Here is a 264662-nt window from a genome sequence, read left to right as displayed (position 1 = left end):
TCTTCTCTTCTCTTCTCTTCTCTTCTCTTCTCTTCTCTTCTCTTCTCTCCACTGCCTTAAGTTTCAGCTTTGTACAGCCCAAAATTTACAGTGTTGATTCCTGCTTTAAGCAATTGTTTTTTTATGGTAAGAAATATTAGCAAGCTGTCCCAGAGGATTGGCTATTAGTGCACTGGAGTCCCACTTATGTCTTCTGGATGGTACTGGAACTGCACTGGGAGCTACCTGCCACCAGCTGTAATGGAAATTTTGCATAAATTTGACTAAGAGAAGCAGAGGTTTGCAAGTAAAGAGACTTTTTTGTGCACCGTATAACACTGTAAATTCTTAAGTCTTGATTTTTAATTCATCATCGAATATATTTAATTATAATCAGGGTGATTTTTGAGTCCTCTGAATGAACAACTGGACAGATACTTAACAGCATCTCCAGGAATGTAAATAACATGAGTCATAGAGGAGCCCAAGCACTACTGCCTTTGCACTCAGGTCCCTGAGGGCATGACTGCTGCCTCCAGACCCAGGCAGAGCTGCTGTCCATCTTAGACACTGCAGCTCAGCAGAGACCCTTCCCTCCCATCACATCTTCAGTTGGCTAAGCACAATCCTGTGTATATTAAACAGCTTTATCAGGAATCCTATGGGGATGCTCATTGAGGCACCACCCTTTGTGGCATTGGTAGACTGATGAAGTAAAATTTTTTGTGTAAAACTTCCTGTTCTCCCTGCAACATCCCTCGATTTACTGCCAACTCCTTTTTTGCTTTCCAAAAGGAGGGGAATAAATTAAAAATATTTATACTGCCTCTACCCCAAAACTTCCAGCAGCACCATAGACAGATGGGTTTTCTCTTGGAGTAGTGCATTCAGTGATCCCCCTGTAGAAGGTGCTCCTGACACCCTTTTTGCTCAAATGTTAAGATACTGTCTTATGCTGTAGGCTCTTGAGGATTACTACTACATCAGCTGTAGCTATCACTGTAGTGGTCTGCAGAGCATTCTAGTGTGTGTAAAGCAACATACTGAAAGGACATTGAGAGTCATTCTTTCTAAAAATGCTGCCTAGTCTTTTTTGCTTGAGTGTTACAGGTCCATCTAAATATATATTTTTCTCCTTTTCTTTGTGGTCCCTTTATACAAATTGACAGAATCAAAAAGGCAAAATTCAAGGGGAGGGTCTTGCCCTTCTAAAATCCTTAGCTTACTTCAAACACACATAGTGCTTTAGTGACCTCAACTTCTCACTCACATCTGTATAAAAGGTTTACTCCACCCAGCAGCCAGGGAAGGAATGGTAAGAGCCATCCCATTTTTGAGAAGCATTTCCATTGCTGTGGTCTCATTAGGATCAAATTTGCCAAATCCTGTTTCTTTTTTTTACCTTCTAGTTTATATAGCTACAAAGGGAAATTTCTGTGAACAGAAAACAATCCCACAAGTCACATTTTTCTAGTCCACTCTCTAAGCTGGTCTTCCTTTATCACTTGCTGACTGCAGACTTGTAAATGAGCAGGAGAGGAGAGCATCTGCCAGCATGCTCCTCATCCTGCCAGCCTGACATGTCTTATGGGGACACCAAATGCCATGGTAGAAACAGAGCCCTTTGTTGACTTCTGAGATCACAGCAAGCCACAGAGCAGTGAAGGTTTTCCTCAGACAGAGGGAGTATATTTTGGCTGGGGCTGCTCCTGCTCCTGGTGCCATGAAGGCATTGAACCCCTCACCCTTTCTCTCCCAGGCTAAGTACAGAAGACAGTTGAGCTCCCACAAGTTTCATTGCCTCTTGGAGTTTTGCAGCACAGCTCTTGATGAGTTATCACATCAGCCCAGAGAGACCCCCACCAGCTTCTCTGGGGCTCTGCAAGAGGCTGCACATCTCCAGTGTGCAACCCACAGCACGGCCTGCCCACCTTCAGTTTCCTTCTTTCAGCACCAATGTGGAAATATTTCTGTAGCTTCCCCAGTACAGATGCATAATGCCAATCTCCATTTGTCCTCTGGAACATATGATTTTCCACACTCTGCTAGAATGGGTGAGCAGCAGCTCTACTGCTTGAGCAGCTTTTGTGGACTGTTAGGAAGAAGCTGGATACAGAGAAGGGGGCACAAGGGAGGTGGGAGCTTATTTCACAGCCCCTGAGCTTTCTTCCAGGTAGTTTCTGAGCTTTGCATTTCCATGTGAACATCTTCCCCTATCAGACAGGAACGAGTGGAAGGGTAGCTAACCCTGTACATCACACTGGGTACTTGCAAATACTATTTTAACGTGTCCCTACTCTTCCCTGTCTTGCCCTAATATTTGCAGCAGATAATTTTTAAAGCCTAAATAACATAGGCTTGTGACTCATGCTTTTTCAGAGCTAAACTCCATCCTGTCCCTGAGTAATTCCTTAGTCCCAGTTGCCCTTGTTAAATCCTCAGGAGAACAGGGCAGAGGTTCAACCTCCAAGTCTCACAGCCAGGACACAAAGCCCAGTGGTCACCCCTGCATGCCTGGGGGATCTGGGGTCTCCTGTATCACACATAAATACAGGCCTCTGCCTTTCTCTGTCTCCATTCCACTCCACTGTCATGAATTAAGCCCAGATTTTTATTTTTTTTCCCAGGAGAAGAGCAGTGCCCTGCCTGGTGCTGGCAGCCCCACAGAACTCCTCCAGGTCAGGTCCCTTGAAGCGCCCAAAGTCTCCCACTCAGCTGCCAGCCAAGTGACAGGAGGCAGAGGAGGGTGTCATGCCAGGATGCATTTCAAAGCAAAAGAGCCCTTGTTTTAAGTCTGTGCAACAACCTTTCTCCCACATGACTGGCGAAAAAGCTTTTAAAATTAATTTGCATAATTGGATCTTTAATTCTCTTTAAATGGAAACCAAAATGGCACTGTTCTCAACAAAAAAGACTTTCACAAAAGCCAAAGGATTGGTTGCAAGGTGGAGATGTGTTACTGAGCTGAAACTAAGCCCAGATAAAAGATAATTAGGCAGACTGAACAAAATTCTGCATACGGACAGAGGGGAAAGTCTGAGGTAACAGCATGGACTTCATGAAAATTACTTCACATTCATGTCAGCATAACTGAGCCTTGGTCTGCAGTAACTACTTTAAGTTTTCAGCTCTGTGGTTAATTAGCACCCCTTTTCATTAATGTGTTTTTTTTTTTTAATTCAAGAATTTATTAGATTAATAAACACTGCAGACATTTTTGTAACAGCAGGGCAAAAGCTCTGTTTGTGCAAAAGACCGAGACACCATTTGAGTCAATCTGACTGTGATCATTTAATTCAGTGGAAATTTTGGCCCACTGAGATACTATTAAAAGAGCTGTGCATAGAAAACCAGAAAGAGTTCAGCTAGTAAAAAGCTATTTTCATGTGCTTGTAGATGAAAAGCAACCTTTCTAATGAAGAGCAATGTATTTTATCTCTCATCCCTCCCTGAATTACATGTGCAGCTTTATATGGTGTTTTTACCCTAAAAAAAAAAAAAAAAAAAAAAAAAAAGAGGCAATTTTAGCATATATAATCCACCACACGTGTTTCTGAAGAGCTGTTTTTATTGTTAAAAATATCCAAATGGCAAGGTACAAACCTATTCCATAGAAGAGCTTGGTTTTCTCCCCCTGCTTGCAACAACCCATTCTTTAATTGGATACAAAGAAGCTCCATTGGTGTCCTCTTCTCACCAGGGCTTTTAGTTACCAGAAGCCTGAGCACCAGCTGAAGGCATATGGCCATAACTTCCTTAGCCTTTGCTTTAAAATAATAGCGAAACAGAAACAGAGGAGCTGGGACAAGCTGGCAGAATACAAATGGACGATCTCTGTGACTTGTCAGTCCTCCTGGGTGCTCCATCACTGCTTGTGTCATGGAAATGCAGTCCAGGCAGCAGGAGGGCTCACAGCTAAATTCTGCTCATGGGTAGCCCGGTCTAAATCCAGAATGACACCACCAGAGCCACCTACTTAACTGGGATTTCTGTCTGGGAAACCACAATGCCTGAAGAAATAAGACATAGCTGGACTGCTGCAGACACTGCCAGGAATAAAGCTGAGCTGTCAAGGTTAGTTGCAAGTAAGTAATGCTGCTTCGATCAATTTTAAATAGTTTACAGCTTTCACAGATATCAGTATTGCCCTTTATTTTGGGGGGGGTGGTGTACTTTTAAAAAAAAACATTGTAGGAATAAAACCTGTGCTGCTATAAATCAGAAAATCCTCATGAAATACAGTGAGAGCAACACATTCCACACTGTGGCACCAGGAATGTGATCTGTTTTACGAAACACATGGCTTTATGTTTAATGAAGGGAGCCTGTTGAAGGATTGCAGACCAGGAGGGCACACTAGATTTGTTGTTTTATTGGGTTCTGGATTACGTACTTCTCCTTTTGCTTTTGGATTATGTTCTCTCCTTTTGCAGATATGCTTTTGCTGCATATCTGACAACATATGCCATTCCATTCAAAACTGAAAGGGGTGAGGGAAGGAGGGGAGAAAAAATAATTTATGAAGGACTGGAGCACTTTATCTTCCACCTTTTGATAATAAGTGTTAAGGAAAAAAAATGTTGTCTTTTTGTCTAAACTAGAAACAGAAACAAATGGAAAGAAAAATGGAATTTAAGCAGATAGAGAAGAACAATTACTCTCCACAAGCACAGGGAAGGAATTGTTAGAAGTACTCTAGTACAATCACCAACATCCAGTTCATTGAAATCATGCCCTTTAGATGCAGCAAAAAATCCTCCATTACATCAGGGCTAGATCTTTAAAATACTTCCTGCAGGATGAATTGGAGGCACTTTCCATCCCACATGGGATAATTTGCGCTTTATGGGGTCAGAAACTGCATGGCTATGATCAGAGTGCTTACAGTCATGTGCTTGATGCTCCATCTCTGGAGCCACCTGGAACTAGTGAGTAAAGGGCACTGCTGGGGCCAGCATTTGCTGCCCATCCTCATCCAGCACCATGGCAGGACTGCCAGAAGGCAGAACACCTCAAAGTGTTAGAGAATTCCTCTCTAACACTGGCTGCCCGTGGGGAGGTGTCCTTACCACATTAATATTATTTTAGATTTTGTGATCTTGCAACCAGTGCTACTCCATTTCAAGTTTGCCCAGGTACCCTTTGTTAGAAAACTGCTCTTTCTGGACATGCCCCAGCAACCTCTTGACATCGGGTTAGCAAGCTGTGCTGTTTAGCCTACAGATGTAGAAGTGAGATTTGAGGCAAAAGGTGATGAACTGGAATCTAGGGCTCATGAACAGGAAGGGCTGGATCACCCCTTCCATCAACAGCTCACATAGGTGTAACATGAGGCCATATGTCTAAAATGTGATTCAAAACACCCCTCAAGACATCCAGGGCCCCTGCCTGTACACTAAGGAGCTGCCAGAATGATCCCACAGAAAATACGAACAACAAAAGTGGGCTACAAAATCCTTTCCCAGCTCCAAACTTTAGCATTGGAGGATGGCTGCAGGAAGGTTCACTTCTGCTAGTTTGAGTTTCATAATCCCAGGCTGACTCCTGGAAGATGTAGAAACTTCCTTCAGCCTTGAACATTATAACCTTCCACTTAAGACATTGATTTGAGATACACAGGGACTTGGGCTTATCTCCCTTTAAAGGAGGGACTTCTTCAAACTCCCTAAGAGAGGAGCTAGAAATTTAAGGAATAGGTGGGAGTGAGGACAGGGTATCCTCCTCTTAATAGTCTAGCACTGTGTGGCAATGAACACAAGCTCATAGAGTTGCAGCTAAGCAGAAAGAAGCATTAATCCCCATCTCCTCACCTAGGTCACTGATTAGGACATTACAAATTGAATACAAATTGCTCTTCAGCCCTTCTCCTCAACCCCTGCCCACACCTGAGCCTGCTCACCTCTGCAGAGTATCACGGATTTCATGCATTTGGTGGTTTGGTGCTAGCAAAGCACTTAACACTGGCAGGACTTTGCTAGAAATGGCTTTGGTTGTAGTGCTTTAAGCCTGTTGCACAATTACGGCGCTCTGGTTCCATGACATCACCACCTCAGCTGGCAATTCTGCATGCTTCCTGCCCTCTCCTTGAGCCCCTTGGAGAACACCTTTTAAACTGTTTGGTATGAGTATTCTGCACAGGCTCCAAGATATTAACAGTTGGATTTTCTCACTCCCCCACAGTGCAAATATCCTTTTATTAGCTGTTAGAGCTACTGGATATGCTGATGACAATGTCATAACAAAACTCCAGCACTAGTTCAATTAACAGACCCCATATTTACAGCCTTTAGTCTTGGATATATAAATAGACTAGGGCTGTGGAAATCAAAGGTTTTCCCCTCACTACAGCTGCCAAAGAATAATCAGTGAAGAAGGTGGCCAGGCAGAAATGTGGGGGTCTCCTCTCTAGTGGTCCAGGCTTCTGTTTGGCAGGGCATATGTGCACCTTTCTGCAGAGATGGGTGTCCATCCCCTGGGATCACCCCTAGGGGAACATCCTGCACTTTTAATGGTAGAGGTAGATTTCAGTTTTAAATCCATGCCACTTTTTTCCTCATGAGCTCAGAATAATAAGCTGTGACTCTTCAGTGAGATAACCCAACACATTTCAACATTTCTCAGAAAACATTCAGAGAATGTCCCAAGCCCAGGGAGTCTTGTTTATAATTGCTGCCAGGCTGATAAATCCTGGTGACAGAGTCATCTATCTATATCTATATATATATATTAAAAAAAAATATTTCCAGTAGCACAGGAAAACTGTGCAATACCAAAATATCATCACCTTCCTATAGACAAAACATTTATAGTTTATTGCCAGGAGGACTCTGGCTACAAAGCCTTTCCCTGGACCAGAGTGGACTGACCTTTTGCAGTAGGCACAATAAGACAGCAAACACGGCTGAGCTGTCAGAACTTCTGCAATAACCCCAAATCCCTTTTGACAAGGGGAATCAAAAGCACACAGCTCTCCACCACCTCCTAATAATGCCCATGACCTCAACAGTGCCTTACAAATTTACTACATAGTTTGAGAGCTAGGTGCAACACCTGCTTCCTGGCAGCAGCCATTTGTTTTCCTCTGGATAGGTTCTTGGGAATCTCACATCTAGCTCTCCAAGCATCAAGTATGTGAGCTTTCATTTCCTATCATGCTGTCCTAATGCAACCTGTCCAAGAAGCCTCGTGGATATGACAGCAGCGAAGAGCTTGACAACTTCCTCCTAAATAACACCCTCCCACTCTGCGTTGTGCTCTATGGTTCGTTCCTCACTGGGTATTTTAGGAATTCTGCACATGCAGCTGAAAGTATGTACTCTTATTTAAGAGTCAAAGCACATGGCCCTTACTCCTAACACCTTTAGAGGCACTGCTTAATAAAGAAGCAACTCAGAGAATGCTCCAAACAAACCTGAAATGGGTATAGTTGCTTTTCCCTCTGTAGTATTCACACACATATATATATATACACATAATAGAAATATTTAGGTTGGAAAAGACCTTAATTGAGTTCAATTGAGTTCAACCATTATCCTAGCACCAATGTGTTCACCACCAAACCATGTGCTAATTCATGTGCCTTTTGGACACTTCCAGGCTTTGTGATTCCATCAGTTTCCTAGGCAGCCTATTTCAATGCCTGACCATCCTTTCAGTGAAGACATTTTCCTTAATACATACATACATACATACATACATACATACATACATATATATATATATATATATATATATATATAAATCCTGCTGTATCACATTAGGAAATTTAGCAACTGGTCCTTGCAACTATGTAGCCTACTATAAAAGCAGCAATCCATTCAAACCTCTTGCTTGATTTGTATCAAAAAGAGACTTTTTTTTTTTTTTAATTTCATATAAGTTCACTAATAGGGGGAGTGAAAAAAAAAAAAAAAGATAACTTAAGGAAAAAATGGGAACAAGCCAGATATTGAAACATGTTGGGAAGACACCAGCCTTGGGTGGTGGGCATGAAATGTAAGTCCACGTTTAGAACCAGCTACCATTGCCTAAGCCACAGCACATGTGTTCAGCTGTCAGCTCTAAGGGAGTTTAAAATCAAAAGGTGCTTTAGACTTTTCGGGTTTAACTGCTATTTAAATTGGTTTAAACTGTTACGGAGATATTTGAGTTCCACAGATCCCTAAAAGTCCCTAAGTGCTCACTATGTGTCGCTCAGTGTCTTCCTTACACCCAAACCCTTCCTGTGCTTCAGTCATTCCTCTGCCTATATGGTGGGTCCTTTGCAAAATCATCCTGAGCTCAAATAATTTCATTAAATAACTGGATATGACTTGTCTCCTTAGAAAATAAATGCAAACTCTATCCAAAGAGGGTAGGAGTTCTTCCATGTGTCTTTGATTCAGGCAGTGAAATCCTAAGTAGAAGGCAGGCTTCTCTGTTTCACATTTTTTGTTGGCAAAGTAGAAAATTCTCCATTCAGCACGCAGATTTGCTGCAGTTTGCTTAGACACCAAGTCTCCATCTGCTCTACCAGGGTTGTAAACCTCTTGGCTTGGGTTCTGCTAGTCCTTTACTACCCTTGCCTTCTTCCCTTATCTGAGGGCAAGAAACAAACCGTAGAATCATTTGGGTTGGAAAGGACCTCTAAGACCATTCAGTCCAACTGTAAACCCACCACTGTCAAGTACACCACTAAACCATGCAAAATGCACATTAAGTATTCAGTTCCTGTCTGCAAAAGGAATTTCAATTAAAATAAACAAAATTGCTGAACGAAAGTGAGGATAATAGCATTTTGTTGCTGCACAGCAGGGTTATGAAGGTAAGTAAAGATTCTGAGGTTGGAGTAAAGGGAGATGTATCTGTTCCCTAGATTGATGCACTCATTTTAATTTAAAAATGTAAACCCAAAAGATGACTGTGACTGTACATGTTTCCCTCCTCCACCCCGGACAATTGAATCCATTTACCTAGGGTTTGATCAAGTTACAGCACAAAAAAATCCTATTTAAAAACAAGGCACTCCTCTTCTCCTTTTTACTCACATCTTAATGCTTTACAAAGCAAAACTCCAGACACTTTGTGAGTCACATATCACTACCAAATAAGTTGCAGTCATTGAATAGTGCCTCATAAAGGAGGCAGGAAACAGGAAAAGCTCAAAATAAAGCTGTTTGTAAATTAAAGAACTGAGGGAAAGAATGGATAGGAAATGAGTCCCTTATTTCTTCTTCAAAATTATTCTGATTAATGAGGAGAAAGATCAATAGCCTATCTGCAGCTGCCATGGGGAAGACAGGGTGAAGAGTGAATCCAGATCCAAGTATCCCCGTGGTGCCAACACATCACATTCTGCACAAGCTCAATATAATGAGCTGCAGGGTGAGATCTCATGCGACTGCACTACTTTACCTGTCTGTCCATTCAGTTCCTCATTATAGCTCGATGTGCTCAGTTACAGGGTACCAAAAGGAGAGATGTATGGCATAGATTTGTGAGTAGTCAGAGAAAGGATTGCTTTCATTCCTGTAGAGCTGCTTTCCTCCTGCTGTAACAAGAGCCCCAGACACTCCAGGCTTCCTCCTGCACTGCTGCTGCATGCAGCTCGGAAAGTCATGTGTACAGCGTTTCCACAACATGGGGCAACATCTCCAGCCCCACAGCACACCGAGAACAGCAGAACATTCCCACTGACAGTTTTGGATTTTGTTTTTAAATCAACCCCTAAACGAAGCACCTCAGATATCGCTGCTTCCTTTATTAATGTTTGGTTTGGGGACTTTGTAATTATGTTTAGCAGCTTTTGTGGGCCAACAGATTCCAAGGCTAGATGACCTGGCAGGATGCTGAGGTCATTTCCACTGTTTTTGGAGTGCTGTGTAAGGAGAGAATGACTGCTTTTTGGATGGAGACCCTGGGTGAAACAAGGCAAGGCATCGCGCTCCCATCCACTTTGGCTTACCCCAGAGAAAGGGAGAAAGTACCCAGCACTATTTCATTAAGGTTTTGGCATGGCCCTTAATGGCATTTGTGGTAGTTACAGGCACAAAGGAAGCATTTATCCCCAGTTGTTTTTCCCATCTGCAGCCATTCATTTGCAGATTTGCCCAGAGATCAATTCACACTGGCAAGAGAGATAAGAGAGACCCCTGACGCTGGATTTGAGAGATTACAGCAGCCCGGCTGCTCCAAGGACAATTACAGAGCAGCAGAAGGGTGCTGTGGTTTTGAGCATCCCCCAACACCAGCATCCCCTGACCCAGGCACCCCAGAAACGCTATCACAGTGGACCTGCTTGCTCCAGGCTCCGCAGAGAGCTGCTGCTCACCAGCGCCCAGATGCAGCTAGGGAGGGATTCCTCCTTTCTACAGCAACTGGGTACAGACAAAGCAACACACGGAGAAAAGCTAGTGCCAAAAATCATTACCGATACACATTTGTAAGACAGAACTCGGTTTCCATTCCCAGCTCTCCAGAAGACATGGTCTCTCTTTTGGCATAACCCTGCTCTGAACGGGGTGGCAATCAAAGGGCTTTTAGCAGGAACCTCTTAGCAAGGGGCACTGCTCCCGCAGCCGCAGGAGTGACTAGCAGTCAATGGGACACAGTTCTTAAAGACCTGCCTCCTTGGCTAGAAATACTTTCAACATTTAAAAATGCTTCATCTGAGTGTTTGTGAAATCAAGGGAAACAGCCATACAATGCTCATATTTAGATTTACTGAAGAAAATATTTTCATTTGGTACTTAACTGTATCCTTACACTTGGGCTTAAGCCACCCCTAAAATTGGCTCAGGCTGCCACAAAACAACAGCTTAAACCAATTTAATTGCTGTCTGCTGCAGACTTCCCACCCCTGGCTGCACATTCCCCATCTTCTTTCTTACGCCAGCTCTCGTGCTTGTCCAGCCCTGCTCTGAGCCATTTGGGCACTCAAGCCAGACACACACCCTCGACACCCTAAAACCCACCCTTTTTTCTACGGATTTAGCACTCTGGGGTGACTCAACCCCAGGTCAGCTGCTCACCAGAGCCGGTGTAAAGAAAGGCGTGGAATTGCTCTCTTGAGGCAGGGTGGGAGCACGAGGTTCAGGAATAGGACATCTCATCCCCGTAGTCCTGCTCCCTCCACCTCTGCCCAGGCTGTTTCATCCCATCCCAAGCTAAATTATCCAAAGTTTAACCTGACCCTCCTCCCTAAGACACAGACACACACACGCAGACACACACACGGTTTCTGCAAGGTCATTAAATCCACCCAGCTCTGCAAGGGTCTTAACCAGCATGGAAATGCATGGCTGGAGGTGAGAAGGGATTCTCCCTTTCAACACCGGGGAGTCATTAGATCATCTAAGCAGCGCTGTCAAGCCGTATCCTCGGGCTTCTGCATGCATTTGAATCCCTGTTACCCTCAAATCCGGGCTAGAGAATTAGAGACAAAGCTTTAAACTGAAGAGAATTGAAGAGCTGAGCAATAACCATGCTTCCTAGGGAAGGCTCCTGCAACCTTGGCCTTGTAGCAGCTGTTCTTCCTGGTCGCTCTAATAGCCCTGTTTTAGTACAAGGATACCAAGGACTAAGTAAGACCTTTCTGGAGGAGATATAAGTCAATTTACAGGAAATTGAAAGACACCCTAAGTAGCCAGAACCTAATAAAAATAAATGCAAAGGGTAAATAAAGAAAAAACAAAAAAGAAAAAAAAAAGGCAAGAAAAAGCAAAGCCCTACAGGAAAAAGACAGCCAAGATTTTTGACAGGATACCCTCCACCCAGTCTGGATTTACCAGTGTTTTGTGACATAGACAGAGTCTTAAATATGAAGATAAGTGCTCATCTGTAAAGAAGTTTTCTCATACATTATGCAGCACTGTCTCTTCCACACTTCATATACATCAGTCTGTACCTATAAATAGAAATTATGTCTCATGTACATTATCATATATTACAACCTCTGACGATGTGGTAAAGGAAAGGAAATAAGCAAAGTGTGCTTCACCAGATCATGCAAACTCCACAGAGCCTTGGTTAGTCAGCTTCAGTCAAAGAGGGGCTGGAAATAGCACAAAAACATGTGGAAAAGTGAAAGGATGAGACAAAAGACAGTAATGGGTTTGTTGCATAACAAACAAAAGTAATCTTGTGGAGAGGCTAGAAGACCTAGAAGAATCCTTGCAGCTTAAAACTGGAGTATTGCACAAAGTGGCACAGCGTAAGTAGGGAGAAGAGGCCAGAGCAGACCTGCTGGGCAGCACTGGGAGGAAGAAGACAGGATCCCTGCAGTGCTGAGGCCAAATCCAGAGTCAAACCCCAACTTCCAGTCTGAAAGATAGGGGCCGGCACTGCTGATTGCTTTCCTTTTTCAGAATGTGTCACCTCTGCATTGCTGGAGGGAGTTTTTCCCTTCAAAAAAAGAAGAAAAATCTTCATTCTCATGCATTTTATGAACTGATGAAATATCTTCACAACTTGTTCTCATCAGTGTTTACTTTTTTAGTATTTCAGCTTGACCACTGTGCCTACGGAGCTAATGAGCCGTGACTGGCAATACAATTAAAGATAGATTTGATGGCATCCTGGCAGACAAAAGTGTTTTAATTAAACTGAAAGAAAATTGTTGTTTATGGGCCAAGAGCCCATACTGAATAGACAAAACTAAGCCTTTTGATAGGAAAAATCAGTGCCACATCTAAGGGATGGGGAAACTGAGGTTTAAATCTTGGCTCTAGCAGACTTCCAGCACAGCCCATTACTCTGGGCCAAGGGCATGTTTTGACTTGTATTTTGGAAAATGTGGAGAGCTCAGTCTCAGCCCCCCTGGAACTTTCTGGCTATTTTCACAAGGGAGGGCTGAGCAGAGCCCAAAGGAAGCTCCGCACTGGTTAGCATCAGTGCCACTTCCTAGTTCTCCCCACAACTTCATTTAACAGTAAAACTCAGAGCTCAGTTGTTTAAAGGCCAAGCTAAATCTGAAACAGCCAGGGTTACACTGAAAACCACAAGGTTTATAAAAAGCAGTTCCCTCTCTCACCCTGTTAAGGCTCAAACAAATAGCAAAACTTGCTTTGACTTTCCTAAGAGTAAAGTTGAAGCCTTCATGTTTGCTCTTTTAATCAACTTCAATTACTTCTCACTGGCTTTGAAAATACTATAGTTTTGAGCATTGCTTGAGGAGATTTTGGAGAGAGAAAGAATGGTAATGAATCAATTTCTCTAAGGCAGAATTATCACATATAGGCATTTCAAGGCCAGGTAGGCAGCTTCCCCTACTGAAGTTGTGCAATTCTTTGCACTTAAATACTATATTATCACTTGCTACACTTCGTTTTACTGCTTGGTCTGAAAGCTCTCAGTGGATGCCACAAGTTAATCAAGAAGATATTTTTTCTGGTTTTATTCAAAGGGTTCCTTTTTTTCTAGCCTTGACAGAAAAAAACCAAAAAACCCCCCAAAATAAAAAAATTACCAACAAAACCCCTCCAAACCAAAAAATAAACAAACAAACCTACCTAAAAACCCAAACCAAACAAAAAACCCACAAAATACCCAAAAAAACATGCAAAAAATCCACCAAAAAGAAAAAAAAAACCACCAAAACAAAAAACCCAAACAAAACCAAAAAACAAAAGAAGGAAAAATAAACAGGGAGAAAAGTGTTTAACATTAACATATATACCTCCACAGGTGTAATGGTATACATTATATCTGGAGTCTGACAAGACAATGACTCTTGAAGTCTATGAAAGACATGAGAAAATGAAAGTTACAAGACTGACAGCGTAGCCCATCTGAGTTCACTGTGAGTGAGACATGTACAGGCAGAAGAACATTTACACAAGAACTGAAGTTGATTCAAGGCCATCAGTGCCTCCCAGTGATTATCTCACTTTCAATTCAGATTTAAAAGCTACGGTGCTTTGCAGGTCCCTCATACTTTCTCTGGGCGTCCTTTAAGCTGCAGGTAAATCCCTCCCATTTACAGTAAGCTTTCACCTGAAACAGAAAATACATCCTACGGTTTTATCAACTGTCTTGTAAGAACTGAGACACCTCCCTGGCTTCAGTTGCTGAAACAAAACAGCGTTTTATTTTGCAAAAAGGCTCTTACATAGAAATACTCATAGTCCTTTCTCTTTTTCTTTTTTCCCTCGTGTGGCACCAGAGGTCAGAAGCATTGGTACCTCCAGTCCACAGCCTCAGACAACACTGTTGCCTAAATACACATTCAGAATACATGGTTTTAGTTGGAGTCAACTCAGGAAGAACAGGAACACACTTAAGCTCAGAGAACCAGTCTAAAAAAAAACAAAAAGGAAACTAAAAAACATCGCAGCCGAATTTCAATAAACAGAAATGGAATCATGCCATCAAGCAGCTCTCCTTAACCTCAAGTACGAGTCCTACTTACCCTGGCTCAGCAACCAGCTCAGTCATGGTCTATGCCTGACCTGGTCAGCACAGAAAGTCTTCTCCCCTTGCCCACTCCCCATCCAGCTTCCACCTCCAGGGCTGCCTGTGGTGGCCACCAGACCCAGAGGACAGAAGCTCTCTGAAGCTCACTCCTCCACTTCCAGGTCTCTTAGAGCACCAGAGCCAGGCAGAACACAACGAGTAGTAAATCAACACCTCTCTGCTTGTGCTACTAATGACAACCCGGATTGCTAGCACTTAATTGAATTTACTTTTCAGCGTGTTTTTCACATTTTGCTTTTCAATCAGCTGAGACAATAAAAATCAATTCCTGTAGGGCAATTTAATTTAGGTTTACAGGGTATTTTATATTCAGATTTTCAGTGTTGTAAATTTTTTTGTGTGGCAAATCTGTGTAGGACTGTTTCTTAAGTACTTCTGTGAAATTAAAGTAAATCCATACTGAGGGTAGCATTTTAACAAGGAAAATACTTAAAAATCAAGTAAATATGTAGGAAAAACAATATAATGGATAAAAGTTATTTGGCCAACTGAAGCAGATTGGTTAGAGAGATCTCATACATACGCAGGAAATACAGTTACGTATAAATATTTGGAGGATTGGTGACACAGATAAATAGTTAATTACTTTTTTTCTGATAAATTTTATATTAGATTTGTTACAAAATACTGTTGAAATCTTCCTCTCTGGGCAAAACCACCTACCACGTAAAAGGTCTTGTTTGTGAAAAACACCTTCACGTGCTGAGCTCTGTGGATCAAGGATGGCTGTGCACATCTACAGGCTGTGTGTAACTCAGAGTGCATGAATTTAGCTATGGAGCAGGCTGGTTTGAGACTGTGCATGGGTCTTTGTGGTTGCCCTCCCGCTCAGGAAGGGCGGAGCGCTGCGGTAGGCGCCGAAGGGAAAAAGGGAAGTAATTTCAGCCACTACTTAGCACCCTACCACTTCCCTGGAGAACAATTGAGTCTAATATTAATTTTACTTTTCCCAAATGATTTGATGAAGACACTGAGGTGTTTTTCATCTTCTCCTAGCTGATGGGCTTTGCTGCTTTCTGGGAGCAGCTATGTTTATTTGGAGGAACAGGTCTTTAAAAGACAAGTATTTAGTGTTAGGAAGTTCAGCCTGAGGAATGACTTTCCTTTAGCAGATTTAAATATTTCTAATTACTTTAATCATTATTATTCAACTGCTCAATAGCACATATGGATTAAGCAACTAATGTTTCAATATGTTTCTCTCTTAGTGGACAAGGCAAGTCTGTAAATTTCAGGGCTGTGTACTAGGTGTCTAGTAGAAGTGTCTTGTTCCTGTTTCACCATGGTGTAGGGCAACACTAGACAGGGAAATGCTGCTCTGTACTTTGGCATAATCATTTATGACTGGAAGGTGACACTTTGATCCTTAATTCACCTATTCAAACAAGTTTACTTCTGCTAGTTCTACTACACATTTCGACTGATATTTACCCCTTTTTGAATTCCTAAGAACCATTTATGCTGTTAGCATTATTTTTTAAATTTCACCTTCTGCACTGATGGAACCACCCTTGTGGGCAGCACTGAAGGTGGATGTGCTTTCACCCAACACCACATCATTGGGGGCACTTAGAGGTTTAACCAAACCCTCCTCGTGGACCCTCATGTGTCCAGAGCAGGGATATGTTTATTAAAATTGCAACAATTCACACACTTATCTGCTCCTGGGGCTTGACAGGGGGCAGACAGAGGAAAGAGGAGAGGAAAGGATGTATATATATCGTTGGAGGAAATTTGTAGTGCATGAGTTCAGTGTTTATTTTTCCAATTACTTTTTGTTTCTTAGTGTTTGCATCTCTTGTTCTTCTGCCTCCAGAGTTTCAGTGGCACCTCTGAAAATTAGAGTGGTTACACCTGACAGCTCCAACCAGCACATTAGCAGGGCCAGAGAGACTACTGGCATTTTTTTGTTTGCAGATTTCACTCAATCTTTTATTCAAATTGAAAGGAAGAAGTTACAAATAAGATTATGTTTTTAAGAGAAGTCTGCACGTGCCACACTGCAAAAGAAATAGTCTTCTTTTGCTAGAAAATTATTGATTGAAGTTATTCCAATCTGCATTTATTTTAAATAGATAAAATGGCAAATGTACATGGTAATGAAATATAGTGTTTCATGATGTATATTATGAAATAGAAGAGAATGAGATTATTTCTTTTAGCCTATCAATTATTAAATTATCATTAAAATGTATGTATATAAATAATTCTATGAGACTTTCTGATTAGATTACCTTGATATGACAGAATACATGTATTACGGAAAATGTCTTTGATGCTTTGCAATAAGGATTTAAATTCTAAGTAGATTTCAAGAAGATCTTCTTTTGAAACAGCAGCAAGAGGTAATGGGTGGACAATACTTAATGAAGCAGAACAGGAAACAGGAGCGACTTTTTAATTTACTCAGTTAGTTTCCTGTGTAAAAGATGATGAAGTTACCACCACACAGATTTTTCTGGGGGGAGTTACATTAGATTTTCAACATTCAGGGCATTTAATACAAACTGTTTTGCTACTGCTTGCAATGCTGGAAGACCAAAGGAGAGTTCTGTTGAGAACTCCGAGATCAGCAAATCTGCAGAGAGAGGATTTGTCCCTTGGTGTAAGTGCTGAGCACCAGGAAGACTACATTCTCTTCCACATAAAGGAGAATTAATCAGGTTTTCATCTCTCTTTTCGCAAAGATGGCAGCAATCTCTAGTGCTGGGGTGGATTTTCCCTTCTTCAGTGAGATGCTGGAGCACCACACTGAGACAGCGCTGGGCTGTGAGCAGCCTGGAGCAGAGGTGACTGGTGTTTGCTGGGCTGAACAAAGGGTTTGGGTGCCTGAAGCCTGAGTGAAGAAGATTTAGGAAATGGGGAGCAGCAGAGAGGAGCAGGGATGAAGGTTGCATGTGGTCTAAAGGACAAAGGAAGCAGGATTTTTGCAGATCCCTGGCACTGAGCAGTGTTTATGAGAGAAATGTTCATACAATGGAGAGGTGTCCAAGAAATGTAGATGGAAGAGTTTGAAGGTGGGCAAAGGCACAGTTCAGCTGTGCTATCAGCAAGGTGTTTCCAAAGCTGGTGAGCAAAGCACTTCCCTTGCCCTGTTTATGACAAGTGAAGAAAGGAGCAGGGCTGTATTGAAATATGTGTGGTAGGAGCCCCATTCATGTGAAGAGGCTCCATTCAGGGCCTTACAAAGGCTATGAGTCAACTGCAAAGAAAGGAGGCATTTCACAGAGACTGAAGTGTGACCCTTTGTTTTCCCTGACCCCAAGGTCCTCAGTGACACAAAAGGGGACCCCAGCACTGATTCTGCAGCAACAAATGCCTGTTGTGAGTGAGTGTATTTGAGGAGCAGTGACAAAAAGGAATGACCCGAGGTTCTTGTTTCCAGCCCTTGTTTCCCAAGGGACTGTCAAGGAGGGAGTCCTCTGTGCAGCCTGACTGAAGGTGTGGAGATGAAGGTGCTGGAAGGCTCTTCCTAGTGGATGCATTTCCCTTGAAAACCTCTCCTGCAATGCATGATCTGATCATCCACATGAACTATTAGGACACCCGGAAAATGAGGTTTTTGGACTTTGCTCTGCAAAGTCTATAGAAATTAATACTTTTTTTTTTTTTTCAGCTGTTACGTGAAGTGGGGTTTTCCTAATTTAGGACTGACAAGGGATTAGTGTGTCTTAGTAGCCCTGCCTTTGTTTTAACCTTCCATTAGTCCGTGGCTACTTTCCTTCACAATCAAAGTAGACATGAAAGGGATGTTTTGCTTTGCTCTTTTCATTATTCCAGAGAGCTGCAAGTCCCTATTAAAGTTCACGATGGAATTAGGGCGCAGAATGATGGATTTAAAGGTATCATAAAACTCTTCCTGGTAAGTAGTAGCCCCCAAATATATTCCAGTTGTGACCTGAGAGAGGCTGCTGGAGGCATCCCAAGCAGCCATGCATTGGCTCTGCATATCCTTTGAGCTGAGGAAATTCATTTGCATATGGATGCCATGCTAAGGAGGCCAGCCCGGATTTCATTACTGCTAATGATGTGTGTGGGAGAAGTGATTTAGTTTATAGTCAGTGCCAGGCGTGGCACAATGAGGAAGTACTTAATTCATACAAAGCTCTTTCTTGCTTCTAAGACCTAAAAATCAGGGGACTTCAAGCAGCTCCAGTGTTACAGAGGTGATGTCTTCATGACCATGAACAGAGCTGTGACTGAGGCAAGGGAAGGAGGGAGAAGGAAACATCAAGATGATGCCATGGAGGAAAGGACAGGAGGAGAAATGAAAGGGAATGAAAAGCAGAAGAGAAGAAGGACCAATGGAGAATGAAAAAAACCCATCAGGGAGAACTGGCTCTGCAGGAACTGTGGCTGCCAAGGCTGGATGTTTGGACTTCGGAGGTGACAGAATTTCCACTGGGTCTTTGCTCCATAGTTTTTACAACTCAAAATGCAGGCCTGTGGTAAGATGTCCATCTTCAGAGACAAGTTTCTGAGAACTGGAAAGGAGAAAAGGGACCCCAGGATACCACTGGAGTTGGAGCAGATGGGAGTTGATGCACTCCTTCCTGATCCACTGGAGCCACCTCTGCATTCCTGTTCTAACAGACATGGCCTCAGACAAGAGGGACTGGAGAGGGGCCTGGGGGCAGACTCTTGGCATCTGCTTCAGGGCTTGAAGGCACTACTATGCTCAGGCAGCTCCAGGAAGAGGAATTTGAACTGGGATCAGTGTCTTGGGTGGCCTCTCAGCTGTGAGTAACAAATTCATCAAGCAGAAGAAAGGATCCAGAAAGAAGGACTGGGTGAGTGAGGGGAATAAATCAGAGGGATTAAGGCACACTGCACCAACAAGCTGAAAGCATCCAGAGCATGCACTGTCCCCAGGAATTTAAAAGGTTGAGAAGGCTTGAAGGAGGAACCCAGTTCAGGGATTTATGGGTCCCAACCCCTCTGGTGTTTTATACTCCCCTGCTATCACTGCTCAGGGTAGCAGGGAGGAAGGGCTGTGAGCTGCTATCCATTGCTTGGGCACAGGATCTGCCCATCCACTTGCAGCCCACAATATGAAAACCTGAACAAAGATCTTTCAAGAGGAATTACTCCTGCCTTATTCATGGCACAGCAGCTGGCTGTAATGAATTTTAACTATTTGGCTGCAATCACCCACAATGCATGCAATCAAAAGGGTTATGGCCCCGCTCACTCCTGCAGCAGCCTGGAAATGCTATCTCCAAAAACACAGGATGGGTTTGGGAACCTTGATTTATGCATTGTTGTTCTGCAATTTTCTGAAGAGGGAAATCATCTGGTCAGTTGGACAGGGGGATGTGAACACCACTTCAGCAATCCATGAATGGGGAATGTAGTTCGGAGAGCTCCCTGATTTCTGCTTCATCTGACTTGAACTCAAAGGCTATGGAACAGCAACATTTAGCTGGGGTTGCTGGAAATTAAACACTGTTTACTTGATATTGCAGTTGAATTCAGAACAGCTGTAAGATGTCTTTAAAGAACAAGCCCCAGCTTTAGCATTTGTGTGTCCCTGAGAAAATACTGAGGTTTGCTGAACTGATGGCCTTTGCATGTGGTTTTCGGCCAACTGTATGCTATTGAATGTTTTAGCATGTGCAAGTCACTTGAAGATCTTCATACCCAGCTCTCTGAAAACACAGACTTCACCAACTAGAAGAAATGAGAAAGATGGTTTATCACAAAAGAAGCAGCAGGAGTCAGCTAAATTTAAAGAGGATCTGAAGAGCAAAGGTGAGACAAAACAAAGTGCAATTATTTCCTAGACCCAGGAAAAAAGAAAAAAAGGAGAAAAAGAGATTATGCCAATGCATTTTTACTGGGCCTCTATTGGCAGACTAAATTGTGTTGGGGATGGCTCATTTCTCCTCAGCAACAACAGCAGGTTTTAAATAATGCTTCATATTTCCCAGGTTTAGCAGGTGAAGAAAAGTAATTACTTGGGAGGCAAATAGAGCAGATTTGCAAACAGAGGAGAATGTTTTATGGCCAGACTTGCAAAGATTTGGCTCCTGCAGATGCCAGAAGACACTGCATCTACTTTAATCAATGTGGGTTGGTCCTTGCTCATTATTTCTTTGAGATCCACATGGTTCTTAAGGCAGTAATTTTATATTATCCAGGACAATGTGACTGACAATGTCCCCTCACAGAGAGGGCAACTTACCTGCAAATTCAAAATGCACAGCTTTTGAAACTGTAATAACGTCTGGTTCAGAGAAGTCTGGGTTTTGTACTTTGTTTTTGAAATGCCATTGTTCTTTGATGCCTGTATTTAGGACCCATTGGCCTCAAAATGTTGTATGGCTGGGCTTGTAAACACTTGGCTTCTACAGGCACCAGAAGACTCTATTTGCTTTGATCAAGAGAGTCTGATTTTTCTTTGCGATCCCTGTGGTTCTTGGGGTGGTAGTTATAAACCACCTACAACTACATCAGCGTTCAGCTTTTCTTCATGCAGAGGGCAACTCACCAGCAGATTGGAGCTGAATGTCTGCTCAGTTTATTAGCAAATGACCAAGAGAAAAACAAAAGAGCCTGGAAATGCTGAGCAATGCAGTGGTGGGTGCAGAGGCCCTGTGGTGTCACCTTGACTGCTTTAGTTTTCATGCCGGTTGAATTGGGCTGGAGTGTGATGGGATCCGGTCTCCCTGTGTGTTTATAGTGACCCTGCAGGAATGTATCTTCTTTAAGATAAGATCTTCTTTAAACATAAGAGGCAAGGAGAGAGGGGAGAGGGCAAGCAAGCAGTGTGTATAGCATCTGTAACGTTTAATTATATGAGACAGGGATTTTCCAATATGCCTTGCAACACAAAGAACATCCAGCTATCAGCATCACAGTATATATTTTCTAAATCACAACACCCACACATTTCCTTAGCCAAGTAGAAGTTTTCCCTCCATGGCTGCATATCTAAAATTAGCCTGAAGGTCAAATCTGAATAGAAATACCCTTATCATTGAATGTGCTGGGAATGATTGGTGCAGTGGGCTCAATTTTCCCATCGAAAACCTTCATTTATTTTTTTTTTTTAAATAACAGTTTGCTTTTGCAGTCAAAGAGCTTGGAGAAAGGCAAAATGAAGCCTGCTGTATAAAATCAACATCAATATTCTGCTTTCACTGCAAGGCTATTTTTATTGCCAACTATTTTAAATGTAACAAGATGGATCTAGTGAAGCCACAGTGGAAAAGATGCAGCAAGAGGCTTCTGAATAGCAAGGCTGAGCACAGACATGTGAAAGAAAGGTCTTGAAATTTGGAAGATGTTTGTATATGAAGAAAGACACAATGAAGAATTCTAAGTTAAGAAATGCATTGTTGGGAAGAAGTGAATAGTTCAGGTCTAAAAATAGTTTTTTAACCTGCAGTTGTATTACGTGAGGACTAAGCAGCCTGTGCTGCATAAATGCAAAAGCACCGCCCTGCAAGAAGTGCATTTATCAGCCACAGTGTTTTATTGAGTGCTTTAATAATACAAGTGTACATCAACTGATCCACAGTCAAAAGTGGCAGGTCCCTAAGAAATTTACAAGCACTTTTTTTTTTGTTTTTTAAGTAAATCAAAATACATATTAATTTGTTCAATGCAATAGCCTTTTGTGTGGGAAACAGAAGGCTAGTGATAAACACAGTCTTAGTAATGCACAGTGATTCTTGATTTTAAGCTTTTATACAAAACTTGTTCCCAGTAGCATGCACCCACCATTAAAGACTTCAGTACAAAAAAATAACCCTAAACACTACATTTAAGTAGAAACGAGATATAATTCTGAATTTGTTTGTTTTCCCCAAAACCACATGAAAGAAAAAAAAAAAAAACAAACCAACCCCACACATTAATACAAAGCTTTCTGATAAAGCTCTATACTATTACAGATCCAACATTCTTTGCACTGATAACCAAAATTCCCTGTCTACATTTGAGGGAAACAACTTTCAAGTTAACAGAACAAAAAAAAAAACAACCCAGAACAAATAAAAATAAACCGAAACGAAACAAAAAAGGAAGTAAGGACAACCTTTTGTCACAAAATGGTTCAAAATTGAATAAAAAATAAGAATGAAGGGAAGGGCTATTGATGCACTTAGTGAATGTGCTTGCACAGGTCCAGCAAATCCTAGAGGAGGCTCCTATGTGGCGTATCGCTTGGTCCACTGTCTGGCCATTCTGTCGTGCTCTGCTCTGTTGGTCATGTACTGAGTGGCAATGCTTCCAACCAGGGGGTCAGCTGAAAAGGAAACACAAGCCGTGAAACACCCGTCAGCCTCGGGAGGATGAAAAAGCTATTTTCAGATCCACATTCGTTCAGTTCTCTTAGGTCTAACTGCAAGAACAAGGTGCCTACGTATGCCAGACTTGTTTTCAAAGCATGGGAGGAAGGAGATGAAGGGGGAGATGGATGGCAATTAGCTATACATGACTCGTAAACATATAACTGAAACAATTTTTGAAAGCTCTACCTCACAAAAAAAAAAAAAAAGTTCTGATAATTTTATTTTAGGCTAAAACTCACCTTCAGGTGATGTAATTTATTTATGGCATTAGACTCCCACAACTATTCATATTCTCACCTAAGAAGAGGACTACCTCTAATTGTATTACCAGGTTGGATGCTGTTTTGTTTTCTTAAAAGTACTTTTAGTTTCAAAGCATAAAACAATGTAAGCAATTAGGGCAGCAAGTACTGTTTTCAAAGCAACAGAAGTTAATTCCAAATTTTGAGATTTTTTATTTAATTTATGGGATCTTTCTGAACATTCCTATGGCCAGAATGCTGCATGATATAGTCTGGATCTATGAATGACTCCACAAATCAAAACAAATCAATCCCCTAAAAAAAAAAAAAAATCCAAGACAAGACATTTCCATAAGTGACTGTATTTCATCAACATTTTTCTTTTTCTGACAACGTTTTTCTCTTCTAATTTAAGCAGACAATTTATAGTTTCCCCCTTTTTTTGAGGGGAACCCATACTCTTGGTATTTCTGCTGCAGCAGTAAATGTTCTGAGATTGTACCATGCAAGTCCAGAGGCACTGATACCACATTTTTCCCCCACTTAGGACAGATGAATATGACTTCTTGTGAAAGCCAGGTAATAATCAGCTTTGTTGCTGTCTGAAGATGGTGCCATTGAACAATATGAGTATCAGCTTTCTCAGTGCAGTTGTAATCTGAGTGTGGTGCTTGCACTATTAACCACCCAAATTCCCAGGACAAGATGTCAGGCCTCCTGTCAAGCAGAGTAAATCTGGGCTTTTTTCTTTGGCTGTTGATGATAAGATAGGGGAAAAACATGTTGGCTTAGCCAAAATCGTTTGATTGGCTGACTGCCAATCTCACTGAATATTAGTGAGTAATATCTAATAAAAAAAATTCTTTTGCTTTCCATGCATAACCTCCACTTTCAGGAAGAGCCTGTGATTTGAATGTTAAGTTTTCACCTTCTAAATTAGTAAGACAAGCTATCACTGTGACTGCAGTGCACTAAGTCCCTGTAGTCTCAGTCTTGCAAACACTTACTGCATGTGCCTACCTTTAATATCTTAATATATCTAGAGGAGGTCACTGAGGCCTGGACTTGATTATTTTTACATGCATATGTGTGGAAGAAGTGTGTCTGGTCAAAGATAGAGTTTAAAAGTTGTAGACTAGAAAGTATATCACCTTTAACTCCCCAGCCAGGGAGAAAAACTGTTGGGGGATTATCAGAGGGATTTTGTCCTGTGCAAGTAGGAGATTAACAGTCTACAGGTGCTTAAGTAGTAAAAAGTTATTTGTGGCTGGAATGAGGTTTGAGAAGCCCTGCAGGGCAAGTGGGGAACCTGAGCAATAGGAAAGGGCAACATTTCTCTTTGCAAAGGATTTCTCTAAATAGCGACAGGGAAACCTTGTTGTAGTGCAGTGGTAGCCTGGGGATGAGTGTGAGAGCACTGCTGCAAATTCCCACATCCTCCTTGGACACAAGCCCCTGCCCACAGAAACACTTCCACAGACTCGTGGAGAAATGGAGACTAAGGGTTAAACTTTGAAGCAAAATTTGCAGCATATCCTGGTTTTCATGCTTGTAGGGGAGGGTGGGGTTTGGCCTCTGAGGCATCTGGCTGGGAAGGGTTGCAGGAATATCACAGCATTATGATCTGGAATGCAGCAAGTTCTTATTGAGGTCTAGTGTGTATTTAAAGTGATGGCTCTGAGATCTTTATAAAACCTTGTATGAGTCAGTGAACAGTGATGTGCTATAGTAAAGTTATCTAGTTCAAATCTGGAAGATTTTTTTATGTGCAGGATGAATGTTTCTGCAACAGCATGTCTTTCACATTGAGAGCTGTAAATTGAGTTCCTTGATATACTGCAAGGGTACTGAGGATCACATCATCATCTCCAAACATGGATGATAATCAGAATGTTTGGTTTCCTGGTGTGGGATTTCATCTATATCTCCTTTTAGGAACAAGAAAGGATTTCAACAACATACATCTTTACAAGGCTTAGGAAGGCACAGGCTCTTATGCCCAGCTCCTCCCAGCATGGGAGGGTTCTCCTTTCCTTTGGGGTGAGAGAATCAGTGAGAGGCACTTTTGGTAAGGTGTGGAAATCTGTTCAAGTCCACTAATGTAAAGAACTGGGCTGATTATTTATCCATATGTTCAAGCCTCTGTGGTGTTTTGTTTGGTAGCTGAAAGAGTGGAGGTGATGGCCTGTAAGATGTCTGAGGTCTACAAAGCTTTATGTTGTAGGTGTGTAAATTCCTGCTGAGTGACCTGAGAATCAACTATCAATCATCTCAGGTGTTTCCTCCAAGCCAGGGTCTCCCTCCATTGATGTCTGCCTGTATGAAGCAGGACTGTGGAAGCAAAGAGAAGTCCTTGCTTGCTGTAGCATGAGCAGGACCAGCTGCATCCACAGCCAGATGCCAAGCAAACACTACTAAAAGGTACTTTCAGTAATTACAGCAATGACATTGTTTTTTCTCAGTGTGGCTGTATGTTTTTTTGGTTATAACAACATTGAATAAAAAAGCAAAGCCACAGTTTGGGAGAGCCACTTGCTTATTTGAGAGCAAGGAATTTATTTCAAGAAATAGAAAAATAGTTATTGACAGCGAGGCTCAGCTATTTCACATCTCTGTCAGAGAGTCTGGAGGTGTGTCACACGTAGATATTTACAAGGACTTAAAAAAGGACGCTTCAATAGGTGTTTGAAGAACTGGCTTATTTTAGCAGCTGCTGTGAAGCCATAAAGCCATCAGGAGGCACAACTGCTTTGTTTGGGAAGCCAGGACAGCTGGTGAGGAGGGAAATTTAAACCTCAGACCAGAGCCACCCAACCAGAGGCGCACTGGCCAGTTTGAAGCAGCACGCTGCATTTGTGCCACAGGATGTAAGGACAGTGTGTGTGAGCTCCAGAAACACCACTGGCCTCTCCCTGCATCTGTGTGGGCAGCTCCAGCCAGCAGGTCCAAGGAGACACATCTCTCAACACTTCGTGAGTCACCGCTGCCACGTAATTCACCGTGACACACCATAACACAGAGATTACAAGATAAATTGAAGCATCTTAATTAGAACAATTAAAAGATCTAACTCCCAACATGCACAAGCCTTTGTTATAGTGCCCGAGTCTTACAAAATATCACAAAATATGAGGAAGAAATCCTACAAAATACCAGGTATGAGGAAGAAATAATGGTCTCCACTTACACCCCTAAGCTAGGTAGCATATGGCTGAGCACCACCTGGTGCTCAGCTGGGCTTCACTGTTTAAGGATTATTGAGAAATATCCATTAGTAAGGCCAAATATGCATTTATAAAACAACCGCTGCATAATCTATCTAATTAAGAGATGAAAAGGAAAACTGGATCTCAAAATTCAAAGCAACGTTTTTTTTTTGTTTCCATTTCTCACTACCAAAAAAATTTCTTATTTTCCATTTGTATAGATCTGTGGTTTTGCTCTTGATGCTAGAAATTTGTTTCTGTAACTAGTAAACTGCTTTAATTTTTACTTTCTTTTTTTTTTCCCTTAAAGAAGTAGCATGATTCATCAATGAAGTCAGGGTTAGTTTCAGAATTTGACTCTAAACAGGACTGTGTCCAAATGACAACAATTCCCAGGGGATAGGAGTATAAAGGTATGCCAGGAAAACGTTACCGAAACAATCTAGTGAAAGAAATTAAACCCACAATAAATTAATAAAAAAAGTGCATATCTATGCAACTCATGGCCTGGCAGGAGAAGTGTACTCTTGGATCACCAGATGCGTGGTGGCTGGCCCAAGAGCCGGGATGGCACCCTCTGTGCACAGCTCCTTCCCTGTCCTGCAGGCAGGAATGGGCTTCCCAGCCTTGGGGTGAGGCAGGCTGAGCCATGATCCCGTGTGGCACTGCATCCCTGGAGCAGGCTTGCAGGTGGCACTGGCTGTGACAGCCACATGCAGGGAGCATGGGAAATCGTGCTGTGGCCCACACCCTCAGCTCAGCGAGAGGAGCTGCTGCAATTCTGTGGACCCAGAAATCTTTTAGGCCTTCCAGTTCCTTCCAGTCCCAGACTCTGAACGCTTAAAAACCCACCCTATTTAGGTTTAGGATGCCTCCAAAACCTTTAGCTTGTGTAAAGGAAATTTTTCATCCCATCCTCTGATTAACTCCGTGCAAAGTATTAACACACCAGGAATTGCAGGATCAAATTTCACATCAGAGGACAGTGCATGAATAACGAAAATATATAAAAAAGGAACCATATTATATAGGCAAGGAGAGAAGCTATGGTTCAGCAACGTAGTTTACAAGGAAAATGTCAATCCAAAGAACTAGACTATGAAAAAAATCTTCTGGATGATCTACAGGAAGACTGCAGCTGCTAAATCTCACCTCACCATAAGTAATCCTCATGTTATATCAGAATTCATGAAATCGCCCCGTGTTTATTTGGTTTTGAAAGCTGGGTGAACTGGAGCTTGTCCCTAGCTTAAAAAGGTTGGATGCACTGCTCTATAATACCTTGTCATCTTCTTTTGCAGCCACTTAATATGACTGTATAAGGAAGAACATTTGTGTCTCATGTCTATTGTAAGGCTAATCAAATTTACAGTTCAATTCTAGGGAGTTAATGCTATTGGGGATTTGGATGAGCTGAGGTTTGGTCATTACAAAATTTCAGCTGTGTTTAATGCTAGTTAAACTGCTTTATCATTCAGAAGACAGACTATAATTCTTCTTTAAAAGCTACTTTCCCCCCAAATAAATGAAAATATATTGCTACACTGTATTTTTCTCGGCTTGTATTTTTACAGCTATTTCTATGTCAGCAAATAGCAATTTCAGAGCAGAATTCATCTCCTGGGCTTTGCAATGCTCTTTTAAAAATACAGCAAACATACTCCAGTGAAATAAAACACAGAGATGGTGTGTTTAACAGCTTGATTTCAATGTGCCTTCCCCATCAACCACACAATATGCAATGAAATTCCAATCGGTAATGCCAACATGGTTAAAGAGACACACATTCAAATGTACATTACGGGTGTTTGTATGCATTTTATATATATTTTATGAGCATTTATAAAGTAGAATTTTATTTCCATTGCTGTATTTTGCGGTTTTAATAGAGAAGAGCTGATGGAGCCAGTTATTTCACCACAAGTGGATTCTCAGAAAGATTTCTGGAGTACCTTAAAACCTAAAAAACCCCACAGCCCTGTAAAAATCTCAGTTTCTTCAGCCAAACATTTAGAATGTACTTTTTTTCTTGGCCCAGGTTTAGATTCAGCTCTATATCAGGCTGTAAGGAGTTGGGCTCCAGCTGAAGAGCAGAATTAGAGTGGAAGAATTCCCAGAGGTTAGATGTAATTTGAAAGGTCTTATTCCTTCTCCTGAACGAAACAACTCCATGCTCATAGCTGTGAGAGCACCCCATTGAGAGGCTCTACAGAACTATCTCTACTGAAAGAGCAGTCAGCAAAAATTAAATGTTTCCTTTGCTTTGTACAGGATGTGCAACATGAAACAAATAAGTAATTTTCTAGTTATTTTAACTTTAGTTACACATTTATAAGAGTTTTTGGTTTAGGGACTACTACTTTTTTTGTTTGTTTCTTTTAGGAGAGCCTCTCTTAGCAGATATTATGCTGTATTTGTTTTTCAATTAAAAAATATGGAGTGCTTGAGCTTATTTTTCCAGGAAAAGTCGATGTGCTCTGTATGTCATCTACAGGATACCTGGACTAGAGTCATCTTTATACAGCAGTACAGGCAGGATTGGTTACCCTGAAACCAAGCCAACCCAGAATAAAAGTTCTTGTTTTCAGTAACTACATTTTGTTTGGTACTTTCATTGCAAATAGCAGTGCAGGACAGAATATATTCCCATATTGGCTTGGAGCGAAAGCCAAGATTTCTGAATCCAATTTTTATTGGTTTTAATATTGTACCAACCTTTAAGACCTAAAAGGCAAACTAAAAAAAAATAAAAATAAATAAGACTGAGGCAAGAGCAGAAACTAATACTTCACCGAAATACCAGTTTTCTTAACTGCAAATGCTGACAGTTTGAGTCACATCAGAACCACCCTTAAACTTAACTTAAAAATTCTTTAATATATAATTATACTTTCTTACATTGTTTTCAGTGGTATCCAGGTTAGTGTTATAAAAAGACCAGTCAGTGAAAACTGCAATGGCAGTGTGAGACATACTATACTAAATATGTCACAGAACAATTTAGTACTCCAGGAGGAAGGGATTAAGAGAAGATGAATTGTTTGTGAGTAATTTTATTTATTGTGTCACTTTGCCTTGGGAAGTTTGCATAGTTAGCCACATATCACCTGTTTCAAACTCCTAGTGAACTCCTAGAAGACCATGTCAAGGATAGCGTGAGTCTTGACGTAGAAAATGAGATATGTGAAATGCATCATAGCATCCTTCAGTGATCTTAGAGCAGCAGCATTGCTCTCTTTTGCTATCATTAATAATAATGCACAGACTAAGTAACTCTTTTGAGGCAGAGACAGGTGAAGTGGCACACCGAATTACTCCACTAACCTTTCCCCTCTGAAAAGAGTGCTCAAACCCAGGGCACGAGTGAAAAGGAGTGCGGCAGCGCTAATCCCTGTTTGTGCAGCAATAAAACGAGCTCGCGGTTGGGAGCCTGATCAACACACGCGCACAAACTGGAACAACAGCGTGATTCAAGGCAGAACAAAGGGTGGTAGCAGGGTTCTGAATTGCTTTACACAGCCCACAAGCTGAACTACAATTTATTCCTGACTTTCACAAAATCACAATTTCAACTATCCACATAGAATGTATTTAACCATCTGCATGGCTCTTTGAAAGCAATACAGAAGAATGATAAAGTGATCAATAAACAATGTATTAAAAAAGGAGAACAAATAAAATTAGTTGTTTCAGTAAAGAAAAATGGTTGTCACTAGAGCAGAAAGGAGCAAAATCTAGAAAGATCAAATGTCTACTAGGAAAAAAGTCAGTGAAGCTAATACCAATTTTAGGAATTACAGTTCGCAGTAGAAACCATATGATATGGCATATAATGAAGTCTGCTTCTCATTTCAGGAACTAGCTCTACAGATTTGTCTGGTCACTTCTCAACATTCAACAGAAACATTCTAATATATATAGAGAGAAAGTCAAGTGGTGCCTTAGCTTCCCATCCGTGAAGCTGGACTAAAGCTTTTCCATCACCCAGGCGAGGTATCTGGATACTTTTATAAATGTGGCTGTACAGATGTATGTCACAAAAAAGACTGTTATCCATGACTTGACTCTAAATTTTGAGCTCTATAGAGTTGCCAGAAGTGCACTTGACTTGTGTTAAGTTTGCACAATGATTACAGTTACACAAATATTAAGGCATACGTGACTTGATTACAATGTCCAAACTGTTGTCTGGGGAAAGAATGTTAGCTATCTTCAAAAGTAAAAGAGCTCTGAGGATCTAGTTTAGGAAATATCCCTTTACTAAAATACCCATTTTGTAAGCATGGAGGGAGAAATTCATTCCTCTCTCTAGACTTGTGTTTGATTGCTGTCAGGCTACCTACCACAGACCTATGTGAAATATGAGGCTGCCTAAGAAAAAGATGTTTCAGAAATATGGAGTATTATCTGGCCCTATTTTATTAACGCAGCTCTAAAAGGAAAGTGTTGGCAGTGATTCACCTCTGTATCTTGCCAAGGGAAATCATTCTTGTTTAAAGAGAAAGGTTTTTTTTTTCCAGTCTTCAGTTTTTAGCAGGATTTCTATAAACTTTACTGGCTGACTGGGAGTTAGCTGAGGCAATCATGGATCAGCGAGGCACAGTGTACTGATCTTGAAGAGTTGTCTTTAATTAAGGAAGAACATGCACCTATTAGAAGTGCCAGTATGCTGGAACAATTAAAATTCTGAAATAACACACTTCACTTTGATGCTTGGATGCGTCTCAATATTAAAAGCACAGATACATTAGCAATGTGTCTGTTCATAATAACGAACTCAATTGAGAAGCAGTCGTTGCTATTAGTAAAAAAATTAATAAAAAGGTTTAAGTAACTGTAGAACTTAATTTGAAAGACATTACATGGCATGTGGTTTGATAAAATTTGAAGAAGTTACAGCAATATGCATTTACCTTGTGGAAGATGGCTGTGAGTGGATAATAAGAAAATCACAGCTCTCAGATCTCAACATGTTGTCAAGCAACCAAAATGCTAAGACCCATAATTAAACTGGCTTTTATCCATAGGGTCATAACTGTATTTTCAGAAAAGCACCGTGGATGTGATTTTTTTCATGTGTCTGAAGATTCACTAAGGGAGAGAGAACTATTCTGCAGGAATGCTCAGTGTGTTTGGCATTTCTTCTGTCTAAGGATAATGGAACAAGTTTCCCTCTGGATTTGTCTCTCCTTATTTCCCACTAATCACCTCTTCCAGGCAAAGGACTGACCTATGGGTCTTACACATCCTGAGCAAACAGTTTAACCCCTAAGCAACTGTGGGCAAAGCTATTCTCTGTGACCATGCTTTGTGAGGGGTTACACATCCTATAATTACATGTACCAAAAGTAGATTGCTCTGCAAGAAAACCAGGAGGTCCTATAGGATCTGCTTGTCATGTGGATTCCCAGAGGACAGGGAGGGGAGGAGGTGCTACTGCATGGTCTGGTCTTTTAGACTTGGAGAGAAAAATGTGTCCTAAAGCCATCTTCACTCTTAGAAGAGTGTTTGAATGTGAGCAATAGCAAAAATCTTCGACTTAAACATATCCATTTTAGGTCAGATGCAGGAGAAATTTGAATCCTGCTCTTGAATCTATCCCTTTATACCTTTATTGCAACTCATCCTTAGAAAATAGAAAAGCCTACATATGCTATGAATGCTGCTTATTTTGGTTTAATCTGATTTTCCTCTTCTCGTCCTATAATCTCATTATTAATTTGTCAAACTGAAATCCAAAACTGCTATTAAGAATCCCATAAAAATGTCAAAAGAATACAAGAGGCCTTTATTTACAAAAGGCGGGGTTAGTGAAGAAATTTATCCCTTCTAAAGGACTACTAAATAAAACTCCTTCATAGCCCAGGGCCTGAAATCCCTTGGCAAGCTGAACATCCATTGGAACAGGAATAGGAATTTAGGTGTGCCTTGCATGAACACAGCTCTTAACTGTTACCCAATACCACAAAAACCAGTCAGGCCTCTCCCTTCCCTATCTGTACAGGCAGCGACTGAGGAATCAGCAGGTGAGTGAGAAAATAGCTCCATTTTAGCAAACAACTGGACTATCCACTTCTACACCAACTTCAGAACATGAATTATAATTATGCCTAATTATGAACTGGTTCTAATAGGACTAGAAGGAAAAAAACAGGTTAAACAAAATAAGTAGCACTCATCATGCAGGCAAGCTTTACTCCTGGATTAGTTGCAATGGCGTTACATGGCAACGCTGAAAAAAGATTGAATTTGTGATATTTTACAGCAATAATTTCTTATTTAGTAACAGTTAAAGTAACTTTATTTGGAAATCTTATCTTTCCTGCCTGAGGGGTCACATTGACTCCACTGGCATGCCTGACTAAATGATAATCACTTTGCAAAATGATTTCAGGCATTGGCATAAAGAGTCCTAAGACTGAGCCGTAGAAAAAACGCTATACATGGTAGAGATGAAAAAGACACGGAAGGTCATTAAGGAATTCCTTTTGCTACTGTAATATTATGTCTCACAGTGAGTTCTACTTTCATGCCACTTTATACAGCAACTTTATCTAATCAATATTATAAAAACCCAAGCAATGAGGATTCCAGCCTCTGAGAATTTTCTGAAATCTAATTCATCTTGGAGCTGTAAATGCTCCACTCCATAGAAGGCCCTTTTTCTAAGCCTTGTACAGATGGAAAGTTCTACAGAGGATTTTCTAATCAAAGCTCTACTTGTGTATCCCACATGAATTTGAAATCTTACGGCACAGCCCATCCTTAAATTTGGGACAATTGGACTATATATTTTGGTATTTAAGTAGCTGTCTACAACTCCATCTAATGCACCTGAACTTAATTTGCTGTGAAAACAGGGATTCTGAAACACACACTGCGTATGATTTGTTTTAGTTGGTGCCTTTGATAGATCTGCAAAACTGTAAAAAACAAACAACTGTTTCCTCTTCCCCTGCTAAATACGAGAGATGTGTCTTGCAGTGGTGTAAATCATCTCTGAAGGTAGACTCTGAATGACTCAGGAATACTAATTTCTGAAATCTTATGCAAGAAAGCGAGAGACTAAATGATTTAATAGCTAACATATCCAGGCTTATAAATTTTGCTTTTCAGGACTGACTCTACATTCTTATTGGGAATCTGTTAGCCAAATGTAGCAGGCTTCCTTTCAGGAGCTTAAAGAATGTGGAGCAGTGTGATTTCCATGGTGAAACAAAAATAATTGTATTTTAGGAACAGGAAGAATCAGTCTTAAAAATAGTTGTGCTAATTAGGGTCCTGAGGGTGGTTCTAAGGCAGTTAAAAACGTATGGCAAGAAATTTGAAAATCTGTCCTTGCCTTCATGCTAAAAAAGGTACACAGGGAAAAATAAAATCAACAAACACACAAAACAAAACCCCACTTAGTAAAATGGAACAAAGTCTGAATGAAAAATCTGGAGTATAAAAGCTCAGCAGGACTGATGCCAGTTTACTCCATCTGAGATTTGAGCTATTTTTACTGACTGGGAATTATGAATATTAGATTAAATTATTGTGAAATTAACATGTGAAGTCTAAATTTATTGATTTTCTAGTTTTATATATTTTTCTTTTAAATATATATAGTTATATTAGTAAGAAAAATATATTCAGTAGAATGGGTTAAGCCTGCAAGTGATGCATCCACTTCATACAACAAAAAAGATTCCAATGTGATTAAAGACATGTCTGTATTGGCAGACAAAATCTGCATGAAACAAAGAAAATACATTTAACAACTGTAAAATGTTAGAGTGTATTTTGAAAGGCAGTTTACTTTCTATCTTGGAACTCATTCAAATTAAGCTAGAAATCTGTATTTTATATATGAGAAATAACTAAGAGCTTTCTTTAAATACTTCACACTTGTTAAACATTTAACGTTGATGACTTATTTTGGTTTTGGTTCACACAAAGATTTATTATGTGCATGCACTAAATTACCTGTCTTCTCTCTGAGGTAATGGGCATAGGAAACCTCCACTGGTTGTATTTTAAATTACACATGTTTATTGGAAAGAAAATGAATTGTAACCTTTTGTATTTGTAGCATCCATCACTCACGCAGTTTCTCAAGTACTTTTAATTTAATGATGGTTGAGCCTAAGCTTAAAGAAATTCTGTACAGAAACTTCTTGAGCAGAAATCAAGAAACTTTCAAAAGCCTGGAATGTGTATTTATCATATAGCTTTTATAAGTTTCATGTAAAAAAACCCAAACCCAAAAGTCAGGTGTGTATTTTTCCAGCTCTACTTCCATTTTGTGGTAAGACTGTATTTTATATGTTCTAGAAACCTTTTCTGAGGAATAACAAAAATGAGGAACAGTAAAGTGTTGTGACAAGACTCTTTTTTCTTATGAGTGCCAGTTACATCCCTTTACATTTATTTCTTGTCACAGATGTACAAAACCTCTTTACTGATTTGGATTTTAGTCAATCTCTGATTTAATCAGATGCCATTTAATAAAGTGATGGTTGGGTATTATTATGTCTGAAGGTCAATTTTTCTCACATCTCCTTAAGCAAAAACAAATTAGGAGCAGAAACATTATTGAAAAGGACAAGAAATCATTAACAGCATGGTCAAACCTTTTCCATTTAAGGAATGGTTGAAATCTAAGGTGATTTCTTTGAAAATGAAAAACCCCCACAAAATAAGATGTGACAGGTAATCTGGTAAAGAAGATTAAAAAAAAAAAGTGTTCTTGTTTATCTTTTCCACAGCAAGAAAGGCACACAAACAAAGTCCCACCATATTTAGCAAAAGTTAAAAGGAAGGAGATGCTTCATACACCAAATTGTTAAGCACACAGAAAAAGTATAGTGTAGGAATACTAGAAGGTGATTTAGGAAACTCAAATAAGAACTAGAAAACTTGGCAGCCCTGCACCACCTGAGCTACCACTGCAAAGGCTGCACTGCTCATGCTTCAGTGACATAATCTGATTGTTAGCTGTGGCTAGGGGGGAATTTCCTCTCCTGTGTATTTCTGTGTGAGTAAAGTGCTTTGAGGGATTTTTACACTTTTTTCTGAACCACTGAGGGATGAGCAGTTGCAGGCAATGTACCTGACTCAATGAGTAGCACTGGTCTTCTGCTAGAGTGACTGTACCCCTTCCAGTCATTATTCTTTGCAGAGTTCCAGATATATCAGAAATAAAAAAAAGAACAGGGTAAGTGCGTGTCTGACTGGCATCTGGAGCTAGAGCTAATGACTACATCATGCCTTGGATACCACAAAATCCAGATTTTATTTTTAAAAACTAATCTCTACCATTTGCTTTCCAAATTACATAAACCCACCAATTTTCTTATGTAAATATTTCCAGACACTTTTCAGAAAAAAAAAAAAAAATTAAACAGACTGTAGACTTCTGAAACCATAATGGGGGGTTTAAAACTAAGTATTTCTAAACAATCTTACTTCTATAGTTGTGTTAATCTTTTTAATGATGTCTTGTGAGCTTTGAATAGCCTAAATCTAAACACGCTAAAAGCCTCTATGCTCACAAATAATGGTCTTCTACCCATAAGGTGCTGTCAAAGTGCAACTGAAAAGAGCAATGATTTAGGCCAACATCAATAGTAATCCTGATCCAAGCCTCCTCCCCCTGCACACATAATTAGGAGATATTCCAAGACATATTTTCCTGAGAACTACTAAAGGGATGACAGTTCACAAATGTTTTTCCTGCTGTTATAATAATCCCCACAGTCATGAGTTCATGTTGAGGGGACTTAGTCAACTGATAAGAATAAATCTTGTAACAGTTTCATTAGCTTTTCACAGCAAAGGAAATTAATTCTATTTCAATAAATATCTATATGCTGTTTTCATAACGTGCTGTTGCCTTTCTTGCATTTACATCTGTTTAATTTAATGTTTACAGATCATGTCCACAGAGTTTAAGACATAGAGGTGTACATATCTGCAAATATTTAAAGACCAGATGTATAGCAAGTCTCTTCCTGGCAGTGCTGAGAGGCTCCTAGTGAGACTTCAGATCTTTAAATCCCACGGGAAATACTGAAAAACCTGCCAGCTGTCAGGCAGCAGCTTTAGGTGCCTAAATGCCTTTAACATATTGGTACTGTGTGTTCAGCTCAGAAAATGAGAAACTGTAAGTGATTCAAACTATAGAATAAAAGTATTATACATTGTATACACACTACAGTATAACTGGTATACCACAGTATCTTTTAAAAGGAATAGAAAAAGAAAGCACTGATGAACTAGCAAGAATTTGTAAATGTCAGCTCTGGATTCTATGATATGATCAGTGCAAATATGTAAATTTACCTATGTATGTTCTGTAGAACATAGATTCTACAGAACAGGGAGGGGAACACACAATATTTATAGATACACAAGTACTTTCTTGCTACAAGAACTTTGTTGCAATTGATGGGATCACTTTACTCATGTTTTTTTTTCTGCATGACAACCCCACCTTTGACGAAGTCATTCTGCACTCACTGAGAGCAGAACAAACCCCACCAGTTGTATGCTGCATTTTCCTTTCAAGCTCCCTTAGGACAACTTATTAGGATGGACTTTATGCCAAACACCCATTTTCTCTGCTCCCTGCCCAGCAGCACCGAGGCACCAGAGCAATCCCACGCTGCCCTTTGTCTTTGCTAAGGCAGAGCCTCCTGAGCGGGCTCATTTCGTTTGGAGACAACTCACATCAGAGATGTAAAAAGGAACGGAAAGGTTATGTTGCACCTCAGAACAAACCAAAAAACATTACTCCCTGAACTGATTCCTGGTGGCTTTAACTTTCATTTACTCTGTGTTACTTGTTGCCATGCTTGAGCGACATGGCATAGAGTATTTTCCTGCTTCAGATACAAAGAAAGCATTTTCCATTGTGCTGGAACAGCCCAGAAACCTGCCCACTTCCTGACAAGGGTACGGTATACAAACTCTGAAGAAAAGGGAAAACACAGTTCCAAGCTAAAGAATATAAATAATCTCAGGCAACAGAGCAATTTCATTGTTTACACGACCCTCTGCTGCCTACAAAAAGGATATATGGGAAAATGAGATTGTTTTGTTGTATGTCTGATAGTACCGTGTTGTGACATTGCACCTGGTAGCCTGTGGGTGCCAGGAAAGAATCAAAGCAGCAGGGCTTAGCCAGCCTCATAAAATTGAAAAAATTAATATTGTTTTGCCAACTTAAAAGTATTGCAGTAATTTTCCAGAATATTCATCACATTTGAAAAACCTGCTCAAATATGGATTATTAAAGAATGAGTATTTATAATTTTGATGAGTATTTATAATGACTACTTATAATTTTCCTGTTTTCTGTATATCTTGACAAAAATGTTCAAAAAGGAAACTAAATTTCACTAGAAACCACAACAGCATGTACTTGGGCACAGGAAAGCCTAAGAGTCCTTTTTGATAAACTGAACAAAGCTGATAAGATGTTAAATGAGAAAGAAAAAAATCCAGATTGGATTCTGAAGCAGTTTCTGATAGCAGCAAAATGTGAAGATTATGGCTTTAAGGAAAAAACTACAAGAATGAGGAAAATGAGAAGTGGCTCATCCGTTGAACTTGCTGTCATCCAGAGTTTCTAAATTCACTTCACAACTGGGGGTGAGGGGAAAAGAAGGAATGATAATTGGGAAGTCTAAAAAATTGCAGAAGGAACACCTGATGTGAACCAGCACTGACAGAAAGCAGCCTCTGCTCTGGGGATGCCCCAGATTAGAAGGAACACGGTACATGCTTCCTGCTAGATCGAGATATATGAATAAGGGAGAGAAATGAAGATACATCCAGGCTGCTGAGTGGTGAGGAGCATGGAGCTGTTCTTCATTACCTAGGGCTGGGTAGCTATTTTAAAGTTTGAACATGGAAGCCAAATAGCAGAGCTGTGACCACGAGTCAGCCAAATTCCCACTCAGAGCCAAATGCTCCAGCAGGGAACAGATTTTATTATTACAGCTATGTTACATTTTCCTTTATTAAGCTGCCTTGGATTTAATTTAAACTTTTTTTTTTTGGACAGGCTCGCGTTTTCAAGTGTCACAGTAATTCTGAAAATAGATCTTTTTTTATTGATACAGTGGACATCTATTAGTGTATTAAAATTCATGCTGGTATGGCTGGGGCTTTGCTGGCTGAAGAAGCAGAGCTATTCCTGTGGAACCTGATGCATTGACACACACTTGGTTTTTAGGTGGCTGTGGCAATCCTGGTTCTTGGTGCCCCTGTGCCAGATATGATCAGCCCAAAGAAGTGTCAGGAGCATGGAGTGTGTCAGTGGGCATCAAAGTCTGGCAGCCTCATCCAAGTCCTGGTGAGTGATGCATTTTCTGAAAAGGGTTTAAGTGAACCTACTCCCCTTTGTCTGGGGTGTGCAGAAGCCAATTCAATGGGTATTGTATTGTATATTGGGTATTCCAGGTATTTCTGTCAATACCTTATGCAAATTGGTAGAGAAATGTGGAATTTCTACGAACAAACATCTGCAGGAAGCTTAAGTTCCCCAAATACCAATAGCAATTCAAAATGTGGAGGTGCTCAGAACTTTCTAGACAGCAGATCTATCCATGTTGCACTTGGAGGTATGAACCCTGGCTGGAGCAATTCCAACAGCTGGCTTTGGGGCTGGCTTCTGAAGGCAAACCTGCCACGGGACAGGGCAGTGGCATTGCAGCAGGACACCAACTTCCCTCCAAGAAGGTATACTGCTCTCTGAAAGGGAACTGGTCTGAGAAATCACTAATTCAGTTCCCTCCCTTGCATGTTGTCTGACTTAAATCTTCCCACCTACTCGTGTTTTGCAGAGGTTCTGGAAACAGCAGCAATTCCAGCAGCTTTGTAGCAGGGCAAATACCATTCAGGCTTTTAGGGCTTTTAAGATTATCTTGAAAACTCACTCTCCAAAGTGCTGTTTTAGATCCCATTGAGGATCAAAGATATGCATTAAATTACGCTATTGAATCCTTTTCTGTAAAAGATGACAGAACTGGGATTTTATACCCTCAGCAACAAGAGTACAGAATCTTGCACACCCCTAGGAAAATGATAGGGGAAAAAAAAGGAAAAAGAAAAAAAAAAAAAAGAAAAAGAATAATGTGAAAACTGAATCCCATCTCTAAATTTTCTTAAATACCAGTACCTTCATGCAGGTGCATGTAAGGGTGTTAATATCTTTTGGCAGAAAGTTTTGGCAGACCTAAATCATGCCATACCACATGGATAACTTCTAATTGCAGCAGAAAAAGAACAATAGCATGTTATCAAAAATTGCCTGTTACACCTACTCTGTGATAAAAACAAGAAGTTTCTGGGGAAGATAGAAGTAAAACATAAGGATGACTCACAAAAATAAAGCTTAAAAGCATGTCTGGTGTCCCTTAGTGAGACACATAAAGATCCCCATAACCTTAGGATCTTTGACTTTGCTTATTTATGCTTAGATAAATGTAAATCATTAAAATGCACAGCCACATTACTTCATATGGGTTAACAAAGTATGAAACCATCTAGTAAATTCATGATTCATGGCAGTACTTGTAAAAAACAGCACGTCCACTTCTAACCAGGGTGCAATATATTTGAAAGCCACAGTGTATGTTGCAGAGGTTTTTTAACATAAATAGTCTACTTTTCAGATGTGCTGTGCAACTGAAACTACTATAAAAACTGAGGGGTCTCACAATGAAGTAATGTTGTGCTACTCATTTACATTTATTGTGAGGGCATGTATGCTTCAGCCTCAAACTATGTTCACAGCAAACTTTACATGTAACACTAAACTGCTTCACACTTTCTGGTGAGTTTAAAAGGTAACCAGACAAGCATCTTTACACTGATATGTTACTGAAGTACCTGAGAGCAGGGCAACCAACCTGACTAGTGCTGGCCCCAGTGAAGTGGGTACTGCAGGCAGTTTTTTGAGCATATCCTTTGCCAGAGGTTATTGCCCTTTCTAGCAAATGCTTTTTCTTTCTTTTGCTCTTCCTTTTTTTTTTTTTCTTTTTTATTTTTCCCTCCTTCCTTTTCCTCTTTTCCTTTCTCCATCATTTCACTCAATTGGGTTAAAAAGCAGACAAACAGTGAAAATGACAGGGCTAAGCCAGAAATAACCTTCAGTGGGGCTGCCAAGTGAGATAGGCACATCCAACAGGGAGCAGTAAATATTTCCACCCGGATGACGGTGATGATGAGCAGGTTAGTGTCTCTAGCTGTGCCTCACGCCCCAGTGAACTCCAAGAGTCAGGCATATCCAGGAAGGATGAGTGCAGTGAGGATGGGCAGGGGTACAGGAAGCCTCTCTTACATAAGGAGGCTCAGGTCTGATAGTGTGCAGCAAATAAAGACAACAAGGTAAGAGGGTGGTTCTTCATTAGTACACCAGGAGTGAAAACCAGAAAAAATGGTCACTTAAGGTACAGCACAAGACTTGCTTAAAAACAAGTGGGTATAAAATTCCTGTGAGTCAGTTCAGGTTAGGAATGAGGCAGAGGTTTCTAAAGAGCAAAGCAAGTGAGGCTCTGTAGAGCCTTTCAGCAGTCACTATGGCTGCAGCTGCCATCCAAGTGTTCAGCCTAATGTTTGTGGGAAAGCAATATCGTGGCTGGCCACCTCTCAGTCTGCCACTCTCATCCTCTGTGTGCCCCCCTGGCACATCCCCATCGCAGCAGCTCGCAGAGGGACACGGCTGCCATGCAGGGAAGAGGGCCAGGAGCAGCAGCAAGGCTTTTGCTTCCAGAATGTCAACTGAGGGATGAAATCACTGCTGACCGTGGAACGTGCACGTGGGAAAAATGGTAAGGAGCCAGAGCCAGAGGATGACACCAGAGGGGAAGAGGCTGGTGTGAGGGAGAGGTAGGCTTTGTTCTGATGTTCTAATCAAGGCTTAGCTGTGTGTTACTAAGCACACATGATTCGATGTTAGGGCTATTTAGACATCGGGGATAATAAGGCCAGCCAAGTTCAGATTTTGAATGTGAAGAAGGAAGCCATGCAAAGTGCTGTGGAGTTACAATTTATTTTCTCTGAAACATTTGCAAATGACATTTTTCCTGGGGCTCAATAACCTTTTGCAGGGCCAGGATGGCAATGATCAACTGAGAAAAATAAACATTCTAACCCAGATCAGCATCACCAGCTCTGTAACCACAAAAAATAATTTGCTTAGCACTTCAAACTTGGTAAAACACAAAATCTCAGAGGCCATCTGCACCTGAAAGCTCTTTAGATTAAAGCACTGCAGGAATTTACACTCCCCGGGCTCTGCTTGAACACTTGAAGTATAGTTGACTTTTAGTCCAAGCAAGACAGGTTTTTGCAGCTTAACATATTTTCAAAGTGGGGAGTGTCCACACACACAGAGTTACTCTGCAATAACTGCCCACACAGGCCAGCCCTAGCAGTTAACACTGGAAGCAGGCATTTTCAGCACTCCACCACAGAGCCTATGAACATTCACTCACCACTCACTCACTCACTCACTCACATGCAGGTGAATGTTTAGTGGGGTTGCTTATGCACATGTCAAAATATTTACATGACTGGAGCCCTGATTTGTAGAAAGGGATGTGTGCTGTGGCCTCGAGTACCACCTCAAAGAAAAATACTAATGCCTGGACCGGGCTAGTGTATCCCACCATCCTTCCCATCCCCCTGGGTACATTTGCCTCTCTCCCACTCCCAGATAAGGCACACGTGTTCAGTCATACACAAACCCTAGGACACCCCTTCCCCCCATGGAAAAGTCAGCCAGCTGTTACAAAATTCAGACCTTTCATTAACATAGTTTACTGGCTGATACTGCCCAGCAAAACAGAGACAATTAATAATAATCAGGACTGAAGGGTCTGAGACAGCTTATGAGTAAAGGATTGTATTAGTTGTTTAAAAAGGACAAACTTGCTCCTGCCTGGAGTGATAGGGAACAAAGGGCGGTGATGTATAGCCAGGGAGGAAAGAGACTCTCTCCGTGGCTTTTGTAGATTACTGTGTGAATGACAGGAGAGGCAGGAGCAAATACCTCTTTTCATTTGCTCAGCCTGCTGGAGAAGAATAGCAGCGCTTGCCAATGAAGCTGCAGCTGTGCTTCAGCGCCATTTAATCACTGTGTATGACTGAGGGTTAATTAGCTGCCATTCTTACTCCTATTTGTTGTTCTAATGAAGATTTGCATAAATGTAAGAGTAGGGGGTAACTGATACTTGATTCTTCGCTTCAGAGGCCAGGGTGGAAGACTTGCCCATCCTACGTGTTTATGTTTGTGGGAGATTCAATGTTGCCTTTCCATTTGACCTGATCTGCTTCTGGCTGATGAATGGTGAAAAAAGAGTTCAAAGTTGCTTATCAAATCGAGACCCCTGTTGTGTTTCTGCCTTTAGAAAGGGGCAGACTAGTTAGATTAAAAAAGGGATTAGAAAATTACACCCAGCTGACAGAGAGGAAAAAATAGATATGCGAGTTTCTGCAGCTACTTATGTGTATATATTTGTGACATATTTCAGTGATATATGTATCAATAACATGTCTTTCTATCCATCCATCCATCAATCCATCTGATGGCAAGTAACCAATAATTTTTTAATGATATAATGTCACAAAAAATAGTGGGACAGACAGTACAACTGCAACATATTAGGCAATATGACAAAAAGTAAAGACTTGTGAATTTCTGCAAGCCTTCTGTTGTGCATCACTAACATTCGAAGTTCACTTTTAAATAAAAAGAATATCTAACATAAAACAGGCAGTTTCCAAGGAAGGTGAAAATTACTCAGCACTTCAAAAATACTTGCCATCAGTGCCTTGTAAGACTGGGATACAAATTAAGAAATTGTGTTAATTCATCAAAAAAAGGTAAATTTTACCATGAAGCAGTGACAAAATCCAAAACTACTTCATAATTAAAGAGAAGACTTGAAAATGAAACATCATAATTTTTTTTTTTATTTACTGTGGTCAGGGAAATTTATGGCTGCTAACTGAAAGAGGCCAAATGGAAGAACTTCCCATTTTTGGTATGCTAACTTGTTGCACATGGTAATACGGCATGGATAACTGTTTTCAGTATTCCCCTTACACACTTACATTAAAACTGTTGTTTGACAGCACCTGTAAGGGTTTAAGATTGAGAAGGCAGAAGAAGTGAATTTCTAAATTTGAAATCACTGCTGGGAACTGTCCAGCTTTCAAGATGACTGTATCCCTCCAAAGGGAGTTGACCACAAGACAGCATGTATTTCCTGCCCCTCTCTCAATCCCTACACAGCTTTACGGTATCTCTACCCCTTTACCAGGTCTCTAAGACACAAGAAAAAATATTAATTTTGTTTTTATATACTTCTGTCATCTATCTGCCTATCTACAGACACTTCTGCATATTTTTGGCCAAACACTAACAGAAGTCAATCTTTCAGAGAGGTTAGCAGAGAGCATTCAATCCACCTGAAAGAAATGTGCCTAAAATGGCAACACTCCATCACTCCACCTCTTAGCTGAAAGGAACACCACAGGTTTCAATGTTCTATACAGCAACAAACCCACATGAAAATAAAAGCAGGCAATCACATTTTTGCCTGCTCTCACCTTCTTTTGAGTTTTGAAATATTTCTCTATTACAGCTTTCGATTCCGCCCCGATTATGCCAGAATCTCACATTCTGCCTTTTTCAAAGCAAATTCTAGCCCTTTGGGCAAATTAAAAATAACATTGAAGTGTATCATAAAAAACAAACCAGCAACAACCCTCATGACATATAAACACATAATTTTTCTTCAATGACTCTTTAGTCATTTCTACGTATTACAGTTTTCCAAGGCTACAGTCAGAATTATGCATTGGTAAATAGGGTAAGAGAAAGTGGAAATTACAGATCTAGTGGTCAAAGGCATAAAACAAATCTAAAAGAGCTGAGGGGAGAGGTTAAGTGCTACGCTAGTTAATAAGAATGACAGCTTGCTTTGAATACTCATGCTGACTGTCCAAGATATTGAATAAACCTCATTTAAAGTAATTTTCATTATTTGTGGAGTCTGAGCTAGGCATCTATCATTGTCAGTGCTATTAATATTCTTTTCAGAGACCACATTATCAGCATATTTAAATGAAAGCTTTCCTTTTCAATATTTATTAACTCATTAATATTTCTTGGTGGTAATATCCTGGTTGTAATATCCAAATTAGTGCATACTAAGGTATTTTCTACTGATCAAACCTTCTTAATGAAAAAAAAAAAAATACAACTAAATGAAAAATGCACTTGAGCTTCTGAAATTCTGCTTTCTTTTTATATTATTTATATGAATGGCATTTAAAATTTACATTTTTGTGTATTTTCAGTAGGTACAAGTAAACCAGAGAACTGAGCAGGTATTTGTGAACTGACCAAGAACGAGGACACAAAAGTTAATTTGTCTTACCTGGGTTACAGTCTGTGAGGAGGGAGCAGATGGAGAGGAGAACTTTAGAAATGGTTAATGCTGGACTCCAGTTGTCTTTTAAAATGTCCAGGCAGATGACGCCTTGGCTGTTAATGTTACAGTGGTAGATCCTTGTCCGGAACGTGACCTGGAAAGGACAGTGTGTCTCAGTACAACAGTGTTTGAGCCAGTAATTAATAACTATCATTACACATTATTAAGCAATGAAAAATCGTATGAACAAACATTCTGCTTTCCAGGCTGAAATGACAGTACTCTGCTACTAAAGACTGGGCAAGACAAAATAAAGGAAATAAACTCTGCCTCTTGGGTCTGTGGCCAGCAGTGAAACCAGTTTGTGTCGGCTGAGAATGGGACACATTTCCTGAGCTTCCTCCTGCCTTGGTCTTATCAATCTCATCATTTTGTACACCACCAAAAAAAAAAGCTATTCCAGCCCATGATTTGGACAATGTTCATAACTCAGATCCACAGCTCTCCCACACTTTGAGGGAAGTCAGAACAAGACAGATTTTTCTGCTGTCTTCATCTGTTCATCATTTGACACAATAGATTAAGCTGTAGAAAAAAAATACAGAGGCATCACAGTAGTGACTCCTGAAAAAATTGAAGTGAAATACTTTTGAGAAAGGCTGCTCAAATAAAACACTTTTATTTCCAAATTTTAGATGACATTTTTATCAGTAGAATTGTTTACAAACACCTTTTGGGGCTTTTTAGCAGTTTATTTTTATGATTTCTGTATCTATTTTATATATGAAATTTTATTTTGTATTTTATTTATATATATGGTCCTCCAGGTGATCCTATAGGTAACAAACCAAGGAGATTATTTTAGCCCAGAATAATGTCCTCCTTCTTCAAGGTGAAATCACAAGCCTTTTATTTTAAAAGAGGCTCAGCTATAAAAGCTCACTTCATGGTTCAGAATGAATACTGGGGCTACTGGATAAGAAGGGAAAAAAAACCCCACCTCTTGGAGGTCATTGAGGACTAATTTCTCCATCAGTTCTACCCAAATGGCAAGTCAAACCCAGATGGTTTCAACAACATGTTCATAAAATATAAAATTAAGATGCAGAATTTCAGACATCCACCTCACCAGCAACAGCCCTGCCAAGAGAGGGGCTGGGCAGGCAGGAGACAACAGCAGGCAAAGAAGCTGTGCTCTTCACTCCCCTTGGGCAGTGCTAATGTAAGCTGGGAGTGCTTAAAACCCAGCCCTGCCCTGCCACAGATAAACCCATGTCTGGAGAGGAATACAGACTGGTGACAGGCCTGCTCCTCTCCTGGTTTCCTTCAGTTCCAGAGATCTCCGTGATCTGAGCGGGATTATCAGGCTGCTCAGCAAGCAGAAGAGAATGCAAGTGAAATAATACAGTACCTGGTTTACTTCTATGAAAAATAATTATAGGAGTCATTCTCTAGCACACTGAAAAATTCTGTCCCTCTGGATTAAATCAAGAAGCTTTGACAAAATAATGGAAAGAGAAGATAGTAGATTTATGGTATTAAAACATTGCATTCAAAAAGAAATACTTTTTCTTTTCCGCAAGAATCTGGAAAAATGCTTTGGAGTCCTTTGTCATGCACCAGTGAGTTCTGTACCAAAGAACCCTACTAAGCTAGTTCATCAGTTTTTAAATGCTTCTATATCTAAAGGTATTGCTAGTTAATAGCCTAATTTGAAAGTTTGCCACTCTATACCCTACATATTTGTAGAGTCCTTCATTTTTCCCCTTCACTTGTGGTTTTGCTTATTGTTTTCCAGCCTAAGTGCTTCACTTTTTGGGACTTCAGAGAGAATTAAATATATTTCTGGCACTATGATCTCAAATATTATAGCCATATGATCTATTTTCTCCTGCTCATTAGAAGCCCAAGCACATTCTCCATTTAGAAGGAAGGAAGTCTTCTGTGAGATAAAAAAAAAAATCATTTAAATAATTATAATTTGGTGATAAAATTAAATGTCTGTTTACAAAGGGAAGCTATTTCAAACAAGGAAGTTTACCAATGCACAAAAGCCATAAACTATTTTACACAAACTGCACATCAAAAGTGCTCAGAAAAGGAGATGGTGTGGAGGAGCATGCTATGAATTGTAGGTGCTCATTAATTCCTCAGGTACATTAACTCCAAGAAGTCTTATACTCCAGTCAGAAGCGAATCAGTGACTGCTTTCTAGCAGGATGACCCAGGACTCAGGCAGACACCTGCTTCATTTTAAGCATTGTATGCTAACTTTTCAGCACACTATTGAAATAAAGCTTATGCTTAAGTATTTTACCTCAATAAAGGCGCTTCCCTATACTTCCACAATGAGAAAATTTGAGGATTTCATTCAGTGGCATCTAAATACACCAAGTAGTAAGATATGTGTGGTCTCACTGAATGTGGGGGAAACACTGAATCCATTGCACAGATTAAATTAGACCCTCTAAAATATTTATAGACAGGTCAGTCTCAGCTTGTAACCTGCTTCAGAGAAGGTCATCAATCTGACTGTGTATTTTAAGTGTAACTGTTTTGCTGCCAGCAGACAGGAAAGACACTGCCACACGTTCCCCTGCCTCAGCTGCTTCTGAAGCACTGAAATAAGGACACTGGGAATTTGGCAGGATCCAAAGGCACTGAGATGAACGGAGGTCGTTCGTGTCTTTCACAAACTGTTCAACGCTCTATTGCCATCTCAGACTACCTGCTGGATATATGTATCTGGGACTACACCTGTTTGCAGCTGTTTTTAGAAAATGCTTAGACCTGAAATACAGCATTTTTTCACTATGAGTACATATTAAACCTGTGACATTGAGAAAGGCAAGATAAGACTCACTGCTTACCACTGACAGTGTTACCAACTCACCAAATACTCCAGTGCACTTAAAAATGCCTAAGACAGAGGCATTTTAACTATTTAAATAATCAACGTATTAGTTATTTTCTAGTGACAATACATTATGTTTCATTAACTAATTTTAATATTGGAAGATCAATTCAATTAATTAATGAAAATAATCACAGTGTTTAGAATTGCAAAAGAAGCTGTATTAATGACAGCCTTAATACGCTGGAAACTGTGTCCTGAAGGTGGCAGGTAACAGAGTTCTTACTCCAGGACAGCAGAGTACAAATGGCATGACACAATGCTTTACTCATCCATGTATTGCCTCAAATTGCTGATAATGTGGGAAGTGCTGACATGTAACTTTCTACATGTTGTGCTTATCCTAGCTACATCATAAGGTTGAGCAGGGTCCTCCTATTATATGTGTAAAGAGAAACCATGTGTTAATACCTTTCCAGAAGAACTGCATTTTCTTTATTATGGTCATATTTTTACCTTTGATGTCACTTAAATGTTTCCTTTAAATGGTGACCTCCAATTCCATTTATCCCCTAATGAAAACACCTAAACAATCCCATGCAGGGGCTCAAAGGAGTGTGTGGGTGTGCAGGCAAATTGACCTTCAGACAATTAAATGGTAGAGGAGCAATTTATGAGTTTTCTTGAATAATAAGTGTTCTCTATGGATTTATTCTCTTTCATTCTGGAATTTAAGGAGCGTAACTAATTTCTGTTGAATAAAAGTATAAGTCAGGAAAATGCAAATTATGGGAAATAGGGAAAATGTGACTACCTTCTGAAATCTGTGAGTACTACAAACAAACTTCCAAAAGATAATGATAAGGAATTTATATTCAATCAGTTTTGGAAATAAACAATAATGAACTCATCTGTAATCTACTGCTGAATGCCAAACATGCAAAACTATGGCTGGCTGTTCACTGAGTAAGTTTTAGGACTGAAAAAAGACTGTTTGTAACATCTGGGAAGAGGAAACTAAAATGGATTTCAGTTGAGTGATTGGAGGCAACTGGTTGAAGGCAAGATAAGTAATTTCTGGATCTCAGAGTGATTTTGAAGTTTTCTAGCATGATATAGTCTTAAAATAACTTACTATCTCTCTTTTGCATGAAGGTCTAAATACAACAGTCACTATGGTGCCTGGTACACCATCACACACACTTTCAGACTTCACTGAATTCAGTTGAAATCTTCTTCAGAAACATATCAGGAGGAAGAAATGATTCCCCACTTTTACAGATTACATGCCAGGAGTTACAGTGTGCCCTCAAGGTTTGCTTTCATCACACTTTTTGGGTTTAAACCCTCACCTCCTGCTTCTCAGTCACTGGAGCCCGGTGACTGAGTAGGGAGAGAGGGAAAATTCCCAGAGCCATCAGGAGAATAAACAAAAACAACCTCCTTTTGCTCAGCTAACACTGGAAGCAGAGCTGAGATCCCAGGGCTCTCATTCCCAGGATTTTGGAAGGTTCCTTTTAAAACCTTTCATTTCTTACAAGGGTGGAATCCTGCATGCCTGCCTGAGATGAAATTTCTGTCTTCCTCAAATATTCCCCAGGAGTTCTGCTTTAATAAAACTGCAGTGGCACTACCTGAAGTGGAAGAAGTTGTACTGCATACAGAAAAGGTTACATATATATATATATAAAATATATATAAATAAGATGCCATCTATGATGATATTTATAGAGCTCAGGACAGAATAAGTCATTCCCATCTCAGTTTGTTAGACTTTATGAGCAATACTTTTGTCCACTCAGAGAAAATAAAAACAAGATCGGGCCTACACTCTTCAGTCATGAGAAAAATACTCTAAAACAATCTAAATGAAAAATGTATATAGCTCTGAATGACACAGAGTTCATGCAATAATCTTTAGATTAATTAGCACCCTTATTATTTCTTACAGAGTGCACTTAATTTACTTATGATCACTGAGGCTCCCTTTTCAAGACAGGGCGGACTATTTCCAGTTTGCTAGTACAGATTTGTACCATGCACTTGAAAAATTGTTGAGATATTTAATGATTTATCACAAAAAGTATGTAAAAAATGACTGGCCATATGATGCTTACTATTTAAGAATACATTTTAAGTTTATACCAAGAAATGAACTTCATCCAGTTCTCAAAACACTTTATTACATCTAATTTTACTTGGAAAAAAACAGATATAATTTATTTTATCGAAGGAAAATATATGGTATCTGCATTAGCAGGAAATAATAAACTGTAATTACGTTTGCTTGACCTACAGAGAAGTCTGATTTGCAAACTGTGCTGTGCTTCTTTGGCAAAATGCACCATGCAAGATATCAGTAGCCAAAAGTGGTAACAATTTAAATGGATATAATTGCACCCACATGAGTTAACCTTTAATATTACTGAAAATTAATCAGTATGCAATGTGAGTAATTATTCATTATATTCATTGTAATTATGAAGCTGAGTAACTATTCACACTGTCTCAATGAACAGTGTTGCAGGGGAAAAAATTGAATAAGCGCAGCATCTATATTACACAAATACACTCATTCTGCACACAGATTTAACAGCAGGAGAAGTAAAAAGGGACCTTGATCATCTTTGATGTATCCAAGAGGGCAAATAAAAAAAAAAATCAATCCTAAACACTACAAAGTTTTCTGAAAACAAAGGAAAAGAAGGAAAGGACAGGGCAAATGGATTACTGTTTGGGTTAGGGATGTTCAGAACAAAAACAAGATGGTAATATGCCAAGCATCAAAAGCTTTCTCTGACAAAGTCACAGAATTTTTATAAAATGATTTTCATTTAATCACCATAATCTTTCTTACAATTAGTAGCTCGATATGGAAAGTCAGCAAAAAAATTCTTTTACAGAGCGCAAGTTTATTTTAGATCTACTGGCCATTTAGCTTTTATAAAATAAAACCTCCCTTCTGAAGTTTAAAGCATGCAGGCTGTACTGTCCTATGTGTACACCTGTCTCAGTCCAGCACAGTGCTCCTGCGTGGTGCTCCAGGCACGAGACTTTATTCCTAGACTTTATTCCAAGAAAAGGGCCTCTTACCACAATTACGTAGCTTCTGAAATTTCCAGCAGACAAGTTTCTTCTGAAAATATATTTGACAAGCAATATGAAAATCAATGCTGTGATGCAGAAGATATTCCCCATAAGACACCTCTACAGGCCCTCTTAAAGAGCTTTGTGTACTGGGTAGTCACAGGAAATTGGTAAAAATGATAAACCACCTAAATCTTGGCGAAGAAAAACAGGAGGAGTTTAGTTAGATAGAGCTGTTTGCATCAAGATTAAATAAATCAATAGAAACTACTGATATAAATTAGTGTATTGTAAACAGAGTGAATAAGGAGGCTATTCATTAGAAGAATCACTGGCAATTCAATTTGCCAATTACTAGAAGAATTATGAGATAAATTAATTTAAAGGAAATCTCAGAGATTTCCATGGTGTTGTCTTATCAAACACATATTTTGCATTCATTCACAATAAAACATAGCTATTGATTTCCTCTTCAGTCTCACATATTTCTGCTCACATCTGTGTCCTCCACTTTAAAACTCTCATTCCATCATTTTGAGAGATATTAGTTTCTCTAGCAGCCACCTGGGTTTGAGCTGTCCAGAGCCCTGTACCACTGCATGCTGGTTCAATGTCACCTGAAAACATCACAGACTCAGGATGGTTTGGATTGGAAGGGACCTGGAAGATCATCCAGTGTCAACCCTCCTGCCATGGGCAGGGACACCTTCCCCTAGACCAGGCTGCTTAAAGCTCCATCCAACCTGGCCTTCAACTCTTCTAGGGCTGTGGCATCCCAGGGAAGTGACCTATGGAACAAACTGCTTCACTGCAGATGGTGCAAGCATGGGAACTGCACGCTGCAGCCACACACCTGCAAAGAGCTGCTCTGGGAAGAGCAGGATTGGGGCTGATCCTGCTGGCTCTGACAATGGCCTGCTGGTGGTAGGTTGTCCATTTCTCCCTCTCAAAGACTCCCCTGCATCTGATTTCTGCCTGCAAACACCCAAAGACTTCACTTGCTGGGAAAACCTGCCAACTCCGTTTATTGTCATGGATGAAGGATTCCCGGGCTGCTCTCAGCAAGAAGATGCAAATAGAAAGGCTGGGTGAGAAGAACAAGGAGGCACAGCAAAGGGGCTGCGGGAGGCAGCGCTGTGGGAATGCGCCGGGTGAGGCTCCGCCACACCATCAACAGGAGGAGGAGGACGGGGAGGGCAGGAGGCAGCTGAAAAAAGCTGTGAGCAGCACAGCACGGCACTGAGAGCTAATAGGATGTGACAGAGGCTATGAGAGAAGTATGACGAGGCAAATGAATGTAAGGGATAAGGTTGACAGGAGACCATTGCATTTGAAGGCTCCCCTTATGATGGCAATATCTGGGAAGGGGGGAGAGAGGAGGGAGGTTGAAGCCCTGCCTGCATCAGGGTTGCAGAGATGGTAAAAAGGGGTCAATCAAACGGGCTGTACTTAAGGAGTTTTAGGGCTTCAAGTATAAATTGTATTAATAGTGATAAATGCAATTTAAAGTGCATGTCTGCCCTGTAAGGTTCATTTAACAATGTAGGTTAGAAATACCGAGGAATGCTTATTTTTTTGTATCTACTCTTGTAAGCACTGTTTTTCTATGACACTGCAGATAAAAGTGTCCTTAACAGCCAATCACATGTAAAACAAGTGTGAACATGCAGAACAGAAGCCAGGAACAAAAAGAATTGCCCCTCAGACATGAGGCTGAACTTACAAAACAGGTCAAAATTGTCTACCACAGGAAAAGAATGCCACAAAAGGATGTTTAGCACTATACTACAATTAGGTATAAAAAAACCTGAAGAGGTGTTTAATATTGCCATTAAGATCAGACTCTATAGATATTGTGAATTATATTTAAAAAGGAAAAGGGCCTCCCTTGCAGTCCAACATCTAATTTAAACCATCTAGGCTTTCAAGTGCTGAGAACATGTTTTCAGTCAGTCGATAGGCATGGGAGATTTACATGGAGGGAATAGAGTTTTCTGTTATTTTAATTTTGATTTAGAGGTGATTTAGAATATTGCAGCTTTCAAGTCCTGTGAACCAGTTTTTAGTCAGCTGAGATTAAAGTCCCTAGCAAGATTAATTGTAGAGTTGGGATTAAGAGATTCTATAAATCACTCAAATTCAAAAACAAAGCTAGCAGAATACTAGGATAATGATAGAAATATCCACATTGTATCAGCCACAGCTAAATTGAATTGACACTGTAATAGACTGAACATAGTCAAATATGAGAGTATAAGTTATTAATAAAGATTATTCTTGGTGAAAATGCAGACTCCAATGCAGTGACAATTCCTGGGAGGACAGTTCTCTTGAAGAGCATTCATTTTTCTACAAACACCTGTACAAAAGACTGGTATGGCTTCCTGATTTGTCAAAGCTTCCTGCTCCAGAGGGACGGTATGCAGGATAATGAAATTATTGCCTTTCCTTCAGTTGTGTAGTGTACACAAAGTTGCGGTGTTTGTACTGATGGCTAAATTTTGAAGGATATCAGATGAAAACCTCGCAGACTTGTGGAATTCACTGATTTCTTATGTGGACTGAGAACAGAAACTGAAGTGAAATTCTTTCTGTCAGACCAGGCTGACTAAAAGATGTGATACCCCCTATTCAAATGAACATCAACATATACATGTACAATCACACATGTACACCCACAGATATACACACACATCCTCCCACAAGAGACATCTGTGCATAGCTAGATCCCAAAGAAGGAGCTTTGGGGTATTGAATGGGATAGAGAAAGAGAGAGAGATAGAGAGCTTTCCTCTGTTAAAGCCAAAGGGTGAACTGTATGAATCCATTAAGGATGAAAGGAGGATAGTTAGCAGGAAAAAGAAATCTCAAAGGTATTTCTAAAAAAGGTTGAGAGGGTCATTAAGCCACTGAAAAAAATGTAAGGTTATTTTCTTGGCAGGTTATCTAAGCATTTTTATTCATTTCTACTCTGAACAGGGCACAGCTTTGTCTTTTTTCCAGTCCCCTACACTACAAGGGATGTGCTGTATTTTTGGGCTGAAGTGAAACCTCACCTTGTGACCTAGATTGAAGCCTCAGCAGCATCTGGCCTTTAGCAGAAAGTGAGCTCATCACCACATCTATGCCTCTCTTTGTGTGTTCCACACCTTCCTTCTGTCTGTCATCTCATAAAACCAAAGTGACGCTGAGGATGCCGCCGAGAGGAGAACAGTATTGGTGCAGCCCGCCTGCCTTGCTGACTCAGCCAACGAGGTGCTCAGCTCATTTCTGCAGTGCTACAGCAGCTTCCTCACAGTGGAGGCAAGGAAATACTTTTAATTGATTAGAGCCTCCCAGAAAGCCAAAGCTAATTTGTCAGTTCTCAGATGAACTGTTCTAAAAATCTTGTTTTCTGGTTGTAGGGCTAAGTCGGAGCTAGGCTGGGCTGGCCCTCCATCACTCCTACTCAAGCTGAACTGGTCACACAGAGGTAAACTTTTTAGGGGAAGAACAACTCCCTCCTCTGCATGAGTGTGCTGCAATTGTGAGTGAAGCCAAATGCCACTGATTATAAGGAAAGCAGAGCTGAAAAGGTCAGTGACCCCTGGCTCAAAAAATTTGGAGTCCAGTTTCAAGGCATGTGACAAAGTTGAAATACTGAAACAGACTGACTTCAAAGGGGAAAAATTAATAGTGTGAGAGCAAATTATACCACATGTGATGGTGAACAGTAATTTAATTTGATTATGCTTATAGTTTAACTTTGGAAAGACACTGAGAGGTAAGGACAGACGAAAAGAAAACTATGGATCTGCAGGGGAAAGGCTTGTTAGTGCAGACTGGAAGGCAAACCTGATGACAGTGATGTGTTGCTATACAAAACCTGAAATGTGATTGGATCACACAGGAGAATTAATGTGAAAGATGGAGATAAAACTTTAAAATCTTAATATTGTTGGAGGCTACAAAGGTGAAAAACAGAAGGAATACCTAAAAGGGAAAATTTGGATAGATGTTTTTCTTTGTTAAACAAAACCTGAATGAAAGAATGATTCACTTTCTTTTATGTAATAAAGGCAAAGCAGATTAACTATTTAGAAGAGCAAATGAAAATTACTTTGTACATTTGTTAAAAAGAAAAACCAAATTATAGGTCAAAATTGCATATCTTTACTTGTACCAGTATGGTCTCTGTTGTTTATTTAATTAATGTTTTCCAACATGCAACAGAATGCCCAGTGATCAGAACAGGCATCAACAGTGTTTATAGAAGCTATCTGGATCCCTCAGAAAATATGAAGAACTTTGTATAATACAAATCAAACAGTGGCTACACCATGAATAGATTTTAATGATGGTAGCAAAAATAAAAGACCCATGTCCAAAATCCATTTTCAGTGTATTTTTCTTATTTAAAAAATTATTTTACCCTCCTCAAGATCCATGTGTGACATACACATGCATGATAATGAAGTGCACAACACCTGAGAACAGGTAAGGAAAAGGGATCTTTCTGCAGATTTTAACACTGTTGAGATTAGGCCCCTCAACAGTGACTATGTTTTGTGACGTGGGAATTTGCCTTTGGAATCCCAGGCTGGATCAAGTAATTGCATCTGGGAAATATAGTTTCTGTCTCTTCCCAGGATTTCTGTGGTCACATTTTTGGAAGATCAATTTTGACAGTACTTGTTTAAATATTTCCTTACTTCACAGTGAATGAGGGATGAAAATGGTCCACAGAAATCTCAGGAGTAATTTATGAATTCAATCATAGTGAAAAATGTGAATTAGACCCTTTCTGCTATGTTCTTACAGGGAGGTAATCTTGCCAACACTGAGGATACATTTTATGTCTTTCTCAGTACATTTCACAGTCTTGTACCTTATCCCTAGGTTTTTAAGACGATAGAGCCATAAGGAGTTAGAAAAATCAGAATATAATTACAAAGAAATCGAAAATGCTCTATGCCTACAACCCTATAATCCGTGTCTCTGAGCACAGCACAAAATATCACAAATCTTGTGGTGAAGTAGAAGAGATGCCAACACCCAGTGACACAGATAGCACTGTACCCTGAGGCCATGTGTTACGTTCCATCTACTCAGTACCTTTCTTTTGCCAGAAATCAGCTTGGGGAGAACACATTTAACTACCCTTTCCCAGCTGCAATGCTGACTGGCAGCAGCTACCTTATGATAAGCAATGGTCTTCCCATGCTGCTTTATTCAAGGGATTTCCCTAACTATTTCACCTATGCACGAGTTTCATAAGGTCTGGAAAATAGGTGTAATGAAATAGCAACAGTTTGCGAGGTCATACAGCAGGACTGAAAATAGGGGTCATTTAGAGCTGTGACTAAAGTGAATAAAGTGAGAATCCACGTGTATAACACATGCTTATGACACAGTTATATCTGACATGAGTCCCCCGCGCACACACACTCATTGCTTTCTTACAGATGACAATTTCCCTCGTCATAAATACTGGCTCTTTAGTAATACAATATGGCATCATCAATTCTCTTGTCCTTTATCAAGCAGTACATTTTCATATGATTTATATGCACACATTTCTTACAGTGACAACTGGCATCAAGATAAAGGCAGACAATAAAATCTATTACGAAGCAGGACAAGAACCACCTCTTCGCTTGACATTTCATTAATAAGCAATGCACAGCTGCATTACTCATATCTCAAAATAACACAGTTGCTGAGCACAACTGAGTGCAGATTGAAAAAGACTTTACCTTGTGGTGAAAAAGCAAACTGGACCTTCAACTTCTGTTTTAAAAGAGTGTCTATTGTATATCCTCCCTCAAGACTCAACAGACTCAACAGAGAATGACAAAAGACCTCCCTGTAAACTGGCTTTCAGAGCTAGTTCTTAGGTACTACTCCTCTTGAAAAGAACTTCAAGCTCTATTTTATATGCCATAAAGCCATTTTATCCCCTAAATAACATAATTTTAACTTTTTTGGGGGACTGAACGTAACCCTTGCATGGCAGCTATTGTAAACAGACTAAGCCCAAGAAAGAAGTAAATAAATAGAGCTTGTTAAAACAGACCTTGTACAGACCATGGGCTGGGCTGGGGGGAGGCAGGAAGAACAGGACAGGGGGAAGAACAGAACAGGACTGGCTCGGCGTGCCCAGAGCTTTAACTAACTGAAGGAGACATTTTAAAGTTTCAAATTCTTTCTTCACTGTGTAACAGCTGCCTAAATCCGAAACTGTGCTGTCAGCAAGGTGTACAACTCCTCCAACACCTCTCAATGACATCAAGGCTTCTCTAAACTGGAGCACTAAAAGTGGGAAACAAACTGGCTCTAATACTGCTTCACTCACCCATCTTTAAGTTACTGGCTGGGAAAGTCCAATTTACAGAATGGTGAGTGCTTTGCATTCCCATCTCTCATTTGTTTCACAAAACTTTTCTTGATAATATCAATGTTACTACTACTACTGTAAACATTACCACTGTGGTATTATAATTCTCTATATAAGCACTTATATTTTAATAATCTACTCAAAGTAATTGAATAGGAATTGGCTTCTTTCTCTTTTAATGCAATATCCTTTGATTATGGACCAACATGGCAGACCCATCCTTTCATAAATGGGTCAGAAACAGGGTAAATATTTTTGATCTCACAGTTCCTTCCATGGGGATCATCCAGACACACTCCCCAGAGTGGCAAGGTGAACAATGCACCTCTTTTTATTTTGTTTCATGGAAGACAGCCCCTTCAATTTATTTGATTATATTAACAGCTCTGCGGGATAAATTTTTCCGGTTTCTGGTCCTATAAGTGAACATGTGTGTTAAGATCTGCACTCAGTCCTCTAGGAAAGGTCTTCCAAGCATCTTGTACCTGACATTGGTAATACCCTCTCTCTGTAGGCCAGAGGATGCATTTTGGGAGGATCTTTGCCTTTTTCATAAATACATTAAGCAGGTGGTTTGCAACGATCCTGTGATCAAGCAATAAAGTCCCATTCTAACATCCTCCTCAGCAATTATTTCTACTGCTTACAGATGATGTATTGCCACATTCCACCCATTTCTGTTTGTGCAGTCTTCCTAACCACTAGATTTTTAATGTTTGACATTTCAAGTTGATCACGGTAACGATCTGTCACCTTCATGTTATTCGTACAGTTCTCTGTTTCTGGCTGGTATCATTATAGACAGCATCATAAAAAGAATCTCTAAGGATTTCTGTAAATCTCTGTCACTCCAGTTTCTTGATTTTGGTGCCATATTTCCACATTCTTCCAGAAAACTGATGTAAAGCAATTACTTATAATATCTTGCACCTGCAGATATTATATGGGGTAGTGAAATAAGTGCATATTTTTGTCCAGACAGCCATACAAGCCTGGTAAATTATATGGTCAACAGGAAAGATTAAGTATCTTCAGCTACTTATAAAGGGTGCAATTCAGTTATAAGCACTTTTATGTTAGAAACAAATCCAGATTTAACAAACAGCCCCTGGAAATCATGCAACCTTTTTCTAAATAAATCCATATCCATTCACCTATACCAGCATCATGCAAGAAAATTTTAGCCAGTTATATAAATTCTTTCTATCAAAAGAGTCAAGTTTAAAAATTCAATATTGCTTTGAAAGTTTTATGTTTCATCCTAAAATGATATACCAACAAACACATTAAAAAAAATCAGGAGGAAAAGACTCCTATCAGACTTTGAATATCCTTCTACTAACCTTGGGTGGTTTAAAGGGATAGTCCGGTGAAAAGGTTATGTCAAGGAAGAAAACTCCACCTTCATATACAGACCCTGGAGGCCCCAGTATAGTTGACCTCCATTCATAAATGTTGTCTCCTTTGGGTCCAGCACTAAAATAGAAAACAAAAATATAACATAATAACCACATACAATCAAGGATATACTGCAGCAATTATACTCTACCAGTAGTACCCCTGGTTTTGTTGTAACACCAGAAACTAAAATTGGGTATCACGTACATTAAGTTAGTCCCCAATAGAACATGCATCTGTTGTCCTAAGCTCTGTCAGAGAAGTGATATATTCAGCCAGGAAGAAGTATTAAAATCACATCATAAATTATTCAAATAAGCACAGAAAAATTCCCAACTGTCTTATCTCAAATATTTTAGTGGGCAGATGTGAAGTATTTACAGTGCAAGGAGATAGAGACTTTGCTGAGATGTCTTGTCACTGTCTTGCTTCACAAGCCATCCTATTTTCACCTACCTCCCCATCCACCTACCTCCTCAGTCAGTAGCAATGTAATTACACACATTACACAGACTGTACTAAGCAGGGTACACCCAACCTTGCAGCTGCACTTGTTCCTAACCTAAGGTCTCCAGTTACGACCACAGAAGGCTGCCTTTTTTTTTTTCCCTCTCTTAAAAATAATATAAACAGGAACTGGCTTATGTTAATTATGTTAAAACCAACAGGAAGTGTTGGATTATCTTAATTCAAAGTCCTTGGTTAAAAACACAGTACTGAAATACTATTTAAAATGTACAAAATGTAATCCTGTATGAAACAAGAAAAATCTCTCCTTCGTATGGTGAATTCCTGAAAAAGATGAAATAAAATACTAACTAATAAAAGTTCTTGGACATGGCTCTTCTAAAAGCCAACACAGTCTCCTTTCATACAATATAATGCCTGCCCATACAAATATGTATTTTACTCAGGATGGCCTCTTAAAGCATATGTTGACTTTTTTCTGTTCACAGCCTGCTGATTACAGTCACTGATACAGGACCTGAATTTTAATTAGGATCAATTGTAATGGTGACTTCCAGATATCTGATTAATATAGTTCAGAGGAAGGCAGTGCTGGTAGATAGCTCAAAAAAGTGATGTGGTATTGTCTTAAGGCATTTCTTGTGAAACAATTCTTGTTATGTTTGCAGTGAAGGTTTCTGCAGCGTACAGGGGTTTGTGGAATCACTCTGTGTGTAGAACAGCTGAAAGCTCTTGGCTGTGCTCCATGCCTCACAATGTACCCAAGGCATACAATTATTATATGACATCATGTCATGTTCACTGCTCAACTATTCGTTTTGTTCACTGCAAGTTAATAAAACCTGCTTTCACCTGCAATTCCTTGGGCTCCCTTCATTAAAACTTCTGACTGCACGATTCCCTGACTACAGCTGCACAACTTAGTCCTGTGCAGAGCACTTCATTAGTCATGGTACCTACATCCATTTTCTACAATGGCTATTAATGCTTCTTGGCTTTCTAAACTACCTCGCCTTCTCAACAATAATGAGTTACAGAGACCATAACATTATGGAACATTCATTTTCTTTCAGCCATAGTAACAAAACTAGCAATTGTTTTAAAGATAAAATCTGGCTTTTTAAGTGGCACAATAGCAGAAGTGTTGCCATCCATATTTCACAGTGTCGATAATACATCAGGTTGCTAGCTGCCAAACAAATTTAATTTACCCAGTTCTCAGTTTGCATTAACCTTTGAATAATAAAGCACAGCTGAGACTGCTGTAAGAAACAAACCAGAGAATGAATAATTAAAACCACCTCCACTGCCTTTAGAAAGACCAATCCTGAGTCAACAGGGAAGGTTTAATTGTGACTGAACTAGGCATTAAGGGTCTAATTGAACTCTTTATAAGCCCAAACAAATGCAGTCCCACATCAGTGGTATGGTATACAATGTTCAGAGAAAATGAAACTCCTAAAAAAAAAAAAAAGGCAATTATTTCAAATAGAAAAGACAAGAAGCAGGGCAAGGCAAGTCCGAATCTTACACCAAAAAAGTCCGTAATATGTGAAAGGAATCCCTTCTCATTTTCTGCAGGAAAATGTTCTAACACTTAAAGAAGCAATTCCTCAGTCGATGCCAGCAGGTTAAAATGGAAGTGATATAAATGTCATTTGCAGAGAAATGGTTGGAAGTAAGTAACAAAAGCTAGCCCTAGCTCTTTCAAAACTTATTTAGTCAGGAGGTTGGGCCCTTTCTGGATTTGAGTGAGGCTCACTTTTTTGATCAGAACTCGCTCTGATATTGGCAATTTCATACTGTATATTATTTTTATTTGTTTTGCCTATTTATTTAATTGCATTAACATTTGAAATGAGCAGTCATTAATTAGAATAGTTGGAAAATGCTCCATCTGCCAGTTGAACTGTTTCGGCACGTCCAGCTACAAGCCCAGCCTGATCACATTCTGAGGATGCTGATTACCATTAATTGAAGGTTTTCTTTGCAAATGAGAGATGAAGCTTTATTAAGTATTATTATTAATTTGAAGAATAGCTTAAATTGTATGGAGTGTGGGAAGACTGCTGTTATTGAGGCTGCCTGTTTGAGTGCTTGCTGGCAGCAGGGCTGCTCAGCCATGTGAAATACCAGCCCATGTGCACAGGCAACAGCTGGTATTAAGGGCAACAGCATGCACAAGCATCACGGTTTTTCATTTGTGCATTAATAACACAAAAAGTTTGACAGGTGTATCATCTTTGTTTTCCTTCTTTCTTAATTGTTAAGCCTTTTATTTATCCACATTACTGGCAACCCCACAGGCTTCACCAGAGAAAATTCCCACATGTGCAAGACCTCAGCCAGAGCCTTATTCTATAAGGTTTAAAATGCAAGAGGATTTAATTACCCTTCTCTCTACATGGATATCTGCCCAACACACTGAAGCCCAAATGTTTTACATTCAGTATGATTTATATTCCAGCTCTATTAAAGTCACTGGCAACCGAAGCACAGATCTCAAGAAAGTGCACCAAACAGCTCAGTGCCTGAAGTTCTGTGATCTCTGGAAAGCCAGATTCAGATGTGCACCCTCCCTCTCAGCAAAAGGCAGGCTAAATCTGTCCTGAACTCAGCTGACCTGCGGCCAGAGCACACACGTGCTGCCTGTGACAAACCTACTGCTACAGCAGTCAGCTCCAAGGGAGAGAGAGATAGCGGTGGCTGGGCAGCTCCAGGAGGAAGTAGATGAGCTATAAGGTGGTTAGGAGGACAGGTCTGCTGTCAGAGCAGCAGTGCAGCCTCCCACTGTGAGCAGAGATGCTGACATCCCAGGGACTCTGCAGGGTGGGGCAACCAAGGACCCAGCAGAGAGGTCATAGTGTGGCTCTGGAACTGGTGTTCCCTACGTTTCCAGTGTTACCTCCCAGGTGGGATATGTAACACAGAACCAAGGAGGTGCAGCTGAGCCCCTGGAGACTTGAAGTTATTAATGGCTTGCCAAGAGCCAGCTGTCTCTGCTGCTACTATTCCCCTACAGCTGATGAGACCCTCCACAGAATACTGTATTTCACCTCTGCGGAGGTTTGCTCAGTGGAAGAGCTGGAATAGGTGGACATGGAGCCAGTTTTCTTCCAGAATGACATCCATATGAGTGCATGAAATTCAGGACAAAGGAGTGAAAACACAGAAAACGTGTTTTTCTTCTTTTTATTTCCCTCTCCTTTGCCTCTCCTGTATTTCAGTTCTGCCTTGGTTTCCCACAGATACTTGCAGGTGAAATGTATGGACATCAGTTACAGTTAATAGCAAAACACTTTAAATTCTACCAGAACTGAATTAACTTTGCTTTAAATATGCTCACCACATGGAGTATTTTCCATTCCCTCTATATGTTTTAGGCAGGCAGCCACTTGAAAGTAGTGCTGCTAAAAACTGCTTGTCCAGTGCAATGCATTATAAACACCTAGCTTTCCCTGCATTTAAAACATCCTAAAATATTAAATGCAAAAAAATGTATTAGGAGAGTTGTGTGAAAACAACAGGATCCATGAGTTACACCAGATGTAAATCTATCTGGAGAAGTTATTAAAGTGCAGTTGATTTTTAGCTGTCATTTGTATACAAATGTACTTAATTTCCAGAGAATGATTTAAATAAGTGAAAATACAGAAGGTCAAAAAAATAAGAATGTCTACCTTGATTATCTAGTAGTCATACAGAACAGATTAGTCAAAAAAACAAAAGTTATCATCTTTAATCTACCTTACATTTTTTGATGAGGGGGTCATGCCCTTTCCCAGTGTCTATGACTAGAGGTAGCATGAACTCGTAGTGTATTTCTGGTAAGGTGGAAAATGAAGACTGTTTCAGTGTCTTTCCTTCTGTTCTTGGGCTCTGAAACCTTCTGGAATGCACCATTAAAGTGGATACTCTTTAACATGAGGGAAAGGCAAGCCTGCAGCACAAAACAGGTAGGATTTTAACTTCAGGGGTTTTCTAGATCTGATACATGAACAACGCATGGCAGGGAACTGATCAGGCCAAATAAAATAGGACAGCACATTGGTTGGAGGCCTTCCTATTCCTCAGGACTCAGAAAGAAATGGAAAGATTCTTGTGGAGTGTGTGAGTTTTTAACAGTGAGGAATAAAGCAGAACCAGGATATCATCCTGATGCCCATGAACTCACTTTCCATGGAATTGTTTATGGCAATTTACTCCTATTATTGCAGTATGTAATCTGCATTGCCTGGGCACGCAGAAACACACATCAGAACCAGGGCGCACTCCGTGGAGGATGCAGTCCCTTTCAACTAATTTCTGTAACTTACAACAGTTGGAGAAAGAAGGACACATTCAAGGCTCTTTCTCTTCCTTGTCTTTCACTGTGCAGAGCCTTGGCTCCAATGTTTAGGAGTTTTCCCCTCTGAGGAGAGAAGCTCATGAAAGAATGATCTCCATTTCTAAGTATTACAACAGTTTCTTGCAATCCCATTTCTTGCACATCTAACAGATACGCAGGAGCAGATCCTGCCTCTAGCTGCTTTCTGCCAATGCTTCTGGGAAGCCACTTGCCTAGAGGGCAAAGTGGGTACAAAAGTATCAGAAGATTGGCAAAATAATTTCAGAGCACAGCTGGTGTGGGGAGAGAAGATGGATGTGGCAAACCAGAAGACTGCAGATTAAGCTTTCAACGAGATACATCTCTTGAGAAGCAGATCTGAAGCTTCATTAAAATAAACTCAGAATATCCTCTGCTCTCTGTTTTGAACATGATGCCAATAAATGAAACTTGTTATAAGCAAAAGTGTTGCTTTGGTCTGCACCACAGCTCAAGACTGACCCTGTGCTTGGGAACAACCATGAGATGAGCAGTGGGAAAGAGATGTGCAGGGGAAGTGGTTGCTGGATCATCTCAATCTGGGAAGAAGCAAATCAGCGGCAGCTATGCTGATACCTCACCAGGTGATTCACACCCACCTCCACAACCCACCCAGCCCTATTCACCAAAAAACAAAAAAGTGCCATACAGAAGCAGTGGCACCACAGTCCAGTAAGCCACTGCCATCTTTCTGTAACTTTGGAATGGATGCAGACAGTATTAGGATACAGATGCTGCCCGCAGTACAGGTTATCTGCTCAATTTCTTCTGCCCAATACTCTCTCCTCCTCTGCCGTCTGGAAGCCCATCTGACCCACCACCTCTAGAGCTTCTTACTCCCTTGTAACTGGCTATTATTCTTTGTAGTGCATGTATTTTCTAGTTTCTCCCCCACCCTCTCTCTGTATGGTGACAATTCATTGCTCCTTCATTATGGTGGATCCTTCCTCACTTCAGGCACATGCAGATCCCACTCCTCCTAACCCTGCTTCTTTTTCCCTCCTCAAAGGCCATCAACACATCCTGCTATTTTTTCACCTTTTTCCAGAAGTGAAGAGTGGGGTGAAAAATGGTACAGCAGTGTTTATTATTACAGTACAGTAATTTTGTTTCCTTCCTTCCCTGGAAAATGAAGAGCAAGCAGAGTGGGAACTGCAGCAACAGTGGTGTAGGGAAGGGAAAGGGAGTCACAGCTGCCTACCCAGATGCTACAGTGATGTCAGGAGGTACTTTGGTAAATGTAGATAATAAACAGTTGCCACAGCAGCCAAAAGAATACACTTCTACAAAACAAAAACAAAGAGATAGCAGCGAGCACTGAGACTGCCTGTGGTAATGGGCACTGTTGTGTGGTTAATAATACCTCTGCTATGAATAAAATTAGCAGGCTGGTCTCCAGGCAGTAAAATCAAAGAACAATTAAAGAATAAACCCTTCCAGTATTAGAGATAAATGCTTACTTGGGCTATAATACTGATGACTTAAATTTTCCTCAAGAAATAAAGCCCCCACTTCTAGAATACATAGTATTTTTTTTAATATCCTCTTTTCCCCCTGAAAATCTGATGAAAATTTCCAAAATCTTCCTTTTCTATTAATCAATTAAATAATTTATTAAAACTATCATCATCGCAATTCCTTTATTTAGATGGTGCAAAGAAGTGCCATGATTAAAATGTTGGAAGATGCTCATTGTTCTTACCAGCTATAATCTAGACCAAATGTAGGAACTTTTCAGCATTAAATCTGAGGCTCAAGAGACTCTAAGTAGTCCAAGTAAATTAACCCATTACTCTAAGTAAATGGCAATACATATTCTATGAAAATATATATTTTCATATATTTATATAAAATATGAACATTTTAAAAGAGTTGTTCATTTTACTTGAAATACACTCAACAGTTAGTGAAAAATCCTGCCTTACCATGATGTAACAACACTTGAATTTGGGTCTATGCTAGAGCCAGTATTTTTGGTCATCCTACAGTATAAATGGGCATTTATGTCTTACATATGTTGGAATATCGGTATTATTAGATGAGGTAAGTATGGTTTTTGAGTAGGTATCTTTCATTAGACTTAATTATTTATAATGGAAACAGAGGTTGAAGTGATTGAGCCACTTGCCACTCAGAAAGGCTATGGCAGAGAGAGACACATCAGACAAATCACTTACACCACTTCATTCCCATTGCGGTGAGAGAATTCAGCTGAAAATTTTGAATCAGACTTTCTTCCAGTTCTTTCAGTTTTCTGTTTGAGACCGTCTTTCATTAGGGAACATTTTTGTTTTTGTTTTTAAAGTACTTTTAGGCAAGCAGCAAGGGAAGGAGGATATTATGACATTTTCCCAAAGTCAGGCTGCAATTCTTTCAGTGGTTATATCCTGCTCTTATTATGTGCTTTATATTGAAGCCACTTACTGTTTTCATGTACACTTTGGAATCAATATGTTTGTGGTATACTTGACTGGAAAAACATATAGGAAAAGTTATCCCAGTGAGCTGCCAAAGGAACAATAATATATTACAGGGTATTGCTTGACATTGCTTCTTATGCTTATTGAGACCACTGGAATTCAGCATGGTACAGCATTTTTTAATTGCCAGTCATCTGTAATTTTAGCAAGGTATTTCTAGAGGTTTTTTTTATCATCCAAAGTGAGATGCAGTTTAACTTTAGGGCTTTCTGTCTCTTTCTTTCTTGCAGCAAACCTGCAGCACACCGGGTCAATGTGCCCAAAGTCTGTATGAAGCAAATCCTTTTACTTGTAATAAATTTTATCTGCCCTCCTGTCCCAGGAGCCATTAAAAATTATTGGCTGAAGCTGTGAAGCTGTGTTGTCTTTAAAATTAGTAAGCTTGGGCCACAGTATTAATATCAAATAGATTAAGACCAAAGGAAGTATCACTTAGTTGATTTTGTTATTTGCTTCTAAATAATATTGCTAAAAATTATTAGAAGTATCCCAGTGCTTTAGCAGACTGGTATTATTCAAAAAGTACTTTGATGCTTTTATTCTCCAAAGCCCTGTCCTCAGAGCATTCCTGAGATAGAAACCATCATGAAGAGAACTGCTTCTTAATGCACAAAATAGTTATTTATATTATACTATCTACAGCAATTTATTCACTGCAAACACCATTACACAGTGTATGATCACAGCATGCTGAGTATTCACAATGAGATTTTAAAAATGGCAATTTTGTTAAGTATTCTCTGCTTTGTTCAGCTGAAGAAAATTACATAAAACCCTTCACAGAAGGCTTGCCTTGCTCAGAGTAGGAAACAATCATTTGCCTCCTATTACATACCCATGGGCTCAATTCCCTTTTGCCACATCTTTTGTTTCTTTTCCTTTTAAAGTAATACCAGTATCTGAAGTTCCAGCTCTTTTAAACTACCAAAAATTGACTGTGTAGTTTTAAAAAGATAAAATATTTTTAAGCCTCATTTGTCTCTATGGGAAATTATATCAAGAATAATTTGTAGCCCTATTTTAGTAAAAGAGAAAACCACAAGTAACTAGGAATAAAAAACACTACAGAAGAATGAATAGGCTGTCCTGGGACCTTCTAACATGACCTCCAATCTTGCAAGTTGTCAAGTGATATTGTTTCCATGCTACTCCTAATTTGCTTTTCCTTGATTTTTTTCTTTCCTGGGATTGTAATTTATTTTTCAAAACAGAACTACTTTTTAATTTCACAACATTTCCCTTTGCTGACAACAGTTGTAATTTACCATTATCTCTTCTCTACGTTAATCAGAATCCATGACATGCAACAGTGGGGTGGCACCACCAGGCACTGTATTTTTAAATTTTAAATCTAATTTAAAAGGATGAGGTGACTAAGAGCAGACAGATAACACAAAAACCCCAGAGCAGCTCGAAGATTTAAGAGGTGTAGTAGGGAAGAAAGCATTCTTTAAAACAGCATTGACTTTTTAGTTTCTGTGGAAACCTTGCCAGGCAATGCAGGAGGGAGAGGTAGACAGGACTAAAGCAGACCAGCTCAAACATACTAGAAAGACTTCTCATGAATGGGTAGAGCACACTGAAAGCTTTGGATTTGAAATGCATTTGATATGTTGATTTGATCACTAATAAAAAAATGATGGCAAATTCTCGCTTTTTATCAGAAATGATGAAAAATGACAAAAAAGCCACACATGATGTATTAGTGATGAATGGATCAACTGAACTTCAACTAACATGTCCTTCACTTTGAGATAATGGACTGCTGATTTCATGTCAGAAATGTTTTTAAGTTGTATCCAAAAAAAGATTTTTACACTACTGTACTTTAAAAAATATTAGTGTAAAAATACTCTGCAGTAGTCAGACATTTCAGCAACTGAGAATTATTTAGACAGGATTATTTCTAATATATGGACACCCACACCTTCTGATTATTATGAATGCTACAAGCAAGGCAGTATATTGTTCAATGTCTGCATATTTTCTCTTCCTCAGAAAGCTGGTCTTGTAGCTGGCCCACTCGTCACTGAATCTTTCCCCAGCTCACAAATGATCCATCCTATGGCCTCCAAAGAAGTTTGATTTGTTTAAGACTGTAATCTTTAAGAGTCCTTAGGCAGTTGTCTAAATAAGAGCCTAGAAATTCTGAAACCTTATGTGACAAGATAATTTTGCAACTTTTTATTCTGAAGGGCCCGACTCAGAGATTTCCTTTTGTGACACTTTATAGAGACTTTAGTTTTTACACATAAGCTGCTTGTAAAACTGTTCCAAATTTATCTCAAGCATACAATATAGCTGTGTAACCCACAAGTCTGCTTGTGTCCATTTTGTAAACAGAGGAACAGGCTTGGATACAGGCCCTTCATTTCAGTGGGAGATTCACACATGCTTACACGTGAAATGCTTGCTTACACAAGGAAACAATTCTTTATTATGGCACAGATTAACTAACATGATGTTAAACACATTATAAAACAAGTCATTTCCTCCAGAGTAAACAAGCCTATAAAGCCAACAGGCACAGAAAAAGGAAATTTGATTCTGAAATCCATATACTTCAAAAGCAGATTCCTTTTATTTAGTCAATTTAGTTGAGAGGCTGTCTCATTTCTCCAGATCTCTGGTAAACAGAAGAAAACACACTTCGAAATTACTGGCAAATGGACACGTTTTCACAACCTTTTCCCCTTAATTTGAAATTATTCTCTTACTTCAAATATGGAGACCAGCCACAGGTCCAAGGTGAAAGCAAGCTTGAAATGTCTCAACCCTTGCTTGAGACTGATTTCCCCCACTGCAGCCCACACTCTGACTTGTCAGAAGAAACCACCATTTATAGGCAATTTTCTTAGCAGTGTCCGAGGTATGAACTTTACACCACTTGAATGACCAGCCAAAATGAATGGGGACGTGCCAGAGTCAGATTGGGACCCAGGAATGTGGCTCCTTCTTAGACTGCAGAATATTGCTGAGACTTTTTAATGTCTCTGGGGTGAGGGGACTTATCTGCATACATGACAGGTTAAAACAGAAAATTAAATATAAAGGAATTTCTTGTATTTTCATCAGTGTAATTTTGTCCTAGGATCTTTTGGGAGAGTCTTTAGGTTAGGAAGGGGCTAATGTAGGAAGTCTTCTGAAATGGCTGGAATCCTCTCAAAATCAGACCTGGAGCTACCAAGTGTTGCTACAATAGTCCCAAAAATGGTTATGCCACAGACTTCACTGTAAGACCAGGATTGTTCCAATGTGTTTTTCAGTAAAGGGGAGCTCACCTGGGGCAACTGAGGCTACATTCTTCTCAGTACACACACCTCCACAGCGCCCCATGGATCAGAATTTCTGATTAGAAAACTGTTCCTACAAATGGCTTTGTTTCATCCCTGCCTGTATTTAAAAGCAGGATTGAAAAATACTAAGTGGTTCTGAGAAGAATGATGGCAAAATTGGTTTAAGAAAAGGACACTTGCTTGTCATATAAAGGTCATGACAAAACAGTATGGCTGGAAGGAGAAGTCCTCTGCCTGTATTCTCAGGACAGGAAGGCAAACACCCAGTGGGCAGGTACCTGCTGGTAAAAGCAGTCTTCACCTTAGAGCTGGAGTTGAGGAACTCAGAGCTCTGTAAAATTCCTCTCAAGATTTCAGGTGCCAATTGCACTACTTTCAGGGCCTCACACATGATCTACATGAGAAATGACACCTTAGCTAATGATGAATCCACATAATTAGTAAGAGGGAACCAGCATGCTAATCTGTAAGTCATAATCAAAGACTCTGTTAAAGAAGAACTAAACATCACACTCTTAAGGCAGGTTTTTTTTATAACCACTGTGTATGTTCCCTACATCAAGATAAAATACCAGCAACAGTTGAAATTGCCATTTTAATTTCCTTGGCAACAACAACTTGGAATCCTTACTCACACAGACAGTTTTTGCATAATAAAAATTACATTTGTATTGTTTTCTTTCCCCTTTTCAGTTCCAGCTCATCTCTTTGGCTCAGCTGCTGGTGATACCTGCTCTCATCATTGTTTATTTACTCACAGTATTACTGGCTGTCTGCACTAAGTGACAAGCAGCTGGTCTTTGAGTCAGAGCTACCACGAAGAGGAGAACCGTGGGACACTACACTAGTCATGCAGAAATTCCCAATGCAAAAATAACATGTGGCTTAACCTATGAATGCCAGAGCTGCATTACTTATCTTTATCATGTGCTACTGCTTATCTCTATTGTCCTAATCATGCTTGCTTAAATCTTGTGCATTCAAAGAAAACAGCTGGAGCAAATGGCTGTGAGCTACACAAGTGTTCATCCTGAGGTCTCTGGTTCAGTCCTGGCCTAGATGGCTCCTGCCCGTGCTGTTTGTACTTGGAGACTCTTTGCTGGTCTGCCTCTAATGAATAGTTCTGTTACAAATCTCTCAGACAAACACACTGAGTCCTAAGATTATCACTGCTGATTCCAGCCTTGCTGGCAATGGATGGAGGGGGAAACACTCTGGCTGCATGTGCCAGGTCTTGGTGGAGGCCCTGAGAAGCCACAGGAACACATGCCAGACAGCTGCCTGTTTTTACTGGCTGCTCACCCATTAATTAGGGGTGTATCTCTACTAATTGCTGTAACAATTGGTCAGGTACTCTTCACAAACACCATACTTGGTGTAAAAGCTTTAACACAAAAATGCCCTGGTCTCTGTTTTCTAATGCAAAGGGAAGGCATGGTGGAGAAAATTCAAGCCATATTACTGTTTAAATAACTTGGATATGATCAAAGTTACCACTGGTTCACCTGTACTGCTTGTGATAATTTAGTAGGAACCCAGCTGCCTGAGAAAGACTTGAAATTTACCACTTTACGTATTAAGAGGAAAAAGTGTTCCTCTGTCAGATCATACTGAATCACAACAATGTGCATATGTATTCTTGTCACAGTTTCTGCACTTTTACTGGTTTTGATGCCTTCAAAATAATCTTTTTTAAAATTAATGTACTTGCCAATTGTACATTCTGGAAGGGAGAGCAGCTGTTTCCTCACAACTGTATGCATAGCCTTTTGAAGAAAATTTTGTTTATTAATAGTAATCTGTTTTTCATAGCTTTGCAATTTCTTAGATAATAGGGTAAAACACAATCTTCCTTTCATGTTCTCTGCGTAGTGAAGAGACAGATGCAATTGCAACAGACTACTTATGCTGAGGGCAAAACTTAGTACTGCTTAATGTGACTTAATGACTAAAAAATGTGTATCATTTATAGATGACATCTAGTACTCTGCTAAGTTGTTATTATTATGGTCAATGAGTATTCTTCCCTGCTGGTTAGTAAAAGGCTTGGAATTAAATCTGTTTTTATTTTACTTGTTCAAGCAGACACACTGAAAGCAACTGAGCTACCCACATAAGAAATGCAAATGGGATTTAGTCTTTATTCCCAATCTTTTTCTAAACAGAAGCTCACATATAACAATATACATATTAACTTGAAACACAGAACTGAGAGAAAGGGGAAAAAAAAACCACCTCAGGACTGAAGAAAGGCTATTTTACAGCTACATAGACATGTAAACACCTCCAGGAACTTTGCTTAATAAGGCCAGCTACTTTCAGCTATCACTTCACCGCCCATGACAATCTTTGCATGAAAACATTTCTTTCTCCCCCAGGCAACACTATCAAGTTAGTGCAGTTCCCTCGAAATACATAAATGCTGTATTTAAAATTAAATGTATAGCATATGGAGGACTGGAGCTGTGCTCTGGAAAGCAACCCCTCACCCACCCAAAGGCACTCGGGTACACAGACATACATCCCTCCGTGAAACGTGGTAAATGTGACTGGGAAAATGTCAGAATACGGAAATTTCCTGTAGATTTTAACTCTCATCAAGACACACTCTGGTGTAAAAGCCACCACAGGGTCCACAGCTGATCTTGAATAACCTCAGAACATGATGTACACAAGGAAGAAGTCAACTCAGCAGTGTTTAATACATGAGCACTCTTCCCCTTATGGAATACATTACTCGGCTTTTCCTAATGATACTGAATTGATTTACATGTTAATTCACCAAACTAGGTTCATCCAATCCCGAAACAGAGAAGCTGTGAGGGACACACAGCTTTCCTGGGAAATAAAGGCTCAGTTCTGTGTACTCAGGTGTAGATCTGGGTTTCAGTGATACCAGGGATAAAACTCTCACTGACTTCAATACAGTTCACAAAAGAGAACATTTACAAACCACTTATAAGAACATAAAATGTGCATGATGTAGTGCCTGAAATTATAAAATCACCTATTTTTAATGAATCCTGTGGAAAAAAAGAGTCTTCTGTGTATAATTGTACATTCAAATTTATGTTGACCTACTTTAAATTGTTTTCAGTTTACCATGTTAGGAAAAATATTCTAAAACTGTAACCTCAGGTGATCAAAAAACCCACACCCCAAACCTTCAAAATCAAAAGGCAGGGTATAGTGGTTTGGTCCCTGAAACCAACAAGCTTTGATCAAGATTTTTTTTGTTGCAGCAGTATTTCAGAATCATATGAAAATATGAACCACACTTGTCGGCTGACTTCCATTCCCATCACTTTAGAGGGAGTCTGTGTTTGTGCAGAATGATTTAAATACAATTCTCTGACATTCAGAACTGAAATGTCTGTTCCTGTGTGAAATAAGAGAACTCATTAACTTGAGAAGTCTATTAACTTGTTTAACAAATATAGATGTATTACATTTTTGGTGTACATTTCTTCATAAACTAATACTACCTATTTAAAGAATATTTATATTTTCATTTGCATTTTTGCACTTTCAAATAATTTTATCATTGATGGGGATTATTATTGGGTTCAGGACTCAAATCTTACTACAATATAAAAAAATGAAACACTTTTACATGAATACTTTTCTGCAGAGGTAAAAGGTCAAACAGAGTAACACTAGGCAGGAGAAAATGAATTAGTAAACTGAAGGAAAGATAATCAGTCTGGTTTCAAGGTTAACTTCCTGTTCTTTATTGCAGTAAGGTTTTTTCTTTCCTTCTTTTTTTTTAACTTCTAAGAGCATTCCAATTCCATGTTCCAGCTTGCTGCGCTATTGCAGCAGAAACTACACAAATAGACAAAAATGTCTAAGAATCACACCACCTTACAGAAACCCACCCTTGCCCTTCAGTCACTCCCTCTGAAAAAATACAGAGCAAAGAAATACCCTTTCTGTTGAAAATCAGGAAACTGAGGTCCTGGCAAATTGGCAGGTAAAGTATATTTATCTTCCCCAAAAACAAAACTGTGTGGATAAGAGGTGCTCCCAAATGTGAGCAGCCAGCTGCCTCCCCGGATGTGACTGTAAATACTGTGTTCAAATACAGAATCATATTTACAAATAGAAATTACACACAGCATGTCCTTCAGAATCTCTCTGCCATTGTCTGCAGGTTTTTGTGGTAAAGAAACTAGCATAAACAGTGGGTAGCAAAAGTGGTTTAAAAATAATTTTACTTTTTGCAAATGAAGCAGTATTAGCAACAGCCACTGCTCCTGAGTTGAGAGTGCTGTCCTATTTTGTTCCTTACTTTGACTTCATAAACCAAATAAATATATTTTTCTTCACAGATTGAGGAAAATCTGCAAATATAAACTTTTTTTTTTTACTTTGCAACCTTTGGAGAGCTTATCTAAGATGTTCCTACACCTCATTGTATTAATAACTTTATGACTGAAGTAGCATATATTTAAAAAAAAATGACAGGAGAGATTTAATATGGCAAGTGCCTCAAATACAATTTAAATTTATGTTTTTCAGCTTAGGCAAATTAGGATTCCCCAACAACTTTACTTAAAAGTTTTGTATTGACATATCTCAAAAACATCATGTCCTTTTTTTCATCCCTTTTCATCTCTGTTTTCCTATAAAAGCCTCAAGTATTTTTCATTTGTCAGCTATAAAACATTATAGTTATTCATTACATATGGCCTTGGCATACTTGTTATAGCTACCTAGAGTACATTTCAATACCAGAATACATTTCTCAGTTTAATACACTACTAATGAATCAAATAAAATCCAAGTGGTTTGGGGCTTCAGCTGACACTAACTTATTACCCCTGTAATCACATCATGAGCAGAAGTGGCTCTGTACCTTTTGCACCTGCAGTGAAACTCACCATAATGTTCTTGCTCTGTGGTTTACAATTACTTCCAAGTCTCAAAAAATGTATTTTACATGTACATTGGAAATTATTTTTTCAGGGGAGGTCGTGTTATACTAGCCACCACAGATGCCCAAAAATCAACACCCCAAAAAAATGCACATTCAAATATACATCCACAATTATTTTTCTGGCATTTTGAAGACAGTAGTTTGCTTCATTAAAATATTTCACACCAGTCCTCCTTGCCAGAGACCGACCCAGAACCAGAAACTCCTGACTGAGGATTGGGGGTGGGCAGCCGTTCCCTTGCCAAATATATTTTCAAATCCTTTAACAACCCACACCTAAGACATTCTTCATTCATTCAGTAACATTTCTTACACAGGCACATGGAAGGGAAAAGAGAAAGGTTCGGAGCAATGCCTAGTCCTTTGCTGTGGGCTTCCCATACAAAGAAAAAGACCTGGACTCGAGGGGTGAAGGAATAGTTTAATGAAGCTGTTTCTCTGCAGTCACACATAGCAGAGCTGGCAGTCACTGCTCTACGATAGTTAAAACTTAATAATATGTTTCTAAGGGGTGATGCCAATGCAAATATTCACAGTACTATAAAGGAGTCATTAATTATCTTCATGTCATTACCAAATGTTAGGACCTAGTACTAAAAATACATATGGAGGTGAACAACAGTATTTTGTGCACATGAAGCTACTTAAGGACATAAGATGCTCGCTACCCACGCTTCCAAGAAGCAGCTTACTGTTTCTGACAGTAAAGTGAAGAGTTATATTCTGAGAATTGAAATAAATTTCTTTTATAGCATTATTTTTCAGCCAATACACTACCAGAAGGCATTAATAAGGAAGGCTTATTTAGTTCTCAATTACCCAAGGATGGTGTATTTCAGAAGAGCCTTAAGAGTTTTGTTGTGGATTTTCAGGGGTATTTTTGCTTTCTGTGGTTATGGAGCATGTGATAAGTACCCACAGCAGGCACAGAATACAAGACTTGTTATCAGCTCAGAGAAACATAATCAGGTTTTCATCTGTCCAGCAGAAGTTGGAAACCAGGATTTCTTGTGTTGAACATTTGTACCTGCTGTACCACATGACAGTGGGAACCAGGTTTTAGAGCCTGGGGTGAAGAGACCCAAGCTTAGTGTGCTGTTGTAATTGGCTCTTTTTAACTACAGAAGTAGGTTCAGCCTCACTTCAATACATCCTGCATGGAAAGGAAAATGAGAAAACTGACTGTGGTACCTCTAATGAGAAGCATACTTCAGCACATACTCAGATTCACTGTTTATAAGGAATCTATTTACTTTAAGATAGGCAAGCAAAATCTCTGTCAATGGGCAGAATAAACACTATTAGAGTGGAGCCATTTGTAACATACTTTAATTGGCAATTTTCCCTTGATGACTAATATACCATCCTTCATATGAGGATTCTGCCGCTCTGTGATTTTCTGTCCCTGTATTAAGAGATATGAAAACCAATGCACAAAATACATTCTCTTAATAACACAGCTTAGAATAATGCATCCATTATCACAGGGATCACACTTCTTTTCTATAACCAGATGAATGCAACCAGAGCAAGAAAGTAAGGTAAAACACCACCAAAAAAAAATCAGTGTATTTGCCTTGGAACAGATGGCAACATGAAATTACATTTAATTTGATTATTTTTATTTTAAGAAGGCTTTTATTTTAATTTGTTCTTCTTCCTCAAATTGGGCAGTATCTGCCCCCCTCAAGTACAAGGTCTGTACTGGGACCAATATGATTTGGTATCCTCAGCGATGCCACGGAGGGTGAAATTGAGTGCAGCCTCAGCAGGTCTGTGGATGGCTGAAGGGGTGCAGCTGGTATGTTTTGAGGGAAGGGAAGCCATCCAGAGGGATCTTGACAGGCTCCTTGACAGGCAATGGTTTTAAACGGAAAGAGGGTAGATATAGACTGGATATAAGGAAGAATGCTTCTTAAGAGGTGATGAGAATACCTTGTACAGGTTGTTCAGAGAAGCTGCTGATGCCCCATCCCTGAAGTATTCAAGTCATGGCTGGATGGGGCACTGAGCAACCTCATCTGACCAAAGATAGCCTTGACCATGCACCCATTTGGACTAGATGATCTTTAAAGGTCCCTTTCAACCCAAACTATTCTGTGGTTCTATGAGCTGTATCATATTGTATCATATCTATGGTGTTGTATCATATCAACAAATACACTGGACAATCATAATACATCATACTCTATTGAGAACACACACATTTCTATGATTTCATTTCCACTAGAATAAATACCTACATTTCTTTATGTTCCCCAGCATGTTCTTACCAGGAAATATACTCTATCAAGAGTTTCTCAGTACCAACTAGAGCTGCTTGTAGCAGAATGAAAAAACGCCCCCCTCTTCCAACACATGCATACATACAAAAACTCTCATAAATTAATGGGACAAACAGTGTCATGATACAATTCAGTGCTGTACTGGCTTACTGAGGATTAAACTTGGCTGAGGAAGATCATTAGGAAAACAAAAGGCTACAGAAATAATTTTTTTTGAATCATGGAAGTAGATTGTAGAAGCTCACAATGAAGTAAAAATTAAATAGCTGAATAGAGATAATTAGACAAAACTCTGTCCCAAGATCAGCACCATCAGAATGTGATCCAATGTAAAGAAACACACACTCTAAGAGAAAAAAAGACCAAGATAAAAATTCTCCCTGGTTCAACGCAAAAGATGTTTTCCCCTTAGAGAAAACTGCATAAAAAGCTTTCTCTCTTCAGAAGAGGCAACAGAATGGAAGGGAATGAAAAGAGGCAGGTAAAAGCTCTGCATTTCCAAACATTATTCAAGGTTAGAAAATGAAAATGTTTCATTACAAGGAAAAAGACAAATCTGATCAAAGTCAGTCAACTCGCTTATTTATATCTCAGCAAACACCTTGGGTCTGCATTTTGTCAATCTGTAGAAAGCAAAAGATTTTTCTGACCTCATAAATTGGCAAGAAATGGCTTGTGCACTGATCTATTCAGCTCAGCAGACACTTGGCACCATTTATCCTGGCTCTCACAAAATCAAATACATCTACGGTAAGGGTGATTGCTACAGAGTTTCTAAAAGTCAGGAGAAAAAAAAAAGCCTCCTTTAAGCCACTGCTATGACACAGTGGTGTTGTGCTTACCCTGGTCTAGCTGCCTGACACAGCTGAAGACAGTTCCACTGGACACACCGAGGGTCTCAGCCCTGGACACAGCAGAGATGGGTTACAGCGAGGCAGGACTTTTTAAAAATTGTCAGCAATGCCATACTAAAATATTATGGGGAGATGACACCTTGTTTACTGCCTGGAAGTTTCACTCAGCTTCCCAATCATTTGGTGTGCAGATGGCACCACCAAAATTTTCAATACAGTGATGCACTGGCATAGAAACACCTAAAGAGAACATGTCTAAAAGTACAGGAGGAACTGATTTTGATCTGTTAGCATATATTCACATTTCCCTTCTTCAGGAATAGCTTACTATATGAATAGGAAATAAAGAGTTTATTCATTAGGTTAAATGAGATTTTACAGTATCACATTCATTCACTCACCTAAGTATGAATGCTGGCAAGGTCTATGTATGGATTATATACTTGGACTAGACTGCAGACAGTATTTACTATTTATTAAATTATGTTGGCTTCTTTAAAAATAAAAACCTTTTCTAAAATTTTAGTTCTAAGGTTTAAAACTGTGCAGTCTCTCTCCCATAATGGGACTGGGTCACGCACTGATCCTGAAGCAAACACGTGGCTATGGAGAGAGCTTCTCCCACATATTGCTTCCAAAATCAGTACAACTATTTTGTATCTTCCATATGCATTACCTCTTCAGAGCACATCTAACCTCAGACTCCTTTTAACTTGGTTTTCTGTATCCTGATGTTTTCCTTTAAATAAATATTAGCACGGTCAATTGGCTCCACTACATTACTGCAGCCTCTGGAGTGAGCAGGACCGGCCACTGAGCACATGCTGTGACAGCTACCCTTTTAAGCAAAAATAAAAGGCTGTCAGAAAAGATACACCTGGTTTTTATTTAAGATTTCAAATTACCTCTTCAATGGTTTCTGCTTGCTGACAAGCAAATGCATGACCTAGGAATCAGCAGCTAGAATTACCTATTTGCTGAAAGTGTGTATTTGCTGACTTAATGTGTTTATCATTTATCACATACACAGAGGAGTTGACAAATACAATCTTCTTGTCTTTAGTAATTTTGTGGAGCAAGAAATAACTCAGTTCATTCTTCTTCCTTACTTTACTTGTTCCTAACTATGGTACTGTGCCAAAAAACAGCTCACAGCTATTTCCCTTCTCCAACATACAAAGTCATAGTACAATTTCCAGCTGGCAAATAAAATGCAACATTGATTAGGAATGCAATATATTTGAAACATTTGACCTTTAAAGCACAAAAATCTTGCATTTGAAATATAGTTTGTCACATATCCACAAAGCCATATCAAATCAGGAAACACATGTTAAAGCTGATTAATGATGACTTTGCAGTTTCATAGTTTTTGTATATGTATGTGATAGTCCTAACTTTGTGAAAAGAACACCGCAAAATTCTTGATTTACAAGTATGTTCTACTTTGAAACCTCTTATGGAATTATGTCATATATATATACCAATTATGTTTAACTAAGATCTTAGACTGTACCTTCAAACTGATGTAGTGCATCAAAGAAAACAATTGAGAGCTTGACACTGAAATACACTCTAAATCTTTCCAGCTTCATGCTATCAATAATTGTTGTGTCATCAACATCAAACTCTGAATTTCCTTTGTATTATTTAGAAACTCATCCCACGACAAACTCTGGAACAACCTTGAAATTCCTTTCCCATGTCGAAACAAACTCATTTGTGGGCTCAGATGTTCTCTATTGGGTGTCTAACAATGAGAAGCACAAAGATCCCAAACCACTACATATGAGAAACCTTTAGTTATGTACCATTCCGTGACTTAAATTCAACTGATTTCCTCATTCTGCATAAATGTGTACTCAAATTCTATCCCTATGGGGAGGAAGACCCCATATTCAGACAGTACGTTTCAGAGGTTACTACTGGGTGGAGTTAGCTCTACCCAGGACCTTCTGCATGGTTCTTGGGGGAAAAACAAAGGTGTGAAAAAGGGGAAGGCCCACAGATGTGCACAGTTTTTCAGTTCTTCAGTTCTTTCCCTTATATATATCCTATATATATATATATATATATATATTTCATATATTTCATATATATAGGATATATATGAAATTATGGCTATGATGGTAAAAAATAAAGCAGAATAAAATTCTTAGTACAAAGCCTATTATGCCAACAATAGGCTGAATATTTTTCCCACTGAGCACAGGAAAGTTGGTAGTAGAGGTTAACTGTACGATATTTGGAACATATTCTGGGAATTAGATTCTCCTCTTAGAGAATAAAAGCATTTACTTTTCATCCCAATCCTGCTTTAACAAGACTGGAAAGAACTTTGTACTGATTCTAATAAAAAAACAAGCTCCTTCCAAATCTATTTTTGCATTTTGTTTAGTTGAAGGCATAAAACCACTCGCCAGTAGAGGGGGTATAGCTCTGCCGTTTCTCGTGCTAGAAGGGGCTGTCACAATATGAAGGCGAGGACAATATCAAGAAGAAGAGGTTGTGCAAATTTACATGCCTTTAGAAAGAGGAGCTGCAGTGGGAGAAGGGCTCCTGGAATGCACCAGGAAAAAGCAATAGCAAAAGAAATATTAATTTCAAGCTTCTATCATTTTAATATAAGCCAACCAAAAGACAGAAAACATCACGAGTACCTACAACTGATTTCAGACTGAAAACCTCTTCTGCTAAGTATTGTAGCTCAACAGTGTAAATAGCCTACTTATTTTGAATACAGAAATTCTGTGTGTCAAAAAATTCCAGGAATAGACCCAAGCATCATGTAATTCAATGAGTTTCAGCATTACAGCAAAATAAGATGTTGATGTATTCTCCTTGAGAAATCATGGGCAAAGAACTTAATACCATTATGTGAATCCAATCTAGTTGAACTGGAACACTTGCACGACACTTTGCTATGTCCCCGTTGGTAACAGCAAGCCCTGGTGAGGAAAATTCCCTCCTAAAAAAGGGAACACACCCAAGGTCAGGCAGGAGATGTGTTTTTATGCTGCAGAATTCCTGGCTGCCACCAAACTAACTGCAACTAGCAAAAGGGAAATTTTTCAGATTTCCAAAAATATGCCTGAAGAATGCTGACAAATATATGAGCTGTCACTGACAGGCAAGCTCAGGCTCAAACTACCAAGAGGTCTGGGATTTTGAGTAACTATATTAGACATTTTTACATGAAGACCTCACAAATACCTTTGAGGCCAAGGTGTGGCTGCCCAGAACTTCCAAAATTAGACTCTCAGGTCATGATTCAAGAAACCTCTTCAACAAGTTCTCAATTACCAACCTAAATGCACATGTGTTATTCTGAGCTTCAAAGTGGGAATCCAGAACTGGCAGCACCCAATGCAGGAAACCCTTTGTGAATTTTCTCCAGCCCAGTAAGTGAAGCACGCCTTGCAGAGCCTCCCCAGAAGGATCCTGGTCAGGTATGAATTCTGCTGAAGCTTTGTAACACTTCAGAGAAATACTCATCTTTTCCTCAGACTTCGGCTGTACAGTAGTTTAAAATGAAAGAACAACCTTCTGGGATGTCCTAGAAAGTTAAAAGGCTTTGTTACAGACCAGAACAATTCATGTTTAAAAAGTGAAATACCCTGATGCTACATGTCAAACTATTCCTATACTTTAAAAGTGAAATAAATTCCAGAATTGAGTCTTACAGTCCATGGCCTCAAATGGATTTAAGGGGTGTAATTCAGGACAGCATTAGCTCTGTTGTCACCACTCAATTTGAATAGCTAAAACCAGTATGACATGAGCAACCAATAAAACAGCACATCTGCTCTATTCATGTTAATGTAAGGGGCTTTATACACCTGAATTTTGTGCAATACAGGCATCAATCAGTTAAAGAAGAGAAGTGTATCTGTGCTACCAAGTTCACTTTATCTCTGTTAATGATATTCAGGGCACCCCCAAGAGGTGGTTCTTTGTACAGGCCACACACATGTGATGATTATCAACATGATGCAAACTTAGCAATAACTACTTAGAAATTATTAACTACTTAGAAATAATTTTGCCCATAGGAGAGGCTCTTTTCCCAGAATACACTGCACAACCACTACACAGCTGAAGGCCTGTAAGTCTATTTTAGCCCCAGAGAAACCAGAGGAAGAAAAAAGAGAGAGAAAGAAAGAAACAGGAGAAAATACTGCAGTAAAGAATGGGATTATTTATTTTCTTGTACTAGGTTAAACAGACACAAGTTCTGCCTGAGAGTCTCTCTTAATCTCTCCAGTTGCTCCATTTTTCCCTTTATCTCTTGTAATTGCAATATTCTCAGACAGTCCTTGCCTCTAGTAAATTGCACCTTGCAGCTCACATGCAACCCAGAAGAGAGGGAAGAAAGACAAAGGCAGAAGGCCCCACTTGACCCAAAAAAGGGTCAGACAATTTTCTGGATTTAAAAATGTGTACTCATTTTAAATTCTTCTCGAGTGCCAGGAGGCTAATTATATAATTAATGGAAAATCTGACATTAAATGAGTTAATTTTGTTCTCCTCAGTGTGGGTAACATCTAAACTTGAAATTTCCTCTCAAATTGTTAATTAATTTTTCTAATACAGACCATAATTCTCCCAAGTGAGGGAAACTGAAGGGAAACATATTTTGATCCCAGGAGCTCCACCGCCTAACAAACTTACAGGGTCAACACTGAATGGAAGAACATCAATTTCGTTTGTATTTAAAGCAATAGGGAGAACCACGGCCAGTTTGCTGCAAAAGCTTTCTGTGACAGCTCCTGGAAAAAGCTGGGGGTAATTTGTTCAAAGGATATGTTGTGGCTTTAGGGTCTCTGGCTGTATTCATAGCAGTCTGTATTGAAATCTGAGAGTTCTGGGTTCAGTTCCCGACTGTCAGAGGCTCCTGGGTCATCAAACAGGGCAGAAGAGTCAATTAATTTCATTATGTCTCATTTCCAGTTGTAACATGAAGATATAAAGCTCCTTTATGAGGAGGGGAGGAGAGGGAGAACAGTCAATCACAAAATATTTAAGAATGAGTAACTGAAATCCTTCCCTATGAACAAAGTTAAAAAAAAACCCCAAAAAAACAAAAAAAGACTTTTTAATTAATTAAGAGAAAAAAAGATATCAGTGTGTGTATATATATATATATATTTCCATCAAAAAAACCTAGTTTATTTGAAAAACCATTTTGAGTTAAAATGAAAAAAACAAAATTAATGAATGAATGGCAAATTTCACCCATTTCTGCTAACTTAGGATTACTCACAAGTACAAGGATTTAAAAGAAATAAATCTGTAATTATACTGAGAATTTGTTTCACACACAGGCTGCAGTTTCCTGAATAACTTCACCTTATTTACCGCTGCTGAGAGCAGCAGTCCTGCCCTCCCTGTTGTCCGTGATTGTGTGCTCCAGCTCTCTTGTTTGTGCTGGCATCAGTGCTCGGGCAGCTGCGCAGCTGGACTGAAAATTAATCTGACTACAGAAAAAAGGTTGGTTTTTTTTTAGCTAAAGCAGCTCTCTGAAGCGACAAGCCGTGTGCTGATACAGAGAGAGGCAGCAATGAATGGCTGACGGATAAAGGAGAGCGAGGGACAAACCCTTTCAGTGACCCCAGGGACTTAAATAGGCTTAAATCCATCATGAAACCACTTCCTCAGCCTTATCCCCACTGGCCAGAGGATCCTTTTCTATCTTTGGTGGGCGAGAGCATCTTTGCACAGACAGAAGGCTAAGGAGTTATTTCCCACAGATACTGCTTGCACACACACACACACACAGGAAATACAAAGATATTCAAGACCATTTGTCCTGGAATAAAACAAAGGTAAATGACATTTACAGATTCTGGCCATGGCCAGTCATCGCCAGGGCATCGCATGTGCTCGGCTTATGTCCCTTTTGTAATAAGCATTTTTATTTAGCAGAAAATACATGATAACTCAATATAGCATGTCCCTAAATAACAACAAAGGATTTATTTGACTCAAATCAACAAAGTAAAAGGGATCATACATGCGACTTACTTAATGAGTAAAAAAAAAAAGTGGTTTTGGTCCATGAAAAATAATTGGTCCAGGGAAACACTCTAGAAATAATAATCTAAATATTCCTACAAGGGATCCCTACCATTACAATTATGAAACTTGTAACATTTTCTCCTTCTGTGTGTCTTTGACTGAGTGCTGATTTTAATACAAACATCACTTAGATAATCTCGCACTTATTTCTGAAGAGGCATACTTTCCCAAAATTCTTTTTGACAATAAATGTTTAGTCCTAGTAAGTAATTTTACTTCTCTGATTCTGGCAAGAACTTAAAAAAAGGGTCCCTAGTGATACTAGCTGCATATTCCTTGCACATTTATAAAATATTTTGCAACCAAAATGTTGTAGAAAGTAAAGTATCATTTCACTGAATGTCAAAACATAACTCAGTAATATCCTCAGCTTTAATTTTTAATGAGGCAAATACCACACTGATACTTCATCCTTGTCTTGATTACATTTCTAATACTCTTTTATGAGCAGCTTAAAAACAACAGAGTAAGAACAATGGCTTTATGTGATTTAAAAGCACCAACAACTGAAATGAATCTTATGTGTAGTCATGCTTAAATCAATTAAATAGATCCAGATCTAAGGAAAGTTCTATAATTATACTTCAATTATACACAAGCTTTAAAAAAAATAAAGTAAGAGAAAAAAAAGCTAGAAGTTATCAGATGCTGCATCTTCCTTGTTATTACATTGAATATGCAATTTTAAAAGACATCCTATGTTAAAAGACACCAATAAGGAGTTCTTCATTTATGCCAAGTGAGCTGATCATTTTCTAATGATGAAAGTATTTCTCTGAGCAGGAACACTTAAATAGAAATGTTCACAATCTTCTTCTCCAGCTAATTAAAAGCACTTGGTCTGATTAAACATAAGTCTGAACAATGTTTTCCATCCCTATCCTTCCCCATTCCATAATAAATTAAGGCTCTTGAGTGAGCCGAGGCTCTTGGTTTAAGTACTGACCCTAAACTAATTTTATTTTTATTATTTTAAGAGTTCTTAAAAAATATTAGCTCAAGTGAAAAACGAAGGCACGAAGTCTTTGCATGAAGGCCTAACAGATGCTGCCAGCATAACACCTTAATGAATGGCCACTTGCACGGAATGGAACTGATAACATTTTGTGCTGAGCGGCCGCGTGGGCCATTCAGTGATTGGAAGGGAATGAGCTGCTCCCTCCATGAGATCTGTGCTCTTCCCCCTGACACCTCTCTCCTTCATGTGTACCAGGCTAAGGCTGAGCTGAACGTGGTTGAATTAACATACTACCTACACTTTTCCTGCTTTTATTAAATTAATTTACCTGGTTAACTTTTTAAGTTGTAGAAAAATTAACCAAGTGCTGTCACAAAAAACAGTACTGCTATTTAAGCTATCAATAAACAGAGCTTTTAAAACAGTTTTGTTTCAGGTAATAAGTGTTTGTAAACATATCTGAGAGCTGTCCTTCATTCTCTTAATTTAAAAATAAAAATGTTTTAAAATATATTGTCTTAACTTTTTTTGATGCTACCTCTGTAAGTATTAAAGAAGCCAGAGTGAGACTCTGGTGAACCTTTTAGTACTTACAATACCATGCGTTGTTAAATTTTTAGTGCTATGAAAAACCTTTTTGTTCAAAAGCTAAGAATTATGCATGCAGCATATTTTCAAAGGAAGCCCTAGACTGTATGAACAAAACACCACACCACCAGTTTAGCTCTCTGCAAAAATAGATGTCTTAAGATCATAGTCCGCTAATGAAATCTTTTCTTAATTTTGCCCATAGAGCTCCCATTCACATTATGCAGCCTGAGAGATGACTGAGACACAAGAAATATGATAATTATTACTTTTCATAAAAGGCAGAAAGCATAGCTGTGAGATTACCTTCTAAAATGCCTCCAGCTATCTGAATTCAGAGTAGCACCTTAACAAGGGCAGAAGGTAACACCCCACAGTATCAGAGGCTGCGAGGGAAAGACAGGAGTTTAAAGGAAAACAGCAGCTCCTCTTTCTTGAATTTGCAGCCTAAAAAGTTTGAGGCAATTGTACCACTAACAGACCACGCTTAATCTCTGAAATTACTTCTGACAGATCAAACACAGAAGCTGTAAATTATCAGTAATGTCAGTAATCTTTCCATTTAACTATCAGTGTATCAAACCACAAGCTTGGAGAACACAATAATAACTTGAAGATAGGCATCTAAGGAGACTCAGACTGTATATTTATTTGGTTCTCAAGTACATGGTTAAACTGCAAAAGACAAATATGCTTGGTTTTCTCAGCAATAACAGGGATATAAAAAGAGGTATATGCAAAAACTAGAGCGCTGAGTGCCAGAACAATTACATTTCCCAAACATTGCAGGTACGGAGCCAGATGCAAAAGAGCATTTTGAGCTGTAACACCCACATGAAGGGAATGACTGAGGGTTACTTCAGTGCAGCTACTGAAAAAAGGGGGAGTAGCCCAAAGGCTGATCTCACTTGTGCTCCAGTGCACTCTGCCTGGCTGATTGTGACCTTGAGGGAAGAATGGGACCATGTGCAGTATGGAGATGAGCAGTGCTGGAACACCTGGCTAAATCTTCTCTGCCTCAGAAAGCATCCACTGGTCTATTACTGGTCTTAAAACATTGGGATGTGAGCTTAATATTTTTGAAAAAGTTTCGTGGAACCATTTGTAAGCCTGGGAGTCTGCCCTGGTCAAAACCTGACAATTGCAATGAATTTACTCACATGTGCATTATTTTTGTACTAAGACATTTCTACTTGGAAAAGGCTTTGTAAGGCTTTAATGATAACTGTAGCAGTGTAGTTATTTCTTTTGCTAAAGCAAAAAACCCCACGAACATAAGGAACCTCTGTATCAGAATTAATGAACTACATGATGAAAACTGTTTTAAATAGATGTACGGATTTAATTAAAGTGATAACATTTTATACTGTAAATAACACAAAAATAATCAATGATAACCAGCCACAATTTACCCTGTAACAAAAATAATAAACCAGGCAGTAAAACCATGTGCTAGTTCAATTACTATGACTTTTGGTTTTCCCGATGTTGATACATGCAATTGCTGCACTTTCAATGCTCAATGTTAAAGTCTATACAGGAGAATTAAGACCATACATTGATGTATTATTCTTCCTTCTTTTTCTCTCTTATGAAGTCTCTTTGTGAAACAGGATTCTTTAAAATTGTTTCTTATCAATCAGAGCCCATGGTTTGCAATCCATACATCACACCCTGTGTAAGGTTGCTACTGTAACTTTAAATTTTTCACACCACACAATTGCAAAGTCTACATTATTACCTAACCAAGCACCATATGCATTTTTAATGGATGGGACAACATCTGTCTTGCCTGCTTTTCTTCTTACAACAAAACAGTGCCCCATACAAGCTGAGGCCAGTTTATTACTGGGTGACTGAGGATGTTTCCTGCATGTGTTTGGCATTATACATATGAAGGGATATGTGTCCAGCAATGGTGAGGGTCCTTGCTTCTCATCCTAAATACCTGGAGTCCACACTGAGCCTCTCAGGACCGGGTTAGGTGCCTGAGGTCCCTGCCTGTGGGAGAATAGGATGCCTGAGAAAGGAATCCAGAGTAGACAGTAAGGTTGAGCTGGAAGCTGTTGAAACTAGCCAAGGAAAACACTAAGGGAAGGGTGTGCCTCAAATTCCTCTCCTTTTGGAGCTTAGGTATCCCCTTTTTTTATGGCCTGTAAGGCAGTGCTTACGTCAGCGAGGGTTTCAGAGCCTCAAATCTACCCTAACTTGTTCAGGTACCACAATTCCTCCATTTACAACCAAAACACAATAGGTGCTCACGTCTAAAATACTGCTGGAGGGTCAGAATACAGACAACGTGGAATTAATTCCTGCTTTAATTCCTTCTCTATCTTGACACAGTTTAAACCTACGTCTCACTTCCCAGCAGAATGTTCCAACTCGATTATGCTGGGGAAAACCCAGGGGTCGGAGAGAGGAAGGGGTCACTGGCCCCTTTCTGCCTTTAATTGTGCCAGTGCTGCAATGAAAGCAGTTTACTTAGTTACAGCAAAAGGTAAATTACAGTAGTCTCTTGCTTTTCAGACTAAAGTTTGAAGTCTATATACTTTTATATTATATTATCCATTACTCTCATACTCCTATTCCCTTGCTATAGTCTCTTGGGATTCTTCACACTTCTGTTTAAATTCCAGGGACACACTGCTTAGCAGTGACATTCAATTAGTTCTCCACTTAATAAATAACCATATGTAATTGAATATTTTTGCAAGTATTAAACAGAGAACATATTCATTGTTAAAATTTAAAATATTTAGTTATATGCTTGGAGCCAATGAATGACATTGTTCACATTGGAATTATATGAAAGGATTACAACATGGAATGCTTATGTTTAGAAACGGGTCGTTTGCAATTTCAGAAAATAGGTAATTTACAAAGTTTAAAATAAAATGCATGATTGCATTGTTCTAAGCATTGAGGGACTGAACAAAAGGCTTCCGCTTTCTTATCAGCATCAATTATGGCATGAGTGTGAATAATATGAATTATGATTGAATCATTACTAACCATTTTTGCATAATTTTCCACTTTCACTTCACCAATAGAACATTTTTGTAAAAGATGAAATTATATTTCTTCTAAGAGCCATAAAGAAAAACCACAGACTTGATCTGTAACAATTATCTAGAAGATACAGATGATCTCTCCATCTCTAACAACAGTAGCTAACAGCAGTCCTGTATTTTATTTTATAGCCATCATGCCTCACACAAAGGTTTTCACCTCAGTTTTGATGAAGGCAGAGTTGGGAAAAAGTTTTAATTCTGCAGTCTCTTAATGTAATCCTTCTTATGCCTCCCAGCCAGTCAGAATCTGGGGATTCAGTCAGGTCTGCCACACAAACTGGTTGCCAGCAATTTATTTGCTCTTTAGAGAAGCCACTGTAGTTGTGGAAGGAGAAGCTGGCTTGCTTTTGCCCTGTGTTACAGGGTTATACTCAGCTGCACAGAAAATTGGATAGCATCTGGTGGGAGGACAGAAATTGAGGCTCTGTGTGTGTGAGAGACATAAGCAGGCTGGGCTCTGCAGCCTGTTAATGTAGGGGATGGGAGAAGAGTGATCAATCCTGTGTTAATTATGGAGCCAGGAGATCATTCAGCAGCTAATATTTCTTTTGTCTGGAAGGTGACTTGAAACAGTGATGGCAAAATATGATTACCATATAAACACTATACATTTCCATACCTTTCAAATATAAGCCTTAATTTGGACCAGGGAAAAAAATGAGATTAAAAAAAACTTGCACTTGAAGCATGCGATAATCAATCATCCAGAAAAAAAAATGTTTGATTATATGTATTGTGTTACTTAAAGTGCTCTTTGAAGGCAGATGGGATGAAATGTATGTTTAAATATGTCAAATATGAACAGGGATATTTTAACAGCTCTTGTACAATGAGATGACTTAAGGGATGAGCTCATGGCACTGTAGACTTGGGCCCTCATTTCAGTGAGGAATACACTGAGATGCTGGACTTGGGGCACATAAATCACTCCACATATACACATATAGGGACCAGGAACTATAGAACTTGCTACATTTTCAAGTGAAAATATTGGTTTTTTACAGAAGTTATTTAACACACTGAAAGAACCCGCAGAATACAACAGGAGGAAATACAACACTGTGTTTGATAAGGATTTCTCTCCTTCTTTGTACAGATATCTCTCCATGGATTTTATTTTGTGAGGTTTTCTTTAGGAGTTCCTGGATTAGTAAAAAGATTTTTAGTTTTTTTTGTCTTCTGATGTTCACATCAAAGGAACTACAGATGCATACAAATCACTAAACAAAATCTAATGAAGTACAATGCAGATGTTTAACTGTAAACACCTGCTATACATCTTTCAAGGAATCCTGGAAAGTAGGGGGCACTGATATTTATCAAGTTCTTATTTCTGGCAGCATCTTGACTTGAATGGAACTAAGTGAAGCATACAGTAAAGATCTGTGAGACCAAAAACTCTGTGTTATTAGTAGAAGAGCTTTTTCTATCGCATGAAAAATGAGTGACAGGTGTAAGCCTGTAACAAAAAAGATGAATGAAAAAGAGAGTTGGTTACTTAATCACCTTCCAAAAGACATTTTATATGAAGGCTCCAAATTTCTTTACACCACACAAGAAGATAAATAAAACAGCCTAGGTGAATGTTCATGCTTTTGGCATTCTTTGTAAACATTAATTGTGTTAAGATGAAACCAAAGCCCTGCCCAGTAATAATGCTTGAAGATACTCCATAGTTAATTCCAATATACTAAAAGAGAAAAAAAATCAGCCTCTAAGAAACTTGCAGAAGAATTATATGTGTTCTACAGTCCTGCTTTACAACTCAACAAGGACAGTAAAAGGAATTCCTGATCATCAGAAGAACTGCATAAACAAACCCACTAATAATTAGTCAAGTTTACAGATAAATTAGCATAGCTTTCCTAGGGAATTCACTTGCTTCAGAAGCTCAAATTATGGCAGATGGCTGTAGGATGCTCTCCTTTACAGACCAGTGCTACTAAATGTGTGGTTAAAATGAATTTATTTATTCTACACCTTTCATTTAGGTGGATCTACCCCAGGAGTCAGATGGATTACCCTTGAACCTCCAATGAGAGACACAGGGTCTTACTGGCCAGAGCACTACCCCCATGTATCTGGGCTCTGTGGTATTATTAAAAACAAAACAAACCCTTCCTAACCTTCCCCATGTTTAGTGTTTTTGTTTAGCATTTGACTGAGCATTTGTCTTGCCATACTCGTGTGGTTCTCTGCAGACCTGCCCATCTGCAGAGTGGTGCTCCTGCAGAACATTTTTCATAGGCTGGGATGAATGGCTGCTACACAAATTGGAAGGCTTTTTATGAAGGACACCCCTTGTGACACTGCTTCCCACTACTGTCTGAGCACTCTTCTGATACCACAGCCAAGACATGTAATTCTGTACTCAGAAGCTATGTGTGAAGCTTTTTTCAGCTATAAGATACACTCATTCCTTGAACTTGTGAGAGTATTTGTTTCTCTAGACCGCATTTTTCCAAACAATTACTTAAGGCAGACTTAAGTCTTCAACTTTTGATATTGCTGATATGGCCATTATTAAACCTTTCCTTGAAGATGCTGGCAAACAGCCTCATCCCATCACCAACCCCACTAGCACGTGCAGCCAGAAATTCCTATCTTCATAAAGACACCTACAGTATCAGTAGTCCATGAAGATCTCTCCCTTCCCATGGGTATTGTCATCACCCTCACAGGTCTTGGGATGAGCAATGTGCCATGACCCTTCATCCTCCATATTGCCAAGCAGTCCATGGGAATCCAGGCAGGCACAGTACAGGGAAGTGAGTTCATGCAGACACTTGGTTTGTTCAGCCTGGAGAGAGAAGACTGAGGGGAGACCTCATTGCTGTCCACAGGTTCCTCACAAAGGGAGGAGGAGGGGCAGGCACTGATCTCTTCTCTGTGCTGACAAACAGTACCTGAGGAAATGGCCTGAAGCTGTGTCAGGGGAGTTTGGACTGAATATTAGGAAAAGGTTTCTCACCCAGAGGGTGGCTGGGCACTGGAACAGCTCCCCAGGGATGTGGTCATAGCATCAAACCTGACATGAACAACACTCACACACATGGTGTGATTCTTGGAATATCTGGTGCAGGGCCAGGAGTTGGATTTAATAATGTTTGTGGGTCCATTCCTACTCAGCATATTCTACCATTCTACGAAAGGTAGTGCAAAAACCATGCCATACATATGTAGTATTTCTTTTGGAATAGCCTTAGATAATCTTAAAAACAACTGCCTGAACTTCTTCATCACTGTTTTCTTTTACAGACATCATGCCATACAAAGATGTAATGTGGGTTTTCTTGATATCCATTTTTCCCATAAGTTTTTAACTGTAATGCTCAATAAATACCTAAAGTGCCAGCATGGAGTGGATTATTGCTAACATGTTGCAGGAAAATTGCACAGTGCTAAAGCTTGCAATAAAAATAAGCAGAACGCCTACTGTTAATACACTGTAGTTAAGTGTATTAGCTGTTTTCAAAAGCATTAACTCCCACACAAATAGCAATGCTATTTTGTTCAATATATTATTATCAGACAGTGAAAATCAGTTGGGGACTATCTAAAGCCTCTATGCCCACATGTATTAAAATAAAATTGCTTCACAAAATTAGGAAATTGTGTGGGGACAGCACTTAAGGTTTTACCAGGTGCAAACAAAATAATAATAATTATTATTAATAATAATAATACTAAAAATTATAAAATGACACACTACTCGTACAAATGACTCTTCCCTTTCCCCACCTGATATTCATAATCACTGAAAAGAAAATATCTGTTTCTCCACCTCTCATTTTTTATTGTATTTTCTATCTCATCAGCTGATAAGATTTCATAATTTTTAAGCTCTAGTACTTTTCCTGCACCAGACTGGGAAAACCAATATTAGATAATAATGATACACAAGAAGAAGCAGTTGTTAATGATCCTAATGTGGCAGTGTAAGCTCTTCACAAATCTACTGATTATCCTTTTGTTTCTACTTCCTGTTCATCTGTCTCAGCAGTGACATCATGAAAATAATAATAATTTGCACCCAGATTCTCAAAGTGGTTTGCAAATATTAATTAATTGCAAACCTAATTATGCCTCTGAGACAGATTCTATGTTCCTATTGTGCTCTGGAGACCCACGTGCCTCTTTCCTTGAAGCATATTTCTTCTCCTCACAGGGCTATTCAAACCCTCCTGAAATTAAGGGGAAAAATAGAAAAAAAAAATTGGGCAGTAGAGGGGAGGGAGAGAAGAGGGTAGTGGGGGAGGAAGAGAGAAAAGAGGGAAGGGAGATGAAACAAAGCCCTCATATTTTACTCTGTGCTCTACCGACCTGAATCAGGAAAGATTCTGCCTTTTCATGGCATTTTCTGTTAGTAGCAATATAATAAAGGTAACTATATTCTGTACTGAGGTACTGCTATGTGGCAAAAAGTGAAAATATTACTAAAATGCCAAAAATCTGTGTTTCAGTTTTACACATTCTCAGATGACAACAGTGATCTGGCACCCAGCAAGCTCTGTTTCACACGTGGGTGCAGGTTTGGGTTTGGGCTGAGCCGCAGGGGTGCAGTGTCACACCATTGGGGTGCTGTGACAGAACAGCTGTAAACCCCACTACCACATCCCCCTTCTGGGGTCTTGCTGTCACAAGCTCATGTAACAAGTTTTCATCAACGACAGAAAAACATTTGACAGTGCATTTTGTAGGGAAGCTACTGACACATTTTCTTCCTTTTTGGGAAGCTTACTTTGGAATAAAGCTAGGATGTGTCCCCCTTGGAATAAATATTGGAAGAAATCCTTTTTTCACACCCCCTTTCACTATGGTGATTCCATTTCTTTCTTAAAAAATCACTCATCACTCTGAGGGATAAAATACTGTGGGTTACCTTTTTCCTCACTTCAACATCATGGATAGTCAGGTAATTCTTCCCTGCAAGCACAATTCTTTTGACTTCAAAACATACAGAAGAATTATGTGAGCCGTAAAAAAGCAGCTCATCCCCTTAGAATAAGTGCAAGTAGAAGAACAGGCCAATTTGAGCCAATGAAACAATTAGCATCAAAACTCTGTCACCAAATTTTCTGTTTGCCCTAATGGAAATAGACATGCTTCCGTAACACAGGTTCTTTACCAAAGGAACAAAAATACTATGCAGTTCTCCAAATGCCTTACCAAAATGAAATCTTTCTCCTGTAAACAGCACACAGGCTGGTGCAGAGCAACACAACAAACAGAGCTCAAGTGATACTCAGGACATCGCAGGAGTGCATCTGGGATGACAAGTTTAAGATATTTTCTTTAAAATTAAAGAAATTAAAAGTGTTTGAAATCACCTGTCCTGACTAGCAGAATGCAAACACATGAATATTCTTTGAAAACCAGAATCTTACTTTTTCTTTTCTTCATCCAATAGCATTAAAGTACACTGCACAGAGGTCAAAAAGATTTGCAAATAATGTATTAAATTAATTCTACCAAAATGTACACTCTAAAATGACTATCTGACTATAAAATGCAAGCAACATCTTGGAAATTTTGGTCAAATTTAGTACTTTGGTTTACTAATTTGGTTTCTGAGAAAATTGAGCAGATGACAGTGGTTTTGTTCCTCCTAGTATTTCTACATTTTGGAATTCAAAACTATGGATGTTTAAGAGGTGAAATTCATGTAAGAGGAAATAGCTGAGTGCTTTTAAGGAGTCAATAAAGAAGATAAAACAAAAGAACCTGTAGCTTTTTCACCCAATCGTCCCACATATCTTGAAGCCCATTTTTAGAATAAAAACAATCTACAGACTTATAAATCAGAATGTAATTCTAAGAAATTGAAAGCCTGAGATTTGAAGCTGTAGGATAGCTGCAGAAAGGGAACTGTAACATGCTGGCAATGATCTCCAGAGCAGCATATGGCCAGAGAAACTCTCTTACCTTTATTCACCATATGTCATTTGACTGATTAAACTGTGTTTATGCAGCAAAAAAATATTGTAAAGCAACACACATAACTATAGCTCTTTAGTGCACATCATCACACTCATTTTTTGGTGTTGTGGCAAGCCACCTCCAAACCTCACATATTTTTGTCCAGGTTTCCTCTTCCCTGCAGGCAGTTATTTTATGTTTCTGCATCTCTACAAAATAACATGCACTCTGAGTGCCTTACGTTTTTGGCTTTTACATGTTTTTCAAATCCTGTACTGCATTAGTGTATAACTCCGAACATATAACTCATATAGGTTGTTAGTTAACTGCCTTCACATTTTGGTCAGACATAACAATCCTTCCAGGACTGAGAACCAAGGACTCCCCTTTTGACATAGGGCCCTGAAAAATATAAACAAAAGCGAATCGGGGTGGGTGGAGCAAACTGGGGGAATATGACTTAATTACCTGAAGCTGTAATTGGATAATTAACCCCTGATATGCAAACAGACCAAACTTATATCAGTTTGAAAAACTCGTGACCATCATCCCTCTTGGGTGTGGCCTCTGCAAGGCTTTTGCACTGCCCAAAGTGTATCTACTGAAGGCCTTCAATAAATGCCCACTTTATTCTCTTAACTCTGTCTAGCCTCTGCTCTAGGTAGCCACTCTGAGGCATCACCCCAAATGGTTAAAGCTGTGATCTTCCTATCTGGCTGAGTAAAATCAGCTGATACTAGAAGAGGAGGGAAGACCTCAGGACTGGGGCACTTATAAAGGTTTTGGTAATTCAACAGCCTGCAAATTTCTCTCTCAGCAAGAACTGGTAGTGCCAGACCACTGTCTCATTTTCCCCTGAGAACAAGTCACTTCTATTTTCCTTGATTTCATCACCACAACGACCAGTCAGGTGAGCACCATATCAGCTTTCCATGCACCTTACACATCCTTACTCAATGGCTTTTCCTTTTCACCTGTACCCCACTCATCCTGTCCCAGCCATCCAGGACACCACAGCACAAGTCAATAAGACAGGATCTGCTGAGAGTCAAGAGAGAATGGGGTGTGTGTCACTGCTTTGTGTTGACACACAAAGTGTAGAGCACAGTGATGTGCTCTAACTTGCCTTAATGAACATGCAATCATTCATTTATCCAAACTCTGCCGAGCCCTACAGGTAGTCCAGTGCAGATTGCTTTTAAGCTTGGTCCTGGCACATGGGCTGGGCACAGTGTCCCCTCTGGAGTTCTCCCTGGTAGGCCTTTTATTCACAGAAATGGCAGTACACTGTAAGAAAGCTGTGGATGGCCTGTAGATGGGAGTTGAAGTTCAATCTGCTTTACTCTGATCTGATTTTCTCATTTTCCTGAGCGAGGCAAGGATCATTCCCACCTTGCAGATGGGAGGCTCTGGTGGTGCCAGGTAGAGCCTGGAGTCAGCTGGGCCAGGCTTGGTAGGTACAAGTGAATGTGGGAAGACTCAGTGAAAACTAGAGCCTATCAGGACTAAGGCAGCGGGCCACAAGGAGTGTGAGAGAGTGACATCAGCTATCCATACAGCTGGTTTTATTTAAACCAGGCAAAACCTCACTCTGAAATTAGTGAGTTAAGACCTTTCTGCAAATGACAGAATCAGCAAGCTGGGAATGACTAGTTCCAATGATTGCACTGATGGAGAACTCCTCGGTCTGACTCCAGTGTGGATTTACCATCTGCATCAGTTGACAACTGTAGCCCATTGTTTAAAACTGTTTCTAATAGCTTTGGGCCATTATTCTTTATCTTGATATCTTCCCAGACTGGGAATAATTCCTTCCTTCATCTACACAGTTACTCTGAAAGTATTTATAGATGATAATTAGGTCCCTTCCTTCCATCCTACTGGGTTTCCTCTAGGCTCTAGGACTGACCTACCACTCGGAATATTATCCTGTCCTTCAATCCTACTTCTAGTTAGAATAAAAAAGCAGCTTCAGATATAAAGAAAATCAGAACCACTTCTGATATTGCAGAATCATTTATAAACAATGGAAATAAAGTCTAAAAAGGGAAAGTGACGTGAATTAGCTCTTTTTCCACATTCAAAAGATTTTCTTGATGGGATCTGTAAATATTCATTAAACAGGCTGAGATTTTTGTTAGTTAACACCAGTAAAATACACAAAAGAAAAAATTAGGTAAGTTTTAATAACATTCAGCAATGAACACATTGAAACTTTTGCTAGTTATTAAATCAGCCATAGACTTTAAAAAAAATAATTCCAAATTACTTAAGACATACCGTTGAAATGGTGAATCATAACGACTTGCTAAAATGTCTTCAAGGATACAGTTAATTTCAACTACACACACTTCTTGTTTCTGAATCCTAATGCCATTAATTCTCCTTCCTCTATGACTGTAAGTAATAAACCAGATTCTTGTTTTACCTAGCTCTGGATTAAAAGTGGGGCATTATCCTTCAAAATGACAATGCTAAAAGATGGCCTAAAGAATCCTGATTAAAGTATTTCCCGTAGTACCACTTTATGGGCTTTTTTACAGATCTGGAATCAAATAAAACTTTGACACCATACATGAAACTAACAAAAATTTAAAAGAGGTGTACTAATCTGAAACAGATACTTAAGAACTGGATGAAAATTTCCCTGGTACACAGAAACGAACACACAGTAGCAAAGCTAATTAGACTGTCTCTATAAAAAGTTCCCCATTTTTGTTTAACACTGCCAATTTTCAGGCTATTCATAAACTATTTTTACCCTCCCTATTCCAACAAATGAAATTAGACCTCTTTTCATGCTACCAGTTAATTTGTTGATAAGTTATTATTAAATATCTTTAAAAGTAGAAAGCATTATTTTATTTGCACACATGTGGTAATGATATTCCTGGGTCTAGACAAATAAAATGAGAGTTAGACAAGATATGCTAGTGAACTGAATTCTCTGTTTACAAATAATATTAAGCTAAAACTGGAGAAAATTGGTAATTCATTACAGTTAAAAAACCCCCAAAATTCTACAAAAAAATTTTTTTTTCAACCCTTTGGAAAGTGAAGCAGGGTTTCTTGCAATCTCTAGTGATACAATAAAATAATATCAAATTAAGCATTAAACTGAAATAACAAACCCATTCTAGTTGAATTAAGGAATAAATAATGAAAAATCTGTTCTGTTACAAAAACATGGAAAAAAGCCTCATCTTTTTTTCTTAGGTTTAGCAAATACAACATCCTGCATGCAGGTTTGTTTCCCTGTCTCTGTGTTGTGAGACACGAGATTATTTCAGTGAGATTTACCCTGGACAAATCACAGATTCCCAATCCACTTAAACTATTAACTCTGTGGATTACATGTGTTAAGTGAAAAAACAAAACAAAACAAAACTGAGCCCTTTTGCACATAAATACAGTATTGTTTCTAAAAGTCTCACAGAGTTTTCTATCAAGTGGGAGAAGGATAAGTCTCAGATCAGACCAGTTTTGGATATAAGGGTCTTTATCCAATATAATAATAACTATGTTAGATTAAGGCAGTATTATATGTATTCTTCTTTCTAAAAACTTTCAACAGTTTGTTTTTAAACCTCTTTTAAATCAACCAGCTATCCAGCTAAGACCTTCCTTTTAGCTTTCACAGTATGGAATCTTTATCTATTAGTTTTTGATGACCTGTACAACATTTAATTGATTTCATTATTTTATACAAACATATTATATGGCTATAACATAACATACACTCTACAGCCTACTTAACCTACGTTATTTGTGAGTTCAAGAGAAATTGTACTATATTCAATGCAATTATAATGCAAATTGCCAGTTTGATAACAAACTTATATAACATCCTAACTTCACTGAAGTCAGGCAAATACCACTTAATTTCTCCTGTGACAGCAAAACCAGTGAAGACTCACCCAATATAAGTCTGTTCCCATCAGTTTCAAGTAGGTCACCTGAATAAAGCCCATTTCTTAGGATTTGCAAAGGCAACAAGGATTTTATCATAATATTCTGTATTAAACTGATTATCTTTAGAAATCTCCCCAAATCCTTCCAGCTAGTTACATGAGACTGTTGTTACGTTGCCCTTCCTCTGTGAAGAACTGCAATAACTTTTTTCTGGGTTCACAGTTTAGAAAAATCTACATTGCTTTAGTTATTTTACTTTGCTTGTGTTGTTTTAAACAAAACATTGCCTTGGGTTAAGGAACTTCTGTTCACGACAACACAAGGTTACAAAAATTAGTCCAGAGAGCAGAAATGAGATTAAGCCTGTGTTAATCTAAATACCAGACCCCAGATATCCACTTTCACACATTTGCTTATGTATTTATCCCAATGTAAACAAATTATTATCTTTATCAGTCATCTCCATCTTTCCTGGAGAACAGATGACACTCAGTGTAATCAACCCAAACTTGCTATTCACAGAAATCCTACGAGAACAACGATAATGCTGTCCCTTCAAGTGCAGCAGAAACAGTATTATTTATCTGTCCTGAACTGAGCTATAATCACCAGGAAAGCACAGGGAATGGTGCTGAGAAGTTTGTGTCACAGTGAGACCAGCTATGAGGGTAGAGCTGTAGCTTGTGTGAGGTTACTGATGAACAGGGGTCTGCAGTCACCAAATGGGGCCAGGATACAGGTGTGGGAGAGGGGAGGAAGGTGCAGGGAAAACCAGTGAGGACAGCTCTTCCTCTGAAAGAAACTGGCTAGGAACCTGCGTAACAGGGATCACATGAGGCTCAAACACGTCTGGATTCAGTGAACAGCAAACAAAATGGATGAGATAAAGAAAAAAAGATAGCAGTTTATCTGTGAAATCAAAATTTCAGCAGTAAGGTTCTAGAGTCGTGCAACTGAAAGCTGTAAAATTAACATTCGTAAGCCAAAAATACATTTTTTTGTAATAAACTGTATATGTTTCATGTTACTTCTATGGAAAATTTTAATATAAGCTTTTATGTATAGCTCTACTGCTTCTCATTATTGTATTATAATGGAATGATAATTACTGGAAACCAAGTAATTAAAAACTCTGCCTGAAAAGAGTCTTATTTGCATCTCATTTTTATCCTTTTTTAGTCCATTTGTTAAACATTTTTTCCTAGCTTATAGCCTTTATTTGTCCCCAAAATATTTTAAAATAATCTCGGACTAAACAAATAACAATAGAAAACTACATGGGGAAAAAAAAAAAAAAGAGGCACGTTTAAAAAAATTTAGACTCATCATCAGCTAAGATCTGAGAAATTTCAAGCACTCAACAAACATCTGCAGCAAGAGATCCATTGCTCAAGTTTGACTGAAGGCTACTCTTTGCCATCAACCACTTGATCTAGATCTCTTTTATTATTCCTGGCCTGAGTAAAGAATCTTCTCAGGAGTTTTGTTCTCAATATTTAAGTTATACAGTGTCATTTTATTAAATGAATTAGCTTTAGTTTCTTCCTTCAACTAGTCTAACATAAAAAACCACACTTCTTCCTGCATGAAGATGTTTGTATGCAGTACCATGGACATCAGACCAAATGAAATATTCTGCTGCCTAATGATTATCTCTCCTTAAAAGGTTAAACTATTTATTTGTACCTTCTATGATATCCTGCATTTTTTCTCCTAAAACTTTGAGATCGCCTAAAAAATAAGTAATTTAAAATTATTGTGCTTATTTGAATTTGTGGCTCAAATATGCAACTATTTTAGAGGTAGGTATTTAAATTCCCTTTTTGGCTATTTCAGTGGTATTATAAAAACAAAAAGCAGCTGACTTCTGTATTACTGTAATTGTGCTTAAGTTCTTGTAATGCCAAGTTGCCAAACTGGTTGTGGTTTGTCTGACCTAGTGACACTGTTTCCTCCTGATGACTCTGTACTAGAATTTGTTCCAAAATGTTTGTATTTTTCTCTTTTCCTCATTCTTAATTTACACAAGTGAAAAGATAACAATTGTAATTAAATTGATCATGGTGTCTTCCATATATGTGTATTGGTATGCTAATAAGTTTTACACTCACCCAATGAGCATGAGGAGAAGTACTTTAATTTCTTTACTTATCAGAAGTGATAACAATGTGTTGCAATCAATCTCAAAAATTAAACATGCCACTGAAGATAAATTTTCCTAACAAAACATTAGGTTACATCAAACCCTGTTTTTGCAAATATATGGTTTATTAGCTCATGATATCAAGGTCTGAAGAATACAGATACTGTAAAATGAAGATCTGTCTCTAGACAGGTGCTAACTCTTTCATCTCACTGCTATCTTGCTAAGTGTCTTTTAACAATTAAAGTAGCGTTTGCAAAGTAATACCAACTATTGATTTGAATAGGACTCAATCCGCCACTTGGAGACATTAACACAGTCATTATAATATTACACAATTTTATGTGTGCTTTTAAGAATTAGGATAAGCTTGCTTTTTATTTGAGTGGGGCATAAATGATCCAGCACCCAAAAAGCCTTTCTTAGTGCATCATTCACTCCCAAAGTGAGTGTGGGTAGGGAACCTTGGGAAGGTCCCTGACTACATCTCCATGTGACACGGTCAAAGAACTCAGAAGATAACTAACAAGGCTGGGTATTTAACCCATGGGACATTGGGCTAAAACATCCTCTTTTTTCCTCAAGTGGCAGCTATGCTCTTGAAAACACTAAATCAGCATAAAGATTGAAAGATGTCAAAACTACTGACAGCTAAAACTGAAACCATATTAACTTTCGTTTTGTTTGCACTTAATTGGGCAGTAATTTTGAAGATTTCATTTTATTAAGTATCTTGGGAAATGGTCTTTATCTTCCTCTGTAATGATGGGAATATAATCAAACATAGTTAAAAAAATACATCTAATGAATTTATTTTTTTTTCCTACAATATCTAACAGCAACAACTGAAATACTCCTGGTGTGAAAAACCAAAGCAGTTACTGTTCATAGAATGAAGCACGGAGCTCTAGCTCCATGCTTCTTATTGTATTTAGTACTTCTGGGTAAATGCATTCAATTACATAAGTCAGAAACGCAGAGCTCAGTATCAATTTATTCTCTTTAAAAATGAGTTATTTCAGCCATTCTCTATATATTTCCTGGTTGTTCCATTAAACACATCATCTTTAGTCTCCTGATACTTCAAAACTTCTTTACATGCTGATCCATGTAAAATTAAACAGTTATATTACTGATTTTCCTGCAAAAAGAAGTCTTATTAAATGAAATTGCTTCAAAATACCAGTGTACCAGAAACTTAAAACCCTGTCTCGTGAAATTTAGACACTTGACATCATACTGATGAAGCTGGTAGCTTCCTGAAGCTTTTAGTAATAGTTGCAATTGAAGCAGAGCTTGCGGAGCAAAGTTTTCAGGCTACTGAAGTGATAGGGCTCTTTGGTGTGGATTTTTTAAGATACTCAGGCATTGATGGCCAAGGTAATTTCAGTAACATTCTGTTAAAATTTCAGTAACATTCTGTTAAACATATTCTGTTTTCAAAAATGACACATGCAGCAGTGAAAAAGATGTAAAAAGTGACACAAGCCCAACCTCACTGAAGACTACAAACCTTTGCTGCTAAAATACTGTGTAAAAAAATTAGCAAGGCTAAAAACCAGCAGGACAACAGATTTTTGAAACATGACATCTTACTTCAGAGAAGGGATCACAGTATCTGAGCAGCAGAGTTCATTGTATGGCTGAAGAAATTGTGTAGCCACAACAAGGAACCAGACAAACAACTCCACATGCATGAATAGACGTGGAAGTAAATAACTGTGTTTAAGACGCCTAGATTTAAAGCCTATGTCTCCCACACTCCTTGATAAGTTCTTTTTTATTGCTTTTTTGTTTTTTTTCCAATACTTCTTAATGAACATAGCTGTTATGGAAGTCATAATTGTTACGTCCTTATGTATTTTTCCTTCTCACTGTAGTCAAGCACACAAAGCTACAGAGATGGGTGTCTTTGTAGTCCTTGGGCATCCTAGATTCCCTCAGCATCCAAAATCTGTGCTGCTGAGAATGATTTTTTCTCAAGCATCCAACTAAGTAGGGTTGACTGACACCCTCACAATTCTAACTCCAAATATTTATGTGACATTCATCCTCTTGCTAACACTAACTTATCACAGGGTAGTCCAATAGGTTTAGTACCTCATCTGTCCAGTAACTAGAGCTAAACACACTGATCTCACCAAATCCACAAGAGCTGCTTATTACTTTTCACAGAGCAGTGACAAGAGATGCAAATCAAAGACCAAGGTTCCTTTAGGTAATACAGTCATTGCATTTAATGAAAGCACGGTCCCTGTCCAAAAAGGTAACACAGTATTTTTCCAAACAAACAAGCAGTCAATCATACTAACCTGAGTAAATCTCACTGCAAGTGAATCCAAAGAATCCAGTGCACTTATAGGCAAATGGGGTTTCAAGGAAGAAAGGATTACAGAAACTGTATCAAGTGCATTTTAAATTCTGTTTTACACACGTCCATTAAACTGACGAAGGCAACACATGATGAAGTCACAGGATTGCTCTGACAATCTTGTGGGATCTTACCCACTACACACAACATCCATAGAGAAAACACAATGATATACATATCAAAGGAACTAGTTTTTCCTAACCATATAGTATTTCTGCTAAACATTAGTTATTCCTGTGCCTCTAAGGCTCCTGTTATTGTAATTTCTTCCCTTTGGTAAAGAGTCAACAGGTCCTGGCAAACAGATGAAAACATTGCACTGCTACTTCAAATGAAACTATCACTTGTGATATAACTATGATCTCCTTTTCCCTATATATAACTGAAATTCAGGATCACAGGCATGGACTTTTTCTGAAAATTTGGAGAACAAGACTTTTTGTGGTTTCCCTTGACCATGTGGTGGAATTTGATTAGGCACAAACAGCTACCCCAAATTGTATTTTTATGAGCCCATGAAACTATGAAAGTATTTCCAGCCTGCTTAATGAAACAACTTTTAACAAGCAAAAGAAGATAGCTGTTACGACACCACTGTGGTTGGAAAAATTGCTAAGTCAAAACAATAGTTTTTCTCATGAGTTTTACTCTCAGAATGAGTTCACGATCAATTGGGTTTTGCAGCAAGACTACAGTCTTTTTACCACACTTTATTCATTGGCACTGCAGCATCAGCACAGGTGTGAGAGACCAGGAGCACTACTATTGCCTCACATTTAACAAGTAGGTGGCAACCGTCCCCCAAGATGTCTTTGAAGTAAACAACTTGAAGATGAGAGAGTGCTTTCAGGTGTTATCTTCTCTGCTACATCCCACAGAAACACTTGAGATGAAATGAGAATCTCCACAGGAAGGGTGTACTAAATATAAGAATTGTTTATAAACTGACTACACCATTTCCTAAAAGAGTGAAATTCTCTATTTTGAATTTGGTCATTCTAATTTTAGAATACTGTTTTTTACATATTTACAAACAATACCCTTGCCTCACCCCTTTTCTGCCTTTCCAAAGTGGTAGTGTAAACCTGGCAAATATTCAGGCTGCATGGGTAGGCTTTTAAATCTTGAGTTCTATAAATAACTCTTATAAGTTATAATGACTGAATTTTTATAAATTACGTAGGATCCAATATAAGGAAAAATGACAACACAAAAAATGGAAGATAAATGCCACATTTATTTTTTACACAAGAATTAGCTTGCAGATCTGTTTTTCAGAGATCAAGGAAGTGCAATGTTTTGCAAGCTTAAAAAAGTAGATGCACAGGGAAGAAGGGAAACATGATTCATCTGATACTCTTCTGCCTTGTTTCATTCATCTTTCAGTGCAAAGCACTGTCCTCCCAGTATGGTTGTTTATTTGCTTTCTAAATATGCAGGACTAGATATCCAGAGTAAGTGCCCTTAAATGTTTGAAATAATACTGTGATAGAGAAGGGCTCACCAAGTTTACAAATCTAAATTATTTTCACTCAGCTTTTTGCTGCGTGGTAACATCTACAGATTGACTTGGAACTCCACCACGGCAGATGCTATGCACACAAGTATGATGAATTGCTTCATCTTCCAGGGTTTATGGTTCATTTTGGAGTTAATTGTTGGTCTTTCTGGTCCTTACGAAAAAAGTCACAGGAAATAGGCATTAAAGTTTCAAGAGCTATGAAAATGAAAACATTCCTCCATAATATTTACTGTCATTGCTATATTATTTAAATCTTTTGTTTATTACTCGATTGGACTTCTAAGGCTTTACTGATTCTCTCAGGGTTAAGAACTACACACATTTTCTCCCAACAGTTTGGGCTCAAAGCATTATGTTCCACCTGTCCATATGAATATTACATGTCCATATGTGATTTCCTTTCCTTCACTTCTGTTCCCTCTATCCCTTGGGGCAGATAATCTTAAATAAGTCTGAACAGAAAACTGAGAATGAAAAATACTACTTCTCTTGAGTAGAGTACAACTTCCTTAAAAAAAAGCAAAACAAACTGTCCCCCAGTATTTTTCTCCTGTTGCTGTACAGAGCAGTTTGGACAAGGTCACCCTGGGATTTCTCCCTCTGCAAAGTGACAGCAATAAGGTAATGACAAGCATAAGGAAAACATCAATAAAACAGCTATCCAGTTTTCTGGATTTTAGATGATCTGCCTACCCTGGCAGGATGGATCTTTCTCTTTTCTGCAGTAGCACCAAAAGTATATGAGTGTATCTAAAGCAAGTATATGAGGCATACATCTGAATATGAAAAGAGCAATTTCTGTATATGGTTGTAAAAAAAAAAAAAGTTAGCCAAATGCCTGTAAAAGCAGCAGGTGAGCTCAGTGTATTTAAAGATGATATAATATCTGCAGTTTATAGCATCCTATAATCCAGTTCTTAAACTATGAAATATTTAGTCTTCTAATAAGATCTCAAGGCCATAGTTATCTATTAATTAATCCATTTTAATATCTTGATTTGTGAGATAAAGAAAAAACCCCATTGCTTGCTTGTGTCATGTGATACAACAAGCTTAATTAAAGCCGTTTAAAAATAAAATCCAATAGATGCCATAAAAGTGCCAGGTGTACAAGTCATTATCTCAGGAGAGAAAAACACATTTCACTGGCCATAAAAGCTTAATTTTTTTAATACCAGCACCAATAAACCTTTCAGTTTATCTGAAAATGCAGAGTGCTTGTAAAAGGTAAGCACAATGAAAGTATTATCTCGGACAATGTTTCTTTTAATGAACAAAAATGTAAAATAAACTGCAAGAGACCTCCCAGCACTGACTGAGCATAAACAACTGGAGAATGTGGCTACTGTGTACATCTGTACTTTGTGGAGAGTCAGTTTAAATGAGCCACCCATTTATCGGTTCTTCCAGAGCAATCTTATGCACTTAACATGTATTAAGGGAAAAATAGTGGTATACCAGCCTTTTCTGTAAAAAGCAACTTGGGATACTCAGTGAAGAATGATGGTAAGAACTCAAAGTCTGTTAGTATAGGTAATAAGTCTAAAGCAATTACTACCTGCTACGGAAACACTCTATTGATTTGGCCACTTAAGTTTGATAAATGGGTATCGTATAGCAGAAACCATAAGAAGGAAGAAGCTCATAATACTGGCACTGAATCTTAATTTATTGTAAGAATGTCAAAGTCAATATTAAAAAAAACCAACAACCCAGTATTTGTGATAATGCAGGCTGCTTTCAAACGACACCCTATTCCCCCTAGCATGGCAAAATGTCAAAAGCATTAATGTTTCATTACAAACTGATTTTTCCACCAGAGAAGTTGCAACATACACCACACAATTGTCTGCAATGTAGAAAACAAGAATAATACTTGTTATACTTATCAATTAAGATAATTTAAGGATCTTTCAAATCATCTGCTGGCAACAGCCACATCCACATGCCACCAGTATTTTCACATCATCAGTTTACTTCTCCCTCTGTGATTTATAATATAGGATTCAGATGGCTGAAGGGCTGAACCACAGAAATTATAATGAAAATGCTCTGCATGTAGTTGAAACAAGTTTCAAACTTGTTTCAAACTTTAACAGCCTATTGAAATACTCTTTCTTACTATTGGTCTAACTAGTAAATACCTGTAAAAAACATTCTAAAATGTGTATAGTCAAATCACTATTGGATACAGTTTCATTTAAAGAATTTCTCCAAATTCTGTCTAGTACTTTTAGGACAGCAGTATGTAAAACTAGAATAAATAAAGAATTCCTAAACCTTTATGAGAAAAAGAGATTTATTTCCCCAAAAGGCAGTAGACAGTTTCTAGCTCATCAGTCTTGTCTAGCAGACAAGCTCAGGATGGAAATGATGTGAAAGTGCACTGAAACAGAACATTTGAAAGAATTGGCTAAATGTATGGGTCCTACATATGAGCAAACTTCTGGTTCAGTTGTTAATTTAACAACATCCCAAAATTTCCACCAGAAGTTTTGCATTCGCATAATGGCTATGATAGAGGAATATACATTCAAGATTTAAATAGATGGCTCAAATACTCTCTTCCACAAATCAGTTCTAGAATAAACACTATTCAATAACTTTCATTACCAAGCTGAAAGGTGATTCCTGATAAAACCACAGAATGCCTCAAAGGCTGGTGGAAAGTAAAGTATTTAGATGAATTTGCAGTCAACAGGGTTTGTCCATAAGGTGCAGTGACAGTAAGAGAGGAACCCAAAGCTCATGAAAAACTAAGGGGAATCAGTAAGCATTCTCAGCACACTGCAGTGATTTTACAACAGATACTGGAAAATCTAGAGAGCTGTAAGGAAAAAAAACCATAGAGTCAAGATGTGGAAAGTTGTGAAAGAGAAACTGCTGGATACTGGACTCTAACGGTAACTTATTTAGCAAATCAAAGTGCAATATGTATGTGAAAACTAAAGACAGATGAATTAACATCAGAAATACACCATGAATTTTAAGTAGTGAAATTGATAATTCATTGGAATAAGTTCCCAGAGGAAGTGGCAGATTTTTTCTCATGTCTTCCAATCATAAAAAGATCTCTTTCTGGAGGACCAAGTATGAGATCAATCCTGTGGTAAAGGTAATTGGGAGAAATGAGAAGCTGTGATGAACATGGGGTATGAATCTAAAAAAGTGAAAGCCTGAGAGCAACAGCATAAGATTCTCCTGTATCCTTTCATTTCATAGTTATAATTTAAGGTATTGACCCCATTTTCCTCTGGAGAGAAATGGATCAATAGAACAGGCTCACAAAAAGAAAATGGAGTTTGGCTCTAAAATTGGTAACTAAGTCATCTAAAAGTAACAATCTGGATTCTGTGTTCTGACTGAGAATGTATTCTACAAACAATTATAAAGTTTGATAAAACAGAAAGAGATATGAAACTTAGGGCCTGATATTTTTAGGTAACTTGAAACAAACTCAGAGGATTTTAAGACCTATTATTAATGCAATGAAAGTATTGTATGCAACATTTACACTGCTAGATCAGCAAAAAGAACCTAACTACAAAGTGTTCATTGAGCCAGGGAATTATTTCAGAGTGGTTGTGACCCCCTTTGCAAACCAGCAGTACTTTGGTACAGGCTCCAAAGGAGGTAGATGTTTGAGCCATAGACAGGCCAAGAACTCCTCTAGGACACCCACAGAGAAACAGAGTGAGACAGTGAGAGTCCATACGAGCTTGGAACACCCATTGTGCGATCAACACATGAATAATGTGTGGCTTTTCCAAGATTCATTTGTCAAAGAACAAATAAAGACCACATGGAAGTACCACAGATCTCTGGATAAGTCCAACTGGAGTTCTCCTCTCCATAGCAACTGGACTGTATGCCAGGTGACTCTCCTCTTGAGCTGGGACACCTTTTAAGGTATGAGAGTCCTTCCTTTTGAGACTAAGAGATCCTTCCTTACCCAAGGCAGTGAGACATTTCATTTGAAGAGATCCTTGGTAAGTGACTTATAGCATTGGGAATTAATACTAATGGAACGCATTTAGCTAATTCCATCAGCTATGAACTGTTGTCCAATTCTGAGACTAAACTGGAAGTAGGTGCACCCAAATTCCAATGGGAGTTTAGAAAGCCATGGGGGCATATTCTGAACTCTGTGATTTGTTGAGAGGGTCTCCCTTACCCTGCTGTATCTCTGGTCTCCATGCAAATAATTCCAGCTCAATTCTAACTTGCTTTTCCTTTGTATGTTTCATCCATGTAAGAGAGCGAACTTTGCCATCAAACCTTGCTAAGCTGCACTTTTACAACATCATATTAAAACCACTTTCACTGTTACCTTTAATGGTGATTTTTTAAGTGATCTAAATCGCTCAGTTGTGAATATTGCCCTAAGAACTGGTAAACAAGTACTTGAGAGAGAGGAACAATGGTCAGATACAGCAGTGAGATATTTTTTTCCACTGCTAGTCAAAGGTCAGTAATTACACAGAAAATCTGTGAGCAATGTCACACAGCAGGTGAGGGAGGAAATGCAGTATGATTAAGAGCTCTATTTAGGCACACTGTTTGAAAGGCCTGTCTGTTTGTCATTTCAGATAAAGTTGTTGAGGATATCACACTACAGAAAGGTCCTTTTAGAAAAAGATTCTTCTGATTTGCATCTAAAGATTAGTGTTCCATATGCCTGTACTGAGAACACGATCATTAGAATTTCAGTCACGTTAATGAGTCTTGTAAACTCATCATCTTATGCATCAATTTTACTGCTGCTCTTCCACACAGATTAGCAGGAGGGAGAGCACTGCACAACAGACTTTGGATGCAAAGTGCCGTTTTGACAAAGCCAGTGGATGGCACTGGGGCAGCCACCACTCTGTGACATCATGGGCCAGCCAGAGGAGTACATGGAACTAAAACCTATCCCACAACAACAGTTCCATTTCATCCCAGAAGGGCACAAAACTCTGTATTAAGCTGCTTGAACAACCCTTAAATATATATTCACAGTAAGAGCAGTCCAGCTACCTCACCCTAAAGATATGAATACTGATTTGTCTATCAGAAATGCTGATGTTCTCCTAAAAGCACCTTATCTGGAACTGAAGGCACCAGATTAACAAAAATTTTGATGAGACTTTTTTACTGAAAGGGAGATAAATTTCCATATTCCTTTCAGGACTTGGGAAAAAAAAAAAAATTTTAAAAAGACAAATCCCGCAACACCTTAATGAAATTTCTGTGAACTTTTTTTTTTACTAGCATAACACTGAATACATTCTTCCATTAAAGTGCTTTAGTAAAGGAAAAAAATGGACTGACTTTTGCCTAAATAGTTTGTCCATATTTTCAAGTGGTTTTCCTAGCAGGCTGATCTATGGCTCACTGAAGCTCATCACATTCTTTCCTGTTCAGTTACAAGGCAGTGTGAATCCAGCCTTTCTCAATTTTGTTGGGTACTTTTGTCCTGTAATATTCTTAACCACAACAAAAAGCATTGTTTAATTGTCATTTAGATGATTTTCTTGGTAACACTCTGCCTTTTATATTGAATATATTCTGGTATTTGGTGCAACTAATGCACTCTGTGATATTTAAAGGATAGCTTTTAAAAGTTTGCTGAATGATTTCCTCATTCAGTTTCGCTTAGGATTTTTTCTCTTTCTGCAGGACAAAGTAGATCATATTCCTCATCGGAATTCTTTACTTACATTCCCTACTATGTCAGCAGTAGCTTTCAAAAATTATTTTTACATGACTTCAGCTTCTCTCTTTAAACGTATGATTTTCATTGTCAAATGGGAAAGGTGACTGAAATAACACAGGCTTACTCTCATGGCTATTATGCTGTTTTTCATGGTTGGAAGTACTGTAATGTTCAAGGGAGCAATTAAAATTGTTCCGCTGCGTAGTAATAAAGAATATGATTCTCAATTCAAGCGTCAGCCAAGAAGATTTTTTAAATTAAGAGAACACGGAATGTTTCGGTTTTAATATGCTATGCAGATATTTACTCTGAAAATAATAAACTTCATTATAGTTTTGAAATTCTAGCAAAGAAATTGAATTAATTTCAAATTAGAAGGTAAAACATTTGACCAACAAGATTAAAAACCTCTAAATATAAATAATGTTGTTTTAGAACTGATAAACATTTTCTTTCAGGAATATTTAATTTTATATCCCATACCATAAATTATATTTGGTTTCAATGGCTTCACCAACCTCTTCTACACTGCCTTCTTCTACTTAGAGAAACAAATTTAATCCTATTTCTCCTATTATATATTAATGTTTACAAAAATATTGAACCCATGAGAGTTATATTTCTAGGATTCAATTTCAGTACTTGAAACAGCACTGATTCAAAGGCTTTTATAGAAATAATATGTGAAAGCATTTTGATGAAACATAACTGCTTTAGGTTTTCCCTTCAGTCCCTTCATGACACACTTAACAGTGTTTCTCACACTTTCAAAGACATCTGGTCTCCTAAGGAAAATATAGACAAAAACTGTAAAAATTAAGAATTTTGACAGGTATCAAAGAAAAGTGCAGTTAACACATGGCAAATGGTACCTCTTTACCACACACAAACCCTTTTGCAAGAACATGGTTAGAGGTTAATATAACTTGTAACACCATCCTTTCCTCTTCACCTTTTAATTACTCCCAAGCTCTCAATTTTATACAACTGTTAAGCAAACTGCTCTCCAGCTTGGCATTATGTGCACACCTAAGAGCAGGTATTGCAGAAGATTACTCTGGGCAGAGCCAGCAGGGCTGCAGTAGACCTTTATTCTGAACCACGCAACTCATAGACATTAAACCCCAAGATTTTTCTAACTGCAATGTCAATGGGATGAAAGGTGTCAGTGGGCACAGATAACAGGGAGGTTACGGATACAATAAAAGCTACAGTGGCATTACCTGATGTAGTGTGGTTGAGTTGCATCATGTTTCTCCAGTATTACTCTTTCTCTCTCCTGTTATACATATATTTTTACATATATGTTGCAATGACCTGCAAGTTATACTTTTTAACCATAAAACTAGAAACATGCTAAGAACACTGCTAGTATAAGTCAGACTCGACATAAAATCTACACAGGCTACCCAGGAACCACAGAGTCAAATAACTCACATATTACATTTTGCTCAGAAGAGATGAAGCAGCACTTTTCAGAGTTATCTCATTTAATTAAATCCTCCACCATTCTAATTTTGTCAGTTTTATAGAAGTAATTCTGTTCTTCGATGTAACTGTGTCTCAGAAGGAGCAGAGTGGGCACAGAGCACATCGACACTGGGATCCTGGATCCTTTTTCTTACGGTAGATATTCCTTCAGCAAGGCACTCAGCATATGCCTTTATATAAATAAGCAAGTCCTCCAACACATGCTGTACATCTACAGAGTTAATCTCTGCATCCTGCTCAAGGCACCCCCTGCCTGGGGCTGGCAGAGAGATCCAAATCTCAGGCACCTCCACAGAACTGCACATACTTGAACTGCTCTCTCCCACTTTGGTGACAGAGAAAAGAATGGGACAGCCCAAGGAATGCCAACAGCTACTTTGCTCTATTGTCTTTTAATTTGTGGAGCAAGAATCCCTTGCAGTGAGTGTGCATTAAAATATGCAAAGGGATGGAGAGGTAATTCACAGTAAAGAAAAAAACTTGAGGCAATTTTCTTTCTACTATTTTAGTACTATTATGCTTTGGTATAATGTTACATAAATGAGGCTTTTGGAGAAGTATATTTCCATGTAAATAAGAGGTAGAATCCTTCAGGCATCAATTCCTACTCAAAATTTTAAAAATAAATGTGAGGGTATGAACAGAAGGGCCTAAAGACAGCCATAGCCATACTGACAGTATTTATAAATTACTACTACAGAGTCAGCACACTGCATTGTAGCTTTGGCAGAGAGCTCAGAATTCCTGAACCCTGGCCCAGGGGATCAAAAGGTGAAGGTCTGAACATCTGGCTGATGGTGGGAGAGAAGATAGTTTAAGTTTCCATTCTCTTCAAGCTGGCTAATATGTCAAGCTGCATTTTCAGCACAGTAATTGATCTCTTGATTAAAACAAAGTGTTCCAGATTTTAAGGGGAAAAAAAAAGCACAAACCCCCATATATAAAAGAGAGACTATTTTTAAGAAGTTTGGAACTCTCAAGGCATTCAATTCTTCTATATTTAACCATGCTCAATTTGAAAACTAAAATTAACTTTCCTGGTGTTGTGTGTGTTTTTTTATTTAAGCATTCAAGGTAAATTTTATAGGTATTCTTTGCTTCAAACGCATTCAAGAATAGAATTATTTTTGCGTACTCAAGTAGCTTTGTTTAGTGTTCATAAATGGCACAGAGCAAACTCAAACTGAATGTACAGCAGGGCAATTTCACACTATCTTTTTATCATTTTTTCAATGGGTCAATTTAACAGTAGGGGAGCAAGTAACACCTATAATGAAAAAGTCCAATGGTAATGAAATAAATATAGTCTTTCATGTTTTCCTTTATAATATGATGCGTGCGTATACAGAAAGTGTTACTCTGTAATTTGAGAAATAACTGCAAGACAGAGGTGTCAAAATAGTCACTGCCTAAAACAAAATATCTAATTTTCCTTCAAGCAAAACAGACAAGAGCTGTGTGAAATATAATACCCTATGCTGAGGATGAAGGCTAAAATGGGATGGAGAAACGAAAGCGTTTAAAAATCTTTATAATAGGAATTAAAAATAGATGAGAGTTGGCATACAATAAAATCCAAGTGCTAGACTAATCACTAAGAGCACAGCTGGAACAGCAAGGACAACTAAGATCTGTGTCTCTGACATTCTTGATAAAGCACTGCTGTCTAAAATTTTTTATCCAAGGGTCCCATGCTTTACTTGGTAAATGTAAAGATACCTTACCATTATGCAGAGGGCAACCAAAGCAGCACAAGGTCCTTTGACTTCTCTAGGGTCACATAATCAACCAGCTTAAGAAAAGAAAAAATCTGTCCCATATCTCTTCTTGCCTACTCTTGCAGTCTTGGGTTGTGTGCCATTCTACCCCACCTTTTAACTCATTTCAGTATGCTTAAACTTTTCTGTCAGGGCAGCCAGTGCAAAGTCTTTGGAGCATGGAGCTCCTGAAAGTGAGCTTCAGAGCCTCAAACACACTTAAGCAGTTATAGACAGCATAAGTAACACAGAAAACTGAAAACAACAAAATAAATCCTAAATAATGGGCTAGATAAGGTACTGCTGCTGGAATTTTGAGCCTTCTTGGACTCTTTCCTTACTGGCTGTTTCACAGTTGATGGAACTCTTCCAAAGTCTACATTAATTTCCCACACTTAACAAAGCCAGAGAAACACAGCAATGAGAAGAAAATGATATTCTTTCAAAAAACTGCAGCGTCCAAATGGCACAGCAAATGCAAGGGAGTTGGCTCTGCACTTCTCAGGCTCACTCAGACTGACAGCAAGGAAGGTTTCAAACTGGGGATCAAACAGATGATTTCATCTGATCTGTGACAAAATGTAGAGAAGGGTACACCTACTGAAAGAAATGTTTTGGCTTTGTGTGCAATGTTCTGGTCTTGGGGTGTCTCTGTTTCTCTCAGGTTTTTATTTCCATTTTTTAAGCAAGTGAAGTACTTATTCAGAAAGATGTTTTCTTTCAGAGGTATTTTTTAAGGGATAACTGTGATAAGAGGGCACTCTACTTTCTAGATATTACTAAGATCTCTTGGTTTGATTTATTCAGGTCTTTTATTCCAACCTCCAAATGACTTCTGCAGTCTCTTTGCACAGCCTCAATACAAGAAATGGAAAGCCTCACAAGTAAGAATAAACTGTCACAAGATGAAACTGAAAATTTGGAACTCAAGTTTCTCGGCCTGTGAATGACATGAAAACGCAGCCTTCCTTATCCTTGGAGACTCATTTATGTAGCTATAAATCACAGGAAAAATCTTTCAAGATGAAATATGAAAAATTATAGCAGAAAAGAATTGCTTAACACATGCATAAGAGTACGACCTGAGTCGTAATGCTGTGATTTTATTACATTTACCACATTTTTATTACATTTACCACCTGAATAAGAGTTTGTCTTTGAGGAAAAGATATTCTCTCAGAAGACATAGCTGTAATTACAACTCCTTTGAAATGAATGTTATACAAGTCCTTAGAAAGCGTTACACACAGCTAAACAATTTCTTCAGCTAATATACAACAGAGCCTGCAAGCCCCCTGGTAGATGCTGCATCAAAACATCAATTGCATGTTGCATATCCTCATGAATTTCTCTTAAAATTTGGTATCTCACTGGGAATGATCATCTCTCTACTTTGTTCTTTCTACATGCATAAATACTGCAAGGGAGAGAGAAAGGTAGGTGGATATCCTTGGAGTATATGAACATTGTTATCTATAGCTTTGGTAAAACTTCTGTAGTAAATTACTTTAGTTATGTGGAAGTTTGCATCACTCTATCCTTCCTGTGCAAACATGTCTTGGTAACTGATCTTTTACTATAAACTGTTACACTTCTGTTATTTTTCATTAACTCTGTGCAGGATGCCCTTAGGAGCCACAAAGTCCAGTTATAATTGCAGCTGCAGTTTTGAATATATCTCTTCGTATGTACGATGGCTTACACTGACCATCACACCAAAGATACAAACTGAGATTTGCCATATGCTCCAAGAGAGCTCTGTGACCTCCACCAGGAGCGAGTCCAGAGGAGGGCCTGGAGCATCTCTCCAATGAAGACAGATTGAGAGAGTCAGGGTTGTTCAGACTGGAGAAGTGAAGGCTCTGGGAGACCTTAGAGCACCCTAAAGGGGTGCTAAAGGGTACCTAAAGGGGCTGCAGGCAAGCTGGAGATGTACTTTCCAGGGCAGGGGGTGGTAAGACAAGGGGTAATGGCTTTAAACTAGAAGGTGGCAGATTTAGATATTAGGGGGAAATTGTTTACTGTAAGCATGGTGAGGCATTGGAATGGGCTGCCCAGAGAAGCTGTGGATACCTCCTCTCTGGAAATGTTCCAGGTGATGTTGGATGGGGCTTTTCACCTGGTCTAGTGGAAGGTGTCTATGCTCATGGCAGGGGGAAATAGACCATATTTAAGGTCTCTTCCAATCCAAATCACTCTGGGTTCTACAAATAATCCCACCTTTATTACTGGCTTTGCTTTTTTTTTATTTGGTCCTGTCCAGCTGCGAAGAAGATGCACACCCTCATATAATCCTTGTCTGCCTTTGGGGAGTCCACCACTTTTTCTGGCCTTTCCCACTGAGTACCTACCTACTCCTTCAACAGGCAGCTGCTCAGCTCTTGATTGCTGGCAATGTGGCAAGAATTCGTTTTTACATTATATAATGATCTAAAAATGTATCTTACTGGTTGCTTCAAATCAGCTGATACTTCACAAAATAAATTGTGTGGGCTATACAGTGGGGAGTCTTAAAGAAAAGAGCAGTAATTCCTGATAAATGCAGACAAGTTGAAGTACTTCAGATTTTAAAGCACTTTTTGGGATTTTCAGTCCCCTCTCCCATCACGCAACTTTTTCATTATACTGTAAGTATTTTTTCAGTTCTTAAAAAATGACCACATTAAGTATGTGGACTTATATTTTACACATGGAAAAATCTTTGCTATATTGATATATAGGTCATTAACAGTGTTGTCTTATGGCACCCAGCCTATCATAAACACTGAGAGGAGAATCAGTGCTTTCTGAAAAGACACTGCGGTCCAACACAGCCAAACCCTTCTGACAGTCAGGATCTGCCTCTTCTCCTGCACATGGACAAAATCTCTCACATCCTTCTTTTAGCCTGGCATGTACTCATACAGAAACCACTCCCATTAATGAATTACAGATAAAATGCAGAAGTGAAGCATATAATACGTATTTAATACAAAGCTATTTCAAATAAAATATTCTCAAATACAAACCAAATCCTACAATAGGTCCAAGCTCTTTACAGCAACTACACACACTCTGCATTCTCTTTTGCACCCTTCATGTGAACCACACAGAGCATTTCAATAAGAAAGTTCCTATCTGAATCAGATACCACCTCCTCTACAGATTTGTAAATAATCAAGCCTTGGGTACACCTTCAGAGGGAGCATTCCTCATCCCCTTCAGCCCCAGTTTCTGCTGTCTCCTTATCCATGCTGTGCTGCAGAAGAAATCCCTGGATAAGTATGATCACAGGGGGAGGAGAGCACACACAACAGTGAGTTGTGCAGCACCAGCCAGAGCAGATAAATCACATGCTCCAGGTGGACACAAGGATTGGCAAGACAACCTCAAAGAAGGTAGCTAATGTTCTGGCTTGCAAACCTGATGGTTCTGAGTGTAAGCCCATTACTAGCTCCTACTATGTTGATTTATTTTCCTTATTTGCCTACCACAGGATCGTAGCGCTTTCTTTCAGAGGGCACAGTTGGAGATTAAGGAAAATGCCCACGAAGCAGGACCCAACATGATTAATTAATTCTAATTTCATTCCCAGCTGGAGAGTGGTAATTTGATTGATTTTGGGTTAAAGTCAAAATCAGAAGTATCTCTGACCTGTGAAATGTTACACGGGCGATTTTTGCTAAATTAGGACTCAAATCTCCACGAGTTGGACACACATTTTGTGTGACAGATATGTTTCACAACTGATCCATTACTTAAATCAGTAAATGCAGTAAAAAATATGGTTAAGTATTTCAGTAAAGCTTAAATAACAACCATAAAACACCAGAAAAATACTGTAAAATACTCATAAGGGCTTGGTTCAAATAACAGAAAGAAGAAATTAGGGTTGAGGCTTGCAAATATCAGAAAATCCCTTAAACCCACATGAATTTCAGGGGATTGAAAGATGGTTTCAGGCTATACTTTGAATTTGGGGGCATCTATCATGAGGAAACATGTAATGAACAGCATTTAGTATTAATTACATGTGAAGGTGTCGATGTTTTTAATTTAGTCACACAAACAAAACCGACCATGAGTAAATGTAATGTTTCAATTCATGAAACAGTAACTGGAAATCCCACTTTGCTTATGCACCTGACCTTGCTACGCTCACGCTGCCTCTTTGCAGAACTGCTGAATGCTAATTTTTTAGCACGTTGTCCTTCAAGTGCTGCTTTAAGCCCCCCTGCTCCAGGAGCAGACGAAGCAAGCTGCTGACAAGCTGCAGCGCAGGAACCCACACAATGTGGTTAACAAACAGCCTTCTGTGAAACCACAAAGCCCAGCTAAGTCTCTGATTAAGTCAGGCAAAATCAGTATTGTTACGCCAGGATTACATCTATATCCAACTTAAGTTTTAGGCATCTCTATCTATTGAAACACAGATGTCTTGAAAAAAAAAAATTGTACTCTCACTATGAAAATATTAGACAAAGCTAAGCCTGGCTTTGGAGAAAATTTGTAGAAGGGGAACAAAGCAGCAATTAACCCCTAGGACTTGCACTTCCATTTTCTCTCCTTCCACTGCTGACTTTGAAAATCTTCCTGTTATTAAAGGAATGACAAAGTTTCTAGTCCATTAACCACCAGCTTGTGGACACCAAGAGGCAGACAAGAGAAGGTGCATTAAAATCAGATTTTGTTCAGGAAGGGAAAAATAGAAAAGGTGACACATAACTGCACAGAAGGGAAGCTGATACCAGATCAATTCATAATCTGAAGCTTTTAAAAATATTTCAATATCTGTAGCTTTATAGGACTTGGGCTTTGGTGACTTCCTGTTAACCAAGACTTCCTTCTGCAGTATTTCTTCCTTTTTTACCCCAACAAGATAAAACATATTATTTGAAATGTCTGACAAATAATTGAGAACTATTTCTTAATACATGTTCTAATAAAGCTGATAAAGAAAGCTGTACTGAATTTTATAATTAAATGCTATTCCAACACTTTACTGATTCAGTGTGGAACATGATGTATCTATTGATACTATATATTACTATCAGATGTGGTAGAATATTTGTAAAAATGCTGTTCATTTTCATGGCTTTATTTGATATATTTAATTGAGCTTTCTCCATTGTAAAATACATTCTTACGGGACAACATCTTACAAATAATCAGATTAATGCTCTAACAATTTAATACGCTCACTAAGAGCAGTAGTTTTCGTAACAATCAACTAGCTCTTTGAATCCTCTTTGGGAAGTTAAAAAGACATTATTTCCATTCTTAAGATCTTTGCTATTACTCTCTCCAGACACAGACTTGCTCATAATATTAGCTATCAGGAGATTAACATAATGTGCTAAAAGGCTAATAAAATCTTTTACATGTTTTGTATTTATTATTTGAGACTATACTTTCTCTCTTTATCAACAAAGTGCTGTGACAAGGATTTGGACAGAGGTTCTATGAATTGTCTTAAATTTTCAATGAAAGATTAAATGAGATCTGTATTCACTTATCATCTGACACCAAAGAATCTTCTTCTTGAGCTCCCTGTGTAGAAACAGCAATTTTCTGTGAGGTAATAAAGTTCCTGATGTCTGATGGAGGAGAGAGGGAGAGAACAAGAACTGTTCTTCTGCCCCTCAAGCTATTTCACACAAGCACAGCCCTGAAATGCCCAAGCTTCATTTCCTGCTCCAATCAAGGAGTGATTATTTATACAAATCCAGGCAGTTCCCCAAGGACACAGCAAGAGTGCACCTCCCTGGAATATGCCACAGCACAGGATTTCCCCAGACATCTCAGGAAAAGGAAAGTGCAGATTCAAGCCTACTCAGGCCATAAAGGAAACTGCAAGAGTCCTTCCTGCATCTGGATGTATTCCTCCCTATTAAAGGATGAAAATAATACCAGTTCTTCTTCTTACTCTTTTATACACATACTCCTTCATTTTTTGCTTTTCTTACAAATTCATGAAGGCAATTTTGAAAATGTTTGAAATTTTTAAAGAAAAAACCAAAAGTAAATAAAAAGAAAATAAAAGAATCTGAAAACTTGTATTTCAAGTTTCACCCTCTCTGCCTTCCCAAACTCTTCTCCAGCTAACATTTTTTGTTTGGGTGTGAAATTACAGATTCCCAGTGAGATTTCCCACTATATGAACTTCTGCATCAAACATTTTTGAGTGGTTGCATTCTCTGCATGTCTGAGTATAAACACTACAAGCTTCATCCTAAAGTTCAAGTTTAGGACTATTTTTTGTGTAAATGACCAGATATGATTTTGTCTCTCATTTACAAGGAAGCTGCATTCTATGCATTTACATTTACACAAATCTACAGAAAGTCCAAGAATACAGCTTTCTGGATGCTAATTCCAAAGCTCAATGCTTCAGAGAATCCAGCCAGAGCACAAACAGTGGGCCTTACATGAGCCAGGAGATTAAATTCAAAAACCCCTATTACCTATAGCTGGAGATACGTTTCAACTACTAAGTTGTCTTTTCCATGATTTCCTTTGCAGATTAACTGCTTAAGGAAGTCTGTTTTTTCCAAGAAGAGCAGACTACTGCTCCATCAGATGCAAAGACATCCTTGGCCACTCTCCCTGCCTTAGACATCAGGAGTCTTACAGCATCTCTTGCGTGATTAACAGAGCCACAAGCAATTGCTGGTTTTCAGAACTGCCGTAATTAACCCTGACTCCCCTTGCCACATCTTCTACCTTCGTGATCCACAGATCCAAGAAAACACTTCCAATCCCCTCCCATACCCTCAGAAGTACCTTTAAAAGGTGGCAGCTGCTAGGATCATTCTCCTCAAAAAAATCCAAATAGTGTCATGGGTATATGTACATTATTTGGTTTTGTGACGCTGAAAGTGTCATTACTCCAGGACTGGAATTCCCACAGCAAAATGCAATTTTAGGTGGAAGCACTCTCAACAACTGCAGCATCTTCTGTCACCAGGACACAAAGCTGCCCAAGTTGGAGAGAACCACCTTCCTTCTCCCCAGTCTTTGCAGCAGTTGCTCAAATAGGAAAGAGCTCACAGATCTCTTCCCCCTTGTCTTTATGAAAGCACAAGAGAGGAGAAAACATTTTTTGCTCCTTGCCCACAGGTGAATAGAGAAAAAATCATTGGCTGGATCCAAGCAGCTCAGACCCAATGCCTACAGCTAGAATGTTGCCGCTCTTCTCAACACGAGACAAGAAGAAGCTGGCAGATTAATATTCAGACAATACTTATCCAGTGAAGCTACGGACCAAGGGACACTTATCTAACAACTTCTCCTCTTACATCAATAAACATCAGCAGTTGTACATCCACAGAGCAGACAGATATTTTCCATGAAAAGATTAATGTTACTAATTCAGTCACACATTTCTTCAACTTGTTAAATTCTATGAGGCACTTACACAGATGCATACAAATATGCCATTTACACATCAACAAAGGACCAAAGCAATTACAGAGCATTTTTAAGTGTTATAGTACATACTGTATTATGCAAGTGAGGAACAATATATCAATCTCACTGTTCTCCTAGTAGAATATAAATGTAATATCTGTTTAATCCAGCCATTCATATCTCAGACAAATACTGCAATTACTTACTGTTGCTCTGCAATATCTTACAGCAGGATGGTATCCCTTACAACAAGTGGCAAACTATTAGCATTTATTAACACCAGCCTCGAAATACGTACATATAGCATGGTTTTAGGAACAATTCTTAACTTTAACTGCAGGACATGTATGAGAAGATCACCTGTCAGATTATTCCAGGGAAAAGAGCCTGGAGTACTGCAGATCATTAGATATGATATACTCATCACCACTGTGGCTGCAGAGAAGTAAGGGAACTGCCACAGGAGAAGCTACTACTCAGTAACAGTGTCCTACATAGGCAAAAGTAAAAAAAAAAAGAACCACCCAGAGTTCAAAGAATCCTAATTAAGTTAAAAAATCAACTGCTTGGAAGATCATGAATGTCAGTTTTACTGTTTTCCATGCACTTGGATTTTCTACCCATTGTGCAATTGTCTTCTGTACTGCATAAAGATAAACTACCTGTCTCATCACTGTATTTACACAAACATACAAAAGAATTATCCCGAGCACTTCTCTGTTCACATTTTCAGGGTATGGTTATCTGAATTTATTCTGCATTTACCACTAATTGACATGAATGTCTCATGTTCACTGACTTAATGATAATCTAAGGACTTTTAGAGATAAGGGCCACAAAGAAACAAACATAAAAAACCACATGTACAACCCCAAAAGCATTTCTCACTTTCTATTTTCTTTTCTCTCTCGAGTGGATTGGGATTGAAGTAGAGTGAGGATTTACTAAAGACACTCACTGTTCTGCTAAGATGAATCATTTCACCTCACTCTCAAACCTAATTAGCAATATGTTAGCGGGTGGAGAGAACAGATAACAGGCATCTAATCTGCCAAATGCTGCATCCACAGAGGCCCATTTATCTAACCTGTGTGGTGTTTGGTGAAAATCTGGACAGATTGCTAGGCCCTTAGAGAAGACAGCCTTTGTATCAGATGTGACCTTGCAGTTTCTGAAACACCAGGTTTTAAGTTCCAAGTAGTGAGTATTTGAGTATAAAACACTGAGCTCTGAGGTAACATACTAAACTGATTCACAGCAATGCATACTGTATCTATTAAAAAAAAAAATCAACATTTAGGAGCCGTTACTACCATTACTTCACCGAAGTGACTAATCTCATCCAAAAATACTGAGTTCATAGTTTGGGGCTTGCTTTATTTAATGTTTTAGGTAATGACCTCAGGATAAAAATAAAGATGCACTAATACATTTTCTTGAGGATACAACGTCAGTAGGTAGAGTCTTCCTAGAGAAAGAGGATTTGAATGTCCTGTGGGAAGAAATGCATGCTCTTGAAGGCCCCAGAAAGAGAACTGGGTTGAAAGTAATAGTCCAAAGGGCACATGGGACTAATAGCAAGAATTCCTGGTATATACTGGGAGCTCATTAGTTGGAAACAGCAGCCTATTTTAGTCAGTCAGAGGATGACTATGAGCTATTTAATTGAATCTGACCATGAAAAGGGCAAGGCAAGGTATTTTCATAAAGAACAGGGAGTATTCATACCATTGTATAGCCTGTACTGAGATCTCATCTGAAGTATTTTGTATCATTTCAGTTACCCATGTTCAAAAAAAAGACTTCAAATTTGAATTAGGTGCTGAACAGAACTATTACAGAGATCAAACATAAGCCTGTCTTATAGCATGATGCTGAAGGGGCTTGTTTTTTTCATGCTGAAAAATGCAGCCCAGGAAGAAAGATGATTGCTTGCAGCAAAAGCACTGGGGACAAAAGATTTGCTAAATCTAGGAGAGAATGTTTGTTTTAGAACAAATGGATAGAAACTGGTTATTAATAAATTAATGATGGAAACTCAAAGGAGGTTTGTAGTCATTGTTACATGAATGTGGCCCTACAACAACATTCTGAAAAGAGAGACTGGGGTAGAAAAATATGGGTGGAAATGGGTGAAACCTAACCAGTCTATGAAAAAGACTATGATGTTACACACCATGACCTCTAAAGTTACTTAAAATCCAATGTTTCTATGGGCTTAGCTGAAAGACCCTCATGTCTCTAAAGAGCTGACTGCAGATACAAGAAGCACAGCCCATACAGAGATTGAATTTATTTTGAACAGCATTTTTCATGCTGAACTATATTTATACTTCAAAACAGCCAGCTGTAAAACCTTAATGAGGCACAATTGCCCAGTCATATTTTCAGTACCCACAGCAGAATTATGGTGATGCAGTTCAAGATCACATTCGGTGTCACAAGCTATCTGTGTCTAAGGAGAACAAGTTGGAAGTGCTCCGCATCCAGCGGGCATGTTTGGCTTTTAAATCTGATATCTTGTTTGAAGCAGCCAGCCCATCTCAGGAAAAATTAGGACCATAAAAAAGAAGTCATCTTAACCTGTACAACAGAGGATGCTAATAGCTAGGACAATGACCTCTGGATATTTATTCTCTATTTAATTAGTTGCCTACTAAATAAAGCCACTAAATAAACCAAAGGTGAGAGAAAAAATAAAGTTTCTCAGTTTGATACATGATAAAAAAATGATTCCCTATTAAATCATTATCATTCATTTACTCTTGCTTAAGCAGTTTTAGCAAGGGCACTTACCATCTTCCATTATCCACGCTAAGCAATCCATATATAATTAAAGTTTGATTAATGCCAATTTCCAGTAATATTTGGTTTTGTCTAACATACATAGTTTTTTGTGGTTTTCTATTGTCTTGCTATATAAAAGTTGTTCCAGATAAAAGATGATATCTCAAGATAGAAATAGTTTCACACAATTGTTGAATGGAGGAAGTTGTTGAGTTGGGAGCTATAGTATGGGAGGGAGAAAGAAGCCTCATGACCACCTGTAACAATAAGATTTCTAAAGGAGCATTTCCGTAATATTGACTGAACCTTCTAACTAAAGATGTGAAGAGTTACCATCACAATGGTTAAAAGGCATCACTTAGTCAATGTTCAAATTCAGACACCATTAGGGAACCACCTTCTCATGTGGAAGAAGATTCATGGCAGCCTAAGCAATTTCTCTACAAAAAGAGTTGTTCAAACTGTTGTGCTGTCTGTAGAACACTTACATGAACACAACAGGAGAAGATAAGAACTCAATAATTTAGAGTAACAACAATATAATTCCTTCTAAAATAGCATGTTGGAAACACTCTGATTTTAATTCTATGGAAAGAGCTTGTTATCTCATTATTAAGGCCTGCCAGAATTAAGTAAATAATGACACAAAAACTAGAGTTCTTAATATTAATTCATATGTAAATTTTCAGCAAAATTAATCTCCACTGAAAGAGTAATTCCTCTTTGTTAGAAGATACAGCATTTTTCATACACCAAAAACCACTTGGATTCCTGTTATAAATGTGAAGTGAAGCTGTTCAGGCAAAGCCAGTCAGCACCTCCAGAATGTAAAGTCACATCACAGAGCTTTAGAACACAGTCTGAAGGCAGGAACATTTGGAGCTTCACCCAGAACAGAACAGCATATACACAGCCTGTGACTCTCTTACTGAGAGACTAATGTTTCCATTCATTAGGAAACAGTAAAACATCGCAAAACACTAAATTATCAAGCAAATATTAAAAATATAACCAAATAATATGCCATCTCTTCATAGATGAAGTTTTCAAGGACTATCGGAGCTATAGGCATGTGTCTCTTAAAAAGGAAGACAAAACATATCAGATAGTTTGTGTATACAACCCAATGCCAAGCATAATTATTTTTATATACTTTTAAGATCTGTGTACATGGTGAAGTTTCCTAATACACACAGGGATGTAGAGAATGGCAATTCTGAAGTGTTAGTTTTGATCATACATAATGAGATAAAATTGTTACATTGGAAAAAATATGATTAACTTTGCTAGATTTTCCCAACTAAGGAAACTACAGGATTGTGTTAAATACATGCCTGCCTATAAAGAATTGAACTGTGAACTCACAGTAGTAGAGGTTCATCCTAAACTCCAAATTACTTTGCAATTGCAAGGGTCAAGTGATATCCAAGAATCATTACACTTTCGCCAAACTGTCTTGGCAACTTACTAATACAAACATTAAATACATTGACACAGTGATTGATGAAAATACTAATACTCAGTTTAATTACAAGAAAAATTACTCTGTCTCTTTAGGCAAGCCAGTTTCTTTTATGAAACTGAGTAATCTTAAAGTTGTTTTACAGGTTCCAATCTACATCAAATTATTGTCCCTTTACTTTTAGAACTACCCAAGTGCTATGTGAATCATGAATATAAAGAAAACTTGCCTCTTCCTGGTATGTCTTATATCCTCCAAAATAGTTGACACAATAATCTAATGTCCCGTCAGATGCAGGTGCTCTCCACAGCTGCCCTCTGCTTCAGTCCAATACTGTCAGCATCTCCTCACTAATCTTCAACCCACCCAGCTCACACCTTCCAGTTTTTGTTCAGTTTTCCTCCAAATAATTTTGGGCAGGAGTGCCCAAATGTGTGCACAGATTGTCCAAGATATTGATTGGGGGCCAAATTAACTTGATTTTTTCAAGCTTGTCCTGCGGACTTTCCCTAGGCAGAAGGGTGGGGGAAGAAGTGGTGAGAAAAGCTCATCAACAGCTCTGTTGAACTGCTGCTTTTCCTGAAACTTGAAAAACAGACTAGTGAACACAGAGGGAGTCAGAAAAAGAGCGAACATCTCATTTAATGGGAAAAATACAATATACAGCTTACAATTATCCAGGCCAAATCAAAGAAGCAGAAGAATTTCTAAGAACGATAAGCTGTATTTATTTTCCCATTTGTGGTCAAAATTACTTAACCCTGCTAACTTAATTTACATTTATTTCTTATCTGTGCTTATTTTTTTTTTTTTCTTCTCCTGCCTGAGCCTTTTTTCCCATTTTAATTTTAAAGCACAGCAGGGTTCCTGCCCTATTCCTAATAGCTTTCACTGACAAAAGAACACATGCCCATAATAAAATAGAGAAAAAATTATAAGCAGAAAGCAACCAAACCAAAACAAACCAGCAGCCAAACATGCACGTATCTATCAGCTGGGGAATTCTCATTGACTTCATCTGTGGCTAGCTTTTTCTTTGGTAGCTTTCTGTTCCCTCCAAAAGCACCAAGCTCATTTAAAACCTGACTAAGTATGTTCAGCAGTAATTCCACTTCCTGTTAGTTTTACATGGCTAATAACAGGATTTTTCCATAGAGATGCCAGGGAACTCTGCAGTGGTCTGAGGAATGATGTTTGATTCACTTGAGGAATTGGTCCAAGAAAAGTGAAGTTGCAGACAGTGGTGCTCCAGACAAATTGAGGTAAAAGGATAGTCCCTAATTATACCACAGGCAAGCAAGGCCCCTAAAAGAGCTTCTAGGTCAGCTGTGCCTAAGAAGAGACAATTTCTCTCTACAGCAAGATTCTCTGCCTCCTCTAGAAACTTTAAATCCTTGTGCTGTGTATATGCAGCACAACATAAAAACCCAAACAAACCAGAAAACACAGGGTGCAGCACAGGCTGCCATCAACCAGACCAGGGAGCAGCTCTTTGGAAAAGGGCCTGGGGGTGCTGGGGGACAAGCTCAATCCGAGTGATCATTGTGCTGCTGCAGCAGAGAACCAACAGCATACTCGGCTGCATCTGCAAGGGCATCACCAGCAGAAACAAAAAAGTTGTCATCCCACTCCACTCAGCACTTGTCAGGTCACACCTGAAATTCTGTGTTGAGTTTTGGTCCCTACTATACAAAAGCAACGTGGACAGGCTGGAAAGGGTCCAGTGAAAGGCCACATCTGAGTAAAGGACTGGGCAGGCTGCCATATGATGAAAGACTGAGAGAACTGTACTTTTTGAGGAAAGAAGGCTTTGGAGAGGCCTTATCACCATGTTCCAGCATTTAAAGTGTGGCAACTGAGAAGGAGGAGACTTCCTTTTTACAAGAAGTCACTTTGAAAGGACATGGGGAGATTCCAATTATGCACAAAAGGAAAATTTTTCAAAATGAGAACAATCAGTCATTGCAATAATCTCTTCAGGAAATAAGGGGCAAATACCCCAACACTGGACAATTTAAGATGCAGCTGGACAAAGTGCTGGGACATCTTGTCTAGACTGTGCTTTTGCCAAGAAAGGTTGGACCATGTGATCCTTGAGGTCCCTTTCCACTGGTGTTCTGCAATTCCATGAATACAGCTACAGTAGATCAGACAGTCTAGTTTCTATATTCTGCCACCAGACTGCTGTACATACAAACTACTCAAAGAGCCAGGAAGTTTATAGTGCAGTGCTACAGACTGACACACACCCACAAAAAACACATTTCTAAGTGAAATGTATCTACCCTTCTAACAAATTCCGTGGTGCATCATCTACATCAGCCATTTTTCAGTCAGCCATTATAAAAACACAAATTTCCATCAACCTGAAACACCTGCACTTGAAATTTCATGTTAGCAACAATCTGATAACACAAGAGGAAAGGAATCATTTCTACTAATAAACAATGTAACGGAGGTGATATGATGTGTGGCTATTGTTCTTTCTAGTTGCTTTGTGAACAACTACATAAATTAAATGTTCCTTTTTTCATTATCAAATCTCTGAGCTTATGATGTGCTGTATTTTATTAGTTCAGCAGTCTCATTCAAATAGTAGCTATCTAACACGATCCTTGCAATTAGTACCTTATGTACATTCTTGAACCAAATTCTTCCTCTGGGATTTAAAGAAAACCCAGGGTCTCAGGAGTCTCTCTTGTAATTCAGCTACACGCTGCACTTTTACAGCTATGCAAATTAGCTTCAAGGAAAGCTGTGATGTACAGCAAAGCAAGAGATCTGAAAATTAAAATCCTGTAGGAGAGAAAATATTTAAAATTTCCTTTACATTTTTCCTTTTGTTTGGCTAATCCCTAAAGGCATTAGGGCAGCATGTTCCATCTTGAAAGTCCCTGTTGAATCATGTACTACTGAGCATAACTACAAATGTGATGCTTTGAGCAGCCAGATAATGGTTTTTAATTGGCTCATCATTGCAGCTTCAGCCCAAAAGCACAAAAATGAATTTAGAACCAATATTAACAGGTGATAATTAAATTATGGGGTCTGCATTCTTAATATATTGGAATAAGGCAGATGAGGCAACAAAGACCATTAAGTTTAATAATGGAAATCAGTATCTACCTTAAGTACTATTTTATAGCACATTAGCAATGGTTGATTAGTGTTAAATCATAAAGTAAATTTTCTTTTCTTATTGAAGCTTTTTCACTGCTTTTTCTCTTTACCTGTGTATTAGCCTGCATGCTAAACTAAGGATGCCCATTTAAGCCATTGCAAATGAGCAATACACATAAGTAAACCAAATGAATTAATTAATTGTGTTGACTTGAGTACTTTGTTTCCTAAATAAGATGTTTACTTAAATAAGCTATTTTATACTCCTTAATATTAAAGCATACATAGACTGTATGAGTACTATGGGAAACTGTTTTGAATCAAAAAGTCCTAGTAAAAATATTCGTCATTAAGTCTGCAAGGTCCATAAACTGGATTTACCATTCTCCCCTGCTGAATCAGAACTGTCTGGGTGCACTGTTCTTACCACTGTAAGAAACAATGCCATGTACAGATTAACCCTGCATTTAATCAAAGCAACAAAAAAACCCAACTTTGATAATGTCCCAGCATCAATTCAAAATCAGAAAATGCTGGTTTATGTGGGGTTCTTTTGGTTTTTTTAGTTTTCTTCTCTGTGCCTTTACACCTCAGGAAAGAAGCAGGCTTTGAATCTTCCCATCTTTACAAAGACTCCACCATACGTCTTTCTCTCCACCTCCACTCTTTATTCCATTCAATTTATCTTATCTAAGGCAGCACTATCTCTTCAATCTTGCAAAACTCTGCGTCTCCAAATTAAAGTTTTCATTCTGCTTGCCTTTCTGCCACTTGCCATTTCTGCAGCCTGTCTTGTCAACTTGTTCTTTCCCTTTACACCAGAGCGCTAGGGTTCCTTTCTCTACTCCCGTGTCTGCCTCTCAGGCTTGAGCTCAGCAATCAGCTGCCCCTCTTTCTACTCCCACTTGGAAAGAGCTATCAAGTGCTTTAGGAAGAAACTCAGTTTTTCTGTGAGACTTTTCCCCATTTTTGAAGTCTCTCAATTCCACTTCTCTCTTCCTGCTTGAGCTTAGTTTTGACCAACACTTGTACCTTTCATGCTCTTGAGGATTTTCCACGTTCAGCCTCCATCTGAAATACCCTTCTTCAAAACCGAGCCATTCACTCTCTGTTACTTTCTTTCCTGCCTTTTAACTTGTAACATCTTTCATCTGGATGGAAATATATGAATTCTGTTCCTCCCTATAAAAAAAACCCAACCAAATCCTCACCAAAGCCATAAAAACGGTCCATGAATCTTTAGCATGAAGCAGCCATAAAGTTAATACAAAGTTACCCATTCCTTCAAGTGAACCTGAGAACATACACGAATTAAGCCATGAAGGAGAAATACGGAGCTGTAACCACCTGTTTAGGCAGCTCTGCATGAAGCTATTCAGGATCCTGGGTACCTGACTCTTTGAATGAAAGCACATACTGAGCTTGAAGGATTGAAATTATCTGTGGACCATGAACCACAAGGATATCGCTTGCCCTCAGGGAATATATTCCGTAACTCTTTTCAAAGGTGCATGGTTTATTAATACATACTTTTAAAATCCTAAGTACTGAAGTCAGATTTCTAGTAAAATGCAGAAGCTGGAGGTAAGAAGGTGGAAATGGCACTTCAGAATATGAAAATCAAAGACTTGGAGAAATTGCCCAAAAGTCAAATGTGATCGCAGAAATTTCACATGACATCACTGACACCCTACTGGAGCTAATGTCAAATTCCAGTGGAGTGCCATGAAGCAATGAGATTATATAAAAGATTATGTAACTGAACCAAAGAAACATTTTGGTTTTTTGTTAAACCCCTAAACCAATAAAACCTACCAAAAACCCCCAAGACACAAAGCCATTTCATACTGGAAGTCGATTTTTATATCCAAACAATAGGAAATTGTTGTGACACCTGGGATTTTCACCAAAGCCAAATAAATAAATGTAAAATAAATGCTTAATGTCCTTGATGAAGTTGTGGTGAAGGCTAAGGATTGAACAGACCTTCAATTAAAATTAGGTTTGTCGGTTGTATAAAAAATGTTAGATACACACACGTGATTAGAACGCATCCTCGTGGCTCCAAATTGTTACACTCACCCAATGAATTTTACAGCTAAGATTTTACCATATATGAGCCCAGTGAATTGCTTTATTTTAATGTATATCATCCCAGGAGAGTGCTCATAATATTCTGTTCTGTACCACATTTATCATACTTATAAAACATTTTTTGCAGACAATCTATTTTAGATCTGTTTTACAGATTTTTTACTGATAATATTTCTTATATATCTGCATGTAATGCCACTTGATTTTACTATCATGAGTTCAACTTGATTTTATTATCATGAGTTCAAATTTATAGGTCTTAAAGGAAGAATAAAATGATAAGGAATATATTTCAATAATCTATGAAAATTATTAAAATTTATTCCCTATAAGTCATGGTAGTACAGTTTTAACATCCACTAACTCACAACTTACCATGAATTGAAAGGAATGCCTTGCAATACCAGAAAACAAAATTTTCGGTTCTACTGATTAAGCTTACAGTGGTTTACAAAATATTGGCTCTTAGATCACTGAGTAAGGCAAAATAAGACAAAAGCATTTTAGATTTTGTTTTTCTACATGCGTATGGTGCAGGAGAAAATAATATTCTATTTTGCAGGGTGATACTTCCACATAACAGTGAGTCCAAATCAAAATGAATAGAGTCAAGAATGAAGATGAGGCAGGTAAACAGGCATTGCAAATGAAATTTATCTGATAGTTCCACATTCTGTCACAAAAATTCCACTGTCAAACACACAATTTATGCACAAAGCTGTGCATGAACTGAACATCCTTCAAAAACATGGTAATACTCAACAATGAGATGGCATTTGCATCCCACATACAGAGAAATAGAGCAGAGAAAATTAATTCCAAAAAAAGTATTTATGTATCTTTCAAAATGAACCAGTAAAAGATGAGAAACAATGTTAATTAAAGAACCTTCAGCTGCTGCTTAAGAAATTCCTTTGAACTTCCAGCAGTACAATGGAAAGGTTCTTTCAATGAAACTACTCTGCAGTCATTGAGACATTCATAGGCAGAGTACCTTACATAGTACCGTGGTCTTTTGTGACCCAGCAAGAATTAACAGCATTATGGGCCCAGTAATACTTATGTGAAGTGACAGCAACACAGAACTCACTGAATTCTTCTGCAGTTTTCATTGGTTTTGACAGCAGTGTCATCTATGCTACTGAGAGAGAAACCTATCTAGTTGTCCCATGGCTTTTAAAATGCACTTTTATTCTGTGCAGAAGTCTTAAACACACAAAAAAATGTCAAATCAGCATTGCCAACTCCCTGTACTCAAATAAAAATGATAAAGTAGTAACGTGTATCCATTTATTTAACTTCATTACTAACTTTTAGATGCACACTCTTTTGGTTTTCTCCGAAACTATAGGAATTAGACATCTTATTCTTCTCAAGCAAAGGCTGAATTTTTTAACTTGCATGCACATTTCCTAAAGCACTGCACAAGCGCACACACACACAAGAACAATTAGAGTCCAAAAAAAAATTAATATTTGTCAACATTGTCTATACATGCACACATCTTCTCCAAAGGCCCAAAGGGAAACCATATAATAAAGCTAAATAGTAGTAGAACTTAAAAAAAACAAACAAAAAAACCCTGAAAAAGAAAAAAAAAAAAGAAAAAGAAAAAAAAAGTTTAAAAAAAAACAGGTCAGGAGTTGTAGCAAGCAGGATTAAATCAATAACAAATCAAGTGTCAAATAATGTGAAGTGTAGTCAGTTCTCAAGCCCAGCAAATGTGGTTCCTCTCAAATGCTGCAGAGCAACAGTGTCTCAGGTTGTTCACAAATTAATCTAATTGAATGCATTCTTTGGGCTTGCTATTCAGAAAATATGTTTTTAATTCAGAGTCAGATGTGATAAACCTCCACACTCAGAACTCCTGCTTCTTCTGTGTCTGGAGCTCACAAAAATGGGAAGACTCAGGCAGACCTCAGTTTGCATGGAAGAACCTGTGAGCAGAGGCAACACTGGGCCACTCATGAAAACAGAATGTGGGATAACACATTTCACTTTTCAGAGGACAAGAGTGCTCCCAAAGCCCTTTAGTTTTGACCTCTTTACTGCAGACTTGGCTTCACAGGATCTTCCATGCAACACTGCAGGGAATGCAGAGATCCCAAACCTCCCGCAGAGCCCTCTGGCACCGAGTGCTGGAGCCAACAAAACCTTGGAGGGGAGAGTGAGCAACTACAAGGAGATGAAAGCAGCACAGAGAAGAAGAGCTGAAGGATATATTTAGATAATCAGTGCAGATGAAGCCTCATAGATGAGACTTGAGGCCACGTGTCTCACTTGTTTTTTTGTTTAATGCCCAGATCTTGCTGTATACCATTTCTGTATACCATTTCATTTGCTGCAAACCATTTCCTTTGTGCTGTTATTCAGCTATTAATAATCTGAAACTCAAATTCATCTTCTATTATTGCTTAATATTACTATTATTGATTTATATGACACTGCCAGACAGTGAATTGAACAGACAGAGCTGATTTCAATAGAAGTTTTTATCAGAATGACAGTACATAATTATAAAATAAAACATAAGTTTTAATTTTAAAATATTAAACAAATGCAAAATGAAGTATTCATATTCATGAAAATAAAGAAGACTGCAGTTACTGCATCAAACCTTTAAAAATCATTACACTTATAAGTTTGGAAATGGAGAATCCCTGGCAGCAAAATGTGTGAAGACAGAATGTTTATTTATTAGTGTTATTTTTAAAAGGATGTTCCAAGTCAAACTCGACAGCTTGTTTACAGTGGGGTCCTGCCCAAGGGTGGCTTAAAAGATATTAAAAAGGCACACACCGAGAATATCATGTTACTGTACAAGATACAAGTTTGCCTATGGCTTGATTTTACCGTGACTGATTTCTTACTTATTTTTCAAGAAGCGCTAATCTGTTTTACCTTACACTCCTTCTTAAAAGAAAAAGAAATGCAAGGCAAAACCTTTCAGGTATACAAATATATCCAAAATATACACACTTATATTTCTAGCTGAATCAAATAGTAAGGTGATGCATAGAATCCATGTCAAGTGACTGCTGATGTTTGCAGATGCTGAATTTATTAATAGAACATTAGCTATTTCATATTTCTAGTAATTTTAATGGAAGCCAATAATTTTTGCAGATTTCTCAGTTTTCAGAATGGGTCTTGAAAGGTTGGTGATTTCATTACAGAATAGTGTTTCGCAGTGCCTCCTACCATAAAGTTTTGGAAAGGGGACAGCTTTGAGAAGGGATGAGTTCCTGCAGGCAGTGCTCTTGATAACATCATTTAGGGGAGAGCTATCTCAGAAATATAGCAGCTGCTTCTGATGATAGGAACATCAAGTTGGAAACTGAGAGTGGGCTAAAGAGAAACTACAGTGACAAACCTAATTTAGTATTTACTTTAATTTATGAAAACTTATCTTCAAGGAATATTTAACTCATCACACAAATATTTTCTTTATTTTACAAACACAGAGTTTTAACACTAATTCTCAGTAGGAAAAAGAAAAAAATACTTCAGAGAAGACAACCTCCTGAGTCCAGGGCCTCCAATCTGAAGTGGCCTCAACTTAAAGTAATGTTAGAGCTGCAAATTCTTAGCCATGTTTAGCTGAGCAGCATTTGGCTGACCAGAGCTTACTTGAGGTTGATTATTAAAACCTCAAGTGGAATGAAGTGAATACTTCATTCCAACACCAAGCCACATCTGCTTGCTGAACCTTCAGACAGGATACAGGCAAAATACCTCCTAAAATAACAAGTTTAATATTAGTACTTTCTAACTTTTTGAGGTGTGGTTATGGGAAACCAAAATTCAATTCACGCAGATGATGTTACATGTGGCATATGCCAGGTAATTTTTGTGTGTCCATATGATGCACACAGCTACAGCATTCAGACTGGTTGTCAACAGAACAGAACAAGTGGAAAGGAAGTCATATATTTGAACTTGCAAACTACCACACCAGAATTTCCTCTTTTACTGATTCATGTCTGGAAATAATAGATGTGATGTGCAACATAAACTCCTACAGGACTTGAAAATAAAATATATATATATATATGAAGCTACAGACGGTGCAAATTATATTAAAAGACATACAACAATGAATGCTGTGCATATAAGGAGTAAGTGGAAAGTTTTCAGACAAAATTTAGCCCTAAACTACTTTTTAATCAGCAACACTGAGATAAATGGGAATACACAGGTAAAAACTGAGGCATAATCCAGCCCCTTGTAGCTATGTTTGGGGTTTTCATTTGAAGCAGGATCTAATTTGCAATATTAAAACAGCATTATCCGTCATTTAGGTAACAAAGCAATCAATTTACCACCCCTCCCACCCCAATAATAATGTTTATCAAAGAATTACACAATCCAAGCTTAAAAAATGAGTTTTGCATTCTAAATCAATTTGTCAAGACAGTAATTTCTACTTTGACAATAATAAAGAGGTTTCCTGAATTACTGTTAATGTTGGCATTTAGATGGAGCAATCTTTTACAGCGCTCTGGAAGTTTACACTGAAAACATGGCCTGACATGCCTCCATTTCAATGGTATGCTGGCACTGGTTCTCATGTTTTCCCTGCTTTTTTTGTTTTTGCCTCCAGTTTGCTAGTACAGGGAATTGATCTAGCTCAAAAATAACCTAATATTTTTTTTTTACCCTGTAACTTGGCTTAGGTCCCTGATCTGGTTCACTGCATGGCTGCACAAATACTTCTACCAACACAACCAAGGAGCTGTAAGGACTGTGTAGGTCTGAACTGCAGCCAAAACCAATTACATGTCAAACTAGGGTCTACATTTGAGCAGACAATTTTAATGTACAAGACGTAAGGGATGTTGAGAGGTCTGTAAATGTTATGATTACTAGCTAGCTGATAACACTGATTTATGGTGGCTGCTGTGAGAAGAGTGTAATGGGTTAATTCAAGCATTTATTTAAAGGGGTTGGGTACAACAGCTTTGTATGGGTTCACTCGAGAAAACAGATGTCACTAAGTTTTAAGTTATACAGCTGTAAATGTTTCATATATATGAAACATTCTCAAGTCTGTGTGAGTTCTAATAGAGAGCAGGCGATAAACACCCCAGGAACGAGGACTTACACAAAGACTTGGAGAATGAATAAAAGTCCATGCTTCAGAGACAATATTAGGATGCTGATGGTGAACAGTTCAGCACTGGAGAAAATGATGACACCTTTAACAATGCTTTTTGCCTTTTTTTTTTTGCTCCACTGATCACAGCTCCAAACTGCTCTCTTTAATATTTGGTGGGTAAGAAGCCAGGAAAGAAAAATAACCTTTTACTAAACTAACAAAATCAAAACCAATCAACCATACAACCCCCCAACACCAAAAAGTCCACACAACTGCAAGCTTATGCCTTACTACCAGATACCAAAGAAACCACACAAAAAGAGTTGGTTAATATCACTATTTACTCTCTCTCTGTCATTCACGTACTTCTCTGACAAAAAAAAAAAAAAAAAAAAAAATTGGGAAAAAAAAGAACACAAAGTAAATTACTTGTTCCTCATGATTTTTTTCTGGTGTGTACCTACTGTTGGGTCTAAAATGCTTTTAGGTCTAAATATGGAGGAGCTTAATTAAGATCAACTTCAGTGTATAGAAACTAGCTTTCCTTTTCAATCAGGGGTTAAGGACATCAAGAGACAGAAGAAGTAATTTCTGTGAAATTGCCTTTTGGATGTGTCTTTCTTTTCATTTGTTCTAGAGAAAGACAAAAACATAGCCTACCCAAAGGAAAGTTATACACTAGTTCTACTCATCACCATGTCACCACGTGCTCTGTTGTGGAACAAATGTATTCAGGTTAGAATCATGTCACAGTTAGCACTTAAAAATCATCATAGAGTCCCAAAATAATTCTAAGCCCCAAAATAAGGGAAGAAATCATGGGCACCTTCCCCTTGAACTAGAGAACAGCCTCTTCTCTGCAGAGAGAACAACGTACTGCTGCTCTGTGGATCTCAGGCTCTGAGCAAGTCCATGCAGGTGGCTGTGAGCTGAGGGTGTGAAATTGCAGCGCTTGTACAAAGCGAGGTGTCAGGAAATTTGCAAATTCGCAGCCTCAGCTCTGCTGTGCCTGGGGCCCAAAGCCCAGTGAAGCCAAGAGGGCACAGCGCCGTGCAAGGTGTGTCACCTCTCCAGGAGCACTTGAGCAGGATCTCAGGATCTGCTCGGGTCACAGCCGACACTCCCGGACTCCAGCTATTGTTAACTGCAATCGCTCTGCTGGCTGCCTATGACAGGAATGGATCTGAACAGAGTTTTTTCCTTTTATAAATTCTGTCTGTAGTGTGCTTTTGAAAGATAGTATTTCCTTAATCTGAAATGATCAGAGGTAGTACATCTCTGTTAGTTTCAAACGTGAGAGCCAAGATTCATGACACCATGGTTTAATGCTGCTCTTATCAGAAACCTGCAGAGATTAGAAACTGCAAGAAAAACATTGATGGACGTTTTCAGGCTTTCTGGATTAGTTTGGCATTAACTACCAGTGGCTTGCTTTCTTTGACAACTCCTTTATAATTGGGCACAGATGGATGAAAATACACTACAAACACAGTGAGATTTTCTTTAATCATTAATTTTCACTTAATTTGCCAGATGGCTTTGGTTTCTAGTGTACACTTTATTTGCTGTTGTGTCATTTGCAGGGTTTTACTTTTTTTTGGTTAAAGTTTTATGTCTCCTGAAGTCTTGATTTTGTTATTGTCTTTCATTCTCTTTCTAAAACCTAAAGAAGCTTAATTAGTCCATTTGATTATTTGACTTTTAATTTCTTGTAAGCACTCCAGTTTTCCCTCTCAGAAGCAGAAGACTTTTACACTACCAACAAAGTTTGAATACTGAAAGTTAAAATTTCCCAAGCTCACGTATAGAACGTGACTGTAGAAGTAGCCTTCCTAATGCTTGTTCATTGTTCATGAAAATGAGGTATGTTCATTCACCCTTTTGCATCACTTTTCCCACCTACTCTTCTCTCTGCCTCACCTTACACTGTAATGGTTGATTTCACACCCCTTTGACAAATTATGTGAATGGAAAAATTAAATATTCTATTCAGAAAAAAAGTGTTTCTTAGAGCTGGACTTTAACTACAGTTAGGAGTGACTTCAGAAATAATTTGTGTTTCACGTCAATTCATTTCCGAGGCTATGTTTACTTTTCAGGTACGCCATGATTCTCCTTTATAAGCTTTTCAAGTCATTCTCTTTAACCAGGATGCTATTGTCTTTTTGGTTAAAAAAGGAGATGGCTGCTAAGTATGTGGAAAACCTTTTTCTGATGTTGAGTTAGGTGTATTGGAGTTTCTTGTTTTTTTATAGCCCAAGATTCACTCTGAGCCGCTACCATACATCCCCAAGGACAACGTTCTGTGAGAAATGCACTGGACACCAGGGAGGGCAGCATATGAAGAGCTTCTCATCATAGGCAAAACTAGCAGAATCTTTTAAGTGTCAAGTCTCTGATAAGCAAAAGGATTAAAGGCAATGCTAAATTTTAACCTGAGCATTTTCCTGCCTTGGGTTCTTTGCATTTACACAACTTTGGTTTGTTCTTAGCGACTGTTCCTTCAATGAGGCACTTATGAGACGCTCTCTGAAGGTCATGTTATGCTTTCTGCTGATGCACTGGATGTAACATTATGCTGAACTGATGAATGAAATCAGAAAGAAGAATGGAGAAAGTGTTAAACGGATATGAAATGGAATATTCAGAAAACAGCCACAGGCAATCAGAACAGGGCAGGGATGAGTGAACAAAAGAACAAGGTTATCTACTCTCATATGTTAAAAATTCTCAGGGGGCTCTGTGTCAACCTTTAAAAAAACAAACCAGAACAATGAAGCAACAGAAACAAGAAAGGAAGAAAGGGAAAAAAAAATAATCCCCATTTCTTTCCTGTCTGGAAATGTTACTTTATCTTCCGTTGCAGCAACGGATGCCTTTACAAGAACAAAAGGGAATGAACAGGAGGTATAATTAGACTTTCCAACACTTAAACAGTTACAAAACTCTTTCTTTCCCCCTGGAGAAAGATGATTCAAGTTTCTTAATACATGGTATTTAACTTAAATAATACAGGGAGCAATGCAACTACAGCAAAGGCTGAGAGCCAAGATTCTTTTTACACAGAACTGGTAGACAAAGTCATTTTGTAGAGCAGTTTGCCTGCTTAGGGATACAAGCAGCTCTCAAAGTGAAGAAGTAATCTGAACAATATCAAAACATAGAGTGTGCATTTCCATTGAGATTCCCAAGACTTCTACTGAAAATTCCCCCTTGATGTGCACTCAATAATAAGAAAACAAACTCTCCTCTGATGAGTTAGAATTACAGCTATGAATCCAAGTTTCTACTGATTTTCACACAATTCCTATTTTTTCCATTTTCTTTTTGACAAAAAATAAAATCACACCAAGAAAACACTCCTAGTAACTGCTATTAAAATTCCACTAAAATGCTTCAGATCTTCAAATTAATGCTTCTGTAAAATTTAAATAATACATCAAAAGTTTTCAAATGCTATAAAGAAAAAAAAACAACAACAACAAAAAAACATTTGTATGTAGAATCCAAATGGTACAGGCAGCTATATCAGTTGTACTACTCAAACCATGGCCTGCAGAAAACACACTGGATCCTGTTGAAATCAATGGAAGCTCCACATGCAGAACTGAGAAGAGGTTTTGGAATCACACTGCATCTGATGGCAAATGTTTACATCATTTTAATCCCATCTGATACATTCGTGGCAGATATGGACTTCAAGGTAGGTATAAATCAAGAATAATGAGCACTAGGTGTGACACTTCAAAGAAGGAGATTAATACATTTAAGAAATGCACGAGTGAAATTAAATAGTTTGGCCTTTCTTTTAAAGGAAGAGAAAAAATTTAAGGCTCAGCAAACTAAACAGAATTTTTATTTGACTAATATTAGCTTTAAATGGAATGTGTTGTTAGCAATGGCATTTAAGAAAAGGGAAAAAACAGAGTTAGTGAGGCTTAAAAACAGCAAGGGAGTAGAGTATGTTCCAGTAAGAAAGCATATGAATCACAGAGAACTGCTTTCTGTTATAGCAACAAGATCAATTAGATCTGCAACAGCTGAAAACCATTAACTGCTGTTGGCTGCTGTTAGCATAATGGGTTTTTTTCTGCTCCTTATTCTGGTGTCAGTTTATCACTTTACTACCCAAACAGTTCTGCCTGAAGCCCTGGTAATCTTAAATATAGAATTGTTAGGAACAAAAGAAAATCTCCCAGCATACAAATTGAAGTATTAAATATTACTAACCTTTTTATAGATTAAACACAGCTTCAGCTGCCAAAATTGTTCAGTACAGTGTCAGAGATGTCTTTGTTTTATGTTTTCATTTTTTAATTTTGTGAGAGGCAGAGACAGTCACCTAATGTTAGTCAAGGTAATTAATTTCTAGCCAGCCATATAAGGGGGAAAAAAATTGGGGCAAGGAAAGCTTCCACAGAGCAGACAGCAACAGCACTTCTTTCTCCTCTTACTTCATGGAAAACAAGCAAAATTAAGTTAGCCAGTTCTTCTCATTGTCTCAGGGTTCCTGCACTCCCACATACTATGCCCTTGCTGCCCACAAAGTTCTGTACCACCTGGGCTTGGTCCTTTCCTCTTTCAAATTAGCAACACATCACCTTCTCTAAAACCATGCCAGCTTTCTATACAGTCTATCTATGGCACAATGTTCCTGATTCTGAGAAGAAAAAAATGGTATGTCTTTTACTATATTTTCATTTAAATATTTATAGCATAACACTCAAAGTGACAGGCGGTCTTCTAGATGAGGTTTGTTTTCTTCTGCTCATTAATGGCTCAACCTCAGGCAGCATTATTTCTGTAACTTGTCAACTCGGTTTTCTCAGCTCAGTGCTATTCCCTTTCTTCATCATCTTGGAGGCTGCTTTTACAGGCTTTCAAACTGTTGAGTGGGAAATATCAGGAACACCACTGCTTACACCCTGGGCTAAATTAATGCCTCTTGTATGAGGGGCCATGTAAGCACGTGTTAGATTTTTTTTTTTTGGTAGTGGGTGGTAGGGGAAATGAAATGCCAACACTGATTTATGTTCTCAGAGTTCAACTGAGAGATAAGGCTGTCTGCTTCAAACAATGAGGTGTGGTTAAGAGATCCACAAGATACTACTGAACCCATGAAAAACATTTGCACAGGACATTCAGACACTAGGTTGATCTAGCCAGGGTCTGTGCAGTAAAACAGAACCCAGCTTCCATGAGGAGTTTAATGGTTGTGTCTGTTGGGACCTCACAGTTCAGATTCCTAGACTGCCTGCAGCTTTAGAGTAAGACACCAGCAGTTTGCACAGACCTCACTAGTGGCCAACACTAGTGTGCTTGTATGACTTCCTGCAAAAGGGTTGTATTTAACACCCCTCTCTCTGTCCTGGGCATGGTTATATCATGACCCCCACTGAGGAGATGGCAATAAAATCTTGTTTTCTTTATTATGTTACTCAAAATTATCTTCTTCCTATCCTTGTGCTTTGGACAGAGGCCCCTCTATGGCTAGGATGGGACTGAGAAGTACAAACATCTGAGATGTGCTTTCAAACCCCTAACACTTATGTATTTAAAGCAATATCCCAGAGCCCCTCCTCCACTGCATCATTTGACTGCTTGGTATCATCAGAGGGTCTGAGCACCTGTAACTCAGCAGAAATTGTATGAAATTATAGGAAATAATATTGCCAAGAGCCACCTGTAAGCACAATGGGGAAACTGGTGATGAAAGCCTCCATCTTACCCTTTGGGAATGATTAATGGCACATAAATAAAAAAAGAAAAACTGCAGTATTTCTCAATAAATTAACCTGTATTTCTTTAGTTGTCCTAACTTACACTAAAACTTACAATGCTATAGTTATACAGTTCAAAGCCATTTAGTATTTGCCTGTGTCTTAGAAAGGAAAATACTTAGAGAAAGTCCCTGTGCAGCTGAGGGAATGGGCTGGAGGGCAGACCAGCTGTAGATGGAGAATAATGCAATTATATCTACGGATCAGTTAAACAGCAAATTCTGTTTTCACCTCAGATGTACAGTTGTATTAATTATGAAGTGTATATTTACAAAAGCCAGCCTGGAGTGTGAGCAATGTTACATTTTGTTTTTCTGAACGAGATGGATTTTTTTATAAAAACCAGAGAGTGCTTCAAAACTTTCAACATTTATCTCTCAGGCCTTGGTGTGCAAGCCAATCTCGTAAAGAGGGATCTGTTCTTTCTCTCTTCTTCCTTTCTGTTACCAGGATCAGAATAAAAGAATGAAGAGGGCTATGAAGATGGTGAAGAATCTCGAGGGGAAGCCATATGAGGAGCAGCTGAAGGCACTTGGTCTGTTCAGCCTGGAGGAGACTTGAGGAGAGACCTCATTGCAGTTACAACTTCCTCATGATGGAAAGAGGAGGGGCAGGCACTGATCTTTTCTCTCTGGTAACCAGTGACAGGACCTGAGGGAATGGCCTTGAAGCTGTGTCAGGGCAGGTTCAGGTTGGATTTTAGGAAATGATTCTTCACACAGGGGATGGCTGGGCACTGGAACAGGCTCCCCAGGGCAGTGGTCACAGCACCAGCCTGGCAGAGTTCAAGAAGCACATGGACAACATTCTCAGGCACATGGTGTGACTCTTGGGGCTGTCTGGTGAAGGGCCAGGAGTTGGATTTTCAGTGACCCTTGTGGGTCCCTTCCAATTCAGGATAGTCTCTAATTCCATGAAGAACTGTATTTGGTAAAAGCCATTTTAAGATTTATAATGGTTTAGCAAAACACTTTTCAAGTCAAATATTTTGAAAACATTGTTTGTGAAGCAGAGTGCAAGTAAGAAATAAAGCACATGCAAACAAAAAGCATTTTCTCAGGAGAGAGTGTTCAAATTCAAGTGCTGACCTTAATCTCCCTGGCAGCTCATGGAATAATGCTGCCCACGCTAGAGAGTGGTGATGACTGTCGATTGCTCTCTGTACATGGAAAGAGACATTAGAATGCTGTTACGGACTTTCTACCCCTTTTCCAGCCTCAAAGAACATCTTCTGACTGACTAATCTGCTAGACTATACAACTTGATCAGGTATTTTATATGATCACTAGATTAGGGTGAAACCAGGAACTTGCAGAGTTGGAACCCTTCCATGTGTAGCCTTTCAAGGGCTGAAACAAACTGTGCTGCCAAGATAACAACAGTGTAGCCTGAATAATAAGAAAGCATTTTGGACATGAATTTAATTTCAAGTTCATAATTAAACTTTAATGAAAGTTACTCTTCAGGGAGAAATCCAGGCTTTGGGCCACTAAAATGCTGCCCTACACCTCTATGCAAACTTTTATATTCTTAGCTTACAGTATTGATACAGGGTCTGATTATAAACCTGTACTGTACATAAAAGAAAGAAATCACTTAAGGTCTTTGCTAAATGATGCTGTAACCAGCAATTTCTGTTAGAAATTTGTATGTGACGCCATTAAGGGAAAATTATCTTATGTTTGCCACTTAAAAAAAATATTGTATATTCCCCTAAAAGCAGACAGTTTTTACTCTGAATGACATCTGAAATTTTACATTCCCATAGCAAAGAACTTACTAAAAGGCAACAGAATCCACTGTGAAAAACATAATAAAGAGAATTTTTTTCAAATGAAGGGAGTATTGGTTCATTCGATTAAAGGGAGCACTCGGGGACATGGTACTTAAATTTATCACTCTTTAGCAATGGTAATTTTGCCATCCTATCTAGAAGAGCAGTGCAAAGGATCTACACAACAAGTAAAATTTCTCTCCTTGCATCCAAAAGATTGTAATGTGAAAGTAAAAAGAGACAAGCTTGTTGAGGAAGGGAGAAATTATAACTTAACAAGGAGGCAGCCCACAGCTGTCACTCAGGAACCAGACTGGAAAATGTTCTGGTATATTATCATTTTCTAAAAGGTTTATTTTTGTAAAACTGAGAATAATCTCAATGTCTAAAACACCAGATACCAATAGCAGGAATAAAGGATTAAACAACAGTTAAAGCACGGGACCTAAATAAATACCATTTTCAGAAGTAAATTCACCTTGTTGCAGTCATCTACTTCTGTTTTTGAAATCTGTGATTCAGATTTAAAGGTAAATGTATTAAGCACAATGCTGAAGCCCTCCTGAGCATTTAGAGGAAAGAAATACTAATCTTGGGTTTTAGCGTGTTTGTAGGATTTGAAAAGTCACCTGCAATCATAAAAGATTTTCTAAGCTGTACTCTGAGACAGTTGTGTGAAATAGCTTCATTCGTAACAACAGAACTTTTATTTCAAAACTTGACGGTGTTATTTAGTTTTAGTACGTGCTTCATGAAGTACCTTACGCTACAAAACCCCTGAGGACTTCACAGAATATCACCTGGCATTTCTCTCCATCTGTAAAAGAAACACTATGCCAAGAGTGTCCTTCCGAGTTCCCTCCTTTGCCTGTTAGGCAGGCAGGAGGATTTCCTGAAGATGAGGATCTAGGGGTGTGGAGGGGGCCTGTGTTGAACACTGTCTTTTCTGTGAGATGAAGCTTTTTTGAAGAGAATGTTTTTTGCAGACATTTTCTCTAACCTCATGTAGTCAGGCACGGGTTTTTTGCATGGAGAGTGTGTTGGTGGAGAATCTTCATCCCCACATCTCACATGCTTTTTCTTGGATGTTGTCTGAGTAAAAATGAATAATTTCACTGTTGATCACTTTATTAAAGCTGCCATCTGAAATAAAGTATATGCATAATTGCAAGGCTACAGATTTAAAGAGAGAAAGCTGTAAGGAGAAAAAGGAAAGTGCTTGCTTGCCTTGGAGCTTACACCAGTATCTTGAATGGGATACAGCACCTCATCAGCAAGGGAACTGTTTCCAATCGTCTTAACTGCTTCCCAACCAAGAGGTTTTGCCATTGGAGCTGTGCCTGGTGGTGGCACAATATTTTCCACCTTAGGACTTAAACTATGACAGTGGCAGAACTTGAAAGCATAAATCAGCCTTAGCCCCATGAATGAGATCAAAGTAATGTCTTCTTTTTTCTCCCTCCTTTTTTTAAAAAAAAAAAAAATTAAAAAAAAAAATGACTCAAAGGCTTTGTTCTAATAGTAATAGTCATCAGAAAAGCAGAATAGCCTGATGATTACTGTTTTTTAACAGATGACTCATCCTTTGATGAATCTTGAGGGAAAAGAGCACTGTCTTTCCTGGAGTAGCTTCAGGCCTTTGTGAGTCAAGCTTCATGCACTGAGGAAGACAAATCTACGATGTTTACCACTGTGTTAGTAATGAGCGTACTGTGCATCAGCTAGCACACATTCCTTCTTGAGGCATATATTTAAAACAAATTACTTCAGCAAACATTAGATAATTAGCAGCTCTTAATTGTAGTTTAATTTCTTACCTTTTCCTGTAACTTTTAAAATCAGAAATAAAAGTAGTTTCAGTGCTTCAGAGTTGTTCCATCAATCCACCAAACAGATCTGTCAGAAACCCAGTTAAAACATTTTACAGTTTCCTCACTGGGCTACAAAAGGGTTAAAGAGCCAAGCCAAAAAGCCTTTAATGAAAATGCTACAATGACTTCACAACATTAGGTAATAATAAAGATAATAAAAATTAAAAATAATAAAATAATAAAATAATAAAGGTAGATATTCACAGATTTTCTGTGAAAACCTAAGTGACTAAGAGCACAAGAGAAAGCTGGTCCAGGTAACAGGTTTGGTTTAAGATGGCACTTCAGTGGGCACACAGCACAGAGTACAACTGCACTGCCACTCGCTCGACCAAGCCTACACAGGCTCAGATATGGTTATTAAGTACATGGGAACCCAGCTTTTTACAGTGAGGAGCTCCTTGTAATAATGCAGCCCTGACATATGCAAGCCACTTTTTTGATTCAGTATGCTCCTTTTAAGATATGTGCTACACGCATGATCACAGCAAAACAGATGCATGAGTCGAAAAGTGAGAAAATGAGAGGAAAAAAGCTTTCTCGGTCATTTTAAGCTCCTACCATTGCATTTGATTTTTTGGCCCCAATATCTTCAAGATTCCCAAATCCTTTTTTCTATATTATGCTTTACAACAATCTACTACATTATTAAAATTTAATTACATTGAGGGCATATTTCATTTGTAGTGGAATTTTTCTACATATTTGCACGTACTAGTGACCATTAAAATCTGCTATATTCTTGTAGAATTTTTCTTGTAGAATATTTCAGTTGCTATTTTGCTTGCTTGCCAATTCACTTCTTAAAGATGACAAATTAAAAAGCAGAAGCCACAACCATAAATCTGTGAGGATCTTATTGTTATCTAGGCTTTAAAAACCAGACAGTGAAGTATTTGAAAATGTTTTTTCAACTTGAAATATTACTGGAAGAAAATCTCTATGGCTTCCACTGTTCTAGCATCACTGCCTATGAAAAAAATCAGGAAATTTATCTTGATAACCACCCTGCAAGATAGGAAAACATACTATTCCTATTTTACAAGAAACACAGTATGCCTATTTTATAGGCAATTAAAACACACCAAGACTAAGTAACAGGCCATACTATAAAAGAATGCGGAACAGAACTTTTGTCTTCTAAATCCCACACTAGCACTCAAATCACACAAACCTAATTGCTTCCTTGACTAGAGGTAAGTAGCAGGCAGCCAACCCAAAGGTGCACATTAGTGTTTAACTATAGTAATCACATTTCAACACAGATTTAACAATCCTGCAACTGTTTCCCCATCAACTTAACTCACTCCTGACAAGTACCCAAATCTATAAAAAAAGCCAACCAAAACTACCTCAACTATGACTCAAAGGTACAAACAGATCACATACTAACTCAGAAGGAGAAAGTTAGCCTTTCCATATAATTTAAAACAAGGATGTTAGCCTTTCTAGATGATTGAATTGGGAGTTCAAATTCAGAAGTCATCCTTTGCTTGTTCCCTCAAAAATGATGTAAGTATGTAAATATTACACTTGCTGACATCCAGTTTATCAGTTATCTACCTTGTTCTGTAAGAATAACCCTTGTTGGTCATTATGACTCCTCCAGTCACTTGTGTGAATCATGCACAGTGCAAGTAATTTTCTTCCTATCAGCTTACTGATTAAAATGTTATGCAGTACAGAGCAAAGAACTGACTCCTACAGGAGCCCAATACAAAATGTACGTGGTTTACAGGTGCATTGACATCCCTTTGTTTGCCAATTTCTAACTCAGTTGGAAAGCCAGATCGATTTTGTATCAGTATTTTTATACAAAAATGTTAGACAGTGCTATGTCAGGCCCTACAGAATTCTGTATCTCTCATAGTAACAGTATTCACTTTCAACAGCCAAAGTTTTAATCTAATAAAGATGCATGCACAGTTAAATGAATATTGATTGGTGTTACACCTCTCTTCTTTATTTCTGCATCAATGGAGACCTGCACTGCATTACTTCACCTACAAATGATGTCAAGGACAGGCTATAATCACATCCATGATTTTTGTTAACTTTGCTTACAGACAAGAGTAAGATACTGAATTCCAGTTACATTAAAAAGAGGGGGAAAAAAGAGTAAGAACTTTGGTTGGCTTCAAATTTTGACCTAGTTTCCATGTTTCTCCAGGAATTTATGACATGCCTCACAAGGACAACAGGGCAACATTTTAGTTATTACCAGAGTAATTGCTGATGCTGTATTTGCCAAAATGGTGCAGGGAATTGTCTGAAGAGGGAAGAAAGCAAGAAGAAAGGGGAGGTGTACATTGGGAAGAGGGAGGCAACAACTTCTTTTAAATCCTCTCTTCCCATGGAAGCAGAAACACCTCTAAGGTCAGGCTTCACAGGTTTTGGCTGTAGGCTGACTGGTCTTGCCATCTGTGACCTTGCAGAGCACTCCTATAGCTTTAACATCAAAAGTTTGCTAAAGTGGTGCAATTTCAAATGACTGAAACTCATGTGTGCATTTAAAGTGAATATGAAGTCTTTTTTCCAACCTTGTTCATCTCAGACCTGAATCTTATTTCCTCGCCTTTTTGAACATGGTTTCTAAATCAAGATTCATGTAGGAAGCAACCCAGTGCAAGTACTGTATTTGCAATGTATTTTAATTCTCCACATTCTGATATGTACAATTCCCAATTATGTTTTGGTTGCACCCAGGCCATGGAAGAGAAGACCCAGCTGCATATTCTACAATAACTCTGCAGAATAATAAGGTAACACCTTGAAGAAACTTCAGACTGCCCTCAAATTGGCCACGTATGCTAAACACACAAAAGCTACAAACCCCTCTACACAGGGGAAATAATCAGGCCTAGTTGTGTCAAACAGAAGATAAAGAAAATACTTACAAGGATAAGATTATAGGGAATGTGAGCAGATTGTCGTCTTTCAGAGTCTTATCACGGAAAAGAGGATATACTAGATGTACGGTTGTATTTGGCTAGACTTAGAATGGCTGAATGAATATAAGCCACCGTTTCAGTTTATTTAATTTAAAAAGCAGGTCAAAGTGCTGCTTTCAACTACCTATTAATATTGAAAGGATCTTCTGGTTATTACAGTTATACTCCAAAATGTCTTCAAAGCAGTAAAACTATACTAAATCGTATGCCTCGCTGAACAAAAAGAATGATGACTAAACAATTTTTTAAAAACTTTAGTGTGCAAAAAGACCATTAATAACATTAGACTAAAAAATAACTGACTTATCCTTCCATGATATTTTCACCCAAATGCATCTGAAAAAACTTCTTCAGACTAATGGGAAAGAAATATGTCCTTCAGAAATAAATTCTCCCTGATCCTCTCTCTTCCCTTCTACCTTGGTTATGAACATCTTTCTCCTCCATATAGCAAGTTCTAATAAAATTATTAACCAAAGAGTAAAAAATTCTGGAAACACAATTTAAATTGTGTTCTAACAAAAATAATGACAGCATTAAAATTAGTCATACGCAATTAAAGAAGACTACTTTTTTTTTTTTTAATTTGAGGAGAGATCGAAACGGGGAAGAACAAAAGTCAAATTCTAGCAAAATTATGTTTCCCATATTACACCACCTATTCTGTGTGTATTACATCACCTATATCTTGAGCTCCTGTAACTCAATTTCATATGATTTTCTGCCATTCATTCATTCATTCTTTATTTGCAGCAATGTTAAAATGGGTATAAAAAGCTAGGAAAGAGGCTCCAAATATAGAGGTTGATAAACACTTTTGCAAGTGTTGTAAGACAGACTCTTTGATTACAAGTTAGGATTAGGCTCCAGTTTTGAAAACTTGCACACTCTGTGAAAAGTGAAGAGGACTAAGTAGAGTGAACAAGTTAAACCTAAGTTTTTGTAGGATTACAACCTTATTACTATATCAGGTGGCTTTTGCTTATTTCTAAGGACTAGAAAGTTACTACAAGCTCAGTTTTGACTTTATCCAGACAAGTTTCACTATAATGAGATGTCCATCATGGTCCTCTTCACCACATGAGTTTGGGTTTTGGTTTTTTTTTTGAGAGATAGAATGAGAGAGAGAAAGAGAGAGAGAGAGAGAAGTGAGTATTGTTTCAACTAATTATTATTAGCTAATCAAAACGGAAATTCTCAGGCTATTAGTCATTTACAGTATAAGCGGATTGCTTTGTGGAAAGAATAACTGACAAACATTTAATATTCTTGCAATAATACTGTAAGTATCTGTTTGACAACAGCAATAGTCTCATTTGCTCAAATTATAAATAATCAATAGCAACAATTTAATAATTTGCCGTAAGGAATTCTATTAAGAAAGCACCGTTTTGTGCAGGATGACAAAGGCTATCTGTTCGCAAATTAATGCTTTGCTTCAGGATTAAACATCAAGAGTTGTCCTCCAAACAAGGACAGATTTGATGGGGAGGCTGAGGGGAGTACAATGTAGCCCATGTGCTTTAGGCAATTTCCCCATCTGTATTACAGATGAATCTAGCCCTGTCCAACCCCAAACATTCTCTGTCTGAAAAGAAAAATTTAAACACTGAGCTAAGTGACTTCAAACTTATTTGCTTATTACAGGTGCAACAAAAACTCACAATCATTAAAAGCATGTCATTCTCAGACAACAGAATGGGAAGCACCTCGCTGGACAAGAACGGAGTAAGATCTATCTAATTTAGTAACTACAGAAATGTGAAGTACTTAGAAAGGGCTTAAAAATATATATATTCACTTTTTCATCTGACTGAAAGGACTTGATTTGACGTGGATTTGAGTGTTATGGTTTCGGTAGTGGGGGGCTACAGGGAGGGTCCTGTGAGAAGCTGCTGGAAGCTTCCCCGTATCTGATAGTGCCAATGCCAGCCAGCGCCAGGACAGATCTGCTGCTGGCCCAGGCTCAGCCCATCACAGAGGTGGTAGTGCCTCTTAAAAAGGGCTCCACGCTGAAGCAGGGGAATACCGTGAAGAGTGCTGCCCTGAGGAGGAAGGATTGGCACAGACAATGTGTGATGAAATGAATGCGGCCCCCATCCCCTGTCCCCCTGTACCACTGTGGGAAGGAGGCAGAGAAAATCAGGAGTGAAGCTGAGCTCAAGAAGAACAGAGGGGTGGGTGGAAGGTATTTTTAGTTTGTGGTTTAGTTTCTCATTGCCCTACTCTGATCTGATTGGTAATAAATTCAATTAATTTCCCCAAGTTGAGTCTGTTTTGCCCATGATGGTAACTGGTGAGTGATCTGTCCCTCTTCATCATTATATTTTCTTTTCCTTGTCCAGTTGAGGAGCAAAGTGATAGAGCAGCTTGGTGGGGATCTGGCCTCCACCCAGGTTCAATCCACCACAGACTGTTTATACATTGCTTCTTACAGTGGTAATTTTCAATATATCATCACAGCATGAAACAAACACAAAGAAAAACTATTTTCTTCATATATTTGGACTGACAAAACACTTAAATACATTATCCGAAGCAAGTTATTACTTAAGCATTAAACTAATGAGACAGTCAAAATACTGGAAAATTATAATCTCATCACAAATCAGATCACAATGTGTCTCAGCTAATTAGCAGAAGAAAAGCAGTAATAAATTACTTGTGTTTCTTGTTGGCCACTAAATCGGCTTTCAACATATTTTAAACAGTGCTAAGCATGAAACCACTGCTTCTTACCAACAAAGAGTTGTTAAAATACCAAGTTTCTACTGGTTTTGAGTGTTTATTTCTGCAAAGTCCTATAGGAAATAACAAAGCTTCTTCTGAAGGGGAAGCAATGGATATTTTCAGAACATATGACATTAGCAGCATTTATCTAACATACCTAAAAATGTGTGCTGATATGTAATAGCTGAAGACATAAAGACACTACAGAAAACACTTCCCAAGCACTTCAAGCCCAAACTCAAGGGCAGGTCCCCAAGGCATCATGAATATTCACTGAAAGTTCAGGTCTAGGACAAGGCTGGTAGCTTGGCTATCCCCAGAGGAGGGACTGTTTCTTATACCTCCCCAAACTAAGGGCTCTCAAATCAAATTACGACTAAACTTCTGCTCAGTCCAACATCTGGTGATAATCCAGGGAGTTCACTTTCACCAGCTGTCCTGTGTAAGTATTAGTCTCATTCTGTGGCTGAATGAACATTGATCAGTGCAATGACCTGATTACCTCCTTGTTATTCCATAATACAAATTTCCAGCCTTCCATTCTCATTTACTGCTTTTTACGTGATGGTGCAGAAAATGAGGCAGTGGTGTCTCAGGAGTTAAATAACCAGAGCAGGACTGCTGCTTTCTGTGACATTCACCCACTGAAGAACTGCACTGCCAGGGATGAAAGCACTAAGCAGCACCTACCTTTTGGTGAATTTGGGGAAGGTGAATGAGTAACAGTTAATGTTAATCCCAATGCTGGGAACAAAAGTATCTAGTGGATTTTATTCACTCTACAGGGTAAATAAGCAGATCAGTGACACATGCTTCTTACAGAGACAAAATATAGTTTGTTTGCAAACCAGAATGCTCAGAGGAAGGACATTCATGTCTTAAAAAAAACAAGTGAAAGTGGTTGTGGTAGAGAAAGAGCAAGAGAAAAATGTTATCGTGCTGCATCACTGTCATTTCTTTTGCTGTTCAGCTTCCCGTTGCTTTTCAGGGGAGCGATTGCCACACTGAGCTGCACTCAGGAGAGTAAAGTCCCTAACCTGTGAATATCCCTGCGTCAGGACAAACTGAGACTGCTGAGAGATGATGACTATTACCTTTAAGCAAAGGGAATGGAAGCATTTTACAAGTTGAGTCAGAGCACTGACACACTTTCCAATGCAGGCACGCTCCCTCCCCCAGCACTTTCTACAGACTCATTCACAAAACAACAATAAATATGTCAAAAGCAAACAGAGAAAACTGCTCAGTTATCAATTCAGAGTTGCAACTGCTTCCTGAAATTAATTAAAATAGCCAGACTTGCCACCCTCATCCTTGTTAATTTGGGTGTCCCTCCCCCGTACCACAGCATTCTCTTTATTCGCTTTCTTTTCAGTCACTTGTAGGCCAAGCATCCCCAAAAGTCTCCAAAGTGGGTTTATTTTCCTTTTCTTCTTGGGATAGAGCTGATAACGCCCCAGAAGACTTTATTTGCATCTAAAGCACAAAGACCCTTCCAAGGGTCAGCAGTGGATGGGGAGTGAGTGGTGGTTGGGGAACTGTGAGGAGGTGAGTGGTGCTGAAAGCAGAGAAGCCATCAGAACAGATGATTCAACAGCACAGGAGAAAATACTTATTTTAGCCTTTTAAGCTGTGCTGGAAAGGGTCCTGTTGCCCCCTGCAAAGGAGTTCCCAGGGGAACAGCTCATTGTACTAGCAGTGGGAAACACGAAGGCAGGGGAAGTATGAGCTCAGATGCAGAGACAATGAGCACAAGGCTCCTTCCAGAGTGAGTCATCCAGCCTCTGGGACAGAGGAAACCGATCACTCCATAAATCAGCATCTTTTGCTAGCTATCCAAGTAGTGGCACTTGGCAGTGGGGAAAGCAGCTGTTCAGTCCTTCTAACAGCTCATGGGATGATGCTGGGAAATGGGAGTTAAATAGAGGTTCTGGGGAGATGACACTTGGTGACAAGCAGAGAAGGAAATAGTACAATAAGAGACTTAAAGGAATCTATTTTACATAAATAATAGGGAATGGGATCAGAGTATTCTAATAACACTAAAGGAAATTATTTCAGACTTGTGGGCCACTCATGATTTTTCTTGTAAGAGTTAATTTTTACATAATTTATGTGCCAGCAATACATAAATAACCCTAATATTTAATAGAAAGGAGAGAGCAGTTTGGAAAAAAACATGTTGGTTTGGGGGTTTTTTCCCCCTACAAAGTTATTAGATTTTAGGTAGTGAAATTACATGCAAACTAATGGGGGAAAAGTTCCCAGTACATATTTTTCAGCTTTATTATTTCTTACACATTTAGTGTATTAGCACTCAAGAGTCTGCAGGGAGGAATCCCTTTCCTGATGAGCACTGGTGTCCTGCCCTGCCCTGAAAAAACTGAAGAGTTTCTATTCTTATGGAAGGCAAGTAACACACCAGAACACGGAATTAAGTGATGCACTAATATTCCATTAGTTTCACTATTAATTAATCAGAGCCAATGGTTTGAGAGTAAGACATTTTAGTATAAGTTGCTGCTTTCAGTTTGTCTTACAGTCTAGTGTTTAGGAATGTCCCTTCTGAGCAATGTCTCTCATCCCGATCTAGCCCCAGAAGGATTTGGGGGGGGGGTAGGGGAAAGAGGGGTAAAGCATTTTTTTATTCTATTCTAGTTGGTTTTACTATTATCCTCTCAAAAATATCAAGGATACAACATAAAGCAGCACACAAGTCTTCAATGACATTAACCAAACAAATGTGATGCAGACAGCTGAGCCACCCAAGCTCCCCTTCCATGATGAGCATCAGACTGGGTGCTCCTGAGCTGACCTTCCACCTCCAGCTGCCTGTGGAGCCCTGCAGCTCAGCCACATGTGCAACAGTGTCAGGGAAAGACCAGGGCTACCAATACCTGGAGTTCACTGCTTCTCCAACCATCAGGGGGGTCCAGGTGCCAACTGGTCCTATTTGACCACCTTTGATCTCATGTTACATGTGGGAGCTGAAGCAAAGGACAAGTCTTGGGTCTTGTACTAGACAAAAGTTTTGAAAACCAGAAATTGTCTCCCTCTCAGACTCTTAACAGGCAGCCATAAAAATAATTCAAGGAGGGAAAAAAAGAATAAAAAAGAAAAAAAGAGAAGAGTGAGAGGTTAGTTTGCAAGCAATGTTATTCCTTAGAGAAATACATTCATCCATTCACCCAGAGGTGACTAAACATGCTGAAAACCATTTAACTGTTTTTCTGTTGGAGTAAGGCAAAGAAGGATAGACAAAAGAAAAGATTACTTTGTCCTCTCCTCTCTTTTCTCCAGGAAATACAATTTCCTTTGAAGAACTGAGATAGCCCACCAAAACCAGCCACTGGTCTTTTAGAAACAGAAGCCTATGGCTAACAATTTCAAGCCATTCCATTTTTGAATAACTGTATTTACAGATAAATAAAGAACAACTGTCTTGAAACCCTGAAAGCAAGAGAAGCACTCCTAATGTGAACACTGAAAGATCTATTATTTTTCCAGGGAAAAAAAAAAAAAAAAGACTGCCTTTTTCAAGAAAGACAGCTCATAAAATCATTGAGAAATCTTCCTTCTGGTGGATAAAATACTTCTTCAGCTTTGACAACTTGGAAGAACTCTAGCTGTTACAGTAAGCACAAAATAAAATGAAAAAAATAAAAAAATAACCTTGAAACAAATAATCTTACTTTTAGCCTTTCACACATTCTCAATTTCTCCTACCAAGAGCAGAACAGCCTTGAGAGGATGAGCAGCAGTGTCTGAAACCATGGAAACTGTAGTTTGCCTGTTTTTCTTAAGAGTTGGGCAACAGGCCCTGTCTGAAATCTAGTTTCCACAAGGTTTTGCAATTAGAGAAGTCAAGTATGAATGCAGCAAGTTAGGGAACAAAAATAAGCAGCATTTCATACTTAATCCTAAGAGTTTCTAAATTATTATGAAATTCTTTTCAGAACCACCCTTTGAGACTCAGATTATTGGATGATCATCTCATTGTCTGGCCAAGAATGCCTGCATTTTAAAGAAAAGCATGATAATGGGCTGCATCAATTTGATACTGGCATTTTACAAGACAGAATTTATATACCATCTTTTTTGGCAATTTCACAGTTCTCTCTTTACTCAGAATTTTTAGAGGATGGAACAATGTAGAGGATGTATCTTTTCAAATTACATACACTCTTTAGAGTCAGCTTAATAGACCTTTAGGTCTGTTGAATATAAAAATATATATATGTGCAATTTAGTAAAGATGCTAAGATTCACAGCTCATCTACATTCCTTAGCTGACTAGACCTTAAGTGAAAAACCTTAATTTTTTCACTTTTACTCCCCAAAAACTTACCAGACATGGTGAAGGACATGCTTGGTTTTTATTTTCTTTTAAACAAAGCCACATCTTCAGGAGAAAAACTGTTCCCAGACTCAAAATATGAGCAAAGATCCAGGACCAACGAGAGAGACTCACATTCAAACACTGACCTACTTCCTATTATAGCTTTCCTCATGGCTGAAGAACACACAGTGCTTCCTCAGTAAAACTGAAATGGTGTGGCATATGCTTCTGTAGACAAATAAAATGCTGACAGGCAATGCAGTAAACTGAGCCACACCACTTTTTCCTCCTGTGAAAGCCCTTTAAACATCGGTATTACATTATTCACTCAAATAATGACTGACTACTTTATAAATGGGACAGAAAGTCAATTATTCTACACAATGCACCATCACAAGCAAGACTGTAAGATCGATGTGCCCATAGCCTATTTTACAAATACTTGAACAAAAAACAAACAAGAGAATTAAGTTCATAGCTTCTTAACACTTTCCAGAGCTGGTAATGTATGTACTGTAACTCACAAAGGCTATTTATAGAGGCGAGTTTCTGCACAGCATTCCTAGAAAATCGTTTCTATTAACCCTCGGATACCATGTTTGTTGAAGCCCTGAGGATGTGTTACAATTAAAAATCGGTGTGAAATTTCAATTTCAACAGTGTTTTTTATTACCCAGACATAAAATGCCGGTTGACACTTTGCGATTAAGATGAAACACTGAGCATCATTTGATTAAAACCAACAAAAGAGCAATAAAAACCATCACTCCTACATACCCCAGTTTTAAACACACACTGGGAGCCCCCTGTCACTGGGATATGCAGCAGACATACTTGTTGAGAACCTGAACAGCATGGCTTTCACTTGCAAACGTGCAAATTTTAAAAATCAGAATTAATTTTATAGCCAAGCAGTATAGGTTTAATATTATTTTTTTTCCCAACAGTTTGGAAATGAACAAAATTACTAGTATTCACTGCCTCAATTTTTTACAAATAAAATGTTTTGGGTGCTTTTTGTAAAGCAGAGCGTACCTTAGTTGTGCTATGAAAAATAACTTAAGTTCTATGGAGATCCATTTGCTGGTTTATCCTAATTGTTACAGTAAAACATGTTTATTGTTTTGTTGCCTATATACAACATACTAAATCTACTTAGAGTTGCTAAATTTAGGATTATCCCTAGATGAGTACAGTAAGCCTGAAACTGAAATGATTCTAGAATATGCTACCAAATCTCTTTAAATAACTGAAATGTATATTCATTAAACATGCTCTTCCAATGGATTACTCCTCTATTTTACATAAATCAATAAATGAAATATATGCATGGTGTTTAGGGGTGCAACAACTACACCTAATTAGAGAAACCTTACCAATAGCTTCCTCCTATGAATTCACACCAGCCTTTAAAGTTGGACACAGCATGGTTACTTGTATTTAGCAAAGAAACACGCCAGAGGGAGGTTTTCTGTTATCCTTCTAAAAATACTCTGTGCTAACTGTTTTTGCCAGATACTTAAATTTCATTGTCTAAAACTACAGTAGAAATACTGTCTTCTATATTTAGGAAATTTTATTGAATAATTCAATGAAATAGTTTAAAAAAATCAGCAATAGCATTCTCTGCTGTACTGTGCTAAGCTTGCACTTAGTCTTGCATATTCAAAAAAAGGTACACTGAATCCAATTCTTCCTCAATAATTAAGGAGAGATCAACAAATGCATTTGATAATACAAAGTAATAAAAAAAAAAAGACTAACAAATATTTGTGCAAAGTTAACTAAAATATTATTTGAATTCTTGAATACAAAAGATCTTCCAACAACTCTGGGCACAGTGTACTTCCTCCAATATGAACACTTGTGTCTCATGGTGAGGCTACACCAAAGTTTCTTTTGCAAAGGTTACCAGAGTGGATTATTGATATATTAACTTTCTCATATGAAAGGCCAAATAGAACCCAAGTGTGAAAATCTGTCATAAGAGCATATGAAATCCCAGACTATATTAGTGATTCAATGCTCTGATACCAATAATTAAAAGTGAGAACTTGCAGAACGTACTGCTTGATCAGCACAGGTAATGAATTATAATTACAGAAGTGTACTTAAAAAGCATTGGTGACAATGACTAGGTAATTTGCATTTATACTCTTAAGAGTTTAATTAATAACGTGAACCTCAACCACATCCTCTTCAACATTCACAAGCTGCAGCCATTATGTGATAAGGTTGGGGAAGAGGAGCAGGCAGTTCACACCTGTAAATTTTAGCTCCCCTTTAGACCGCACCAACACATGTGGGAGTGAGCCTTGTTTTGCACTAGGGTTAGCCCAGAAGAAATATCCCTGGCTTAGCTGGTTATAAACATGCAAACTGGAACCCTTAATAGGCAGGCTCAAGCTTGTAATCAATGTATTTGTTGCAGTACAGTGGTATTTGTAAAATATGCACCAAGACATAAATACATAAACATGAAATAGAATCTGCTTTAGAAATTCAGTGTAGTTGTACAAATCAGAAGATAAGCAGATAATTCAGCCATTACTGCATTCAAAGGCATTTCAGAAGGTGAAAATATAATCTTTTCAAGAAATACGCAGTTTAGTTTAGTTTGAAAAACACCCACAGGGAAAGTGATGATAAAAAGCAAGAACAAGTTATAACTGAGTAGATGCAGATTTCAGAGAAACAGATTCACTATCTGCAAATATTGTAGGTGGTTGCAGATTAGTATTTAGGAAATGTGTGTTTTCAGGGTTTGCATTCCAAATGTTTTACATTTTTCCCACTAATCAATGTATTTGTAAAATAAATAATTTGCAATTAACTTAACATCTTATTGTTTCTTCATAACTAACAAATAATAATTGTTTTGGGACTAAAATTTGCACAGGCACACCTGGTAGTATGATTCATGGGAGAGCCAGAGAATAACTCAAAATCACTGGTATCTGTATTTGCTCTTGGTGGCCCTTGTGGGTTTGGAAACCTCTCAGGAAAATTTAGATTTGGGAAAGTCCATCAGCATTATGCTGTAAAAGAGCTATAATTTCTGAAAAAAAACTGTCAGAGAGCAATTCTAAGTGGAGCAGTTCCAATCCAAAATGAGTAAGAAGTCAAGCTGCAGGTGGTGCAATTTATGATGGCAAGAAAAACTGAATTTATGTCTGAAAACAAAAGACAACACTATGTTTACACACAGCATGACAGTATTATTTATTCAGTTTTCAGAAGTATGTAACTCTGAATTGACCCTATTCTGAAATCAGAAAAAAGAAATCTGTGCACTGATAATGAACTATTAGTAGATAGTCCTGATTCTACAACTACCATAGTCAATGTTATATGATTATAAATCTCAATTAAATTGTATGACCATTTTTGTTGCTTCAAAGGAAATTAAGCAACAGTCATAAACCATGTGGAAAACCATGACTCAAAGGATAAAGTAAAAGTAATGGCTCTTATTTTCATACATCAATTTTATTTTTATATATTTGGCTTGAAATACTATAGCCATGTTATAATATCGAACACCCTGTCCCATTGAAAGCACCTCTCTTTCTGAATCCTGGTGACAGGAGATGAGACAGTATCTAACAGAACTGAATGCCCCATCAGCAAAGAACTCCACTTTTACAGCTCCTGGGTTTTATGGAGCAGTAGTGAGAGCTTTTTACAAAGGTTTTAAATGTTAAGCATCAGCATCCAAAAATAAACGCTCATCTATTCAGAAACAATAACCAAAAAAAGCTTTAAGAAGAAAAATAATTTAAGGGTTTATTTTTAAACAGCTATTTTTAAAGTGAGCAGCCTTGACATCAGAACATTCTTCTGTCATCATAAGAAAAGGGAGTTTAATTTTGAAGGATCAAGCCGCTTGCTTTACTTTGAGTTCCGTAATTCTTCCTTTCTAAACTTAAGAAAAGCTACCAGAGTGTAACTGCTCAGTGGTAATTGACTTAAACATCTAGAGAAAATAACAATTAAAAAGGTACAAAGGGTTCCTCGCTGTACAAATACATTAAAGTAGGTAAATATGAATTCTGAATAAATGAATTTTTAATACATTCACTCTTTGAAAAGAACTCTTTTATTCTGTGTACACAAGTGTCACAAACTGTTTATGAAAACAACTGTTCTGAAAAGCAAATAAGACACTGGCAAAGCCTGTGTTGTGTCCTACTTCTGTGGCTCATCTAATAGTCGATAATTCACTCCTGTACTTTGTGGTTTCACTGCCTCAGCTCAAGTACCGCAGTGTGTGGATTGAAGGGTGACCTTCAGAAAGACAATGTATCCCAATAACTTATTTCAGCATTCATAATATCCTAAGTGGAAATACTGGTGCACAATAGCATGTGGTGACATGTGTCAACCATAGCAGAGAAGTTTAATAAAGCAGGACATGCCATGCCATAAGGAAATCTGGCTTCCATTTCTGGCTCTGGTACAGCCTTTCTTTATGTGACAAATAATTTCATCTGCCTAAATTGCTTTTCCCACAGTTTAAATGAGATAGTATTTGTTTACTTTTCCAGATACTGTGAGAAATGATTTATTCATACTTGGGAAATCATTTCAAATTTGTAAAATGGGAGCCTTGACTGGACCTTAGCATAAAGCTGTCCTGTAGACTGGGAATAGTTCCTGTCAACAGCAAGCAGTCAGGCTCAGATTTGTTTACAGCAATTTGAAACCCCTTTCATGCAACTTCTGCCACAAGTAAGAGAAAGTGTTTATTCCTGGTACAATGACATTAGCAGTCTTAATCAAATGCCAACACACAAAACCAGTAACCAAATTAAATATATTGCACTAAATTTATGGCACCTCTGTGGTCACTAGGACAGATATAACAGGTTTTTGTAACACCTAGATAATTTCTCATTCTACCACCAATCCCTACTTCACCTCTACAGTCCCAGAGGTCCTTTTTTACCTCCTTGGTAAAGACTTAAGGCTCAGATACAACTGCTCCAACAGTGTCCCATCCCCCACAATGGCCTGAGCGTAAGCTATGAGTAGTAGAATATAAAAATACACATAACATTTTAAAACTCAGCTTATCAAGCCTAACAAGATTAACAGGGGGGGAAAAAATAAAACAACTTTTTTATTTTTTTTTTTTTTTTTGGTGGCACACGTGCAAACAGAACCCGAGCCTGAATCACTGTCAGAAAAAACTGTCTCAGCACGTTCACTGGGGACTGGGCAGACCACAAAGGCTCCTTACACGCACATCCCATCAACCAAAAGGAAGATGGATTTGCTCATTAAATCACGTGTAAGTTATCAGTAACTGAGCTCTCAAAAAAGCCCACAAATTAAAATGACGACCTTTGAAACTCTGAATATGCCTAGTTTAACAGCTGCTAAAGAGTAAGAACCATACAAAGAGGCTTACTGTCACGGCAGCAATTTTACAGAATCTAATAGTGTGAATGGCCAAACCACTTCTCCTGATATCACAGTTAGGTGCTGCTAAGAGAGACAGTTTAATCCTAGATTAATTTTTATTCCAAATAATTGGAAGAAAGCTCTTGATAACAGTCTTGCACTCCTGGCAAGAATCCAGATGGTCTCAGGTAAAGTATTTATCATTCACACAGCACTTCCACCACCTATTTAGCAGAGAGCATGACTATTTTAATCAGCTGAGATTGTATTCCTATACCAGCAGTACTACATTCACTTATTTAGAAGCTGAAACTAATGTAAGTTGGTGTGATTTAATAAGGAACCATATGGTCTTGTAAAAATATAATCTAAATATTTATATATACAGTCTTTAAGAAAACCAACTAATTTTGAAAACAAACAAACAAATGTACCTCAAACAAAACTTAATTTTTTTCTTCTCTTCAATCAGGTGTTTCTGGAAGAACTGACATAATTCAAATCAGTTGACACATGTTTTCATCATCTTTAAAGGCCTTGCTTTTGCCAATGATTAACAGCACATACAGGGACGGATCAGTTTGTGTTCCTTATTTATCTGTCTAAATCCACAACTGAAGACTAAGGAAAAGAAATACTACAGTTTTAATGTGCATGGGTTTTACCTCGACAGTCAGGAAATATGGGTTAAAAATTGTTGCTGCAATTCACTAATCTCCCTAAAAACAGTAAATGGAAAGAATTGTCAAAAGAACAAAGTGCTCACTGATAAAGGGCTCTGGTGCAAACCTGATGCTGTTAAATTATGGAGTGGCAGTAATGAAGCACAGATTGCCAACTCTTACAATTTTATTCTCAAAACCCAAAAACAACAATTAATTCAAAATTAAAAATGTATGTTACAGTCATTGAAGAGTTGCAAATACACACACCACTGAAAACACAAAGAAGAATATCAGAACAAGATGAGATCCTACAAGATGCTGTTGCTGCCTGAGGGGAAAAAAAATGATGCTTCTTCAGAAATAAACAATGGCCATGAGGAGCAGTGTCACAAGGTATATTAATTAATTAGTGTAACTGCTGAAAATTACTGAGTGACAAAAAAAAAATAAAAATAACCCTTTCTATGAACTTTGCAGAGCCCCAAAAGAGATTGTGATGATGGATGTATCTATTTATCTTTTTTTCTGTCTCAAATGAAGACCAACAAATCCTACACAGCCCTCCTTACACTGTTCTTTGATTTGGCTAAAAAATATTTTGACTTCTGTGTTGTACTAATGGTGACACATCTGGTAGCACAAAGTCCTTTCAAATTCAGACAGCCAAGGAAGTTTACGTCTGTGAGATGTCCTGCTTTGAAATATCACTAGATAAATCTAATACTCCCAAAATGAAAAGATGATTTCCCACCTAATTATCCACAGAGTACCTTTTTAATGTTTCTTTATCTTACCTAGATAAGAGTATTAAAGTTCTGAAGAAAATAAATATTTGGCTGTGTATTGATTACAGAGAGTGAAGGGACAACCTTTATCTAAAGGATGATGTTGGACATCCTTCACTGTTTTGTGAAGAAGACAGCAGCAGAATAACTCACCATGTACCTTGAATTTAACCTGCACACACTTATTCCATAGGGAAATAAACCCACGGCACCCATGTAACAAGGGAGGTGACCAAGAGCCTGATCATAAAAGCTGGAGAAGATTCAGTTTAAGCAGCACACCCATTCACTCACTGTCCTTCCCTTCCATTATGTTTTCTATGGCTTTTCTCTACCATCCATCCAAGTTATTGCCAGGAAATAATAAAAACAAGGAAGGACCTGAAAATCCTGCAGTTGATGTTCTCTTGCTTTGCATTCTGTACAGAGTAAGAAATTTTTATTTTAATTCACTGAAGTAGATTTTACATAAAACTTCAAACACTTAATTTAGAGTTATTTTACATCATCAAGCGCTTAACCTGCACCTATCAGAAAACATCCAAAGCACAGTCTTGGTGTTTCAAAGAAAACTGAGTAGTTTAGATAAAATACTAGAAACCTGTTACATTCTGGAAAGGATTTTTTTTTTTTTTTAGGGTGTGGTAATGCTGGGTAGCAGGGATTAGCCTGAAGATTTTCCTTGTTAAATCTCCTGCTTTAGAAAATTCTATCATTTACAGAGCTCTCTCACCTAGTAGCACCCTCCTCTCCCCCTCCCATCCGAAACAGTTTATGCTCAAAAGAAACTTCAGATGATTTAGATAACTTTAATTCTTTATAAAAATTTCCAGATCCTTATCCACTCATTAATGGATATAAATTTTCCTTAATTTTAGAGGCTGTGCATGCTGACAATTTATGTTCTGTCACAATGATGAAAAATAAGATAAATGTACCATCATTTCCGTGCTTTCTTTCCTAAGAGTGTATTTATCTGAAGAAGACTATATTGATGGATTTTTTCCTTGTTTCTTAATGTAAAATACATCATCTGCTTTCTGTGAAAAAAATACTAGTACATTAGCAGCCAAACTCTCATGCACAACCTAGATGCTACAAATCCTTATAGAGGCAATAGAAGTGAACCAAAAAAATCAGGGGGACATTTCAGTTTTAAGCTTTTGTTGATTACAACAGGTGACAAGGTTTTGAATCAGTACAAAAACAGTAGCTGTGTCTTGTTTTGTTAGAACAACAAACTCCTAAACAATGGTATGTTTTCTGAGTGTTTGAGCCAGTGATACCATCAGTTGAGAATCAGATGACTCAGAACACTGTCAATTTTGTTTGCTGACATAGTTAAGCTCACTACACTATGTCACAACTTCTGAGTAGTTTATCTACAGTAAGCCCAAAGAATGCAAACTTTATTATTAAGAATTAATTGCTATGCAATTCCAAATATTTAGGAAAAAACGTCAGGTTTCAAACACACTGGAATATTTCTCATCATTGAAAACCAACCCTACAGCTGGCAGAAACATAAATTCACTATCTAAAGTAGAATTACTTGCATGAAAGACATCTTATGTCATACACAAAGCGGTGGGTTTGGGCTGACCAATCTGAGCAACTGCTGCCTTGTCCCAGTCGCAGCTGTTCAAGAGGTTTTGCTGGCTGCAGCAGAGGGACACGAGGGAGCCCAGCTGCTCCGCTGCCTCTCAGAGCAGCGCGGCTCCCGCTGGAAACCACGGCTCACGGATGGCATGTGTCTCCCTGCAAGGAGCTGCACCTCACTTGGGCCACACAGCCAGCATGGCAGGAGGCCAGCGCAGAATCTGGGAGCAAAAACACATTGCTCCTCTGTGGAGGAAGCCCAGTCCTTGAACAGGCTTCCTCCCTGGAGATCTGTCCCCTAAGATATGACAAAACTGCCTAGTCACTGTGACTGAGCTGTGGACCCCTTCCTGCTTCAGGACCCCATGTTATTTCCCTGTTAACTATTGGTCATCTTATCCTGGTCTCAGACCATTGGCTTCTCTTCCAATTCTCCCCTTCCCTAAAAAAACCCTGTCTTTTGCCCAGCTCTGGGTTAGATCATCACCGGTGCCCTTCGCTGAAGCCTGCATTAAAGAACTCCAGCGGAATGCCATATGATCTCCCATCTCTTGTCTGCATCAGCAGGAGTAACCCCTGAAGGGAGCTGGCCAGCTGGTCTGAGCTGATCACTGCAAGAGCAGAAATCACTTCTAAAAGAGCTGTTCATTTGAAGCCTCAGCCCACGCTCCTAAAAGTTAGCCTTGGCTGGAAACTGCCTGGAGCCCCTGGACAGCAGCTCCTTCCTGGGACACCTATCTGGGATTGTTGCTGGCAGAGCTGGGGGTCAGAGAGACCCCCAGACTCAGCAGCAACACTCCTCTTTCCTAGGCAAGCCAAAGAAGAAATTATTCTAGCATAGTTCATCAGAGAGCTGTTGATAAAAATGGAGGTACCCTCCTCCAGCACCCTGAGTTCTGCCAGCCTCTGGGTTTCAGCAGTGTTGGCTCTGCCCTTATGGGATAGCCCTATGGGTCGTGTCCTTGGTGTAACTTGCATTTCTTATATATTTTGTGTAAAAAGTTAGACTAAGCATGGCAGAGAAAATACGTCAAAATAAATGTTGTGGTCTCTTAACCTTTCAGTAAGAGAGGTATGTTCAATTCTCAGGCTGCAAACCATGAGCATCACTGTAATATATGCTTCACTGATATATGTGATATTCTCCCTATACGTCACTTTTTATTATAGCTGGGGAAGGGAAGAAAGCTAAAGAAAACCATTTAAAAAAAAAGAAAATTGCATATTTCTTTTAGCTGCTGATTTTCCTGACAATTACTAATGAAATACTTCACGGTCCTGTTCTTTTTATGTAAAATATACTCCCAAATACAACCTCTTTCTTCTTCAGCCTCCTCATTTATTTTATACACATGGACAATTGCACACTTACATCTTCCTGGTGCCTCACCAGTTTCTCTATCAGACCAATTTATGATGAAAAGCAAGGTTGTTGAGATGACAGGGACGGGGAAGACTGACAGACAGGTATGAATTGTCTATCTACCTTTTCACACTTGCCTTCATCTGCCCACCCCAATCTCCCTCTCCCTCTTTTTAATTTTTGTTTCTCTTAAAAAAATAAATGGCACACATTTCTTATTAGGTAGTATAGAAAGAGACTTACCTTTACACATCCACTCATCTCAGAATACTCTCTTCCACAATGATAAACTGACAAATGATGAGCCTTACTTGTAAGGAATTTTCCTGCCCCTTTTACAAGTATAGATTTGTGTTCTGCCTTTCATCACCTCTAGCCTCCACCAGTGTCAAAAATGATTGATTAGCTGTTGAAATATTAATATTTTCATATCCTTTTCCATTTTGGTATTTTGAACTGATGCAAAATGAGATCACTGTCCAATTCTGTAGGTGACACATGACACAAACTGTCACATCTACTGTTTTCCTACCTCTCTAATCAATTGTTCAAGCATGTAGCTTTTCCATTTGGACTCAAGAACAGGAGCCTCCTTTCAGATAGGGAGGACACATTCTACTACTCTTTTTCTAATTAATTCCTTTCATTCTTTGCAATTTTTTTGCCAGATAAAGCCATCACCAAACATACTCAACTACCACTTCTCAAAGACCACTTAGACACCTGCCATTATTTTAGATATGCTGGATTCTCTAGATCAGATAAAAATATAACTCCATCTCTTTAAACACCTGCCACCTCACATATCTAGCAATCAACCCTGCCTCCCTCCTTCTGCTCTCCAAGCACTATCCCCACCTTATCATTATGCAAACTGATAGTTCAAGCAATGTATTTTTATTTGGGTATCCTAGTTCTTTGTATTTTAATAATATCTAAAATGCATTCTTTGTCACTGACCCATGACTTACATTTTCCCACCATTCATAAAGTATATTCCTATTTAGGATCATACCAAATTTCTTCATTGCACCTTTTGTTTCTCTGACCTTTTTCCATCTCATTTCTTTAACAAATAAAGTTTACCACATTCAAAACTGCTTAGAGTGCACCTGCAAGGATCAGCTTCCTAAGCACTCTGACTTAGCATATAACCCCCTTTTAAAGTTTCCCCCATTAACACCAACTCCTCCATCTTACTTAAATATAAAATATTTGTCTTTGCTTCATGCCCTATTTCCACTTGACCATTATTCATCAGCTCTTATCTTCAACTGGCCGATATTAATTCCCTCCATCATTCACTTGTAATTCATTCATTCCAAATTGGCACTGTCTGGGGTGCTGGTCCATGCTCACATTTACCTGACACTGTGGTAAAGAATGTTAACTCTCTGGCATCCATTGAGGATTGCTATAAAGTGTAGCAGAACAGATCTCAACCTAATTTAAAATAATTAAAAAAATAAAAAAAAATTGGCTGTTTCATGACCATTTCCTGGCTAGTCTGTCCAACTTCTTTTTTTTCAGATCTGTCATTCCAGAAAAAATCATCACTGATCATTTAAATCTTTCTTTTCTTTTGCATCACAGGCAGGTATGCTGTAATTGATTAGGTGACGGCCTGTGCTTACATGAGTATGAGTTCATTAAATCTTATTCATTCACCCACATCAACACCAGTTGCTTTTATTATGAAGCCTTCTCAGCTGAAAAAAAGACAAGCTATTTTCACTTAAGAATTTGAAACTCACATTGTAACTGATAGCAAGTTTTTAAACCACTTTTAAATCTTGCATATAACGCTCCAAACCATTCTAGATGGTTATGTTCACAGTATTTCACTATTACTGTATCTGTAGTCTATTATTTTGAAATATTTTAAAAGATTTTTCATAACAATCTGCAGTACTGCCTGCAGCAGTATCTCAAAATCCCTTCTTTCAATCTCGACTTAATTTTTCATTACAATTCCCACTCAGACTTACACCTTTGCATAAGGAAATGGTTTCAATGATCTTTTCATTTGTTACCTCCAGCCTGGACTATTTCAATTCACACAAGCAAAGGCAACAGGAGGCCTGCATGGATAAACACTCAACTCCTGCCAAAACTGAAGCACAAAAAAGAAGTATGCAGTAAGTGGAAGCAGGGTTGAGATGACCCAGGAGAAATATGGGGCTTGCAGGAGTGGAGTCAGAAAAGCCAAAGCAACCCAGAGCTGCGTTTGGTGCAGGTATGTGGAAGGTGAGCAGGGATTCTACATGAGCAGCAAAGGGAAGACAAAGGAAAATGTGCACTGCTGCTGAATGGACACAGCCACTGGTCACACAGGATATCGGAAAAGCTGAGGTACTCAATGTCTTTTGCCTCTGTAAGGCACATAATACCTGCTTTCAGGAACCTGAAGCTCCTGCAACCAGGGGTAAGTGTGGAGCAATGAAGATTTTCTCTCAGTGGAGAATGATGGGGTTAACACACAGGTACATGGGACCAGACAGGACGTAACAAAGAGGGATGAGGGAGCTGGCTGATGTCCTTGCAAGGCCACTCTCAAAATTGTCTTTAAAAAAATATCACAGCAACTTAAGAGGTTCCTAATGACTGGAAGAAAGCAAGGTGAACTCAGATCTCCAAGCTTCCAGAAGGCCAATGAGGAGGATCCAGGGAACCACAAGCAGTTCAGCCCCACCTTGATCCCAGCTGAACACGAACACTTTTCTATTACAATGAGGGTGGTCTAACACTGTAACAGCTTGCACAGCGGCATTGTAGAGTCTCCATCTTTGGAGATACACAACTAACCGGACACAACCTGATCTAGCTGATCCTGCTTAGAGCAGAAAAGTTGGAGTAGATGATCTTCAGAGTCACAAATATTAAAACCGCTCTTCCAGACCAGCTTTCTATAGACTTATCCTGAACTCTATCTACCATGAGATGCTACTGGGCTTCATTTGTCAGGTCTTATGCCAAGTTTACTTCCTTCTAAAGCTCTCAGGGGACCTGACACTGGCATCAAAGGAATCTACTTTTACCAGAACAAAATGTGTTTGGTCCAGCCAATGCAGCACAAAACATGCCACAGCAAATGAACACGTTTACAGTGGAGGGAATCTGGAACAAACTTGCAAATCAAATCAGATTAAAAATGTCTCATTAGCTTTAAAACATAGCAGATAATTGCTCCTCAGGCTACATCTTTCCTAACATTATAAAGAATTTATGCAAAAGAATATTTCTACTTACAAATGTACCTCAAAAAGGCATTCAGAATTGGAAAAACACCACTCCATGAGAAAACTTGTTGGTATTCCAAAACTACTTAAACTGCGGTATGGAAGCAGCCAGCAGGTACTTCAAGGGGTTTGATGCTGCCTGCATCCTAAACAACTATCATGGTGGAAAAGAAGCCAGTATGGGAGAGCTGGCAGCTCTCCCATATCACTGATCACTGCAAGATTCTCTCTTCTTCATCAGGGCACATTTTGCCTGACTCGGAAATCTCGGTTTGTTTTCAATTAAAGCATTAAAAAACGAGGGCATAAAATTTAATCAAGAAACTTGAATCACATGGCCAAAGAATACTGTGTGGATTAATCACTTCTATTCCCATGCTTTTGTTGTTTCTGTCAGGGGCAGGAGAGTTAACAGCATATTTGGGCAAATGCAGTGAGCACGTGACAGTTGCGATGCTCTAAGAGACAACTCATGTATGACCTTGTTTCACACTAAGAGTTAGATCCATATAGCTGATTTAACACTGCTACAATAAACAACAGGGATAATTTCCTGCTTTGTCTTAGGCAGCAGAAACTGGAAGCTATCTGCAGCATGAATCACAGGTTTTACAGCATTACAATCTGGGGGCATCACAACTGCAACGAGTATGACTGAGCTGTCTTTCACCTCTTATAAAGCCTTGAAAATTACTGTAAATATTTTTCAGTAAATAGATAGCTAACACTATTGTAATTTAATAGGCCTGTTTTCAGACAGTTATTTTTTGGTTTGTATACCTACATTTTTCTTCAGAGTTCAATCAGATGTACAAAAGAAATCATTATTGAATTCATGTTACATAATAGAATCAACATAAAGCCAATGAGAACAGATATGGTGAGATTACACTTCAGCGGTGGACAAAATAACAGAATGATTTAGGAGTCAGAAAGGATGTAGTATTTCTTAAAAACAAAACAAACACCCCAGTTCCCTGATAGAAAAACCTATTAATATTTAATGCAATATTCTCCAGGCTTCTCTTTTGTTGAATTGCTAAACTTTAACAAAACCAAATTAATATTTTCAGTGAAATAAAAGTCATCTCCTATACTCTCCCAGACACTTAAAAAAAGTCTAAATGAAATTGACAGCTGTATAAAAAACCTCATTTAATTTTCACAAAAGCTTTTAGGTACTGTTGCAGTAAGAGATCAATATTACCTAGCTGACATAATGGTGAAATAGCTTGGTACAAAGCAAAAATATATAAGTGCAATCAAAGTAAATGAACTGTGATCATACCAGCAGGTCTAACAGAATTACCTTTAATACTGAGAATATTTATGAAGTGTATGTGCAATTTTTCATGATAAAATTTCACTTACAGTTCAAGGCACACCAACACAACACTTTTTGATAGGTACACAAAACAGTTTGATTGAAATCATCTCCCAAGTGAACTTGCAATAGAAAGCAGATGAACTTCACAACCAAACAGAATGCTTTTGTCTAAAATTCTGGTTTCACATCCGCTTATTAGGACTGTCTCCTGAGTGAATTAATTAGCATTAAGGAACCACACACATTGTATCCAGTCCCACTAATAATATCTTTTAAAATAACCCTTCAGGTATCTTGGCAGACATGGCAAAATTAGTATTTAATATTTCTCCATTGAACTAATTAGCATGAACAAAAAGTATGAAATACAGGATTTGTAAAAATATTTTCTTAAGAAACTGTGTGTAATTATAGCCTTTTTCAGGCATGTGTGCCTTTTAAAATGGTACTTAATCTCTCTTCTCATATATGAAAAATGAGAAATAATAGCAGGACCTCTAAAGCATTTCTCCTATCAATGAACTGCAGAAAACTCATCTGTATTTAATGCAATATTGCCTTTGCATTGTGCACATATTAATTGTGCAGAAGTTGCAAGGAATTAGAGATTGCATAAGTATTTTCTGTTCATCATTCACTACAGGTTCCACGTGTCAGTAATTTTAAGCGTTAACAAATCGTTTGTGTCTGTTAGAATCAAACTGATCTTTCTGATTCCACCTCTGACCGATTTGCAACATAACACAATCATGTTGGCTAGCAACCTTGCCATTATATTCATGTTTTAAATAAAATTGTTTCTTTGCTTAAGACTAATGATAGGCAGTAATTCCCCAACAAAGTAAAGTGGCCATGACAGTAACAAAGACACACCACAGCCCTGTGCATATTCTTTGATTTTTTGACTGAGCCACCTGCCAGAAGAGCTCTCCATTGGAGCACCTACAGCCCTCAAGACTATTAGACAAGCAACCACTTTCCTCCTTTATAAATGTTCCTACTTCAGCAGGGACTATATAAATCCTCAGGAAAACATTTGTTGAGAACAAGATCCACTTTGAAAAAGAGATTTTGGCAGTGGAAGTAGGAAATATGCTACCATGCACAGTAAAGAGCACCACAGGGAGTACACTGATGAGAAAAAAGAGATAGACAAAATTAGGAAATATTTGGAATTTCCTTGCAAAAGGTTCTTCTTTGTGAGCAAGGTGACACATGCCTTGGAATAAGTATCTGTTAGTTATAAATGCCAGTAAAAAGAAAATGGAGTAATTAAGGTAGCCACAAACAGAATACTGAATAAATGTGGGAAAAGAAAACATATTTTTTTCTGGTTTTGGAAGTACATATTCTTGATGTTTGTTAAGTACAGTATTCCACCTGGAGTAAATGGAAAGTGGAAAGATACCTAACATGAAAAAGAAATATTGCCTTACAGAGCAGAGGAGATAAAAACCTACTGCATTTGCAGAAGGTGTTGTTCTGGTGTTTATGTAATGAAATATAACTGGGAAGCAGAAAATAGGACAAAGGATGAAAATTCCAAACTCTCAAAAAATTTGGTCTCTTCTCATTACTCTTTACTGCTCTAATTTCAGTATAGCTTTTATTGAGAGAAGGTGGGGTGTAGGGAGGAAAACGAAGGCAGCAAAAAAAAAAAAAAAAAAGGGACACAGCAAAAGAATTTAACTTACAAAAAAATTGCAAAATCATCTACTTTTCATTTTTGCAACAGATTCTGTAAACCTAGCCAAATCCTGTGCGTAGTTAAAAACAGAACAAGCTAAAATAGATGCTGGAAACCAGGCAAGATAGCACAAAAGTGAAGCCAAACAATGAATTAATATAAAATCATGAGATATGCTTTGTGAACTGCAGAATAACTCAGGATGATCTATCACCAAAATAAAGTTAGTCTTCCTAGAACACACTGAAAATAATGGTTACTGGTACTGAGGTGGTGGAATTGAACTTCCTCAATGGTTATCTTTTGTGGTTAAAGGAAGATGTTCGCATGCCCTAACAGCAACTCATGCAGGCTATCAAGTTCCTCATTGTACTCTGATATTCCATGACAGCAGATTTTAAACTAATCCTCATGAGTGTGCTTGATGTTAAATTTTATTACTGCTATCAACCTGACATTAACATTGCCATGAGGCTTTTTGAGATTTTGTGGACTATGCTCTGTGTAGCTAATCCAAGATTTTCCATTAAAACTTTCCAATTGTTAAGGCAATAAATTATAATAGAAAAGAAATTCGATGTTCCAAGTTAGTCTAAGGTATGAGAAAAAGTAAAACACTTTCTGTGTTTTACTTACTCTCTCTTTTGCTATTTTCCTATACTAATTTACAGTTTTGGGGGTTTTTTGGCAGTTAAACTGAGCTTGCATCTCCAAAAAGAACAAAGAATGAAAAGCAAACCTAGGAAGACATCCCTCTTTCTACAAAATTCTGGAAGCAGTGGCAACCACAGAAGCCCCAATCACTCAGGCAGTCATGAAGAGCTCTGCACAGCCCTGGGTCATTCCACGGGGATGATGCAAACCTGCCTTGGCTGCCCTGATTGTTTGCAGGTGGTTAAGAAAGGAATTAAGAAAGAACAATATTGAATGTACTCTCATTTCTGCCTATGAGCATACCTGAGCCAGCCTAGGTCACAATCTTATTTCTGACAGTGGCCTAAAGGGACGTGCACAGAAGAGATCACAGCAAGGTCAGTATATAAAGTCTATTTTCCAGTGCTTTCCATTCTGAAACTGAAAGACCTTCTGCAGCAAAGGCAAGCATGGCTTCTACATGCATCATGGATGTAGCAAGAATTTATCTTCTGGGCACTTTTCCAGCCTCTCCTCAATTCCACGTGAAGTTTCAGCATTCACAGCAACTGTCAGAAAGGACTTCCCTAGCTTAAACATATTCTGTGAAACCCTCCTTAAATGAGTCAGCTGCTAATTTCACAAGCCTGTCTCTCTGAATTAATTTAACTCCAGAAGAAAGAGGGTAACAGGCTTCTTCAATTCTGACCACAGTTCTGATTATGAAACCCACTTTAAATGGCCCTAAAACCCCATATATTAATATAAACAAATAATTTCACTTTTCTTGCGTCCTTATCACTGATGTGGATCTGGTAAAAACAGCAGCACTTCCATGAGTTCTTTTTTTATGTGAGCTTTATCCAAGACAAATTGAAATCTTGAAAACTTCTTAAAATACACAGTAAACCAGATATATTTCTCCTTCTGAGGAAGACGAAAAACATGAAGGAAAGTTTTAAACCTGGAGACTGACACAAAGAGAGGACTATATAGGGTTAATAAGTTGGTGTAGACAGCAGCCAGTGGGTGAATAGTTTTGCAAAAAGCTGAGAATACAGCCAAAGCATGAGTAATTGCATAATGGCTTTACTATTTACCTTATTCATTTATTTATTCACTCTGCACTGAAAGCCTGAATGTTGCCTAATTATTAAGAAAATAAAGAGACAAGCAGTACACAACATCAGTTGATTATATTTTATATATCCAGTTGCATTCTTTACATAAATATAAATTGCTTAATTGGCTAATTCAGTAGACCTTAATGTGCCATTGCTGCAAAGGTGATCAACAGGAACCTTCTTGGCAATTATCTGACAGAAAAACAAAACAGGCTGCAGATGAAACATTAATCACTTCAGTTTATCCTTTTGTCCTGTCTGTGTTGGAGGGAAACCACTAGGAAGTTAAATACAATGCTCTAAAGGCTAAAAAATGCCTTTCTTCAGATTAGGCTTCTAAATGTTCAGCCACATTCTTGTCAACTCCACACAACAGCTTCTCCTACAAAGCTGCACTTACATATGCAGAAGAGAATGTGTATTAGGGAAAAAACATTAGCAAGAGTATCTTATGTATTAAAAAAAATAATTTTAAAAAGAACCCAAACTAAAAATATTTTATGATGGCAGATGGTCTGATGACACAGCCTGGCTGCAGGCACCAAGTGTAGCAAGGGATCAAGAACTGAACACAGCAGAGAAGTTATGCACTTTCCCATCAGGGCAAAATGAGGAAGGAATTTGTCCACAAAGCAGTAGTAGACTGCCTGAACCATACCATTTTAGCCTTGTGTTAATAGCTTTCAAAATCTCTTTGCTTATTTATCATTATAGATAAAGGAATGGTGCAATGTTGCAGCCAACCAGGAGCACTGAAGTTGACAGCATATATGCCTGAACATCAAGGACACAGTATGACAGCAAAATTTTCAGAGCAAATGAAAATACTAAAACCATACAATATATCAATTTATGTTTTCCTATTTTGATTAGTAACCTTCTGCCATGTTTGTAGTGAACCAGGATGGCTTTGCCATCTCTGAGAGACATCGATATTCTCCTTACATTTTTGCTCTTGGGAAAAGTTGGTATGGCAAAGGCATGTGCATTTGCTGAGTTATATTCATTTTTCTGCTAATACAGGGTTTGGATTTGGGCCTGAAAAATTAGATGTGCCATTTTGTGTAAATGCATGTTGTCAAGTTACCCACCTCTAACAGAGTATCGGAGGTAAATTCCTAGTGAAGATATAGCTGCCTAGCTTTAACAAATGAGCTTAGATATATTGATTAGAAAGGGCCTGAGACAAACTCACCCACAGCTGTCTGACCACCTATCAGTGCCAGAGGAAAACAGGTCTGCATTTTACAGCAGAGCATCATAGTGAACAAATAATTTTTATCAAAGGGGAGCTCTCTCCCAGGTATTAAGTGCCAGCAGAGAGATCAGAAGCATCTGGGGATGGTAACACCTTAAGCTGTTGCACTACAAGCTGCCAGAACTCATTTGTCAGAGTCCAGAGGCAGCAGGAAGCTGCCGTCATCTCCCCAGATGCGGGTCAGACAAGATGTGAACAATTCCAGGGGCCTGAGGGATGCAGCGTCCTTTTCAAGGCTTTTCCCCACTCAACCTCTTGGCTTTCAATGTCAGTTGTGACTGAAAGCAAAAGTTAAAGATTAAGTCCTAGTAAAAGGGTTTCTCACAGCCAGATTCCTACCTCCACCCTTAAGATAGAAAAGAAAATCTAATGCAGTCCATAATAAGTCACTCATCTCTTCCCTCAGAGCTATTTTAATTAATTCTCATGAAGCAGAGCTGGTTCTAAGGAACCAGCTGGGAGCAAGCAGACTGCTGCCCAGCAGCAGGGCACCTCCTCCCCATCCCTGGCCCTGAGCTGGGAAAGGACCAGGCCCTCCTGCACTGCTGGAGCCCAGGAATTGCCAGGAGCCCAGGAGAGGCAGGCAGCACCAATAAAACAAGCCAGAAAACACCTGCCATCAGCTTGCAGCAGTCCATCAAACTGTCTAAAACAGCATCTTAAATGTCCCCAAACACATTGATGAAAATGTAACATAAATGTGCAAATATTTCAGAGGAACTAAAGTCAAAATCTCAGTAAATGCTCTGGTTTTTTGATTGGTTGCATACACCGTTTTTTAAAAAAAAATCAATACCTGTTTAGAATTCCTTGAGAAAAGCAGAGGAATTATAGATTTATTGTGAGAATTCAGAGGATGTCCAGATTCAGAATGACTGTCTGTCATGCTACTGGGAAAGTAGGACAGATTTGCTTCCTTATAATAAATAGAACAGTAAATTAAAACGACAGTATTTTTAATGTGACTTTTGTAAGACACACTTTAAATTACAGGGAGCTTTCAGAAGCTCTATTCTGAAGTTAAACCCATGTAAGCAAAGATAAAAAGAAGAGAACATAAAGTGTTTCCACTCTGTCTTATTTTTTAAGCTATTTACCCTGTAAATCCATACCCTTAAATCAGCTGAATTTACATATTAGAGATTTAGCAAGTACTAGATGTTTAAAAGTCTGTTTCACTAGCACTGTGAGACACATAAACAGAGAGGGTCCCTGCTTTTGCTACCCTAATACCTTCATGAAAAACAGGAGGAAGCAACTGAATGACTGATCGCAGGTCTGGCAAAAATACATCATCTTTAAATTACACCACTTCACATCATTGTATTTTTTTACTTGACAAAGGGCACCTACTGCTAAAACAGCATCTTCAGAGATGATTGTGGAGAGACAGTAACTGAACAAGTACCTGACAAATGATAAGAAGTTTGGTTGTTTGTTGTAATAAAGCTGCCAGCTACAATTTGGTAATACAAAGGCAAAACAAAAACCCTGAAACTTGCAACAGAGCAGATTAATATGGAAGTGAATTAGCAAAGCCAGTTTTGCAACCAACTACAGCTAACAGCTAGAGTTAACTAGCATAGCACGTACAGTAATGCCTAGAGTTAACTAGCATAGCACGTACAGTAATGCCTTTATTATCTATGTGCAATAAACACACCAGGAAATGAGCTGCAATGAGATACCGTGGATGTGTGTGTACAGATACACACATGCACACAATTATCAACCCTAAATGGACCACTGAAAGCGAGCATGCCCTTCCTGGCTCCCTGCTCCAATGGATGACTTTAATACCACCCAGAAGTGATGGCACTGCCAGTGTCCAGGCTCTCTGGTACACCTGCTCATGACACCAGAGTAGCAGCACAAAGGAACAGTTCCATTATTATTCTACATCTCTCCATCCCAAAAAAACATGTCTGGAATCTACTCTAAACTACAAGAGGGATCAAGCCCCTGTCCTGGCCTTCTTTTTGTCCAAGCAGCTAAAATCAGGGGTCAAAAGCACTAAACATACATTTCTACCACAGGGACCACTGGGTAGAAGAGTAGCTTTATTGTCAATATGATGCCTCTAAAAAGGTGGGAAGAACTTGCAGCCAGCCAAACCAAGCCATATCTTTAGTGTCGGGGCAATAGTTTTCCTTAATTAAAAAAAAATAAATTAATAGGAAGAAAAATAAATGCCTGGAAAATGATGGAACCGAGAAACTTTGGTGAGAATTTGTGAAGTGTAACTGGAGGTTTAGAGGAAAAGGCCCAGTTATTTTAAATGAATTTATTACTTTTGGGATTGAAGAATGGATACAAACTCACATTTATGCAGAATGATGCATATATATCACTACAGCAGATACAGCACACAGCTACACAGGAATTGCCTTTGTTGTGCAGTGAAATTATGCAAACATACTACGCTTCATGTGAAGTCATTTTTTGTTATTTTTTCTTACTGCTTGAAGAGTGATTCCAGATAGAGTTAAAATTTGGTGTGTTACCTGACATATGTGATTGGTATCAGAAACAGTAAAATCTTCATAGATTAGTTAAGCAAGAAGCCAGCAGTCTGGAGTAGCAAATGGTATCATATTGAAGCTAAGGAAACACATGATTTATCAGTAAGCTATCTCTGTTATATTTCCAATTGAATCCAACTCCAATTTCACTTGTGAAGTACATGCAAAATTAGAAAGGCCTGTTTAAAAATCTTGAGATGTGCAATAATCCAAAAAAACTGCAACAAATTTAGGAGAGAAATGGCTATTCAGGTAGCCCTTCCACAGAGCTGGATGGTTCCACATGGGAATGAGAGAGTACAGAAAACTACACCACCAGGCCAGGTCCATGTCTGGAGGCTCTCCTAGCCTGTGTGACTCCTCTGAGTGCTGCCCTTTGTTTACATCCACTACTTACATGGTTCAGTCTGGTGCTGTGAAAGCTGTAGGCTTGGTGAGAAGGGGAGACAAAAGCCACTGCACTCAGAGTGCTCTTGTGCAGGGAATCTTCTTTCAGGTAAGAAAGGAGAGCTACTTTATACCAGTGTTATGAAAATTCCTTTCCCCATCTATTATACAGAGTAGTTTGGGCTGGAAGGGATCGTAAAGATCATCCAGTTCCATCTCCCCTGCCATGCACAGGGACATCTTCTACTAGACCAGGTTGCTGTTAAACCTTTTCCAACCATGCAGGGATGTAGCATCTACCACCTCTAAGGCTAACTTGCTCCAGTGCTTCACCAACAATTTCTTCCTTATCTGTAGTCTGAAACTGTGCTCTTTCAGTTTAAAGCTATTACCCCTTTAAGACCCCTGTTCCTACTAAAAGGCCACAATAGAATCTCCACAGAGCTTTCTCTTCTCCAGGCTAAACAACCCCGAGTCTCTCAATGTTCCACATGGGACAGGCGTTTCACCCCCCTGGACACACTCCAACAGGTCCTTGTCTTTTCCATGTGCAGCGCTCCAGTACATCCTATATACATTTTTCCATTTTTTGTTACATTGTAGTAACATGTAGTGATATTGGGTTATTACAAATGACATTCCCCACTTGTCTGCATCAGTTCTCACCAAATGAAATCTAAGTACTATTATAAATATGCAATTATGTTTTTAATATTGTCTCAGAAAGTATGACAGAATCCAATTACCTAAGTATGGCAGCAGGGGCTTTAGTCCTTTGGTAAGATCACTTTTCTCAAAAGCACTAATTCTGCAACCTCTATTTGTTCAGGCAATCAGTTTTCCATTCATTCATTTAGAGAATATACATACATATAGGTTGAGTTCAGGCATAAAAATTGCAACACAAAACACAAAATGAAATTGCTGCATCACCTTTTGAAACTAAGTGCATAAATGTGGTCTTTGACACAACATAACTATTCAGATACTCTCCATAGAGAGTTTGAACAATCCTTTGCAAAACCAGCACTGCAATTTTAATGTCTACATTTGTTCCCTATTACCTTGTTTGATATTTGTGATACACTTAATTCAACACAGTCATAAAATTAATTCAACTTTACAAGGGTGCTTAAACCCCTACCTGCGACTAAGCTTAACAAGAAACGAGAAAAATAATGGTATGCTCAATAGAACAACTCCAGTTATTGATTGCAAGAGCATAGTTTTAAAAAATGGTACATTTAACACATTAACTAGGGTGCCATTAGTGTTATCGTGAAATCCAGTTGAACCATCAGCAGTATGACTTGCACAATGATTAAATTTAACACTTCACTTTTGAAACAACTGATTTTACTGTGATTAGCATATGAAAAAAAAAAAAAAAGTTGATGTAATAAGGAGGAACTCCAAACAAAGGTACTGCTGCATCACTTGACAAACAGATTTGTCAGTCAAGTGATGCAGCAGTTTGTTGCCTTCCACTATAAAGACTATGTTCATTATTATACTCCCAAGACTGGTATGATGAAAATTGGATAAAATCCTGTATGGACTGGTGGGCAATGTATGATGTCTTTATCTGGAATGAATATAAGAGATGGTGAAGCTTCTCAAAGTGAGCAATGTGAGAATAACATAAGGCACTGGCTCAACCACAGCCTGTACAAACCTGCCTAGAGATGGAGCTGCATGGGCTTTTACTCGAGGTTGAATGCTACCTTAAGGGCCCTGACATGCCTTGACATTCTTCTGGTATCTCATGGACAGAAAAGAATGTTGGGATGCTAAGGATATTCTGAGAAAAAAATAGATAATGTACTTCCATCATCCTTAGAACTTCTTTGCTTGCAGCTGGGACTGTGTGCTCTGGCCTTTGGCATTGATTCATCCTCTCTGGCATGTCTCCTGTTGACAGGAGCTCTATCTGATAATCCTTCAAGGAAAGACAACCTTAGGTGATGTTTCACAGATGCTTCAGCAGCCCTTAGCACATTTTTCCGAGCTTCATCCTTCTGGACCCTGCATTTATGGCTCATCTCTTGAGATATGCACACAAAAAATTTAAATAAATTGATATTTTGGGAACTACATGGAGCCCTCTGCCCATATTTTAAGCAGGACAGAATATGCACAGCTCTACACATAACAGTGAAACACCCAGTTCACCACTTCCCTGCTGGTTTCACACTATTTACTAATTGAATAATTTTAAGGTTCAGAAAGCACAATCCCACTCTGTACAACATGTTGTTTTTTCACCTTTCTTCTCTTCTTGCTGTCAGTTTTTGTGATTTGCCATGCAGTTACAAGCACTCATCTGCAAAGAAAACATTCCTATCTGTTCCTTTCTTCTGTCCATGCTTTTTCTGCCTCCTGTTCCTTCCAAGATCTATTTTTGTAGCAGAGTCCCCTGACTAGCCTAACTGAGCAATCAATACTTGCTTTTGTTATTTCTTCTCCCCAAGGATGAAACTTGAAAAGTTGATTTGTTCAAGATAACTGACATCCTTTTGCCTACTGATAATCCATCTGAAATGGGATCAACATTTTTAAGCTAAACTAAGGCTTAAACTAAGGCAACTGCACCCTCCTCCAAAGCTTAGTAACAGTATCCATCACAAAAATTTATCCTGACACTGTCCTGCAGGTTTTAGCTGAACAGAGAGGCAAAATACAGCAGGGGATGCACCCTGCACTCATAGAAATCTGTTAGTAAAAGTTGCATGCTGACCCTGAGAGGCCTGGCAACCTCAGTTGTGGTTGCTCAGTACTGAGCAGAATAACAATCCTTAGGATTCGCAGCTATAACCTAGAAAGTCAAAGCAGGGCAATATTGTGGGAAAAGAACTAAATAGAGAGAAACTTCAAATTACTGAAAAGGTTTTTTCCATTCTTGACATGCTTGTTTATAAGATTTGTAAATAAAATGGTATCCAAAAAATATGAATTTTTGCTAAAAGGCATCTTGGCAACCTTGAGTACTGCTAGTGGTTTAAGCAAAAATATATAATGATGTGATGGATAAGGGACTCTTAACATTCAAAGTCACAAACAATACAATTTTGGTATTTAAAATGTTTAATTGAAAAAAGTATTGGAATTTGGCTAAAATATATTATGTAGATGCTCTATTTGAAACACTGTTTAGACATCTGTAGAGGTCACTTTTTGGTTTTATTAGTGTGTCTTTCAGTGTATGAAGTTATTAACATTTTCAGATCATTACTTAAATCTTTGTTTATTTTTATTCAGAATTTAAAATAACAGCATATAAAAACTGAGCACCATAGTTTTGAAAGTAAAATAGCTGCAATATGAAATGACACAATAACTATGTTACATACAGTAGGCTGCTTAAAATTGAACATGACTGAATATGCTCATTTAACATAAATGGTAGATTAAAATAGGATCCCACTCAAAAATCCTAGAACTCTGACCTGGGACTTCACAGATCGTCAAGTAAGCCAGCTGAGATTTGACTTAAACAGGGATACACAAAAATAACAGAAGTGATGCATACATGAGACATGCTACTGCAGTGTTAGTCCTGCTGAGTTTTAAGTCCTGCCCAGTAGTTTAAAGTCCTACTGCACTTTTTAGTCCTGCTATAGTTTTCATTCTCTTAAAGCACTTTGCTGGCATACATTTGGAACAATGACATCGATGTGACAATCAGTCACCCATGCCTACCACTCCCTGAGTCCTTGCCTAGCTCCATCATAATGGTGGATGGACACAGTTTTTAGTTGTAGAAGAACTCTCAGAAAGTCCAGCTGGTTAAGAAAAACACACAAAGAGAAGTCCTCACTCTGCCCCTAAGCATTTACAACCATCTTCTCATCCCCACCCCTCTCCTGGTGGCTGTTTATTTAGTGCCACAGCTGCAATCTTTCCGAGAAGAAGCTCTATGGCGCGCTAAGGGCAGAGCAGCCCACCCTCTTTGAGAGTCAGCTACCCGAGTAAGCGTCCTGGCCACTGAAGGCAGGAATTAATTATTTAGCTGAGGTAAAAGGCCACCAAATTCTTGATACATTTTCCCAGGAGGGGAACAATTTAGCACCTCTTATGATAATACAAAGTAACTCCAATGTCCTTCTTGAAAAGTTAATGGCTATAGATAGCATGCCTCCACTGACACTGCAAGCCATTTCTCTGTCCTTTTTTTAATGAAGCTTGAAGAACTCAGATTTTTTAGATGCCAGGACAGAACTCTTCTAATCTGTGGTGACATTTTTCTCAAGGACCAGTAAAAATGTGAACAGATGCACAATAGATTTTGCTCTCTCGTATGTTAATAGATTTCCAGTAGTATTCTACAAAACAATTAACAGCTTCTTTATTCCAAATAAAAATCAGCATCTTAGCTTCAAGACTGCCACACTACTAAACTAAAAGTAATATTCTGTCACTCTGAAAGCAGAAACTTATTTTCACTTCTGTTCAGTGCCACAAGTTGAAAAAAATGTTTGACACAGCAACGACTGAGTCTTTGTTTCACAACTTTAATGTGGACTACGTAGTATTTTTAAAAGCATATTTAAATTCTGCTACAGTCATCTGACCCAAATGATTACATTCTAGTTATTTTACAGTTATAGTTCCTAGCAAAAGAAAAACCTTTTCTTTTGATGCAAGATCTACTCCCACAAGAAGCAGATTGTCAGTGTATCTCTAATTGTATTTGCTTCAATATTGGAGTGAAAATGCCACTTTCTTTAGAGGAGTAATGATCTATTCTACACATCTCCAGCATGCTGAGTTCACTATAACACATCTATTGATGAGAGCTGTTTGCTCCCATCCTTTGTCCTTTCATATTCAGTTATTTTTTTCCCCTGGATCTTATACAAGAGATTACTGTTGTTTTCTCTGACAATTAGAAGCTTTGTCATCAGATATAAAGTTCTGCTATTTCTAAGACACTAAATAAATTGAGCCCACCATCCTACTATAAAGCGTGTGATCTTTTATTTGGGGTTACATTTCCAGGATTTATTTGTCCTATTTTTGAGTCCCAACTCAATTGCCTAGAACAAAATTTGATGGTCCATGGCAACAGGGCTGTAAAAACCCACTCTTCTGAATAGCAGTGACAAGTGGAAAATGGTTTATAACCACTTTGTCACCTAACTCAATAATAGTTTTTATGAAAAATAATTATGTTTTGCAGCAAAAGTAGCTTCCTCCCTTTCTAGGGTAAAAATGCAATTTTCCAATTATGAACTTAATAACCAACTGTAAACCAGTAAGGCTGTATTCCCAAGCCTAAAGAAAATTCTATCTGGTTGCACAGAGGAGCAGAATGAAAATTAACTCTTTTCTTAAAATTGTGATTCTTTTTTTCAGCCATATGCCCAAACCAAAGTAGCAATAAGTATGTGAATCTCACCCTACCAGTGGAAAAAAACCAAACAGAAAAGCTTATCATGAGTAGTAGCAATGACTCATTGGAAAAAGAAAACTTAGGATAACCCAGATAACCCTGGGGAACTGTGTGAAAGACTTTAAAAATCCCTTTTTAAAGCAACAGCAGGCAGGCTGCAAAAGAAGCAAGCGATCTAATCCTAGCATTCAGCCTCACAAGCTCCAAAATACTTTGGACAGCCTGTTCCTTCCAGCTGCTGGAGGCAAGTGGAGCTTCAAATTCATAAGATACTTGGTATTCAAAGACTGATACAGAAGGCAAAAACCCTTTTGCAAAAATCTAAGCGGTAAGGAAGGAAAATCTTTAACTGTGCAGTTTCCTAAAATTTCTTTTTTTGTACAGGTAATGCATTATCTTTCAGTAATTTTAAGAAGTGGGCTAGTTATTAGCATACATTAAGTTCTTGCAGCAACTGAATTCACTGTTCTAACGTGGACTTGGTATTTTTTTTCTAATTTATCCTTGCAGATAAAGCAGGTTTGTTTTTTTTCCAGAGCAGGTCATACTCATGGGGGACATGGAGCAAAACACCTGCCAGCAAGCAGAGAACCTGATGAATCAATCTTTGTATCCCATACACCACTTTATGATGTAAAGTCCTTTCAGAGAGTATCTTCTTTCTTCTGCCTTACCAATAATAACCAAATCCACATAAAAACCACATTGGACTATCTGAACCCATTCAATGAACCTTCCTGTGCTAAAATGAGTAAGTCTAATGTGACCAAAATACCACACAGGTACTAGCTGAGGAAACTGCAAATAGCCAGGGCTATTCAACTCTATCCTGAACAAGGAAAAACATGGAAATACATATCTAGGTATAGCATTGCATAAGACTATGTGAGATATATGTCTGTACAAGGTTTGCTTGAATCACTGCTGTTATTTTTGTGGGGTATTTTTTGGTGTTGTTTCTGCTTTTGTAAATCTGGAGACTCAGTTTGATCCACAAACCAATTTAATTAGGCCTTAAGACATGAAATAACAAATGAGAATTGTAAATAACATATTTTCAACTAAGTACTTCATACAAGTATACCCCATAGGGCTCCCAGAACATCAGACTGGTAACAGTTTTATCTGTCATAACAGTGGCACAGAACACTTTCTGTCACATGGAAGGAAAGTAATCTGTAAAACTCTTGTCATTCAAAAGCAGTTTCAAAACACCTTAATGATCTGCAAGGCAGCCCTGGAGGTACCAGACTTAAAAAGAATGGCTGTGAAATGAAAAAAAAAAAAAAAAATCACAATAACAAAAGCACAACAAGAATAAAAAAAAAAATAAATTATGTAAGTTTTTATAATCTGCTGCCTTTCTGGGCAATTGCTGCTTAAATACACACAGTCATAAATTACATGACTGCCAGATGCCAATGTCTACTGCAATGTTAGTAGCATTCTGCTTAAACATTTGCTTGTTCTCAGAAGCATTTCCTCTTCGTACCTGACATATTCATCAACTTACTATCTTTCCCACCTCCCTCCCCCTCAAGTATGCAGAAATACTGGAGAACTATCAACACTTTTGATGGTTCTTACTGCATGTTATTGAAATGACAGTATTTTTGAACTGCTCAAATGCTACTTTGATTTGTTTGAATGTATATTATTATTGACTCTCTTCCACCTCTGCTATAGTGATCAATGCTCATCTATTTTACAGGTCCCCAACAGCACTTTCCTGTATAATCACAAATACATTCAAAATCACATCTCTTTCCTTGCTTACATTATATAAATGGAATTCTCTGTCATATACATAATGAAGTGCACACAGTTGTCACTGCCTGAGATGCTTCCATTATAAACTCAGCAAAGCAGCAGGAACATTGCAACAGTTGTAATATCTCACTCCATTTGGAGCAAGAAGTTTGGTATTCTGGGAAAAAAAGAATTTAGATTTCTATAAAGTAATTCACATACTTCATATTATGATTTTATTATTTATGATCACTTTTAATAATTTTCTCACCTAACTTCCTACCAATGATTTTATTCTGTTTTAGCAATGATCACAGAATCATAGAATGTCCTGGACTGGAAGAGATTTCAAAGATCATCAAGTTCCAAACTACCTGCTGAGGGCAGGGACGCCTCCCACTGGACCAGGTTGCTCAGAGCCCCATCCAACCTCGACTTGAAGAAACAGACATGAAACTCTGTGAATCTGAAGACATGTCAGACCACTGAAACATAAATAAGGATTTTTCCAAGCTGCAGACAACTGCATCATTCCCTCTTCTGCAAAGCTCACTTGTGCAGCAGCTCTTACTAGTCTGAGACAGAAAAAAATAAAAACCCAGGACACTGAATACTCCACAAATCAGAGACTAACTCTTCCAATTATGAATTAAGCAATGTAAAAGACTATTTATAAAGAATTTTCCACAAAATTTGAAAAAATTGTTCTGATGAGGAAATGATTGTTTAAGCACAGCTCAGTCTACTGTACCAGCTATGGGATGTCAGTCATCTAAGACTCATAATCTGGAAGGGGAGAAGGTCATACTCTTCCAATTTGCTTGCAATTTAAGAAATGCAGAAAATACAATGACAGGGCTTTAGGCTCAGTTGAAAAAGGAGGAGTTGAAATAGTCCAGCAGTAACCTGTAAAATCAAGTCTTGATACTCTGTGGCTTCGTACTTATATTCATAACCTGAAGCAAACTAAATCATCACTGATGATGATTCAATTACAACTTCAACAGAGGTGGGAGAAATCGAAAAAACACTGAACTGCCTAGGTCAAACAACCCAAATTTCTTGATAAGATCAACACAACCAAATAGCAGCTTTGGAATATCAAGAAACACAGTCTTATATGCAAGACACAAAAATGTAGACAGTACACTCAGAATAACAACAAAATTTGATTTGGGAAGGAAGACTCAATAATGTGCCAGAAAAAAACAGCTGAACACTGGCTGGTGTTCACAACCTTACACAACAGTAGCCAAAACCTAAAAAGCTTACTGTAGAACAAGAATACTCCAGGAACTAGAATTATTTTGCTTTCAAATAGGAAGTTATGGAGAAATACAAAGCAAGGAAAGTTAATGAAAAACACAAAGTAGCAACAGCAGAATCAGCATTTAACTACACTTAAAAAAACCCAAAAACCAACCCAGACTGCAATTTACCCAGAGGATAACTGAGACAAATAGTCAAGGACTATGCTTGTCCCCTTCATTAATTTGTTTCAATCAAAAGTCAGTCTTTTCAAGAAGACACGCTTTAGTTCAAACGAGAATGAACTCGGAAAATCTTAATGTCATGCGATAGGCAGAAGGTCACACTTGATGATCACAGTTGTCCCTTCTGACCTATTGATCTATGAATGAATGTTACATTAACATCTTTGAAGCCTGCATTTTATTTATTAATACTGAGAGTATTCTGTATTAAATAAAACTAAAGCAATGTGTCATAATATGGCATTTGACTTGAAAAGGACAAAGCACAAAACCCAACTATCATTACTTTGTCACATACACAGATGTTTAAAAATGTAGCTATAAAATACTTTCATTATTTTCTTCTGTTTAAGTCATTGAATCCTAAATGATTTACTGGTCTTTGAATCCTGAAAGAAATATCTATATTTAAGATACACTCCCATTAATTACCAAAGGAGAATCTGAAGATCATTTGGCACTGGTGAAAACAGAAAATCTGGTAAAGCACAATCCAAAAGAGATTTGAGATTGTGTGAGCAATGTGTAAACTTTACTTCTCTTTGCATTAGTACTAGAAATAATGATAATTTTTATGGTACATTTTTTAGTTTCAAGATTAATACAGCTTATAAAAGAAGTTCAATATTACTCCCTGATGTATTACTATTCTGCCAGTGTACAGCTGCCAACAGTAGTTAAATCTGATTAAAGCCCCCTGCTGAGTTAATCAATCTGATAATGTCAGACATTATTAAGGAAGCATACATGATACGGTCACACTGTCTATTATCAGTGGCATGTACACCAGTGCCTTTGTCTTCACAGAGCACTGAAGCTATTTAAAACAGATAAGCATAAAAAGGATAAAAGGCATTATAAACTTTCAGTCTCAAGCATTTGTATGCTAATTCCTGCTAAAATACAGCTGTTTAATACAAGACACCTTTATTTATTTTATGAGTTTGGGGGAAGAACCAAAAACCTGAAAATTTTAGAGCAATGGAGTAAAGTTTAAGAACACTTTCCATCGTTTTGAACAATGCAAACACATTTCTGTGTAAGTCAGTCTTTTTGTATTAGAATAAATTCATTTTACAGTAGCTGTTGTCTCAGTTTGAGCCATACTCACGCACAGGTCTTCTAAACACTAAATGCTACTTGACCTACCCAGAAGTCAGCAGACATTACTTCAATGCTGCCATTACACTAATACACCCTAATGCTGAAATCATTTGCGTTTCAAAGGGAGCTGCTTTTTTCTGTTTACATTAGATTGAAAGGCAAAGCCACATCTATTTACATTGAGTTTTGGATTTCAGCGCTATCAGCAATAGTATCTGTCATTAGCTCTAATGCTAATCAGCTCCTCAACCAATGAAGGTGTAACACCTGACCCAGCACAGCCCCTTTACAAAACACGTGAAATGCTGCAGAGGACAGAAGGACACCCCATGTTGTTTCAGAACAGTGCACATGAAGGGGGCCTGGGGAAAATAAGGACAAAAGAAAGGTGGCCAATGACACACAAGTTGCAGCTCTAAGGAATCAGTAACTATAGTTAGCATGAAAGACAGGTTGAGACAAACACCTCTCCTAGGACTGGTGGAAATGCAATTCCTACCGTGGCTCAGGATCCAAGAAATGTTGGAGGGTGATCTCAGTTCTACCTACAGATGATTTCCTAGGAACCCAGTGCTAGAGTCCCAATAAATACATGTAATGGAATCTCTTTGACTATTCCTGAATTGGTTCAGCACTGTAACATCAGTTATTTGCTTTATACTGCTCTCTCTTTTATTGACATCCCTTATCCATCTCATGTTCATTCCAGAATGAAATAATCAGAAGCTTGCAGGACATCTACACCCGAGAATCATAAATGGAAACCAGATCTACATTTTCTAGCAAAGAAACAAACTGCCTAAAATCCTTGCTTGTTTTGGTGGGTGTTTTTTTGGTTTGTTTTTGTTTGGGGGGTAGGGGGCAGGGGATGGAGAGACACAGACTATTACACCACAAACCTGAAGACCAAATATACATAGTTTTGTAAAAATTCTACAAAGTATATTTCTATCCCTCTAGAAGCAGAAATTCTTTAAATTGTTATGCAATGTACATGCAGTACTATGTGTATTTGGTCGACCCAAGTTCCCTACAATTCAAATCAATAGCTTGCCTAGGATGAAGAGCTCAGTTTTGATCCAGGGCAACAGTCTCTACAGACCACTCTGAAATGTATCCATATGTTCATGAATACAAGGCACTTCTCAGAACTGCAAATTACAAAAATAGAATTGAGCACCATAATATTTATTTTTCCACTATTTTTTCTTTTACAAGGTATTTTTGTCCCATGTTTGTTTCCTAATATTTAGCAGCGCTTTAACTGAAGTATATTTTTTTTCCTGCATTTAAAAATTAAAGAAAAATAAACCAAAATGCTGTTTAACTGATGGATTAACTCTAGTTCAAGAACTGAACAGGTATTTCCAGTTACAACTGTCAGAGAAAAGCCAAAGCATAAGATTTTTGAAAGACTACCAACTTATGTTCAGTCAAGGACATCTCATCCTTTTCACACTGTCTTTTAAAAGAAAAGGCAGATTTAGCCGAAGTTAGTTGTTTGAAGAATAGTAACAAAATTTTTAAAACTTTCTACAATTTAAAAAGAAGCAGAAGTAAACCAGATTTTTACTTTTACAGAGAATCCTATTTTTTCTCTTTCTCCCCTGCCCTCACAACCCCCAAAAACCCAAACTGGGGATCAACTGGTAAAAACAGGAAACAAAAAAAAAAGTGCCAGTAAGCAACAGTTTATTTTGGGTTTGTGCCTTAGGGCTGAGTTCCCTTGGGGATTCTCTAATGTCTAATGTGGATTGTATTTGCATACTAATATTCCCCCAGGGCAAAGGAACCTTCTTTATTAGTCATCTGACTTTCACAAACTTCATATTAATTTACTGTCTCTGAAACCTCTTTTCTTGTGTCAACATTGGCTGAAATTTGGCCACTGAGGGTAGGGGATGGTACTGAGAAAGAAGCAGCAGCAGACAGGATTGACACATACACAAACTGCACAAAAACACTAACCTAAAGGCACATCATCTGAGAAAGACAAAAAAATTCACACCTCTACACAGACCAAAAGTAGGTAAAGAAATCTAGAATTGAGAAAACTCTGAAGTTTAATACTAGTAAAACTGTCTCACTCACAACAGAGAGACTTAAATAGCAAGCATAATCTGAAATTCCAATTTCCTTAAAAATAATAAACACTTTGCTCTCTCATCTTCCTTCTCCAGAACACACCAAGCCCTACAATATAATTCAGTTTTGTTTTGATTCTCTGTTCTGCCTTTAAATGTGGTCTATGCTAACGTCATACAGCTGTATGACTTGTAAGGTGAATATTAACTCAACATACCTGACAGCTAAATTATCAACAACTGTAGGTTTGCCCATATGCTCAGACACAGGAGAAGTATGCTATTAATTCCAGTCAAGTTTTTAGGAAAGTAAGAGGATTGTGACAGAGGGCACTTTTATTTCCTTGGCTACAGCATACTTAAAGGTATGTCATTTATCTGTTGATCCAGAAAGATACTGCACTGTCTTCTTGTCAAAAAGATAGCTGAAGAACTTATGGAATGATCACAGAATTCTGCAGGAATTAATATCCTCCCATCCTTTGACCAAAGAAATTTTGAATCTTGCCTGAATCAGGCACTTCACAGACAGTCAACTGCTTTACCAGGAACCAGAGCTGAAACTACAGCCCCTCACAAAAGCACACCTTTTCTTAAAATTACTGCCTGCATAACAATAGCTCTATCAGATCTCTGAAGGCTGAAGTTCAGAGACAAACTCCGTATCACTTAAAGAATGCCAGTCAGCTCACTGTCCTCCCACAGCACCTGGTATTTGGCAGCCTAAGGCACAGAACAAGAGAGAAAGTACCATGAAAATTGTCTGCTCTAGCTCTTTCCAAAACAGCAGATCGCTTAATATTGGAGGTACTTCCAAAACTCAGTTCCTTCTTAACACTGAGCATATCCCTAAATAGGGACTTCTGCCTATCCAAAGGAAGTCGAGAAGTGTGTTTTGACCCTTTGTGCTGCTTGTGAGCTTATTCACTAGAGAAACTGTTGGATGAAATTGGCTCTCCTGTTTTCCAGACGATCCGTTGAATATGTGATGAAAGGGAACATGTTGCCCCCTGGCCACTGACACACAGAAGGAATAGCTACAAGGATTACAAGTGGGCTCTGAGCCATATGGTGTGTAGGCTTATTGTAGGAATTTAGCATTTTTTTAGACTCCTACTTTCCTGTCAAATTGGTTGAAATTAGCCACTGAGCTTCCTCTCTGAAGACTTCGGAAACAACATGATGATTGTATAATTTTTGCCATTGAAAAAGCAGATTAAAAATTACATAAAAATAACTTAAAAACTATATATCTGCTCATCATAAAGGAAAGAAGAGGAAGTAGTTATAGGAGGTGCTTTCACAAACCGGGATATTTATTGGAAGCTGTAGCTTTAATAAATGTGAGCTCAGCATTACAGAAATGAGCATATATTACAGCATACAAGCTTACTGCCATGAAGGTTTAAAACAGAGTTCAGAAGCTAAGCCAGTTTAAGTACATAGTAGTGCTCCATTATCCTTTCAGAGAATGGTACGGAGCACATATGACTGTCATACAAAAACATAATCTTATTTGCTATTTAGTTATTTCTAGAAATCCAATATTATGTTAGGATGTCTGCAAATATTACAAATGCTGTTTTGTGAATTAAACAATACATCAAGTAAAATAATATTATTGAGGTCTATACCTATAGATGATGAAAGGCTTCTAGCCTCCAGACAGTCATATGAAATGAATTTATTTTAAATGTATAATGACTGTATCTACTCTGTATGTTCATGTTTTATTGATGCTCAGTCTGGAGAGGATATAAATTGTAAATCAGGCTTGTAGACAAAGCTGAATAAGCATAGACAGGTGGGGGGGCACAGGTAGAAACACAGCACAGTTCCTCATCCACCGATGCAAACAGAATACACTTGGCATTTCATTTCAGCTGAAAATGTTTCATGTAGCAATCAGCTTAACAATATTATCTGTCCATCTGTAGTAGTATTCTGAATTGTTTTAATGGACTTTGTCTACCAAAACACCTTCCCAGACTGTTCCCCATCAAAAGGTGAAGCTCAACCCCACAAACCCTATAATCAAGCCTGTTTTGCCTTTAACAGGGGTTTTTGCAATATGCCCTAGTACTCTGCATCACTCATGGTGAAGGGAGGTAATCAAGCCATCAGTTCATTCAGACCACAAAAAGGTATGCACTGGCTGTGCACTAACCTTCCGGCCTCTACTGGAACACACACAGGCACAAGTTTAAAGCTATCAAGATGAATAATTTCTGGGGCATGCTATGGCCTTATACAATAGCTTAAGACTACCTTGGCAACTAAAGATTTCCTGATTAACACAGGATGTGTAACAACTCCAGCCATGCATGCACTTGTTGCAGGCAGCTTATAGATACCAGGTATAAAGAATACTCTCCTTTGAACAGAGTTTGGCCCAATGAAAATAAAAAAAAAAAAAAACAAAAAAACAAACAAAAAAAAAAAAACAACCCCCAAAACCAAAAAAAAAAAAAATTATAAAAAAACACAAAAAACCCCAAACCATCCCAAAAATAAACACACAAAAGTAGAGGCATGCATCAACATGAGGGACAGCACAGAGCAATTGACATCCATTATATTATTCCCTATTATTGATAGTTGGAAGACACTCAGGAGAAAAAATGTCATACAGTGGGAAGTAAAGTGGACAGCAATTTAATATCAAGCACACAGGTAGTTTAATAATACCAGGGAAGAACATATCACGTCCAGACTTCTAAGCACCAAAGCAGCAGACCTGACTTGCCATCTGTGTGGTATCCCAGAGAGGGTTTGAGGGAAACAGGTGCCCATGCTGACAGTGGAGGAAGGGCGGTGAGAAATCAGGAAACAAGTTTTATGGGTTAGGCTGAAGCTTTGGGCTCAAAGTGCCAATCTGTATGCTTTGGAGTGTTCCTACACTATTCCCTGGGCTACTGATGAGAGCACAGTGAAAAAACTGGTGTAGGGAAGAGCTCAAATATTTTTTGAGAGGGATAACTTCTGGATTGAGTAGAGCTGATACTGGTACAGAAGTCATTGGGCAAGGGAGCAAGGAGGGATAACCAATCCATATGCAATCTTTTGGGATATGCAAGAAGCCAAGCATGCCATGTGTTCATGGAGCGTTTCTCTTTTATGTGGAAAAAAATCCCTAAAAGAATGTTAGGATTCTTCTATAGACTGTGATCAAATCAGTTCCTGAAAGTAGCAGTAATATATTCTCTCTCAGAGAAAATAAAGTTTATTTGACTTACAATGACATTATATTATCACTGACTGATCTGTTCTAGGTTAGGGGAAAGGCCGGTATGGCAGAGATAGTATTTACCACGTTCCAAACATATGCAAGGGCTTGGTGAACCCTGAAACAAAAGTGATAAAGAAAACCAGAAATCTGCAAGGAAAAATAAGTAAGAAATACTGTGGATAGAAATGGTCTATTGCTCTGCCTAGACACATTTAAATAAAGAAACATCCAACAACATCATGATTACATCATGATACAGAAAGGTATGTCAGGAATCAAGTACACTCAATCAGAATTTCACTTAGGATTGAAGATGACTGAAGAGTGGAAAAGACTCCAAGATGATGAATCATGAACTACAACTGAGGCAAAAAAGAGATAATGGAAAAAAAATCACAACAGGCAGTTAGGCAGAATCAGCCACAGATAGTTTTCCTTATGTCAAGCATAGACACAGAGAAAAACAAATGTTACTAGAATACTTTAATTTATTGACCACGGCTTTTAACTGCAGAGCATTCATCATAATTATCAGAGTCAAATAAGCCCTCTCTCACCACATGAAATGATTAAATAGTTTGACTTCACAGTGATAAATACAAGTGTAAATTTCTTTTAAAGCTGAACTACAAGAAAATTAGGCTTAATGAAATTAAAAAATTAACAAGAGATTCACACACTCTCCGTGTTAGCAAGTAAATAAATAAATAAAATCAGGAACACTGACACTGGGGCTATGTAACTAGCACTGGTTATTTCAGGAACACAAAGTTTAATAATTGCCTTCTTAGAGTGTTTTTTGTCCACACACAGTGAAAGGACAGATACTCTGAGTGATGGTCAATAGCTCAAATTCAATTTTAACCTGTGGTAAAAATGTGACAAGATTGATAGCAATGTGCCATCCATTCTCATCAGTCACACTTAGTCCTCAGACTTCTATTATCCACAAATCCTGCTATACAATCAAAAAGAGAGAAGTACTGAATTATTTATTAAAACTGACACCATCAATTATGATCCCATATAAAGAGTCACCAAGCAGCCATTTAAAGAATTAGAGTGTACATTTTGCTAACTTTTGACCAGGTTAACAACCACTCTGGTTAGGGACCGGGTTGGAAGCTCTTCTTACGTGTTTTATAGCTGGGAAGTTAAACTTGAAAAAGCATCACTTTCTGCCACTACAAAGTGGAGTCTTGTATGAAGTCTTGTATTTCTGGCCAACAAAACCTCCCAATAACTCCTTTTTCTTTTTTTTCTTCCCCTCCCCCATATCACCTTTTGGCATAATCCAACAGCTTGCAGAGGCATACCTAAAGCAACAGGCTTGTGTTTCCACACTGGAAGGCCAACAACTCTGACCATCATCAATGCCAAGAGCCCCAGAAAATTAAATGGGGTACAGGTGCTATATCGTGGCAACCAGCTTGTATCCATACAATTGGTACAAGCAAGGCAACCAGCAGCCTTGCTCCATTTCAGCATATGAAATCCCTTTTAATTTACACATAATTTTCATGAAATTTCTATCACCTTTTAACATCAGTGTGATTAAGTTCATGTTTTAAGAGACGTGAATAACTGTACTACTGTGGTGCAGAAATTCCAAACTACTAACACAACATTTCATTCAGAGGGTTACATTCCCAAAACATCCTGTCTAGACAATTATGCAAAACTGTGTTCCATTGAGGTATTCCCCAGTGTAACTTGGTGACTCTTGCTCTGAGTAAATACAGCCCAAACACAGCTATGAAAGTCACTCCTTCAACAGCACCCAGCAGTAAGTGGGGAAACCTGGAAGCAATCTGACTGACAAATGATATATAACCCCTCAGATATATATGCCCAGAATGGAAAGCCTAGATTCACACTGCGTCTGTTTGGGATGGTGTATAAGACAAAAGCTGTACCTGTAACAGTAAATTAAACATGCCAGGACTGTCTGCTGGCACTAAGGCCAGCTGGCTCACAACAGCCTGTCCATACTCCCTTACCATTTGAAGTAAACAACTATTGGATGGGAATCTCCTTCAGTCTCCCTTCTCCCTAGGCACACACAGAATTTGTTCACGAGAATACTGGTGGATGATGTGCAAAGCCTTGCCAGATGGTTCTAATAAGTTAGTAGTATCAATAACAACAGTCCAAAAATGCATTCTGGAGTTGATAATTCTATCCATAAAAACCTGAGTGCTAAGTCCAGAGGGCTCATCTCCTCTTTTTAACAAGAAAGGGAAGAACATGAACAAATAAACCAAGGGAGGTAACTGAAGTGTCTTCGACAAACCACAAAACACCACAAGGGAGGGATATCTTGTTAACAAAAATATTAAACAGCTAGTTTTCGTAGTACTTAGGAAGAAAGAACAGATGCTATCAGAGCAAGATGCTCTCAGCTTCAAGTACCCAAAATATTTTTGTTTGTCATAATGCTATTGCTATTTTAGGTAATTACCATCACAAGGAATACTTTTCCCAAATTCTTGCCGCTTACAACCCAGTAAAGTCCCTTTGAATACACTCAGTTTGCTCCCTAATTTTCAGCAGTTATTATCAACATTACATGGTTAATATAGCCCCTTTTCACTTCTGTGGTACAAAAAGGCCACTGCTACGTCACACGCTCTATTACTGGCATATTTAATGATGAACAGGTTCCGTAACCACAAGGTATAAATAAAGTTTTGCTTAAACATGACTATTTACAACATGAATGTTTATACAAGAACAAACTGGCTGCAAAGGTGCCCTTGTTAAATTTATCCTCTGGACTGGTTACTTAAAATTGGTTAACAATTTAAAAGCTATGTTCAAAAGGTTTTTCAGCAATATTTATTTCTTACACGAGCAATCATGTAGCTGTTTAGGAAGTGAAGTTTCACTTTTAAACAGTACTTGGATCACCATCAACATGACATCCCTCTCCTACTGTTACCCTTACCTAAAACAATGTTAAAGTTTCTCTGCCTGCTCTCACTGAATTGTAACTAAATAATAAAATTCCAACTTTAATAACAGAACTACTGGAGCAAACCACTCAAAGTCAGAAGCATTAATTCTTCAGGTTTCAATTTAAGAGGACCAATGCTTCACAGTATGGAATGGAACAAACTGTCCACAAATGAAATTAAAGTGGTTATAAAGTTAATGGACTGCAAGGAAAAGCTGTTTTTTTTTTTTATTTACATATATATATATATGTACTTGATCAAATTGAAGCAAGAAAAAACAAAACCTACCAAAATGATGCAAAAACTGTATTCCAAATTGACCACTACACTTAGGCTTTTTTGAGATCTGAAGTTAGGTTTTGGGTATTTTTTTAAACAAAAAGTTCTGAAACAGATAAACCATTGTTTAAAAAAACCCACATGCTCGTAAATTTTTAAACTTTACTCCTAAACTTTGTAAACTTTTAAAGACGTTTCAACACCAAATTACACGTACATAATATTGACCCACATGCACTTATTTGACAGACTTCCAGATTATTTGTCAAGAAAAAAATCATCAAATAGATATATTTTTAATGTGGTCTATATGCTGAATTAATGTCTCCCAACGTTTTAGCTATACATCCCTCAGATAATTACTTCTTTGGGAAAAGATGCTTCTATTTTCCATCTCAGAAAAGCCACTCCTGCTTCTTAAGAACCATCTTCTGAAACTTTGTTCATTTGAAACTTAGTGCATGTGACATTACTGCAATGAGCCAATACAGGTCCAGACTTTTTATTAGTGTACTCAATGCTAGTTCTTTATGTAACCCACACAGTGCTCAATGTGTCATCAACAAGGCCTTTTTTTGAGGACTGAATACCACTGTACAGCAATTAAAGTTTAAGCATATAATTTACTCTTTTTTTTTTTTTTTTTTTTTTTATCTATTTAGTTATTGCTTTCAGAAGAAAATGAAAAGACCAGAATTTTTACTTCTCTGATATAAAAGAACATTTTGAGCAGTAAGTGTGGGGGTTATTGAAACAATTTACTGCCATTCTGGCACGCCAGGGAGAGAGTGCTAGTGTAGACAGGGATCCTCCTTCACGCAGACCAGGACATCACTGCTAATAACAGAGGGTTGGCAATGCTGCAGGATGGCTCTGAGGTTAAGCGTTGATCGATCTCTTCCTGTATTTGGGGTTGGATGTGTCAGAGTATGTGAAACAAGTTATAAGTTTAGGGAGGATTTCAGCTGTATCTATTTAGAATGCCTTAAGGTGCTAGCTGGCTCTTGGTTTTTATTCAAAAGGACATGGAATAAATCCAAAGGAGTCCAGTAACTTTCAAGTGTGTAAAAAAACCCAACTAAATTGGAAAGAAGACTTCTTCAAGACTGTATATACAATTCAGTAACACAAGCAAGTGGAAGCACTTAACAGTATTAAACTTCACTGTTATTAAAAGACAACTGTCAGCCACTTTCATTTATTAGGAGTCTGAGTATAAAACAGTGCAATCCAGGTGATAAAAATAGTTGCATGCTGCTCAAATGAAGTGGTTCTGTAAAATTTTCAATCAAAGATTTAATTAGGGAATTTAAATGTCAGGCCAAAAATTAACTTGTTTCAAAAAGGGCAAAAGTTGTGCACATCCCTTTCATGGCTTCTCTTAAGTTCAGCCTTTAGTCAGTTATCTGCAAACACAAACCATATTCTGCTCCAAAAAAGAAACACTGCACCTGGTTTATAAAGGTATAACAAAAGTAAAATTTGCAATGAAGATGTTTATACATTACATACAGGTACTCTCACAGAATGTCAGCCACCCACCACACATTATCTGCTTTTAAACTGCATCTCACCTTCATTGTTTCAGCCCACAAAAAGGATAGAAACTGAAACTTAGGTTCTTTTAATGACCAACTCAAAAAAATGTTGGACTATTTACGCTTTTCAACAAGAAAAAGGAAACAAAGAACCCAACCCCAAAACCAACAAACAAATTACAATTTAATTATCACAGAATTTCAGAAACAGCAGAGGTTGACAAGGTTCATTTTACCCAAACCCCCAGCCAAAGTAGGGCCATCCCAGGACTGACTGTGTCCAGACTTCCTCTGAATATTTCTGAGGATGGAAACTCTACAACCTCCCTAAGTGAGCTGTGGCAATGCTTGGTCAATCTCACAGTGAAAAAAGTGCTTTCTGACGTTCAGAGAGAGCCTCCTGTGTTTCACTTAGTGCTTGTTGCTTCTTGCCCTGTCACTGGGCACATCTGAAAAGAGCCTGGCTTCACCTTCTTTACACCTTCTAGGTAGTATTTATACTTCACTTGCATAAGATCTCCGTGAATTTTCTCTTCTCTACAGAATTTCATCTTACAAGAAGCTGTACAGCAGATGCCATCAAAAATGTTGTACAACATACATTTATCTTGCCTCCAAGATATCTTTATCTTTTGGGTTAAAGTAAGTTTCCTGTCTAATAAAATCAATGAAACCAATAAAATCTGAAGAGGTGGAGAAGTTAGCTACAATTAGTTGATATTTCCCCAACATACTACTTAGTTTTCAGACCTTCTGGTTTTGGTTTTTTTTTTTCCTTTGGGAAGAAATAAAGAATAAAGAAGAAAAATGTGCATTTATCTGAAGACTTGCCTATGTATAAACTTTCACTGTTCAAGAAAAACACATAATTTCAGGCTACTTTTAGCTGAAATGCTCAGAAAGTTGAAAGAACATTTAGAAACAAGGTTTACACTGATTCAGTTTAAAAAACAATAGACTTAATGCAACCCTAAATAAGACAGAAACTAAAGAATAAAAAAAAAAAAAGAAATCTGGACACATTTTAATTAAAATCAGTTTAAAACAAATTCGACTAATTCATCAGCTTCTGTAGCCTGCATATTTAGAAAAAGTTGATGATTCAAGTTGCTGTGTTAGGGGTATGAAAGAACATGTAGCAGAAGCTGGAAGAACATAAGTCTTGCAAGCCAACTGTTTTGCTAAAAGTTGAGTGAAATGGTGGGCAAAATTAATCTCTTAAACTCAGTGGAAATTTTAGGACTGAATGGCACTTACTTTTGAAAAACAGATGCTAATACACCGTCTCACCACATATAAGCAGCAAATTTTCCTTTTTCTATTCAATAGAAAAGCATTTTTTGTTTCTTTTCAGCTTTATTTTTTGTTTCTAAACTTGCTTCCAACAAATTCAGGAAAGTAAGACTGAAAAGCAGTAACAGTAACCATTATGCAATTGAGTCTTCTCCCCATTACTTATCACACTGCACTGCTATTTCCAATTCCATTTTCTGTCAATCGATACACAGCCAGAAAGAATGCCTATTTTGTAGCCTTTGTAATTGCTACAATATAAATGCTGAAGTTACTTACCTATATCTTTGATAACCATCTGATTAAACATTTATTGTTCAAAAACAATTGTCTTTCTGACAGATAATTTTTCCTCTTTTCATTTTTGTATTAAGCAAGCTCTAATCAGTTTGGTAGTTTGTATAACACGTAGTATTCACCACACTTCTACAACACATCAATTCAGCCCAGGAAAAAAACCCCTTCATGTGTATTTTTCTTAGTAACTCAGTGTAAATGGCTACTAAAATCTGACATTATCAGTGCCCTTTATGATAAGAAAAATGAAAGCATATCCTGAAGTAAATTAATAACCCAGCTAGACAGCTTCTGTAGTTGGACAGTCTCACATCACTGTGCTACTTAATAATCATGTCCGCGTGTTTTCTCTTTGAAACATTCTTCTATTGCTGAGCTATAATAAACAAACCATGTATGGCTGATTATGCCACTGCACTAACAATTATGAGTTGGCCCTTTTCCATTTTGCTTGTTAAAATCTGCATTAGTCATGTGGAAAGCTACTAAGCCACACAGACTCTAAAAATGTTACAGGAACGTATTGAAGTATTTGGGACTGAAAACAAGCCATTTAAGCACTTATGTTTCTTAGCCACAGGACTATAATGCATATGAAATAACAGAATTAACAAACAAGTGGTCTCTTGCCAGTTAAGTACTAAACTGTCCTCCTACAAAGTAATAATATGCAAACACCTTAGCCATGAATTTATGAATTGTCATGGAAAAAAATCATTCTGTTGACATAAACTGCTAAGGCAGGTTTATATTTACTTCTTAATGTTTTGAAAGTGACAATTCTATCATTTTACTGAGCTTTGTGCAAATTCTTGGCATATTTATAATATAGTCTGTCTAGTAGAGTTACATCAGTTATTAATTTAGTCCAGAAATTGCATCAAATTAACATCCTAAATAATTTTAAAAGCCCCAAACAAACACAACCCACCTACTTCACTGGAATAGTAGCAACAAACAAATTGCTAAACATAGATCAGAAGTTTTCATGTGAATTAGGAAAAACTCAATGTGACAGTGCAGAAAAGAACAGCAATGCAAGTATAAAGATATTTACTGCCGTGTCAAAAAAGTTCTCAAGGCTAGGAAACCCCTGCAACCAATAATTTTCAAACAGCACAGGAGGAAAAAACAAATCCTCTCGAGAGGTAGCAGGTAGAATGAAGTGCATGTATTCTATTCAATTGAAATATTTTGAAATCCACAATTAAATCTCAATCTGGAAGACCCTAGGATAAAAGGGGTTATGTAAATTGAATAAGGTCAGTCCCAGTTTTTGGGACAGCCCCATTGCTTTCTGGGCCATAGAACTGCATTGCTGCATACATCCACCTTCCTTCCTTAAAAAGCCATGAAGCTATCAAGAATACAAAAAAATCCAACCTTCCAACAAACAGCAATATTTGCATGTTTCTGCACTGTTTCTCTGGGTGCTGAGCTGCTGGCAATTCCCCAAGTGCAGAGGTAAAAAAAAATTAAACTTATCTTTAAAACCACCATGAGATATGTGGAGCGTGGAATAACCCTAAGAACTGGCAAATCCTGGTACGGATTGCAAACCCCTCAGGTGTGCCCATAAGGTCAGGTCACAGTGCATAAGCAGTCACGTGTAAGGTAACAGTACAACTGCTACAAGCAACCAGCAACACAAAAGAATTAGGATGCGTTGACAAGAGGAACTCAACTTTGAAGTATTTCCCTTCAGCCCACACGTGGGGGGAGGAGGAACCCACTCGTGGTAAGTAAATACGCAGCATGTTTTCACTACAAGGTCCATTAGTGGTATTTATATACAGCAATGACCTCATTCTTTAGCACGGTGAATAAACATGAGAGGAAAAAAAAAAAATAAAGTATTTTGGTTGTGTATTTATCAGCGTTTGGGCTCATTTAAATACTACTTGAATAACAATTATCTTTCTCAGCTGAGCACAGCATCAGGTTGGCAGACTGTGCTTCACTTCTTCTCAAAGTGACAATTAACCTTGATATCAGTCTGCAAAGTGCTCTGTACTGGCAGCAGAATGAAATTATCATTATCATATAAATCATAAAGATTCTACTGAAACTGAGATAGCTGTCATCCCTCAGCTATTTGAATTCAGTAAGGAGCAAGCAGGTTGTTGTAGAACATCTTCAGAATGCGTCATCCTACAGCCACCACATTGTGGGCTTTTGAGGCTGCATTTGTAGCTACCTGAAAATGCAAGCCCCATATGTATGCCAAAAGACTCATGGTTTATATATATATTATTAATTAAATATCTCTTAGGGAGGTTTGTGATGCAGAAGGCCATTACACTTGAATCATGAATTTAAATCTGATTTACACTACAGTAATTCCAGACACAAATGAGATTTTCAAGTTGATTGTGTGATGCCTATTGGCTAGACAGTATTCCATAGCAATGACTCTTGTGATCACCTGACCTTATACATCGAAATGTACTGTTTACAAAGAAACAAAAAAAAACCCTAGCAACAAAAAAACCCCAAAAATTAACTTGGTTAATGCTGGATCAAAATTCAAAATAGCTCTCTTGCATTGATACTTAATCACTGTGTTGACAGATTGTTGAGGAATGTACTTGGACAGCCAGAAGTGTAGTAGCTGTGTCCACAACAGCTCATTGAAATCCCGTATTACGTAAATAAGTCCTCCCTTCTAGGCAGCCTGGACATGCAGGGAAGGAAGAAAATTGAGTCGTCTTCTCTAAAAATTTCCCACCTTCAAACATGTAATGACAAGCGACTGTGAAAATGTTTACAGCCATTTTTGATATGACACTTCATTTTTGTAATGTGCACACTGTGTGTCAAAGTGTTTTACTGTTCTTGCTGCTACCAACAGGACATTGCTGTGAATAAGACATGGCAGTGAAGCAAGCCCTCTTTTAGAAATAGTTTTATAGACTGACAGGTCTTATTTTATGTGTAACAGAACACAAATAAACAAACAGCCAATTACAAGGAAGGACACCTTGGGTGTTGGGTTTTTACCCCCCACTAGAGCCAAGTATTTTCTCTGAGTCAAATGACAGCAGATCTCAGGACAGGGAGACAGAGAACCTGCTCTTTGTACCTGAGGCACAAAGTGACTGCAGGGATTGTTTCTGGCAGGCAGTGTGGCAGATTGTATGCAGGAGATACAAGAAGCCACGGCTGTGTTTCTGACCCAGCCAGCAATATGAGTTTTTGGAGAGGTGCAGTGCCAAGAAGTGCCCTCCCATGAAGTATTTTGAATGAGCAAACCCAAGTGTGTGCCATGATGCCTGCTGCAGAGAAAGGAACATATGCCAACGTAACATGGGGCAAGGTTAACTTTTCTCCTGTAATCAAAAGCCAGACACTTCCGAGAAAGGTTGTTATGAATGCCCTGCTTTTCAAGCTATCCAACATAATGCAAACATAATGAAATAATGGGAAGGTCCACTTTCACACTGGAGTCTTTTTCAAAATTGCTGTGGAACGCTCAAGCCCAGCTAACTCCAGCCAACATTTTAACCTAGAACACTTAATGAATCCCATCTACAGTTACCTCATGCTGCTGCAAAACCTGGCACTGCGTTTGCTGCAGTGATTCTGAAACCAATATTCCTACAAATCCACCCTGGCTGGATTTGCGAGCCCCCAAATTCAGAAGGTTTTTTTAAATCCCTGGTTTGCAACCCTAAATGCCGCAGCTCTGAGCTTAGCAATCAATTATTTATATCAACAAATCTGAAATTGCATACTAGGCAGACATCTAATTTTTCAGTCCTAAACTTCTCTGAAAATTAAATGTGTTACATTCCATCCATCTTCTCTGGAAGGGTTATAACATGCCTAATTTTGTAGGCAATACATATAATATTTATCCCATTTAGGCTACCTAAGATAGCAAATAATGAAACTGTACAGAATTTTATAATTCTCTGGATCCCATCTACGATAAAATGACCGACCATACAGTTGACACCATATAGTTATCCCAAGCCTACTTTAATTATCTTTAACAAATATGTATCTATTTAACTTGAAAGTATAGAATCCTAAATACTGCCTTCTTATGTGTGAATAGACTAATCATGAACTAGTGTAATAATACACCTGAAAATAAAAGCCACTTTAGAATTAAAATATCTTTAAATGTAAAATCCACTTTGTTACCACAGGTTTTTTACATTACCCATAGAATTATAATATATGCAGAAGAAAATGCCCTGCTGTCATAGAAAGAATAAAATCTCCTTTGACAATTTTAAAGTTATAATAAAAAGGATAAAAATCTCTATTAGATTTATGATGTGAATATTCAGCAGTGTTTACTGTCAATACCTCTAAAACAAAAGTTAAATCAAACATCAGCTAATCTGGCAGAAATAAAAAGCCCTCCTCCCCCAAAAATCAATGTGTACTAAAAATGAGGCAATCATTTTGAAAGAATGGAATTATTCACTGTTTTTCCACTGCATAACAACATTATTTTCTGATAAAAAAAAACTTAATATGAAGTCACTACTGAATTTTATATAACAAGACTGCCTACAGCAAGATAATCCAGAATAAATGTCTTTAAAAGCTTTAAAATTATTAGAGGCTACACTAAGCTCCAAATTCCATAAAAGTTACAGTAAAATAAAAATAATTTTAAAAAACCTCCATACAACAATAACACACAAACCAGAAAAAAACCTTTAGAATTTTAAGATTTAAGTTGTCATCTGTGTCGTTAGTCCAAGAGTAATTGCTGTAACTGTATACAGCTTATTCTTCAAATATAACTCAATCTACTAAATTTAACAAAACCCCTTGTATTTCAGTATTACTTACAGAATCATCATTTTGGCCTCCACAATATTTACAACACTAAAAGGCTACAAGTGTCATGAAAGCATATTATCACTCACCTATAGCCCTCTCTAAGCACAGTATGTATCTCAAGTTAATAAAGGCCACATAAATATGGCTTTTGTGCCAAGCAGACAGTAAATTATGTATTTGACTACATATTTCTCCTTAAAAAAACAGAATGTTAACATTAATCAGAGGAAACTTCAGATTCTGGCATAAATTTGACTATCGCATAAAAGGTAATATTTAAAATACATAATGCCTTACCACACAAACACGAGCTGCCATATGTGAGGCACTGCTAAGCATGGTTTCTATTAAGCCAATACACAGTAACTGGCTTCTTTCCAAGCAACATGGAAGTATTTAAAAACCCTGTTTAATCCAATTCCACAGCCTTGAAACAAAAATAAATTAAAGTGCTGCAAGAACTGTAAAAATGAAAAATTAAAGGCATGTAAATAAGTGAAAAAAAAAATTGTCAGAGAAAATGAAAACAAAGATTATTTCAAGTAGATATCTTAATTGTAATTAGTAACATTTGGCATGTTTATGATATGATTCAAAGCTGCAGCAAATTAGATACCCCAAAAAGCTTGTAACAAAGCTGCAAATGTGTAAGTACAGCATAAATAAGTTTTATTGCTCACCAAGAAAACAGCATCCAGATCAATTTCATAGTTTGCTTCCAAAGTATTGTAAAGCATGCTCTGTTACTAGTTCACAACCTTTTAGTCCTAAACTCCAGCTTTTCTGCCAGATTTTAGAAAACAGTTTCATTAAACTAAATCTATTAATTGCTAATCTGCACACATTCCATATATACCAAGAGCAAAAGAAAAATTACAGCATTGCCTTAGACTGTCATGACTATGCAAGAAAAAAATCCCAAAACAAAACCAGCAACATCAAAAAGCCCAAACAAACAAGCAGACAAACAATAAGGCCCCCCCGCCCCCCAAAAAAAAATCAAATGCACTAAAAGTTAATAGCTGTTAAAAAGGCATACAATTGTGGTATTGAAACTGAGAAAGACTGGTTGTTTTTTCTTTATTTTTTTACAAAGATTTCCAAAGGGAGGGCATTTAAGTATTACAGGGAAGAGCAGTATTCAAATTCTGCTCAAATGTGGCTTACTGAAGACAACAGTGTTAGGCAGTTACGAGATTGTGCCATTTATTGAAGAAAACAAATACTTCATTATACTGTCAGTCCCAACCAACAGACAAAATATCTTCCATTTCCCTCATTTATTCAATAATGAGCAAATTACTAAAGGGTAATGAGCTGCTAATAAAAGCATGTTTTTTACATGATTATCATGAAATGGCAGTGTCTGCTTGTTCAGTGCAATAGTACCTACTACAGTCACACTTTCAAATAATTCTTCTCTCTCTAATTTCTGTAAAGAAATTGACCCTTACACACTTCTCATACTAGAAATCAGTCTACATTTAGGGGGGGAAAAAAAAGGAAAAACCCCACAAAAATAGCTAACTATATATAAAATCTACACATTCAGGTATTTCTTTGCAAAGTCTCCTAGCAATGATGTAAAGTCTCAGTCAAGGTAGTTTTGCTTCCCTTGCCAGCAAGCAATGATTATTTATTTAATGCACTTACTTTAGGGGTTGGGGGAAAGGGGTTTTTTTTTTGGTGTGTGTGTGTGTGTGTGCGTGTGTGTTATGAGGGCTTCATTGAGGAGATTACAAAAACATGCATATAAAATATTGGTTTTATAATATAAATCAAATTCTGGCACACAGGAGAAACAAAACAAAACAAAACATATCTCCCACCCTAAACCAAGACCTTTGTTTAGCTATTTAGGAGAAGGCACAAGAAATGTCTATGAAAGGTGGTCTGAAAAATTCTGGAGCTGAAAGCGTTGGGGACTGCTCTTGTACACTGTAGGAGACCGACTTACAAAGACCAGCTGCAAGTCAATATGAAACTGCTGGAAAAGAATTTCTCTGTTCAGAATTCCCCACATTAAAAGCATCAAAGTGTTTCGTTTTACTCTTGTTACAGTTCTTCACACCACCTTCCCCAACTTACAATTCAAACCAGAGATTTAGTTATCTTCTACACTAAGCACATTGCAAATATCAAGGAACCCTCCCATGTCCATCAGAGGCTGCTTTTTGAGCATTCTTCTGCCCTTTCCTGCTTCAAGGAACGTGTGATCTTCATGACCCCTCCTTATGACCCGATCTCATTTCCCTGCTTCAGCTGCGCCATAGGATGCGCTCTGGCATCTCCCTGACCTTCCAAACCTGCGCTCACACGGTGCTTGCTGAAGTACCCTTGTTCTTCTCTGACACTACATTCTCTTTTCTTCTCCTGGGAGAGAAGTTGTCATCATTCAAAACCTGGGAGAACTGGCAGAAATCATGTGGAGGTATTGTTAAGCTGGGAGGTATTAATGGGTGTTGTCAGACAGTTCCTTACATCGTCATCACTGAGTGAAGTTGCCAGACCTGGCAGGCAGCCAGTGGCAGGTTCCCTTTACTGCCTTTCTTTTTTTTATTACCTCTCCTGCCTTCATGAAAGCTGCTAACATTTCAAGCCACCAATAGCCACAACACATCCTGAAGCTTTTGAGAGTTGCATGTAACCAATTCTAAAATTACACCACAACCGCAAGCAATAATGCAATCAAGCAGATATTGAAAACTCAGTTTATTCAATTAAAAAAAAATGCAGTGCTCTCTAATAATTATTCCTATCAAACACAGATTTTCAAAGGTATCAGATTACTAAAAAAACTCAGCTGTATTTTAGAGGGCCTTCCAAGTACACTGCATCTTGACACATGGAAGACCCATGAAAAGAAACATCTGTGTTATTTTTTAAAAACAAATGCTCTGTAAACAATATGACATTGAAAGGTCACTTTTACAGTGAAAATGAACAGATATATTGTAAGAAATGTTTTAATATAGTTATATGCTTCAGAGCTTAAAGCACAAATTATTATTCTGCACTGTCTTAAAAGAAAGTAACTAATTGTATGAAAAGTTTACATATTAAAAAGTAACCTGACACTTTTCATCCAAGGTACTTCAAGGTAGCAAGGTAATAAAATCTAAAAACCTCACCAGTTAAATAAACCCCAGCCATCTAATTCAAGTGATAAAATACAGTATGGTTGCTATTATAAAATATAATCCCAGTGTGATTGTTAACTTGCATATCTTTGGGATATGTTCCTTGCTTCTTCTGAAGCAGAAAGGAACTCAAAAGTAAAACAAAGCAGTTGCAGTGAGTACTCAAAATTTTCAACCATGCCTATCCTTGAACGTTAATACATCATGGATTTAAAACCAACAGAGTCCTGCACCCTAGTATAAACCACTTTCACGCTTATCTTTTTGACTAAGTTTTGCTATTTGCTGTAAATTCTAAAGAGACCAGGCTAAGGCATATACAATGTTCTGTGTCACATGTTCTCAAGAAGGTGACTAGCAGCAGATCAAAATAAGTCTATTCAGGCAGACAGTAAACTCCATGAGTAACACAATGGGAAGAGAGCCTGAATTCAGGCTGGAAATGTTTGCAAAGAAAAATGTTCAGAGAAAGCATTTCTTACTCCAGTTTTTCATCCTGCTCACACATTAGCATCACAGCCATGTGCCTGTGGCAACAGACCGATGCCTCCCCAAGTCAAACAATCAAAGTACCAATTGCAGGGTAGATACTGGCTGTACCTGCTGCTCCAGGTCCCTTCACTTCCCTCCCTCTGCATTTCAAAGCAAGGCTGACCATCTTCTCTCTCACACAGTCTTTCCCTGATACTGTGTTTTCTGCTCACTATTTTCTGCTCCCAACACTTGTGCCATCTCTTTACCTTGAAAGGAGCACTAGGTAGGAGTTTATATGTGGCCCTGAGAACAATAACTGAAATCGTTGGAATTCATGGAGTTGTGAAGATCTCAGCCTCAACATTTCAGCAAAAACAGAGTCTAAGCAGTACTAAACAGAAATGCTGGACTCCATAGCATCATTAATAACACAAGAGATATCCATGAGGGACACTGACCTCTCTCCCTAAGCCAAACTGAAAATTTCTGCCGTTTCACTTGGCTCTTCTCAATGTCGTCCCAACAAGAACTCTTTTACGTATTATCAGCATGATTAGCTTTCAAAAGCAAAATACTAGAATCACATATGCAGGTTGCTTATCAGTTTTGCAGACAGTATAAAAAGCAAGAAATTAACATTATGATTCCAAACAAATGGAAGTGATAAGACTACACACAGGATTTTTAAGCTGATTGCTTTGGAATGAGAGTCATTCTGCCCACCAAGCTGCACAGTCCTTTACAGCGTATTTCTGAGCCTCAAGCATTAAATATATTGCTAGAGGGTAAAAGAAATTAATTGTAAAAAACATAATAGAAATTGCAGTAAATACACAGAAAAGTGAAGAATGCTGAAAAGTACACTAGGGAACACCAAAAGAAAACATGAAAGGGAAGATAGGTAATATTGGTGACTTAATAGGAAAATTTTGAGCGGTTGCTCCAAGTGGTGTCCACAGAGAGCTGCTATTCACTTCATGCTGGCTCTCTTTGTTTCCAGCAGCTAAGTTCACATTGAAAGAAGCTAAAAATACATTAAATACTTTCTAAATATTATTTTCCCATATAAGCAATTGGTATAAGTTGACACAGAGATGGTGTCCTCTTGCAGTGAAAAGGGAAATAGTATACAATAAGTTGTATTCTATGGAATCTTTTGTCTTATGCACAATGCAGCCAAAAATATGTGGAAGTTTGAAAAGACATTATTTTAGCTACAAGTATTTCCAACTGTTCCCCTCTTTCAGTAAGGCAATATAGGAAAATGACACTTAAATATGAGGATCTTATCACCTGTGAGAAAAGCTATATTCTGCACTACTCAGGAGCATAATATGTTTGCCATTTCTAGCAATCAAGCTTTGATATTTCAATGAGAGGAAAAGCAAGACAAGAGTGGCAAATGTCTACAATTTTGGTATACCATTTCCTGATAAACCAAAATTTCACAATGCTGCAGATCTAAAACATAAATGTACCTGCTTTGCATTCAGGACCCTCCTTGAGAGTAAATTCAGCTCAATACAAAAGGAAAATGGGGGGAGGGATGGGACAACACATACTGAAAAACATCCAGTTCTTTCTGTTAAATGTGAAGTATAACAGGCTTTTTTTATGACATGCCTTCCTCCAAAAATAGCAATGATTACACTGCTCAACTCCCACAGCCCCCCTCCTCAGCTTGGCTTTTTTACATGTAGAACATTCTCAGTCCTGAGGAAGAAGCTGAAGTTTGTGGAGCCAACAGGACTCTCTCTATTGCCCAGTACCCAAACTACAGAAAAGGAAGACAGGCAACTCTAATTTCTGATAGTATTAAATCTTCTTTTAAAGCTGAAGTGACAGATTTTTTAGGAACTCTAAAACCCACAGCTTTCCACAGTTTTGGAAAGAAGCTGCAAGTCCCAGCAGTGATAATCTGCCAAATCCAAGGCACATTTGTGAGCAAGACTTTTTTTGCCTTCCCAACAAACATGGAGATTGTACAGTCTATTCTCTTCACAGGGATGAGGCGGGGGAAATGTTAAGATCACAGCTGCTGCAGCAGTGGAAGCTGCAGCTGCCTTGGAGCCTGTAGCGACTGTGCAGCCTACCATGCAATTGAGGCTGTGCTACAGGTACTGCTCCGTTTGGGACTTTCTTCATGAATGGCAGAAACCTGAAGCTTTGGCCTGCTGTAGTTAATGAAAAGTCTTGCAAATCATTTTGCAATACTCCACCTAAGTTCCAATTCAGCTCAACAGCCTTCCTATCAGAACTTCTTAAGTAGCTACTTAAGATGGCTGTATTCTTGAATAATACTTTCTTCACACTTTCTATTACGTTTAGTTTTCAGAATTATCACATTCCTATTGCCCAGTCATGATTTATTTTATACATGAAAGAGTACACACTTTATACATTTTATTTTAGTCATGATTTATTTTATACATGAAAGAGTAGGGCAAGATGGAATCACAACCATTTCAAGTAACCTACATCTGGAATGAACTTATATTTTTGAAATATGGTTGGGATTTTTAATAGAAAAAGCTAACATGTCTTTTAGCAATGACTTAAATTTCACTAAAACCAAGAAAGGATTTATCAGTACTTTAAGGTAAGATATACTGTACAATAACTCAGCTTTCCTCATTATTTTCAAGAATCATGCCTGGCTGATGTATTTATTTTGTAATGTTTAACTATAATAGAAAATAGATGAAGTTCAAATGAAAACACTGTTTAGACTATGTCAACAAAACATAAAACTAAATGAAGTGATTCTATATTGACTATAAAAACATATTTGCTAATAGTGAAGTTATGGTTATCTATCAAGATCACAACATGAAGTAATTCTGCATCTTAAGAACTGTGTTAAAGCAGCAGACACATGAAGCTAGATGTAATTTTGTGAATTTTGCAAAACAGCATCATGGAGTGCACTTTATTGCTATTTTATCATTAGTGTAAATAATTCAACAAACCCAGGAAACCTTCAGCTCACTTGTCTTTTGTAAATTGCAAGTCACCAAAGGGCTTTCCACTAAGAAAGCCAATGCTTACTTTACACTTGCTAGCAAAAAAAAAAAAAAAAATAAAAAAAAAATCAAATATAATAGTATCTTGTATACTGAAACAACTGCTTTGTTATAAAGAGAAGGCTTCAGAAACTAGAAAAAATGACACTGCTGTAAAAACCTGTAAGCCTTTTACTCTCAGTTCAAAGACTTAAGCATTCTTTTACAACAGACTGAAGTTTCATATTCATCTCAGCAAATCAATCCACTAATAGGCATCAGTCATCAACACCGAAGTTAAATCTGCCACATGAAACAGCTTTGATGTGATTGAAGACTCACACACAGTCGTAAGCATGACAGAACAGCTTAGCTATTAAAATGTTTTATCCAGCAAAAAACCGTTCGTCCTAATTGACTGAAATACTCTTTGAATGCTATTATTGCCAGGCTACTTCACTAAGCAGTGCTTTGGTACATAGCCACTTGACTTGTATCTTGAGATCCAGCACAACCACATCAAATCTTATTAGAGTATTTTCTTACACATACTTTTGTCAAGAGACCAAAACAATAAAGCTGACTGTCACTTTTACTACCAGTTGCTTGCTTAATTCGATACTGAAACATACTGGGATTCATTGTAAAAGCTGCATGCAATCAGCCATTTCTATCAATCTTTCTTTTTAGTGCATTAACAGAATGAAACCTACTAACCACATCAGTGGACATGGGTTGGCAGGACTGGATGGAAGCTGTTCTTCTGCACTGAGCCCAGCCTCTCCCCAGAAGAGGTGCAGTAGCAGGGACTCCTTTAAACAGCAATGTGCAGCCCTGGCCCAGCTCCAAAACTGACCATATGTCACAAGCTGACAGATAAGAAGCCTGAGACAGCCATCTGAAAACAACTGTATCCAGCCCCAGCCACCAGACAGTGAGGGTTTCAAGGTCTACCTCATCACTCATTTCAAAGACAATTTTAAGCATAGCAGAAGTAAATGTACCTGAAAAAAAACCCACAACCCACCCCTCCCAACCAAAGCAAACCAAACTAAACTAAACCAAACCAAACCAAACTAAACCACAACAAAATAAAAAACACAAACCAAACAAGCACAGAGTCATTACCAGAAAGTCTGTATGATGCTATACCCTAATTCAGGAAGTATCCATCAAATATTGCAACTGATTGCCACAAAAATAGTCAGAAAAGTACTAACATTCTGTGTCTATAACATTTTCTTCTCTCTATTATATTCACTGTGTATTAACAACTTTCAGGAGAAAGGAATCAAATATACCAAGCAACTGCCACCAAGACTAAATTTTACTGATTCATACAAAATATCATTGATATAGTATCTGAAATGAAGGGTGATTTGACATTTGTTCTGTATCTATTAATGCATCACAGAGTTCATCCATTTATGCCACTACTTTTGTTACCAGAACATATGTCATATCAATTCCTTATCTGTAGGCAACGTATTATCTATCAGCTCTTATTCCAAAGTTACTAAATAATCAGCACAAAGGAATAGCTAAAATTTACCCCTATGCAATTTCCACATCTCCACACATTTCATTTCCATATTCCAAATTAATAAAATCCATGTGAACTTACCTACAGTTCGGAGGAGGGTCTAATGTAATTTCTGCAAGTTCTTTCTGAATTCTTAAGAGAAAAAAAAGGTATTATCAGGACTTTTTAAAAAATCTGTTTCTTTCAACTTTATGAACATTGCTACATCAATCAATAGTAACAAAATATAATTGTTAGAATTTCTGACTGAAAGCTGATCTATGTTTCATGAAACTGTGCAAGAATATGTAGAAGTAAAAAACAATTATTTTCTGAAAAATTAACCTCCAATATGGAACAAATGCCACGAGCAGCCACCTAGAAAATCACACTTTTTCCATAGGTCAAGATTCTCAGCTCCTTTGCTCACTTACTTAATTACAAAATATCTCATATACCCTCCTTTTTTCTATTTGCGCTCGGACTATATGTCTTATAGTTCTTGCCCTCCAGAATATTTAGCTTCTCAATGCATATTGTACTGGCAGGACAAAACCCCCTGACTCAAAGAAAAACTGCCCAGAATAAGCCCACCCAGGACTTCACAGCCTCCCACATATTGAGGGGTTGGTTAAGGATCCCCCAAAGAGAAGTGCTCCAGCTCCCTGGTCAGCCTGGGGACCTGTGGCTGGACTTTCTCCGATACCTCCCTTCTTTTTACTGATGGGACAAAATTGGGTAAATGCTATCCCTGATACAGTCTAATGAGAGCTGAGTAAAGGCAGATAAATCTTTTTCATCTATGGACTATGCTTTTTTTCATACCTCCTGGGAGGCAGCCCAGCCTTTGTCCCTGCCTCACACTGAGCCTACTGTTTGCCAAGGCCCCCATGTCCTTCTGAGCAGAGGTGATCCCCAGCATACATCTGAGCAAGGGGTAAGTCCTCCTCACGTACACCATGTTCATTTGTCCTTGTTGAATTTCATGAGTTCTCTGTCAACCCTCTCCTGCAGCCCGGCCAGATCCCTCCGAGCCATGGCCTCACCCCTGTGTGTACAAACTGCTTGTCATCTGAAAACTTCTCAGTGTGCTCTGCCATATCCTCCAGGTCACCCATAAAGACATTACAGGCATCCTGCCAGAGTTCTTCCTCCAGGGAGAGCAACTTTGTTGTTAAGGATTTCTGGACATTCCCAGGCTGATGTTTCCCAGCCAAGTCCTTGAATACATGATCTCTGCCACAGCTGACAATGGGGGCTCTTTTCCTTTACACCAGCATCTGCATGAGAGCCAGTATCTTCACCTCTGAAGAAATGTGAGCTTGCAGAATAGGATACAGAGTTCCCAAAGACACTTGTAGGGATTTACAGCTCCCAAAAACTTCCAGAGTATTATCCCATAAGCAGGACTGTGAATGCCACCTTCCCTATAAACTATGTCCAAGGCTTTTATTTTATAGGCCACTTCAACACAAAAACATGAACATTTAGGAAGAGGAAGGAAAAGAAAATTAAACATAGCCTCAGTATTTTCTTCTTGCCTTTTCCTTCACAAGATTTCATGCACAGAACAGATTGCTATTCTTATTACTCCCTACACTAGAAAAGAAATAATACCACTCAAATTCCCAACTGGTGCTCAACCCACAAGCCAAAGGTTCAGGTCTGACATCCTGCTAAAAATGACTGCTACTCATTTTGCATATAAATACAGGTAAAGAAAATGGCTTATCAAAATAAGCATTCAGGTATACTGGCATATATAATATAAAAATGAGCTGTTTAATTCTTTATATAATGTTATAATCCAAACACAATCTCATATGTTAAGGAGTCTCACAGCCACTATCAAAATTCCCCTTATGCCACTATGAATTGATTTTATGGCTATAATGAATAAATGAACCAACAACAGTAGAAAAACTGCCCTGAACCAGAAACTCAGAAACAAGCCTTTATCATTCATATTCTGAAGTAATTAGGACATACGTGGGCAAGATTTGTAGGCAGAGGTAATAATCATTTATTAAGACCTGATGAGATCATTGTAAAGGCAAAAATACTCTTCCAGATGCTTAGATTTTCTTCTAACTTCTATGCATATAAATACAGGCAAGGCAAATGGCTTATCAAAATAAGCATTCAGGTATATTGGCATATATAATATAAAATGCCCCTGAACGTACCAACTGCATGCACCCAACGTGGTGCCATCTGAAAACTTTAGAGTGCATTCTGCCATATCCCCCAGGTCACCCATAAAGACATTACAGGCATCCTGACAGTGTTTTAACTCCAGGGATAGCAACTTTGTTGTTAAGGATTTCGGGACACTCCCAGGCTGATGCTTTCAAGTCAAGTCCTTGAATACCTGATCTCTGCTACAGCTGGGTGTATATACCCTACATACACACAAACACAGAAAGTTATTTCTGTAGAGAGGGAGAAATTTCATCTTTACTTCCTTTTTCTGCTTATTGAGATGTTTGTACTGCCAGCATACATAATTCCTCCAATAAATATCTTAACTTTCTTATAAAAATACAGGCAGTCTGCTTAATCCAGCTCAAAACCATTGTAGAACACTGAAAGTCATCCCATTTTTTAATTAGTGAAGTTTAAGCACAACAAAAATGTTGTTTTAGAACAGTTAGCCCATTTAAACAATCCTAACAAATCATAACTTTTAGAAGGGAGATCTTGTAACTTCTTCTGTATATTACAAAATTCTGCCATAATTTTGAAATTTATACTATCACAAATTCAAACTACAGAAAACATAGGTTGCACAGAAACTTCAGTTTTGTGGTTTATGAGCTGTTTTGCTTTTTCAGGCTTTTTTTGAAGTCACAGAATAATGGCATTGCACTTCATTATAGAGTCAGAGACCATTCCTTTGTTTTACATATAGTAGTAAAAACAGTTAATATTTCTTGGCATTACAGTGAGTATGAGGCACATCAAGAATGGATTGACAACTTAACAACTTCAGTCCTAGATCAAAAACTTTACATTCTTCCTTCTAAATCCTAACCCACGTTCCTCACATTCTGAAAACAAGACGGTCTCTCATTTTCTCCATCTGTTCTAGTTCAACCCAAAACTTCTAATGCCAAGAGCACTAAAATGGCCCTTTATCAAGTTATTGTATGATTGAGCAGACACAGACAAACCACCTTCCTACTTCAAAACGTAAAAATTGATCAGATGGAACTGTCTGTGTTCAAACGACATCATTGCTCTTGCAAACATCTAAGACAAAGAGATGTTTAATTCATGATTCTTTTTGTACAAACAAGATAAACATATTAAGGCAGTATTGTCCATCAGTTGCTCCTCAGCAAGCTGTCCATGTTTATTCCCCTACGCTATGGCGTCCCAAACTAAAATTAATTTATACACCTTGCACCTCTTTTGTTGCAACCTTAATTTACCTTGCATTCATGCTGAGAGCTCATTCATAAACAGTTTCTGTAGAACAGCTGACACGTAGCTTGTTCACATGTCACAGCATTCAAAGCTACAATTAAATCATCGGACAGCGTCCCAGAGAGCCTTGAACTGATGGAGACCTCCAGTGTGCAAGTGGCCCTTTGTCTGCACGTGCTCTGGCACTCGCCTCATATCCCCACTGAGCTGCCCTCAGAATCTGCCACAGCAGAGGACGTGCCTCATTTCCTTCGCTGACCGCAGAGGATTCACCGCGAGAATACGCGGCCTCTGGCAAAACATTCTTTTCAGGGTCCTTTCTGGCATCTGTTTCTTTGGATTTTCTGCCTCAACAGTTATGTCAAAGAGGAAAAAACCCTCTAAATTAAAATCACTATATATACCCAGTTTATATTTAGACTAGTGACATTATGGTTTACTACATATCGGACAATGGGGGTGATGGCAGGGGGTGAGGCCCTTGATAGTAATCAAAGCCCTGGGCTGCACACATAAGACATTTAATTTGCAATGTCAGATCTGATATTTTGGTCTTAGAGAAGTCATTTGACTCTTCTTCCTCAAATATATATACACATACATAAAAAAAAGTCCCTCCATTTTACTAATAGAAAAGAACAAACACAGTTGCCTTCCAGTAATGGTGCAAAGGTTAATCTACTCATAAATTCAGAAGCATGAAAGTATACTGTGGATTTCAAATATTATTAATTCTCACAGACAACATATTTACTACTGTACCAAGCCAAAAGGGACTGAGTGTTGTTTCCTTCATGAAACAGTTCTCTAAAGCTAAGAGAGATGAGAACATGTTAGAGAATTTCCTAACATTATTAATAGGAAAAGAAATAAAATAAAGGACTACATGACAATGATTTTTACCACATCCACTTTTCTAAACTACACGTCTCTCTACCCATAAAAGCTAGATTAATCAATACCTTATACCAAAGAATATATTACTTAAAATACTTAAAAATGCAGTCACTGGCATGTATTTCAATACTAAATAAATTGTGACTGCGGAGGAAATTGATCTAAAGATGGTTAGGTTCCTACTGGAAGAAAAGAAATATTCTCACCTACTTACTAAAAGACAGATAAATGACAAAGATATTTCTTGTAAGAAAAAGCACTCCATATTTTGCTGTCATATTCAACATGCTAAATACAATTTCCAGATTCTGTGATAAACCACTCATGTGAAAAAAAAGGCGAGGAGGGGGGGACAGGGAAAAATGCTCAGTTTTGTTGAATTTCAAACCAATTCAACTTATCACTTATTTGCTCCTCCTTAAGGCTGCAACTTCTTTGAATAATGAAAAGATTACAACGAAAGTTGTACAGTTCACAATTCATTGGAGGCACAGATATTTATTAAAAAATGTCAGGATTGGACATAAAGGTTTAAAGATTTTCAACCAGCAATTTCGGGAGCCAAGCAAAACAATACATTTATTTGTTGAGCTACTATGTCAGCCAAGAATGGTTACACTTCTCTCAATCCAAAGGTCATGCTAAGATTTGCTACTTAAGAGGTAACAAGATGCCTGCTGTTTTCAAGGACAGCAATTCAATTCCATGTCTGAACTGTAATTGTGATATGCAGCGAGTTTCTCAATCTTGACATGTTGGGTAAGAAAGGTTGCTATTTAAGGTGATGCCCTCTGGGTGAGGAAAATTGAAGGACCGGTACACTGCACGACATATGCTGCAAGCTATTACACCTGTACAGCAGCTAGTCCTGAAGTATTAACAGAGAAGGACAGCATGTGATGGCATTCTGCCTTCTTGATGCTATCCACAGCAATGCTACCAGAAGAAACTCTGTGTCTCAATACCAAAAATCTTACTCAAATAGAAATTTAAGTGGTTTCATAGAGCCTCTGTAATCAGATCACTTCGGAAGGCAGTTAAGCTGCACGAACAGTATATTCATACATAAGACACAGGAGCAGTTTACTATTACACAAGCAAAAATCAGCCCACTGCTAAATCTTGATTTATATAAAACCTGATGCTATTCATCAATTCTTTAAAATTCTTTAAAACTAACTGACTACATAAACATACAAATGAAAAGCAAAACAGGGGTTTTCCAAATAGAGATGCACAAACCTTCCTTCCTATATTGTAAGTATCATAATGCAATCCCAAAAATATTGCAGCTACAATTCCATATGCATGAAAAAGCTTTCCAAGTGAAAAAAATATGATTTCCAAACTCAGGTTAGAGTCAAGTCTGTACTTGCTGGTGTTTGATGTTTTTAACAGAAATTAAGGAATCCTGACCAAAGCCACAACTGTGCTATGCTTTGTTCGAGCTGATTTTAGCAGAGTTGACTCCTCTCCCTATAATAAAGGTACCAGATTAAAGCCTTATTAATCCTGTACTATTTCTCATTCCTAATGAACTAAAATAGCAGTATTACTGTGAAGATATTTTATAGAGACCATTTCTAGAATACTTATCAGATATTGAGGACTTCAAGACATTTTTTCCTTCCTTTATGCTACTCTTCTCCTTTCTAGCCTCTGCTTAAATTTCTGATTTAGCTTTCTTGAGACACTACTGATTGATCTTGAGACACTACTGATGAAAGTACAGACACAAAACCTGTAACATGAAAACCTGGCCAGATTGGAGAAGGTGCAATCCCAATTCTAAAACAATGACAAACTACTGAATATTCAAAAACAAAAAAAAAAGGAAAACAAATATGATGACACTAATAAAAACTCCCATTACTATAAAAACTATTTCTGTCATCATTCCAGAAATTGTTACAACAACCAGCATTCCTAAAATATATTTCTCTTCAAAAATACTGTACAGATATCTACAGAACTATTTTAAGTCATGTCAGCTTTTAAAATGTATAATCAGATGTATATTTTAAAATGCATAATCAATATTACTACACATGTGAAACTAGCTTTAGAGTCTAACTGGCAAATGTACTGATGTCAGCAACTGATGGCATAATTAGTTTCAGCAGAACCATAAGCAGATATGATTAAACTTTAAAAGGTTTAAGTAATTTTATCGCTGTAAAATGCTTGTTGATAAAAGCTCTAAGCTTTGAAGATACAAAGCTAAGATTAATAGCCCAATTTCTGACATATCATTATTAATTTTTTAATAGGATAGTGTCCACAGGCCCTTGTCAGAATTGTAGCATCATTACACAGGCATTATACAAAGTTCAGAATACACAGATTGCTTTCTAAAGATGCTGGAAACTGTTTTTATGACCTTAAAAGTCATGACTAATCCAATATTCCTAATATTTAAAAAAATAATAATAGCAGGAAGCAGACGAAGAAGACCAGAAACCATAACAGCTGTGAGGATTAACTACATGAATAACATCATGATTTGTAGTGAAAGATGGGTGGGGTTTCTTTCCCTTCTTGTCATAAGAGGAAACACAGGCAAGTTTTGCAGGCCATTCTGTAAGTGATAAAACCAGGTAATCTCCTAATAGTGTCACAGTAGGAATGGGTGTCCAGAAAGTATTTCTCCAGGGAATTAAAAAATGAAGAAAAACTAGTTGTAAAAAAGGTATCTCTAGCAGAAGAAAAGCATGACAGTATCTCAGTGGAAAGCCAAAAGATACTTTAGTTCAGAAAATAATTTAATTGGGGGACAGTTTAATTTAAAAGGGACAAATTAACAGAAAACAAAGGCTTGAATCCTGATAAGATCTATGCACACATTTATATACTATTATTTACAGACTCCTACTACATGCATCTGTTATAAATTATGGCAGCAGGGGCTTCATGCTTCTCCTTTACTACAGCACCACAGTGCTACAAAACTCCCGTGTTTTCTCTTGTAGTTTACACAGCCTTGGACTAGCAGAGAAACGAGATCTGGGAATTCTGCATCAGGACAATCTGCAGAATTGGTCTCTTGTCAGATTATTTTATGAGTGCTTTTTAACTTCAATCACTGTAATCCCACTTGCCTAGACTAACAACCCTACATGTACTAGCAAAGCAACACTAAGCTGTAAATTCCTTCTGTCTGGTCTGAGCAAGACAATCGTTATCTGGAGATGGACATGATAGCACAGAATAATTTAAACAGCTATTCTACAAACTGACCTTTCATCTCAATCAGAAAGAGGAGGGAAAATAAATGGGTATTAAGACAGATCACAGTATAAAGTAATGAAACCAACATGTATTTGTTGTTCACTCGAGTATTTCTGACCTGAATAGGGAAAATAAAAGGCAGTACTTCATGGCAATAGGTATTATGGTAGTCCTAACATGCCGAATTACTGAACTGTCTGAAATGTTTATGGCTAATTAACTCTAAGTTACACTGACAAGTTTCAACATCAGTCATACATACATATACAGAGATATATTTTATAAGGCTACAAAACTGTCTGAGTTTTATTAGCAATAAAAAAATGTCAGCTTTTATCATGCAAGCAACTATTAAAACCATGTGAAAGAGGCAAACTGACAAAGAAAGGAAAAAGTATACAGGTCTTATTGCTGTGATCAGTCTCAAAGGGCTATTACACTGATACAGTAGTGTTATAAGAAAACAGTCAGAAAATGAATATACTGAGTCAATACATGGATCTGATGGCCAGTTGAAAGAAGAGGAAGGAAAAAAACAACCAGGAAGAACACTGTACCTTTTAGCGCTAGTTGACAATTTAGCAGCTGTTTTGCTTGATATTTTCCCCTCTTTTTTCTTGGGTTGAACTTGCTCCCTTTCTTGTTCCTGCTGAACACCTTCACGCTGATCTCCATCAGAGCTGCCTCCACTAGTGCTTGGACTATCATCCACTCTCTGCCCCTCTGTAGACATGGCAGATGCTGCACTGAACAAAGACAAGAAACTGAAGTTAGCTTTTTGAGAAGAAACTGCCTAATTGTATTTCTTACATGCTTAAGGAAAGAACACATGGTATGTATGTCTTTGTCTTAATAAAATGATGCCGGTTTCAGTAGTTCAGTAATCCTCATATGAAGAGTTTTGCCACAAGCATCTTAACAGTAATTCAGGAGCTGGCAATTTTAAACCCTGTACCACTGCCACCCCCCCAAAAATCCCCAACCAACCCACAAACAAAAAATACAAAATAAACACACAAACAAATCACCCCACCAAACTCCTCAAATATACATACATATATATATACACATATGAGAACCAAAAGTAATTGAAGTTAAGTGAGAAACATAATCCTGCAAGTGTAGAATTATTCCCTGTGAATTACGTTTTTCAACCACTCAGCAATACCATGAGTTAGCTGTCCCATCATATGCCACCAGGTCAAATCTACCACAATTAGTTAAAAACCAAGAGTTGTTATTATTTTAGGACTCTCTGTTATCCCATATGAAATAAATCTGTGGGCTCATTCCAAGTCTACAATGTGGGTTTCCACATTACAAAATCCACGTCTTGGCATGCTTGATGGAAACACAGAACTAAAAAGCTCTAACACAGGACTGTTTGTATTTATTAAAACAGTGACTATGTTGGTAGAGGATATAAGGAAGTTTTTTCCTGACATTTCGTTCAGGCAACATGAGGCAACAAACTTGTCACAGAACATGAGCAGCAAGAAATCTCAGCATATTTCAGAAGTCAAGTTAATGCTTTATTCGCACACTTCTGATACTAGTTAGCTATTTTAATTTCTTCCTTCATTTTAAATAGCATAACAATATGCCGACAGATGAGGAATTACAAGCCCACTGTTACAGCTGTCATGATTTCTCAAACTCTCTCACTGTTCTAATGAAGGGCAGATGTCCACGAAAAACTCTTACTGAATTAGCATATGTGGTGGCACTGACTGATTAAAAAACCAAAATCAAACAAAAAACCCAAACCAACAAAACCAAAACCAAATCAAAACCAAACTGAAACTCAGGTCTTTCCTTTAACCCCAGATCTGTACCTTATATGCCTGTGTTACATATCCTTCTCTAGAGATTTTTGATAAAATGCACACAGGCCCAAACGTTACTTGCTTACATCCACACAATCCCCATATATCTGGGTGGTTTTCTGATCAAATCTGTCTGAATCAAGAATTTGCTCTTTCCTACACAAAGAGTTTCAAGTTGCTCTGAACTTTGACTTGCTTTCCCTCTTACCTATGTAGAGACATCACAATTAAGAACAAAACTATTCACCTTGACTATTATATGTTTTAAGACTCGCTCAAGGGAGAATAATGAGATTTCAGGCTCAGATTCAACCATGCTTGTTCTGTGGATTAAACAAAGTTCATCTCCCTGTACATATTTATGGAAAGAGACAGCAAAGGAAAAGTAAATTAATATCAATGCCAACAGGGTTATGTTGAAAAGGATGCTTATTAAAAAGGCATAAGTGTTTTTGTTACAGAAAAGAAAGAAATTTACTCCTGAAAAACCCTTACCAATATCTAACACTACAGAGTAGAGGAAATAATTTCTTCAGGTATTATTGATACATCCAACTAACTTCAGGAGGAGTTAGGTCTTTTTTGTCTATTTTGTGAAGCTATTTTGTTTATTTTGTGAAAAAGAATTCTGGAAGTATGGCACCCCTACAAAATGTTTAGACATTAAAAGAAACAGCAAGCAATACCAAGTGATAGATATGTGACTAAAGTTTCCCTTGATCAGCTTCAGCTGTATTTTTTGTTTTATAACAGAAAAGAATATTTTCATATCTAAATATATATAAATACACAACACCTAGACTGCTCATTAAGGTAACTGAAATAATGCAGGGTTTCTGCCCTAAAATTTAAATAAAAAAATTGTCCACTCCTAGAGAACAATTTCTCCTATAGTACACCTGCAACAATATATTTAACATAGTTTGTAAATTTACACAGGCTGATGTTCAGATATTTAAATACTGGTTGTCAGATTTCAAGGTAAAAGCAGCAGAACACTTAGAGATAATAAACAACAAAAGTATCACATTCTGACAAGTCAAAATATGTAACTATAATGCAATTTTGGCAGTAAGTAACCATTTTCCTTGCTTCTACATAAAGTCAAAATACAACCTCATCTCTTTTTACAACACTTATGTTGGCCTTTATTTGCCCTAGATTTTACTTCTGAACTTTGCTTAATACATCTAATTTTGAAGTGAAAAATTCTCTCTTCACAATGTACATAGGCTTTAACACTGCAGGCCAGAAAGTTAAAAGCATATTTAATAATGCTTATATGCATAGGACATCTGCTATGAATAATCTTGACTATAAATATTACTATTATCCAAAAAACAACTGTATTCACTTCATAAGTTCAGGTTACTATCCAGCAGACAAACACTGTAACAGTAGCCCAGAGCATATAATTACTGTAACATGTAATGCCAGCATTTACAAGAGGAAAATGCTTAAATCTGTCATTTGATGTCTGGCTAGTTTGGGGGGGGAAGATTGGCTTTTGGGTTGTTTTTTCTCCTTCTGTCCCTGTTCCCCCTTTCTACTCCCTCTCCTCACAATATCTGCAATTTTAGGAAGTTTTGTTAAAGGGATGCTAGATATTGCGGTAAAAATGTGTTTTAAGGGGCCTGAAATTAGACATTTCAAATGGGGTCAAACTTAAAAGACACACAAACACATGAACAAGTAAGGGAATGGGGGAAAAAATCATCTGAGAGGATGACACTGTGAAGAAAACATTTTGCAGCCACTAACACAGACAGAAATACAAGACACTCTTGAATCTGAAGAGCGGTAAGTGTGTTTGCAACTGTCTCACAGAGCCAGAGGGAAGACACACGATGTCCAGGTTCCCGGCTGCCAGGCTATTCTACATTCAGACGAGGGTTGCTAACCTCCCTGCTGTTGTGCAGAGAAAAATGAGCAGAGGGGACAGAGGAAGGAACGAAGGGGACTCTCCATTAAAAGTCTCTCCCTTAACGTGAGATGAATCAGCACAGAGACAGATTACAAGTGTAACTACAACTATCAATTCGAAGTGAAGAGTGTCCAAAATATTTTGCTTTTGTCAAATATATCCACTGGCACCTTCCCTTTCCTCCTCAAACTAAAAGCAAAACCAAAACAACAAGAACAAAAACAAACAAACCAGCAACAGAAACAAACAAACCAACAACAACAAAAAAAAAAGAGACAAAAATACCCCGAACCACCAGTCATTATCACACATCACCAAAATAAAAATAAAAATTAAAAAAAAAAAATATAAAAAAAATCCACCACTCGGGGACAGCAAGATTCTGGCAATGTGTAGATGGGTCCCAAGGGCGGCAGAGCTAGCGATGATGTCTTTCTATAGCGCTCGTAATTTCATATAAGCCAAGATAAACTGAGTATTTCTGCAGGGTCCACCACCAACAGCAGTGGCAGCAGCCGCCTTACTTCACCTTCATTAAAAATCATAAAGGGCAGAAAGACCCCGGTCTGAGAGGGGCTCCCGGCAGGATGGGACGGGACAGGAGGGCAGCCCCGGGCTCGCAGGCTCCCACGCGTGGGCACACGCGCGACTCTCCCGTCGGGAAGCCCCCGCCGTACGGGAGCGGCTGGGGACCACGAGCATCCCCAGAACCGCACACCCCCCGCACTCCCACGGCCGGCCGGGCGGCGGCCGGGCCAGGGTGAGAAGTAGGAGACAACCGAGGAGAGGAGGAGGAGGAGACTGCGAGAGGAAGACGTCGGGGGCACATGCGGGAAGGGAGAGGGTTGGGCTGCGGGGCTCCTCGGGGCGCGGGGGGTGGGGGCGGGGGGAGTGCCTTTCCCGAGGGGTTCCAGCACGGGGTGCCCACCGTTGTGGTGGGGGTGTGGGGACAGCGCATCCCAGGAAGCTCGTGGTGGGGGGCGGGGGTACCCCGGCGCCCGAGAGAGCCAGGGGCGCACAGAGTGCCGCGGGGACCATGCGGAGCAGGGCCACAGGGGCGGTGGGGAGAGGGGGTGGTCGCTGCTCCCGCCCGCAGCAGGGCGAGCAGGACAAATGGACATGGAAGAGTTGCTGAGAGGGTGTGGGGGTGCTGAGGAGCAATGGAGGCTGGATGGAGCCTGGGGGAGCGGGGAGCGCCGGCAGAGATGCCGAGGTGGCCGGGGGCGGCGGGGGGGCGGCCGGGACGGTTGCTATGAAAGGGCACGGCCGAGGATGACAAGGGGGGGAAGGGGGTACCAGGCAGCACCAGGGGCATGCGGAGAGGGGAGGGAAGAGGAAGATGAAGGATAAATGTAGAGACCGAGGGTCGCAGATAAATGTGGGGGAGAGGGTGCTGCCGTGGGGGAGGGATGGCGAGCGACGGGGGGGGTAGGAGCCCGGCGGGGGGAGGGGAGGCAGACGGGGAGCTCAGCCGGGGCAGAGGTAGGTGTACCCCGGCGGAGACGGGGGGAAAGCCGCTGCTACCTGCAGGCGAGCGCAGGTCTCTCTCTCTCTCGCTGGTGCCGGGCACAGGCTGCGGGACAATCCGTCGCGGTCGCCCCGACTCCGGCCGGGCGCGGGGCTGGAAAGGGGCTGCAGCCACTCACTGAGTCATGAGCCCGCTCCCCCGCGCTCCTGGCTCTCGGCTTCCTCTCCCCTTTCCCGTCTCTCCCGAGCAGCAGCGACGGCCGCTGCTGCTGCTTCTCCCACCGCCGCCGCTCCTGCCCCCGCTGCCCGGAGAGAAGTGAAGCCGCTGCCGCGCGCGCGCGCGCACCCCCGCCGCCGCCTCCGCGCGCGCGCGCGCGCCCGCCAGCCAATTATTCCGGGCGCTCGCGGGCCGCCGAGGGAGGAGCGGGAGGGCGGGGGCGCGCGCGCGCGATTTCGGCGAGGGAGCGGGGGGGGAAGTGACGGGATGGGGGGGGCGCGGGCGGGCGCGTGCCCGCGGGGGCTGGCGGAGGCCGCGCGCCGCCGGGCAGGGGGGAGGGGCAAGAGGCGGCGGCGGGAGCGCGCGTTAAAGGGAAGCACCGGGGGCTGGGCGGGGTCAGCGGGGCAGAGGAAGAAGAAGAAGAAGAAGGAGGAGGCGGGAGGGGATGGGGCGAGCGGGGACTTTCGGCCGGGGATTCTGGGGGGCGGATGGAGGTGAGGGTACCCGGCCTTTCTCCTGCCGCCGCCGGGCTGCCGCGGGCCCTCACGCCAAAGTCCGGGAGGTGGGAGGGGCGGGCCGGGACAGGGCAGGGGGCGGCGGAGGCCGGTATCAACTTTCTTGGTTCTTCTCGTCTTTTTCGGCTCCTTTGTTCCCCTAGCCAGTCGCCCCCTCCTCCGCCCCCTCCCCGGTCCTGCCGGCCCGCCGCCCGCACCTCCCGGCGCCTTTGTCTCCGCGGAGCCGCAGGGAGCAGCCGGGGGGACGCGGGCGATGCCCCGGGCGGGGAGGGACGCGGTACCTGCGGAGGGGCGGTGCGAGGGCACGCCGTGCTCCCGCCGGCCTGCAGGCAGGGCCCAGGCCCGTGGCACTCGGTGGCCACACTTCGTGTTACCGTGGTAGTTTCGACCGCTGCGTGGCATCAGCGCGGCTGGGTGGCACAAACCGCCCCCGGCCGCTGGCGGCACCGGGTGACGTGCAGCATCCCGGCTGGAGATAGGTCGCCTGATTGTGGCCAGGTAAACGAACCTCACCTCCCACGCAAGCAGACATTGCCTCTGTGGAAAGCATCGCAGTCAGGAAGGGAAGAGGCCAAGGCAGAGCCGCACTTAAATGTTAGTTGTTTAGTGGGACTATTAACCTGGAACAAAACAAACCTCCAGCAGAACTGGCTGTCAGGTAACCCCGGCTCTGCTGGGCGGGTGAGACACTTCTGTCCCTGTGCCGACCCTGCTGCTTTAATCTTTACATAATATGCTTAGCTGTGTTATGTAAACTATCACCTCAAACCTTTCTTCCTGTAACAGGGAAATATACCAGTCAAAGGTAAAAGGGTAATGCCAAGTCAAAATGTTTTCCCTCTTTTAACAGCTAAAGGGAATTAAATAAAAATAAAATGCATTCCACGTGCAAGAGGAAAAGTTTCTCCCTGGTTGAGCTGTGAAGTGTTGTATTTTTTCTGACTGACGGTCGAGGGGTAGGTGGAGTCTCTGCCACCAAACATACAGAAGTTGAAAACTTGAAGCATTACTGAGATATATAAGGATTAGAAACATTATTGATACCTTCTCTCATATTATATTCAGATAGCATAAGTGGTTTTTGCAGTTTCCCTGTACATAAAAGTAATAATTTTCTTTGTTGAGAAATTGTTTTTAATTTACTTGGTTTATTTCCTTTTCCTATTTCTTTGCTAAATAATCCCAGTGATATTTTCACCTAAATCTAAAAATACCATAGTCAGCTAGTTCTTCCTGTCCCATAGGCATTTACAAGATATTTTCCTGCTTATGATGGATAAAAGCTTCTAATGTCGGCTAGGTGAGTTTCTAACTGCTAGCATACGTTTACTTCTCCGAAGAACTAAAAATCAAGTAATTAATAGAATATGGTGTATGAAAGTCCTTTAAAAAATGCAAATCTCCTGCAAATAATGCTTCTCATTGTGCTGAAAGGTGCATTGCACACTCTTGACATCATGGTGCCCTTTTCTAAAATCACTTAAACCATGCTTTCTCCTTTCAGTCATTCAAAAATAGACCTCCTGAAAACCACACAGGAAGCGATAACATTCAATTCTAAATGATTCTTCTAACCGTATTTCCTTAATGTTGCTCTAACGGCTTAAAGGTGCCTTACAGAAGGTGTACATTCGGCTGTGCTAACTCCTCAGCCTGTCTCAGGACTTCTCTTTGGTGACAGTTCATGGTGTTTCATTACAGACCTTTTCTACTAGGGTTTGCAGGAAGCACAGAGAGAGAAGCTGAGTGAATAGCCTAATTGAGACAGGGGCAGGATGGGGCCATACAGTGTCCCAGAATCTGGGTCATAAATTCCCAGTGCCAAAATAATCAAGGGAGCGCTGAAGTGTTTCAGCACCGAGTGAGAGGTTTGAGTCATCACAAGTCAGGCCCTGATTGTTTCTTTTGGTGTGTAACCTCTGGCCCAGAGCCCTAAATGGTAGGGCTTAAATTAAGGACAGCTAAACTAGGCAGAAGGTTTGTACTGCCTTATGAATAGAACATACACACTGAGGTGTGCCCTGTTTTAAAAGCAGTGGTTTTGAATCAGCCCTACCTGTGCAGTGTAAAGAGAATAGGGCAGGGTAGTCAGCTGCTCCCATTTTTATCCTTCTGACCTTTCTAAATAGTGTGTTTGGCCCTCAGGTGTTAAAGGTTGCATAATATTGCTCAAAATCCTTTGGAAGACTTTCCTAAATTTGGATTATATAGGTTGAATCCTGGTCCTTTTGAAGAGAGGGGCAATACCCCCGTGTTAGATTTCACCCATGCTAGAGTGCTAAGACACAAAAGTTACACCTTTTTTTTTTTTTTCTCCCCATGATTAGTTTTTTGTGGTTTCTAAAAGCTGACGCTATTTACACCACAAATCACATCCAAAGCAGCATAAGTTCTTTAAACCTACAGAGGCTTGGACCTTCCTTTTGGAGACACACTGGAGTTCATCTCACCTGGCTCAGGCAGTCACGCTCTAAAACTGTTACAGTTAAGGACACTTCTGTTAAGGGCTCTTGATTTAGAGTGTCTGTTATAAGGACAGATATGTCAGTCAAAATCTATGAAGTTGCAGAAACCTGAGCATAGTTTCCATTTAGAAGTGTTTAATTTAAAGAAATAATAGATCTATTTCAGGCTTTTTTACTTTTTGAGCTGTACTCAATTATGGTGAGTTTTATCCATTTCTTTTTAGTTAAAAACCAGGGAAATATTGTTCTATGTCAAAATAAGAAATAGGAAAAATGCAACTTTGATTTTTTTTTTTTCTGCACTTCTATTTATTCACTACTGTTCATTCCCATTTAAAAGGACATGTCATTTTTATATCACTGTTAAGGTCATTGAATGAACACCATTGTCAAGTTAAAGCTGGTAAAAAGGGTTTGGTTTTCTGAGGTAGAGAAAAGATGAGAAATCATCTCAGCTATGGTATAAGTGAAGAAATAACTATCTCTCTTGTAATAGCATATCTCTCTTTCAAACTTAAATATTTTCTATTAAAAGGTGAGATGGTAATATTCATTTGTCCATGATGTGCCTGATTGTTATATCAATCTTTTCCAACCAAGTCCTAATGAGCCAGTTTGTTTCATCCATCTGAACTATTATCAGCAGAAGGTTGGAGGAATGGGGACAAAGGCTCCTTTATTCGTTCTTTACCTGATTCCACTTTCCAGCTCCACAGGAGCTGTCATAGCCTGTGTTGTTCCCCCCATCTCTCCCCTGCTGGGAGTTGGGCCCCATGGGGCTGTTTGGAGAGTGGACAGCAGGCAGCTCTCAGCAGCAGGCCCTCTCTTTCCCAGTCTGGTCCTCCATCCTGAGCTGTGGTGGGGGCACAGAATGAGGAGTTTCTGCAGTAGCTTTATGCTGTTCCGGGATTCTTCTCCCATAGCTGGTTTTCCTTATGCTACTATAATGGCATAAAGCTGTAAGGACCATCCAGAGGATCTAGCCTCTTCATTTTTTTTTCCTCTTTGGTAGTTCTTTCTCCTATTTGTAGATAGTTTATTCTCACACAGCATCTAATTAATTTTTTTTTTCTACAAACTTGCTTTGCTTTTGTTGCCACTTGGATGAATCCCACTCTGTATGTTGGCAAATGTAAACTGAAATTCACAGGTACCCTGATCTTTGAAGTGCCAGTTGTGTCTGAAAATGCAGTATCTGAGTGATTCAGAGATCAGGAGTCTTTTTGTTTCTCTTCAGTCAGCATGTAGAATAAAGTGGCGTAGCAAGGAAAATACCTGCAGCAGAAATTTAATTAGAGTTTTCAGTTAATTGTGTATGTCCTCATCACTTACAAAATGACATCCTATATCAAGGAAAACATTGATTGAATCCTGAACACTAGGTAAGCTTATTATTCAACAATGCCTTGACAGAAGTCTGTTTAAAGTATTTTCATGGCATTCTGAAGTAAACTGATTGTGTGAACACAGAAGCAAGTTATTGCTAGCCTGACTTCTTTATTTGCTCTACAATACTGCAAACCCCCAAATCATTAGCATTTATTCACTCTAATATTTTCAGGCCATTAAATACAAAAGGAGTTGTAAGTTGTGTGGCAAACAGCTTTTAAGGTCTTTTTCATTCTAGCCTAAAAAACTAAGAATTTGCAGCTCCTCCTCCCCTTTGCTCAGAAGCAGAACAGCTCCCACTATCATTCAGCTGGAACCAGAACAAACAACTGGAACAATAACCATGTGGCATCAGAAATCCTGGTGGCTCTCAGCTGCTTTGCTATCCAGGATTGTAAAGAATAAAGATAAAACATATTAGGAGTGAGTAGGAGGGAGGTAATAATTTGCTTCCGTGTCCTTAATGAAAGCCTGTATTTTTGTTTAGGATAGGGAATAAATTAACTGCATAATGTCCAGAACAGAGGTTTGTTTCTATGTGCTGGTTTAGAGCCTAACTTAAAGACTAACTGCAAGATAATTGCACAGGATAATTCTGTGATAGTTTCTACACGGACATTGCTGACAACTGAATCCTAGATTAAGCTGCTGCTTTAAAAATCTCATATTGCATGTACTGAAGGGAAAAATCTTTATTTCCAGAGCTAATGTAATGCAGTGACCTGTAACTGGAAGAATTCCCTGCATTGCCTGTCTTAGTTCATCACCATATGTGGGAGAGGATGTTGAAAAGTGAAGATAGGTTAGAAAAGAAAATTGGGATGTTTTAGGTATTATTTCCACACTCTCCTCAGCACCTCCGCATTCCTATTATTTTCTGTTGGTTTCATAACATCTTAATTCACAGGATCAGAGCTTGGTTTTCTGATTAAAGAAAATTCTGGGGATCTCTTGTGGTTCTGTTGGAAAAGTTACATCTTTACACAGAAAAAGAAGCCGTGGGCACTCGTGTTCCCTTTTAATAAAGTTAAGGTTCCAGAAGAATGTGGGCTAATGTTCTCTATGTTTAATGCACGATTAATGCATGCCTAGGGAGTAGGCTCTTCATCCACCACAGTAAACCAAACCCCATAAGCAGGCTTGTTCAGTGCTGCAATAGAAATGACCAAATATATTTCAGGAACCCAGCAGACCACAATGAGTCGAAAGCAGACTGTCTGCCTCGTAGATGGTGGAAAATACCCACATGTTCCCTGCCCAGGATTCCCCCAGTGAAGTGGAAGTCCCCTGCATTAATAAGTCAGACTAGTCATATTTTGCACTTGTCTCCTGAAAGTCCCAGCCAAAGAGCCTGATTTGGGCTGTAATTGGAGGGGATGAAGGGGAATGTCTGCAGTTTGATAAACCTAAATTATTCCTTCTGCTTTGTGGAATCTTATACACAACTGGTGCCAATACAGCAGCTGCCAGTCCGAGGACAAATAAAGGAAGAAAAAAATCAAACATCTTTTGTCTCATCCTTAATGGTAACTATTGCAGGGAAGAAAAGGAATCTCTTGCCTATAGGTCTAGGCAGAACCTGGCAAACTTCTCTGTGCTCTTTCATAAACTACATCTGTAGAACTTTATGGAGCAGGAATCAAAACAGCATCTTCCTCAACTGCACAAAATGAAGTAAGCAGTGGGTGCAGAAACTTTGTGGCAGGGACACACTGTCTTAATCACACTAGAACTGTTCCCAAGGCTGCAAAGTCATGGAGGGGCAGCAGGGAGGACACAGGTGAGGCAAAAATTTTTTTTAGAAAGCTGGAAAGCACAACACAGGAACACGTACCTACTTCCTAAGTAAGCAGACCTTTGTCCTGTGTATGCTCTCCACAGTTCAGAGCCCTGAGCTGCACAAAAGTGGACTCTTGGGCATCTTCGTCTTATCATCATGGGTATTTGAAAGAGTTTTGCTTGACTTCATAACTCAGTTGAGAGCCTCCATAGCTGTATTTATTCCTGTATTTTAATCCAAGTGAACCCTTATTTAAGCATCTTATATAGGCATTTCTGCCTCTGCAAAGTGGATGTTTCTTGCATTTTACTGTTACTTTGGAAAAGTGGAAAGTAATTAGATAATCCAGCACACAGTTTCTCTTTGAAGCATTTCTTTGTCTCTGTTTCCCCTGTTTGGCAAATTTTTGGAACAGGAACCCATGGCATAGCTGAAGGCTAGGCCCACAAAGGCAATTTGATATCTGTTGCAGTTTCTAACAATTGATGCTGTAAAAGCTAGTGAAGTGCACAGTTCTCAGGGAAGGCCACACATTTCAAGGGAGATAGATGAGCAGAGCTGGATATTTAGACAGTGGAGGTCCACAAATATTTGGCTGAGTAGTTATCTACTTAACCTAGTCATCAGGAAGTGGCAGGGAGAGATGACAACGGCACAGAGTCTTCCACAAATATGGAATATTTGCGTAAGACTATATAACATACCTCTCATTGGGGCTTTAACTACAGGTAGATTAGCTGAATTGGTTGGGACATAGTGCCAGGATCACCAGTGAGTTCATAGTCGTCTGGTTCTAGCAGAAAACCCTTGCCTGTCCAATCTGCTGATAGAGGCATCACTGATAATGTGGGAAGTAGAAATTTAATTCTGGCTGCTGCCTGAAAGGACAAAACCCTCACAGTTTGCAAGTCTTAGAATTGTGTCCTAAACTGTACAGCATTTTGGTGCTTGGCTTATTTGTTCTCTCTCATTGTGTCTCTTCTCTCTAAAATATACCTACATCTTCCCTGGGTTGGAACTGAAAACGTGAGATGCCTAACAAACAGGCTAAAAGTCATTCTCTATCTTTTGATCTTTCACTCTTTTAATATTTAATGATCCCATTCAAAATGGAACAGCATTAGCAGGAGAGGTTAGGAAGTCCCCTGTCCCCTTCCCACACCACTGCATGTTTTCAAGGTAGCAATGTGAGATTAAGAGCCCCTCCAGGAAAACAGGTGGCTTGTGCCTGTGTCTCTGGCATCCTCAGTCAAAGGTCTAACCACTTCACATTTTGAAAAGGTGCTTCTGCCCATGCTTTGGTGAAAGTGGGAATGCTTGCTCTGCTAGCATAACATCTGCAGGCAAGGTTACAGGATCCTTAGCTTGTGAATCATGATTGTCAGGATCACAAATAGGTGTTAAATTGCTTGATGACATCAAGCCTGGGATTCTACTTGAGATCAAAGGTATGACTTAAACCAAGAAAACACCACAATCCACCACTAACTGGAAAAATACATTAAAATAACAAATTGTGTGTTACCAATTGAAACATGCCGTGCAACTGTGTGCTGATGCACTAGTGAGATTTTCAAGCATCCAGTTCAAACTAAGTGGGACAAACAGACCTAGCATGATGGGTCAGTGTCAGTGTGGATATTTTTGTTTGAAATTCCTTCTAATACAGTGGCCTCTGCTCTGCCCTGGACATTGGCAGCTTCCCTTGGGATGAGGCTGACAGTCCTGAGGATCTAACACAGACCCCTGGGCAGGGTGGGGGAGTCCCCAGGGGAGGCTGGACAAGGAGAATTGGGCTGGCAGGTGCCCTCAGGGCCCTGACACTATGTCAGTAAAACCACTTTCAATATGTATTTTTGCTAAGAACATTTTATTTTGATTATGGACACAAAAGAAGTATGATTCTAAGTATAACATTACTAAATTTCTTAAATTTAGTTTCCATATAGTTATGTATACATAAATCCTGTTTTCCAGAGTAGAATTACTCTCTTGGAAAAAAAAAAATGCTGCTGGGAAAAAGCAGAAATCAGTCACTCCCAGGAATGCCCACTAATTCAGCTAGATTATTATTATATTCTACAATCAGCCAGCCAGGGTTTATTATTCCTTTGAGACAATGGGAGACATAATTTGGTTTTGGAAGAGATTCAACAATAGCTTTTCCCTCCTGCACGCCAGCAGCTTGGATTGCACTGTGTTACCAGACCAAAGTTCCCGGTGGCAGGGGATGCCAGCTAAATGGCTTGCTGTGCTACATCTCTCTTGAGGTGAAATGCCATGGAAGCTGTGAGCTGCACAGCTGCCTCGGCATCTGCTCACAGAGCCCACAGATCTGAAACAATGGGCCAGAAATTGGATGGCAATTTAAATATAATGGTCTGCCCATTACTGGTAATTAAAAATCCATTGGTAACAGCCCAGAAGGTAAGGGAGGCATGTGAAACAGACACAGCTTTCTTCTCACCTGGATGGACTAAGATAGGCTTAGAGACCAGTGTACTGCTTTTTTTGATGTGGACCTACTGCAAACTCCTTCAAAATAAATGGACACATTTCCAGTGGCATTAATGGACTTTGGATAAAATCCTAATTGCCACTATAAAACCCTTTTAAGTGTTGCCATACATTATTTGCTGTGTATGTATTTTAATAAAACAGTCCTGAATGTACCGTAGGGAATGTGTTCCTTAAAATCTGTCTGTGTTTTGAAACTCTGAAAAGGGCAAGCTCTCTGACAGGAGACTTTAGCTTTACTCTATTTCTGAAGGAAGGTTTAAAGTGCTCTTTAATTTTATAGGGAAAATAGAGAACTGTGCAAAAGTCTGTGGGTTTCTTTAGGGAGAACCTCACATGAGCATTTTCTTTATTCTGATTCATAACAGTTCTTTCCCTCAACTGTGGCTTTCATCTGGAACTCAAAATGCAAACCAAAACTGACTTAGAAGCATCAAAGCTTGGGTGATGTGGTTTCATTTACTTCACATAGTTTGATCACCAAAACATATCTATAGTCAAGTTTGCTCAAAACAGTATCTAGATTAATGCAAAAGTTAATGAATGGCATAGTAAGGCTTTTTCTAAAAATGAATTAATTTTGAACTTAGAATGCAACTCTAAACTGTGTAGTTTTATGTGGCATCAGATTTTGTTATAAGTGTTGTGGAGTCAGTCTTTTATGGTAAAACATAGAATATAAAGTAAGAAGAGCTAAGATAACTAGTGTAACTACACAAATGAGCAACTTTTCCTCAGTTTCTCTCACAAAATGTATGTAATAGTCACATGGATGTTAAAAACTCAGGCTCCCCCTCTCCCCCTGATATTTGTATAGATTTATAAATCCTTCAGGTTGAGATGCCAAATATTAATAAAACTCTTGGAAGCATCAGTGAATGCTACAAGAGTTTTAATTTTCCACAGCATAGCAGTGAAGGTGACCTGAATACCATTTTTCACTCCAGGAACAGAAAAAATCCATGTCTGACATCTCAGGTTGCAGCTGCATTCTTGCTAGCAACAAAAATGTACACTTTTAACAATGATACAGGAAGACAGAGATCCCAAGCAAACTACAAATGATCATTGTCAGAGTTTCAGTCTAAGCTGGAAGTTTCTTTTAGGTTGTTTTGTGGTCTTCTCCAGTGAACTTCCTGTAAAGGTGTCTGCACACAGCTAATGGCAGGTGAAAGTGCAGTGGCTGAAGCAAAAGGAAGCACCCCACACCTCTGTTGTCTTCTGTAGGCATCTACCTTGTAGTGGGGCAGACCAAATGGCTTCTGAACCTTGCAGTTCAGCACAAACCAAAATCAATGTTGGTTTACTGTAATAGGCCAAGCTGTGGTGGTTTAGAGCTGATTCATGAGCTGTCCAGTTCCCTACTGTTAAGAGCAACCTCAGGGAGAAGTTTGGTAACCTCTGTAAGGATTCCTGGGAGACGAGCAGCCAGCACTTCAACACCTTTTGTTTAGTTTGTCACTATTTACTGCAAGCTGTAGACCTCTACCTATCATTCTTTTAGCTGGGATCAAGATTGGGACCCACGTTACTCACTACTTGTAGCAAAGATTTAAGGCTTTTTGCCTCAGTGTTCTTTCCAGAGGGATCTCAGTTTAGATCTGCATCTAGCCTTGCATTTTAGGGACATAGAAGAAATCAACTAACTTCACTGTGAAGAAAAATACTATTAAAAATACTTACTTCAAAATTGTAATCAGTCAACAACATGTTTCATTTGCCAGGTATTTCCCTTCTGCATCATCTTTGTCTCTAGTGGATATCTAAGTTTTTCAGATGAAGCCTATTACTGTTTTCCTTTTATTACAATTTGTTAATATAAATACAGTAGGTTTTTTTTTTTTTTCTCCAAACCACACTTCTGTTACAGTTTATGTTCTAAAGCCACTATTGCAAGGAGTCACGGAACCAAAAACACCCTGGGAGGGTATGTGCTTCAGCAAAACTTTCCTCTTCCTTTGCTTACAGTCTTTTTCAGATTTTCCATGTACACAAAGTACCAGGTAGCCTTCTGTCTGCTTCAGAGTATTCTTCACATGGATACCCTATGTGAAAGTGGAAAACCATAGCCCCTCTGACTCCTCTATGCTTTCTTGTGACGCTTCATACTTCAGTGTCTGAAGACAGGGATTACTTTCATAGCACGCCTTCTGTAGCCACTGTGACTGTTAGGACAATTCTGTATAATGCCTGCTTTCCATATGATGTTACCCTAAAAGGTTGTGATCCAAGGCAAAATGTGTCTTTCTGTGAATAAGCTGTTTTATCCCTCCTATTCCTTCAGGGAACAGATGATAATGTGTTATAAATTTGACTTGTCTGTCAGCTTATGGCCTTATTCATTAATTTATTTAGTAGCAAACAGGTTTTGGCGTCTGGAATGAAGTCCACTTTCATTACCTTGAGATAATGAAGATGGGGCTGAGTATTTTAAGCTTTGAAAATCCACAAAACTAAAGTAAGAAAAAGGCTGCTACAGCAAGTGGCGAAGAGGTGAACTAGGGAGAAAAAACTGTGGTGCACATCTCACATTTAATTCTGTTTGAGTAAGCCTCCCATTGTCCTTTCTCTGCCTTTGTATTTGCTTTTTGCCTTTTTTTTCCACTTACCTTCTACTTTTTCCCTGCTTTTCTTCAAATAAGCCTTTCATACCTGAGCAGCTTGCTATTTTCTCTCTTCCTTCATCCCTTTCCTTTTTCAACAACTCTATTTTTCCCTGTTGTCTCTTTACACACGTTCTTTTTCTTGACTTTGTCCCTGGATAATCTTCTCTCCCCCGATCCAATCTGTTGTGATTTTTTTTCCTTTTAGATGTGTGAACTTGTGCCTGAGTCCCTCACTTCCCAAACTGTAACCCGCAGACTGTTGGTTGATGACAAATCAGGAGGCTGTTAATCAGAAAGCTGTTCTCTTCCAGATACTGAGTATCTGAGCAACCTTCAAAGACAAAGCCTATCTAGTACTATTTCCTGCATAACTGTAGAAGTTGTTGTAACATCGTGAGGGTACAGGTTTATGCAGTTGTAAGTAAAAGCAGCTATTTATGCTCCCTGCATGAAATCTGCAAAGATGCCATCTATGCTAAAAGTCAGAATTGCTAAAAATCAGAGGCAATAATTGAAATCTCAGCCCTCTCTATACTGGGACGTATATTAATCTGGTAATGCCCCCTAACCTCTTATAATACAGCATTTATTACTAGGTGATCTTCCTTTTTAGTTTGAACTCCTTATGGTGCTCATACTTTATGGTGGCCTTGTTTCATACTTTTAGCATACCTGGAAAACTCTAGAATTAATTCAAATGCACAGTAATAGCAGTCTCATTAAGGGAATATTTCAGAAGTGGAAAATATTTCCAGATTAACAGCAGCTCCCAAAGATATTAGAAGTACTGTAAGGGGGAGATTTTGATTAAAATGGGAATAGTCTTGTCAGAAGAGAATCTTCTTTAACTAACTATAATATTGTGGGGTTATATAGACATAAACTATAAAGTAAAGTATATATACATGAGATCTGAGCTGTGTGGATCTGAAGGGCCAAAACTAAAGTAGCTGCCTGAGCTTTTCAGTACTTTCTGCCCAAGAAAGGAAGGGCCCCAGCTCCTAGGAGACTCTACTTCCTTCAGTGTACTCATCAGCAAACTGGTCAGGTCAGCAGTATTAGAGCAATGACATTAACAAGGGCACTTGTCTCTTTGGGGCCTTTCTTCTGCTGCTCTCTGAACAATACCTGTGTGTTCTGCCCTGACCCAGGCTGTCATTTAACAGTTTAGCACAAATGCTTTGGTCCAAGGTGCTGTTTAAGTGACAAAAAGGAATGCTTTGATAAGTCAGTCTTAGTATAGAGGGAGCTACTGGAATACTGAGAAAGAGTTTCCCTTAACTTTCAGCCATTAAAAAATTATTTCTTGGAGTCAGTTCACATGCAGAACAAAACCAATCTGACTAAACGCAAAATTCCAACCATATTTCCAGAATCAATATCTTGGAATATTCTTTAACTAAATTTCAGTGAGATTCACAGAATAAGCATAGATCAAGAGGAGAATTGTTTGAAAAAGCTAGCCCCAAGTATCTTAATTGATTTATCACTACTCCTTCAACACACTTGCAAGGGGGGAGTTCTCTCTGTTCTGTGGAAGAATTATTTTTAGATTTAAAAATTATATATACAATGGGCATAACTTATTTCAATCTGAAATAGACCAGCTTTGGAAATGTGATATTATAGCAAGACTTAACCATGCTTGATTCAGCTGGGTAGTATGCCATTCCTTAGGGAATACTTCAAAGAATGACGCAGAGCAGCAGCAACTGGGAGGATACAGACAATTCACACAGACTGCATGCTTTCACACCCTTGTCTCAGATCAGCAATCCCAGATGGCGATCACCCAGAAGAGTCTCAATCTTTTCATATGCAATACTCTGCAGTCACAAAGTGGTTTAACACATAAACTCAGTAAACTCAGATGGGATTGACATTACCTTCAGTAGGCTGAGCACTCTTCTACATCCACTTACTGAAGGAAATTAGCGTGATCACTTCAGGGACAGTTCATACCTCTGTAATTAACTGTCGTACAAAGTGGCTACAAGGACACATTCCTAAACATTGTTGAGGGAGGGAGCTGGGCCTAGGAAAATAATACGCATCTCAGCATCTGGAAGGCTAGCAAATATAATAATTTACACCAGTGTAAACCTGTGAGGTTCATGTCATCATAGGTACAGTACTCTCAGTAAAGAAAATGGCAGAGTGATTTTGGCATCTCCTCCGCCAGAGCGAAGGACTCAGCTTTGCTCCCAGTGGGTATCAGTTATCAATATTTATTCCTTCATGCAGGTTAAGCCTCAGCTTTTTATTCCTATCTTACCTCAAACCTCTCGAGAACGTATTATGACAGCAGAAATAGACGCAAACGAGTGTCTAGTCTATTTTGTGAGATGAGTTGTGAAAGTAGTAAGAGTAGAAAGGATATTTTCTATAAGAAGAAGGTAGTATTTCTTATTTTCTATCCCTTACATACAAACAAAAATTAAACAACTTTTTACCTGTTTAACCTGGCTTTTATAGATTTGGTCATCTATATTACTGTGCAGCGTGATTCCACATGATATTCTACCCCAGTGAAAAATGCATTTGTCTGTTTCTTATGGAGGGTAATGTTTGCCTGGTATGGGTGATCCTGCTGGTGTAGAGACTGAGTCCCCTAGCTAAAGCACTCTTTTGCAGTGGTCACCATTCACAGCACCATGATAATATGAATCTGTTCCTCCCAGCTGTGGAGCCAGTGTGGCTTGCTCTACATCAAACATCTTTACACCATCCTCCACCGTGTCTTTACTTCCACTGAGAGGCCTCTGAAGCACAGTAATTCCTGATAATGGAATGCACATGTTAAACAGACTATTAATTAAAACAAATCTCATTATCAAAAAAGACTATTACTAATAAGGCACCACATTTTTCACATGAAAACACTGGAATTCCTCCACTGCTTTCTGGTCCTTCTAGACTGCCTCTTCATCCCATATCCTGCCACTTAAAAATAAATTTACAGTGAAAATACATTTTCTCTAATAACTTGTAACCTTTTATAAAATGATTCCATTTAAAATTCTATTTTAATCACTTTTTCACAGCAAAGAAGAGATACTAAACCATGTAATCCGTATTCATGACAGCAGGCATCATTGCATCCAGACAATGCTGGGAAAATTTTGTGAGACAGAGATAGGCAAATCAATTATAATGAAACTTTTGTTTACTGGATTCTTCTTGTTGGATTTTAATGTCTGGACATATAACATGCATGTATAAGCTATTTTGGAATTATTCAAAATCATTTGTGGGGCCCGTCAAAAAATAAATTAGTCTGACATTTGCACTTTTGGGATTAGATTAAGCTGTCTGCTCTGCCCCCCTTGTGAAGTTCAAAAGAGAAGACTGGCTAGAAATTAGCAGTTTAGGGAAAACCAACATATATAAGTTGTTGGCAAGATCCACTTAAAAATTTTAGCAAATGTCACGAGTGTTCTTTTATTCAGACTCTGAGAGGCTTTGGAGAAAAAAAGAAAAACAAGCATTAGGAAAAGCAGCAAGGAAAACAGAAGTAATTTCCAACTTTCTATATGACAGTTATTATTGTGGCTCCTAGATATTACATTATTTAGACCTTCCTTCTCCTCCTGGGTGCATTGGAATTATTTTATTCCACGCGTGCAAATAGTGTTGGGATCATCAGAGCTCATATTTGTATACTATAAACATTAATTGCACTGTTTTAAAACCAAGATCTTCAATCAGCCAGACCAGGTATAGTTACATCTGGGAACCCTGAACCACTTATTTAAGCAGATAATTTTTTTCAGTTCTAAAGACTGTATTCAGTTGTGTGTTCTGAGAGGAAGAGAATTAAAAGCAGAAATGTAAAAGATACTGGGTCAAATCAGATATCTTTACTAACTCAACATTTGGACAAACACACTTTGCCACTAGTACAGATTTGAAGATCTGGCCCATAACAATTCTTACAATAGTAGACTGTATTTTGTTCTTGGCAGAGCACCAAATCTAATTTACTCTGAGTTTCCAGGAGAAAAAAAAATACAAAAGTGTTCTGCCTTCCATTTGTTACAGCAGCATAATCAGCAGTGAACTGTCACTCTGACCAGCAGCAAAAGAACCAAAAGAGGAATGCTTGGCTCTGCCTGTGCTGCTGGGTGATGTCAGGAAATCGCTGCTGGGTGACGTCAGGACATCAGTCTCTTGAGGACAAACAGCCAGCAAGCAACCAGCCTTTGTTCTACTCTTTTTCCCCCTCCCTCCTCTTCTGGCACAATAGCTTTAGCAGTCAGATAAAATGTTAACAAAACATCAATGCTTACATGTGTGACAATAGTTCCTCTTACCTAGGGCTTACAGGTAGGGAAGAATGGCTCCTTGGTCAGTGCAGAAATGCAAGGAGCCAAAGCCAAAGGCAGCATAATGCCGGTGAAAATCTGCCCAACTCTCCCATGGGGAGGCTCAGGAAGCCACTGCTTTCCCAAGCAGGAATAATTTGCATGTAGCAGGCCATGCACCTAGATATCTCTCAGGAGCAGAGGATCAGTGGCTGAATGCTGGCATAAAACTCATGGGACTGGTGTGAGAGTTCAAGCACCATAAATAATCAGATGTCCGGTGCTTGAAGAGAGTGAGTTGCCTTGCCTCCATTTTTTGAATAACACTGAGTGCCGTTTTTGAAGGCAGTTGTCTGATTTCTAAAAGACTGCCTACAGGAGCTCAGCCTGGAGGCAGGATGCAGCTCATCAGCTGCCTCCAGCAAAGCAATGGCTCAAGTTTCTGCTAAATTTCTGCAGGCAGTGTGGAGCAGCCTGCTTTGATACTATGATATCATGATACCAGGTCCAGCACCCTTCCCCTTATTGAAGCACTGCCACTTCACTTTACTTTCTCTAAAAATAAAGTAAAAATCCCATAGAATTCTGCCACGTTTCTCTAGTTTTGTGTCAGCATCATCAATTACAAAGTCTGGCACACCACCCTTTCACTGTTATGCTTTTTATGATGATTAAGCACATGTATTTTTAAGGTGAGGCTCTCTATTGTCTCTCCTGTGATTTCCAATATTGGCTAGCATAAATCTTCCTGTATTGTATCTTGAGTCAGCTACTCATCTCCAAGGATAAATTACGAAGGAAGAAAGAAACAGTGAAGGAATGTACATCCCAAATCAACTTGAGGAGACAGAGTTTAAAAACACAATAATGGAGAAGTTTCTTCACAGACAAAACCAATGAGGTGATGAAGGGTCTCATCATCTGCGGCTGTTCCCACGGGAGATTTCTTTAATTCTCCTCCAGACACATCAGAAAAAATCTTAAAAACAGTCCTGGTCCACTGTTCAAATCAGGTTAGCTCAGCTGTGGTTTGGAGATTTGTGAATTTCTTTGCCATTTGTATGGGACACAGTTAGTCCAGGATAAAGACATCTAATACAGAAGAGATGACCATCTGCTAAACCATAACAGATTTGTAATTCCCTGATGTAGAGCTCTGTTTTCCTTTTTGGCCTTGTACTATATAATTTTAACTATGCAGATTTTTAAATCTTTATTGATAATAAAAAGACAAGAGTTTCCACTGAAGCAACTCTGACTGTGTGTTCAGAATCTTTAAATCTAGAGGCCTTTGAAGCACCACATCACCTGATTCATACTGCTTTGGGGTTCTAGGATTTGAGGTTTTTCACCCTGTTGCTGGCTTGGGTTATTTGGGGTTTTTTTGCTAAAGGCTGTGGGAAATTAAGGCCAGTGCTGTTTAATATCTCTATTGATGATTTGGATGAAGGGATTGAGTTCATCTTCAGTAAGTTCACTGCTCACACTAAGCTGTGCAGGATGTTGATATGATATGCTGAATGTAGGAAGGCTCTGCGAAGGGATCTGGAAAGGCTAGCAAATAGGCTGAGGCTTCTGTGAGAGGTTCAACAAGACCAAGTGCTGAGTCCTGCCCTTGGGTCACAACAACCCCAGGCAGTGCTGCAGGTTTGGGGAGAAGCAAAAAAGCTGCCTGGTGGAAAAGAACCTGAGGGAGCTGGTCCACAGCAGCTGAACATGAGCCAGCAGAGCCCAGGTGGCCAAGAAGGCCAATGGAACTGGCCTGTATCAGCAATGGTGTGGCCAGCAGGAGCAGGGCAGGGACTGTCCCCCCGTTCTCAGCACTGGTGAGGCCACACCTCAAATCCTGTGCTCAGTTCTGGGCTCCTCAGTACAAGAATGGCATTGAGGGGCTGGAGCATGTCCAGAGAGAGGAAATGGAGCTGGGGAAGGGTCTGGAGCACAAATCCTGTGAGGAATGTCTGAGGGAACTGGGGTTGTTCAGCCTGGAGAAAAGGGGGCACAGGGTGACCTTACTATTCTCTCCAACTGCCTGAAAGGAGGCTGTAGTTGGATGGAGATCGAACTCTTCTTCCAGGCAGGCAGTTACTGAACAAGAGGAAATGGCCTTAAGCTGTGCCAGGGGAGGTTCAGTTTGGATATCAGGAAGAATTTTTTCACTGAAAGAGTGGTTAAGCATTTAAATGAGCTGTCCAGGGAGCTGCTGGAGTCACCATCCCTGAAGGTGTTCAAGGAATGACGTGGCTCTTAGTGCTAAGCTTTAGTTGGCAGGGTGGAGTTCAGTCAAAGGTTGGACTTTATGATCTTGCAGGTCCTTTCCAACCTTAATGATTCCATGATTCTAAATGCAGTTTTTCCTTGGCTCTCAGAGAGAACAAAAATTCTGTCTTATAAACTACCTTGATAAAGAATTCTGAGCACCTAAATTGTCCAATTTTATTCTTTAGTAGTTCTCGTTATCAGATGTAGACTGAATGGTTCCCACAGTTACATTTTACTCTCATAAGGTTCTCATTTGACACTAGTTGTATATTTATATTAATGCAATCTTGCTGTGTGACTTTGTGTATCTTTGCATTTTGAAGTCTTCAGATGAAATAGAAAAAAAATGGCATTCACTCACTTTATTAGCACAGTAATCAGATTTTCAGAGTTTCACAATAACAGGAGAAGCTTGAAAAGTAATTAAGAGATTCTCAACACAGCAGGAGTTTTTGTTAAAGGAGAAAACTAATTCAGACTGTAGTTTGCAGATACAAGAGAAGCTGGGGCTGGAGTCCAAGCAACTCCTAATCTTCAAGGAAAGTAGCTGCTCTGAAAGCCGTGGGGAGGGAGAGGTCATTCATATACTTTCCCTTTCCTTTAAAAGGCAGCAAACTATTAGGAGCTTATCTAACAATTAAAACATCTGCTTCACAAAGGAAAAGCACATGTCAGCTTGCATTGCCTTGATTGAAAGGATGCATTTATTATATAAGAACTTGGAAATATAAAAAGTACACGAATTTGTGTTTCTAAGGAACAAAGTTGATTTCTGAAGATTAATAACAAACTGTACATATGCCTTTGAGAAAGCACCCAAGCACATGAATGACTGTTTCCAAATGCACACTTATTTAGATGTAACCAGATCCTGTAAGTAATGTGTGTGTAAGTCAAACTGGAGATTTTGGTGATCAGCTTTGATATTATCATAACTTCCTGACATTTTCAAAACTGTGAAACTTCTAAACTTCATTTTTATTCTGATGTAGATATAGATGGTAATGAATGGCAACAAGTAACTAATTTGCAAATCTTTGCTATCTCCTACTGCTTCATGCCTCCCTTGTTACTGCTTTCCCTATCTCATCTGCCCTTTTCTGTAGCTAGCTGCCACCTCTCCTACTGCTTTGGTTCTGCAGTACAGACACAGGTTTCTTTAATGCTTTTCAGCAGCTGTGCTTGACTTTAAACTTTTATTTTCTAAGAAAGTAGGAATTATGAAAAACTGCTTTAATAGGAAAAAAAAATTGGTGCTGCCTCTTGTGCTAAATAATGTACTGATACAATTCATAATGTGGTTTCATTTCTTTAAATGTAATAATTACCTTTTAAAATGTGCATGTGGCTTAATCTTTTTTATGGTATATGATAATGGAGGAGTTTTATATGACTCACAAGCGATGATAAGGATGTACCTTGTAGATTATTGCTCTATCACCATGCATTTGGAGAGAGCTCCCTCATGGCAGTAAAATAATAATAGGACTGATTGCCTTGTTCTGAAACCCCCTGGAAAGCACCATTCTGGGTTATTTTAGGACATAATACAGAGATTTGTTCTCCTATGAGCTTCTCCTAGGTGGTAAGGACATTCAGCTGACCTGTGGAGGCTACTGTGCTTAGCAGTTTGTCTAGGTCTCCTAACCCACACCAGAATCCTGTCAGCCAAAAGCTGTGCCTTGGCTCTTACTTTCTCATGCTCTCTATGGCTGGAGGGAAGGAGAAATATATGGAAAGAAGCAGAACATTAAAATACATCCTAGGAGGTCAGTGGGAAACCAGTGTGCACCCACTTGTACTTTCAGAGAAAACTGCTTTTCAGGCACGTGGCATTTCCTACAGGAATGTGTGTCTGAGCCAGCTCCACTGGAGTTTCATGGACTGAAATATCTAGATTTGAGAGAGTTTCTTATACTGACCAAGTGCCATGGCATTTTTAACTTGCAATAGCCAAGAAGTCTGTATTGAGAAGTACATTTTAAAATGCTAATAGAAACTGAAGAACAGGCAATGATTTTGCCAGAAACTTTTCTTTTAAAAGCGGAACAAACCAGAGAGTGGCTGTTGCAAAACATCTTTCAGGAGACTCTTGTTGCAGATGCTGACCCACAATAGGAATCAGTCATGAGGACTGGGACAGAAAACATGACCAAATGTCATCAGCACATCAGCACTGTATTTGCATGTGTAATCCTCTTAATATCCATTTCAGTTACCACTATAAAACTGTACCCTGCCCATCTTTATCTCAACTACCTCAGCCTTCTAGTCACCTCAGTCTAGTGATATCTGTTTGAGCTGTAAATCACAAAAGAAATATTTTTGGCACATATTTTCTTTCACAAAAGAAATATTTTAAATTTTTTAAAAAATTTTTAAATTTTACAGGGCGTTCAGTTTACCCAGATTTGACACATCAAAGCTTTTCAAGCCAGAATCACAAACTGATGGAAAATGCACAAAGTGAGGACATGCAGTAGCATAATCATCCTTTGTCCCACAGGCAATGAAAAATGATGTGTGTGCTTTTCTAGGAGGTGCTGAGAGGAGCTCCAACTCTCATCAGTTCTTATTTTCCTCTCCTGCCTACAGAAATTCCTGCCATGTTGCTCTGTTGCTGAACTGAGTTCCCTGCAGCCCCAAAAGAAGATTTCTGCTGGTAATACTACAGAGACAAGCTGGAAGTCTGCATATTAATAATTTTAGTGATGTGAAATGCTCTCCTGAAATCATAATATCCAGATGTTCTGAGACCATGGGAAGAATCTCATGTTTATATAAACCATGTAAAAAGTTTCAAAGAAGTGAATCCTGTAGTTTCAAAATTCTTAGAAAAAGCACTCACCCCTCAGTGTCAGGCTTTTCAAACCAAAGGTTCTTATCTGTTCCAGTTAACCCCTAATTGCTGAGGTGATTTAGGGTGAATCCTCACTAAAGACTGTTTTACAGGACAGGAGTGCTGGAGAGAGGTCAAGGTTTCATTGACATAATCCTTTCTCAGGGTTTGCAAAAATTTGCCTTTGCTGGAGTTCAGTCAGTATCCGTGGCTTTGATTTGAGGAGGCTGCTGTTCCAACACAATGATTCACACACACAAAAAAAGTTCGATGAAAACTTGGAAGTCATTCCAGCCAGGAGTTTGGAATATCTTTTGAGTTCTCAGGGATCACTGTAGGTTTTCAGCTGTCTGGTTTAGAGGTTTTTACCTTTCAGATGTCCACTAGTTCTTCCAGAAAGACCTAGAAGTTTTGAAATAATGCTTCTTCCATGCTGTTGAATAGCACATATCAAGCTGAGGGACTGTGATATCTTTATTCCAATTAATTTAAAAATGCACATATTTCTTACATGAAAAAGGTAGAGTCACACAAAGGATTGCTTTCAGTTGAGTGCTTTTTATTTTCTGCCTATAAATTTATGACATAGCTCAGAGATTACATAAGTCAATAGCTGGTAACGCAGTTACAGACTATGGGAAGAGACCTGGCACAGGACAGTCCTGTGCTGCTGTTGCATCAGGAATGAAACTACTTTGTGCAGAAATGCCTCACATGATGTGCAGGGGAGATGAGTCTTGGAGAAAAGGTGTCTATATATCTGCATCTTACAAGTGATGGTTTGTGGAAACAGTGCAGGGGCTTTTAAAATATCCTGTTAATTGATTGTGCTCTCTGGAATTAGCGGGAACACTTGGTGCATAGTGAAGTTATAGTGGAATTGAGACTGGTAAATCTTCCTGTTCTCAACTGTTCCTTTTTTTTTAACCCTGTAATTGGTTTATACATGATTGCCTTCATCTGCTGTCTACCCCTCATGTGTGATTGGTATAGGAGGAGCCGGGGTTGAGGAATTGCACTGTAGGCTTCCTGCAGGTGATAAGGGCAACAAGCACTTCACACAAACTTCTTTTGATGACATCTGAATGGTAGCCCATTTAGAGAAAATGCGTATAAGCTAGATTTAGGTTGGATATTAGGAAGAAATTCTGTACTGTGAGTGTGGTGAGGTACTGGAGCAGGTTGTCCAGAGAAGTTGTGGGTACCCCATCCCTGGAAGTGTTCAAGGCCAGCTTGGATGGGGCTTTGAGCAACCTGGTCTAGGGAAAGGTGTCTTAATTGTTTTTCTTTTTAAAAAGTATAATGAATGGCAGTATTCAAATTCATTAAGAATAGGATTTTCCCTTTTTGCTTCAACACCTTAATGTTAAACATTATGCATAAATAATATGCATAACAGCATGGTACATATTAAACAAAGAAGTTCATACTGAGTCAAATAATTTACATAATTATTAGCAAGTCTCTTTGCTAGTTGTACAACCTTTAAAAGAAACCAACAACAACAAAAAAAAAAAGGCTGAAGAGTGTAATCTTCTTTTTAAATGCTGCAGAGGCCATTTAATATTTCTGAGAATTGGGAAATCCCACTGTCTCTTTATGAGATATATCTAGAGATAATCTAAAACTGGAGTTAATTAGTGCAATGTTTATTCTGATGCTAATATTATTTTTCCACTCATAGTTCTTGTTCAGGTTTATCTATTAAAGTGTTATGTGTTAGTACACATCAGCTTAGACCTAATCCATCATGTTCTTATATATCCTTTTGCTTTCTGCATGCATGAAGCTTCCTTGGTTTAAATAGAAGTAGGCTTAATCAAGTGTTTAAGTGTTTACAGTGTACAATAAAGGTATAATACATAAATACTGTTTTTGCTAAAATGTGCCTCTAACATTGTTCTTTCTCCCCAGCTGTCAACCATATACTTGGTTTTATTAACACTTTATCTCAAATTATTTCAACATAGTTATCCCAAATATTTTACAGATCATATGTAAATAAAAGCATTCTTCAAGTAACCTTCTTAAATTGTTGAGAGAACACGTCACTAAACGGAGAACAATAAACAAATAAAAAGAAAACCCAATCAAACACACTTTTACAAAACCCAGGCAATGAACTATATCTCCAACATAGGTATAAGGTTCCAGAATGAGTTGAGAAGGTGGATAATGAGGGACTGAAAGGCCTCTGTCCCTGTCTTTGTGCTTTTGAGGATAGCTTTGCCATAGTGCACCCAGGTATGTTTCAGTGGGCACTGAGGAAGTTTGTAGGCACTGATTTCTCGCTAACTCCAGAAACCAGGCAGTGAGCTATGGGTATCTGAAAGCTCTTTTGCCCAATTCCCTGCCATCTTGGTTAAAAATAACTTTTATTTACAGGGTTATATTTGCTTCTGGCCAGTCCATGATCTGGTTGACCCAACAGCCAGACAGACCTTTGCATACCCAATTGAAACATTGCTAAAGGAGCAAGAAGCAAGAGTTACCTAAGATGGCATAGCTGCCAAAAGAAGTGAGCTTCAGGAACAAAATAGCATGTTTTCTATGACAGCTGTACCATGACCTTGCTCCAAACTGGCATGACAAGGGGTAAGGGGGACCCTCTCCACTTTTGTAGAGCAGGAGTAGCAAGAGGCTACTTTCACAGCTCTCTGCTGCAGCAGCAGGCTTTTCCCTGGAGAAGAGCACCTGGAAAGAGGGGATGTTGTAGATAAGCCTTGCAGTCCTCACAGTCTCTCGAGTGACTGCCTGGGACCTGTCGCTGTGCTTGTCACATCCATGCTCGTCCCGAGGGGCTGCTGACAGGATCCTGAGAGCACTTTGTTCACACGCTATTGACATTCATGGTGCGCTTCTCGTTTCCCAAAGTTAATGATCCGGACTGTCTGCAGATGCGGGCAGACATCACTGCTCAGACCTGTGGTGCTGATGGGCTAGTTACAAAAAATCATGTTTTACCTAGAGTGACTAAATACATATAAGGTTTGCGAAAATTGACCTTTCTTGTTGGATGTGTTTCAGGAAACAATTTTTCACTTAATGACTGGCTTGAATCCAGGCCAAATTGGTAAGTCTGTAAGTCTGGACTAAGCAAGTAATTTTGAACAAATTATTTATTCAGTGAAGATAGCTGCTTTTCCTCACTAGTACATAGTTCATGGACAGACTGTGAAACTCTTTAACTTACTTGTAATTCAAAGTTATTCATACATTTCTTCACATAATAATTCTTGGTCTAAAACTATTTATGAAAAGATTATCAGTGCCTGCCATGAAGAGACATGAAGGAATGGAAATTATGTCTGGTTCAGAATCAGCTTGAAAATGTAGATGGATATGCTCTAACGTGAAGAAACTCTTCACTGTTCAGTGAATGTGGCTGGTTTTCCTCAAATCATTTATTTGACAGACCAGTTTTTCTGGCGTTTGACCAGCTCCATAATTCATAGAGAATTTCCCTCCCCCCTGCCCATCATTTTCCCAGCTCTGCTGAAAGCCTTGCAGCCAGACAGCTGTTCTGTATGAAGTGTATATATGGCCTCATATTGGTTCCTAGTAAATAGGTACACTGGTGTGAAACCACACGTACTACCTTGGGGCCATCTTCGCAGAGGACAAAAGGACATGGACACTTGCCTGCCCACTTTGTAATAGAATTGGCCCCTCTGGTATGAGCTGCAGTTAATAAACATTAGTATAGCAGCATGAACTTTCTGGTGTGAAGGGCAACACCTGTACCTGCTGTGCTGTCAGAACAAAGCTAGCTAGCATGCAGTACCTTTTAGCATCCCTTAGCTGCTCACAAAGAGAAAGGTGAGGAGGGAGACCTGCTCTTTCCATTCCTAATTCTGTCCTGCATCTGGGCAGAGCTCTTTGGGCATTGCTCACTGAATCCTTCAATTCTTCTGCAGAAATCTGGCACTGCCTGGGGTTTCTGCTTGGCATCCCAGACCAGGACATTTATTTAAACCTTCAACTCCCTTTCTTCCAGTGGTCACATAATTCCTTTGGTTAACCCTTTGGTTAACCTCAAACCAAAGACACTGATTCCTTTCAACTCCGTCATCTTTCCTCCCTTCACTCTCCACTATTCCTCTCCTGCAGCCCTCACCTTGTTCTTTTACCTGCTTCTCTCCTTTTTTGGTTTTGTGATTCATAGCTTTCCTCTTTAGTCTTTGCTATTTCGGGGAGGAGGATGTCTTTCCTGGCCCCAGTTAGTGCTCTTTCAAAGTCTGGCTTTTCTTTATAACATATCCCACTTTTTTTCTTTATTTTATATTACAATGGAACCTCCAGCTGGTATTAATAATCACGAAAGGAGAGTTCCTACCCAAAGAATTTAGAATGCAGATGAATTAATTCCGCAGGTTAAAGAGACCCATCCTTTTATAAACATACAGTGTTCAAAAACAGTAATTACAATTATTAAAAACCTGATTTGGTTGTATCAGGATTATAAGTATTAATATAAATACTAATTTAGGGAATAGACCATTTTAAAGATTCCTGCTTGCCTGTAGGTTGTTTTTATTCTGGCCTTGCAAGATTTTTAACCTATCTTCAGTGTTGCAGAACGGTAATAAAGTCAGCTCTCCTGGATCTTATCTTTAATTTAAAATACCTTATTCTTTCTCACTTAGCTCTGCTTTTTTGCTTCTGGTAGCCCTCTGCAAAATAGAATAAGTATTTTCATTCAGTTCTGCAGGTGGTGAAAGACATAAAACATTAGAATGGGTCCTTTAAAACAGCTGTAAATTGAAATGATGCTTGTAAACTGAAATACTGCAGTTTTGTTCACCCTGAATTTTAAAATAGTTTCATGAGGTAATTGAGCCTTAAAGGATCTGGATTTTTTTAACTCTATTATGTTATTATGCAGTTGCCACAGGGGGAGCATATGCTTGCTGCCAAAAATCTAAAACTGGAATCTTGGATGTTAAACAGATAAGATTAAGTCATAGACTTCAGCTGTACTAGAAGCAAGCACAACATTCATCTGCAGCATGTGACAGCTATGTCCTGGAAAACTGTTTCTAGACAGACATTCTTGCCTGCTTACATAGACTGAAATAGGTCATTCTCATTCATTCAGTCTTCTGAGTTTTAAGCACCTCTGTAGAACTCTTTGCTTGAATGTTTTCCCCATTTTCCCGAAGTGTGGCAGTACTTCTTTAAGGAGACTTGTAAATAAAGCCTTTCACCTAAGATGGCTATTCTGTTAAGGATTTCTGCTGTTTTTATTGGTCACTAGAAACACACTGTGACATTTGGGTTTTAAGACATATTTTTTCTTAATTGTATTAATGGGTTTGAGTCTATGTTGGACTACAGGTATCAGTTTGTGCACATTCTGTGTTAGATTTTATTGTGCCCTAAAACATGACAGGCATTGTGCTGAACAAAAGAAAGATATAATCACTTCCCTGAAGAATTTACTATCTGACTTTAGATTAAAAAGGAAGTAATAAACAGCAGGAGGAGATGGAGTGAGGAACTACCTCACACATTACAGCAGTAAGATCAAGCTGTTAAGCTGTTGGGGCTTGTAAACACCTCGATTGCTTAACTAAATGGTTTATTTAAAATAATTATGATCAGTGAGCCACTAATTGTAGACACCACCAAAATGAGAACTCAAAAGGAGGGATTTGAATGAAAAGTTCAAATTCAGTGAACCAGAATCAGCACAGCATCTCACAAACCAGGCAGCATGAGACAGAAAAGCTTGCTGGAGAGGTAGGTAAGTGGGACATCAAGGCTGATGTCACTGTTAAGTGGAGACAGCAAACCTCTATACACAGAAAGCGTGCAGTTATGCGGGGCACTAAAGGTGAGAGCAGACAGTTTAAATCTAATGTGGTGGATAAAGGAGAGCTAGTGGACTGATTTAGAATGGATTTAAACGTCGGACGTGTTCCAGCTGACTTGGCAAGGTCGGCACCAGTGTGTTAGGGAAAGCGTGGACCTGTCGCCAGGTGGAGCAGACTGACAGGAGAGGAGGCATGTAGCTTTCAGGGATAGACCCTGGCATGAGTGCTTATCCACTGGAGCAGAATAAAAGTCTGGAAGATTAGTTCCATAAGCACTGCTGAAGGTTTTTTACCTAGACCCCAGTCACCCATCCCTCATCACTGGAGTAGCCCACCTCTCTTCCTATCGTTAATAGCCCTCCTGAGTCTCCTTCCTACAGTGTCTATTGTGAAATATGTATTGGAATGCTGTCCAAGCGCTGTCTTCCAGGTTAAATGTGGTTTGGTGGCACTAGTGCACTTCGTACCAGGTAAATGTACATTGCAGCAGGTGCCGCGTTTCCTCAACAGTGAGGTCAAAAACTGCTCAAAAAGGTGGCTTAAACTGATCTTCACACAAAGGCAAGGCCCAGTGACAGAACTGCACTTGCACATCTTTGTCGTTGTTGTCCATAATCTGTATAACACTAATATGAAAATCAAGCAACACTAAAATGCAAACATGCAATTACCCCATCTAAATAAAACCCACTTCAAACCACTTGTTAAAGAAGAAACTTGGATGTCCCAGATTGACTTGGTTTTTGTGCTATTGCAAATCCCCCGTCATCTATACCTTGCTCTTTGATGGTCTCAAATGGTTAACATCAAGACTTTATTATGTTACTGAATCTTGTATGTTGTCAGGCAGCACCACATCGATTAAATCACACTCAGGAGAGAGCTAACCACAAAGCCATAAGCATTCTTGACAGGTCATTCTTGCTTGAGCCTGGTTTCTTCTGTATAAAGATTAAAAATCTTGTCACTGATGGTGAAGAATGAAGTACATGCAAAACAATGGAGCATCAATAACTCATAAAAAGCACTTAACAGAAGTGGCAGAATTTGAATGAGATGCTGTATACATTAAACAAAATAACACTAGTAGTAATGTTGAAGATTGAGTGTACTGTAAAATAATTTCACTAAATATTGAATGCAAGTACTAATTGACAGTGATTGTTCATTTCTGTGATGCACGAGTGTAAGAATTTTATTTTTATTCAGCACTGTACCAAATCCACCCAAATAAATCCTTTGCATTTTGCATCACTTTTTTCCTGAATATTCCCTATTAATAGTATTTGAAATTCACACTCTCTGTTCTCCTGGGTCTGATTTTGCTCTGCTCTTTTAGAATAAAGCAATCCTAAAGAGGCAATCTACCTGGTAGATTTTTGACTTCCATTGTGGCACCTACTTTATTCCTTCATCTTGGTTACTGATGTAGGAGCCTTGGCTTTGGAAAAAAGGCTATGACCAATATACATTTGCATTAGAGTTTGTTTCTACCTTCTGGCCTGCTCTAAGAAGCTGGTGTAAACTAGAGCTGCATTCTCAAGCAATGAGGAAGCAAATTGGCAGAGTTATGACTTGTTCAGAGACCCATCCTGGTAGCCAGGTAACCCTGGGGAAGAGAGTAGAAGCAGCCCAATACTTTTTATCTACCTTCTGTCTCTCCAGATTTCCATCAGATGAACCTTGAACAGGGGAACCATTTGGTATCTGCATTTTTCCTCCTAGTGCTTTTGATTCTGAACTCTCAGAAATGGTAAGCAGGTCCTGATGGTTGAAAGGCAGCATACGCTGGGGATCTACTTTGGGAAATAAATGGCAGTGTTGTAATAACAATATTATCATATCTCACATCATATGTGATGAGGAAAAAGAACCTAAGATTTTAGTGACAGCTCCTGAAGCTTTTGCTTATAAGATATAGTCTTCAGCAGCTGGATTTTAATCAGGTGCCAAGATTGAAAAGAAAGCTGACAAACACAAGTGGCTTGAAATGGTTATTTTTTGAGGGGAACTTTCAGTCCAGAAATACCTTTGTTTTTATGAAATGCTAACATAGCTATGAAGCTGACTTAGCAGGCCTTATGTCTTTAGGTTTCCATTCATTATAGAGAGCTGTACACTTCCACAGGGAAAAAAAAACGTGGAGCCACAAAATTGAAAACATTGGCCTACAGCTTCTTGATGATCTTTGTCTGAGAAGCAGGGCTGTCTCTCAAGGTATGTGGAAGAATTCTTACAAATACAAAGAGAAAATTGTTCTTTCTGTAATTTAATAATCTTAATGACTACTATGGCCTTCCTGTTGATCTCCTATCTGAATGCAAACTCAACCTGTTCATAATTACCCCGTGAAAGCCAAAGGGTTCACAACCTGCAGTGGGAAGACTGCAGAACATGGTAAGGAGCCTAGGAAAACTGAGACTGCTTCCCCACATTATTATTATTTAATACATTATTGAATTGCAGCAGTTTGACTGAAGATGCTCATAAGGCAGTTTGAGTGAAGATGCTCATAAGGTTATGTTTTCTGTGTCCTTTTTAAATTGTCAAAGGATTCTGCCAAAAAAAAATTGGGTAGAACGAAGTGTGCTATGTAAGATTTATCACTAACACTTAGACAGTCTTGCTGTACTTCAGACAGGCCACCCCTCAGGCAAATTTGTGTAATCTATACAACATGCAATTTCCATGGGCATGAACACTTGCAGGGCAGGATTAAGGTGAAGATTTACACTGCTGGAGAGCAGACAGGCTGCTGCTTCTAGGGTTTCTGGAGCTGTTTGGTGTATTCAGTATTTCTGGAGGATAGAGAAGCAGTTTTAAACTGTGTTCAGCCTAAAGTTTAGAGTAAAAGGGGTTGTAAGTAGTCCCAGATGGTCTCAGCACTTTGTTTCTGCAGGCAGGATGGTGAGTTCAGGGAATACTCAGGGAATACAGGATGTGAAGGCATGAAGTGTTCCAGTCCCTGTAAGTTTGCAAGCCAGGGAAGGAAGGAGAAGTGCTTCAGGGCCTTCAGAGGGATTTGCAATACCTGTCTGATATTTGTCTCATCCTTGGCAGAAGAGCACACAGACCCATACTATCATCTGATCTGCTGTGGGGTTGCTGTTCCACTGCTGCTAATTCTCCCTGCTCTGCACCCCAGGGGTTTACAGCTGCAGCAGCCATCCTCTGAGGAACACAGACAGTAAGGCTCTGCCCCAAAGCTGCAGCTGCTGAGCAGTGAAGAGATGAGCAGGCAAGGAGCTGCCATTGCCTTCTCTTCCTCAGGAGCCCTGGTCCCTGCTTCCAGCCCAGCAAGCACAGCAATACTGCCGACCCCAGCGCAATGGGAACAACCTGTGTGCTAAATGTGGCCCAGCTGGACCAGACCCGGCTTGCTCAGCATAAATAGTGCTGGTTTGAAGCTCTAATTAAAACAAAGTGAGGATAATAACCTTCTGAAACCATAGAGGGGAATCAAAACTTCAAACAAGCAATTTCAGTAAGAAGTAAAATTTGGTTTTCGTTTTTGTCCAAGCTTTTAGAAGGTGTTTGTTAGATCAAGAAAGCTATTGTGACCTAGTATTATGCCTTAAAATACTCATCCAAATAAATCCTTAGTGAATTTTAAGATCAGGAAAGATTTTTATGACTATGAAGGAATAGATCAGCCCCAGTTCTTATTTCAAAGAAGTGCCTTGGAATCAGAAAAGCAGTTTTCTGCCCTGTAAAGAAAAAAGAGTTGTACTTAATATATTAACTAGAGAAGACTATTTGAGACAATCACATCTGACCCAGAGATGGGTGGGAAGAGAGGATTTGCAAACACAACTGAGTCATGTGTGTTGGGTGTTTGCGCTGTGCTAACAAAGAAAGAACCCAAATACCTGGTGCTCTGTCAGCTCTCCTCTGACTGGTGTGTTTGTGCATTTGGTGTTTCAGCAAGCAATAGGATGCAGAAGGGTTGGCTGCAGAGGTTTGGGCAGGTGCTAGAATGAAGTGGGCCAACAGTGCAGTCTGGTTCATGGTTGTGTTGATATGCAAATAAAGCACAGCAAGTGATGAAATATATGTGTTGTTTCACACTGAGCCAGGTAAATCCAGTTTAAAAAAAGAGTCTGGTGGCATATTAGATTGCTTATAGGAATAAAGTACCTACTTTGTAGTCTCACTTTCACACCGGTAATTAGCATTAAATTCCTGTTTTGGAAAACGGTTGGGTTCTGCTGAGGTTTTTTTGGAAACAAAATGAAAAGTTTCTGTGCTCCTGACTGCTGACTTATTTATTCTGTTGTTTGCATAGGATAGCTGGAAAAGGCTTTCTGTTGCATGCTGAATTTGGCTTAGGTTTAAATGTGCTTTTGCATATTTCCTTATCCTGTAACTGTAATTGCTTTCAGTGAGCCTTGATTACTGTCATCTACTGTCATGCCCTAGTGCATCTGACCTGTTACAATTGCACAGTAAAATAGCACTTTGTGGGATTTTTATCTGTGTCTACAATTTTTATGTTGCAGTTGTATAATACCCTGATTGTACCCCTGATATTTTAATGCTTACTCCCTTAAAGTGGCTCTTGAAAAGATCCACTGAGGCCCTGTTCCTTAGTATATTACCTGGAACGGATAAACAAGTAGAGCGCACTTACAGGCCCACTTTTGTTTTCCTGCTTATGCCAAATCCACTTATTTTTTTTCTTGGCCAGCTGTCTGAGACATAATTATCCAGAATTGTAACTATCAGACTTAGGTGAAGCTTTTATGTGGAGATCAAATGCCTTCTATTTCATAGGAAAGCTTATGCTACAGAACAGAAGAGCTCACTAGGAAGCTCTGAGTTACGTCTCTGCTCCCTTACAGGTGGAGTGATGCTCTCTCAGTTGCAGAGGGCCCTTTACTATTTTTCAATAATTTTTTTTGTTCAACCTACCACTCCCTCATACCACAGTCCCCACCTCAATCACAGCTTTTAACTGTCTTGTCTCCTCCTGTGCCTGTTTCTGGATCTGTTTTGCTTTCCTCTTTGATGGTTCAGTATCCTCCCTCTCCCTCCACTATCTCCACTAGGACAACTTTGGATCCTGCACATGATTCACCACCATGATTTTCTCCTCCTCCTCCTCCTTCCCTCCACAGAGCTGTGTCCCTGCCACTGCCATTATTCCTAACCCAGTGCTCACCATCCGTTCTCCCTCTTCCCCTCTCATGGCCTCTCTGATGCCTAAAGTTTCAAAAATGTTTGTACCCTTCCAGTCTCTCCTCACATCTTCCACACTTGAGCCCTTTGGTCTCCTTTTCTATGACAACATGGTGGCTGGCCCCTTGAGGGCTCCTCACTACCTTTGCCCTATTTAGCTTTATTCCCAAGGGGAATAAAGTGAGTCAACCCATATAACGGGGTAGGTCATGTACCTAGATCAAACCTGGAGCTGCAGGTACAAATATGGGAAGATCTAGCTAGGAGGCCTGTTAATTAACAGTTTTTGTGTGGAGGTTCAAAGGAGCTCTGTGAGCTTTTATACTCAAATGAATTCTTCTCTACTGCCAGGTAAAGGATCTAATGATTTAAGGCTGGAGTATGCAGGCCAGTCCTGTTAGTAGAAGCTCAACCAGACCAGAGAATAACCCAAAATCTGCTCACTGTTGCTTGGTTTCACTTAGAATATGTATCTCTCTAAGTCATGTCTCTTCCTTGATGTTTCTTTTTGTTTTTCACTTTCATTTGGTTTGTCCCTCAAATTTAAAAGAAACCTTTATTGTAAAATGGTAACAACCTCTCCTTACACGTGTCTATTGATAAATGAACTACGTTATTTAATTAGCAATTGTCTCGCAAATAATTGAATTGAGTCACATAGATTTCAGTCGAAGGTGCTATTCAACTTGGTGTTAATTAAGGTGACTAATAAAAGAGATAAGAAAACATGAATAATGAAGTCAGTCTCTCTACCACGTCATCCACAACACTTACATGGCCTTGGTTACCTGGAGATGTAAGATGAAAAGCTCTTTTTCTCAGCCAAGGGAATCTCTGGTTGTGTTTTCCCTGGATCTGTATTTTTAGCTATCCAGGACACACTGACCCATGGTTACATTGTGCTACTGAGAGTAATTAGATTTACTTAGCTTTCCTTTTATTTGAGAGAAACTAGAATGTAATTGTGCAGGTTTTTTAATGTACTTTTAAGCACTATTTCAATCAAGCTTTTATGAGCAAGAGGTTTATTTTTATTTTTTTAATGTGAGAAAGAACTGCTAGTTTTTGAAATACTTTTATGGGTTTCACATCAACTTCTAAAATTCTGCTTATTTCAAAGGAGCTGCCAAATGCTGGAAAGCTTGCTTGTTCTTGCTTTCTAGTTATCCTGGCATAATACCAGATGTAAGTCTCAAATGCTGATTAAATCTCAGAGAAGAGAGATCCAGAATTAGTTGCTTGCAGGATGTCATACCTTTATAAACACCAGGGGAGAAATAAATTAACACATCTCAAGATGGATTATGGTAAAGGTCTAGAATACATAAATAATTGTTTAGTGATGTGACATCTACATTTCCCTTATTAAACTGTATTAGCTGAATCATTAATGGAATAATTAGTTGAACCAATACAGAGAATAGGAAGTTGTTGCCCCTGGTCAGGCAGGAACAAGATATAGAGCAATAGATCAGGCAACAGGACAAAATCTCAAGATCACTTTTCTTCCCTGTGGTAAAACTTGAAAGCTCTGCAAAAGAGGCACTGAGCCTGCTTTCAAGGATGGTCTCCATAGCAGCACTCTAGACTTTGGAGAAAGCTTTGTCAAGAGCTTATCTTGTCACAACCTGCCTCTACCCACATCTGAAAAGTTGTATCTGAAACCAGGCCTTGCTCTCTGCTTGAATGGGCAATTTGCATGTCTGTACTGGACCCTTGGGTGAGAATATACAGCTGTGGCCATGGCACCTCTGCTTCCCAAGGCACGGCCATGGCACAGGTTGACAATCTTCTGAGCTGCAGGTCATGCTAAGAACAGTGTGTCAGGAGACAAAACAAATTCATCAGCTTACCATGTATTTTATTCCAGAGAAGTCTAGTGCTTTGATGGCTGAAAAAGAACAAAATCCACCCCCCAAATCAAACCAACCACTTCCCCCTACCGAACCTCTTCTCACTGATAGAGGTCATGGTGTGTGGGGGGAAGGCTTTGTCACTGTTGATGCTCCTCATGGAGTCTCTCAAAGCTCCTGACTGAAGTCTGATCTGCTATCTGTATTTGGGTCAGTCAGGAACTAGAGCTTCACTACCTGGGCAGTAAAATAGAGAAGTCCATGAACACTAGCAAAGCCATTAGAAACCCCTCTGTTTGGGGCTCCCAGTGTTACTGATATCTCTCCTGCAACAGTATTTCATTTTAAACAGCTCTTAATCCTGCCCAAGGGAGCAATGGGTATCTTGCTAGATTAGCCTTCAGACTGGTTAAAGGCTTGTGTGCTGAGCCTCACTCGCCTCTTCAGACAAAACCACAAAAGCAAAGCTAGACACCAAAGCACCTACACTGTTTACAGCTGCCATCCTTGCTCAGCAGGTTTCCAGTGTTTCAGGTCTGGTATGAGTCCATAGCTACCTTTAGAAATTGTCCCAGGCAGGCCTGGGAGGACCTTTTCCAGACATAGATCTGGAATGACTACAACTAATAATTTTATTGGTCATCCCCAAAGCCTCTGAACTCTTCTGACCCCTGGCTGAAGAAATACAGTCACCAGATTCTTCTCTGAATACTTCTTGGAGCTCCTTCTTGCCCTCAAGGGCCTCCATTCTTCCAGGCCACAAAGTCCTGGTGATTTCTTCAGAAGTCTGAAGAGGTTGTGGAGTTGAAGGGGTTTAGGTTGGCAGTGCTTAAGGCAGATAGCCTGGTTACTCTTCAAGGTGTGAAAAAGAGAGGAATTGTGAGTCAAAATCAGCAGGCAGAGCACACTGGCCACTTGCAGAGGCTTTAGTCAGGTTGAGAGCTCTCTTCTTGCTTTCTGCTGTGGTGCCAACCAGCTGCAGCAGCAGGGAAAGGGGGAAGGAAGAGCTGTCACAAAGCACTGGCTCCTACAGCAGGCGGTGCTTGCCTGGCATCACTCCTGGCTCTGAGTCAGCTGAGTAAAATTAGGTCGCTCACCAACATGTTCTTGGCTTTTAGCATAATATTTGAGGTTAGGTAAATAGATTAGTGAGAGAAAGCTGGCTCTGAGAATGGAGTGCTCGATGGAAGAAGGTGTGGGTGCCTTAATTTGGTTTTATACAAGTCCTAATGGTCCTGAGGAGGTCCTGGCTATGATTACAGCTGCAGATTCATTCCTTTTGCTGTGGGAGAAGCCCCCATGGGACTGCTGTGGACTGGAAACTGGTACCTTGGGAAAAGCAGATATGCTGCCTCCAGGGGAGAGACTGGTGGGGCTGGGTGTTTGGTGAGTTGTCAGCCTGGCCACATGGTGGGATGCTCTGAGATGAGTGAAGTTTTCCTGGTCCCATGACTCCTTAAGCCCTCCTCAATAACCAGAGAGAAAGGCTGCTTGGGGAAACAACCTTTGTTAGCTGGTTCCCCCTACTCCCCCAATCCTGAGCTGATGGTACAGCTGTTCTGCCAAAAGTGAATGTTTTTTCAGATAGGCACTAGCTGCTGTGTGAGAAACATAGATGAGAGGTTTCAAGTAAGAAGTAGCATTTTAATTCAGAACAAATGCAGAAGACTGCAATATGTGTGGTATGTTCAGCACAGCTTTGAGGCTTTGCTGTCTTGTTTTTAATTATATCCTAATATGATAGCCTGCCACATTATTCATGTTCTTAATAATGGCTTGTATTGTTTAAAGAGATGCAAACAGAGAGACCCTGGGGATATACAAAGTGCAGACATTTTAAAACTGGTGAGATTCAACTACTTCAAGTGCTTGTTTATTTTAAAGAGGTATGTCTTTATCTGCAGCAAACCCAGCACCTCCCTGTCCAGGCCAAGAGAGGTTTCAGTGGGACTGCATGATTCTTAGCTCAAAATCAAGGATCCATCATTTGTTTGTTTGATGTAGGCTGCTACAAGATGTTTTACAAAATGCTTCTGCATCATCTTTAAGCAGAAAACTTGCTTGAGTATTACTCTCTATGAATAAAAATTATTTACCCTGGCAGGTTTGATATAGTTACTTTACATATCAACCCTGACTGACAAATATCTGAGAAAAATATCTGGTGCTAGAATGCAATGCTCTTAATGGTATTCGGTGAGGAAAGTTTTATCTGCAAATGGCCTTTTTTTCTTTTCTCAAAATTAATTAATTATCTTTTAAACCCCCTTATTTAATTTAACTGTTAACATGAATGAATTTCTGGAGTTCTAATGTGTTCTAATGGCAAGCTGCATGAACAGGGCTTGTTCTGTGATGCTGGAGGATGGGGGTAGGCTCACTTAACAGCATGGAAATTAATCTGAAAAAAAGATTATATTGTGCCAGGATTTAGAAAAGAATAGCAGATGAGAAAGAATTGGATTAGAAGGAAAGTCACGAAACAATTAGCTGAGCTAGATGATACAGAAGGAAATGTTCAAAAGGCGGTGAAGATAACTGGCTGAAAAAAAATCTATACTTAGTGGGAGAGGACATCCAGTAAACTGGAAAAAGAGAGGGTCAAGGGAGAATGCTATTAGTGTGTACATCCAGTGATAGCAAAATGACACATTTTCATACCTCACTGCTCTGAGCTCTTTTTACTGACTGCATACAAAAGCCTTACCCTGTTAAGTCAGGCACAATCCGGGATCAATATTGTACTCACATCTAGAACTGTGTCCTGTTAACCTTGCTTTCCTAAATAGTGACATTGTTTAAGTAGAATTTATTTGCAATATGTTAGTTAATTTTATGTATCAGTAATTCCTCTTGAGCAAGAAGACTAAATGCCAAAGAAAGAGGAGTGGGAGAATCTCAGTGGGAATTAGAACATAATATGGTATGTCTCAGTATCCAGACCCATCTTAAACCTTAAGATCTTAAATATCTCCATGCCTAAATGTAGGGATTAACAATGGTATCTGTTTCTTCATACAATTTGGACAAAAGTGTCATGTTCTCCTTAATAATGGCAGATACAGACTGGGATAACAGTGTGTATCATCTAAATCTGTCTTTAAAAGGAAATTATTTTTGTTATGATTGGCATCTTAACAGAATTTCATCGTTTCTTGAAAATTACCTTACCTTTGACTAAATTACCTTAGTCAAAATACAGAGGTGTTTTCTACTACTTTCCTTTACAGGAAATGGTTTCAAAATAATAAATTTGCACCAAAAGCAGTAGGTAGTTAACAGTTCACTGTTTCTTCCCAAGTCTGGATGTTAGTTTGGTTGTAAGGAATGAGATATCAGAAAATACCCTGACAGATGACACCAGTTATCTGTAACTATTTTTCCCTATAAATTTTAAACACTGAAGTATCTAATTCTACTTATAAAGGACCTATACCTGCAATGACCTAATTTTGTAGAGAAAGTATGCTTCTACTTTTTTTTTTTTCTCATAAAGGATGCAAATGAAAATAAACCTGTGCTTTAAAATTTTGCCTGAAATAGTATACAAGTTATTTCATCTGCTACTAATGGAAAATATTACAATGCCACCAGAGTGGCACAGTACCAACACTGTGTATTAGCTGGTGCTTACAGAGAACACCAAAATTCTCTCCAGCTCCTTGCAATACATCCTGCAAGAGTGGAAGGGCATATCTCTTCCAGTTGGTCCTGGCATGAAACCCAAGACGAGACAAATGGGGAATGAATCACAGTTTGTGTTATAAATACGAGCCTGAAAATGACTCAACTGGAAAATTTCAGAGCTCAGTTTTATGCTGAAGGAAGAGTGAGTATTGCTGAGTAGACCGCTTGTGCTTAGTCACTTTACAGAGGGGTTGTGCTGTGATCGTGGTCTTGGCTTCAGACAGGTTGGGTGTCCAGTGTTACAAAAATGCCATTTTGCAAGGCAGGAGTTTCTAATCCTCTGGCATCATCTTCTGGAATCTGCTACAGCTTATTATTCTGCAGATACTGGTTTTTTATTTCCTCCTTGTCTTATAAGAAATAAGACTTTTTCTTTGGTGCGTGCTGGGAATAAAGATCTGCTCTCCTGGAGCTACCTGTGGTTGAAGCAGGGTGAACTAGCTTTTTTTTTCCCCCCCCGTCTATTTTAGTCTAAGAAAGCTTCTGTAATTGTGTTAGAGGAGTAGGAGTTGCAGAAATGAAAATGTATGCAGGCTAAAGGGGAACTGAGGGGAGAACACCTTTGATTCAAGTGCTATTATTTTTGGTAAAATGTCAGACATTTATATTATGTAATACATCCATAGTATTTTGGGAAATAACATTTCATGCGAAGATAGGGAATGCCCTCTCCCTGGTAAATCTGCAGCCCTAACTGAATGATTAATGAAATCAGAGTCTGGGTATTTAACTATGTATAAAAATGATAATGTGCCAGCCTGTGTCTTGGGATAATGGAGACAGACTAGTCCTGACAGTCATCCAAAGGGATTTAATTTCTCAGACATTTAATCTAAGCTGTTTTGTGCCCTGGTCTGCACAACACTGTATTTCAATGCAATATTATATAGCAAAAACATTACCATCTTAGAAGGTATATCATATGTGGTAAGTTTTTCATTCAAGAGAGCCATAGGACAGCATCAAAGTGCCATGTTGTAGAGTTTGGCTGTCATGAGCAATTTGTAGAATGAAATGAGTATCTATTTTATTTCTTGTAAATCAAAATCAACTGTGAAACCTATTTATTGCCATAGGGACCATATTTAAATTCTGGAAGCTTCTCAGTTGATTAATTTGATCTGGGAAGTTTACAGATGGCTTGAATAGTAAATATCATCATAGTTAAAAAAAAAATACAACTTTGGTAAGGATATATGATATAAAAACCTCCAACAAATCAGGATTCTGAGAGATGATCAAAATCATATCAGTGAGAAGATGAATGAAATTAAATTAAGATCTTATGCTGAAAATAACATTCCTATCTATAGTTCCTCACTGTGTCTTTCTACCTAGTTAAGGTCTCTAAATAGCACATAATTATAATATATACATGTTTCTCTAGATTATTATTCTGTATAGCATTTGGAAGATAATGTATTCATTCATTTTTACACCCCATTCCTGTATCCAGGGGAGGCCTTTTCAGAAGCATAAGACACTCATAGTCTCCATACCAATTTATCAGCATATTAAAAATAACTCATTTTTTCTAACATAATCTAAAAAAAAGCTGTACTTTATTTTAAAGCATGCCTTCTGATAGAGGAGCTTGATAATGTGTAATTTCGTTCTAGTAAAGTTTTACGAGAATAGATATTGTCTCTTTTAAATTATATTGCTCAAGAGAGCTGGCTGAAGCCTCCAGTAGAAGGTTACAAAATCAGCAAAGCTATGGAAAAGGCCAACACCAGTATACTTAGGAAACACAGTCCCATCCAAAACAGAAGTGATTTTACCAAAGTATCAGAGCTCAGGCTTCTATTACTCATGTTTTGCTTACTTCCCTTATTTCCCATTGGGAAAGACACATACACAAAATTTTTTTCATTTGTGTGGCTTCTACCTTTTCCTTTATCCCTCAGTGAGCTGTGGAAAACAGGAAGGAGACCCTAACTTCTCCTTCTTAAAAAAATACAACTCTTTGGCTTCCAAATACCTACCACAGCTCTGGTGGATTGACCTTGTCTGCATGCCAGATGCCCACAAAGCTTCTCTATCACTCCCCTTCTCAAGTGGACAGGGTAGAGAAAATATAATGAAAGATTCATGAGCTGAGATAAGGACAGGGAGAGATCATTCGCTGATTACCATCATGGGCAAATCAGACTGAATTTGGGGATATTAATTTAATTTATTACCATCAAAACCAGAGCAGGATAATGACAGAAGTAAAACAAACCAGGAGAGGACTCTTTCCCCTGCTGCACTATGGAGTCTCCCACAGGAGACAATTCCCCATGAACTTCTCCAGTGTGAGTTCATCCCACAGGCAGCAGTTCTCCACAAAAGGGCTGCAAGCATGAGTCACTCTTCCACCAGCTGCAGTCCTTCAAGGACAGGCTGCTCCAGCGTGGGTTCCCGACAGGGTCACAAGTCCCACCAGGAAATCTGCTCCAGCATGGGCTCCTCTCTCCGTGGGTCTGCAGGTCCCTGCCAGGAGCCTGCTCCAGCACAGGCTTCCCACAGGGGCACAGCCTCCTCTCAGGCATCTTCCTGTGGGTCTCCCCCATGGGCCACAGGGGGATCTCTGCACTCCCACTGACCTCCATGGGCTGCAGGGGGATCTCAGCTCTGGTGCCTGGAACATCTCCTGCCCTCTCTCTCCACTGACCTTGGTGTCTGTGTAGCTCTTCCACTCATATTCTCACTCTGCTCGTCTCTGGATACAATTATCTTTGTGAAATAACTTTATTTTCCTCTTAAATCTGTTATCACAGAGGTGCTATTGCCATCTCTGATTGGCTTAGCCTTGGCCAGAAGCACGTCCATCCTGGAGCTGTGTGGCATTGGCTCTGCTGAATGTGGTGAGCAGCTTCTCACAGAAGCCATCCCTGGTAGCCAGTAATGCCCCACTACCAAAACTTTGCCCTGCAAACTCAATATACCAGCTCAGTCCTTCCCCCATCCCATCCCCTGTCATTTCCCACCTGAGGTGAGAAAATTGACTCTAAAACAACTCTTCTTTTTGCACAAGCTTCATATATAAGGGAGAAAAAAACCCCAAAAAAAACAGAGCTGTATCAGCTTTCCCTTGAAAGAAAAAGGAAAATAAAGTCAAAACCCCCAAGGGCATTCACAGCCAGTTCTTGTTCCCCTTTGGTGTTTGAGTTTGGTTTCATCCTTCCTTTTTCTGATTGAAGATGGGATGAAGGCTGCTGGCAGGCTGGTCTCTTCCCTGGGCCACAAAAGCAGGACCTCTTAGCAGTGACAGTATCACAAACTGATCTGGATAAAATTAAAGTAACTAATCTCTGAGAGCAAAAGCAAAGCAGGTGGCCAGTTTAGACTTCGTTTTCATCACAGTGGTGAGTGTGGGGCTATGTATTGGATTTGTGCTGAAAACATTGTTGAAAATACTGAGATGTTTTTGACATTGCTGAGCAGGACTTACACAGAGCCAAGACCTTTTCTGCTTGGTGCTGCCATGCCAGCAAGGGGCTGAGGTTCTCAAGGCATTGTGAGGGGACACGGTCAAGACAGTGTTAGTCTTCATGTGTGTGTATACATGTGTGGTTTAAGCCAAGGGAAAACCTCAAGCTACTTGTGAGTTTTATTAATTTATGTACAACCTCACTCCATCCCTTGCTCCAGATGTGTGTTACTAGCCACTAGGATTGTGTTTTCATCGCTCATCACACAGTGAGGTTCTGTAGCCACTCACAAACTCTGTGTTTAGAGCTCTTCATACCAGAGTGGCTCAGGAGCCTTTTATGGTTTGACACAACACCGAGTGCAAGCACAACAGGGATCTTGGGTCTTGACATATTTAAAAGAAGAAACAACCCTGTCAAATATTGTTTTGTATCACAGAATAAAGGTGTGATATATAGTGTATAAGTGTTGGAATTTTGCTTTCATATCAGATCTTTGAATGTTGGGGTACTTAGGGTCTCGAGGAGTAGGTGCCATTTTGTGAAAGCAGCTTTGGTGCTGCATGTTATGAAAGCAACCCAGAATGATTTACTTTTCCCCCAATAATCTTTATCCCTATTCTCCAAAATGACTCATTCAGGGTGCAAGTATAAGTTTGCAATTTGTATACAGAAGCCCTTGTGTGTGCTATCATGGTATTACTGAAACGCTCGGCAGCCCAAGCTGGGAAATGTGATAATTGACATATGTGACACAGTGACCTGCTCTGCTGGGAATTGT

The 264662-nt window shown here is 38.8% G+C and overlaps 2 protein-coding genes across 4 annotated transcripts; both read right to left on the bottom strand.

Moving 5' to 3' along the window:
• Positions 1 to 21884: 21884 nt before the first annotated feature.
• LOC107200946 (ubiquitin-conjugating enzyme E2 E2) lies at positions 21885 to 224072 on the bottom strand. 3 transcript variants are annotated; one of them, XM_015620071.3, is made up of 6 exons: positions 224051 to 224072; positions 218378 to 218566; positions 210369 to 210419; positions 58270 to 58402; positions 44616 to 44763; positions 21885 to 22681 (listed from the first exon to the last, which is right to left on the bottom strand). In XM_015620071.3, the coding sequence occupies exons 2-6, from the start codon at positions 218551 to 218553 to the stop codon at positions 22584 to 22586; spliced, it is 606 nt and encodes a 201-aa protein (XP_015475557.1). In that variant the 5' UTR covers positions 218554 to 218566; positions 224051 to 224072; the 3' UTR covers positions 21885 to 22583. The 3 variants fall into 3 exon arrangements, with proteins under 3 accessions (XP_015475557.1, XP_015475556.1, XP_015475558.1); XM_015620070.3 differs by lacking the exon at positions 224051 to 224072 and adding an exon at positions 223095 to 223367; XM_015620072.3 differs by lacking the exon at positions 224051 to 224072 and adding an exon at positions 223095 to 223367 and having other exon boundaries at positions 218378 to 218561.
• LOC107215661 (basic proline-rich protein-like) lies at positions 223221 to 224171 on the bottom strand. Its single transcript, XM_015652014.1, has one exon. It carries the CDS (start codon positions 224169 to 224171, stop codon positions 223221 to 223223), a length of 951 nt encoding a protein of 316 aa, XP_015507500.1.
• Positions 224172 to 264662: the final 40491 nt, after the last annotated feature.

This window comes from Parus major, chromosome 2, assembly GCF_001522545.3.
Source record: "Parus major isolate Abel chromosome 2, Parus_major1.1, whole genome shotgun sequence".
Classification (NCBI taxonomy): domain Eukaryota; kingdom Metazoa; phylum Chordata; class Aves; order Passeriformes; family Paridae; genus Parus; species Parus major.
The sequence above is the reverse complement of the archived record's forward strand: the minus strand, read 5'-3'. Positions and strand labels throughout refer to the sequence as shown.

Excerpts from the sequence above, each read along its gene's own strand:
- LOC107200946 (XM_015620071.3), bottom strand. The coding sequence starts at position 218,553 with ATGTCTACAGAGGGGCAGAGAGTGGATGATAGTCCAAGCACTAGTGGA. Across the intron at positions 210,420-218,377 it reads TTGTCAACTAGCGCTAAAAG|AATTCAGAAAGAACTTGCAG; the intron begins GTACAGTGTTCT and ends TTTTCTCTTAAG. Across the intron at positions 44,764-58,269 it reads ATCCCTTTAAACCACCCAAG|GTCACGTTCCGGACAAGGAT; the intron begins GTTAGTAGAAGG and ends TGTCCTTTCCAG.
- LOC107215661 (XM_015652014.1), bottom strand. The coding sequence starts at position 224,171 with ATGCCACGCAGCGGTCGAAACTACCACGGTAACACGAAGTGTGGCCAC.